The 255,915-nt window shown below is 42.5% G+C and overlaps 4 protein-coding genes and 1 long non-coding RNA gene across 7 annotated transcripts; 2 read left to right on the forward strand and 3 right to left on the reverse strand.

Annotated features, from left to right (window-relative positions):
* Positions 1–3,665: 3,665 nt before the first annotated feature.
* ZBTB46 (zinc finger and BTB domain containing 46) lies at positions 3,666–70,637 on the forward strand. Of its 3 annotated transcripts, none has more exons than XM_067468256.1 (6): positions 3,666–4,280; positions 17,778–18,738; positions 34,537–34,818; positions 43,725–43,894; positions 46,135–46,186; positions 46,269–53,972. In XM_067468256.1, exons 2-6 carry the CDS (start codon positions 17,802–17,804, stop codon positions 46,826–46,828), a joined length of 2,001 nt encoding a protein of 666 aa, XP_067324357.1. In that variant the 5' UTR covers positions 3,666–4,280; positions 17,778–17,801; the 3' UTR covers positions 46,829–53,972. The 3 variants fall into 3 exon arrangements, with proteins under 3 accessions (XP_067324357.1, XP_060627881.2, XP_067324358.1); XM_067468257.1 differs by lacking the exon at positions 3,666–4,280 and adding an exon at positions 4,309–4,644; XM_060771898.2 differs by lacking the exons at positions 43,725–43,894; positions 46,135–46,186; positions 46,269–53,972 and adding exons at positions 62,360–62,535; positions 68,596–70,637 and having other exon boundaries at positions 3,672–4,280.
* Positions 70,638–78,786: 8,149 nt separating this feature from the next.
* Positions 78,787–137,807, reverse strand: SLC2A4RG (SLC2A4 regulator). Its single transcript, XM_060771897.2, has 9 exons — positions 137,434–137,807; positions 122,476–122,654; positions 102,834–102,925; positions 101,257–101,495; positions 97,761–97,861; positions 95,464–95,755; positions 93,649–93,777; positions 90,478–90,602; positions 78,787–88,247 (listed from the first exon to the last, which is right to left on the reverse strand). The coding sequence occupies exons 1-9, from the start codon at positions 137,686–137,688 to the stop codon at positions 88,136–88,138; spliced, it is 1,524 nt and encodes a 507-aa protein (XP_060627880.2). The 5' UTR covers positions 137,689–137,807; the 3' UTR covers positions 78,787–88,135.
* A 31,532-nt stretch (positions 137,808–169,339) lies between these two features.
* On the reverse strand, positions 169,340–184,437 carry LOC132772566 (uncharacterized). Its single transcript, XR_009631217.2, has 3 exons — positions 184,280–184,437; positions 173,397–173,547; positions 169,340–169,385 (listed from the first exon to the last, which is right to left on the reverse strand). It is a non-coding gene; the product is annotated as an uncharacterized lncRNA (long non-coding RNA).
* Positions 184,438–189,074: 4,637 nt separating this feature from the next.
* Positions 189,075–211,104, reverse strand: ZGPAT (zinc finger CCCH-type and G-patch domain containing). Its single transcript, XM_060771901.2, has 7 exons — positions 211,013–211,104; positions 203,969–204,722; positions 202,744–202,877; positions 199,539–199,697; positions 199,188–199,319; positions 196,909–197,323; positions 189,075–191,382 (listed from the first exon to the last, which is right to left on the reverse strand). Exons 2-7 carry the CDS (start codon positions 204,559–204,561, stop codon positions 191,244–191,246), a joined length of 1,572 nt encoding a protein of 523 aa, XP_060627884.2. The 5' UTR covers positions 204,562–204,722; positions 211,013–211,104; the 3' UTR covers positions 189,075–191,243.
* A 188-nt stretch (positions 211,105–211,292) lies between these two features.
* On the forward strand, positions 211,293–236,076 carry ARFRP1 (ADP ribosylation factor related protein 1). The gene is made up of 8 exons (XM_060771902.2): positions 211,293–211,395; positions 218,561–218,660; positions 219,424–219,511; positions 219,757–219,839; positions 223,119–223,200; positions 225,066–225,136; positions 232,389–232,489; positions 235,101–236,076. Exons 2-8 carry the CDS (start codon positions 218,568–218,570, stop codon positions 235,186–235,188), a joined length of 606 nt encoding a protein of 201 aa, XP_060627885.1. The 5' UTR covers positions 211,293–211,395; positions 218,561–218,567; the 3' UTR covers positions 235,189–236,076.
* Positions 236,077–255,915: the final 19,839 nt, after the last annotated feature.

A 255,915-nucleotide genomic window follows, 5' to 3' on the forward strand; every position in this document is an offset into this window, starting at 1 on the left:
GCATGGAGCACCGTTACCTTCCCACCAGTGTGGTACCTATTGATCTACTCACATTCTTTTCTGAAACTCTATCCTGGAGGGCAATGGGGAGAGCAGGCCCTATATTTAGTTATATTTCACCTGGTCTTGCCCAGCATTATTTTTAAAATTTGAATCATTACATTTGGCCCAGCCATATTTTTAAATGTTATTGTTTTATTGTTGATGTTTACTGCCTATTTCTTGTTTATGAGTTTTATTTTATTGTTTTGTATTACCGTTGTTGTTGTTTTTGCTGATGTATTGTTGGGCTTGGCCTCATGTAAGCCACACCGTGTCCCTTGGGGAGATGGTAGCGGGGTACAATAAAGTTATTATTATTATTATTATTATTATTATTTGCATGCTTTCAAACTGCTAGGTTGGCAGAAGCTGGGGCTAACAGCGGGAGCTCACTCCGCTCCCCAGATTAGAACCTGCGACCTGTTGGTAAGCAAGTTCAGGGTTAGAGTTAGATAGACAGATATATTTGACATTTCAAATTTACCTGTTCCGACTTACATACAAATATAACTTAAGATCAAACCTATAGAACCTATCCTGTTCGTAACTTGGGAACTGCCTGTATTATTATCACTAATTATTAATATTATTATTATTAATATCACCTGTGGAACTCTCTGCCCAGTGACATTAGATTGGCCCCCTCCCTCTTGACCTTTAGAATGAAACTCAAAACCTGGTTATGGGGCCAAGCATTCGAACAGTAGAGGCAGCAATTTAGAATGAATGACAATGGATAGACCTGGACTATGATTTCAAACCTGAGTGATTTGAACTATGTTTTAGTAGTTTTATGTTTTAATTGCTTTTATCATTTATTACTGTTGTTGTCACTGAATGAATGCCTGTTGTGAAGCCACCCTGAGTCCCCCTCCGGGGGTGAGAAGAACAAGATACAAATATGCGAAATAAATAAATAAATATGGGGTTTTTTTGTTGTTGTTTTTTGGTCATGTCAGGAGCGACCTGAGAAACTGCAAGTTGCTTCTGGTGTGAGAGAATTGGCCGTCTGCAAGGACGTTGCCCAGGGGACGCCCGGATGATTTGATGTTTTATCATCCTTGTGGGAGGCTTCTCTCATGTCCCCGCATGAGGAGCTGGAGCTGATAGAAGGAGCTCATCCACCTCTCCCCGGATTCGAACCTGCGACCTGTCGGTCTTCAGTCCTGCCAGCACAGGGGTTTAACCCACTGCGCCACCGGGGGCTCAAATAAATATGGTGAAATACAGTGATTACTCTGAAATACTCTGAAAGCCTTGACAATGCATTAAATTAAAAAAAATGAAAGGTGTCCAGAGGAAAGTAACTAAAATGATCAAAAACCATGAATCCCTATGAGGAGCATCTTAAAGAACGGGGTCTGTTTACCCTGCAGGAGAGAAGGTTAAGAGGAGACGTGAGAGCCATGGATAAATATGTGAAAGGATGCCATAAGGAGGAGGAAGCAGGCCTGATTTATGCTGCCTTGTAGCCTAGGACTACATGGATTCAAATGACAGGATTCAGATTCCAGCTGAACATGGGGAAGAACTTCCACGTTGTCCAGATGCCTGAACACTGTCTCCCAAAGCAGTTGCTCTACTCCGAACTCAAGAATGGAAAACAGAATGTTGGTGAGCAGGAAAAGAGATTTAAAGATGGGCTCAAAGCCAACCTTAAAAACTCTGGCATAGACACCGAGGTCAACTTGTATGCAGAACACATCATGCGATGTGCGGGGCTTGACAAATTCAAGGCTGGGGTGAAAATTGCTGGAAGAAACATCAACAACCTTAGATATGCAGATGACACCACTTTGATGGCTGAAAGCGAGGAGGAGCTGAGGAGCTTTCTAATCAAGGTGAAAGAAGAAAGCACAAAAGCTGGGTTGCAGTTAAACATTAAAAAAACCCAAGATTATGGCAACAAGAATGATTGACAACTGGGAAATAGAGGGAGAAAACATGGAGGCCGTGCCAGACTTTGTATTTCTAGGTGTAAAGATTCCTGCAGACGCAGACTGCAGCCAGGAGACATTTACTTCTTGGGAGGAGAGCAATGTCCAATCTTGATAAAATAGTGAAGAGTAGAGACATCACACTGGCAATGAAGATCCGCATAGTTAAAGCAATGGTATTCCCCGAAGTCACCTATGGATGTGAGAGCTGGACCATAAGGAAGACTGAGTGAAGGAAGATAGATGCTTTTGAACTGTGGTGCTGGAGGAAAGTTCTGAGAGTGTCTTGGACTGTGACACGATCCAACCAGTCCATACTTCAAGAAATAAAGCCTGACTGCTCATTGGAGAGGCAAAGATGAAGTACTTTGGCCACATCATGAGAAGAAAGGAAAGCTTAGAGAAGACAATTATGCTGGGGGAAATGGAAGGAAAAAGGAAGAGGGGCCGACCAAGGGCAAGATGGATGGATGGGATCCTTGAAGTGACTGGATTGACCTTGAAGAAGCTGGGGGTTGTGATGGCTGACAGGGAGCTCTGGCGTGGACTGGTCCATGAGGTCACGAAGAGTCGGAAATGACTGAACGAATGAACAACAGCAACAGACTCCAAGAACTGGGAAGCTTTGGCCCTTGAGCACTCCACTCATCAACTCCACTGGACTGGCGACGTTGTACAGATGCCCAACCACCGTCTCCCAAAGCAGTTGCTCTACTTCAAACTCAAGAACAGAATATGGAATGTTGGTGGGTAGGAAAAGAGATTTAAAGACGGACTCAAAGCCAACCTTAAAAACTCTGGCATAGACACTGAGAACTGGGAAGCCCTGGCCCTTGAGCGCTCCAGTTGGAGGTCAGCTGTGACCAGCAGTGCTGTAGAATTTGGAGAGGCACTAATGAAGGTCGAAAGAGAGAAATACGCCAAGAGGAAAGTGCATCAAGCCAACCCGACCAGGACCACCTTCTACCTGGAAACCAATGCCCTCACTGCAAAATATGCAGAGCAAGAATAGGGCTCCACAGTCACCTATGGACCCACCGCCAGTACACCAATCTTGGACAATAATCCTACTCCAGCTGGAGCGCTCAAGGGCCACTTCTTCCCAGTTCTCAGTGTCTATGCCAGAGTTTTTAAGGTTGTCTTTGAACCTATCTTTAAATCTCTTTTCCTGCCCACCAGCATTCCGTTTTCCATTCTTGAGTTTGGATTACAGCAACTGCTTTGGGAAACGGTGGTTGGGCATCTGGACACCGTGGCTGGTCCAGTGGAGTTGATGGCGGAGGACGATCGCTTCTGTGCTGGTGGTCTTTACTTCTTCCAGCATGCTGACATTTGTCTGCTTGTCTTCCCAAGAGATTTGCAGGATTTTTCGGAGCCAACACTGAGGGAATCGTTCTAGGAGTGACGTCTGTAGATAGTCCACGTCTCGCAGTTGTATAGCAGGGTTGGGAGGACAATAGATTTATAATGTGGGCATGCATACTCAGCAGCAAAGTAGCATAGTGCAAGGGCAAATGTCTTCACTGTGTCTGGTTGTGATCCCCAGGTTATGCCAGTCAGCTTCCATGTGATATTGTTTCTAGCACCCACTTCTTGCTTGACATTCAAACAGTGCTTCTTGTATGTCTTCCGGCCACGAAAACCTTGGACAACTCTTTAACTCTCTCCTTTCTTCTCTCTCCTTCCTCCCTACAGCTGTCAGTGCCCAAAAGAGTGAGACTGGGTGGTATGAAGAATCCACCTTGCGTAGCCAGGCATGGGCTCTGCTCTCAGAAGGATTGAAGGGCAGCTGAATAGAATCCTGTTCAAGCAATTGGGGAAGGAAGAAGGGGGGTGGGGGTCTGGAAAGAGACTTCCCCCCACCCCCACCTCTGTGTGGAAAGGGCAGGGTGCGCCTGTGCTGCTCTCCCTTCACCCCAGGGCACCCTGCCTTATTTGGGGCTGGCTGGAGGGGGGCAGGCTCTGACTGGCAGGGCTTAACCCCCTCCTGCTCCTCCTTCGCCCCCCCCTCCAACCCCAACCCCTCCCTCTAACCTCCAAAAGGGGAATTTTCCAGCTGGTGATTTCTGCTGCGTCAACACACAGCTCAAGGGAAAGGAGAGGAGAGGAGAGAAGGGGGCATTGGAGCAGGCGCTCCAGCCTGCAAAAATAGCCAGCGCTTCCACTCTCTCTTGAGATCTTCCTTCTTTCTTTCTTTCTTTTTTAAAGGGTGCTTTCCAAACCAGCCTCTGTGCAAGTTGGACCAAGAGTTTCCAACAAAAGGAGAGAGTGGCTCAGAACTGCTTGGAAGAAAGGGATGAGGTAATAATAATAATAATAATAATAATAATAATAATAATAATAACACCAACAGCCCTGCGCGTGGTGAATGAAGCATGCCTGTTTCTCCTGGGCTGGCTTTCTCCTTGCTTGCTTGCTTGCTGCTCCTGCCTCTTTAAAGCCAGGCCTGTTTGGGGCTTTATTGTCTCCCCCCTCCCCTAAAAGCCAGGCATAGATCTCGCCTGGCCATGACTCCATTTTAATTGCAAACTGCAAGGTTGGAAGTGACCCTCGGTTGTGTCTTAAACTCAGCCGGCTTCTTTCTAAAGCTTCTGGGAAGAGCCACTTAAAGGAACATGCTTTCAAACAAGTGAAGGAATTGACCTGGATTTTATTTTGTCTAGAGGTAAGGAAAATGTAATGGAAGGGGTGTGTGTGTGTGTGTATAAACTGTGTATGTGACTGTCAGCCACCTCTAAAGAATGAATATAAAGAGTGTTAATAAGCTACCTGTCTTGAAAGGTTTTGTTTCTAAAAGGCTGTAATCGGGAGAGGTTTGCAAGGTGGAGATTCATTGCCTTTTTGTGTCTGTAAATAGATGTGTCTCTTCCACAAAAGTAATACAAGGAGCGCCTGATAACTCAATCCCAGGTGACAAGTAAAGAATGAAGCAGATTTCCAGGACTATAGCCATAGGAGTAAATATCATAAAGATAATTATATTTACTGCTTACTGTCCAAGGGCAGGAGCATAAGTCATGAAACTGTTCTGTATTTTTAATACCTGGCAAGAATATATAAACAAACAAAAGGGCATTTTTGTTCCTAACGTGAGTTTTTTCTCAGTTCAATCAGTTCTAGAGTTGGAGAGATTTATTTAGCATGGATTATTACAAGGACAAGATTATCAGCAGCATTTCAAGATATGCTCACAAGGAAGTGTGTCTTTTAAGCGGTGCCTTTTCAAGCAGCTATACAGAAGTTCTAGTGTGTGTTTAATTGCAATGCTTGAATCGTTGCTTCTTTTTAATATGTAATTAGCATTTTCAGTTTGTCACTTTGTAACTTGGTTCTGTATTTTTCCCCTCATATTCAATTTCAAAGGGTCTTCTCCCAAAGAAGACTTTGTGTTGTCAAAGGCTTTCATGGCCCAAATCACTGGATTGCTGGGAGTTTTCCGGGTTGTATGGCCATGTTCCAGAAGCATTCGCTCCTGACATTTCACCCACATCTATGGCAGGCAGGATGCCATAGATGTGGACGCAACATCAGGAGAGAATGCTTCTCGAATATGGCCATACAGCCTGGAAAACTCACAGCAACTCAGAAGACTTTGTGTTTGATATTAGGAAATATGAAACACTGCTTTTTTATGATGAGGCAAACTAAAAAATTGCAGTTTTAGAAAACTTTCAATATTTCAGTGTAGTTTCTATACCATGTGTTGTAGGATTTGGCTGTTTATTCCATGCCCCTTTAAATGCTGTCATATTTGGAAAATAAAGGGGAAGCTCTCACATTTGACAGCCAATATTGTTCTATTGATTGACTGCATTTAACTGGGTTCAACTCAGTTGAACAGTTACTTCTTGTGTTTCCTATTTTGAAATTTCTTTGTGATACAAGGAATGTGTGCATCATTACTATTTTTTATAATTTTGAATATGTAGTAAGTATCAGTTATATTATTAAACAGTTTTATATGACAAGTTGGTTTTTTTCTAAAACAAAATTGAAGTCTTGATGTGCTAAATTGCCTCGTTCCTTCGCAAAAAAAGAGTAAACTTGACAATGTAATCCTAAGCACATCTACTTAGAACTGATTCCTACTGTTTTCATTATGGCTTCATTCCTACTAAGCACGCACAGTATAGAATTGTAGTTTTTGGAACTATTGATTCTCAGTTTGAAAGATAGTGAATGCTGATGGAGCTTTTGTTTACATTTTGCTGTTGTGACAGAATGGCTTCATTTAATATTCTGTCATTTACACTGTGTGGCATGTCATTTACTCTATGCGACCGCGTCCATGTCTAAAGGAATGGTTCAGTTAGCTTTATGATTCAGAATTCTATCAGGTTTGTTTAAAGCAGAATTATTGACTTAATAGACAGACACTGTAACCATTGCGATCAGTGATATGCAGGTCAGAACTTTGAATTGCAGAGAACAGAGGAAATGGGCCATTTTGTCCCTATGGCTTGTATTTTCTAGGACATTCATACAGTAGATCCTGTGTTCATTCTTTCCAGATGGTACACTTTCTAAAAAGCTTTCTGAGGAGTTTCTAAAACAATGGCAATGCACTTTATGGCTAAATTGGTAAGTGAAAATGAGTGCTAATATAGTGCAAAGCATTTCTTCTTGCCTTTTAATTGCTGTATCTCGCTTCTCCTCAATGTTCTGATTAATATGAGACCCCCATAGGTTTTCTCCTCACATCTACAATCTAACCTTTTTGTCCTCCTTACATCAAAATTATTTTCAAGAGCCGCCTCCTTTGCCCAAAGTCCCATTTTCAATGTGCTCTGTTTGTTTCTTTCAGCAGCTGCCTCTAGACCCCAGTTTGACTTCCCTTCTTTATTTGTAGCGCAGAGTAATCCTTGTTGCTATATTCTTAATTTAATTGGTAAATAAAAGGATAAAAGGAGCTTAGTTTAAATCTTTGAAAGGCTCCCTGAAATTCAAATAGCTATCCTTTACGCTCATAATTCCCTGAACTCTATTACTTTGTATCTGTGCCAGAAAATCCTGACACTTTGCACAATAGGATTAATACAGTATTTGTTATGTGTTAAATGACTGTGGCCCTACCTTTTAAAGTAAGACACTGTGAGCCCCTCTAAGTGGGTGAAATGGAATTATTGAACCATGAAAGTAAGCCTTTTCTCAGAGATAAGCAGCGCAAAATAAATTATGTAAAACAAAACTTTAGAGAAACAAATGCAGCAATTAGTAGAAATTAGTGTGTAATCTTTAAGAATGCATCCTGACAGGCTTAACTTTTCTCTCTTTTGACTAAGGTTACTTACTTAGTGGATTGTGGGAAAGTTGTGGATTTAATTTTCCTTAATTTCAGCAGGTTTTCCCCTGACCATAGCCAGGATTTTGATTGGGGGGGGGGGGCTGAGTTTGATTGGGGTGGGGGAGAGGATATACCCTAGCAAACCTTTGGTATTGTTTTCCCAATACCCCCATGCATATGGGATATATTGAGCATGGTGATCAGATCAATTTATGAATAAACATAACAGTTTAAATCAGGGGTCCACAAACCTTTTAAACAGAGGGCCAGGTCACAATCCCTCAGACTGTTGGCGGGCCGGATTATAATTCGAAAAAATCATGCACACTGCAAATATCTTATTTGTAGTGCAAAAAAAACCCATTTTAAAACAATACAATTTTAACAAATATAAACTTATTAGTATTTCAATGGAAAGTATGGCCCTGCTTTTGGCTGATGAGATAGGATTGTTGTTGTTATTGTGTGCTTTCAAGTAGTTTCATACTTAGGTTGACCCAGAGCGAGGGCCGGGTAAATGACCTTGGAGGGCCGCATCCGGCCCCCGGGCCTTAGTTTGAGGACCCCTGGTTTAAATAATGTACCAGTAAGGCCGTCTCGCGGACCACCCTGAGAATTTGGAGGGGGGGCTGAAGCCCCTCAAGCCCCCCCCCCCCCCCCGCTATATGCCTGCCCCTGACATAAAGTCCAGTCATGTCCGACTCTGGGGGTTGGTGCTCATCTCCCTTTCTAAGCTGAAGAGCCAGCATTGTCCTTGCTGGCTCGTGACACCTCCAAGGTCATGTGACCAGCATGACTTCATGGAGTGCTGTTACCATCCCACTGGAGCAGTACCTATTGATCTACTCACATTTGCATGTTTTCGAACAGCTAGGTTGGCAGAAGGTAGGGCTAACAGCGGGAGCTTACGCTGCTCCCCGGATTCACACCTGCGACTTTTTGGTCAGCAAGTTCAGCAGCTCAGCACTTTAACTCACTGTGCCACCAGGGGTACAAAGCATCTAACAAAGTTTTGGGTTTTGGTTAGGAAGCTGTTTCTGTGCGTACAACACAATATATCATCAAGTGGGTTCAGTAACAGCAGGAAAACCACATTCAATATCTCACCAATGATTTATCATTAAATGAGAAAGAGATTTTGAGGAGCTGGTCGATGAGCTTGTTTTGAATCTAGTAATCTTCAATATATCTCATCAGTGACTTAGATGAAAAGCTATAGGAATCTTGGTTGAATTTGTAGTGGCACGAAACTGGAGTTGTAGCTTGTATCTCAGAAGATGGAAATATAATTCGGAATAACTCTATAAATTGAAAACAAGGGCTGACATGAAGAAACTGAGATTCAGCAGAGGTAACCTCAGTATGGGTCAAAACTTTGCTTTAAAGCAGTGGCTCTCAACCTGTGGGTCCCCAGGTGTTTTGTCCTACAACTCCCAGAAATCCCAATCAGTTTACCAGCTGTTAGGATTTCTGGGAGTTGTAGGACAAAACACCTGGGGGCCCACAGGTTAAGAGCCACTGCTTTAAAGCACAACTTGTCCCTCCTCTGTGTGACATCCTTTCCAATGTTTAAACAAAGCTATCATGTCCCCTCTTCATGCCTTTTATATTGAACTCAATGATTTTGCATTACTATGGCTTTGAGGGTTATGCAGTGGTGGCTGGAGTGTGGAGGGATGGGTATGTTGTTTTGTGAAGGCATTTAATTTCATTTCATTTCAGTGACAAAGTTATTGTATTCTTTAAGCTAAACATACCCAAATGTTAAAACATACATACTTCCTAAGCCATTCCTCATAGGGCTTGACTTCCAAACCTTTAATAATTTTGGTTGCCCTTTTCTGGACAGGTTTTAGCAATTGCTGTTACTTCCCCTGATTTAGACACTATCCTCCTAATGATGCAGTCTGGAATTGCATTGGCTTTCTTAGCTGCCACATCACAGTTGTTGACACATCTTCAGCTTGATTTGCTAGGAGTGAACTAGAAACTAATTCTTATCTTAATTCTTAGGCCAGTATCTGACATTCCATTTTTAGGCAAGATATTGGAGTGAGTGATTGTCTCTCAGTCCTAGATGTTCCTGGATGAAATAGATGATGTAGATCTGTGTTAGATGAGGTTACACTCACCTGAAGATGCAGTTTGGAGATTCTCCTTCTATAGGCCTAGAATTGAAAGCATACTTCGGATTCACTGAGATACATCTTAATTCATCTTCATTTCTGAAAAGTAGAAATATTTTGTTTGGCATATGGCGTAATAAGCAAGATTCCTACTTAATAGAAAACAGTTGATAATATATTTACTCACAGATAGTAAAATACTTTTTATACTTCTATTAAAAAATAGAGCTCTACAAAAAAATTGTTTTAATTGTTGCGCAATTTGGGAGCTGTTCTCCTTCTGATAGTCCTGGTAAAGGCAATTGCTTTGTGAGAGTTTTCACTGAGGGCTTTGAGGACGGTCTCTTGTTGCAGATCCTTGCCCTGTTTACAGTGCAACTGAGGCTGGATCTAGGCTGCCCTATATCCCAGGATCTGATCCCAGATTTTCTACTTTGAACTGATTGAGTCTACACTGCCAGATAATCTGGGATAAGCAGGTAATCTGGGATCACATCCTGGGCTATAGGGTAGTGTAGCAGGGACCTGAGTGAAACTTAGAAGCAGAGAGATTACTTGTAGTTATTGATAGGATCCTTACCTTTTTTTCTTCTGACTGTTGTGTAGTCTCTGTATACACACTCTCTGACCATGGTTGAGAGCTTGAAGCTTGATTTCTACAATAATGCCGAGGCTGGGAATGCTTGTGGGATATATGAGTGATTATTGAAAGCTGGTATTCATATGCAGATCTTTACTGGGACAAATCTGATGTGGTAACAGTAGTCATGGAAATCAGATCATCACTGCTTTTCCTTTTAAAAAAACTCATGAGGGATCAGCTGTAATAAAATTATGGTGCAAATAACATTGTTAACTTCATTGTGTGACTTCTAGTAATGCCGAACTTATGGTGTCCCTAAGGCAAACCTATCACAGTATTTTCTTGGCCAGGTTTGTTCTGCCTTTGGCTTCCTCTTAAAGTCTGACTTCTCCAAGGTCATCCATCGACTGGGGGCCCTTCCACACAGCCCTATATCCCAGAATATCAAGGCAGAAAATCCCACAATATCTGCTTTGAACTGGGTTATCTGAGTCCACACTCGGATAATGTGGGATTTTCTGCTTGATATCTTGGGATATAGGGCTGTGTGGAAGGGCCCTGGGTGTCAGAACAAGGATTCAAACCCTGGGATTCAGAGTCATCATAGTCCAGTCCTTAGAGTACTGCATTACATTGTGTGACCTTCATACTCTCTTTGCAGAAGGACCTGCTTTTGGAAGTCTTTCTATATAGTTCTTTAATCCAAGTTAGGATGATACCTTTATCAGACAAATTCAAAGGCTACAGTCTGGGTAACTAGATTGCTCCTTCATGTCCACAGATTTGAATCAGAGATTTACAACCTTCCCCCCATACATTTTGACAGTGCATGCCTGGAAGGCTTATTGCCAGAAGCAACAGGATTATTTGGGACTTGCTTTTCTTCCTTATTAGTATAATTGCAGATCTGTTTCATGTAGCTTCATCTCCACTTCTTTAGAGTATCACATTTTCTCACATTTGATTGATCTTTGTGGGTATTTTTCTGTTTGTGTTACCTTGTGCAGTTTAGTATCATTTCGTTTTAACAGTATGAAAACAATAAGCTGATAAATGAGAGGAAGTATCAATGTATCAAACTATTTTCCCTTATTGGAGCCTGGAAAGCTCCATTATGGCTTTTAATTTCACAAACCAACCTGATCGTGCATAGACATTCAAACAGTACTATTTATTTATTTATTTACAACATTTATACACATTTGTATGTGTATATATCTTGTAAGAGTGGCTTACAAGATATATACACATACAATATATTATATTATTATATTATTAAACAGAATGCAAAACCACTGTCCTTGCATTTTGGTTGTTTAGCTTGCACTTTGTTTTGGTTTTCTTCAAATTTACAAATTTGTGCTAAGAGATGTAGGTTCAAACTTTTCCCCTGATTGGTCAAATTTGAAAATAGGTAACAGTTTGGAGTGGGGTGAACTCCCATCATTAGCCCCAGCTTTTGCCAACCTAGTAGTTCGAAAACATGCAAATGTGAGTAAATCAATAGGTACCGCTCTAGCGAGAAGGTAACAGTGCCCCATGCCGGCCACATGACCTTGGAAGCATCTAAGGACAACACCGGCTCTTCAGCTTAGAAATGGAGATGAGCACTCACATTTACAAATTTGTCGGACTCGATTAGACTTAATGCCAAGAGGGAACCTTTATCTTTACTATATATATTCATAAGTTAAAAAAAATTTCATTATACTCTCTGGTTGTTGTAGTCCAGATGCAATTGTAAGAATGCTAAATACAGAGGAAAGGGGGTATGGTAAATCATGTGCGATTAGCTGACTTTGTCATTCCAGGAAAAAGTAAGTTAATGAGCCTGATGTCAACAAAGAATTATTTGAAGACACTGGAAGGACACTGCACCTCTGATGAGAGCAGAATTAATAACAAGCTTAGTGTATGGAAGTGTAATAGAAAAATAAATTGGATCATAAAGCCATATTGTGTGGAAGGTACTTAACTGCCTTCAGACGTGTGATTAGCTATTGAAAGCTTGGCAGTAATTTGCTATGTGTGTTTACTTATCAATAGGTATTTGCTACAGGATAGGTACTAAAGCACCAACAGAACTGTTTCCATATAAAGTATAGTAATCTCTTACTAAAAGTCATCTCTTATTTGCTATGGAATACTACAGATTGAATATCTCTTATCCCAAAATGTTTCAGATTTTGATTTTTGGAGGGAATTTTGGATTATTATACATGTACATAATATGATATACATGTATCCCAAAGGTAATTTTCCACACAGCGTTTTAACATAATTTTATGAAACAAAGTTTGTGTATTCTAAACCATCAGAAAGCAAAGGTATCACTATCTCAGTGACTCAAAAGAGAGTTTTTATTTTTGGATAAAGAATACATAACCTGTACAGTTTAGTAAGAATTGGTTATATGCAAATTAGAGAGATTACTACTTGTTATTTGGAAATGGTTTTGTTGGTGCCTGCATCTATATCTACTGGTATGTACCTGTCGGTACTTCCATACATATGGCCATATAACCTAGAATATCAAGTCAGATAATCCACGGTATTTATTTTGAACTGGGTTATCTTGAGTCCACCCTGCTATATAATCCATTACAATGTGGATTTTATACAGCTATGTGGAAGGGACCTGTCTCTGAGAAACAGAATAAAGTTTATAGAATCATAGAATCATTGAGTTGGAAGAGACCTCATGGGCAATCCACTCCATCCCCTTGCCAAGAAGCAGGAAAATTGCATTCAAAGCACCCTTGACAGGTGGCCATCCAGCCTCTGTTTAAAAGTCCCCAAAGAAGGAGCCTCCACCATACTTCAGAGCAGAGAGTTCCTTCGCTGAACAGCTGTCACAGTTAGGAAATTCTTTCTCATGTTCAGGTGGAATCTCCTTTCCTGTCGTTTGAAGCCATTGTTCCATTGCATCATAGTCTCCAGGGCAGCAGAAAACAAGCTTGCTCCCTCCTCCCTATCACTTCCCCTCACCTCTTGTTCTATGGCCCTCATCATGTCTCCTCTTAGCCTTCTCTTCTGCAGGCTAAACATGCCCAGGTCTTTAAACCACTCCTCATAGGACTTGTTCTCCAAACCCTTGATCATTTTAGTCGCCCTCCTCTGGACACATTCGTAATCTATAGGACACTATGTGTAGGAAAAAGATGCAGAATTGGGTGGAATAAATGGGCTTGATCAGCAGCATTGTAATAACCAAAAGAGAAGCATTTGAAAGTGCGAACAGTATCGTTCTTCCACTGGTCACAGAAATGCAGTTTTCTGTAATGATTTATCATTATTTTAAAGGTGTCCTGATGATTACTGTAAAAGCAAAATGTAAATGCATGAGACATTTAACAGCAAGGTTTACTAGCTAGGATTAGGATTTAAATAATATGGATTTTTTTTGAAATTTAATGTATTAGTGTTGGTTCAATAGCAACAAAACTGGGTGGCCAGTTGTTTTATTCTTTCCATGCATTGAAGTTCTTCAGTGATTCATACCATTCTACAATGTTGGTGGATTTGTTTAAAATAAAAACAAGACTGTTGTGATACTTTCTAATTCTGATCATTCACAAGTTTTTATAGAAGTGGCAAGAAATAATGAGTGCTTTCAAGGGGAATTTCCAGAACCGTGGGTACTATTAACTCTGTTATAGCAAAAACTACAAAAGGTCTTGTGGCTCATCAAATATCAATACATTCATTATGGCATAAGTATTTATGACTGGGAGGGCACAATTGCAGAGAGTGAGGTTTGGAGCATAATTGAAGGTAGAAAATACAGTATAGCTACATAATTATCACTGCCCATTCATAATTGTTGCTGGCTGCACACCCGTCCTGGCACTAAATAAGCCAAGAAACATCTAAAGGTGATGAGAACGAAAAACAGCTGATTACATGAAGACATACCCTTGTATCTGCAAAGGCTTGAACTGAGATAAAGGTTTCTTATCACTTAGATGTGCTAATCAACTTATTTAGTGCCAGGATGCCTGCCTTATCGGGAGCAATAGCTTGTGAATAGCCATTATTAGCAAAGTAATTATCATTGTTAGTACTCTCTTCATTTAATTTAATTCCCCCTCTGTTTCCTTATGCACAGCTATGTGCACTGTATATTGTGTATCTGATATTCCGAATGGTATGTTCTGCATTTGAAAAAAAAATTTAAGGCAATTCCGATAGTAACATTTAAAATATGAACAGTGTATTTCATATAAAGGTTTTCCCCTGACATTAAGTCCAGTCGTGTCCGACTCTGGGGGTTGGTGCTCATCTCCATTTGTAAGCTGAAGAACCAGTTTTGTCCGTAGACACCTCCCCTGAGGTGTGGCCAGCATGACTGCATGGAGCTCCATTACCTTCCCGCTAGAGTGGTACCTATTGATCTACTCATATTTGCATGTTTTCTAACTGCTAGGTTGGCAGAAGCTAGGGCTAACAGTGATAGCTCACACTGCTCCTCGGATTTGAACCTGCAACCTTTTGGTAAGCAAGTTCAGCAGCTCAGTGGTTTAACCACTGCGCCACCAGCAGCTTCAGTAGTTTGAATATTGGACTACAATTCTGGATACCAGGATTTGAATCTCTGTTTGGTTATGGAAGTGCACTGGGTGATCTTGGGCAAGTTACATTCTCTTATCCTCAGAAGAAGGCAAAGACAACTCTTTTCTAATCACATTTTTGCCAAGAAAACAACAACAACAACAACAACAACAGCTTTATTCTTATATCCCGCCTCCACCTTCCAGAAGGGACTCAGGGCAGCTTACTTGGGGACCAAGCCCAATATAAACAAAGGTTACAAAGTAACACAATTAAAAACATATAACAATCAACTATATTAAAACAATAAAGCCAATAAAATGCAAGACAGCTTAAAACAAGTCAAGCAACAAACAACCTATAGCCAAGAAAAGTGTAGATTTGAGACTAATAGGGCTGGGCAAGGACTAGTGCAAACGCAAACTGTAAGGCCGGGGCTGGATATAAAGTGCTGGAGATCCTACCAAAAGATGAGGGCTAGGCAAACTTGAACAGTAGCTGAACCAATTGAACAATAGCTTAACCATTATTCGAAGGCACATTGGAACAGGTCTTCAGGTCTTTCCAGAAACCCTTTTGGGTCTCTGCAAGTTGGAAAACACTTGAAAGCACACAACAACAAGCCATAGAAGTAAAGTTTAAAGGTAGTGATCTTTAATATACTGCTGTTTGTCAGCCATTGCATATTGATGAGCTAAGCTTACTCAATGCAACTTACGAACCCAGGATCAAATTACCATAGATATTAAAGGCATCCCAAAATACTTTGGTGAATCACACAAAATAGAAAGTGGTGCCCCTCATGATGTTTTCAGAAACTTAGAGTTGAACCTTATTTTGACACTGGTGAATGCATTGTGTCGTCATAAAGGCAGCAAAGTTGGTTAGTAGATCCACGTACATCTGTCCATAGAGGTCTCATCACCACTCTGTTTCTCCAGAATGTGCCCCTTAGATGATTTCATTGCTGCGCTAGAGGCCATTGTTTGTTTCCCCAAGTTGGACCTAGTGCACAGTGGGAGAGAAGAGGTTACATTTCCACCTCCACTCCTACAATATGCTGGAATTTGGGTGGGGAAAAACAATAGCCATCACCCAGTGCAGTTCTCTTGTTATTCAGACAAAAAGAGAACAGACCAAGGACACATACATGAAAAACATATTTTTGAATCTAGAGAAACTCTGACAAGGAGAATCTGGGACTGATGGGACTCTTGCAGTTTGATTCTTATTTGACATGACATGTTGGACATGGTGGTTTTGCACAGCTTTTTGTGCAGAAAACATTTATTGATGTGTGTAAATATATATTTCTGCGTAGGAAATGAAGTTTTTTGTACAGAAAATGGTTTTTTTTCCTGTGGCCACAGACACGTTTTACACATAATAAACCCATAATTTTGAATATCCTTTGGAAACTTGATGGTTTTCAAAGATTTTCTTGCAGGAAACAAATTGGTCGAATTATGCTTTGCTTCCTTTGAGAAAATACTTGAAGAACGACATCCCTAGTCTGCAGTGAAGAGGAGTGCAGTGGTCCTAAGCTGCTGGTTTTTGTTTTCCTTCTACTGCTTAAGTAGATACCTCTCCTCACCTCAGCAGCAAGCTGTATTGCATCTTTGTGAGTGTATATTCTAAAATTGAAAGGAGTCTATAATTATTGTAATAGCAGGAGGAAATGGAGAAGATTTAACTCCTTGCTTCTATGCAATAGTTTTAAAGAAATCCCTCTTTGAAATTGCATTTTAAGTTAGTAGGATATATCCAATGGACTCTGTGGATGGTTTCCTTCCCATGTGCAAATAGCAGCTTTAGAGGTTGTTTCTCTAAACTGAGTGAGGAAATATTTCAATCCTCACTTGCTGCCTTTTGACATCCAAACAATTACTGTATTTACTCAAGTATAATATATCACTAATTGCAATACACCCTTCAATTTTGAAGATGCGTATTGCAAAAAAATGTTGAATGTAATGCGTAACTTCTTGCACATGGACAACAGGCAAGGGGAAGCCATGCTCCATCAGACTGAGCAGCAACTTCCCAACTAAGGCCTCATTTGGGAGGCCTTCAAAACCAAAGGGGAGATTTGAAGGCCTCGTGAATGAGACCAATTAGGAAGCTGTGCCCCTTCATCAGGCTGAGGCTAGTGAATTTGCTAGCCTTGTCATGACGGAGGAGTGCAGGTGGGTTTACTTTCATGATTCTAACCCACCATCAAGAGTAATTTAGCCAAAAAAAGGTGAGAGTGAGATTTGAGTAAATGCGGTGTCTTCCTCCTTAGCTGATAGTACAGTTGGTCCTCTGTATCTGCAGGTTCCACATTTGTGGTTTGAAGGAAGAACAAATCTGACCGCCCACTCTGCTTGGTCTTTGACACTGGAGATTGAAAGAGAGAGCCATTTCTCAGTCCTCACAGTTGCCAAAGCATATTTTAATACATCTAATTTTGTTATGGCTTACAGGTGAGGATATATAGCACAAGTATTAAACACACTATTTTAAAAATAATGTCTTACTGCTCTTTGAAACTAGGTCCATTCACATTACAGAATTATGGCACTTTTACTCCACTTTAATTGTCATGGATCCAAGTTCCAACCTATTGAATCCTGGGCTTTTCCTGTTGTTGTTGTTGTTGTTGTTGTTGTTTGCATTCAAATCATTTCCAACCCATGGGGACCCTAAAGCAGTGGTTCTCAATCTTTGGGTCCCCAGGTGTTTTGGCCCACAACACCCAGAAATCCTAGCCAGTTTTCCAGCTGTTAGGATTTCTGGGAATTGAAGGCCAAAGTATCTGGGGACCCACAGGTTGAGAACCACTGCCCTAAAATATAGGATTTTCTTGACTAAATTTGTTCAGGGGAGGTTTACATTTACTTTCATCTGAGGCTGAGAGTGTGTGGCTTGCCCAAGGTTACTCAGGGTTTCTGTGGTGGAGCAAAACTCAAACCCTAGGCAACAAGTTGTAACCCAGTGCTCAAACAGCTACATCATTCTGCTTATTACAGTCTAGGAAGGAGCATTTTGAGTTCTCAGCCAAAGCACATTACTGTGTTACTAAACAATGAACCCCAGGATTCAATAGAATGGGATTATGGAAGACCATGGCAGTTAAAATAGAATATGCTGTAATTGCTTGATGTGAATGGCCCCCTGCTAAGATTGCTGAATGCCTTTTGGATATTTTCCGTGGTAATTTACATAGTATGATGGCCCGTTTAATAAGAGAATACTCTCCTTTTCCCTCACAGAGTGGTACAGACATAGCCGTGCAAATGAACAATCGAAAGGAAGATATGGAGATTGCCTCCCACTACCGTCATCTGCTTCAAGAACTCGATGAACAAAGGCAGCACGGTATCCTCTGTGATGTTTGTATTATCGTGGAGGGAAAAATCTTCAAGGCTCATAAAAACATTTTACTTGGGAGCAGCCGGTACTTCAAGACACTGTACTGCCAGGTGCAGAAGACCTCTGAGCAGGCAACCGTCACTCATTTAGACATTGTAACAGCACAGGGCTTTAAAGCAATCATTGATTTCATGTACTCCGCACACCTTGCACTGACCAGCAGGAATGTTATTGAGGTGATGTCAGCTGCTAGCTATCTCCAGATGACTGAGATTGTCCAAGCCTGTCATAATTTTATAAAGGCTGCTCTTGACATTAGTATAAAATCTGATGCATCAGATGATCTTATTGATTATGAACTTGGGGCTTCATCCAGCAGTAGTACAGATGCCTTGATTTCAGCAGTCGTAGCCGGTAGGAGCATATCTCCCTGGCTAGCGCGGCGGACAAGCCCCACAAACTCCTCAGGTGACTCAGCCATTGCTAGCTGTCATGAAGGAGGGAGCACATACGGAAAAGAAGATCAAGAACCAAAACCAGATAATCACGATGACATTTCTTCCCAGTCTATTTGGTCAAGCGACCTAGGCTATGGATCATTACGTATCAAAGAAGAGCAGATCTCTCCATCCCATTGTGGAAGGAATGAGCTCCAGTCCACCAAAGAAAGTGCAATGCAGAATGCTTTCTCGGAACAGAGTGCAATGGATGGGTGGCAGCCCACAGGGCGCAGAAAGAACAGGAAAAACAAGGATACTGTGCGGCATATTACACAGCAACTGGGAGATGAGAGCAGGACAAACTCTCCAGTCCCACCTTTTCTGTCTGCCTCTGGATGGCCATACAGTAGTCGAGACTCAAGTAAGATTTCCTTTCAATTTTATATCATACATAATCATACAGAGCAGTGTTTCTCAACCTGGGGGTTGCAAAGGGGTGTCAGAGGGGTTGCTAAAGGCCATCAGAAAACACACTATGGGGGTTCCGTGTGGGAAACTTGGCCCAATTCTATGGTTGGTGGGGTTCAGAATGCTCTATGTAAGTGAACTATAAATCTCAGCAACTACAACTCCCAAATATCAAGGTCTATTTTCCCCCAAACTCCACCAGTGTTCACATTTGGGCATATTGCGTATTTGTGCCAAGTTTGGTTCATAGCCATCTTTTTTTTTTTCAAAATCCATTATCACAGGGACAGAAAGTGACTGGGGCACAGACAGCAAAGTGAACACCACAGAGGTGTTTATCCTTCCCTATGCTATCCAAAACGTGTCTGTGTGTGTCTCTATGTATGCATACACAGATGATGATGACAATAACAATCATCATCTTTATTTATACTCCACTACCATCTCCCCAATGGGGACTCGGGGCAGCTTACATGAAGCCAAGCCCAACAGCAAATTACAATAAAATAAAAACAAAAACAAAAACGACAACACAGTAAAACACATAAAACATATCAATACAGAAAACAATATAAAAATACAGTATAAAACCATCCACAATCACAATGACAATGAGCGAGCCACATGTGTAAGGTAAAATGCTAAAAACTCAGGGTTAGATAAAAGAGGAGCAGATTATTTAAGCAGACACATGAAAATATATTTTTTCTGATTTACATACATAAGAACATACAGAATCTATCATGTCCTTATCCTAGGGACTGCCTGTACTCGTTGGTCAAGTTGATTTTTCAATCCATTTTAATATAGCTTTAAGCTCATGTTTGGAACAGAAATTTCGTTATGGGGAAGGGCAGAGGTGGAAGTGGGAGAGAGACAGGGGTGGGGGGGTGGGACTGATAAAGCCTAGTGGATTTCGCTAAATCTTTTGGGATTAGCACTCTGAGTTGAGATCACAGTCCTGTTGTGCTTGGATAGTCATTTCTAGATGGCAGTGCTGTGAATTTACTGCTTTGCTCCAAGACTCTTATATCAACAGGACTCAATTTTGTATTCCATGCTTTCTAACATCTGCACAAAAGTACAGAAGAGTTCTTATGTGGGAATAAGGGCTAAAGTGATACTGGTATGCAAATGATATTTGGCTTTACCTTGCCCCCTTTTTTTACCAAGCCACAACAGTACAATGTTGAATTGATAACAGTAAAATAATAAAATCGATAAAGGCTAATAAATTGAAACATAAAGCAGGGAAGATGGAGATGGTGTTATAATGGCTTGTTTGCCTGCTAAAGAATCTCAAAGACTGTTTCATCCTATATGTTTTTATTTACAATCTTAAATTACTGTAGTGTTATTCACAAGACACCCTATCTGAAGGATGTTGGGTAGATGGTGACCAGAAAAAGTACTTCCTCAATTGTGGTGGACTACTTATAAAATGCCCTCCCCAGTGGCACATTGGGTTAAACTGCTGAACTACTGAACTTGGTGACCAAAAGGTCACCGGTTCAAATGCGGGGAGCAGGGTGAGCTGCCACTTTTAGCCCCAGCTTCTGCCAACCTAGCAGTTTGAAAGCATGCAAATATGAATAGATCAATAGATACCGCTCCGGCAGGAAGATAACAGTGCTCCATTCAGTCATGCCAGCCACATGACCTTGGCGGTGTCAAGTATAGGATTATCAGTATTACCAGATGGCCATTATTACTTGATGCAAGTAGACATTAAAAGCAAGTAACCACTTTTAGGGTTAAGTGTCACAGTGGCGCAGCAGGCTAAACCACTAAGCTGCAGAACTTGCTGATTGAAGGTTGGCGGTTCGAATCCTGGGAGTGGGGTGAGCTCCTGCTGTTAGCCCCAGCTTCTGCCAACCTAGCAGTTTGAAAACATGCAAATGTGAGGAGATCCATAAGTACCCCTTAATTGGGAAGGTAACAGTGTTCCATGCAGTCATGCCATCCACATGACTTTGGAGGCATCTATGGACAACACCGCCCTGAGTCGCCTTCGGGCTGAGAAGGGCGGTATACAAATATGGTAAATAAATATGGACAGCGCTGGCTCTTCAGCTTAGAAATGGAGATGAGCACCAACCCCAGAGTCTGACACGGTGGGACTTAATGTTATGGGAAAACTTTACCTTACCTAAAGAGACTGGACTGAAAAAGAAACGCATTCTTTAAAAAAAAAAGACTTTTAGATCTTTGATGTATATTTGTCTTTATCCCTTTTCTTGTGCCGTTGCTTTCTATTTTATTGTGTTTTATTCTATTCCATTATTTTAGTTTTTCACAATACACCTAAATAACATGAGTTATGTAATGAGGTGTCCTGCTTCCCACGTAATCTAGTTCTGAGATTAGCATGTGGATATAATAAGTCTGTATAGTACATTAATGATACATAAAGGTTATGATGCTTCCTTCACTGACCCCAGTAGCTCAGCAAAATAACAGTCAGGTTGATGAGAGAAATGACACATGCCACAGGCACACATTGCCTAGGTTGGCTTATCTTTTTTGATCATGCTAAACCATGACAGGCAAACCATTAAGTAGCTTTCTTAAATAATTGGCTTTCAGACTAGTAATGGCTAGGAGTAACACTGGCAGTATAAACCCTCCTCTGCGACTCCCTGCCATATTACTGTTCACCTATTGATTTGATAGCGTGTACCTCTCGGTCTCGGAGGAGCTTAAAATATATTGGGTAGATGCTGCTAACTCTGTTAGTCTTGTTCTGAAGTTATTCTCCTGAACTAATAATTTAACAATTCTAGAAATATCAGAGAAGTTTAACAGTTAAAGGTAAAGGTTTCCCCTTGACATTAAGTACAGTCGAATCCGACTCTGGGGGTTGGTGCTCATCTCTATCTATCACTCTATCTATCCATCCATCAATCTATGGCTAATGGAACTTGTCCAGGGAGATCACTACTTGAACTAGAAGGTAAAGGTAAAGGTTTTCCCCTGATGTGTCCAACTCTGGGGGTTGGTGTTCATCTCCATTGCTAAGCCAAAGAGGCAGCGTTGTCCATAGACACCTCCAAGGTCATGTGGCCAGCATGACTGCATGGAGCGCCGTTACCTTCCCACAAAAGCTGTACCTATTGATCTACTCACATTTGCATGTTTTCGAACTGCTAGGTTGGCAGAAGCTGAGGCTAACAGTGGAAGCTCACCCTGCTCCCCGGATTTAAACCACTTACCTTTTGGTTAGCAAGTACAGCAGCTTAGCGGTTGAACCTGCTGCACCACCTGGGGACTCTCAGTTGTCAGTTAAACTTGGGATATCAATCTAGTTCAAATTCTAGGCCAGAGGAGCAAGGATCCAAGGAGAAAGAGGATGGCAGTGTGTTAAATTTTAGGAGAATTAATTTAGATATAATTTAAGAAAATTAATTGGAATACCCATTTCAGCTGAGAGATGTTCTGTTTGTTTAAGGCAGTAGTTCTTTTGGAAATCACATTTCACTTTCTCAGCCTTTTGCTCAATTTCTTTTAGCAAGTTCACTTCTAGCCTCTCCAGTCAGCCTCCTAGGGAACAAATATTGTGATAGTAAATATTGTGATTCTTCACACTTCCATTGCAGCCATTTTGTGATGGTTCTTCATAGAAAGTTACTTAAAATCTCCAATATAGCCATAAAGGTTGGGAAGCCTCTGTTATAAAAGATTCCAGATGCCGCAGAGGCCTGCGGAAACAAAGAAACAGCATCTGTTTCCACATATTTTAAAGATTTGGATAGATCTCCAGCATGGACTGAAACAGGTGGACTATTTGTAAGGAAGAGAGTCAAAGTTCAGAAAAGTAGGGTAAGAAAGTTTAAGTGGTAGGTGTTGAGAAAGAGCAAAGAAAATAAAGCTATGTTATTGGCAGGGAGAACATGTGGGGAAAGGGCTGAAATCTCAGAAGTGCTTTTAAAAATAAGTGACTCACTGCTTCAGGGACACTTAAAGCAAACCCCCACTGATTTCATTGTAATCTAAATTATTTTATCATAATCATTTATTTGTAATCATTGAGGCCTTAGGAACTTGGAATAAGTTAGTATTTTGAAGCCTTTATATCAGGCATGGCAAACTTCAGCCATCCAGGCTTTTTGGACTTCAACTCCCATAACTCCTAATGGCTAGTAGGTGTTAGGAACTGAAAGTGTGCTGGAAGAAGCAAAGACCACCAGCATTGAAGCAATGCTCCTACGCCATCAACTCTGCTGGACTGGCCACATTGTCCGAATGCCCAATCACCATCTCCCAAAGCAGTTACTGTACTCCCAGCTCAAGAATGGAAAACAGAATGTTGATGGACAGGAAAATAGATTCAAATATGGGATTAAAGCCAACCTTCAAAACTGTGGCATAGACACTCAGATGGGATGCCCTGACCTTTGAGCACTCTAACTAGAGGTCAGCTGTGATCAGCAGTGCTGTGGAATTTGAAGAGGCACAAATGGAGAGCGAAAGGGAGAAACGTGCCAAGAGGAAGGCGCATCAAGCCTTCCACCTGGAAACCGTGTCCTCACTGTGGAAAAACACAGTCACCTACGTATCTACCTCCAAGACACTGCATTTGAAAGGGCATTATACTTGAACAATGAGGGATCGCTTAAGTAACTTAGAAATTGTGGGAGTTGAAGTCCAAAACACCTGGATGGCCAAAGTTTGCCCATGCCTGCCCTACAATCTCTGAAACAAGCTGAAGCAGAGAATCTGAATGTTCTTTGAATTTATAATATAATTGTGTCTCTCTAGCAGTAGACCAAGGAATATGAGACTGTATTGCTTTATCCTGGAGAAAGGAAATGCAGAACAAAAAAAAGTTTACTGCAAAGAGACTGCTGTACAGTCAACCAGTTGACTACATTCCTTCACATATTCTAGGTTAAATGTCCCAGGTGGGAATTAGTGATAGCACCATTCCTAGATGTAAAAAAAAAAAACATAACTTGTTAAAATTTTCAGTGAAATGTACTTTTAAAAAGATAAGAAACTCTGAAACTTAATTGGATATTGAATTATAACTTTTGTCATTAGGTAGCAAGATAAATCCTTTAGAAAGAAAACACTCTTTTGTGGGTTTCTTTTCTTGTCGAAATATGTAAGCTAGTAAATACAGTTGTTCTTTAACATAGTGATTTTTTTTCTCTTTGGAAAGCTCTTCGAGAATCAAACTGAGGGTTTAGCTGGCTTATTTCCCACCTTTACATTCTTCCTTTTATGTTAGCAAATGAAAGAAACCCCCTTTGCACAATTACTAGGCATGGAAATAAGGATTTTGAAAAAGGAATGCCAGAAAAGGTGACATTTATTCATGTGTTTTACCTCTCTGGCCATTCAGTTGTATTAGGAATATAGTTGTATAGGATTAACTAAAGACTGTACCCTCTGGCTGTAGGATTTTCTTGTATTAAAGATAGGCATCCTGGAGGTCAATTACCTTGGCAGGAAGAACTGGAACACTCACAGAATAGAAATACCATGAAATCTGTCAGTTTGCAAAGGGATTTTAGCAAAGGGGATCTGCAGTGTCTTTGAGAAACAGACATTTACTTCTTCAACCCTTACCCATAATTTTCTGCTTGTGGACAGTTTTGATGAAAATAGCACACACCTTGTCACTTACGACAGGTGAGGTATGATGAATAAACAACAGCTTGAGACTTTCCAGGGGGGGCTGCTTAAAATTGAGAGCAAAATCACTCTGTGCTGCTTCACTGATGGTGAGTGTATGAAAGGTACCATAAAATAAAATACATTGATATGTAATGTTGCCACTTTTCATCATATAGTAGAATGATAGATGAATCTTAAATGTCAGGCATGTTTTTAAAGTAATGCTCTTTCCTTTTTCTGTGGCTAATTTGTTATAAAATCTTTGATGTGGGCCAACTTTACTACTTAGAGAATGTGGTTAAATAGCTACCACAAGGGATGATCATTAATATGGAGGGCTGTAAAAGGGGAGTAGACACCTTCATAGAATAGGACAGCTATCAATGGATACAAGTTATCCAAAATGCTTGGGACTTGATCTGTTTTGGCCATTGGTTTGTTTTTTATTTTGGAATATTTGTATATACTTGATGAGTTATCTTGGAGATGGGGTCCAAATCTGAGCATGAGATCAGTTGATGTTTCATACGCACCTTATTTACACCACTTGGAACAAAATTTGTGCGCATTGAATCATCAGAAAGCAAGGGTGTCACAGTCCCAGTTACCTATTTGGACTCTTTTGGACTTTGAAATTCCAGATAAGGGGTAATATTATCAATAATAATAATAATAATAATAATAATAATAAACTTTATTTTTATTCTGCTCTATCTGTCCGAGGGGACTCAGAGTGGATTACAGTATATGTATATATAGACAAACATTTATTACCTTTTATACATGAGCAACAATGACATACAATGCACAAACATCTCCAACATCTGGAAGCGGTGCTCAACTCCTACTATGGATAAATGGTCTTGTTCCATTTTCATGCCGAGGACCCTGTTGTCCATAGACACCCTCTGGTCTTGTGTTGCCGGCATGGCTGCATGGACGCATTTTACTTTCTCGTCGAGGCGGTAGCTATTGATCTACTCACATGGCATGTTTTCAAACTGCTAGGTTGGCAAAAGCTAGGACTAACAGCGGGAGGTCACTCTGACCTGCGACTTCAAACTGCCAACTTTCCAGTCAGCAGGTTTTTGGTAGCTAGTGGTTTAACACACAGACCCTATTATTAATATTACTAATTATTAATATTTAACCCATATTAGTAATATTTTCTCAGTTGTTAGATGTAATATGTTTCTGAATGACACTTGTGAGGCATGATCAGGAGGATGGTATTTTCCCCATATCTTCCAAATGGCATTTTGTTCCCACCATGGTGAGTAACTGCTGGGTTAGATTGGCATTTGGACTAATTGAGAAGGGCTTTTTTAATTTTGTTGTAAATTATGACACTGTGCCATAATCTTGGAAGTCAATCTTGGCTAAAACGTGGGATATAAACAAGTAATAATGTCCACAGAGTGCCATATATTGTGAGTACTGAGACTATGCGCACTTTGAGACTTGGTTTTCGCCTGGGGTTCCTGTTCACTTGTCAATACAGACAATACATTGGTCATCACTACCTTTAGAGTGTGGTGGTGCTGTCATCCCACTCTCCCTTATCCATTGTAAAGGGTTGTAGATTTGCCTATGTGCTGCCAGTGCATTGCATTCTATCTTGCCTGCTGCTTCTGGGTTAGATTCTGCTTCAGTGCTACAGTTTGTTCAATTCAGTGCACAATCAAATATTTTTAAATATTTCAGCAAACTATCAAAATACTGCCATGTATGTGTTTGGCTAGGATCTATCAATCTCCGTGTCAGTATTTTAATAGCTTGTTGAACTGGCCTTTTTAAAGTAGTACTGCTTAAAGTAAGTGCTAATTTCCAATGAATAGAATAAAGAAATGTCAGTACTCACAGCAACTTCATTAAAAACACCACTACATCCAGGACTTGAGTCTGTGGAATCTTTCCAATGCACTGAAAGATGGAAAATGAACTGCAAGTGTGTTGTTATTGCACAGTGCAGATTATGATCTTCGTCAGAAATATATTGGGTATACTGTGACATGCTTGAAACATAAATCTTCCATATTGTGTCCACAGTTGAATTTTGCTGTTTTATGTATCACACTAGATCACATTTGAGTTCTGCCATATTGTACGTCATTTTTATTAAGAGCTCAATGCTATCATCAACTATAAATAAAAGGTGTTCCTAGTTTGTCTGTTGACGCTAAGATTAATCCAAGGAATGCTTCCATGAAGGTAACTATCTTATTATTCTGCCACCTGGGTGCTGCGCTGTATTAGATGTTTTCCCCCTGACCATCATGCATTGCTGTTCAGATATTTGGCAGTGTTTGCTTACAGATTGCCTTTTAAAATAAATGATGCTGTCCTGAATAAGGGTCTTTTTGTTGCATAATAAGGGCTTTTTACCATTACCTATCAGATGGTGGAGATCTAGCACAAAATCTGCCTATCTGTATTAAAAAATTCTAAAATCATAACAGTAAATAAATAACACTCAAAAACAGGGGAATTCCAGACAAGAAACAATCAGAGCCAGACAACCACCTCCCAACAAAGGATTCCCCAGGCAGTAAGAAGCCAAACCTTAAAACTGCTAGGCCAACGTCAGGAGAGAATGCTTCTGGAATATGGCCATACAGCCTGGAAAGCTCACAACAACCCAGCAACATTTGTTCCCTTAAGGCGGAGGTGGCCCAAACATGTGGCCTTCCAGATGTTTGGGCCATCAACTCCCAGAAGCCCTAATCAGTTTGTCCAATGGCCAGAAATTCTGGGAGCTGAAGTCTAAAACACTTGAAGGGCCACAGTTTTGACACTACTGCCTTAAGGGAAGGGTTCCTCTGAAGATAACTTTGTTTGAATATATTTTGAGGTACAGATTTGCACTACACATTTGACACAAGCTTTCAACAGGGCCAGCTAACATCTCCCAACAAATGATTCCCCTAGGCAGGAAGGAGCCAGACTTTGAAGCTGCAAGGCTATTCAGCGCTAATCAAGGTGGTTAATGGCAACATTCACACTTGCCTCAAGCAGACAAGAGTTCTTTCCCCCACTCTGGATGTTCCACAGATATATAAACCCCACTTGCCTAGTTTTCAACAGACCTCCCAACCTCTGAGACTGCCTGCCATAAATGTGGGTGAAATGTCAGGAGAGAATGCTTCTGGTACATAGCCATACAGCCCGGAAAATTCACAGCAATCCTGTTTCAACAGACAATTCAGTTACTTGTAAGTTATGATACTGCCATGTTCATGACATGAATAATATAATATACACAAAAAGTTGCAGGAATTAGCTGCTGGATCTAGCAGAATGAATGGTAGTGCTTTTGGTAGTTTTGTAGGAATCACTGGCAGGCTATAATGTCCCAGTTAACTAAAGTGATAAGAATACCTACGTTGGAATAAAGTAGAAATACCTATGTTTTGAGGTTCCTTTATTAAAGGGTTATGTGGTTATTTTTAAAAATCCTAGGGAGCTGAATGGATGGCTTGAAGCTCAACTTCTGCCTGGTTACACCCTAGGTTTAAAATGACCCCACCCTAGCACAGCTTTGAGCTGTATCTCTGTTTTGCTTCTCCACCCTACATTCCATTTTCTCCAGGCTCTAAAGCTAGCTGTCTTCTGCCCATGAAAATACCCGTCTTGCTATAATTTGCTTAACTATATATTTGAAGCCCCTTTTCCTCTATTTTGAGTACCTACCTTGCTTGCCTTAATTATTTGCTTAAGTCAGAGCAAATAATTAAGGCAAGCAAGGTAGGTACTCAAAATAGAGGAAAAGGGGCTTCAAACTTCTAACAATTGGTGAAATGGCTGGGATCTTGGAGAGTTGACGTCCAAAACAACTGGAGGACCAAAGGTTGGGAAACCATTGCTTAAGTCAGAGCAATGGTTTCCCAACCTTTGGTCCTCCAGTTGTTTTGGACGTCAACTCTCCAAGATCCCAGCCATTTCACCAATTGTTAGAAGTTGTGGGAGCTGAAGTCCAAAACACCCGGAGGATCAAAAGTTGGAAACCACTGAGTTAGAGACTATACTATTCATCAATGTATATGTATTAAAAGAATCCCTGCCACAAGGGTATCCTGCATAGTTTTTGGCAGCTTTCTCTCAGTGAAAAGAAACATAGTAATATTATTTCTTGAGTCTCATTTGAAAGAGGAAAGTGGGAAGTAATAATAATAATAATAATAATAATAATAACAATAATAATAATAGCTTGCAAGAACAAAAGTTATGAAAATTTGTATCTCTTAACATCACTCCTTTTCAGCTATATACTTTACTTTAAAAAGTATATAACCCCAAAGTAAACATCTTAATAACATGGAAACTAATTTTGTTGCCTTGGAAATATTATTTCAGAATATAAAAGCACAAGGTCTATCTAGTTGAACTTTCTGTTCAAGTAGGGTCTTATTTAGTCCCCCCAGGGGTGAGAAAAGCAGTGTATAAATACAGTAAGTAAATAAATAGCAGCATATTGGAAGAATACAACTTCAGCTTTGATCCCACTGTCTTTTGTTTCAAGTTTTAAAGCCTGAGTATATTTTGATAACTGTTTTCTTTGCTTGGTGAACCTAACTGTAAGTTTCTCTGAAATCTAGATTGCTGTTTGCCTTATCATTTTGGGCCTGCTATTGTAACTCCTTCACCAGAATGCATTGTATTTGCTTACTAACCTACTTTTTATTATCATACTAGCTTGGGTACCCTGCGTTGCCTGGGCTATTAGAAAAAGTCAATTTTTAATTGTACAAAATGCATAAGGTTTGTGGGTGAACTCACATCATGCCAGGTTGACCCCAGAAAACTCCATCAGTACTTAAAGTTAATTATGTTGAGCAAGTTTGCTCTAGGTGCATCATCGGTGGGGTTCAGTGTGTTCTCTGGCTGTAGGGTAAACTACAACTCCCACTATGGTGAGTCAGTTCCCTCAAACCCCTCCAGTAGATTGAGTTAGTCATGGGGTTTCTGTTTGGTCCAGATCCATCATCGATGGAGGTCACAGTTTCTCTGGTTGTGGGTGAACTACAACGTCCAGAGAAGAAGGTTGGTTCATGGAACATACAAAAACCATTAAAACTATATTTGAAAAGCTTAATGTTCACATAATAAAGGGATACACTGTGTTCAAAAACAAGCTACGGTTATAAAGCCCAAGAGTCTCATTAGTGACCAATTTAAAGGTCTTACAATATAGGAAAATCAATCCCAGTGACCTAAAAGTAAGAGGAACATATAATAGGTCCCCTTATAAACTCCAAAGTCGACCTGCAAAAAGAATCCTAGTTAAACTATTAAAAATGGAACTATCTACAAGAGCTAAACTCTTAGCAGGGCTTCCTGAACAGATTTTAATAATTGAAGAAGTTTTTTTGTTTTGAAGCAGATGTTCTTCTGAGTAGTGATAATGGGCTAAATCAAATTATCCAAACTACAGTAGACCCGTTGAATCCCTGTAACTCAATTAAGCTGGGCATTATCAAGTTCTACGCTGGTTGGGACTGCAATTGCAATTAGATCTATGTCTTTGTTTTATTGGCCCACTGTTCTATTGGTACCAGACAAGGCTTAATCTGAGTTTGGTTCCTGAGCTAACAAATATTTATTAGTGCTAACTTGGACAAGAAAGATATTTTATTTTAGATTGTATGTTTTATTTAGATAATAGCAATTGTGTGGTATGCCATCCGTTTGGAAGGAAAAACAATTTTGCAGATGTGCAAAGTCATTCTCGCCACACAGAATACTTCTAATATTAGTACTCCTCTGCGAGAGTAAAAGTGGAATGGACAAGAAAACATTCATGAGGCAATCAAGATGTTTTCTAAAAGGGTTGATTCATCTTCTATGTGGTGTTCCTCAGCACATGTATTTTATATTGCATCTTGAATGTTCATTGTTGTCTTCCCATTTTGATTATAGTAAGCAGGAACAACGTTTTTTTAAAGTGAAGTTTTGCTTTAAGGTTATCAAAGCTGAGTTTCTGATTCCTGACCCTGACTCCTTGCTGTAGCAGATGGAGGAGGGTTTTCAATTTGTATTCCTGCCATGTCTCAGATGCGGCTCCCACAATTTAATTAAGTTTTTCATTTATCTGTGTCAACTTCTATCAGCATTGTATCATAGTTCATGGACTTGCCCTTCTTCATTCTGCAGCAGTAAATTTAATCCTGGGCAGTATAGTTCTTGGTTCATCAGCTCCTGGATGTGGACGTAGGAAGGAGAATGCTGAGACAGGTTTACAATAATCTGAAAAAATACTTTGCTATCCAACCATATATTTATTAGGCATTTGAAAAATATTTGTCTGCCATCTCTTCATGGAAACACAGTGAGCTAGTTTAGAGATTCCTGGATGAGATCGATTTCTCTAGATCAGTGGTTCCCAACCTTTTTTTGACCAGGGACCACTCTCCAGCATTAATACAAAAAGGGTTATGAATCAGGTTTTGGTCAACTTCAGCTTCAGTTTGGTTATTTGGGGGTGCTGATTCAGAAAATTGCATTGGATAGACCACATCAGCTCTTGTTTCTGATATAGAACATATGCCCTCCACTAGTTGTCGGAGCATGGAAGAAATCAGCTAGTGTGTGTGTATGTGTTATGTGTCAAATGTGAAATAAGATACATGAAGCCGATTGGTCAGACTTCATGTGCTGAGCCTGGGACTTTTGGTTACTGTTACATTTCTCAGGCTCGAACTATGCAGGTACTTGGAGAGAAGCAGAAAAGAGAGAGAGAGAGACAGAGTTTGGAGTATGCTCTTGCTTTATGAGTTGCTAAAGGAATTTATCCACATGGACAAAGAAAGACCATTTTAAATGTCTCATAAGCGGACATTATGTGAGTTGTTGCAACTGATCACATTATACATATGTTGTTCTGGACTATAAAGAGTAAACTACTTGTTCTTTACTGTCCATCTGCATGGCATATTTTCTTTCTCTGGCAAGGCAGTGTGTGGGCTGATCAAACGTGAACTACATGTGGCTTATTTTTACATTACGCCACAATAGTCGCCATCTGCACACCCACAGAAATCCATATTTAATAAGCCTCATCACTATAATTAAAAATAATAATAAAATGTTATTTGTATACTGTCCTATCTCCCTGAAGGGACTCAGGGCAGTTTCCAACATATAATCTATAAGTCATTCTATATTGTTTTCTTTCAGTTGCCGGAAAGAAAACAATACAGAAAATTACATCAAAATAAACACATTTGACAATATAACACAATTTAATTTAACGTAAACAACATAACTAAAAGCATAAAATAAACAAATCCTGTTAAACACACAAAAATAAAAATATTAAAAACCTATTTCATTGTAGTTCCATCAGTAGAGGTTCAGCAAACCAATGGCCAGGATTACAAACTGAGTATGGCCAGCTATAAAGGGGCGGAGCAGGGAATAATTCAAACAGCGTATCATAGGGCCGGAGAAGTGAATGAAGTGCAGGACAGTGTGCAATAAGAGGGTTTCGTGAGACCAGTTGCTCTCGTTGCAACAGTGTAATAATGGTGAGGCTGCGGACCATATTTTAGTTCTTGCGGACCACGGGTTGTCCACAGACCACAGGTTGAGAACCACTACTCTAGATCCTTTTATTCCATTATCATTTCTTCTCATTGGACTGAGTAAGGTTTGGTCACCTGCTAGGAAACTAGGACGTGTGCTAGCGTAATTCTTAGATTTTAACGGTTTACAGGCTTGCAACTTGTATCTCCTTGGGCACAGACCTCCTGTTTGATTTAATTAGGCTGCCTTCCGCAGATGTTAACTATCGTAGCTATAAAATACGGACACAATCTTACCTTGTATACCAATGCAAGCATGTCAGTATTATGATGTTGTTTTGTAGCTGTTGAAGGAAACTGTCACACTTGAGACTTTTAGCAGTTAGGATTTCAGCATTTCAGTTTCCTCTGATCTCGTTCTTTGTAGTTCACCCTCCCTGGGTGTATAGGTAAACTAAAGATAGAATTCCGTGCTTATGATGAAGTTGACTGATCTAATGAAAGCTCATGCCATAATATAGTTGTTTTAGCTTTTAAAGTCCAGAAAGGTATTTTTTATTTCTGGTGCCCCAAACTGACATGAGAAACTCTGAACTGACTTACAGTTCTTGAAAGTGGCTTTCGAAGAACATTTAATACGGGTGAGCAGTGAGTAATAATTTATATGGAAACTGTCAGCAGCACCTTCTTTGCATTTTGTTATTTAATGTCTGGAAATCGTTACAAGGCCCAGGGCATGTTATTGTATTTCAAATATGAAAGAGACTTGGGATGAGAGTGCTGCTTTCATTACCTTATTATATATAGAAGTATTGCATTTCAAAAAATATGTTTGAATGTAACTGAGATATTCAATAGTTATTTGTTCTTTTAATATAGCATTTCTCAACCTGGGGGTCAAGACTCCTGGGGGAGTTGTGAGGGGGTTTCAGATGGATCACCAGAGACCATCAGAAAACATATATCTCTGATGGTCTTAGGAACCTCTTTGGCAAGAAAAGGCTGAAGATTTCTCTGCCTGTTCTTTTATTTTTTGGAAACAAACTGCGAATCCTCCCACCAAAAACCTTCCTCCGCTGCGATTGGCCAGTCTCTCAGCCGGCCTCTCAGTCAAGGGGAGGACTGTTTCTGAGACTCCAAGCAGGGAGGGGAGAGCAAGTGTTCTCAGCGCATGGCAGTGTGGTGCACATGTGCAGGTGAGGCTGGAGGGAGGTTCATGTTGCACAAAGCATGTTTTAGCCAAGTCCCATGCAAAAGACACACAAAGAGGAAAAAGGAACAGAAAAACTTTACTTTTATCAGGAGAGGCATAAACTTGCAATGTTGCATACAAAATCAAACAGTGCAACAAACTTACATAGGCCTTGTAAGTAACACAGAATAAGGCTTCTTCATCTTCATTCAAATGAGAGAACAAAACATAAACATTGAGTAAATAGCTATTCCACCATAGCAAAGAGCATCACTGTTAGAGCATAGCAGCTTTACAGCATATTGCTTCCCCTCAGAGTAGCGTATTGCTTCTCCAAACTGTATTCTAAAATCCATATAGTTATACCCCACCAGGTGTGACCCAAACATGCTGGCTGACCTATATTACCAGCTGTACATAATAATTAACACCATAAGGTTTTCTTTAACACACGCTTGATCCTGCTACGATTTACTGTAACAGTTCACGCCAGCAAATACCTTCAAGATGGGGGGGGGGGGGGATTTGCCCAATTCTATTATTGGTGGGGTGCAGCATGCTCTTTGATTGTTGGTGAAGTATACATCTCAGCAGCTACAACTACCAAATATCAAGGTTTATTTTCCCCAAACTCCACCAGTGACCACATTTGGGCATATTGATTATTCTTGCCAAGTTTGGTCCAGATCATCATTGTTTGAGTCTACAGTGCTCTCTGGATTTAGGTGCATTGATTTAGGTCAATGCCAACCAAACCCTTCCAGTATTTTCTGTTGGCCATGAGAATTGTGTGTCCCAAGTTTGGTTCATTTCCATCGTTGGTAGAGTTCACAGTGCTCTTTGATTTTAGGTGAACTATTCATCCCAGCAACTACAACTCCCAAATGAGAAAACCAATCCCCAACAACGCCACCAGTATTCAAATGTGGGTGTATCAGGTACTTGTGCCAAATTTGGTCCAGTGAATGAAAATACATCCTGCATATCATATATTTGCATGACAATTCATAACAGTAGCAAAATGACAGTTATGAAGTAGTAACGAAAATAATTTTATGGTTGAGGATCACCACAACATGAAGAACTGTATTAAGGGGCTGCGGCATTAGGGAGGTTGAGAAACACTGTTTTAATAAATTGCAGATGGATAAATAAAAGGGAAGACCTTTCTCAAGTTATCTTTGTCCTCAGTGATTATGCAGAATTGTGCCTTTATGTGAAAATATGCATTTGAATTCAGTGTTAGTAGATAAAATAGTATGGAAGTTCGCTCTGGAAAAGCAAATAATCTTAGATCCCTTTAAACAAGCTATTAGGATTGCTGATATTATGGATGAAGGCTGGGCAGCACTACAAATGCACATATGTCCGAGAGAACACCCTTGGTGCATGGTTATTTATACTCCTTTTTTCCCTTTAGGTGTGGACCTGACAGGGGCAGAAGCCAACATTTCTGACAGCCGAATAGAAAGAGTGGACCTTTATTCAGCAGTCGATGAAGCCCTCCTAGGCGGGGAAGCCAGTTACCTTTCTCAGCCTCTTACACCAGAGAAGGAGAATGCTCTTCAGGCCGTGGCAGTTGCGAACCTGCGGGCAGCTCTTATGAGCAAGAACAGTTTGTTGTCCTTGAAAGCCGACATGCTGGGTGAAGAGAGTTCTCTGCTCTTTGAATACTTACCCAAAGGCACCCATTCACTGTCTTGTAAGTTGCTGTTCCTTTGTACCCAAATCAAGGTACATGGCATTCATAAAGATGTTACTTGGTTGTGTTTTAAAATGATGGTTCAGTCTAAATCCCAAACTGATATAAGCTCAGTTATTTGCCTTATAAATTTTTAAGATGGTATTTTGTGGCTGAGCTACTTGGGGCTAGTTCTCACAGATGGTAAATGTTCGTGTCTTGACTGTTCCATTTGACTTTGCATTGATATTGGAAGATTCATATGACTCATGTGACAGTGCTCTTCTATGCAGAAAAATGTCTTGCACATAAAAGGGTCCTATCTGAACCCTCTTCCTGTGCTACTAGTTTTTTTAATGGTTAGTCTCCCCCCTTCCCCAAGATATATGTGTATGAGCGTGTCAGAGACAGAGGTGTAGGGCCTGTGTTGGTGTGTAATTTTGCCATACAAGTCCTTGAACTGCAATAGGTTTAACCCTGGTGGTGCAATGGGTTAAACCCTTGTCCCAGCAGGACTGAAGACCAACAGGTAAGAGGTTCGAATCTGGGGAGAGAGGGGATAAGCTCCCTCTCTCAGCTCCAGTTCTCCATGCAGGGACATGAGAGAAGCCTCCCACATCCAGGCATCTCCTCGGCAACATCCTTGCAGACAGCCAATTCTCTCACACCAGAAGTGACTTGCAGTTTCTCAAGTTACTCCTGATACAGAAAAAAATAGGAAATTATTCTCAGAATGCAAGTGTGTTTTTCCATGTGTAGTTTTCTAATAACCAGTCCTTACTCAGAAGGTTAGAGAGTATTAGCCTGGCTTCTGTCTTGGAGTCTGTCATAAGTTGTAGAATTTGGCTGTCTATATGAAGTTACACAGTCTACACAAAGTGTATTAGGTAGAAGGGAATTATTGAAGTCCGAGAACTATACCTTTGGTATTTTTTTTTATTATTGAACAGCTCAGTCAGAATAGGCAGTGAGGAGCTTAGGTACGTTTGTGTTGAGAATGTGTGTTTTGTGTTTACAGAAGCATCTCAAGGTTCTTATCTTCACATATTTAGAAAGCTAGTTATTGCTAGTTATTTAACCTTTCCTTGTATACAATAATGTGAACCCATAATCCAGATCAGAAACCTAAAAACTGGTTTGTCATTTGTGAGCTAAGCAAATACATAGATCTTTTCCACGTGGATAAGAAACTTAATTGTGTCCCTTATGAATGCCCTGATTCCTTAGTGAAAGTTCCTGAATATGAAACTGTAAACAAGTGGAAAGTTATGGGGACATAGCAGAGACCAAAATGATTATGTGTCCCTAAATGACAAGACAACTTAATGCAGAAGCAAAGAAGAAAGTGAACTTTCTCATTCCAATCAGTCTAATTAAAATCCCTATTGATTTTTTCACCGCAGAGGATCTGGGAGGTGTGGAGAGAAGGGGAAGTATATTTGGCTCCAAAAGCATAATGAGGGCCAGGAATTGAGACAGCTTTTGAAATGCAGCCATGTCTTTACACAACAGGCTTGTCCACTTGTTCATGTGCATATAACAAGTTCTGAATATGGGCTGTCTGTATGGTTTTACTCTCTGAGTTTCATTTTTGTTATATTTATGTATTTATTTATTTCAGATATTTTTACCTCGCCCTTCTCAACCCCTTTGGGGGGTGGGACTCAGGGCGGCTTACAGCTGGCAACAATTTGATGCCCCCCATATACAAACAAATAAAACAGCAGTTACATTTAATTTAAAATATCCATTTAATTTAAAATCCATTTAAAATAGTACTAAATTGGTTGGTCATATCTAAATCCGAGTTTGACAATCAACAACTTAGACCAAAGCCTGTTCATAGTCCATTTTCCATAGCATTGTCATCATTTTTATTATCAGCCTGCTACCTGAATGCCTGGTCCCACAACTACATTTTCAACTTTTTCCTAAAGGAAAGGAGGGAAGCAGTTGACCTAATTTCGCTGGGGAGCGAGTTCCACAGGCGGGGGGCCATCACTGAGAAGGTCCTGTCTCTTGTCGGCGCCAAGCGTGTATGCGGCGGTGGCAGGATAGAGAGCAGGGCCTCCCCAGAAGATCTTAAGCTCTGAGGTGGGACGTAGAGGGAGATATGTTTGGACAAGTAAGCTGGGCCTGTGTGCCACTTGCTGCAGCAAGGATAGAGAGGAATAGCAGTCGTAATGCAAATTGACGTCTTCGAAGTTGCTCAGGCCATGTGTTCAGGTTGCGTTTGGGTTAGCAGAAACAGATTGAATTTTCATGTGGATTTGAGAACGCCTTGTGGTTAGCAGAATGACACTGTGATCTTCAAGTGTTCTGCAGAGAGCCATGCAGATCTGAGATTCTTTCCATTGAATATTTTTTCTTTCTTTGTGCCGTTTTAAATTTAGCAATTTAATAAGTGGATCCTTTGGTGATATTTTCAGAAGGAGTAAAACAACAGTCTAAATAATACTGCATTTAATAGAAATGTCCCTGGTTTAGTATCCAGAGTTGTGAATTCATCTGGCTTTTTGCTATCTGGTCCAAATATAATTTTCACCCATTAATTCACTGGTGTTTCATCGTTGGAGGTGCAGCTGTGGCACCGAGGGTAAAACAGCCTGGTTGGAGCTAGCACTTTTGGCTGGAGAGTGCTCTCCCCAGGAAGAGCTTGCTGTTGAAACTTTTGCCTATTTTTATTAGATGGATGTCTCTGTATGTATAAATATATGACATTTTATTCCAGAACTATTTTATTTAATGTTGTGTTGTATTATATAAGTGTGTGTGTGTGTGTGTGTGTGTGTGTGAAAGAGAGAGAGCAAAAAAGATTGAGGGTGGTATTACTGATTCATCTGAGGTAAGCTCCTTTGGAAAATCTCTATGTGGAAAGTGGGGTATGAATGTCATAACTAATTAAATAACCTTTCCTTACCTCTTGGTGAAGTTTCTATAGTTATAAGGCTGGTGCAAAGACAACAACTGCCTCATATTTAAGGCTTGTATTAAAGATGTTAACTACTTGAGGGACTTCAGAAGATGGTTGTATCTTTTTGTTATACTTTGCATGTTTGTTTATGAATCATTTTAATTAAACATGAAGTATTCATTGGGACTGCCTGAGGAAGTTTACAAAGGTATAATTTGTAGCATGAAAAGGCTATTTAAAAATGTGTGTATGTTATATGTCAAATCTAAAAAGCATCTGATCAGCCTTTATACAGAGCTGAAAGTGAGATTTCAAATCAAGTGTTCAAACAGTTTGACCTTGTTTACAAAACCAAAGTGTTCAGAAACAACATGTTCAGAAACTTCAGGGAATAAAATATATGAAATCTATTGTGGATTTAATGTGTGGATAATAAAACTTGAGAGCTTGAGGCTTGACATGTACTTTTACACAATCCTTCCTTTTCTCAATGGAAAGAATAATTTATAAACTGGCTGTAAGGCAAGATAAGGATGTGTCTCTGGAATAATTTCGTAAATGGTTCTACTATCACGAATGCAAGCTTCTTGGTAATTTTTTATTTTAGTGCTTATATTAATTTCCATTTTAAACTATAGCAGCATTTTCTACAAAAAGCCCAATATATAGTTGACTATTGCTTTATAAAACAGATGACTACCAGTACAAAATACATTGACAATCAACACTTTTCACCTTCAAAAACTGACAAAATACATTTATGATGCCATTTTTCACATCTTTTGTATCTCCAGTTGTCCATAAGTTTCATTTATCACTGGGTCAAGATTTAGAAATCCTGCTGACATACTGATATTTCAGTTTGAGCCTAGAATAGTAATATATTTCTGTTTTGATTATGCAGTGCAGAATAACAGTTGCTTATAATTGTCATTTTGTAATCTGAAATTGCAGTTTGTATTATCTCTCTGAGTACCAGATTTTTCTAATGATTGTGTGATCTGAAAATACTTTTTAATAAGAAAAAGATACCTTAACGTTAGTTAAATCCAGTGCTAATGGCCTCCCAGGGGTTATAGCATTTATATACCAGGTGTCAATTCACATTAGGGCAGCTTTGCAATGAATTATAACTCATTTTCTACTCTTCAAAATGCAATAAAATGTGTTTTTCACAACGTAGGGCTAATACAGTGAAATATGTGAATTCTTCTCTGTCTCCTAACCCTAAAATCAGAAGATCAAGTTAAACTCCAGTCACCACAATACCTCAAATATAAAAAGAAAATAGTGAGGTTTCTGTCATTTGTGGTGATTTTGTTTTCTCTGCAGAAAAGTGTACATAGTGCCAACTAACAAATGGTTCAAGGAGGAATTTATTTGTTTTGTTTAAGAATATATATTTTAACTTGTTTTTCAAGATGTCTTACAATAAATCAATACAAAATATATATATAGGGAGAAAATTGGGCCTGGGGTCTCCTTGTCAACTTATGTGGGTGACTCTCTTCATTAAATTACTCTTCTTGTTAAATGTGCAAATGAAATGAATTGCAACATTTTTATAATGTAAATAGTAGTATCGGGGATATCAGGAACTCAAGTAATATTGGGAACTCAGTGATAAGGATTACTTTGCCCAGTTGGTGTTTGCTTTTGAAGATAAATTCCCATGATATTCAAGGAGAAGATAATGCCTTCCAGTTGATTTTGGACGGTAACTCCCATCAATTCTGGGCACCACAATTGAAGGGAGATGTTGATAAGCTGGAATGTGTCCAGAGGAGGGCAACTAAAATGATCAAGGGTCTGGAGAACAAGCCCTATGAGGAACGGCTTAAAGAGCCAGTCATGTTTAGCTTGAAGAAGAGGAGACATGATCGCCATGTATAACTATGTGAGAGGAAGTCATAGGGAGGCGGGAGCAGGCTTGTTTTCTGCTGCCCAAGAGACTAGGATGTGGAACAATGGCTTCAAACTACAAGAAAGTAGATTACATCTGAACATGAGGAAGAATTTTCTGACTGTGAGAGCCGTTCAGCAGTGGAACTCTCTGCCCCGGAGTATGGTGGAGGCTCCTTCTTTTGAGGGTTTTAAGCAAAGGCTGGACGGCCATCTGTTGGGGGTGCTTTGAATGCAATTTTCCTACTTCTTGGCAGAATGGGGTTGGACTGGATGGCCCATGAGGTCTCTTCCAACTCTTATGATTCTATCTGTCCTTATTGGTCATGCTGGGTAGTGTTATTGAGTAATTTAAAATGGCAGTGGGTAGTGAGATCCAAACCTGTGTGGGTTAAGCCTGTTGAGAAAAGAACCCAATATTCCAGAATAAATCTCACCAAGTTGAAGCAGAAGCCACTGAGGTATTTATTTAATTTCAGCTGAAAGTGATGCCAGCTTGTGATAGCCCGCTCAAATGTAGCTGAGATACATAATACCATAAAACATGCACTTTTATACACTTTTCAGATTCAAAATTCCCACCTCCCCCACCTGGACCTGGTTTGGCATTTGGTTGGCCAAGTCTGGGTGACGTCAAAGAGGTCTCCTTGCAGAGGCGGGACTCTGGAAGGCCCCAGCCAATGGGAGAGTACCGCCTGACTTTGATGTACATTTCTCCCTGTCCGGTGGTTGCAGGAGGGCTGGCAGGTCATAGAACAATGGATGAAATGATGACTGATGGTGAGATTAAATATCCCTGGTCTGTGGACATAATAACCTTGATGGGTCTCCCAAAGCCTTTATTGTCCCTTTTTGTTTCCAGTTCCTGATTAAGCCCAGTGACCCAACCAGCAGACTTCCTTGCAGATTCCAACAGAAAATATTGTCCATAGAAATGTCTGATGGCTGAGAATAACAAAGGGGGAAATGGCCTTTCCACAGACGGTGGCATGGTTCTCCTGTGACTGGAAACCCCATGCTGGGATGGCAAATGTCGTGTATTGTCCAAGCAGTGACAAAAGGGAAGGGTGGACCATCCGGCTCCTGTTATCCTCTGAGTCACCTTAGGAGGTATGGCTTCCACTGAGTTAGCTGGTAGATCCAATCAAATGCAAATGAAGCCTGGCAAGATTTTGACAAATCTTCCCAGGACAAGGAAGTGCAGGCAAAGGTCATAGCAAGACTTCATTTTTACCTTTCGCATTTGGCCCAGCTCACACTCATTTAATCCTTGTATCGTTTTACATTTTGTTTTATTATGTTATTGTCATTATTTTTTATTGCACTACCATGTTATTGTTTAGCATTTTTACTTGTCTGTTTTGTATATACAGTATTTTATTCTACCTTATGGTAACTGCCCGGGCTTGGCCCCATGTTAGCCGCCCCGAGTCCTTTCAGGGAGATGGTGGCAGAGTATAAATAAAGTTATTTATTTATTATTTGAAACACAACAAGATGAGTCCACAGCAGACAACATCACTCTGCTGGCTGTTGTATTGGATCACACGCCAGACATTCCCCAAGTGTCTAAGACTGTGTGATGTATTGGCAAATAATGCATGCAGATCCCAGTAAGGTAGCCTTTTGCAGCTGGCAGATGGTAATTTTGTCAGTGACAATTGTGTTTAAGTGTAGGCCAAGGTCTTTAGGCACTGCACCCAGTGTGCCGATCACCACTGGGACCACCTTGACTGCTCATGCCAAAGTCTTTGCAGTTCGATCTTTCCTTATATCGTGTCAGCTTTTCCAGTTGTTTCACTTCAGTCCTGCTGTCACCTGGGATTGCAACATCGACAGTCCATACCTTGTTTTTTTAACACGATCATGAGGTCACGAGTATTGTGCTCCAAAACTCTGTCTGTCTGAATTCGGAAGTCCCAGAGTAGCTTGACATGTTCATTCTCTGTAACTTTTTCCAGCTTGTGATCCCACCAGTTCTTTGTCACAGTTAGATGGTATTTGTGGGACAAGTTCCAATGAATCATCTGAGCAACAGTGTTATGCCTCTGCTTGTAGTCTGTCTGCGCAATCTTCTTACAGCAGCTGAGGATGTGATCTATTGTTTCATCCACTTCCTTGCAGAGTCTACATTTGGGATCTGTCGTCAACTTTTCTATTATTATTATTATTATTATTATTATTATTATTATTCAACTGGTGATTTCATAAAGTGATACAAAGCATAGACAAGATTATACATACATACACATGAGGGGCTGTGGTTGCAGGGGTACCCAATTCTGGAGGTTTGGTCCCTACAGTTTGGGAGGTACACCTACAGATTGGGGTACATAAGGCTTCTGAGAGGCTCCTATCTCCCCGGGTTCTCTTATGGGGAAGAAAAATATGAAATTATAGTACCCATGTTACCTATGCATGCCTGCTATAACTATGTAAGATACAGAATATAAAACCTTGGTCAGATGTACCCACAAGGGGTTCTTGTTGTGATGGATGGTCCCTTTGCAAATTGGCTAAGACTTAACTCTTATATCATTCCAGCCTGGTGTCCTTGGCAAATTCCCTGATTATAAACTATCTGTTATTTTTTTTGGGTGGGGGGGGGGGGGGGTCGCCCTTGACTACAGTAGGGCTGATAGAAGTTAAGGGCAACAACATTTGCAGGGCCATTTCTTCCCTAACTCTGCTTCTCTTACTGTGTAGACAACAGCTTGACTATGAGCTGTATCTTTTGAATAAGTGGATGGCCATCTGTCAGGGGTGTTTTGAATGTAATTTTCCTGCTTCTTGACAAGGGGTTGGACTGGATGGCCCATAAGGTCTCTTCCAACTCTATGATTCTACGATTCTATGATTCTATAAGTGTATGTGTGTAGAATTCTTCCTCCGTGCTGTTTTGGAAATGGTATAATTGGTATTTATACTGAGGCAGAAAGTGCATTAGTTGCATTTGCGAAATAAGCATCACATAATTTGGGCCTCTGGGTTCATTCATGCTTTAAATGACTATTTGGGATTTTAGGTACATTTTAACAAGTTTTAAGCTAGCATTTCTGTATCATGTCAGCATTCATATATATGATGTATTTCTACACATTTAACTTCTAGCACCGCTATTGAAAAGCAGCATTGTTCTGCGCAGCTATTCTGTCTCTATCTTCGTAACAGATTTTCAGCCGTGATAATAATATTAAAAATAGGAAGAAGTGATGGGAAAAACTGAGGGGAAGGGTAACAAATGGAAGGTAATTCCATCTGGATCCCCAGTGAAATTCTCTAATCAGTTCAGGGCAATTGTGTAATAAAAGCACTGTGTGAAAAGCATCCTCAAAGTTAGTTTGTGACTGTGAAGTGACACTCTTAAGTTCTGATTTCAGAAGGCTTTTAGAGAGGTTCCGAAAAACACATACAGATAGAAACTTCCTTAATGCTGCCAGATGCTTGAAGGGAAACTATAATGGATTACTTACTTACTTACTTAGATGATCCCTCGTTGTCCGAGTAGGATAGTCTTCCAAGGTCGGTGTTCTGTCGGTGGGTCCATAGGTGACTGTGGAGCCCTATTCTTGATCTGCATGTTCTCCTGCAGTGAGGGCATTGGTTTCCAGGGGGAAGGCGGTCCAAGTCGGGGTTGGCTTGATGCACCTTCCTCTTGGCACGTTTCTCTCTTTCACCCTCCATTCGTTCCTCTTCAAATTCTACAGCACTGCTGATCACAGCTGACCTCCAGCCGGAGCGCTCAAGAGACAGGGCTTCCCTGTTCTCAGTGTCTATGCCAGAGTTTTTAAGATTTAATTTAATTTAAGGATTAATTACATGCAAACATCGAAAAGCATTGTATTTGTTCTAACTTGCTCTCATTTTTTTGTGCTGCTTTGTGTTTTTATTTCCTGTGTTTGATTTTTCTTTAGTGATGATATTGCTGCTGTGTGATAGTTTCTGCTAGACTTTGGGGTGGGGAGGCTGTGTAAAAGCACCAAGGGGACTGGAATGTCTCTGCTGCTCCGTTCCCTCCTCCTGACGGAAGATTACGCCGCAACTTCCTTTTGTAAACCCCTCTGGCTGGTGCTAATTCATGTGGGTGAGACTCGTTTCCTGTGTTCCTCAGGGCCTGGCACCCACCTGAATCGTTCAAGGGGTGAAAGTGATGGCAAAGTGGAAGCAGCACCTCCTCTCCCGGCTTCATCACACCTTGCCACCCAGAGCCCCCCTGCCATTATCTCCTCTTCTGGTGACTTATCACCAGAAACTGGGAAAAGAATGGTGCCTTCTGCTCAGGTAAGAGCATAGTGGACTGGGATGATGCTTTACAGAGAGAAAAATGGTTAGGCTTTTCAATGGTCAGTTCTGAATGTGTGAAATGTAGTTGTAAAAAATGTTCCCCAGGTTTGAAAAAAACTGAAGGAATAAACAGACATTAACTATAAAGTTATAATTACATTAATTATGACTCCCACTCACAACCCATCTGCCTGAGAAATATTTATGCAACCTTGAGTATGTAAGCATACAAAATAGGTAAAAAGTTCAAACATTTGATGATAATGAATTAGCATGTGCAAGGCTTGCTAAACAAATGGATTTCCCTTTTTGCAAAGTGTATCTGAAACATTTATCCCAGAGCCCATCTATATAAATGAACATGTAATATTTGTGCGATTAACATAACTCAAAAACTACTTGATGAATTGCCGCCAAATTTGGCCACAAGACACCCAATAATCCAAGGAGTGACCATCACTCAAAAAAAATGATTATGTCATTTGGGAGTTGTAGTTGCTGGGATTTATAGTTAAATTACAATCAAATAATATTCTGAACTCCACCAATGATGAAATTGAACCAAACATGACAAACAAGACTCTCATGGCCAACAGAAAACACTAGAAGGGCATTGACCTTGAGTTTGGGAGTTGGAGTTCTCCTACATCCAAAGAGCACCGAGGACTCAAACAATGATGGATCTGGATCAAACTTGGCATATATACTCAATATGCCCAGATGTGAACACTGGTGGAGTTTGGGGGAAATAGACCTTGACATTTGGGAGTTGTAGTTTCTGGGGTTTATAGTTAACCTACAATCAAAAAGCATTCTAAACCCCACAAATGATAGAATTTGTCCAAACTTCCCATACAGAACCCCCATGACCAACATACTGTGTTTTGTAAACCCTTTGACACTCCCTTACACATCCCTCTCCCAGGGGTCTGACCCCCAGGTTGAGAAACGCTGCTTTATGGAAGTGCTTCCTGTGTAAAAACAATATAATGTACAAAGCTGACATCTCTGCACAGAAGCTTGTGGATAAAGTCTGCTTGAGAAGGTTTATTTATTTATTTATGTACTATACTTTTATCCTGCTCTTTTCAGCCCGAAGACGACTCAGGGCAGCATACAATCTGGCAACAATTAGATACTGAACACACATAAATACATCATTTAAAACAGGTTAAATCATAATAATAAAATTCATAATAAAAATAGTTTAAATCAATAAAAAAATCTATGACTTCCGGGTTAAAACCCATGTCCATTTGCATCGTTAAGTTGTTCCATATTCGTTCACAATACTGAATTGTCTGGTTACAATAAGGTTCCAAAAGCTTGCTTGAAGAGCCAGGTTTTCACTCTTTTCTTAAAGGTCAGGAGGGAGGGAGCTGATCCCACAGCCGAGGGGCCACCACTGTGAAGGCCCTGTCTCTCATTCCCCCCAAACACGCCTGTGAGGCAGGCAGGATCGAGAGCAGGGCTTTCCCAGATGATATTAAATTCCTGGAAGGTTCATAAGGGGCGAGATGTTCAGATAGGTAAGTTGGGCCGGAACCATTTAGGGCTTTATAGGCCAAAGCCAGCACTTTGAATAGTGCCTAGTAGCAAATTGGGAGCCAGTGGAGCTGGCGCAACAGCAGAGTTGTGTGCTCCCTGAGTGCTGCTCCTGTTAGAAACCTGGCTGCTGCCCGCTGGACCATTTGAAGCTTCCAAACAGTTTTTGAAGGCAGTAGTCTATACGGGATGTAACCAGAGCGTGGACTACCATGGCCAAGTCAGACTTCCCAAGGTATAGGCACAGCTGGCAAACAAGCTTTACCTGTGCAAATGCTTCCCTGGTCATCACCGAGACCTGGGGTTCCAGGCTCAGCGATGAATCCAGGATCGCACCCAAGCTGTGAACCTACGTCTTCAGGGGGAGTGTAACCCCATCCAACACAAGCTGAAACAGAAAAATAATTACAGCTCCTCAGCACCTGTAATGAGTTTTATTAGAAGTCTGAATATGCTGTGACTAGGAAATTGCTGCAAAAGAGCACTTAATTCTAGTAATCAAATTACCTAAATTGTGTTTTAAAAGGTACAAAATTAACTAAAATGTGTGCCTCTGGAACAATATTAATCCAAGGTTCAAGAGGTATTTAATAGTATGATATTTGAGAGAGATCAGATTCGGTATGTTAAATAATTTTTTGAGTGTTCATGAATTTAATTGCCCAATCAATGGTCATGACTTTTCTGTGCAGGTCATCTATGATGGATTCCTAGCATTGTGGCAGGCAGAGAGCTCAGACACAGGTAAGTGGAATGAATAATACTCAAGTTTAATGATTCTGTCTGTAACAATTCAAACCTAATCTTCTTTGCCTTCCTGTTTTAGATATGACTGCTTCACAGTCTGAAGATGTGGACTTGGGCCATGAGCTCTTGGATTCTCTTGCACCCAAGAAATTGATTTGTGCTTTCTGCAGGAAGATATTTGAATGTGTGGAAAAACTGAAAGAACACATTCAGGAACATACTTTCCCTATGATTATCCCTTTTGACGTAGCTGACTATTCTGAGCCGGTGCTGGCTGGTCTTTCTGGGCGCACGTCTCCTGGTCCGTTTGCTCGCTTCCGGTGCCCAAAGTGTCCTGCAAGCTTCACCCTCAAATCCAACATGGATCGACATGAGAAAACCATCCACTTCAACCGGAAGAAGATGCAATGCCCTCACTGTCTCAAACTGTTCCGAGACAAAACAGACTTGAATCGGCATCTTATGTCTGTACACTCCAGTGAACGGCTATTCATGTGTCTTTTCTGTGGGAAGGGTTTTGGCACCCAGAAAAATTGCACTACTCATATGAAAGTTTGCTATCTGACTTCCACGCAGCCAATAGCAGAAGAGCTTCTAAATAGTATCAATCAAAGTCAGGAATCAGATGATGATGAGTAAGAAAGTTGTTGGGCTGTGGAGAGAGTGAGGTTGAGCTCTTAGAAATTTACTTATAGGCCAGTAGATCCTGCCAATAGTGCACTGTGAGTATTGAATGATAGGAAGGCAGGGATCAAGCAATGTCAAACTTTGGCCCTCCAAACTTTGGTGTTTTGGACTTCAACTCCCACAATTCCTAATGGCCAGTTAGAAGTTGTGGAAGTCCAAAACACCTGGAAGGCCAAAGTTGATCCATGCTTGGTCTACATAATGAACTGGAGTCTTAACACTTCACCTCCAAGTTCTGTGGCTCACACTCAAAGAAATGGTAAAACTGGACAAATAGAATGTGTCCAGAGGAGGGCGACTAAAATGATCAAGGGTCTGGAGAACAAGCCCTATGAGGAGTGGCTTAAAGAGCTGGGAATGTTTAGCCTGCAGAAGAGAAGGCTGAGAGGAGACATGATGTATAAATATGTGAGGAGAAGCCATAGGGAGGAGGGAGCAAGCTTGTTTTCTGCTGCCCTAGAGACTAGGACGCAGTGGAACAATGGCTTCAAACTACAAGAAAGGAGATTCTACCTGAACATAAGGAAGAACTTCCTGACTGTGTGAGAGAGCCGTTCAGCAATGGAACTCTTGCCCTGGAGTGTGGTGGAAGCTCCTTTGGAGGCTTTTAAACAGAGGCTGGATGGCCATGTGTGCTTGAATGTGATTTTCCTGCTTCTTGGCGGGGGTTGGACTGGATGGCCCATGAGGTCTCTTCCAACGCTATGATTCTACGATTCTATAAGTCTATGAATTAAGATGATCTTCAGATTTCAGGATCAGATAGAAATGTATGATTAAGGGATCATTTTCTTAGGATGAAATGTCTTATTTTTATACTCTGTTTTTTAAAAAGATTTTTATACAGAGTGAGTAATTTAAAGCTTTATATTGTAAGCATAATAGCTGTTGTGATGTAGTCGCTTGAGTGTTGCACTAGGATTCTGGAGATTGGGGCCATGGAAATGCACTGGGTCACCTTGCACATGTTATACTCTCTCGGCCTCAGAGAGAAGCATGAGCAAACAAACTCCAAACAAAGCTTGCCAAGAAGATCCCATGATTCACCTTAGGGTCACTGTAAGTTTCTTGTGTGTGTGTGTGTGTCAGGAGCAACTGCAAGTCACTTCTGGTGTGAGAGAATTGACTGTCTGCAAGGACGTTTCCAGGGGACTCCTGGATTTTTGATGTTTTACCATCTATGTGGGAGGCTTCTCTCATGTCCCCGCATGGGGAGCTGGAGCTGACAGGGGGAGCTCAACCCGCTCTCCCCAGATTCAAACAGTCAGCAGTCCTGCTGACACAAAGGTTTAACCCATTGCACTCTGGGGGTTCATCACTGTAAGTGGGAAACAACTATTTGATCAGCACTTAAAAGTAACTTGGTTTTACATTTGCTGGAAAGCAACCCTCCCACTCACTGCAGGATCTGCAGCTAAAACATCCCCAGCAGGGAGCTGCCTGACATCCAGAAAATGACACATCATCTCTTTTCTAGGCAATTGGTTCCATTGCCAAACTACTGTCATTGTCAAAAAGTTCCTTCTAATTTCTAATAGGGCTGTGTTTTATTAATGGTTGTTCGAAAAGAGCCTAAAACACTTTTTATTTGGAATTTTCTCATAGCAAAAGGTTTTATCCAAAGACAATAACTTTGTATTGTCGAAGGCTTTCATGGCTGGAATCACTGGGTTGTTGCCAGTTTTCTGGGCTGAATGGCCATGCACCAGAAGCATTCTCTCCTGACATTTTGTCTGCATCTATGGCAGGCATTCTCAGATATCCTACTTCCTGTTATCCCAAAGAAAGTGTATGTCTCTGCTATCCTGTTTTACAATAGAAAAGTTGCACTGCTGGAAAAGGTGTTTCATCTGTGCAATTGTCTATGGAAAGATTTGGAAACCAATGAATATGGAGTTCGCTTATCACCAATTCTTCATAAATAGTTGCTAAATAATCTTAGTTTTTCAGTTCTGGGATTACATTTAATATCTTTATAATTTCTTTCTATTATATGGATAGAATCCAAAAAAAGATGAAAAATCCTGCCTTTGGATCGTTTTTTTTAAAACTAATAATAGTTTAAATTGTCTGTATTGACTAGCAAAATTTTATTTTGGGTGGTTTATGGTTGTGCAAGCAAATACTTTCTGTATTCTAATTAGCACAGCTAGCCAGCAATTTTACAGTCTGGCAGCTGCTAAATAATTTATTTTGCTCTTTAACAAACAGTAGGTGAGGAGAAGAGACAGCACAGCAAGGCAGGCAAGGATTAGCAAATAGGATATCGGTAGTTTAGAGAAAACACCCTGTATCTCCAGGAATTGTATGTGTGTGTTAGGAAGAGGAAGCAAGTGTTACAGCCCAAAATAATGGCTATCCTTGAGAGGCTGTTTTGTGTATTGGATTAAAATACATTCAGTATATCTTGGGGGATGCTGTGTATTTTGGTAGCATATCTTGGGCTTTGCAAAGTATAGCTTGGTAGTATATCTTGGGCTTTGGTTCTACTGGGTTTATGCTAGAATCTTAGACAATCTTTGCTGTAAAATTGTGCACCCATTTGAAGCATTCAACATTGTGATACATTGTTTACATTTTTTAAAAGAATTGTCACTGATTTGACTCCTCGTTTTTCCACAGGAAAAACTAGAGACACATATCAAAGTGATGCACAGCAAGTTCAAACTCTGAGTTGCTGAACTTGCTGACCAAAAGGTTGGCGGTTCGAATCTGGGGAGCAGGGTAAGCTCCCACTGTTAGCCCCAGCTTCTGCCAACTTAGCAGTTTGAAAACATAGAAATGTGAGTAGAACAATAGGTACCGTTCCGGCAGGAAGGTAACAATGCTCCATGCAGTCATGCCGGCCACATGATCTTGGAGGCATCTATGGACAACGCCAGTTTTTGGCTTAGAAATGGAGATGAGCACCAGCCCCCAGAGCCGGACACGAGTAGACTTAATGTCAAGGAGAAACCTTTACCTTTTACCTTTATTTCTTATTTATTTATAGTATTTGCATCCCGCTTTCTCTCTTTCAAGGAAACTCAAAGCAGATAATCAACAAAATTGCACAATGTATAAATTAAAACCTTATGTATGTACACAAAAACCTGTTGCACTGCATAAAGAACAGCACCCCCTGGTTTAGTCTTAAAAACCTTTATCTTTAAAAGCCAGTCTGAATAGAAAGGAAGGACAGCAGGAAGGAGTCATTCTGGCTTCCCTAAGAAGAAGGGAGTTCCAGAGTTGAGGGGCATTTGCCATCAAGAAGGAAGACTGTGTTCCCTCTCGTTCCTACCAACTGAGCTTGAGATGGACCAAGAGAAGGAAGGGCCTATTCTGAAGGGGATCTCAGGGCATGGACAGGTTCATACAAGGCTGGACCTAAACCATCTAGATCTTTAAAGGTCATCACCAGCACTTTGAATTATGCCTGGAAACAGACTGGCAGCCATAGGAGCTTTTGCAGGAGGGGAGTTGTCCACTCCCTCTAGCCAGCTCCAGTGAGCAACCTAGCTTCAGATCTTTGGACCAGCTGAAGTTTCCAAGCATTTTTCAGAGGCAGCCCCACATGTCATAGAATTATAGAGTTGGCAGAGACCTTGTGGGCCATCCAGTCCAACCCATTCTGCCAAAAAGCAGGAAAATCGCATTCAGAGCACCTCTGACAGGTGGCCATCCAGCCTCTGTTTAAAAGCCTCCAAAGAAGGAACCTCCACCACACTTCTGGGCAGAGAGTTCCACTTCTGAACTGCTCTCACAGTTAGGAAGTTCTTCCTCATGTTCTGGTGGATTCGGCCTTCTTCTAGTTTGAAGCCTTTGTTCCACATCCTAGTCTCCAGGGCAGCAATAGAGAAACCCCTTTCCAGCAAGCTTAGGCAAAGCAAACTGCTGCTAGGTCTCTCGGCTGGCTTGTTCTTCCACATTATTAACTTTTGCCATCTTAACCACATTCTGATATCATGGTTTCCCTCTGTGAAATATTGGAAGATATGCTTTATTTGTCATATCAGTAACACTTTCAGGAAACATGCTCATTAAACCTGTGTGTGCTCATTAAACCAGTGAAAGACAGTTACTCGAAGCCCTGGAAATGTCATTTTCTCCCAGCGCCCTTGCCCCCAAAGTTAACCTTCCCCAGCAAGGTCCGTGCTTGCTTAGCTCTTGACCTTATCATTGCTGTGCTACTTTTATTTCTGATCTCTATCTGGATGAGCATGGCTGGCGTTGATCTGTATATACATAGAACACTGATACCTCTTTTAGAGCAACTAAATCAATCTCTAATCCAAAGTTTTTTCCATTCTTATTTACCTCTGTTCCATCAATTAAAATGATCGAGGGCTGGCATGAACTCAAATCCTTTCTGTGCCCCTGATTTTAGTTGACTCATCTATATCTTGTTAGCCTGCCCTATGCTTTATTTATTTTTATATCTTATTTATTTATTTTAGGTGTACTTGTGTTTTAAAAGCAATGAATAATCTGGGAATATTTTATTGCCTTATTTAAACTAAGAAGAACTATTCCTTGTCAACTTGAAAGTGTAGTTTGTGAAACGTTATCATGGGACAAGCTTGTCTCTGTATCTGGGCTTCAAAATGATGACAATAATGTGTTTTCATGGCCGGAATTACTGGGGCCCCTTCCACACAATTGAATAAAATCCCACATTATCTGCTTTAAACTGGGATATATGGCAGTGTGGATTCAGATATTCCAGTTCAAAGCAGATATTGTTGGTTATTCTACCTTGATATTCTGGGTTATATGTCTGTATGGAAGGCCCTGGGTTGCTGTGAGTTTTCCGGGCTGTTTGCCCATGTTCCAGAAGCTTTCTCTCCTGGCATTTTGCCCACATCTATGCCAGGCATCCTTAGAGGTTGTGAGGTCTGAGGATGCCTGCCATAGATGTGGGTGAAACATCAGGAGATAATGCTTCTGGAACATGGCCATACAGCCCAGAAAACTCACAGCAAACTATGACAGTAATGTTTTTAGGGTTTTTTAAAGTGATGTTTTAAAAAGGCATTTTTGGCAAGGGAAGTCATGCTACCCATGCTCTATTTTGCCTTGGTTAGACCACATCTGGAATACTGTGTCCAATTCTGGGCACCACAATTGAAGGAGGATGCTGACTCTAATCTGGAATGTGTCCAGAGGAGAGCGACTAAAATGATCAGGGGTCTGGAGAACAAGCCCTATGAGGAGCGGCTTAAAGAGCTGGGTATGAGAAGAGCTGGCTCTCAGAGAAGGCTGAGAGGAGACATGATAGCCATGTATTAGTATGTGAGAGGAAGTCATAGGGAGGAGGGAGTGAACTTGTTTTCTGCTGCCCTGCAGACTAGTACGCGGAACAATGGCTTCAAACTACAAGAAAGGAGATTTCATCTGAACATTAGGAAGAACTTCTTAATGGTGAGAGCCGTTCAGCAGTGGAACTCTCTGTCCCGGAGTGTGGTGGAGGCTCCTTCTTTGGAAGCTTTTAAACAGAGGCTGGATGGCCCATTTGTCAGGGGTGCTTTGAATGGGATTTTTCTTCTTCTTGGCAAAATGGGGTTGGATTGGATGGCCCACGAGGTCTCTTCCAACTCTATGATTCTATTATCTCTTTTTTCGTTTATAATAGGATAGTAATAACAAGGTAACAAGCAGCAGAACAAGTAATACAAAGATTTTGCTTTTCAATACTGTAGTAAATTACTTATCAAAACTGTAACCAATAATGGGAACAAAATACTTTTATTTGATGCTAGCTGTATGACTTACTCTATTATGCAACTGTAAAATTTTAAACTACCTCTATTCAAAAGGATTATCTGAGTTATGCAGTGGGAAAGTGACCCAATTCCAGTGTTTCTCAGGTTAGAGAAATTGGTGCTGGTTTGTATTTCATATCAGTTGTCCATTCGTTTCTTTGGGATGATTGATTAGTACATAGTTGCAAGTCAAACTCTAGCTTAGCTGTCAAAGGCTTTCATGGCCGGAATCACTGGGTTGTTGTAGGTTTTTCGGGCTGTATGGCCATGTTCTAGAAGCATTCTCTCCTGACGTTTCGCCTGCATCATTGAACATCTCTACGGGGAGAAACTGTTTGAAGGCACACAAAAATTGGAACAACTCAGGAACAGGAAAGCACATCTACTGTGCTCTCTGACTTTCCTTCTTCATTGCAGAAACATAGATAGTACCCCACAATTTCTCACAGCCAAAAGGACTTTCAAAACACCACAAGCTCACCATATCTATGACCGCCTGGAACACAATCTCTTACACTCCCACCCTGGACCTTCCACAGATATATAAACTCATTTTCATAGTTCCCAACAGAACTCACAACCTTTGAGGATGCCTGCAATAGATGCAGGCGAAATGTCAGGAGAGAATGCTTTTAGAACTTGGCCACACAGCCCGAAAAACCTACAACAATCTAGCATAGCTGTCCCTTCTCCATGGTACAGGCAGGTTACCTACTCGTTTTTTTTTAAGCACTGCGTTTATATTTATCTGACCATTCTTTGTTGAAAGACTGTAACATTGATGTAAGAATGTATTCCTTGGTGATATTCAGGATACTTTCTAGTCCGGATGCCCAAAGCTTTTCTCATTCAGATAGAACACCTTCCAAAATCAAGCTTTATAGCTCAAAAAGCACCAGTGTCATTTTTAGTTTCCAAATATTGCTGCTCTTTGGTCCCACGGTGTGTGTTTTAAGTTAACCTTTAAATATAATTTAATGTGTGTATTAAACTGATTGTATGTTGTCACTACCTGTACTATGGCACCTTCACGAAGCAGTTCACTGCTTCAAAGCAGGCATGTTTCCAGTACTGTGAAATTGAGAAATAGACTATGGAATATAATTTCTAGTGATACTGTTTTACAGAGCTAAAAATGTGTCCTTGGAGATAGTTTTTAATAAAAAAAAAACTATTGAAAAAACATTTTGACTTTGGGTATTTCTTAACCAGTGAATTTTGAGTGGTTCCGTAGATGGGTTGAATAAAAGGTCCCCAAATTTGATGTGTTGTTCCATTGGACCAAAAAAAAAAGTGTAGTGAGGCAGTTTACTAATTTGAATACCAGTCAAGCAAATGCATAAGATTTCTGTACATGTCGTCTCATTTTATTTATTTTATTCATATTCTCCTCTTGTTTAAAGCAGCTCAAGGCATCTATTTGTTTTAGCTGGTTCCATTTCTATGATGGTTTAATTGCTTTTTAACTTTCGGGTGCTCTTAATTTTAATTATATTTAATTTCTGTAAGACAGTGGTTCTCAACTTGTGGGTCCCAAGGTATTTTGGCCTACAACTCCCAGAAATCCCAGCCAGTTTACCAGCTGTTAGGATTTATGGGAGTTAAAGGCCAAAACATCTGGGGACCCAACTGCTGTAAGACACTGAATCCTAAACTGGGAATAAGGTGATACATAACAACAATAATAATGGTTTAGAATGAAATAAGTGTAATAGTGTTTACACACATATACACATGTTCTGCCCTAAATTTGGTTTCAATGTTTTAATGTCCAAACGTAACTTGTTTCTTTGACCTATCGTAGTTTTATTTGTATGTGTGTCAGGAGCGACTTGAGAAACTGCAAGTTGTGTGAGAGAATTGGCCATCTGCAAGGACATTGTCCAGGGGATGCCCGGATATTTGATGTTTTACTATCCTTGTGGGAGACTCTTCTCATGTCCCCACATGGGGAGCTGGAGCTGACAGAGAGAGCTCAACCTGCTCCCCCAGATCCTGTCGGTCAGCATTCTTGATGATCTTAGATCATGTATGAGCAAACTTGGACCCTTGAAAAGGAAGGGGCCTGAGGCTGTTAGGAATCGAGGGAGTTGGAGTCCGTTACACTGGAGGGAGGGCCCAAGTTTGCCCATGCCTGGGTTGTTGTAGGTTTTTCGGGTTGTATGGTCATGTTCTAGAAGCATTCTCTCCTGATGTTTTGCCTGCATCTGTGGCAAGCATCCTCAGACAACCTCTGAGGGACAGTAGATTTCCAAAAGTGGTATTATCCCATGGGCCATTGTCTATAGTTGAAGGTGGAATACTTTCGATCTGCCGTTATCTCTGGTCAATCAGGTTTGGCTGACATTCTGAACTAGAATAACGATGATCATGGAATGAATTGCCTTATCCCTGGCAACAATGACTGTATTATATCCTGCCTTCAGTTGTCATTGGGAAACTGACAATTAAAGAGCTCTTCTTTTGTAGTAAAGTCGCTTGTTCTATTTCAGGGGTAGAACGGTGCTGAATTAGCTTTGATTTTGAAGGGCAGCCTTTAGGCAACTCTCGGGGACTTTGCACAAGTAACTTGTGTCTTGATCACCTTGTCAAAACTTTTTAGGAGTTGGGTTAGAGTGGTCCTGTGGAGGTGGGACCCAGGTCTGAACACATGATTCATGTATGTTGCAGATACAGTTTTTGCCCATTGCCTTGTGGTGATTTAATAAATAATATTTTTAATTTAATAGTTTTGTGCATGAGACAAAGAACATATGATTTGAATTATCAGAAAGAAAAGGTGACTATCTCAGCCAACCATGTGGACAGTTTTGGATTGCGGAATATTTGGGATTTTGGCATTCAACCTGTCCGCCTTATGACACAATAATAATGAATCTCTTAAACATTAAATAATAATACGATAAATATTAGTAGGTAGTTTTTCAAATTGTGTTTAAACTGTCAGAATGATGGGTATTTGAAACGATTGTGTGGCAATAACTGTTTAGATATGAGGGTCTAGTACTCCAAGATACACTTGTGCGTGGTCTTTAAAATGTGCTACTTTGCAGAAGAATATCTAACTCTTGATTTGGTTTTTCCTCAATATCTCCAGTTGATGTTCATTTAGTGGACTGTATTGTCGAAGGCTTTCATAGCCAGAATCACTGGGTGGTTGTAGGTTTTTCGGGCTAGGTGCCAAGATTCCTGCAGACGCAGACTGCAGCCAGGAGACGTTTCCTTCTTGGGAGGAGAGCAATGACCAATCTTGATAAAATAGTGAAGAGTAGAGACATCACACTGGTGGGAACGAGAGAAAGGGCCTTCTCCGTGGCTGCCCCCCACCTCTGGAACTCCCTTCCTAAGGAGTTAAAGATGGCCTCCTCCCTCCCCACTTTCAAGAAACAGCTGAAGGCATACCTTTGCTCACTGGCTTACGAGAAGGAGGAATAGTAGTTGGTAATACTACCATTATACCTCTGATTAATAGTTGCCATCCGTATCCATGCCCTGCTCACCCCACCAGCTCAATAGATATCTTGAGCAATGATTAATCAATTTTCCCCAAGGAAATGGGAAATTATTGTTTCCATTCAGTGTTTGATGTTTTGTCTTATGTCTGTTACAACAAACTGTGTTTGTTATTTAATTTTAGTTGTTATAATTTGTGTTTATATGTTGGGTTGTTTAAATTTTGTTAGTATGGATGTATTCTTGTTGTATTCGGGCATTGAATGTTTGGAATCCACCCTGAGTCCCTTCGAGGAGATAGAACGGAATATAAATAAAGATTATTATTTGAAACATAACAAGATGAGTCCACAGCAGACACTCTGCTGGCTGTTGAATTGGATCACACATCAGACACTTCCCAAGTGTCTAGGACTGTGTGATGTATCGGCGAATAATGCGTGCAGATCCCAGTAAGGTGGCCTTCTGCAGCTGGAAGATGGCAATGTTGTGAGCGCCGATTGTGTTTAAGTGCAGGCCAAGGTCTTTAGGCACTGCACCCAGTGTGCCGATCACCACTGGGACCACCTTGACTGGCTTGTGCCAGAGTCTTTGCAGTTCAATTTTTAAATCCTCATATTGTGTCAGCTTTTCCAGTTGTTTCTCTGCAATCCTGCTGTCACCTGGGATTGCGACATCGACTATCCATACTTTGTTTTTTAACATGATTGTGAGGTCAAGAGTATTATGTTCCAAAACTCTGTCTGTCTGAATCCAGAACTCCCAGAGGAGTTAAGATAATGATGATGATGATGATGATGATGATGATGATGATTATTATTATTATTGTGACTAGCTGTACCCCCCATGCTTTGCTGTGGCCGACGTTCCCTCTTTCTCTCCTTCTTTCTCTCCTTCCTTCACTACCTTTTTCCTTCCTTCCTTCCCGTCTTTCCTTCTCTTCTTCCTTCCTTCTCTATCTCTTTTCTTCCTTCCCCCTTTTTCTTTCTCTTCTGCTGTCTCTCTTTTTTCCTTCTCTCTTTCCTTCTTTCCTTCCCTCCCTCTTTCTCTATATCTTCCCCCCTTCCTTCGCTCCCCCTTTCCTTCCTTCTCTACCTCTTTCCTTCCTTCCTTCTCTCTTTGCTTCCATGCTTCTTTCTACCTTTCCTTCTTTCTTTCCCTATTGTCTCCCCCACCCTCTTTCTTTCTTCCCTTTTTTCTGTATTGTCTTTTCATCATTTAGCTTTTTGGGGCTTTTTAAGTCCCTTCTGCTGTGTTTTTGGTGGTTTTTTGGGTGAAGGACATACATTGGGTTGTTGGGTGTCTTGAGTCCAAATTTGGTGTCAATTCGTCCAGTGGTTTTTGAGTTCTGTTAATCCCACAAACGAACACTACATTTTTATTTATATAGATTATTAAGTGTAAAAATGTGTACTCCTATTAACTTGCCAGTGTGGGGAGCATTGGAAAGGTGAAGTAGAAATCTTGCCCTTCCCAGGAGGCTCAGACTAAAACAAACTGCAGCAGCCTTTCCTAGTTTTTGTGCTTTTCCTCCCTTTCTTTTTGTTGCTCTTTTGTCACCATGACCACCCTCTGATGTTGGCTGGCCACACAGTTTTCATGGGTGAAATGCTGGAGGATGTTCATGTAAGACTTTTTGGCATTGTTTGCTGAACAAACTAATAAAGCTACTCTACTAGAAGGAATTAATGTAGGTAGGTGACTGTTTTTATTAAACACCATCCAAGCTGCTATTTTCATCTGTTTTGTTAGACCATACCCTACTTTGCAGGCTTGTTTAGATGGGGGACTGTTTCCCCAGCGGCTCTGTGAACCCTTCTGCTAAATTGGGCCCTGGGGCTCTTGTCAGCGTACTTTCCCCGGAGTCCATCTGAGTGCTGTTGCTCCTCTGGAAAACATGACAACAGGAAGCAGCATTACTAACAGACAAAAATATTAATGTTGTTGTTGTTAAGTTTCCATCCAAAACTATGAAGGAAATAATGCCTGATCTGACCAATTTCCTTCCATATGTCCTCTGAAGCACTTTATCTATCTGTTGGATTGATCCCCCCATATCACTCTTCAAAACCCCCATGCCTAGACATACCCTACTCTGTACACACCCAGGGTTTAAAAATTTTAATCTACATCTGGCCCAGCCATAATGTTTTTAAATCTTTTGTGTGTTATTGCTTATATGTTTAACTGCATTATTTATATTGTTTTATTTGCTTGCTTGTTTGTTGATGCATTTGTTGTATTTGTATCTGATGGGCTTGGCCTCATATAAGCTACCCCGAGTCTCTTTGGGGAGATGGTGGTGAGGTATAAATAAATTATTATTATTATTATTATTATTATTATTATTATTATTATTATTTTAAAAGTGAAAAATGAAATGTGAGCCCTATAATACTTGGTATGCAAGGGTTTGGACTATAATAACTTATGTGTAAGATCAATTAAATTCAAGATTGTGCACTTGATTACTTTGTATGAACCTCCTATGTTCAACAATAGTTTACTGATGATTGCTACAACATGGTTACTAAACTCCCTATTTGGTTCCTTTTGAAGAAGTCAGCATAGTAATACCACACAACTGTCATTTCATTCTAGGGCTACTTCTGGGATGTGGAGTGCAGACCTAGATCCAGTTGTTTGTATGTTGTTGCATTTCTGGTTCAGTGGCTCACAAAAAGTTATTTCTGACCTAATTCTGTGTATTGCCAAGACAAGCTTTGATTGAATCTCAGCCACCTGTATGTAGGACAGGTAACAGAGGGTGTACTCTAATGCAACCTTCTGGTGCCCTCAAGGTGTGCTGATCTGCCAAGGGATTGTGTAGGTTGCAGTCTGACACAACTGGAGGACACTAGATGGGAGAAGTTTGGTTTAGCAGATTATTGCTTCTTTTTATTGGTGCTTCAACAGATCTTGGAAATGTATTGTCGAAGGCTTTCACTGGGTTGTTGTAGGTTTTTCCGGGCTATATGGCCATGTTCTGGAGGCATTTTTTCTCCTGACGTTTCGCCTGCATCTATGGCATATATAAACATAACTAACACTGCCTCTGAGGATGCTTGCCATAGATGCAGGCGAAACGTCAGGAGAAAAATTGCCTCCAGAACATGGCCATATAGCCCGGAAAAACCTACAACAACCCAGATTTTGGAAATACTAACATTATTTGCAGTAGTGCAATATTACAGTTGTAGATTCATAGAATCATGGAATTGGAAGAGACCACAAGATCATCCAATCCAACCCCATTCTGTCGTACAAGGAAATACAACTAAAAAAACACTCTTGACAGGTGTCTATCTGTGCTCATGGCAGATAGACATAACAAAAATGCATCCCTGATTTATGCTGTAGTATAGAGCTGGTATAGTGACAGTCAGCATGGTGTAGTGGTTTGAGTGTCGGACTATGATTTTGGAACCCCAGTTTTAGCTATGGAAAGACTCAGGTGACCCCAGGCAAGCCCCAAGTGATCCTGTAATAGGTTTGCATTCGAATTGCTGTAAGTTGAAAACACCAACAGCAAATAGAGGTAGGCAACTACAGTGGTCAGAAGTTCACCTCTGGTTTTGAAAAAGTGGTATTTGTTTTAATATTAAGCCGTTCATGATAGCCTGTAAATGGGAGAAGTATCTAAAGGGGTCGTTACCTATAAAGTCCGTAAACTGTTCGAGCCCAGGCTTTTTGTCCAACTGCATCTCCCTATATAAACCATCTTGTGCAATGCAGTCAGCACAGGAGGCCCTGCTCTCAGTCCCACCCCCATCACAAGCTCGGTGGGTGGGAATGAGATAGGGCTCCTTCTCTGGGATCGCTCCCTGTCTCTGGAACTCCCATCCTAAAGAAACAAAAATGGCCCCACTCTCCTCTCCTTCAAAAAACTTCTGAAAACACACTTGTGCACCTTAGCATATGGAGGGGGGGGGGGGGGAGGACTAGTAAACCCTAAATCAACTCCATTGGAACACTGGCTAACTTATTTGTGCTTTATGACAGCTACAGTATATCTTAAAGCACAATTATGATGGGCACTTTTTATGTAGTTTAATCGTTTATTCCTTCAGGGTATATGTCTTTAATGTTCATTATGTAATAGTGAAATTTTGTTTTATCTGAGTATTTGTATTTTTTCAGTTTAATATTAGTTCTTTTTTGTCATAAGTTTATTGATGTTGTTTTGTATTAATTTGATGTGTTTCAATTTGATTAAGGCATTGGATGTTTGCCTTTTTGTATGTGAAACCCCTTGGGGAGAGAGGGCGGTCTATAAATATATTATTATTGTTATTGTTATTGTTATTATTATTATTTTACTGACACAAAATCACAGTATGTCACAGCAAACAAGATCTCTATGCTGGATTTCGTATCACAAAATCACAAGTCGAATACTTCCCAAGCGTTTAGGACTGTATTTTTGAATGATGTGCGCAGATCCAAGTAAGGTGGCCTTTTGCAGTTGACAGATCGTGATTTTGTCAATATTTATTGTTTATTATTTTACAGCAGAAGCAAATCACATATTTATTTTTTTTATTTTTTTACTAGGAAAAGGGAAGTTCAAGGAATGTGGAGGGATAAAGGATGCAAACCATCCTGAAGTTTGGGAGCAATAGTCCCCACAGAGCCACGAAATTCAGTGAAAGCTCATTGGAAGGAAGATGTGATATAAACATAACTAATATGCAATTAATATTTGCTTTTCCTTACTGATGCAGGGGCATGTATTGGTTGTCAGCAATCATCAGTTTTGAAAAAGTGTTATGGCTTCTATCAATGTTTCCATTTATTAGACTGGTTTGCCTTGTAGAAAACTTTAAGAAAGCTTTGAGGGGGGGAAAAAGATAATTTCCACCAAAATTGAATTAGCACGTATACAACGGTTTGGCATTGATGTGGCAGAATCTTTTGGAGGCAGCTTGGCTTTGCCTGTATTTGTTTAGGATTGACTTATTCGAATGACTTATATAAAAGGAAATTATGGATGCACCTTGTTCTTGGTCAGCAATATGGGATTAGGAGGCTCAAACATGTTAACAATTCTTTTCTGGCTAGATGTTCTGGGGTTGAGCAGTAATGTAGGTCAAGCTAAGTTATTCCTCAGCAAAACTCTTCTGCTGCTCCTGGATTTCTTCATGTTAAAGTGTTCAGATCCCATCACTTTGTGTTAGCGTACACTCTTTTAGGCCCACGCTTTTCTCATTGGGGAATCTTGAAAGCTTTTCAGACATCTCCGAATACACTCCTGTGTTCCTATTAAGAAGACAAGATAACATTTTTTGTTAGGGCAGCATTCTAGTCAACCTTCTTTTAATGGGACACCTCCCCCACTAAATCATAGTCCCAGAGTTAAGTCACCAAGTATTTGGCTAAAACTCCCAGAATTACTGAACTAAATGGTGGATTGTATACTGCAGACTGTCTCTAAGAATTGACAAGCTTCCCACAAAGAAAGAAGGTCTGATTCATGGATTCTGAGTTAGTTTAAATAACAAATGTATTGTACAACCCTTTTGTGTAAATGCTGTAAACCAGGCATGGGCAAATTTTGGCCCTCCGGGTGTTTTAGACTTCAATTCCCACAATTCCTAATAGCCTACCAGCTGTTAGGAATTGTGAGAGTTGACGTCCTAAACACCTGAATGGCAGAATTTTGCCCATGCCTAAAGATATACTGGAGTGATGTGCGAACAAATATTTTTATTGTGTCAGAAGTGAATTGAGACTATACTGCAAGTTGCTTCTGGTGTGGGAGAATTGGCCATCTGTAAGAACGTTGTGCAGGGGATGCCTGGATGTGTTACCATCCTGTGGGAGGCTTCTCTCATGTCCCCACATGGAAAACTGGGGCTGACAGACAAGAGCTCATCCCGTCTCGTGGATTCAAACTGCCGACCTTCAAGTCTTCAGGTCAGCAGTTCAGCCGGCACAAGCGTTTAACCCCACCAGAAAGGTGTCTAGTCCACACTGTTTCACTGTCTTCCTACCCTTTGTCTTGGAGTCCTGTGGAATGGAGCTACATTTTTGGGGGTGAAAGGGAAAGCAGATTTCACATTTCCCTCCTTCTGTTAATCCATTACAACCCCTTAGGTTAGAGCAGAAGTAAGAGGGACTTGCAAAGAAGAAGTTCTCAATGCTTTGCCCTGGATGGCGGCTGCCATCACCAAATTTCTACAGAGCGAAAGGATAGTATGTCTCTCAGAGGTGTTTGGCTGGGCAAGCACTTAAAATCTCGGACAAGGCAGGAAATTCTAAGCCGCCTTGTGTTATGTTTCCCTTCCAGTGAATGAGTTCACGGTGATCAGGAAGAAGTTCAAGTGCCCCTACTGCAGCTTCTCCGCCATGCACCAGTGCATCCTGAAGCGACACATGCGCTCCCACACGGGAGAAAGGCCCTACCCTTGCGAAACCTGCGGGAAGAAGTTCACTCGCCGGGAGCACATGAAGCGGCACACCTTGGTAAGTCAGAGCCTTTGAGTGTTCAAATTCCAGCCTCCATTTTTTGGCGGACTCTATGGCGTAATATAAACCACATGTAGTTCACATTTGATCAGCCCACAAACTGCTTTGCCAGAGAAAGAAAATATGCCACACAGATGAACAATGAAGAACAAGTAGTTTACTTTTCATAAATTAGAACAACATATGCACAATCATGTGATCAATCACATCGACTCACATAATGTCCTTTTTATGTGAGATTTAAAATTGTCTTTGTCCATGTGGATGCACTTCTTCATTAGCTCATGAAGTGAGAGCACACTCCAAACTTTGTCTCTCTCCTTCTCTCTGCTTTTCTGCAAGCACTTGCGTAGCTCAAGCCTGAAAAATGTAAGTCTTGATGAATGCAAGGCTGGGGTAAAAATTGCTGGAAGAATCATTAACAACCTTAGATATGCAGATGACACCACTTTAATGACCGAAAGCGAGGAGGAGCTGAGGAGCCTTCTCACCAAAGTGAAAGAAGAAAGCTCAAAAGCTGGGCTGCAGCTAAACATAAAAAAATGAAGGTTATGGCAACAAGAATTATTGATAACTGGGAAATAGAGGGAGAAAACGTGGGGGCCGTGACAGACTTTGTATTTCTAGGTGTAAAGATTACTGCAAACACAGACTGCAGCCAGGAAATCAGGAGATGCTTAGTTCTTGGGAGGAGAGCAATGTCCAATCTCAATAAAATAGTGAAGAGTAGAGACATCACACTGGCAACAAAGATCCGCATAGTTAAAGCAATGGTCGTAACCTATGAATGTGAGAGCTGGACCAGAAGGAAGGAAGGAAGGAAGGAAGGAAGGAAGGAAGGAAGGAAGGAAGGAAGGAAGGAAGATGCTTTTGAACTGTGGTGTTGGAGGAAAGTTCTGAGAGTGCCTTGGACCGCCAGAAGATCCAACCAGTCCATCCTCCAGAAAAAGCCCAACTGCTCATTGGAGAGAAGGATAGTAGAGGCAAAGATGAAGTACTTTGGCCACAGAAGAAAGGAAAGCTTAGAGAAGACAATGATGCTGGGGAAAATGGAACGAAAAAGGAAGAGGGGCCGACCAAGGGCAAGATGGATGGATGGCATCCTTGAAGTGACTAGCTTGACTCTGAAGGAGCTGGGGGTGGCCATGGCCGACAGGGAGCTCTGGCGTGAGCTGGTCCATGAGGTCACGAAGAGTCAGAAGCGACTGAACGAATAAACAACAACAGAGACTAAGCCCTATATCCCCTTCACAAGAATGCATTCCACCACCAAATTTCTATTGGAGAACCCTACACACAGATGAATAACAGCTTTTGCTGTGAAAGGGAAATATCAGCGCATGTTGTTGTTGCTTTCCTCAACCATCTAATGGAACTGCATTGTAAAAGATGTACACCAGGTAGCATGTTTTGCAGCCTGACCTGTTAAAAGGGCTTCAGTTGCCATAGTAGCCCATACCCCACAGCTTCTCTGCCTTGCCCATGCGGTTGAGTGCCCAGCCATCTGGCCGTGGGAGCGATTGCCTCGGAGATGCCCCTCACTTGGCCTCCTTTGAGTAGGCCTGCCTTCTGGCATTTGGTAGCAGAAATGTACCTCCAGCTAAAGTTGTGCACATGTCAGGGTTCTTCTTTGTCAAGTGAGAGGAACTTGCCTTATTAATTGCATTGCGGGTATCTTGGACTGGTTTATCATTCAATGCAGTTTGTTGACTCTTAAGAACAAGAAATAATAATAATAATAATAATAATAATAATAATAATAATTTCCAGGCTATATGGCCATGTTCTAAAGACATTTTCTCCTGACATTTTGCCTGCATCTATGGCAAGCATCCTCAGAGGTAGTGAGGTCTGTTGGAACTAGGAAAATTGGGAACTAGGAAAATTGGGTACTCAAAAATTACAACACATCAAATCACTCTCAACAAAAGATTCCCCCCAGGGACTTCCAAGCCATTAAATGCTAATCAAGGTGGTCAGCTGAAACATTCACACCTAGCTCCAGTAGACAAGAGTCCTTTGTCCCACCCTGGTCATTCCACAGATATATAAACCCATTTTCTACTTCCAACAGACTTCACTACCTCTGAGGATGCTTGCCATAGATGCAGGCGAAACGTCAGGAGAAAATGCCTTTAGAACATGGCCATATAGCCCGAAAAAACCTACAACAACCCAGTGATTCCGGCCATGAAAGCCTTTGACAATACAATAATAATAATCTTTATTTATATTCTGCTCTATCTCCACAAAGAGACTCAGGGTGGATTCCAAACATAAAGGGCAAACATTCAATGCCCAAATACAACAATACATCCATACTAACAAAAATTTATACAGCCCAACATATAAATATGAATTTAACTTAACAAACTAAAATTAAATAAAAAGCACAGCCTGTTATAAAAGACATAAGACAAAACATTTAATGATTAGCATTTAATGGCCTAGCAGTTTCAAGGTCAGGCTTCTTACTGCCTGGAGGAATCCTTTGTTGAGAGGTGATTAGCTGCCCCTGATTGTTTCTTGTCTGGAGTTCCTCTGTGTTTGAATGTTGTTCTTTATTTACCGTTATGATTTTAGAGTTTTTTTTAATACTGCTAGGCCATTAAATGCTAATCAAGGTGACCAATTGAAACATTAACACCCAACTCCAACAGACAAGAGTTCTTTCTCTCACCCTGGACATTCCACAGATATATAAACCCCATTTTCCTAGTTTCCAACAGACCTTACAACCTTTGAGGATGCCTGCCATAGATGTAGGCAAAACGTCAGGAGAGAATGCTTCTGGAATATGGCCATACAGCCCGAAAAATCTACAACAATCCAGTGATTCTGGCCATGAAAGCCTTTGACAAGGGATGGACAACTTTGGCCTTCCCTCCAGGTGTTGGATTTTAACTCCCACGAGTTAAAATCCAACACCTGGATCCAACACCTGGATCCAACACCTGGATCCAACACCTAGTACACTTTAATACAGAGATGGGCAAACTCTGGCCCTCCAGGTGTTTTGGACTTCAACTCCCACAATTCCTAACAGCCTATGGCCAATTGAAAATTGGCTGTTAGGAATTCTGGGAGTTGAAGTCCAAAACACCTGGAGGGCCGGAGTTTGCCCATCTCTGTATTAAAGTGTACTAAGTACTGTCTTATTTAATTTTTGTCTTGCCTTCCCTCAATTAAGCGGCTCAAAGCAGCTTACAATATAAGTTAGAAGACAATAGCTAAGGTGATATATAGTGCAATTTTTTAAAAAGCTGTTGAACAAGTGGAGAAACATTAGTATAAAAAGGTTAAACGCATTCAAAACATAGCCAAGGGTATAGTGCACTAATTAAATATATCCTTAATGAATTATCATAGAATCATAGAATCATAGAATCAAAGAGTTGGAAGAGACCTCTTGGGCCATCCAGTCCAACCCCCTGCCAAGAAGCAGGAATATTGCATTCAAATCACCCCTGACAGATGGCCATCCAGCCTCTGTTTAAAAGCTTCCAAAGAAGGAGCCTCCACCACACTCCGAGGCAGAGAGTTCCACTACTGAACGGCTCTCACAGTCAGGAAGTTCTTCCTCGTGTTCAGATGGAATCTCCTCTCTTGTAGTTTGAAGCCATTGTTCCATTGCGTCCTAGTCTCCAGGGAAGCAGAAAACAAGCTTGCTCCCTCCTCCCTGTGGTTTCCTCTCACATATTTATACATGGCTATCATATCCCCTCTCAGCCTTCTCTTCTTCAGGCTATCCTTCTGCTCCAAGCTGTTAAAAGCTGGAGGCCTTGTTGAACAAAATGGGCATTGCTGTTGGCATAAGACTAGTTCCTAGTCGGGCAAGCCTTGCATCAAAACATATGGGATTTTGTCAACAAACTTTGCCCACACTGATAAATCCATAGCTTGTATCTGCACCAAGGCTTTGGAGGGCTAAGTGGATCACATGCCATTCAAAAGTGGAGGTTTCATCTTTTGATGTCGTTGTCAAGTGTAAAAAACACTAGCCAGTGGTTCTCAACCTGTGGGTCTCCAGGTGTTTTGGCCTACAGCTCCCAGAAATCCCAGCAAGTTTACCAGCTGTTAGGATTTCTGGGAGGTGAAGGCCAGAACATCTGAGGACCCACAGGTTGAGAACCACTGGGTTATACATTCAATGCTATTTTCTAGATATGCAAACAGACAGAGGTATTTTTGGCATTGCCTGGAGCCTGGAGGTTATACTTGATTCCACCACGGGGGGAGCTGTCGCTTCATCCGCTATGACACTGACTCATTCAATCGTATTTCCTCCTTGCTCTTTGACCGCTGGCCATTTTATAGCATCATGAAATACCTCCCTGCTTTAAGCAGTTTCTAATTTCTCTACTTACAGCTCACAGCTCAGCTGTTTTCAAACTTCTTAGGTGGACAGTAAGCTAGGCTTAACAGTCAGGTGCTCAATCTGACTCAGGCTTTCAACCTGTCACCTTCTGGTCGGCAGTGATCTATTGCAACTGGTGATTAGGTGGTGATTAACCAGCTGTGCTACAGCCTGGCCCTATTTAAAAGAAAAATACTCCAGCATTTGGGGACCCCTCTCCCCAGTACCAACTGCTGCTCTGGGCCAGAGTGAAGAGAGAGAGCTCCACCTTGTCTCCTGTGCTATGCTAATAATATAATATAATATAATATAATATAAAGTAATATAATATATTGTATATACATATAATAATTATAATATTATAATGTAATACAGTGTAATACTACTAATAATAATATGATATTATAATTATATATTTATATTGCATGTAATATTACTAATAATCTGGGATTATTAGTAATATTACATGCAATATAAATATATAATTATAGTATCATATTATTATTAGTAGTAGTACACTGCATTACATTATAATATTATAATTATTATATGTATATACAATATATTATATCCCAGAATCCCAGAATGGCTTCCGCCCCTCCAGAGCAACAGTGGACATGATGATCTTCACTGCACGACAGCTCCAAGAAAAATGCAGGGAACAAAACCAACCTCTGTACATGGCATTCATCGACCTTGCAAAGGCATTCGACACAGTGAATCGCAACGCTCTCTGGACCATCCTCCAAAAAATCGGGTGCCCAAACAAATTTGTGAACATCCTGCGGCTCCTCCATGATGACATGATGGCAACAGTCTTGGACACCAATGGCTCCCAAAGTGACCCATTTAAGGTGGAATCAGGTGTCAAACAGGGATGTGTTATTGCCCCAACCTTATTCTCCATCTTCTTCGCTATGATACTTCACCTTGTTGATGGGAAGCTTCCCAGCGGAGTGGAAATCATCTGTCAGACAGATGGTAAGCTGTTTAACCTCAGCAGACTGAAAGCCAAAACCAAGGTTACAACAACATCTGTTATAGAACTCCAGTATGCTGATGACAATGTCATCTGTGCTCATTCAGAAGAAGATCTACAAGCCACTCTAAACACCTTCACAGAAGCATACAAGAAGCTCGGCTTGTCATTGAACATTGAGAAAACCAAAGTGCTATTCCAGCAGACACCAGCCCACCCCTCTCCAATGCTAGCAATACAACTTAATGGTGTAACATTAGAAAATGTTGATCATTTCCGCTACTTTGGCAGCCACCTCTCCACTAAAATCAACATCGACACCGAATTCTATTTTAATAGGACCAGACGTATGTTGTATGTTGTGTTTGCACTGTCTGTTTTTGATAAGGCCAACTGGCTAATCAATAAAATTGTTGTTGTTGTTGTTATTCTACTAATAATATTACAATATACTAGTATAGCATAACATAGTAATATTTAATACTGTTATTGTACTATGCTAATAATATAATATATTGTATGTATGTATGTATGTATGTATATATATATATATATCGTAAGCCACTCTGAGTCCCCTTTGGGGTGAGAAGGGCAGCATATAAATGCCATAATGAATAAATAAATAAATAAATAAAATATTCTACTAGCTGTCACTTGACCCCAGAAACTCCTTATCTGCCTCTGCTAACTGATTTCTCCCAATCTTTCTCCCCTTTCCAAGGTTCATAGCAAAGACAAGAAATACGTGTGCAAAGTGTGCAGCAGAGTGTTCATGTCTGCGGCCAGCGTGGGAATTAAGCACGGCTCCCGGCGCCACGGCATTTGCACGGATTGTTCAGGACAAGGCATGGCTGGCCACTTGGATGCCGGTGGAGGAGACGGGTCTCCGGACAGACTGTATGGCCCAGAAAGCCATTACATGGAAGACGCCGAGGACCTCAAGGCGGAAGGAGACGAAGACCTGGCGGACGACGACGACATGAAATGGAAGGACGAGGACATCGAAATCTCACAAGACGATGGGATCTTGGAGGACGACAGAGATGGGATTGACTCCCCACAGGAGCATGAAAACTCTGGAGACACCGATAAGGATTTCACTTGGATTTCTTAGGGATTTCTGCTCTTTTCCTCATTGGTTTGGGGCTACAGAAGGGAAGGAGAAACTCAAGTAGCTCTGTCTGTGTCTCAGTATACAAATGGCCCTTGTGCATGGAGGTTTGAAAAAAAAGAAACTAAAGAGAAAGCAAGTTCTTTATCTATTCCATTCATATCAGTACATATTTCCTGTGATGGTACCACTTTTGTAGTGTCCCTGCCTTTCAGTGGGAGTCAGTCAGAGTGAATGCAGACTGTGCAGAGTTTCCTCCCTCCTCAAATATTTTTTCCACTGTCAGCCAGCTTCAAAGGCTTCCCAAACTATAATTATTAAAATATTTTAAAATAACTGCTACTCCCAACAGCAAGGGATTTGGTATCAAGGTTACTGGGAATAAACAAAGCAAGAGGGAGAATTTGCAGACTTCCCCCTGCGTTTGATATGCCAGAGAGAACAATAATCTTTCAGGGTTCCTTGCAGCCTTCACTAGGAAAAAAAATACTCTTTCCCTAAGGTCATTTGATAAAAAAGAATTAATTTGTCCCACTGACATTGGTAAGAGAAGGATGCCCAGATCCACAGCTTGGTTCTTCATGGAAGGAGGTGGGGAATAGCTGTGGCAAAAGTGCCCCCTTGTGGCTTGCCCACTTCCGTGCACTTGGCTTCACTTGGTCAGGCTCTTCCGTGATATATGCAAGTTTTGAATTTAACATCCTGAGAATATGACGAGCCAAGTTACCACGTGCTTTGCCATAGTCTATAGAGCGTGTGAGTGAGAGAGCTTTTGGAAAAATCTCTCTTATTTCCCAAGGCAGCTCTATCAGTCCTTGCTTTTCCATCTAGGGAATTGTGGAATCTCCAGTGCTGAATCATAGAACCATTGAGTTGGAAGAGACCTGGTGGGCCATCCAGTCCAACCCCCTGCCAAGAAGCAGGAAAATCCCATTCAAAGCACCCCCGATAGATGGCCATCCAGCCTCTGCTTAAAAGCCTCCAAAGAAGGACCCTCCACCACATTCTGGGGCAGAGAGAGTGTTCCCTTGCTGAACAGCTTCCACAGTTAGGAAGGTCTTCCTCATGTTCAGGTGGAATCTCCTTTCCTATAGTTTGAAGCCATTGTTCCTTGTCCTAGTCTCCAGGGAAGCAGAAAACAAGCATGCTCTCTCCTCCCTGTGGCTTCACCTCATATCTTGACCCATGGTCCTCATCATGTTTTCTCTCAGCCTTCTATTCTACAGACTAAACATGCCCAGCTCTTTAAGCCGCTCCTCATAGGACTTGTTCTCCAGGCCCTTGATCATTTTAGTTGCTTTCCTCTTTCTCTGGAGGTTTTTAAGTAGAGGCTGGATGACTATCTATCAGGAGTGCTTTGTGTGCTCCTGAATGGCAGAACAAGGTTGGGCTGGATGGCTTTTGGAGTCTCTTCCAAATTTATGATTCTAGGAATTGATCAGTGGGGAAGTTCCATTTGATTTTCTATTTCAGGTACCCAAATATCGTTGGCAGAATGTCATGATTGCAGCACCATTTCCTTTGCATACTTTCTGCAACATTTTGTGGGTTGTTGTAGGTCTTTTGGGCTGTGTGGCTATGCTCTAGGTGCATTCTCTCCTGATGTTTCGCCTGCATCTGTGGCAGGCATCCTCAGAGGTTGTGAGGCGACCTCATAACCTCTGAGGATGCCTGCCACAGATGCAGGCGAAATGTCAGGAGAGAAGGCTCCTAAATCATGGCCATATAGCCCGAAAGACCTACAACAAGCCAGTGATTCCGGCCATGAAAGCCTTCGACAATACGTTTCGTGGGTTTACATTATTTTAAAAACATATTCTGAAATTAAATAATCAATCAGGTTTCTGGTGCCAGACCTGGCAATACACATGTACCCTGGAACATTTGCAGAAACGTATTTGGTGTCTCAGGCCTAAGAACTGGAGAGTAATTTATGAAGGGTTACTACTTTTCTGGGGCTACTTCTTGATTTCCAAACATTGGCCCTCACTCCTTGTGCAGCATGACTAACCTTGAAACTGTCGGAACCAGGGAGCCAAATAAGAGAAAAGGTGCTATTTTTCAATTTTGCTGTTTTCTGCAGCCAAGACAGCAGACTTCTTTTGAGTGTGCACCATCTTTGAAGAGCACTTATATCAAGGAGATGGACTGCATGACCTCTTCCAACTCTTCGGTCTTTGTTATTTATTGTGCTGTTTCATTTCCCCTTGGAACTAATGTAGTGAAGGAAACTTAACATGTCAGAGGGAGAGAACAAAGGCTCCTTATTCTTACTGTAAATTGTTACTTCACCTTTATAAGTCAGTGGAGGAGGTGAAGGTCACAAGATCTTCAAGCAACGTTCTTGAGGAAGGAATCTGAATTAGTCGGTTTCTTTCAACAGTCATGCTTCTTTTCCTTTTCTCAAAAGGGCTACAGAGTTTCCCCCCCTTGTTTTGTTAGATATATAAAGAACTGTACCATGTTCACCTGTTGTGAAATGGTTTGAGAATTGCTGTAGGACATGTCCACCTGTGCTAAAGGTAAAGGTTTTCCCCTGACATTAAGCCCAGTCGTGTCCAACTCTGAGGTGTGGTGGTCATCTCCATTTCAAAGCCAAAGAGCTGGCTTTGTTCGTAGACACCTCCAAGGTCATGTAGCCAGCATGACTGCATGGAGCGCCGTTACCTTCCCGCAAAAGCTGTACCTATTGATCTACTCACATTTGCATAGTTTTGAACTGCTAGGTTGGCAGAAGCTGGGGCTGACAGTGGAAGCTCACACTGCACCCCCGGATTTGAACCTGTGACCGGTCAACAGGCTTAGTAGCACAGTGGTTTAACCCACTGCGCCACTGAGGGCTCCCTGTCCACCTGTGCTATCATCAGCAAAATGTTAGGAGGAATGGAGTTAGCTCAGGCATGGGCAAACTTTGGCCCTCCAGATGTTTTGGACTTCAACTCCCACAATTCCTAACAGCCTAGCAGTGTCCAACTCTGGGCACCACACTTTGAAGGGAGATGTTGACTCTAAGCTGGAATGTGTCTAGAGGACGGGTGCTAAAATATGAGGAGCGGCTTAAAGAACTGGGCATGTTTAGCCTGCAAAAGAGAAGGCTGAGAGAAGACACGATGAAGGCCGTGGAACAAATGTGAGGGGAAGTCATAGGGAGGAGGGAGCAGGCTTGTTTTCAGCAGCTCTGGAGACTAGGGTGGAAAACAATGACTTCAAACTACAGTGTTCCCTCGCTACTTCGCAGTTCGCTTTTCACAGACTTGCTGTTTCGCGGGTTTTTGCCTGTTTATGAATGGTTGCTGATGCATGATGTTCTAATCCCTCCTCCTGGCAACAATGGAGTGTGGAAGGGGGTTTCAACCTCCCCCTCAAGAGAGAGGCAGCCAATCAAGAGAGATTACAAAGCAAAGCAGAGATAGCTAGCAAAAAAAGGTGTGTGGTGCCTTTAAATGTCTCCTTGCTTCTGCCTCACCCTTGGAACTCGATATACATATATAGCATCCCTACTTCGTGGATTTTCACTTCGTGGATTTTCACCCGCGATAAGTGAGGGAACACTGTAAAGGAAAGAAGATTCCATGTGAACATTAGGAAGAAATTCCTAAATGTGAGAGCTGTTCAGCCCCGGAGTGTGGTGGAGGCTCCTTCTTTGGAGGCTTTTAAACAGAGGCTGGATGGCCATCTGTCGGGGGTGTTTTGAATGCAATTTCCCTGCTTTTTGGCAGGGGGTTGGACTGGGTGGCCCACAAGGTCTCTTCCAAATCTATGATTTTATGATTCTACGACAGCCTTCGACAACACATTGAAGAGACTTGTTGTTGGGCTTTTGCATCCTTCTCAAATGCCAGCCTCATGACATTTCTTGACCCTGGAGAGAAGCAATATTCCCAGCCATTTTGAAGGATCTTCCCAGATCTCTGTCCAAGAAAGGAAACTTGCCTGGTTTCCTACAAATTTCAAAACTCTCTTTCATTTAAATGACAAGATTGGAGTCTTGCTTGCCAGGTGGTGGAGGGTGGGCCATTTCATCCCCTTGGTGCTTTTCTCTCCGTCTCCAAGCGCTTAAACTTTTATGGGTTTCAAAAGGCAAAAAAGAAAAAGAAAAAGTTTTGCACATCTTTCGTTTTCAATATTATTAAAGAGAGAGAAGCTCCGGTTTCTAAAAATGCATCCATAAATTGAAGAGGGAAAGCTTTTGTAATACTGAAGGTATCTTTATTTCAACCCGCTCATCCTGTGACCTGTGCAAATCTTAAGAAAGCCACATTGGATGGTTTTGGTGGATTTGTAATTTTCTAGGCTCTTTCAATGTATGGTTTGGATTTCTGCCTTTTTTAAAAAGAAAGTCCATCATGGTTAGAAGTGCAGTGTGCGTGTCCTTTCATAAAATACATATATATTTATTTTTCAGCGTGTTTAAATCTGTCTTCTAAAAAAAACTAATGGAATTGAACAAAAAGAAGGACAGTGTTTGGACGCGTTTTTTGCTGCAAATATTCTATATTATACTGACTTTATATATTATTATTATTATAAACCTGTGTTTGTTATGGAAATGTTTAATATTGGGAAGGGGGTTCGGTTACGGGGCAATTTTAGTACTTAATGTGGGGTCAAGATGAGAAACTATTTGCATTTGTACCATTTTGTCAGGTAACCATGACCGTAAAAAAAAACTCAAAGTGCAGGGTCTGCCTGCCTGATACTCACTTCGTTTTGGGATTAGCTTAGAGAAATTTGCAAACAACCAACCTGTTTGAATAAAGTTGAGATACTGCTGCTAAAAATGTCTTTTTGAAAAACATACGAGTGTGGCCATAGGGTTCAAGTGTTGGGATATTATAATAATAATAATAATAATAATAATAATAATAATGCTTTATTTATATTTGGCCCTATATCACCAAGGGGACTCAGGGTTCACAGTACACATACACAGTAAACATTCAATGGCATTTGGACACACGACAGAAACCAACAGAAAGGAGGTATGTGGTGTCAACATCCAGATTTTTGGCACCTTGGAGGTTGCGCTCAAATCTGGCCACAGGGTGTGCTGTCACTCCATCCTCTATGAGAAAAAGCCATCAGGACTTCCTCCTTCCATTTGGTCACAAGGCGTTTTCTGATCTTTTTCTTTTATGCTGTTGTAGAATACTTTCCCCACTTTTTAGCGGTACCCAATTTCTCTACTTGCAGTTCTAAGCTGTTTTCAAACTGCTTAGATCAGGGATCCTCAAACTAAGGCCCGAGGGCCAGATATGGCCCTTGAAAGTCATTTACCCGGCCCTCGCACAGGGTCAACCTAAGTCTGAAACGACTTGAAAGCGCACAACAATCCTATCTCATCAGCCAAAAGCAGGCCCACACTTCCCATTGAAATACTAATAAGTTTATATTTGTTAAAATTGTTCTTCATTTTAATTATTGTATTGTTTTGTGTTTTTTGCACTACAAATAAGATATGTGCAGTGTCCATAGGAATTCATTAATGTTTTTTTCAAATTATAATCCGGCCCTCCCAACAGTTTGAGGGACTGTGACCTGGCCCTCTGTTTAAAATGTTTGAGGACCCCTGGCTTAGATAAACAGTGAGCTGGGCTGACAGGACAGAAAAAGACAGAAAGGAGGTATGTTGTGTCGACGTCCAGCTTTTTGGCGTCTTGGAGGTTGTGCTCGGATCTGGCTACAGGGTGTGCTGTCGCTCCATCCTCTAGGACGAAGAGCCATCAGGACTTCCTCCTTCCTTTTGGTCACCAGGCATTTTCTGAACTTTTTCTTTTATGGTGTCGTAAAATACCTCCCCTACTTTTTAGTGGTACTCAATATCTCTACTTACAGCTCTAAGCTGTTCTCGAACTGCTTAGGTAAACAGTGAGCTGGGTTGACAGTCGGGTGCTCATGCTGACCCGGAACTTCAAACTGGCCACCTTTTGGTTGGTAGATCTTATTGCTGCTGGTGATTTACCAGCTGTGCTAAAGCCCGGCCCAAGAAATTATCTTAAGAGATCAGGTTTCGAATCTCCACTCTGGCCATGGAAAACACTTATTGATAACCATAGGTAGGTCACAATTCTCTCAGCCTCAGATGAAGGCAATGGCAATCCCCCTCTGAACCAATCTTCTTAAGAAAACCCCATGGAAGGGCTGCAAAAGTTGGAGGAACACAACATGGATTTTGCAGCATGAATGTTTACATAGCAAATGCTCAGTGCTGGGAATATAATCTCTCCCAATGTTGTGGAGCAAACAGTGCCACATAATTCCCAGTGGGGTATCAGCATATCTTACAGGTCTGTAATGTGCATCTAACTGGAGATCTTTCCCAGATTTTGCCTTCTGCTGCCATTGGGCTCTTCCAGGACCCATCCCTTCTTGTATTCCTGTAGGTTAGGTTCTGCCATACGTTGGAGATTACTTCAAGGTACCCAAAAAGCACCCAAAATGGAAGTTTCCATCTTCTATTTGCCAATCCATTTGCATTTGGATAAGGGTGCATCTGCACTGGATGTAATCCAGTTCAACAGCACTTGAACTGCCATGGCTTGTTGCAATGGAGTCCCAGGAGTTGCAGTTTAGCCTTCTCTGTCAAATAGTGCTTGTACCTCATGGAACTAAAACTCCACAGCACTGAGTCATGGCAGTTAAAATGATGTCAAACTGCATTCGTTCTACAGTGTAGATGCACCCCAAATCTCTCTCCTGCAAGAGCCAAAGCTACCAGTAAAACAAGTGTTTAGAAATGCCTGGGAATCTCCTAGGTTTGGAAAGAAGGTGCCAGAGAGCTCTTACCATCTCCTCCTCAGTCCTTTGGCCAAGCAAAGCACGGCACCGGTCCAGCAAAGGCTTTCCTCCTATCCAGACTGTCAGCTGGAAGACTCTGCATTTACAATGGACCTGAACTCAGGGCTGCAATGAACTCCCTCATTGCCAAGTCTGGCTGCCTTTAAGGACTGAGGCACATGCCTTTCCCCACAAAAAGCAGACTGTTAGGAATCGTGGGAGTTGAAGTCCAAAACACCTGAAAGGCCCAAGTTTGCCCGTGCCCGCTTTACAGCATTTACACAAAGCACAATTTGCATATTTTTAACATCTTGGAAGTTTTGCTTTGGAAGAAGAGTGAGAAATTGGGCGAAAATGGCAGGTTTGTGACCACACGGAGCAGTGAAAGCTCCTTCTTCGGAGACTTTTAAACAGAGGCTGGGTGGCCATCTGTCGGGGGTGCTTTGATTGTGCTTTTCCGGCATGGCAGGGGGTTGGACTAGATGGCCACGTGGTCTCTTCCTACTCTATTATTCTGTGATACCAGAACATTTCTCCAACTCATAGGACAGCCTGTTTAATTAACTTTCCAGCGATAGTAAACAATCCTGTTTCCTCACCTATGGCTCACACCTCTATCTCGCTATCAATCGATCCATCAATCTTTGGCTAATGGAACTTGTCCAGGGAGATCACTACTTTAACTAGCAGGTAAAGGTTTTCCCTGACATGTCCGTCTTTGGGGGTTGGTGTTCATCTCCATTTCTAAGCCAAAGAGCCAGCATTGTCCATAGACACCTCCAATGTCATGTGGCCGGCATGACTGCAAGGATTGCCCGCTTGCCTGATTTCCAACAGACCCCACAACCTCTGAGGATGCCTGCCATAGAGAAAGAACTCTCGTCTGTTGGAGGCAAGCGTGAATCAGCAGGAATCAGCCAGGCCTTGAAGCTGCAAGGTTTTGCAATGCTAAAAGTGAAAGTTTTCTCCTAACATTAAGTCCAGTCATGTCCACCTCTGGGGATTGGTGCTCATCTCTATTTCTAAATCAAAGAGCCGGCGTTGTCCGTAGACACCTCCAAGGTCATGACTGCATGGAGTGCCGTTACCTTCCTGCCAGAGTGGTACCTATTGATCTACTCACATTTGCATGTTTTCAAACTGCTACCTTGGCAGAAGCTGGGGCTACCAGTGGGAGCTCTTGCCACTCCCCAGATTGGAACCACTGACCTTTTGGTCAGCAAGTTCTGCATCTCAGCGCTTTAAACCACTGCGCCACTGGGCCTTTAACTAGCAATGTACTAGAAATGTAGTAAGGATTAGCAATGAGATTTAGGCCTGAGCATCTCCATGTGCTGACAAATAGTTGTCCTTCTACGTGTCCAAGTTTCAGTTGTGTGGATTTGATTGTTCACAGGTTTAATATTTTCACTCTTGGAGTTCATATGTATTCTCCAGGCCCTCTAGCATAACTTCAGAGTATATAAAGTGATCTTCACTTTATGTTTTCCCCATTTTTGTGGGGGTCCTGTGCCCCTAATCTCATCAAATGAGAAGCCAAAGATGGATGAAAGAATCAAAACAGTGTGATGTTCTAAGCAGTGCGCAGTTATGTAATGCAATAGTAGACTCAGTTACCCGGAATCCAATGGGATTGACATGCTGGACAAATGGAGTTTCTGATGGTTTGGGAGTTACTATTATAATTAGGCCTAACTAATAGTATACACATCATACTATTAATATTGAAATGCAGGCAAACTCAACGTAAGTTTTACTGTATTTATAAAAACAGGTTTGTGAATGTAGTATGCAATTAAATATCAGTTAATCTTATTTAAAGCATAGTATTTATTGGGTAGCTGTGAGTTTTTCGGGCTGTCTGGCTATGTTTAAGAAGCATTCTCTCCTGACATTTCACCCACATCAATAGCAGGCATCCTCAGAGGTTGTGAGGTCTGTTGGAAACTAAGCAAGTGGGTTTTATATATCTGTGGAGTGTCCAGGGTGGGAGAAAGAACTCTTGTCTGTTGGAGACAAGTCTGAATACTGCAATTGGCCAGCTTGATTAGCACTGAATGGCCTTACAACTTCAAAGCCTGGCTGCTTCCTGCCTGGAGAATCCTTTGCTGGGAAGTGTTAGTTGAATGCCTCTAGAACATGGCCATATAGCCCAAAAAAGCCTACAACCCATTGATTCCGGCCATGAAAGCCTATATGGCCATGTTCTAGATGCATTCTCTCCTGACGTTTCGCCTGCATCTATGGCAAACACCTCACTACCTCAGAGGATGAGTGCCATAGATGCAGGTGAAATGTCAGGAGAGAATGCCTCTAGAACATGGCCATATAGCCTGAAAAAACCTACAACAACCCAGTGATTCCGGCCATGAAAGCCTTCGACAATACACCTACTGATCTATTCGCATTTGCATGTTTTCAAACTGCTAGGTTGCCAGAAGCTGGGGTTAACAGCGGGAGCTCACAACGCTCCCCGGATTCGAACCAGTGACCTTTTGGTCAACAACTTCAGCAGCTCAGCGGTTTAACCCATTGGGAGCTCTTTGCAATGTTAACCAATGTGATCAATTGCAACATTCACACTTGCCTCCAACAGACAAGATTCCTTTCTCCCACCCTGGGCCTTCTACAGATATATAAACCTCCCTGGCCAATTTCATCATTCACTCTTGCCTTCAGCAGACAAGAGTTCTTTCTCCCACCTTGGACACACTACAGGTATCTAAACCTCACTTGCCTAGTTTCCATCAGAACTCACAACCTCTGAGGATGCCTGCCATAGATGTGGGCGAAACCTCAGGAGAGAATGCTTCCGGAACATGGCCATACAGCCCGGAAAACTCAGAGCACCCTGGTTATTCCGGCCATGAAAGCCTTCGACAACATATACTCTTTATTATTTCTTTTGATGTTTTTTGCCAGTTGCTTGAGAGTTCCGGTTAACTGAGAGCACAATGTAGTTCCATTGAACAGACCACTTCCAGCAGAAGCATATATTCTAGGAATAATAATAAAAACCATGGATATGGGGTGTCCTTCTGTATTTTACACACAACCAAACCCCTTTGAATGGGGCTCGTTCCCAAGTACCATACCATTCGGATCACATCTTTACAGCACAATTGTATTCCGAGAAACAACTCTGCGAGTAGAAACAACACTTTACGATCTTGGTCGGTCTTCGAAAGATCTCGTACGGTTAAAAAATAATCATCTCCACCTCTTTTTTTTTCCTTTACAGATTCCAAAGCTGCTTTTATATATATGTATATATAAAATAAAGCTTCCTGAACAGAAATGCACACAAAACACACAGACACACACACACACTGGCTTGCCATGCAACACCATCCTATTGCTTACTCAGAAGTTAAGTCCGCTTGCATTCAACAGAACCCGCTGGGAAGGAAGGGATGCATAGGATCAGGGGCAGAGCGAGGAGAGGGAAAACAATCACACCAAAAGAATTCGGCTCCCCAAACTTTGAGCATAACGAGACCCTGAAAATCACTTTCACAAACAGCAATCGTACGAGGGTTGAATGAAAAGTAATGCCTCCACCTTCCTAAGTCCTCAATAGATGGCAGTACTGGTATGAGACAGGTACTGGCTTGTTCAGTAGACTCTCCTCTACAGTTCAATTTTGGCAGGAAGCCTTAGCATTGAATGGTTGTGTTGTTAAAGTGTGAAGTAGAGAACTCTAATGTCTCCACCTTCGTAACTACTCAAGAGATGGCAGTACTGGTACGCGACAGGTACTGGCTTGTTCAGTAGACTCTCCTCTACAGTTCAATTTTGGCAGGAAGCCTTAGCATTGAACGGTTGTGTTGTTAAAGTGTGAAGAATGGAACTCTAATGTCTCCACCTTGGTAAGTCCTCAACAGATGGCAGTACTGGTATGCGACAGGTACTGCTGGCTTGTTCAATAGACTCTCCTCTACAGTTCAATTTTGGCAGGAAGCCTTAGCATTGAACGGTTGTTGTTAAAGTGCGAAGTATGCAACTCTGCATCAATGTGACTTAAGCAACGTGCAGTCACTGAATTCTTGACAGCAGAAGGTGTCACCCCAAAGGAGATTCATCAGGGAATGCAAGCTGTTTATGGCGATTGTGTTGATGTGAGTACTGTGCGTCATTCGACAAGTAAGTTTAAAGATGTTGAGGTGGAAACATCTGACTTGCGTGACGAAGAGTTGGATGTCCTGTGACCGCAACCACCAAGTTTCAGAAGCAAAAGGTTGACAGATTGATTCAGTTGGACATCCTGTGACAGCAACCACCGAGTTTCACAAACAAAAGGTTGACAGATTGATTCAGTTGAACGTCCTGTGACAGCAACCACCAAGTTTCACAAACAAAAGGTTGACAATTCATCTCATCGTCATATCACTCAGAGAGAAATTTCAAGCATAATCGACATTTCACAAGAACGTGTGGGTCACATTATTGCTTTGCTTGGCTATCAGAAGATCTGTGCACGATGGGTACCCAGGATGCTGACACCTGAAATGAAAGCGCGCAGACTTGAAACTTCAAAGACTGGATCTCACCACCGTATTGACATCCAGATTTAGCACCGTCTAACTTCCATCTGTTCCCAATAATGAAAGAAGATCTGCGGGGACATCATTATGCTTCTGATGAAGACGTTGAGAACTGCGAGACGCTGGTTGCGGAGACAGAGTGTCGACTTCTTCTGTGACTGCTTCCTAAAACTTGTTCATCGTTGGCAGAAATGTATCCAATTATTTGATGGTTATGTGAGAAATGCATCCCATTGTCTGTGATTATGTGAGAAATGCATTCCATTGTCTGGTGGTTATGTGAGAAATGCATCCAATTGTGTGATTATGTGAGAAATGCATCCAATTGTCTGGTAATTATGTGAGAAATGCATCCAATTGTCTGGTGATTATGTGAGAAATGTATCCAATTGTGTGATTATGTGAGAAATGCGTCCAATTGTGTGGTGATTACGTGAGAAATGCATCCAATTGTGTGGTGATTATGTGAGAAATGCATCCAATTGTGTGGTGATTGTGTGAGAAATACATCCAATTGTCTGGTGATTATGTGAGAAATGTATCCAATTGTGTGATTACGTGAGAAATGCGTCCAATTGTGTGGTGATTACATGAGAAATACATCCAATTGTGTGGTGATTATGTGAGAAATGCATCCAATTGTCTGGTGATTATGTGAGAAATTCATCCAATTGTCTGGTGATTATGTAAGAAATGTATCCAATTGTGTGGTGATTATGTGAGAAATGCATCCAATTGTCTGGTGATTATGGTGAGAAATGGATCCAATTGTCTGGTGATTATGTGGAGAAGTGAATAGTGGTCGTTTGGTGGTTATGTCAAAAATTGATTAGTGTTAGTTAAAGAGCACATTCTCAGGATTATTACTGCATTTGATTTATTAAAATATTCCTTTCCAAACCCAAGTAACGAAGGTGGAGGCATTACTTTTCATTCAACCCTCGTATTTGTGAATTCTCTTGGACACTTTGCACTTTTCTTTGGATACCTCAAATGTGCTTCTTGGGACCCCAAAATGGCAGGGAATATGTTCCCATCCAGGACCAAACACCATTCAGTCGCCCAGCTTCCTGTCCGAGTGTGTATATTTACTAGCTCTTCCAATGCAACTCTACGGAAACTTTCATTTCAGGGAAAACATTTCAGGAAATTACTCAGAGGAGCTCGAAAATGCATAGCGAGACCCCATTTTCACACTTATGGGGGTCTTATTGTATTGAAATCGATGCTAGAAACTGGAGGACAGAATGAAAATATAATTGCGGAGGGCAAATATCCTACTTGTGGGGCCATTATTTCCATCCCGTCCCTATTACTATACTTCTTCTGCATAGGACTACATTGCGTCCGCTTCCCAAAGGCAACTTCGAAGGGGTGATATAGGGAAAGGGCTGATTATCTTCAAACATTAACAAGCATCGGAGCAAAGACTGACAACCTAAGAAACAAAGGCTGCCGTGTTCGTAGCCTCTGGGTTGCTGTGAGTTATATGGCCGTGTTCCAGAAGCATTCTCTTCTGACGTTTTGCCCACATCTATGTCAGGCATCCCCAGAGGTTGAGAGGTCTGTTGGAAACAGTTACACTCAAAACAGGGGAATTCCAGACAAGAATCAATCAGGGCCAGCTAATCATCTCCCAACAAAGGATTCCCCCAGGCGGGAAGAGGTTTTGAGGTCTGCTGGAAACTAGGCAAGTTACACTCAAAACTGGGGAATTCCAGACAGGAAGCAATCAGGGCCAGCTAATCATCTCCCAACAAAGGATTCCCTTAGGCGGGAAGAGGTTTTGATGTCTGCTGGAAATTAGGCAAGTGGGGTTTATATATCCCAAGTGGGAGAAAGAACTCTTCTCTGCTTGAGGCAAGTGTGAATGTTGCAATTGGTCAGCTTGATTAGCATTGAATGGCCTTGACGCTTCAAAATGTGGCTACTTCCTGCCTGGGGGAATCCTTTGTTGGGAGGTGTTAGCTGGCCCTGATTGTTTCTTGTCTGGAATTCTCTTGCTCTTTATTTACAGTCCTGATTTTAGAGTTTTTAATATTTGTAGACAAACAGACAAAAGTTCTTTCTTTCACTCGGGATATATGAACCCCACTTGCCTAGTTTCTAGCACACCTCAAAACTTCTCCCTGCCTGGGGGAATCCTTTGTTGGGAGATGATTAGCTATATCTCAAGGGGGAGAAAGAACTCTTGTCTGCTTGAGGCAAGTGTGAATGTTGCAATTGGTCAGCTTGATTAGCACTGAATGGCCTTGAAGCTTCAAACTGTGGCTACTTCCTGCCTGGGGGAATCCTTTGTTGGGAGGTGTTAGCTGGCCCTGATTGTTTCTTGTCTGGAATTCTCTTGCTCTTTATTTACAGTCCTGATTTTAGAGTTTTTAACATTTGTAGACCAACAGACAAAAGTTCTTTCTCCCACTTGGGATATATAAACCCCACTTGCCTAGTTTCCAGCAGACCTCAAAACCTCTCTCCGCCTGGGGGAATCCTTTGTTGGGAGACGATTAGCTATATCTCAACGGGGAGAAAGAACTCTTGTCTCCTTGAGGCAAGTGTGAATGTTGCAATTGGTCAGCTTGATTAGCACTGAATGGCCTTGAAGCTTCAAACTGTGGCTACTTCCTGCCTGTGGGAATCCTTTGTTGGGAGGTGTTAGCTGGCCCTGATTGTTTCTTGTCTGGAATTGTCCGGATTGTTTCTTGTCTGGAATTATATACACAGATATATAAACCTTACTGGCCTACTTTCCAACAGACCCCTCAACCCCTGAGGATGCCTTCCATAGATGCAGGCGAAATGTCAGGAGAGAATGCTTCTGGAGCATAGCCATACAGCCCGGAAAACTCACAACAATCCAGTGATTCTGAAAGCCTTCGACAATACATACATACCCATTTTTGCTACCAAAAAATACCAGTTTGGCTACCGTTTGGCTTTTTCTTGCACATTATGTATTTTTTTGTTTGTATACATATATCTATAAAAATAGAAACCTTGTGCAGTTTTGGTGTAGTGCAAAGAATGAGGGATTGGGCAATTTGTTATGTGTGACAACAAACACAGAATGTGAGTTATTTTGAAGCTCAGAGCTAGCTTGACTTGATATCTATATACATGAGGCATGGGCCAACTTGAGCCCTCCCTCCAGGTGTTTTGGACTTCAATTCCCACAATTCCTAACAGCCTCAGGCCCTTTCCTTGGGCCTGAGGCTGTTAGGAATTGTGGGAATTGAAGTCCAAAACACCTGGAGGGAGGGCCTAAGTTGCCCTTGCCAGGTATATACATACATATACACATATATAGGAATTCATTCATATATATGTGTTTGTGTATGTATGTTATGTGTATGTATGTATGTAAACACATACACAGAGTAAGCCCTCCATATTTGTGGGAGGCACAGCACCCCTAACAAAAGCAAATGATTTTGGACAGAAACATTGATTGCTATATATTGCGACCTGAGAAAACCCCTTTCTAGGAATTTCTAGAGGTGCATCTACACTAGAAAATTAATGCAGTTTTAAGACCCTTTTACCCGGCATTCACTCAAAGCTATACGATCGTGGGAGCTGTAGTTTTATAAGGTCTTTAGCTTTCTCTGCCAAAGGATGCTGGTGTCTCACCAAACTACAGCTCCCACAATTCCACAGCATTGATCCGTAGCAAATGAAAGATGTCTAGGAGTGTGGGAGCTGTAGTTTTATAAGGTGTAGCCTTCTCTGCCAAAGGTTGCTGGTGTCTCACCAAACTACAGCTCTCAGGATTCCACAGCATTGAGCCACAGCTAATGAAAGGCGTCTTGAATTGTGACAGCTGTAGTTTTATAAGGTCTTTAGCTTTCTCTGCCAGAGGGTGCTAGTGTTTCACCAAACTACAAGTCCCAGGATTCCACAGCATTGAGCCACAGCAAATGAAAGGTGTCTAGGATCGTGGGAGCTGTAGTTTTATAAGGTCTTTAGCCTCCTCTGCCAAAGGTGTTGGTGTCTCATGAAACTAGAACTTCCAGGATTCCACAGCATTGGGCCGCAGCTAACAAAAAGCGTCTTGAATTGTGAGAGCTGTAGTTTTATAAGGTCTTTAGCTTCCTCTGCCAAATAGTGCTGATGTTTCACCAAACTACAACTCCCAGGATTCCACAGCATTGAGCCATAGCAAATGAAAGGTGTCTAGGATCGTGAGAGCTGTAGTTTTATAAGGTCTTTAGCCTCTTCTGCCAAAGGATGCTGGTGTCTCACCAAACTACAAGTCCCAGGATTCCATAGCATTGAGCCACAGCAAATGAAAAGTGTCTAGGATTCCGGGAACTGTAGTTTTATAAGGTCTTAGGCTTCTCTGCCAAAGGGTACTGGTGTCTCACCATACTACAAGTCCCAGGATTCCACAGCATTGAGCCGCAGCAAATGAAAGGTGTTTAGGATTGCGGGAGCTGTAGTTTTACAAGGTGCTTAGGCTTCTCTGTCAAAGAGTGCTGGTGTCTCACCAAACTACAGCTCCCAGGATTCCACAGCATTGAGCCGTAGCAAATGAAAGGTGGCTAGGACTGTGGGAGCTGTGGTAAATAAAAGTGGTGTCAAACTGCATTAATTCCCCAGTGTAGATGCACCCTTAGATCCTTCAAGCATGATTAGAGCATCAACATCTGCCGGAAGTTGACCACAGAGTAACCCTGGAGGACTTAGGGATTTCTAGAGAGAACATTTTTAAACCCAATCCATAAATAATCAAAAATCTGGTATGAATGCAAACCAGCAAATATGGAGGGCTGTCTGTATGGATGTCTCAGCCTAACTCAGTATTTATGGAAGTGGGTGAGAATACTCATAAGCTTCCCATGTGCAATACACCTAGGCACAATTTCCATTCTAGAGCATTTTAGACATAATTTTCCCCCATACACACAAACACACACACACAACTAGAGAGTTTAGGTCAGAATACAGCACTGCAAAATACTCTCGCACAAGATCAGCCGGGGTACTTGTGCAAAACCTGCCCCCAGGTGATTGTGCAAGAAGGGACTTTGGTGCCTCAGGTGGGCTCGTGTTTAAAGCCACGGACTTTGGGCTCCTACGAGCCCTTACTCAAGGAGTTACTACCAGGAGTGGGATTTATGTGGTCCTCCAGATCTTGCTGAGGACAATACATAGCTTTGGGTTGTTGTAGGTTTTTTCGGGCTATATAGCCATGTTCTAAAGCAGTGGTTCTCAACCTTTCCATTGCCGCGACCCCTTAATACAGTTTCTCATGTGGTGCTGACCCCCAACCATAAAATTACTTTCGTTGCTACTTTGCTATCGTTATGAATCGTACTGTAAATATCTGATATGCAGGGTGTATTTTCAATCACTGGATCAATCGGCACCCGATACACCCAAATCTGAATACTGCTGGGAGTTGAAGTTTCTGGGATTTATAGTTCAGCTACAATTAAAGAGCATCCTAAATTCCAGTACTGATGGCACACATAACTCCCATGAACAAGAGAAAATACTGGCAGGGTTTGGTGGGCATTGACCTTGAGTTTGGGAGTTGTAGTTCACCTACATCCAGAGAGCACTGTGGACTCAAACAATGATAGAGCTGGACCAAACTTGGCACAAATACTCAATATGCCCAAATGTCAACACTGGTGGAGTTTGGGGGAAAATAGATCTTGACATTTGAGAGTTGTAGTTGCTGGGATTTATAGCTCACCATCAAAGAGCATTCTGGATGTAGTTCCCCTACATCCAGAGAGCACTGTGGACTCAAACAATGGTGGATCTGGACCAAACTTGGCATAAATACTCCATACACCCAAATGTGAACACTGGTGGAGTTTGGGGAAAATAGACATTGAACTTTGGGATTTGTAATTACTGAGATTTATAGTTCATGTACAATCAGAGTTTTCTGAACTCCACCAACAATAGAATTGGGCCAAACTTGACGCACGGAATCCCCTTGACCAACAGAAAATACTGTGTTTTCTGATGGTCTTCAGTGACCCCTCTGATGTCCCCTCGCGACCCCCCCAGGGGTCCCGACCCCCAGGTTGAGAAACGCTGTTCTAAAGGCATTTTCTCCTGACGTTTCGCCTGCATGTATGGCAAGCATCCTCAGAGGTAGTGAGGTCACTACCTCTGAGGATGCTTGCCATACATGCAGGCGAAACGTCAGGAGAAAATGCCTTTAGAACATGGCCATATAGCCTGAAAAAACCTACAACAACCCAGTGATTCCAGCCATGAAAGCCTTCGACAATACATAGCTTTCCTCGCCCGGGCTGCTGGGAGTGGCAGTCAATACCTGGAAAGCCACGCAATTCCCATTCCTGGTGCATTTTAGTGCCCCCCACAGCACACCATTTGGATCCTGGGTCCTTCCGACCCGAAAACAGCCAAAAATAAACAGCAAACCAATCAATTCCCCCACCTCACAAAAAGCGACATCATTTTACGACAGGTAGAAAAGCAAAGAAAACAAAACCAAAACAAAAGCTTCCACGTTCCGACATTTGGCAAGATTTCCTGCTGTGACAACTCAAAAGAGATGTAGACAGATGATTATACAATTTCCTCTTTAGAAAAAACAAATTAAATCCTGATTCCAAGATACAACTTCAAGCTAGAGCGAGCGAGCGAGCGAGCGGCGGGGTGAATTTTGGCACTGCCGATCCGGTGCCGAGACAACAAACTCCGCAACGGATCCATCTCTGACTTCCCCGCCGGCCAATTTGTCACAAATCCGAGTCCGGGATTGCACATCTGGACGTTGAAGCGTCCCTTTGTGTGGTCAGCGTCACTTACGGGTGCAAATTCGGAAAAGGCAAGGCAGGCCTTGCAGTGATAGCTTATTCCTTGCCAGAAACGGAGGCATTCATTTCACAAAGAGGCCGTTCAGAAAATATGACGGATTTCCTATAGCTGAGCCTTCTTCTCCAGGCAAAGGAAGGAGGACAAATGGACAGGAAGTGAGGATACAAAGCAGGAAGGAAGAGGAAAAACAAAACAGGTTCCCAGGTAGATTCATCCATCCATTTACTTCTGTTTCCTGGACAAGACATCTCAGCTCCGGATTGAAAACAAACCTAGAAAATCCCATTTTCTGAGAAGCTCGTTGCACCAAAAATTGGGGATGAAAAGTAGGAAAAGAGTAATGCAACGTTGTCTTTCCAACGCCTCGTTGTTTGTCGTGAGTCTCAAAAGTTTTAAAAGTAGAGAGAAGAAAAAAAATCCGGGACAAAACCAGTCATTGTTCTTGGATAGCCCTTGCTCACTACTCAAGGCTAAGAAAATGAAAAGGAGCAGCCTTTGGCTGGTGTGGCTTTTTTGGCTCCAGCAGCCATATCCTTCCTTCCCCTAGGAATTTGCTAATTCTCCCTCGCTTGGAACCTTAAAGGCTGTGAGATCCCAAAATGGGTTGGGAAGGAAGGACGGGAGAAGGGACGGGGAAAGAAATAGCTTATTTTGATTTTGACAAAAGGCTCAACTCTCATATGCAGGAGCGGATAGCGCTGCCGTGAGTCCAGGTGTTAAAAAATATACGAATGTTGGAAAACTGGCACGGCTTCTCCACCGAGGATTTCGGTGCCTCTGTCTCTGCAAAGCTACCCGTTCCGTGGCTGTCGGCGCCCCAGACGCCTTCCTTCCTGAGCCAAGGCACAACGGGGAAACCCACCCGCTCCCCATCTTTTTGTGCGAGGAACTGGGGAGCGGCGGTGGCGGAGTTGCCAGGAAAGAGGAGCGGGACGGACAGGCTGGAGGCATGGAAGTGCAAAACACGGGAGGACCGAGAGCGGGACCGGCAGACAGAGGGGCAGACGGACGGATGGACGAGGCGGCACTCAGTCGACAAACCGCTGGCAGGCCTTCTTCCAGCGACAGGCCGTGCACCACATGTTGCGGTTCTCCATCCCGTACACCTTCCGGCACTTCTTGGCCTCCCCTCGCGGCTTCCTGGAAAGAGGAACAGAACCATGTTTATTGTCATATGGTCTGCAGTTGATGGTGGTTAGTGATGGAAGGGTTAATGTGAGCACCGGGATTGTAGCGCAGCTGGCTGAGTGTCAGCTGCATTACGATCACTCTGACCAAAAGGTCATGAGTTCGAAGCCAGCCCGGGTTGGAGTGGGTTTCCAACCAATTGTGTAGCCTGTTGTCGACCTTTGCAACCCGAAAGACAGTTGCATCTGTCAAGTAGGAAAATAAGGTACCACCTTAAAGTGTGTGGAAGCTAAATTAACTGATTTATAAGGCCATAAAGACTTCAGCAAAAGCATGCGGGGAATGCGGAAGTTCTTCATCAGTGTCGCAGATGGACGATGAAAGCGACAGCTCCCCTGGCGGCCAGAAAAAAGTTAAATAGCCTCTGTCTGTCTGTATATGTTGTATGTCAATATTGGCATTGAATGTTTGCCATATATGTGTACACTGTAATCCGCCCTGAGTCCCCTGCGGGGTGAGAAGGGCGGAATATAAAAGCTGTAAATAAATAAATAAATAAATAGTTCTAGAAGGTTTGGTGATCTGTAAGTGGGAGTTCATGAGTGAAAGTAATTAGGGGTGGAGGTGTGCAGGAGATGGGTTGCAGCTGGGTGTTACTGGATTTAAGGAGTTAATCTTGGGACTGATCTTTGAGAGAAAAGTATCTGTTGTATTTTGGTGGTGGATGCTGCTGGTTTTCCCCCCAGGTCTGTTGGATTTTTCAGTATCCTGGCCTGTCTTCTGTAATACCGAGTCCTTCGGGAGATGTTAGCGGGGTATAAATAAAGTTAATAATAATAATAATTAATAATAATCTTGGAATCCTGGAACCTTGAACCTTTGGACTGGCGTCTGACTACAGAATAGACACTTCATCACTGGACTTTGTTTATTGAACTCTTGGCATTTGATCATTGGACTGGACCCTTTTGACTACGAAGTTATTTTTGCTATCAGTTTTTGTTTATTCTGTAGCTGTGTGCTATCGTTGTGCTATCTGCCCTTGCGCTATGCTACTCTGCTGCTGAGTATGCATGCCCAGTGTGGAACACATCTCACCACGCTAAAACAGTGGATGTGGCTCTTAATGAGACATGCCACATTATCACAGGGTGTCTGCGCCCCACACCACTGGAGAAATTACACTGCTTAGCCGGTATTGCACCACCTGACATCCACCGGGAAGTAGCAGCCAATAGTGAAAGGACCAAGGCAGAGACATCTCCAGCTCATCCCCTGTTTGGGTATCAGCCAGCACGTCAACGACTTAAATCAAGACATAGTTTTCTTAGATCTACAGAGACACTCGCTGGAACACCCCAGCAAGCGAGAGTCCAAAAGTGGCAGGCCCAAACCCAGCACCTCCATTCATGGGTGATACCAGATGAGGGCCTCCCCCCTGGGCACTCAGAAGACTGGGCGACTTGGAAGGCGCTGAACAGACTGCGCTCTGGCACCACGAGATGCAGAGCCAATCTTAAGAAATGGGGCTACAAAGTGGAATCCTCGGCATGCGAGTGTGGAGAAGAACAAACCACTGACCACCTGCTGCAATGCACCCTGAGCCCCGCCACATGCACAATGGAGGACCTTCTTGCGGCAACCCCAGAGGCACTCCAAGTGGCCAGATACTGGTCAAAGGACATTTACCAACTACCAAATTTGCAAAATCTGTGTGTTTTTTTTCCTTTTTCTTTTTAATCTGTGTGTTTGTTTTGCTCTGTTAGAATTGTAATACAATGGTTGCTGATGACACAATAAATAATAAATAAATAATCGTTGTGTTTTATATTTTGGACTATAAAAACAGCCAGCAAGTAAGTGCTGTTTTAATTAAACTGTTGGATAAAACTGGGAGTTTGATTCATCTCTACCTAAATAAGGCAGAGCCCTAGCAACGTGACATTTATGTTAGGGAAAACCACCCTAAAATAAAGCAGAGAATCCAAAAATTCCAACAGGATATAAAAAGTTGATTATCAGCTCACAGCATGCAAAGGTTGTGGCTGTAAAGAATTCAGAGCTTAGGAGGCAAACATGCAGAGTCCAATCTTAAAAAATCACAAAAGGTTCATTTACAATAATAAAGAACTAACACATCATTTATCTATAATCCCATTTCTCCGTCTTAAGGAGCTGGGTATGTTTAATCTACTGAATAGAAGGTTGAGAGCAGACTGGATAGCCATGTATAAGAACTTACCGTGTGCCCGTGGCTGGCTTTGGCATGCAAGAGGGCACAAGGGGGTGTCCTTTGGCAATGGGCACGGGAGGGACCTGCGGACGCTTCTCTCCCAGGTCAGCGGGCCGGATGGGAGTTAAGCAGCCCTGTGGGAAAAGGACAACAAATGTAAGGCAAAAGAGAGAAGTCTCAACTATTTAAGCCTAAGAAACTCTAAGCACAGCCTGGCAACAGTGGAGACGGAGTAGAAAAAGCAGCAACAACATTGCAGTACCACAGTGGTTCTCAACCTGGGGTCCCCAGATGTTTTTGGCCTACAACTCCCAGAAATCCCAGCCAGTTTACCAGCTGTTAGGATTTCTGGGAGTTGAAGGCCAAAAACATCTGGGGACCCCAGGTTGAGAACCACAGCGTAGCACCACAGCTTTCAAGGCCCATGTACATGGGTCACCACTCTTTCTAAGATTAGCTGCAGACAGTAGCTGGCATATTGGCGCATTGTTGGAGTTCAGCCTGTGATTCTCCTTCAGGATCAGGGTGTTTTGGATGTGGGAAGTGATGCCAATGAATTTCACGATGGCAATGGTTTGGTCAATGATATTGATACGGAGAAGGACCAGGAGACCCCTGTGCAGAGTGTAGTTTCCCATGAGAATGTCCCTGAAGGGTGTGGGGATGATGGTGTGCTCCCTGAATTGCTACCAGAGAATTCTCATGATTTGGAGGTTAAGAACAGCTCAGCACCTGGCCCAGCTGCAGAAATTAATGAGCAGATAGATAGGAGGCAGGAGATTAGTCAAAACAGGCAGACCGAACAATGGCTTTGACGGTTTGCCAGGATCCGATAGAAAAAGATAATGGGAATCTCAATTAAACGAAACCAATTTCTGAGTGCTTGGAATAGTTAACGAGGGGATAAAAGTTTCAAGTATGGGAAATATAGTCAGATGAAGCATCGTTTGGAATCAAGTGTAGTTCTCGTCCTTGTTCATGGAAGTCTTGCAGCCAGGATGCTAACAGGAGTGGCACTCAGGGAGCACACCACTCCACTGCTGTGCCAGCTCCACTGGCTGCCAATTTGCTACTGGGCACAATTCAAAGTGCTGGCTTTAGCCTTTAAAGCCCTAAATGGTTCTGGCCCGACCTACCTGTCCGAACGCGTCTCCTCCTATGAACCAGTTAGGACATTAAGATCGTCTGGGGAGGTCCTGCTCTCGATCCCGCCGGCTTCACAAGCACGCCTGGCGGGGACGAGACAGGGCCTTCTCAGTGGTGGCCCCTCGGCTGTGGAACGCCCTTCCTGCAGATATTAGATCGACCCCCTCCTTGCTGGCATTCCGGAGGAAAGTAAAGACCTGGCTGTTTGAACAGGCATTCGACTAAGCAGTGTGATTGATTGACTGACTATCGGAACATGGAATATCGGATAACGAGTTTGGATTCTGATTTCATTGATGAGACCTGATGGATTTGTTATATTGATGTAGTGATGTATTTATATTGATGTTTAATGATTTGTGATGCTATTGCTTTTAAATGCTTAATGATTTTGTATTGTGTATACCTAAATTGTTGTAAACCGCTCTGAGTCGCCTAAAGGCTGAGAAGAGCGGTATACAAATTAATTAATTAATTAAATAAATAAATAAATAAATAAATAAATAAATTGCTTGGAAGATTCTTGTCTAAGTATTTCTTGTTTCATGGTTTGGATTCTTGGATTGTACGAATGCATACTCATCCCTTGGATTAATGTTTCCTGGTTTTCTGAATTATATTAGACAAGTGTGGACTTTGCTGAACTTTACCCTGGACTATTTTTGCTCCTGCCTATCTTCTTACCTAATTGGATTTACCTATTCCTTTAAAGTGCTTTTTTACTTTGTGATTTTTAAATTGTCTTCAATAAAAAGATTGTTTTCCAATCAACGGTGTGGTGTTTACAGTCAGAGGGCTTTTCCTGTCCTGGAGTGCAACAATCATGTACGTTCCTTGCAGCATTGCATTATTATTATTTATCGCTGCCATAATCTACAATATCTGTGGATGACCTGGTCTTGGAAAGACAATTAAATTGCCATCAACTCTACAAAATACCTAGCCCTGCAGTGATGAAAGCGATCTACTTCTGTTGGACTCTGTACAAAGGCATGGAAACTTTTCCTGTTGGGGCTCTCTGGTCCTTATAATTATCTTTATACACAGAAATCTGGGACTTAAATTAAAATACATACAGTACAGCAGGTCCTCCACATTTTGTGAAGCTTTAAGAGCACCAGGCCCCACCGAGATATTGGTGAATGGAGATAAATTTCCTTCCTTATCTCAATCTGCTTCAACCATTCAAGCTTCTGCCTGAAGGCACGAGGTGGTAAAACAGAGCGGACTCCTCCAATTCAGCATTCACCGGAAAGCGGTACTTATCTTTATTGGTATTTACATAATATATACATAAGAGAACTCCTCTCTATCATGCCCTCTCACATCTCGACACACTACAAGAAGCGCATTCCACTCTTATCAGTCCTTCATTTCCGTCCTACACAGGAACCTCTGAAAGTTACACTCTAGCAATGCTTCACAACTCTATATATTATTTATTTACTGTATTTGTTTACCACCCTTCTCAGCCCTCAGGTGACTCAGAGCAGTATATATTAACTCATACATTACTGAAACCACACAGTTTAAACTATAAGCAATTTTCATGTCATATAAAAACACATACTGACACGAGATTCCTATAAACCTGAGAGAACACATCTCTGTGCATCTCAAAGCTCTTGAGTGTAATTCTATGGTCAATTTCTGACCTCAAGAGCAGTGTTTCTCAACCTGGGACTCCTGTGGGTTGTCAGAGGGGTCACCAAAGATCATCAGAAAACACAGTATTTTCTGTTGGTCATGGGGGTTCTGTGTGGGAAGTTTGTCCCAATTCTATCGTTGGTGGGGTTCAGAATGCTCTTTGATTGTAAGTGAACTATAAATCCCAGCACGCCAACTCCCAAACGCCAAGGTCTATTTTCCCCAAACTCCACTTGTGTTCACATTTGGGCATATTGAGTATCCGTGCCAAGTTTGGTCCAGATCCATCATTGGTTTGAGTCCACAGTGCTCTCTGGGTGTAGGTGAACTACAACTCCAAAACTCAAGGTCAATGTCCACCAAACTCAGAGTTCTGCCACAACTTACCGAGGGGTTCTTAAACAGGACGGGAGGCAAAGGGGGTGGGAAAAAGGTTGGTGGCTGCCACGATATGCTGATTTCCATGCCAGGGGACGGGGCTTTCATATCCAAAAGGGTCCCAGAAGGACCCATAGCCTGGAAGGGAAAGAAAGTCTCATTTAGTGTAGTTTAAGAATGGCATCCTTCAAGATGGCATCCTTGAAATGACTGGCTTGACCTTGAAGGAGCTGGGTGTGGTGACGGCCGACAGGGAGCTCTGGCGTGGGCTGGTCCACGAGGTCCCGAAGAGTCGGAAGCAACTGAACAAATGAACAACAACAAAGAACAGCATGGTGTGCTTCAGTCTCATGTTGTTCATGCAAGAGAGCAGGCATGGGGCAACTTCAGCCCCCCAGGTGTTTTGGACTTTAACTCCCACAATTGTGGGAGTTAAAGTCCAAAACACTTGGAGGGCTGAAGTTGGCCCATGCCTGCAATAGCTTGCTACTCTCTGATTTTCACTAATCCTACATAGATAGAAAGGTCATTCCACTGGGGAATTGTCAGAAATATTAAAAATTAACTAAGTATTTTAAATTACAAAAATGTAAGCTCTGAAAGGGTTTAGTGGATGCAATGTCTCAGCAAAAGCTGTTGTTCAATATAAAGGGCAGCTTAGTTAATTTCAGTCTTAGTTTGTCTCAGTGTTAGTTCACCTCAGTTTGAAAGAGGCATGAGTCTGAGAGAGTCCTCAGTGCGAGAAGGTCTCAGTCTGAGAAAGGCCTCAGTGTGAGGTAAGCCTCAGTGTTAGTAGGCCTCAATTTGAGAAGGCCTGGTGTGAGAAGCTTTGGTGAGAGAAAGCAACGGGTTGAAGGCCTCGTGTGTAAAGCTGCTGTGTGTAAGGCTGCTGTGTGAAACTCCTGTGTAAGTTCCGTGTAAGAGGAAGCTCTGTGAGAGCAAAGCTGTTTATATGTGTGAGGGAAAAAAAACCCAGCATGGAAGCAAAGAAAGAAGTATAAAGAACTTTATTTGTGTTATGGAAGCCTTGTTATTGTAAACCAGCCGTCTCCTGCCACACGTTGCTGTGGCCCACTCTGGTGGTCATGGGGGTTCTGTGTGGGAGGTTTGGCCCAGTTCTATTGTTGGTGGGGTTCAGAATGCTCTTTGATTATAGGTGAACTACAAATCCCAGCAACTACAACTCCCAAATGTCAAGATTCTATTTTCCCCAAACTCCACCAGTGTTCACATTTGGGCATATTGAGTATTTGTGTAGAGTTGGTCCAGATCCATCATTGTTTGAGTCCACAGTGCTCTCTGGATGTAGGTGAACTACAACTCCAAAACCAAAGGACACTGCCCATCAAACCCTTCCAGTATTTTCTGTTGGTCATGGGAGAACTGTGTGCCAAGTTGGGTTCAATTCCATTGTTGGTGAGGTTCAGAATGCTCTTTGATTGTAGGTGAACTATAAATCCCAGCAACTACAACTCCCAAATGACAAAATTTTTTGAGTGAAGGACATACACTGGGTTGTTAGGTGTCTTGTGTCCAAATTTGGTGCCAATTCCCCCAGTGGTTTTTGAGTTCTGTTAATCCCACAAACGAACATTACATTTTTATTTATATAGATAGTGCAACCATATTATTTTACTACAAAGAAAAGCATCCTAAGGAAGATATAACATTGGTCTGTGTGTTTTTGTTCTTTTTATCACTTTTGGCTACTGGTGCTGGGTCACACTGCTGCAAATAAGTTACTCTGCTATACATTCATGAGGAGGGGCCTTTTGTTTATAAGCCCACTCACCCAACAGGAATGTCCCTGCTTTGGGAACTTACCTGGTACGCATGGTCGCTCTGGACATGGCACAGGCTGGTGGGCGCTGACTGGCTCAGCATGGTCACAGGTGTCAGCTGGCTCAAATGAGGCATCGAGGAGACCTCTGGCTTGAAGGGGATGGGCAGGGTCTGTGGGCCCTCCTCCAGGATGGGGAAGGCGGGCGGCACAGAGGAGGTGGGCGAGACGGGCGTCAGGCTGGAGAGGCCGTCCGTCAGGGAGTCCACGTTGACGTCCAGCTCGGTGTAATAGAAGTCCTCTTCCCCGTCGCTCTGGTCGAGGTCAGCTTTGCGCCTGGAGGGAGCAAAGGGAGGGTTGTTATCAGAAGGGGATACAGAGGGATTGTACACAAGCAAAAAGAGCCCATGCTTGGCAGGAGAGACTGAAACTAGATGAGATCACTGCACAGTCCACTCTGATTTATGGTGACCCTATTGTAGGGCCTTTAAGGAGCTGTCTCTGGTGCTGAACTTTATCCTCATTCCCAGGCATGGGCAAAATTGGGCCGTCCAGGTGTTTTGGACTTCAACTCCCACAATTCCTAACAGCCTACTGGATAGTCCCGCTGTTCAAGGCCAGATATAAGCCATTAGTTTTACATTTCTTCCCTTGTTCTTTGGTCCTTTTATGTTTCTTCCCCTTGAGAAGGAGGGAAGAAATGTAAACAAAGGGGAAGAAATATCCCTTATCCAAAATATTTAGGATCAGAAACATTCTAAATTTTGGATTTATCTTTCAGATACCCTTGATATACATAGCTTGAACATCACTATATTTAAAATGTTTTAGAGACTTTTGTGTGAAACTGAATTACGAGAGTTGAATGAAAAGTAATGCCTCCACCTTCGTTACTTGGGTTTGGATGGGAATATTTGAATAAATCAAACGCAGAAATAATCCTTAGAATGTGCTCTTTAATTACCTCTATTCACTTTTCCACATAATCACCAGACAATTGGATACATTTATGCCAACTATGAAGCCGTCAAAGAAGAAGTCGACACTCTGTTTCCGCAACCCATCGTGCACAGATCTTCCAACAGCCAAGCAAAGCAATAAAGTGACCCACACGTTCTTATGAAATGCTTGAAATTTCTCTCTGAGTGTTGCAATGATTGTCCTGAATCAATCTGTCAACCTTTTGCTTGTGAAACTCGGTGGTTGCTGTCACAGGACGTCCAACTCTTTGTTTGTCACTCAAGTCAGATGTTCCCACCTCAACATCTTTAAACTTACTCGCCCAATGACGCACAGTACTCACATCAACACAATCACCATAAACAGCTTGCATTCTCTGATGAATCTCCTTTGGGGTGACACCTCCTGCTGTCAAGAATTCAATGACTGCACGTTGCTTAAATCGCATTGACCGACAGTCTGCGCAGGGTTTCATACATCGCACTTTAATAACACAACTGTTCAATGCTAAGGCTTCCCGCCAAAATGGAACTGTAGAGGAGAGTCTACTGAGCAAGCCAGTACCTGCCACATACCAGTATTGCCATCTGTTGAGGTGTTACGAAGGCGGAGGCATTACTTTTCATTCAACCCTCGTAAGAGAGAACGGGACAAAAGGAAGGCACCCTAAAGCAGGCCACACTTATCTTTCCAGCTCCTCAGCATATTCTCCAAACTCATCTATTGAATGGATCTGCCTCGAATGACCCCAAGGGCCAACCTACCCCAGATGGATGGTCCTGATATGTTTCTGGAAAGAGTCCAAAAGCAGGCCAGACTTCTCTTTCCAGCTCCTCAGCCTATTCTCCAAACCCACCCATCGAATGGATTTGCCTCGAATGACCTACCCTAACCCAAACCAATGGAACTGTAGAGGAGAGTCTACTGAACAAACCAGTACCTGCCACTTACCAGTACTGCCATCTGTTGAGGAGTTACGAAGGCAGAGGCATTACTTTTCATTCAACCCTCGTAAGAGAGAACGGGACAGAAGGAAGGCACCCTAAAGCAGGCCACACTTATCTTTCCAGCTCCTCAGCATATTCTCCAAACCCACCCATTGAATGGATCTGCCTCGAATGACCTACCCTAACCCAAACCAATGGAACTGTAGAGGAGAGTCTACCGAACAAGCCAGTACCTGCCACATACCAGTACTGCCATCTGTTGAGGAGTTACGAAGGTGGAGGCATTACTTTTCATTCAACCCTCGTAAGAGAGAACGGGACAAAAGGAAGGCACCCTAAAGCAGGCCACACTTATCTTTCCAGCTCCTCAGTCTAGTCTCCAAACCCACCCATTGAACGGATCTGCCTCAAATGACCCCAAGGGCCAAACCTACCCCAGATGGATGGTCCTGATATGTTTCTGCATTCCAGACGAGCTGCTCAACACCTTCCCGCAGTTCTTCCATAAGCACTTGAACATCACTTTGGTGGAGTTCTGTGGCAGGAAAAAAGAGCGCACAGCTTTATAAGGCTCACAGTCTCAGACTCTGTTTTGTCCTAGGAATCTCTATCTCAGGAGGTTGTTTTTTTTTTTTTTTGGTTTTTTTTGTCGTGTCAGAAACTGCAAGTTGCTTCTGGTGTGAGAGAATTGGCCGTCTGCAAGGACGTTGCTCAGGGGATGCCGGATGTTTCGATGTTTTACCATCCTTGTGGGAGACTTCTCTCATGTCCCCGCATGAGGAGCTGGAGCTGACAGAGGGAGCTCACCCGCGCTCTCCCCGGATTCGAACCTGCGACCTGTCGGTTTTCAGTCCTGCTGGCACAGGGGTTTAACCCACTGCGCCACCAGGGGCTCCATATCTCAGGAGGTTGGGCTTATGAGACTCAAAAGCCAACCATTAATCCAGAGAGAGGGTCTTACAGCAACAGGAGACACAACTACTTTAATTAGGATTAATTTCATTTTGTTTGGGGTTTTTTTAAGTTGCCAGGTTACCTAAGACTCTGCCAAACATGGCTAACTGCAGAAAAAACTTGTTGACCAAAAGGTTGGCGGTTCGAAGCCTTGGGTCAGGGTGAAATCCTGCTGTTAGCCCTAGTTTCTGCCAACTTAGCGGTTCAAAAACATGCAATGTGAGTATATCAATAGGTATCGCCTCCGCAGGAAAGTAAAAGGTACCAATGCAGCCACGCCGGCAAACACAACCATGAAGAACAACAGGTTCCTTGGCATGGAAAAATGGAACAAGATCACCTTCCCATGGCCAGAGTTGAGCATCGCCTCCAGACTCCTGAGATGGAAAGGGAAATCTTTGCCTTTGTTTGTATTGTATGTCATTGTTGTTAGTGTATAAAAGGCATTGAATGTTTTCCTATATATGTGTATACGGTAATCCGCTCTGAGTCCCCTCAAGGAGACAGAGCGGAATAATAATAATATTTAATAATAATTTTTAAAAACTTTATTTATACCCCGCTACCATCTCCCCAAGGGACTCGGTGCGGCTTATATGAGGCCGAGCCCAAAGTAATCAACAGTAAAAGCAATAAGAAAACAATCAATACAACAGTTAAAATAAATCTCATAAACAAAAGTAAACAATAGGCAGTAACAATAACAACAAGCATTTAAAATCTATGGCTGGGCCAAATGTAATAATTTAAAATTAAAAAATAATGCTTGGCATGGACAAGGTAGGATATAACTGGGATAGAATATAAATAAAGTGTATTATTGTTGTGTTGTCGAAGGCTTTCATGGCCAGAATCACGGTTGCTGTACGTTTTTCAGGCTATATGGCCATGTTCCAGAAGCATTCTCTCCTGACGTTTCGCCTGAATTTAAGCAGGCATCCTCAGAAGTTGTGAGGTCTGTTGGAAACTGGGATTTAATCTATCTGTGGAATGTCCAGGGAGAAAGAAAGAACTCTTGTCTGTTGGAGGCAAGTGTGAATGTTGCCATTGGTCACTTTGATTAGCACTGAATAGCTAATTCCACAGATATATAAACCTCACTTGCCTTAGTTTCCAACAGACCTCGCAACCTCTGAGGATGCCTGCTATAGATGTAGGCGAAACGTCAGAAGAGAATGCTTCTGAGACATGGCCTGACAGCCCAGAAAACTCATAGCAAGCCATCACCTATAATATTAGGAATATTCGAAGGTGTTTTATGTTGAACCAGACCCCATGTACACTGCCAAATAATATAATTTGAAACTGCATTATATGACCAGTGTAGACTCATATAATGCACTATAAGCTAGAAAATGCCATGGGGTGCTTGCGTTAGGTGCAGTGAATGTGGTTATGAGGTCTCTGAGGATGCCTGCCATAGAAACAGGTGAAAGTCAGGAGAGAATGCTTCTGGAACATGGCCATATAGCCCGAAAAACTTACAGCAACCCAGTGTATTATTATTATTATTATTATTATTATTATTATTATTATTATTATTGTATTGTCAAAGGCTTTCATGTCTGGAATCACTGGGTTGCTGTAGGTTTTTTCAGGCTATATGGCCATGTTCTAGAGGCATTCTCTCCTGACGTTTCGCCTGCATCTATGGCAAGCATCCTCAGAGATAGTGAGGTCTGTTGGAACTAGGAAAAAGGGTTTACACAGATATATAAACCCTTTTTCCTAGTTCCAACAGACCTCACAACCTCTGAGGAGGCTTGCCATAGATGCAGGCGAAATGTCAGGAGAGAATGCCTCTAGAACATGGCCATATGAAGGCGCAGGTTCGCAGTTTGGGAGTTCTCCTAGATTCATCGCTGAGCCTGGAGCCCCAGGTTTCGGCGGTGGTCAGGGGAGCTTTTGCACAATTAAAACTTGTGCGCCAGCTGCGCCTGTACCTTGGGAAGTCTGACTTGGCCACGGTGGTCCACGCTTTGGTTACATCCCGTTTAGACTACTGCAACGCTCTCTACGTGGGGTTGCCTCTGAAGACTGCCCGGAAGCTACAGCTAGTCCAACGCTCGGCAGCCAGGCTACTAACGGGTGCTGGGTACAGGGGAGCACACCACTCCGCTGTTACACCAGCTCCACTGGCTGCTAATTAGCTTCCGAGCACAATTCAAAGTGCTGGTGTTAACCTATAAAGCCCTAAACGACTCTGGCCCTGTTTACCTCTCCGAACATATTCTCCCCTACGAACCATCAAGATTATTAAGATCGTCTGGAGGGGCCCTGCTCTCGGTCCCAACGCCTTCGCAATCACGTTTGGTGGGGACGAGGGACAGGGCCTTCTCGGTGGTGGCCCCTCGGCTCTGGAACTCTCTCCCGCTGGAGATTAGATCTGCCCCTTCTCTCCTGACTATTAGAAAGCTGGTAAAACCTTGGCTTTGGAATATGGCATTTGATGACTGAGTCAATAACTCTTGATCACACTGACGGATGGTGATGAATTGTGATTTCACTCTGATGACCTGGCCTTGTGTAATTGTATGATTGTATTTTAATGTATTTTAATGTATTTTATGTATTATGAGGCTGTGATGTTTTATACTATTGTCTATGAATCTCCTGTTGTGAACCGGCCTGAGTCACTCTTCGGAGGTCGAGAAGACCAGGTTATAAAAGCTCTAAATAAATAAAAAAATAAGTAATTGTAACGTGGGGACAGCCTGCACATGAAAAGAGATTGCATCGAAACATTAGGAAGGACTTCTACACAGTAACAACCACTTCACAATGGAGAATAAATGACCTTGGAGGACGGTGGACTGTCCTTCTCTGGAAGTCTTTAAGGAAGTGCTTGGCTGGCCACCTCAAGAAGCGTTTCAGACTAAGACGGCCCTTGCAATCACTTCCCACTCTATGTTACTATTGATGTCTATAGCCAACCTGACTCCCAAGCTCCCCCCCCCCTCTCTCTCTCTCACTCACCTTCCGCTTCCTGGGGATGGGGTCCCCAAAGAGGAAGTGGCTCGCTTCGGTCTCCTCGAGGTCGGCCTGGAGAGAGGAGAGGAAGCTGGTGGTGATGTCCGTGGAGAGGGGCGGCGAGGGGGTGGAAGGGGTGGAGAGGTCACTGGGGGGGTCCCAGCTCCACTCGCCGCTGGCGTTGCTGCCGCTGCTGTAGCTGGAGGACATGGCCGGCCCTTCCTTCCAGGCGTCACAGCGGATCTCTGCTGAGAGAGGAAAACATACAAGGCTCAGTCCATTTGCAACTATGAATTTTCAACTCATGTCTTAGAATCATAGAATCAAAGAGTTGGAAGAGACCTCATGGGCCATCCAGTCCAACCCCATTCTGCCAAGAAGCAGGAATATTGCATTCAAATCACCCCTGACAGATGGCCATCCAGCCTCTGTTGAAAAGCTTCCAAAGAAGGAGCCCCCACCACACTCCGGGGCAGAGAGTTCCACTGCTGAACGGCTCTCACAGTCAGGAAGTTCTTCTTGTGTGTTTAATGTACTCTAATCTTTGTTCTGTGTATTCTAATATATGTATTTCATAGAAATACATTTTAATATATGTATTTTACATAAAACTATGTAACAAAATTAGAAAATAATAATAGTAATAATCTTTATTTACACCCGCCACCATCTCCCGAAAGGGTGATGTATTGTACAGAAAAAACAAATCTGTTCCGGGTTTGAAAGTATAATTTCCTGTTTAATTGTACAGTATTTACTTTGAAAGTAGTTGTTCTTCTCCAGAAACTTTGTTGTTGTGGCTGCCACAAATTAGGTTGAGTTGGTTGAGACTCAAGGAGATATTGCTGCTTGCTTTATATTTTGTTATAATGTTGTTTACGGTGTTTTAAATTAATGTTATGCATTCTAATGTGCTACGTTTTTAACTGTTGATTGGGTTTGGCCCCATGTAAGCTGCCCCGAGTCCTTTCAGGGAGATTGAGGCGGGGTATAAAAATAAAGTTGCTATTATTATTATTATTATTATTATTATTATTATTATTGGGTTGTTGTAGGTTTTTTCGGGCTATATGGCCATGTTCTAGAGGCATTCTCTCCTGACATTTCGCCTGCATCTATGGCAAGCATCCTCAGAGGTAGTGAGGTCTGTTGGAACTAGGAAAATTGGGTTTATATATCTGTGGAAAGACCAGGGTGGTACAAAGAACTCTTGTCTGTTGGAGCTAGGTGTAAATGTCTCAACTGACCACCTTGATTAGCATTTGATGGCCTGGCAGTGCCTGGGGCAATCTTTTGTTGGGAGGTGATTAGATGTCCCAGGTTGTTTCCTCTTGTTGTGATTGCAAAAAACAATCCCCCTCGATTGGCATCCCTCTCCTGCCCAAATGGCCACTACGGTGTCAACCAAGTCTCATCAACTGCTATCTAGTTGGTGACAGGTAGGATTCCTTGCTTGGTCACCCTGTTGTGCCCAAATGGCCACTAATTAATCAAGACTTAACAGCCATCGACTAGCTGAAGATAGGTAAGATTTCATGGCAAGGAAAACTACCCATCCGGGCTATAACAAATCTTTGCCGTACCTGTGTTGTTGAGCACAACCGGGCTGGTGGACAAGCTTGTCAGGACCGCGGCCGCCATAACCTCGTCAATCCCCGCCTTCTCTGAGAGTCTCCTGAAAGGCAAGGAGAAAAAAAAGGTCTTGAGACACCTCCAGCATCCACCGACACAGACAACACTCCAGGCTCCAACCATCAGCAAAGCTTTGCCGTCTATTACACTATGTGACGCTATTTTTGTTCCTGGGTTATAAATGTCATTTCTTAATTGGCTCTATCATAAAAAATATGGGAAAATAAGGGAGGGACGCCATCCTGCAGCACATTTTGCTATAGTTTTTCAATGAATGTCTCACAGTGTCTCAACCAACTTCCAAGTCGCCTAGTTTTCTGTGTGCCCAGGGGGGAGTCTCTCATTTGGTATCAGCCACTGATTGAGGTTCTGGGTTTGAGCCTGCCACTTTTGGACTCTCGCTTGCTGGGGTGTTCCAGCGAGTGTCTCTGTAGATCTTAGAAAACTATTTCTTGATTTAAGTCGTTGACATGCTGGCTGATACCCAAGCAGGGGATAAACCAACCAACTTAACATAGTTTGTGCCACAAAAATGAAGTTTCTGGAGTGTAGCGACTTCTTTCAAAGTAAGGACCGCACAATTAAACAGTAAATAACACTTTCAAATGAGTGACAGAAAATCTTTCATATTTTGTTACATAGTATTAAAGGTATTGGTAAGGTATAGCTTCTGAGCCTGGCTGGTTGCTGCCTGGGGGAATCCTTTGTTGGGAGGGGACAGTTCCGCCTTGTCTCCTGTGCTATGCTAATATATAATATAATATAATATATATACATATAATATTTATAATATTATAATGTAATACAGTATACTAATAATAATAATAATAATATGATATTATAATTATATATTTTATATTACATGTAATATTACAATATAATTATATATTACATGTAATATTACAATATAATTATATAGTACAATATAGTGATGTACAGCGCTGATATTGTAATGGTCGAATGTACTGTATGCATATATATAATATAATATAATGTATATACGTATAATATTTATAATATTATAATGTAATACAGTATAATGCTAATACTAATAGTATGATATTATAATTATATATTTTATATTACATGTAACATTACTAATAATATTACAATATAATCATATAGTACAATATAGTGATGTATAGCGCTGATATTGTTCTGTGCTAATGGTATAATGTATTGTATACACACACACACACACACACACACACATATATATATTGTAAGCCGCTCTGAGTGCCCTTCAGGGTGAGAAGGGCAGCACATAAATGTCGCAAATAAATAAATAAGTAAATAAATAGCTGGCCCTGACTGTTTCTTATCTGGAATTTTCCTCTTTTTTGAGTGTTGCTCTTTATTTACTGTCCTGATTTTAGAGATATTGAGTACTGGTTGCCAGATTTTGTTCATTTTCATAATTTCCTCCTTTCTGTTGAAATTGTCAGGAAGCAGCCAGGCTTTGAAGCTGCAAGGCTATTCATTGCTAGTCAAGCGGGTCAATTGCAATATTCACACTTGCCTCTAAGAGACGAGAGTTCTTTCTCCCACCCTGGACATTATTCCATCTACTATATAAATAAAAATGTAATGTTCGTTTGTGGGATTAACATAACCTAAGAAACCACTGGACGGATTGCCACCAAATTTGGACACAAGACACCTACTAACCCAAGAAGTGACCAACACTCAAAAATTTGGGCACAAGACACACATCAGGCCAACGGGTGACTCTCACTCATCAAAACACTGAAAAACACAGCAGAAGGGACTTAAAAAGCCAAAAAAGAAAAAATACATTACAACGCATGCGCAAAAACAACAAATATATACCCAAACACACATATATACACAAATATACACACACACAAACACATATACACAGACTGGGCCACAGCAATGCATGGCAGGGGACGGCTAGTAGATATATAAACATCACTTAGCTTGTTTCCAACAAACCTCACAACCTCTGAGCATGCCTGCCATAGATGTGAGCGAAACATCAGGAGAGAATGCTCCTGTACCATGGCCATACAGCCCGGAAAACTCACAGCAACCTAGAAAGGTAATACTCTATGGATGGACTTTGAAATGCTCATTTTTCAAAACCAGGAGGTTGATTTTCAGCAAGTTCTGGTTTTACATTTATTTATTTTATTTGCCTCCTGGTGGTGCAGCGGATTAAACCGCTTAGCTGTTGAACTTGCTAACCGAAAGGTTGGTGGTTTGAATCCGGAGATTGGGTGAGCTCCCGCTTTTAGCCCCAGCTTCTGCCAACCTAGCAGTTCAAAAACATGCAAGTGTGAGTAGATCAATAGGTACCGCTTCTGCGGGAAGGTAACAGCGCTCCATGCAGTCATGCTGGCCACATAACCTAGGAGGTATCTGTGGACAGCGCCGGCTCTTCGGTTTAGAAATGGAGATCAGCACCAACCCCAAGAGTCAGACACAACTAGATTTAATCTCAAAGGGAAACCTTTACCTTACCAAGGTGGACTTTTCAAAACCAGGTGGATTTTCAGCAAGTTCTGATTTTCCATCTATTTATTTGTTGGGTTTTGGGATGTATTAGAACCCAAGGGTTCCATGACAGAACCCTTTAGGAAATGACTTTATAACCGAGAAACAAAAAATGTGTTAATAATAATAATTATAATACTCTATTTATACCCCGCTCCATCTCCCCCAGGGGGACTCGGGGCGGCTTACATGAGGCCACGCCCATCAATACAGTAAACACAATATTACACAAAAGCATAACACAACATAACACAAGGCATAACAGAACTAGAAAACATCAAATGCAAAACCTAAATAATAAACAAGACAGCAGTATAAAATTGGACAGTAAACACACAGAAATTGCACAGGGCAAAGGCCAGATTTAAGGATAAAAATTAAACATTTTAAAACACTGGGAGATTGGGCAATGGAAATTGTTGGGAAGGGAGATCCAGATTGAGGAAGGAATTAATTGCACAAACCATAAAATAAAGTGCTTCTGCTGTCATTTGTGTGAAATTTGGGAGGGAGTATATTATATTCAATCATTGAAGGCACATTGGAATAACCAGGTTTTCAGACTCCCCCCGAAGATTGCCAGTGTGGGGGCTTGCCTAATGTCTCTGGGGAGTGAATTCCAGAGCCGGGGGGCCACTACAGAGAAGGCCCTTTCTCTTGTCCCCACAAGTAGCACTTGCGATGCAGGCGGGAGCGAGAGAAGAGCCTCTCCGGAAGATCGAAGCGGTCGTGTGGGTTCGTAGACGGAAATGCAGTCACGCAGGTAGGTGGGTCTCAAGCCCTTCAGGGCTTTGAGATCAAAACCTGCACCTTGAATTGGGCCCGGAAGATAAATGGCAGCCAGTGGAGCTCCTTAAACAGGAGGGTTGACCACTCTCTGTAATTCACACCAGTTAATAATCTGGCCCGTTGGACAAGTTGAAATTTCCGGGCCATCTTCAAGGGCAGCCCCACATAGAGGGCATTGCAATAGTCCAATCTAGAGGTAACTAAGGCGTGGACCACCTTAGTGTTATGTTTTGGCCTGACGTGCCGTCCTTGCTTTCCTTCCATCCCCTTGTCGTCAGGCACTGCGCTCTTCACTCTCACAACAAGCCCTGGCTTGAGTCCATGGGATGAGATCCGCGTTTCGGGGCGGGGAGTTTGGGCCCAGGCTTTCAACAATGCCTTTATTCTCTCTTGCAACTCCTCCGCCTCCTGCAAGGTCTCTTAACAGCCCTTTGGAAAGGGCAAGGAGACGCTCTCCAAATCTCCGACCGCAGCCCTTGCGGACAGGGATTGTGCAACCCTGCGGTTAATCTTTTACATTCCAGGGAAATGCGAAGTTCCAGGGGGAAGACTCGTTTTTCAAGACACGGCTCCAGGTAATCTGGTCACCTCGGTTTTATTTACCAACCCATCTCCTCCTCCTCCTCCTACACAACACCCCAAATGTACAACCACATTGTGACTTGGACAGAACTCCCTCCTCCCTTTTTGTTTTGGGTCTCCAAAGAAATAAAATGTGTAAACAAAACAAACCTAGCCCTTCATTGCCAGATCAGATGCAAACAATCCTCTTCCAAGAAGCGATTATTATTACAAGAAGGTTGCTGTGAGTTTCCCAGGCCATGTTCCAGAAGCATTCTCTCCTGACGTTTCACCCACATCTATGGCAGGCATCCTCAGAGGTTATGAGGTCTGATGGAAACTAGGCAAGTGAGGTTTAAATACCTGTAGAGTGTTCCGCGTGAGCTTCCGCTGTCAGCCCTAGCTTCTGCCAACCTAGCAGTTCGAAAACATGCAAATGTGAGTAGATCAATAGGTACTGCTCCGGCGGGAAGGTAACGGCGCTCCATGCAGTCATGCCGGCCACATGACCTTGGAGGTGTCTACGGACAACGCCGGCTCTTCAGCTTAGAAATGGAGATGAGCACCACACCCCAGAGTCAGACATGACTGGACTTAATGTCAGGGGACTACCTTTACCTTTAGAGTGTCCAAGGTGGGAGAAAGAACTCTTGTTTGTGAATGTTGCAATTGGTCAGAGTAATAAGCACTGAATAGCTTTGCAGCTTCAAAGCCTGGCTACTTCCTTCCTGGGGGAATTCCTTGTTTGGAGGTGTTAGTTGGCCCTGATTGTTTCTTGTCTGGAATTCCCGTTTTCTGAGTCTTTATGTACTGTCCTGATATTAGAGTGTTTTAATACTGGGTTGTTGTAGGTTTTTTCGGGCTATATGGCCATGTTCTAGAGGCATTCTCTCCTGACGTTCCGATGGTCACTTGTTGGGCCTGAATGTACACAACACAATGGGAAAGTTTCAATGATCCAGAAAAGTAATTTTGCCAAGGAATGCCAATGCAAGGAACACTCTCCAAGGGGGATGAAATCGCCGATCGACCTGAAAATCAAACTGGCAACAAGGAAGCTTCCTGTTTCTCCCACAAATGTCCAAAAGGCAGGAAATGCCAAGACCCGCTTGCGGTTTCGGCAGCTGCCGCTCTATTTCCTCACCACAGGAACACATTGGCATTGTGCTTTTGCTATCCGGATGGCCACTGTTACCTTTGCAATGCTTGGCAATTTGGAAAGAGGTTAGAGTCAGCCTGGCCCCATCTACACTGCCATATAAACTAGTTCAAAGCAGGTAAAAGGTAAAGGTTGTCCCCTGACATTAAGTCCAGTCGAGTCCGACTCTGGGGGTTGGTGCTCATCTCCGTTTCTAAGCCGAAGAGCCAGTGTTGTTCGTAGACACCTCCAAAGTCATGTGGCCTGCATGACTGCATGGAGCGCCGTTACCTTCCCGCCGGAGCGGTACCTATTGATCTACTCACATTTGCATGTTTTCGAAATACTAAAAAAGTTTATTATATATCTATAACAATTTACAAACAAAAAATAATAACAGAAACTAAAACAAAAAATAAAAATAAGAGAGTTTGATAGAAAAATAAACACATAATATGTTGTTCACAAGTAGTCTTTCTTCCCCTCCTAACATTAGTACTCCCAATAGTATCAGTACTCATAGGCTCTATCACAACATAATATTCCCACCCAATTATTCCTACGAACACAATAAACTTCACCCAATTCAAATCTTTTTGGGGGGGCAAGTTTTTGGAGCGAGTGGTGGCTTCTCAGCTCCAGGGATTATTTTTGTTGTTGTTTTTTCATTCAGTCACTTCCAAGGTTACCTCTTGGACCAGCCCACGCCAGCACTGCTGGTCACAGCAGACCTCTAGTTAAGAGTTCTCAAGGGCCAGGGCTTCCCAGTTCTCTGTGTCTGTTGTTGTTTATTTGTTCAGTCGCTTCCGACTCTTTGTGACCTCATGGACCAGCCCACGGCAGAGCTCCCTGTCAGCCGTGACCACCCCCATCACCTTCAAGGTCAAGCCAGTCACTTCAAGGATGCCATCCATCCATCTTGCCGTTGGCTGGCCCCTCTTCCTTTTTCCTTCCCTTTTCCCCAGCATCATTGTCTTCTCTAAGCTTTCCTGTCTTCTCTGGCCAAAGTACTTCCTTCATCTTTGCCTCTACTATCCTTCCCTCCAAAGAGCAGTCGGGCTTTATTTCCTGGAGGATGGACTGGTTGGATCTTCTCGCAGTCCAAGGCACTCTCAGCACTTTCCTCCAACACCACAGTTCAAAAGCATCTCTCTCAGCCTTCCTTATGGTCCAACTCTCACATCCATAGGTTACTACAGGGAATACCATTGCTTTGACTATGTGGGTCTTCATTGCCAGTGTGCAACCCAACACCAAAAATATGGGTTTCTCTAGTTCTTGTTCCATTATCCTTCCAATGCCAATGCAGATTAAAAAGGGAGCTAGACAGAGGAGGAGGAGAAAGAGAAAAGGAGGAGTTGGTGGGCTGTGTTTAAAAGCAGCCATTGTCTGAAGTTTTGCAACTGAATTATAGAATCCTAGAGTTGGAAGAGACCTGGTGGGCCATCCAGTCCAACACCATTCTGCCAAGAAGCAGGAAAATTGCATTCAAAGCACCCCCAACAGAAGGCCATCCACCCTTTGTTTAAAAGCTTCCAAAGAAGGAGCCTCCACCACACTCCAGGGCAGAGAGTTCCACTGCTGAACGGCTCTCACAGTCTGGAAGTTCTTCCTCATGTTCTGATGGAATCTCCTCTCTTGAAGCCATTCTTCCATTGTGCCCTAATCTCCAGGGAAGCAGAAAACAAGCTTGCTCCCTCCTCCCTATGACTTCCCTTATACATGGCTATCATGTCTCCTTTCTGCCTTCTCTTCTGCAGGCTAAATATGCCCAGCTCTTTAAGCCGCTCCTCATAGGGCTCATTCTCCAGACCCTTGATCATTTTAGTCACCCTCCTCTGGATTTTATTTATCGTGTCAGGAGCAAACCAAACAGTTGTAATGCGTTTTTTAACAAACAAACGAACAAAACATAAAGTTTGCAAGCTTGGTAGTTGATGTCCTTTGACCAGTATCTGGCCACTTGGAGTGCCTCTGGTGTTGCTGCAAGGAGGTCCTCCATTGTGCATGTGGCAGGGCTCAGGTTGCATTGCAGCAGGTGGTCAGTGGTTTGCTCTTCACCACACTCGCATGTCGAGGATTCCACTTTGTAGCCCCTCTTCTGAAGGTTGGAGTCTCTCATTTGCTATCAGCCATTGATTGAGGTTCTAGGTTTGAGCCTGCCACTTTTGGACCCTCGCTTGCTGAGGTGTTCCAGTGAGTGTCTCTGCAGATCTTAGAAAACTAGTTCTTGATTTAAATCATTGACATCAACGACCCTCCTCTGAATACATTCTAGCTTGTCAATATCTCAACTTGTCAATAACTGATTGCGTGTCTACACTGTGCACTGAACGAAGTTTCAAACTGCTTTGACTGCCCACGGCTCAGTGCTATGGGATCCTGGGGTCTGTAGGTTAATGAGGCACCAGCACATCTTGACAGAGAGGATGAGACCTTATAGAACTACACCTCTGACCATTCAATAGCATTGGGTTATGGCAGTTGTGGGTTAAACCCCTGTGCTGGCAGGACTGAAGACTGACAGGTCGCAGGTTCGAATCCGGGGAGAGGCAGATGAGCTCTCTCTATCAGCTCCAGCTCCTCATGAGAGAAGCCTCCCACAAGGACGATAAAAACATCAAATCATCCAGGCATCCCCTGGACAACGTCCTTGCAGACGGCCAATTCTCTCACACCAGAAGCGACTTGCAGTTTTTCAAGTTGCTCCTGACACGACCAAAAACAATGGCAGTTGTGGTGTCAAACTGCATTAATTCTACGTTGCAGATGCACCTTTGAGATCTGCCTTGAGATATTGAAGAAAGTGGTTTTGCTGTGCAGGTAATTACATAGGAAATCCTGCAACTGGTTTAAGCCCAGGAAATATTCTTTAGTGGGACTTTGCTGTCCAGACACCAGAGTTTGCAGCTACTTTCCAACTGCATTAAATGGTCAGTGGAGATCAGCATTGGTCTCGATTCCTACATTTGCAAAGCAGTCCCCGGCTGTTATCAGGCTGCAGACACTGCTCTTTAAACACACACACAAACACTGCATGTAAACAGCCTCACAAGGCTTGCAGCCTATCAGTGCCTTCAGGAGGCAAAGAGAGCCAATGGGAACTCCTTTTGAGACGCTTTGGAGAACCTCCACCCATATCCACACTGCTTCCTTTGGCAGGACAAACAAATACAACGGAGTAAACAAACCCTACTTCCATTTTATCTACTCCAAAGCCCATCCTGGGCCTGGCAAAGATCCAGGCGCTTGAGAGAAAGGAAAAAGGAAATTAGAGACCGAGCTTCCTGTTGCTGTCCTTGTAGCTTCAACAAAAGCAAAGAGCCAAATATGATTAACAGATGTTACCAGGACGATAGGCTTTTGGCAAGCAGATGCCGCTGCAAACATTAGATTGCCAGATGTTGGCTACAGAGGAGCCGCAGAGGAGCCACAGAGAAGATATTGATCAAATCTGCATAAGTTAAACCCGCAAATGTATTATTTTCTTGCATCTAGATCAGGCATGAGCAAACTTGGGCCCTCCAGGTGTTTTGGACTTCAACTCCCACAATTCCTAACAGCCGGTCTAGATGCAACTGATGCAGCATTGGCTTTGGCCCATGTTAACCTTGAGGTCCCTAAATTCCTTTTGCATATACTGTTGAAAAGGCACTGGGAGGTGCATCCCAAACACACAACAACCCTAATCCATTATTATTATTATTATTATTATTATTATTATTATTATTATTATTAGGAACACAACAAGATGAGTCCACGGCAGACAAGATCACTCTGCTGGCTGTTGTATTGGATTATTATTATTATTATTATTATTATTATTATTATTATTATTATTCGAAACACAACAAGATGAGTCCACAGCAGACACTCTGCTGGCTGTTGAATTGGATCACACGTCGGACACTTCCCAAGTGTCTAGGACTGTGTGATGTATCGGCGAATAATGCGTGCAGATCCCAGTAAGGTGGCCTTTTGCACATGGCAGATGGTAACTTTGTCAGTGCCGACTGTGTTTAAGTGCAGGCCAAGGTCTTTAGGCACTGCACCCAGTGTGCCGATCGCCACTGGGACCACCTTTACTGGCTTGTGCCAGAGTCTTTGCAGTTCGATCTTGAAATCCTCATATCATGTTAGCTTTTCCAGTTGTTTTTCTTCAATCCTGCTGTCACCTGGGATTGCAACATCGACAATCCATACTTTGTATTATTATTATTATTATTATTATTATTATTATTGATACGAAAGCACAGTATGTCACAGCAAACAAGATCCATATTATTATTATGGATCTTTCCCTGCATCTAGATCAGGGATAGGCAAACTTGGGCCCTCCAGGTGTTTTGGACTTCAACTCCCACAACAAGATTAGTGCACAGCAAACATAGTGCACAGATACATAACAAGATTAGTGCACAGCAAACAAGATCACTCTGCTGGCCTTTTTTATTTGCTCACACGTCGGACGCTTCCCAAGTGTCTTGGACTGTGATGTATCAGCGAATAATGCGTGCAGATCCAAGTAGAGTGGCCTTTTGCAGCTGACAGGCGGCAATTTTGTCAGCGCCAATTGTGTTTAAGTGCAGGCCAAGGTCTTTAGGCACTGCACCTAGTGTGCCGATCACCATTGGGACCACCTTGACCACCTTGCAGTTCTATCTCTAAATCCTCATGTCGTGTAAGCTTTTCCACTTGCTTCTCTTCAATCCTGCTATCGCCTGACACTGCAACACTGACGATCCATACTTTGTTTTTTTCCACAATCGTGAGGCCAGGAGTCTTGTGCTCCCAAGACTCTATCAGTCTGAATTCGGAAGTCCCAGAGTAGTTTCACATGTTCATTTTCTGTAACTTTTTCAGGCTTGTGATCCCACCAGTTCTTTGTCACAAACAGATGTTATTTGTGGTACAAGTTCCAATGTATCATCTGAACAACAGTGTTGGGCCTTTGTTTGTAGTCCGTCTGCGTGATCTTCTTGCAGCAGCTGAGGATGTGATACATCCTTTCATCTGCTTCCTTGCAGAGTGTACACTTGGAATCTGTTGTCAACTTTTCAATTCTGGCTTTGATGGCATTTATTCTAATAGCTTGTTCTTGGGCTGCCATCTCCTTTTTCAAAGTTCCATTTGTGAGCCACAGCCATGTTTTTTCTTTGTCAATTTGGCTCTCAATTTTTCCCAGGAACTGTCCATGGAGAGCCTTCTTCCGCCAGCTTTCTCTTTTGCTCTGCACTGTGTTTTGACAATATTTGTTCTTTGTGTTTTGCACTTTAGGCAATTTTCTACTATTGACTTCCATCATAGTTGGTTCTCGACTGCCTTTCACATAATCTGCCAGTGCATTTTCTCTTTTTCTACCATTTGTTTCACTTGCAGAAGCCATTATTATTATTATTATTATTATTATTATTATTGTATTGTCGAAGGCTTTCATGGCCGGAATCACTGGGTTCTAGAGGCATTCTCTCCTGACGTTTCGCCTGCATCTATGGCAAGCATCCTCAGAGGTAGTGAGGTCTGTTGGAACTAGGGAAATGTGTTTATATATCTGTGGAATGACCAGAGTGGGACAAAGGACTCTTGTCTGCTGGAGCTAGGTGTGAATGCTTCAACTGACCATCTTCATTAGCATATAATGGCCTGACAGTGACTGGAGCAAACTTTTGTTGAGAGGTGATTAGATGACCTTGTTTGTTTCCTCTCTGTTGTTGTGCTGTTGTAATTTTAGAGTTTTTTTTAATACTGGTAGCAATTTATTTGAGAACACAGAACACTCTCACAACCACCATGTCAGACTACAAAGAGAAGTCACTGAAATACACAAGCATGTGGACAATTTCAACAGAAAGGAAGAAACCATGAAAATGAACAAAGTCTGGCTACCAGTGGGAGCTCACCCTGCTCCCTGGATTCGAACCACCAACCTTTCGGTCAGCAAGTTCAGCGGTTCACCCAGGGTCCCATCTCTAAATATTGCTCCTTAAACTACAAATTCCCTGATTAAAGCGGAATCATAGCACTATAACGTCAAAGCGTGAAACAACTTCTTTTTATCTGGAATGTTGGGAAAGCGCTAGCCTTGCAAAGCATTTGAAACACTGGTATATGACATTATTAAGCAGTGTGTGTGTGTGTGTCTCCGACTGATTATTTAGCCTCTCCCACTCATGATATGCACTTAAGTAAACAACATTTTATTGCGGTCAAGGATCAGCAAATAAAGCATACAGTATGTTGCAATAATACCATAACTATCGGCAATCATCATGATTCATAGGCTCCACAATGTTGTCTACCTATCTAGCAGAGAACAATGTTGTCTATCTAGCATCCATGCAAAAACATACATTTTTTTGCTATCCTCTGGGGATATTTGGCCATATGGGACCCAGGTCTCAATTTACAAAATGTTGAAAAGGCTGCAATATATTTAAATCTGGAATTTATATAGAATCCCAAGATATCAAGAAAGACCCAGGACCAAAAATGATGCATCTACATTGTAGAATTAATACAGTTTGAACTGCCATAGCTCAATGCTATGGGATTGTGCAATTTGTAGTTTAATGACGCATTGGCACACATTAGCAGGGAAGGCTCGTAAAATCTACAACTCCCACAAGTCCATAGCACTGGCAGTTGATTTGGAATCAAGTTGCATTAAATCTGTGGTGCAGCTAATTAGTAACCAGCTGTATTAAATCATTACTAACCGAGAGTTCATGAGTTCAAAGCCAGCCCGGGTCCGAGAGAGCTCCCGACCATTATTAGTCTAGCTTGCTGTTGACCTATGCAGCCCGAAAGACAGTTGCATCTGTCAAGTAGGAAATTTAGGTACCGCTTTAGGCGAGGAGGCTAATTTAACTAATTTACGACACCATAAAACCTTCCAGAAGCATGCAGAAGAATGAGGAAGTACTTGCAGCTAGTTATTAGCATTAAATACTGACTGGGAGGTCATGAGTTCAAAGCCAGCCCAGGTCGGAATGAGCTCCCAACCATTAATAGTCTAGCCTGCTGTTGACCTATGCAGCCCGAAAGACAAGTAGGAAATTTAGGTACCACTTTAGGCGAGGAGGCTAATTTAATTAATTTACGACACCATAAAATCTTCCAGCAGCATGCAGAAGAACGAAGAAGTATTTGCAGCTAGTTAGTAGCATTAAATCACTACAGACCGGGAGGTCATGAGTTCAAAGCCAGCCCAGGTTGAAGTGAGCTCCCAACCATTAATAGTCTAGCTTGCTGTTGACCTATGCAGCCCGAAAGATAGTTGCGTCTGTCAAGTAGGAAATTTAGGTACCACTTTAGGCGGGGAGGCTAATTTAACTAATTCACGACACCATAAAACCTTCCAGCAGCATGCAGAAGAATGAGGAAGTACTCCATCAAGGATTCCGTGTCACAAGTGGACGGTGAAGCAGAAGCTACCCCTGTGGCCGGAATCGAGCATAACCTCATGAAGCCAGAGAAAGCTGGAATGTTAAACTGCCTCTGTGTCTGTCTATATATGTTGTCTGTCTAATGGCATTGAATGTTTGCCATGCATATGTGCATTGTAATCTGCCCTGAGTCCTCTGCGGGGTGAGAAGGGTGGAATATAAATACTGTAAATAAATAAATACACATAGAATCATAAAATTGGAAGAGACCTCGTGGACCATCGAGTCCAACCCCCTGCCATAAAGCAGGAAAATTGCATTCAAAGCATCCCCAACAGACGGCCATCCAGCCTCTGCTTAAAAGCTTCCAAAGAAGGAGCCTCCACCACACTCCGGGGCAGAGAGTTCCACTGCTGAACGGCTCTCATAGTCAGGAAGTTCTTCCCAATGTTCAGGTGGAATCTACTTTCTTGTAGTTTGAAGCCATTGTTTTGTGTCCTAGTCTCTAGGTCAGAAGAAAACAAGCTTGCTCCCTCCTCCCTGTGGCTTCCTCTCACATATTTAAACATGGCTATCATGTCTCCTCTCAGCCTTCTCTTCTTCAGGCTAAACATAAAGCCGCTCCTCATAGGGCTTGTTCTCCAGACCCTTGATCATTTTAGTCGCCCTCCTCTGGACACATTCCAGCTTGTAAATATTTCTCTTCAATTGTGGCGCCCAGAAGTGGACACAATAAAGAAACTGCAGAAGATCTATATGTAATGAACAGGGATTGAACCCAACACCTTCCATATCTAATATCTAATATTGTGTTGAATGGGGGACTGTGGGACTTCGAGTCTCCCAAAAAGTTATTTTTTCCAAGCCCCGGAAGCATCCCAAACATTGCACCTGTTTCCAAGTTGGAACATAGCTTGGAAATCAGCTCTGCTCGTTGAGCAAGATACTCCAAAACAGACTGCTGCCAAAACCTACAAATACAAAAGGGAGATGGACAACGGCTGGGTCTGGACCGGTTCCTTTTCGACCCACATGCGCAAACATGTGAAACAAGAGACCTTTCCCCAAAGACCTGGATATAATTTATTCCCTCCTCCTCCTCCACACAGCTTTTAGAAGGGATATAACACCCCTGTAAAGACGTATCAATGCCACCAATAAAAAGTAAAGTCGTGCGTTAATCCCACCAAATGGGACCACCAAAAATGTACAGAAAGTTCCTAGACTGCTATTAAATTAAACTGCCACCAATATGTTTAGAGACGCTGGTCTTAAAGTCTCTGTTTATCCCTATTTGCGTTGTGAGGTAACTTTGGTAGAGTGGAATGCACCGAACGTAAAATCAATGGAGGAGGCAGGTTTAAAATACAAAGAGAACAAGTTTATTGTTAAACAAAGCGTAATTGTTGCAATATTGAGATGTTGAGCTTGGCATATGCTTGATGGTTACAATATGGCTTGGTTGAGATACATTCAGGCTTTAGTTGTTACAATCTTATAAACTCTTTCTTCAGTGAAGTGCTTTATTATTTCAGTGTTCCCTGTTGTGAATATTCACACTGTTTGTCCTATACCGGAACAAACCACTGATCCCCAGTCTTCCACTACTGGCGATCCTAAAACCCCCTCTGTTAGATTCTTTTTAACTCAAGCAATCTAACGAGGTTTCACCTTCAGCTCCCTTGCTGAAAAAATATTCACAAATACTAAGAACTAACTGAATTTACACTGCTTCACACCACAGAGCCCTAACTGACTCTGCCCTCTTCTCAGGGTCTCTTCCTCCTGACTAAACTACTTTTCCAGAGTCCTATCTGACTCTGCTCCTCCTCTCAGGGTCTCATCTTCCTGACTAAACTACTTTCTCAGAGTCCCTACTTGACTCTGCTACTTTCCCAGAGTCCTATCTGACTCTGCTCCTCCTCTCAGGGTCTCATCCTCCTGACTGAAAATTAACTGTCACTTTCAAACCTTTTTCTCCTTAAGCTCCGCCCACCTCCTCTTCTGCCTTGTCACCATGGCAACCTATCTCTCACAGCTAGGCCACGGCAACCAATGTAAAACATAAATACAGTTTAAACACAGTATAATAAACACTTTATAATAAACATATCTCTACAACCCCAAATCCCCAAGACAACAAGTTGAATGGAGGATTCTACTAATTGGACAAGACAGGAATAACCCTCTGACTTAAAAACACCACATGATGAGTAGGGAAAAACAATATAAGTAAAAGCAGCTAAGTAAAAAGGCACTTTAAAGAAATAGGTAAATCCAATTAGGTAAGAAGATAAGCAGGAACAAATTAGTCCAAGGTAAAGTTCAGTAGAAAGTCCAAAAACAAAGTCCATACTTCTCTAACAAAATCCAAAGAACAGGAAACGTTGATCCAAGGCATGAGTATGTAATCACAAGGGACAAAAAGCCAAACCAAGAAACAAAAAATCCTTGTTGAGCATGAATCTTCCAACCATGGCTTCCATGACACAAGAACAAGAACAGAGCAGGATTCTAAACGATGCTTCATCTGACTAGTTTTCCCATGCTTGGAATTTTTAAGCCATTACAAGCACTCAGGAACTGGTTTCGTTTTCCTTGAGCGGCCCTTATCTTTTTCTGTCACAGCCTGGCAGAACGCCGAAGGCATTGCTCGACCTGTCGAGCGGAAGGCTGTTAGGAATTCTGGGAGTTGTAGTCCAAAACACCTGGAGGACCAAAGTTTGCCCATGCCTGGTTTACTTTGTCGAATGCATTTTGGCACCACTTTAACTGCTATAACTCAATGCTATGGAATTATGACAGTTATAGTTTTGCAAAGTTCTTAGCTTTCTGTGCCAAAGTGTGTGGATGTCTTACTAAACTACAAATACTACAATTTCATAGCATTGAGCCACTGAGCCATGGTAGTTAAAGTGGTGCCAAATTTGCATTCATGTTGCACCTCGAAATGGTCAAAGTGGATTTCAAGGGCAGCTTTGCAGAGAGAGAAAAGGAAATGCTTCCTCCCCCTCCAAACCCCTCGAATGAATCCCTTGGTGGTTTTGGGGTGGAGAAGGAGAACAAGTACACAGAACAAACACTAACCTACCCAGCGAGTACACAGCCAGGTCCGGAAAAGGCTTTCAGAGGCGATGCCAAGTGGGCAAGCGGCCAAGGCGAGCTGTTTTCTACGAGCGCAATGCCTTAACAGGTCTCTTCGGAGCCGCGGCGGGAGCCAAGAGACTCTGCGCCGCTTGGGTTTCAGGGTCAGAGCCATGCGCACACACCGGCTGCACACTCCAGCCAAATAATGTCCAGTGGTCAGGGATTCTGGAAGCCAAACTTAGGGAATCACTGTTCTACACTGTAGAATGCAACTTAGCACATGAACTGCCATTGACTCAAGTGTTATGGAATCCTGGGAGTTGTAGTTTTGCAAAGTTTTTAGCCTTCTCTGCCAAAGGACGCTGGTGCCTCACCAAACTACAACTCCCAGCACTCCATAGCATTGAATCACGGCGGTTAAAGTGGAATCAAGCTGCATTTATCTTAACCTGGGGGTCGCGAGGGGGGTTTCAGAGGGGTCACCAAAGACCATCAGAAAACACATATTTCTGATGGTCTTATGAACCTCTTTAGCAGAGAAAGCTCAAGATCTCTCTGCCTGTCCGACTCTTCTCTTTTGGTGTTGCTGAACTACAACTCCCAGAATTCAAAAACAGCTCTTCAACCCCACCAGTATTCAATGTTGGCCATGTAGGTAGCGTGCCAAGTTTGGTGCAGATCCATTATGGGCTGGGTTCACAGTGCTCTTTGATTGTAGTTGAAACTGTAAATCCCAGCAGCTACAACTCCCATATATCGAGGGCTATTTTCCCCCAGTGTTCACATTTCAATTCCATCATCAGTGGAGTTCAGAATGCTTTTTGATTGTAGGTGAACTATAAATCCCAGTAGCTCCAACTCACAAATATCAAGGTCTATTTTCCCCCAGTGTTCACATTTGAATATTGTGAACACAGATCGAATATTCATGACAAGTTTGGTCCAAATCCTTCATTGTTTGAGTCCACAGTGCTCTCTGGATGTAGGTGAACTACAACTCCAAAAATCAAAGTCAATGCCTACCAAAACCCCTCCAATATTTTCTGCTGGTCATGGGAGTTGTGTGTGCCAAGTTTGGTTCAATTCCATCATCGGTGGAGTTCAGAATGTTATTTGATTGTAGGAGAACTATAAATCCCAGCAATTACAACTCCCGAATGTTAAAGTCTATTTTCCGTCAATATCCACCAGTGTTCACATTTGGACATATTGAGTATTCGTGCCAAGTTTGGTCCAGATCCATCATTGTTTGAGTCCACAGTGATCACTGGATGTAGGTGAACTACAACTCCAAAACTCAGTCAATGCCCAACAAATCCTTCCATTATTTTGTGTTGGTCATGGCAGTTGTGTGAGCCAAGTTTGTTTCAATCCCATCATTGGTGGAGTTCATAATGCTTTTTGATTGTAGGAGAACTATAAATCCCAGCAACTACAACTCCCAAATATCAAGGTCTATTTTCCCCCAGTGTTCACATTTGAATGTTGTGAACACATATTGAATATTCATGCCAAGTTTGGTCCAGATCCTTCATTGTTTGAGTCCACAGTGATATCTGGATGTAGGTGAACTACAACTCCCAAACTCAAGGTCAATGCCCACCAAACCCTTCCAGTATTTTCAGTTGGTCATGGGAGTTCTGTGTGCCAAGTTTGGTTCAATCCCGGCTGTTGAAGTCCAAAACACCTGGAGGGCCCACGTTTGCCCATGCCTGGTCTAGAGAGTCTAGAAAGTCACAACCTGTGGCAACTTCTGTTTACAGCACATTTGGGTTAAACATGAAGATCACAGAAACATAAAAGTAGGAAGAGACCCCAAGAGCTCGCCAATCCAGCCCCTTTTTGCAGGAAGACACAATCAAAACACTCCCGACAGATGTCCATCCAAAGGAGACTCCATCAGGTTTTTTTTCTCATTTGCCCAAACAGATTAACTTTGGACCACATTTCCACCAGGAGGCGCCCTTCCCCGCTGTTGCACGCGCATAGACACACACTCATGCGCACCACTTTCAAGGCCCAGGAGATGGAAGTCGCTTCCTGTTGTTTCAGGCAAAGCGGAGCTGCGCCTCTGCGCTTGTAATCTAAGAAGATTATACACACATAATTGCCGACTGATTTAAAGGCTTATTTTTAGCCGGGTGCTTCCCCCTCGGCAGCAGGGAGCATGACGTGGCCGGCCTCTGTGTGTGTGTGTGTGCGCATGTGTGTGTGTATTTTGCCACACAACCTGGAGAGCTCGTAAAGCAGAGCCGTGCATTGATGCATGCCTCGGATGGCTGCAAGGAATGAGGCAACTATGCCCTCTGCAACACAACCAAAGCAGAATAGATGGACATTCCTGCCGAGGGGAATCCTTTGTTGGGAGGTTTTTGCATATTGTTGTTGTTCATTCGTTCAGTCGTCTCCGACTCTTCGTGACCTCATGGGCCCACGCCAGAGCTCCCTGTCGGCCGTCACCACCCCCAACTCCTTCAAGATCAGTCCAGTTTTGCATATAGTAGCATTAAATAAAGAGCAACACTCAAAAAGCAGGGGAATTCCAGACAAGAATCAATCAAGGCCAGCTAACACCTCCCAATAAAGGATCTCCACCAGGCAGCAACCAAAAGCTTAGCTTGAAGTCTACTAAGACTTCTAGATCCACAGAGCCATAATAATAATAATAATAATAATAATAATAATAATAATAGTTGTTATTAATATTATAAACAAGTATGCCCCCCCCGGTAGCACAGCGGGTTAAACCGCTGAACTGCTGAACTTGCTGACCGAAAGGTCAGTGGTTCGAATTCTGGGAGCGGGGGTGAGATCCTGCTGTTAGTCCCAGCTTCTGCCACCCTAGCAGTTCAACAATATGCAAATGTGAGTACATCAATAGGTACTGCTTCTGCAGGAAGGTAACGGCGCGCCATGCAGTCATGCTGGCCACATGACCTAGGAGGTGTCTACGGACAACGCCGGCTCTTTGGCTTAGAAATGGAGATGAGCACCACCTCCCAGAAACATGTGAGTACATCAATAGGTACTGTTTCTGCGGGAAGGTAACGGTGCTCCATGCAGTCATGCTGGCCATATGACCTAGGAGGTGTGTATGGACAATGCCGGCTTTTCGGCTTAGAAATGGAGATGAGCACTACCGCCCAGAAACATGTGAGTACATCAATAGGTACTGTTTCTGCAGGAAGGTAACGGCGCTCCATGCAGTCATGCTGGCCACATGACCTAGGAGGTGTCTATGGACAACGCCAGCTCTTTGGCTTAGAAATGGAGATGAGCACCACCTCCCAGAAACAGACACAATCTGTGGAATGTCCAAGTTAGACATTCCTGCCTGGAGGAATCCTTTGTTAGGAGGTTTTTGCACTTAGTAGCATTATTTATTTATTTATTTATTTATTTCGGGTACTTTTACCCCGCCCTTCTCAACTCCCGAGGGGGGACTCAGGGCGGCTTACAAAAGGCACAATTTGATGGCTATACAGAAATTATACATAGTGTACAAAACTATAGTTGAAACAATTATCACAATTAAAACAATAATAATAATCACTATACATCACATTAAAAAGCATTAAATAAAGAGTAACACTAAAAAAAGCAGGGGAAATCCAGTGGAGTTCAGAATGCTTTTTGATTGTAGGTGAACTATAAATCCCAGGAACTACAACTCCCAAATGGCAAAATAAATTTCCCCCCAAACCTGACCAGTATTCAAATTTGGACTCTTTCTGAGCAGGGAAGGGAGAGCAGGCATTCTCAGTGCAGGGAAGAGAAGTGTGCATGTGCAGGCGAGGGAGAGCGTGCAAGGCTGGAGGGAGGCTTGCAACCCTTCATGGCAGGGGGAAAGCGCCCTTTGATTGTAGGTGATCTATAAATCCCAGCAACTACAACTCCCAAATGACAAAATCAATCCCCCACCAACCCCGCCAGTATTCAAATTTGTGTGTATCTGGTATTGGGGCACATAATCCTAATGTTGGAAGTGACCTCCAAAGATCATCCAGTCCAACCCCCTTCTGCCATGCAGGAATACCCAATCAAATCCCTCCCCACAGATGCTGTAAAACTTCCAGAGAAAGAGACTCCTGCAGATTCCACTGTTGAACAGCCTACCTTTGCCTGGGCACAGGGATGTAGGCTGAATGGTGCAGAGGGATCTGGTCCAAAAGCCGCACAGCCGCCGCGTCCTCCTCCGGCTGCTTCAGCACCAACGGGTCAGAGAGGGCCTCACTCCGTCTGTCCAGCAATTCGCCTTCTCCCAAAAATGCCTCCCCGTTGATATGAGTGGGACTCTGGAATGGGACAAGAAGGGACACTGATAAATGTGGATAATGGGAGTGAAGTATATACTGAGCATCACACATAGCAGGTGACCGTGGACCTTGGATCTGTCACACTATATCAAGCATGGGCAAACTTGGGCCCTCCGGGTGTTTTGGACTTCAGGTCCCAAACACCCTGTTAGGAATTGTGGGAGTTGAAGTCCAAAACACCCGGAGTGCCTAAGTTTGCCCATGCCTGCACATTTGAGCATACTGAATATTCGTGTAGTGTTTGGTCCAGATCCATCATTGTTTGAGTCCACAGTGCTTTCTGGATGTAGGTGAACTACAACTCCAAAACCAAAGGACACTGCCCACCAAACCTTTCCAGTATTTTCTGTTGGTCATGGGAGAACTGTGTGCCAAGTTTGGTTCAATTCCATCGTTGGTGGAGTTCAGAATGCTCTTCGATTGTAGGTGAACTATAAATCCCAGCAACTACAACTCCCAAATGACAAAATCATTTTTTTGAACGAAGGACATACATTGGGTTGTTAGGTGTCTTGTGTCCAAATTTGGTGTCAATTCCCCCAGTGGTTTTTGAGTTATGCTAATCCCACAAATGAATATTACATTTTTATTTATATAGATTTACATAGTGTTATCAACAATGATTGGCGCAGTGGATCAAACCGCTGAGCTGCTGAACTTGCTGACCGAAAGGTCACTGGTCCAAATCCAGGGAGTGGGGTGAGCTCCCGCAGTTAGCTAACAGTTCAAAAATATGAAAATGTGAGTAGATCAATAGGTGGCGCTCCAACGGGAAGGTAACAGCGCTCCATGCAGTCATGCTAGCCACATGTCCTTGGAGGTGTCTATGGACAATGCCGGCTCTGTGTAAGAAATGGAGATGAGCACCGACCCCTAGAGTTGGACACAACTAGACTTAATATCAAGGGAAAACCTTTACCTATTACTGTTAAAAAGGTAAGTTTCCCCTTGACATTAAATCAAGTTGTGTCTAGCTCTAGGTGCTCATTTCCATTGCTAAGCCTAAGAGCCAGTGTTGTCCACAGACATCTCCAAGATCATGTGGCCAGCATGACTGCATGGAGCGCCATTATCTTCCCTATTGATCTACTCACATTTGCATGTTTTCAAACTGCTAGGTTGGCAGAAGCTGGGCCTAACAGTGGGAGCTCATCACGCTCCCCGGATTCAAACAGCCGATCTTTTGGTCGGCAAGTTCAGCAGTTCAGCAAGTTCAGCAGCTCAGCAGTTTAACTCACTGCGCTACCAGGGGCCATTATTATAATCATTTAGGAGCCCCCCGTGGCGCAGTGGATTAAAGCGCTGAGCTGCTGAACTTGCTGACCGAAAGATCGCAGGTTCAAACCTGGGGAGTGGCATGAGCTCCTGCAGTTAGCCACAGCTTCTGTCAACCTAGCAGTTTCAAAACATGCAAATAATAATAATAATAATAATAATAATAATAATAATACAATGTGAGTAGAGCAATAGGTAACGCTCCGTCGGGAAGGTAACAGCGCTCCATGAAGTCATGACCTTGGAGGTGTCTACGGACAACGCCAGCTCTTCGGCTTAGAAATGGAGATGAGCACCACCCCCCCATAGTCGGACATGACTGGACTTAATGTAAGGGGGAAAACTTTACGTTTATCTATGTTTATTTATATCTCCAGAAGATTTAAGGAGACTGATTAAAGAGAAAGCAGTAGAGGCAACTAATAAAGTATTACTACTTCTACTACTACTATATTTATGAAGGACAAGGAATCATCTCTGATTTACAATATATATATAAGATCCGCCTAGTCAAAGCCATGGTATTCCCTGTAGTAACCTACGGATGTGAGAGCTGGACCTTAGGGAAGGCTGAGCGAAGGAAGATCGATGCTTTTGAGCTGTGGTGCTGGAGGAAAGTGCTGAGAGTGCCTTGGACTGCGAGAAGATCCAACCAGTCCATCCTCCAGGAAATAAAGCCCGACTGCTCACTGGAGGGAAAGATACTAGAGACAAAGTTGAAGTACTTTGGCCACATCATGAGGAGACAGGAAAACCTAGAGAAGACAATTATGCTGGGGAAAGTGGAAGGCAAAAGGAAGAGGGGCCGACCAAGGGCAAGATGGATGGATGGCATCCTTGAAGTGACTGGACTGACCTTGAGGGAGCTGAGGGTGGTAACGGCCGACAGGGAACTCTGGCGTGGGCTGGTCCATGAGGTCACGAAGAGTCGGAGACGACTGAACGAATGAACAACAACATATATATATATATATACACACACACACACACACACACACACACAAACGCATATACATACACTCACACTCACTCACTCTCTCTCTCACACACACACACATATATAAGGATATATGTATATAGTGGTACTGCTCTGAGGATGACCTGGGAAGGAATCCCACTGGAGCATTGCAGCGCACCCAAATACCTGGGAGTCACTCTGGACCGTGCTCTGATCTACAAGAAGCACTGCCTGAATATCAAGCAAAAAGTGGATGCTAGAAACAATATCACACGAAAGCTGACTGGCACAACCTGGGGATCACAATCAGACACAGTGAAGACATCTGCCCTTGCGCTATGCTACTCTGCTGCTGAGAACGCATGCCTAGTGTGGAACACATCTCACCACGCTAAAACAGTGGATGTGGCTCTTAATGAGACATGCCGCATTATCACGGGGTGCCTGTGCCCTACACCACTTGAGAAATTACACTTTTTTGCCGGTATTGCACCACCTGAAATCCAGCGGGAAGTAGCAGCCAATAGTGAAAGGACCAAGGCAGTAACATCTCCAGCTCATCCCGTTTGGGTATCAGCCAGCACGTCAACGACTTAAATCAAGAAATAGTTTTCTAAGATCTACAGAGACACTCGCTGGAACACCCCAGCAAGCGAGAGTCCAAAAGTGGCAGGCTCAAACCCATAACTTCAATCAATGGCTGATACCAAATGAGAGACTCCCTCCTGGGCACACAGAAGACTGGGTGACTTGGAAGTCGCTGAACAGACTGCGCTCTGGCACCACGAGATGCAGAGCCAACCTTAAGAAATGGGGCTACAAAGTGGAATCCATGACATGCGTGTGTGGAGAAGAGCAAACTACAGACCACCTGCTGCAAGGCAACCTGAGCCCTGCCACATGCACAATGGAGGACCTTCTTGCAGCAACACCAGAAGCACTCCAAGTGTCCAGATACTGCTCAACGGACATTTAATCAACTACCAAGCTTGCAAACTTTGTGTTTTGTTTGTTTGTTTTGTTAAAAATGTAATACAACTGTCTGGTTGCTCCTGACACGATAAATAAATAAATAAATAAATAAATAGTGGTACTACTTGCCTGATTAAACTAAAAATCCCAGGATTCCATAGCACAGACAATAAAGTGGTCTCAAACTGCATTAGCTCTACTGTGCAGATGCATCGTAGAATTAATGCCCGCCTTCCTATCCACTCCCATGGCATGATCCTTGAATATCCTCATGGATGGATGGATGGATGGATGGATGGATGGATGGATGGATGGATGGATGGAAGGAAGGAAGGAAGGAAGGAAGAGCTCCTGCCACCCCTACGTGGCCCAACCAGAAAGGCTTGGCTCTGCCCTCTTGGTTCAGGCGCCTTGAGCATTATCTTAGATAAACAGAGCAGGTGTGATTAAAAAAAGCAGCTCGGAAGGCTGCCCAGTTTGCAACCCAAGCCCAGGCTGGCCCGCGCTAGCAGAAATCTTTCAGAGCAGATAAGCGTGTCCCAACATGGAGGGAGGAACATGCACCAGCTTTCATGCTGGGACAGAGAGTGCGCCTATCATGCAGATCAGGGGTGTCACACTCCTTTCCACTGCGGGCCACATCAGCCTTAGGGTTGCCTTCAAAGTTGAATCCATACATGGAGAATCCATAGATACAGAGGGCCAAATATTATTTATTTACATAGTGGCCAGTGGTCTGTAGTTTCCCCCCAATTTGGGTCCCCTGATGGCATTTAATGATGACTCCATGGCTTCTGATAGGTCCTGAAGCAGAAAATTGGTGCCAGGACTCGGCACCATTGTTGAATCGTGTTGCACTCAAAGTATTATCCATTTAGTTCTTATTTATTTATTTACGACATTTATATGCCGTCTCATAGCAGCTTACAAGATATATATACATACAATATATTATTAGCATAGTACAATATCAGTATTATATATTACTATATTGTACTATACCATCTATATAAATAAAAATGTAATGTTCATTTGTGGGATTAACATAACTCAAAAACCACTGGACGAATTGACACCAAATTTGGCCACAATACACCTAAGTCCAATGAGTGTCCATCATCCCTAAAAACATACAAAACCCCAGGAGAACAGACTTAGCCCCACCCCCAAAATAAACTATATATATATACACATACACTCATATACATATACACATGCACACATACACACACACATATATATATACACAAGCACACACAAACATACACATACATATACACATGCACACATACATGTGCACATAAACATATATTTACATATACACATGCACACATATATAGAAATACATACACACAGATATACACAAGCACACACATATACACATATAAACACAGAAATACACAAATATATATCTATATATTTGTGTATATATGTGTGTTTGCATATATAGATAAGATAGATAGGTATGTGTTTGTGTATGTATGTGTGCATGTGTATATGTATATGAGTGTATGTGTATATGCATATATAGCTTATTTTGGGGGGTTTTAAGTCCATTCTACTGGGGTTTTTTGTGTTTTAGGGGTGATTGACACTCATTGGCATGATAAGTGTATTTTGTCCAAATCTGGTGTCATTTCATCCAGTGGTTTTTGAGTTATGTTAATCCCACAAACGAACATTACATTTTTATTTATATAGATATCTATCTATCTATCTGTCTATATATGCAAATACACATATACACACATACACAAAACATATATACAGACTGGGCCACAGCACGTGGCAGGAGACAGCTAGTTATCTCTCTCTCTCTCTCTCTATATATATATATGTATGTATATATATATATAAAAAAATGTTTGTTTGTGGGATTAACATAACTCAAAAACCCCTGGACGAGCTGACACCAAATTTGTACACAATACACCTAACAGGCTAGCGAGTGACCATCACTTATAAAAACACTGAAAAAACACAACAGAAGAGACTTAAAAAGCAAAAAAACCCAAAAATTACATTATAACGCATGTGCAAAACCACATATATACACATATACACAAATATATACACACACATATCCGCAACCAATGGAAAGAACTTAAAAACCCTAAAAAGCTAAATGATGTAAAGCTAAATGACAATACAGAAAAAAGGAAGGAAGAGGGAGGGAAGAATGGAAAGAAAGGAAGGAAGGAAGGAAGGAAGGAAGGAGAGAAGGAAGCAAGGAAGCAAGGAAGCAAAGAGCGAAGGAAGGAGGGAAAGAGGTAGAGAAGGAAGAAAGAAGCAAAAGGGGAAAGAAAGAAAAAAGGGGAAGGAAAGGAAGAGGTAGAGAAGGAAGGAGAGAAGGAAAGTAAAAAAGAAAAGGAAGGAAAGAGGGAGTGAAGAAAGAAGAGAAAGAAGGAGAGAAAGCGGGAGGGAAGGAAAGAGAAGGAAGGATGGAAGCAAAAAGTGAAGGAAGGAAGGAAAGAGGTAGAGAAGGATGAAAGGAGAGAAATAGGAAGGAAAGAAAAAAAGGGGAAAGGAAAGAAAGAGGTAGAGAAGGAAGGAAAGAAGGAAAGAAAAAAAGGAAAGAGGGAGCGAAGGAAGGAGGTAAAGAAGGAGAGAAAGCAGGAGGAAAGGAAAGAGAAGGAAGGATGGAAGCAAAACGTGAAAGAAGGAAAGAGGTAGAGAAGGAAGGAGAGAAGGAAAGAAAAAAAGGAAAGGGGGAGCGAAGGAGGGAGGGAAAGAAGGAAAGAAAGTGGGAAGGAAGGAAAGAAGGAAAGAGAAGGAAGGATGGAAGCAAAAAGTGAAGGAAGGAAGAAAAGAGGTAGAGAAGAAAGAAGAGAAAGAGGTAAGGGAAAGAAAAAAGGGGAATGGAAGAGGTAAAGAAGGAAAGAAGAACAGTGATGTGAGGGAGGAAGGAAGGAAGGAAGGAAAGAGGGAGCGAACGAAGGAGGGAAAGAAGGAGAGAAAGAGGGAGGGAAGGTTGGCCACAGCAATGCATGGTGGGTACAGCTATTATTGTATTATTAGTAATATACATGTAATATCAAATATATAATTATAATATTGTATTATTATTATATTGTATTACATTATAATATTTATTTATGTATGTATTTATGACATTTATATGCCGCCCTTGTCACCTATTATATTAGAAATATTATATGTATATACATTATATTATATTATTAGTAAAGTACAAATTTACGACAGGTTTCACCCTTTCCCATGCCCACTCAAAGCCATTATTAGCCCTTGCCACTTAGGTTGACCACAGTGCCATCTTCTGGAGGTGCCTCAACTCATGGCCACATCAAGGAGCAGGGATCCAAAATATTTAGAGAGGACACAGCTTTCTTGAGAGTGGCTGTGTTCTGCGGTTTACGACTCTCTTTAAAAACCACAGCGATATCAAGGATGCAAAATGGGAAGCTGTTATGCAGAAGAAAACCCGTGACACGGTGCTTTCCTCTTTGCAGAACGGACAAGACGAGATAAAGTCAAGATACAAAGCCACCCATCATTGTTGTTTATTATGGCAGCTACATACAAGACAAGGGTGCACCTACACTGTAGAATTAATGCAGTTCGATCCCCCTTCGACAGCCATTGCTCAGTGCTATTGAATCAGGGGAAGCCTTTAAGATTTCCCTGCAAAAGAGTGCTAGTGCCTCACCAAACAACAAATCCAAGGGTTCAGTAGCATTAAACTGCATTAATTCTGCAATGTAGACACACCCAGGGATATGTGCAATGTGTGGAAAACCCAAAATTCTGGATCAATGTAAGGCTTTCATGGCCGGAATCACTGGGTTGTTGTAGGTTTTTCTGGGCTATATGGCCATGTTCTGGAGGCATTTTCTCCTGACATTTCGCCTGCATCTATGGCAAGCATCCTCAGAGGTAGTGAGGATGCTTGCCATAGATGCAGGCAAAACGTCAGGAGAAAATGCCTCCAGAACATGGCCATATATTCTGGATCAACTCTTTGATCCTAGAGGAAAAAGCACTTTGCTATGAGCGCTGGGGAAACAGGTTGCAACTTCTAAAAATCCTTTTTGCATTGCAGAAAGTAAACAAGATTTTTTCCTCCCTTCCTAGAGTTATTATCTGATTTATATCCCACTCTTCTCCAAAATGGGACTCAAAGCGGCTTATAATATAAATAAAGACAATGTCATTATCATCATCATCATCATCTAATTACTGCAAAAGGGATTTATTAAGTGTTATTATACCATACACTCAATTAATGCAACTACTTTGGAAACTTTAAACATTAGATGAATTAAAACACTAGATATTATTTATTTACGACATTTATATGCCGCCCTTCCCACCCCGAAGGGGACTCAGAGCGGCTTACAAGGTATATATACATACAATATATTATATTATTAGCATAGTACAATATCAGTATTATATATTACTATATTCTACTATACCATTATTATTATCTATATATATAAAAATGCTCTGTGCATCATGAGTACCTTAAAAACAAAAGAACCAATGAACGAAATCACACCAAATTTGGCAACAAAACGTCTCACAACACAAGGAGTGACCATCACTCAAAAAATTATGATTTTGTCATTTGGGAGTTGTAGTGGCTGGGATTTATAGTTCACCTATAATCAAAGAGCACTCTGAACTCCATTAATGATGGAGTTGAACCAAACTTGGCACACAGAACTCCCAAGACCAACAGAAAATACTGGAAGGGTTTGGTGGGCATTGACCTTGAGTTTGGGAGTTGTAGTTCACCTACATCCAGAGAGCACTGTGGACTCAAGCAATGATGGATCTGGACCAAACTTGGCACAAGCACTCAATACACCCAAATACGAACACAGATGGATTTTCGGGGAAATAGACCTTGACATTTGGGAATTGTAGTCACTGGGATTCACAGTTCACCTACAATCAAAGAGCATTCTGAAGCCCACAAACGACAGAATCGTGTGGCAAACTTCCCACACAGAACCCCCATGACCAACGGAAAACACTTAAGGCCATCCAACCCAACTCCCTTCATCAGGGCAAGAAAACGTAATCAAAGTCCTCCTGACAGGAATAGAGATAGATAGATAGATAGATAGATAGATAGATAGATAGATAGATATGATTCACACACAGAGAGATATAGTATCCTAGATTTGAACGGGACCCTTAAAGAAGGACTATGATATGTTGCATGTTCCAGGGTGGGCAAACCAGACACTCTCCACATCAACACTGACAAAGAAACAGCAAGAAATACTAGGTTCTTGTGGGTTTTTTTGGGCTATAGAGCCATGTTCTAGAGGCATTTCTCCTGACGTTCCGCCTGCATCTATGGCAAGCATCCTCAGAGGTAGTGAGGTCTGTTGGAAGTAGGAAAAATGGGTTTATATATCTGTGGAATGGCTGGGGTGGGGCAAGGAGCTCTTCCCTGCTGCAGTTAGGTGTGAATGTTTAGCTGATCACCTTCATTAGCATTTGAAGGCCTGCCTGAGTCTGGGAAAATCTGTTGCTGGGAGGTGTTAATCTGTGCCTGGTTTTTTCCTCTCTGTTGTTTAGCTGTTATAATTTTAGAGTTTTTTAATACTGGTAGCCAGATTTTGTTCATTTTCATGGTCTCTTCCTTTCTGTTGAAATTGTCCACATGCTTGTGGATGTCAATGGCTTCTCTGTGTAGTCTGACATGGTGGTTGTTGGTGTGGTCCAGCATTTCTGTGTTCTCAAATAATATGCTGTGTCCAGGCTGGTTCATCAGGTGCTCTGCTATGGCTGACTTCTCTGGTTGAAGTAGTCTGCAGTGCCTTTCATGTCCATTGATGCGTGTCTGGGCGCTGCGTTTGGTGGTCCCTATGTAGACTTGTCCACAGCTGCATGGTACACGGTAGACTCATGCCGAGGTGAGAGGATCCCTCTTGTCCTTTGCTGAACGGAGCATTTGTTGGATTTTCTTGGTGGGTTTGTAGATTGTTTGTATGTTGTTTCCTCATCAGCTTCCCTATGCGGTCAGTGGTTCCCTTGATGTATGGCAGGAACACTTTTCCTCTGGGAGGATCTTCATCTTGACACTCGTGGCTTGTTCGTGGTCTTGCAGCTCTTCTGATGTCTGAGGTGGAGTCTCCATTGGCCTGGAGAGCCCAGTTGAGGTGGTTCAGTTCATCTTGGAGGAGGTGGGGTTCGCAGATTCTTTTTGCACGGTCTGCCAAGGCTTTAATGGTGCTTCTTTTTTGACTTGGGTGATGGTTGGAGTTTTTATGTAGATATCTATCTGTGTGTGTGGGTTTTCTGTATGTACTAGCCGTCCCGTCACGCGTTGCTGTGGTCCAGTCTTTGTCTATGTATTTTGTGTTTGTATATTTGTGTGTATGTGTGTGTATATATTTGTTTATATGTGTATATATGTGGTTTTGCGCATGCATTGCAGTGCATGTTTTGTTTTTTGGCTTTTTAAGTCTCTTCTGCTGTGCTTTTCAGTGTTTTTATGAGTAATGGTCACTTGTTTACCTGGTATGTATATTGTGTCCAAATTTGGTGTCAATTCACCCAGTGGTTTTTGAGTTATGTTAATCCCACAAACGAACAATACATTTTTATTTATATAGATACTAGCCATAGAATCATAGAATCATAGAATCAAAGAGTTGGAAGAGACCTCATGGGCCATCCAGTCCAACCCCCTGCCAAGAAGCAGGAATATTGCATTCAAATCACCCCTGACAGATGGCCATCCAGCCTCTGCTTAAAAGCTTCCAAAGAAGGAGCCTCCACCACACTCCGGGGCAGAGAGTTCCACTGCTGAACGGCTCTCACAGTCAGGAAGTTCTTCCTCATGTTCAGATGGAATCTCCTCTCTTGTAGTTTGAAGCCATTGTTCCGCGTCCTAGTCTCCAAGGAGGCAGAATACAAGCTTGCTCCCTCCTCCCTGTGGCTTCCTCTCACATATTTATACATGGCTTATCATGTCTCCTCTCAGCCTTCTCTTCTTCAGGCTAAACATGCCCAGTTCCCTAAGCCGCTCCTCATAGGGCTTGTTCTCCAGACCCTTGATCATTTTAGTCGCCCTCCTCTGGACACATTCCAGCTTGTCAATATCTCTCTTGAATTGTGGTGCCCAGAATTGGACACAATATTCCAGATGTGGTCTAACCAAAGCAGAATAGAGGGGTAGCATTACTTCCATCCCCTGCCATGTGTTGCTGTGGCCCAGTCTGTGTATATGTCTTGTGTGTGTGTGTGTGTGTGTGTATGTGTGTATATATTTGTGTATATGTGTACATAAGTGGCTTTGTGCATGCGTTGTAATGTATTTTTTTATTATTATTATTTTGGCTTTTTAAGTCTCTTCTATTGGGTTTTTCAGTGTTTTTATGAGTGATGATCATTGATTGGCCTAATAGGTGTATTGTGTCCAACTTTGGTGTCTATTCATCCACTGGTTTTTGAGTTACGGTAATCCCACAAACAAACATTACATTTGTATTTATATAGATATATGTATTTATTTCCAGTATTTCTACCCCGTCCTTCTCAAACCCTGAAGCGGGACTCAGGATGGCTTACACTTGGCAACAATTCGATGCCGCTACATATATCAATGTAATAATACAGCAACAATTAAAAACAATAAATAGAACGTTAATTAAAAACAATAAAAACAGCATAGTCAGCTGTATCGCCATTCCAGTCGGATTCCACATCTAAAGTGCTAATTATGACTACTATCTAAAAGCCTGGTCCCAGAACCAAGATTTCCGTTTCTTCCTAAAAGACAGGAGGGAAGAAGCCAATCTCATCTCATCGGGAAGCATGTTGCACAGGTGGGGGGCCACAGCCGAGAAGGCCCTGTCTCTCAGACATATTTGCAACGCTGGAGGGAGCGAGAGCAGGGCCTCCCTGGGTGGTCTTAAACTACAAGGTGGGGCATAGAGGGAGATGCGTTCAGACAAGTAAGCTGGGCCAGAACCATATAGGTACTTATAAAGTTTTGGATCACATAGAGAAGGGTAAACAAAACATCCCTGTGTGGCTTCCTTTGCTATTTGTGCCTCTGTTTCGAAGGGGCACTTTCTGTCCCTGTGAGAATTGGATGTTGCAAAATGTGGCTTCAGACTACAGACTAGAAGCAACGGGTTCAAACTACAAGAAAGGAGATTCCATCTGAACATGAGGAAGAACTTCCTGACTGTGAGAGCCGTTCAGCAGTGGAACTCTCTGCCCAGGAGTGTGGTGGAGGCTCCTTCTTTGGGGGCAAGGAGACTAGAAGCAATGGCTTCAAACTACAAGAAAGGAGATTCCACCTGAACATGAGCAAGAACTTCCTGACTGTGAGAGCCGTTCAGCAGTGGAACTCTCTACCCAGGAGTGTGGTGGAGGCTCCTTCTTTGGGGGCAAGGACACTAGAAGCAATGGCTTCAAACTACAAGAGAGGAGATTCCACCTGAACATGAGGAAGAACTCATGTGAGAGCTGTTCAGCAGTGGAACTCTCTGCCCAGGAGTGTGGTGGAGGCTCCTTCTTTGGGGCAAGAAGACTAGAAGCAATGGCTTCAAACTACAAGAGAGGAGATTCCACCTGAACATGAGGAAGAACTCATGTGAGAGCTGTTCAGCAGTGGAACTCTCTGCCCCGGAGTGTGGTGGAGGCTCCTTCTTTGGGGGCAAGGAGACTAGAAGCAATGGCTTCAAACTACAGGAGAGGAGATTCCACCTGAACATGAGGAAGAACTTCCTGACTGTGAGAACTGTTCAGCAGTGGAACTCTCTGCCTTGGAATGTGGTGGAGGCTCCTTCTTTGGAGGCTTTGAAACAGAGGCTGGATGGCCATCTGTCAGGGGTGGTTTGAATGCAATATTCCTGCTTCTTGGTAGAATGGGGTTGGATTGGATGGCCCCCGAGGCCTCTTCCATCTCTAGGATTCTATGATTAGAGACACAGCTTCAGTGGAGACCGCTTTTCCTCTCTTTCAGGAGTGGGCTTCCTAGTTGGAAGGCTGCACTGCATAGCCAGAGTTGAGTTGTGCAGTGCTGTTCCAAAGTGCATGGTGTGGGCGTGGGGTGTGGGTGGGTGGGTGAATGCAGGCTCCCTCCCCGCCCAGGCCCCTCCCCTTCCCCTCCCACGGGCTCCACCCACGAAGCCGGTGAAGGGCCGGTGATGAATGATGCCGGGGACCCTCCTCTTCCTCCTTCCTCCTTCCCAGCCCCGGCCCCTCTCCACCAACCAGCCCTTCTCCCGCCCCCCACGCAGGAAACTTTCCAGCCTTCTCTCTCCGCTCTGAAAGGCGCCATCTTTTCGGGCCAGAAGGAGGAGAAGAAACAAACCCATTTTATATGTTCTCATATTTTTGAAGTGCAGCAATGGTGAAACTACAATAAAAGTCCAGCCCACGCGTGTCCACGGCCGCGAGTGGGTGGGACTTGTGTATATATATTTTTTGTTGTCCTGTCACTCAAGCAGCTGCTGCTTCTTAGTGCAACACGCCCAACCAATAAAAGTCCACGCGTGTCCATAATCGCGAGTGGGGGACTTGCCTGGTTTTGTTTGTGACTCTCTTTCGACCTAAGCTGTCACACAGTTGCTGCTTCTTGGTACAACACGCCCAATACAGAAAAGCCCACGCGTGTCCATAATCGCGAGTGGGGGGCGTGCCTGTTTTTTGTGACTCTTTTGACTGAAGCTGTCACACCGTTGCTGCTTCTTTGTACAACACGCCCAATAAAGAAAAGTCCACGCGTGTCCATAATCGCGAGTGGGGGGCTTGTCTGTTTTTTTTGTTTGTGCCTCTCTCTTTTGGTACAGCTGCTTCTTCTTGGTACAACATGCCCAATAAAGAAAAGACCACGCGTGTCCATAATCCCGAGTGGGGGGGGGTTGCCTGTTTTTTTGTGATTCTCTTTTGACCGAAGCTGTCACACAGTTGCTGTTTCTTTGTACAACACACCCAATAAAGAAAAACTCACGCGTGTCCATAATCCCGAGTGGGGGGCTTGTCTATTTTTTTTGTAACTCTCTCTCTCTTGGTATAGCTGCTTCTTCTTGGTACAGCATACCCAATTAAAAACCCACGCGTGTCCACATCGCGAGTGGGGCTTGTCTATTATTTTTTGTTTGTGACTCTCTCTCTCTCTTGGTACAGCTGCTTCTTGGTACAGCATGCCCAATAAAAGCCCACGCGTGTCCACGATCGCGAGTGGGGCTTGTCTATTTTATTTTTGTGTGTTGGGAGTCTCTTTCCACCGAAGCTGTCACTCAGGCAGTTCTTGATACAACACACCCACCACCAAGAACGAAGGGGAGAGTCTCACTCCAGACATACAACAAGGGCCTAACAGTGTGCCTTTTCCCCCTCTTCCAACCCACGAGAGAGTCCTGGTCCCGCGTGGAAACAGAGTCCATTGGCAAACAAGTGTCTCACCCCAAGACATGCAACAAGGGCCTAACAGTGTGCCTTTTCCCTCCTCTTCCAACCCACGAGAGAGTCCTGGTCCCGCGTGGAAACAGTGTGCATTGGCAGACAAGTGTCTCACCCCAAGACATGCAACAAGGGCCTAACAGTGTGCCTTTTCCCTCCTCTTCCAACCCACGAGAGAGTCCTGGTCCCGCGTGGAAACAGTGTGCATTGGCAGACAAGTGTCTCACCCCAAGACATGCAACAAGGGCCTAACAGTGTGCCTTTTTGTCCCTCTCTTCCAATCCACTTCCCATACATTATTTATTATTATGATTGCCTTGCATTGATCTCAATGGAGACACACAGGCATGGGCCAACTTGGGCCCACTCTCCAGGAATTTTGGGACTCCAACTCCCACAATTGGTGGGAAGTTGGAAGTCCAAAAAACACCTTGGAGAAGGGAAAGAAGGGCTGAAGCTGCCTGCAATGCAAGAGAGGGCTTGCAACACGCCCCCTTTTTGCACAAAATGCAAGGCACCAAAAGGGAGCCATTTCTGCAGATTGCAAACTTCGCTTTGCAAACTCCCCAAAAAAGTCCAAAAATAGAGGTGAAGAAGGCTCTAATTTTGGTGTTTTCCCATATTTGCAAACCTTGCAAAATAATTATATAATTTATTATTATTATATGTTTGCAAACCTTGCAAAAATCCCAAAAGTCCACCAAAGTGGGGGGAAGACTCCTTATATGAGGCATGGGCCAACTTGGGAGGCCTTCCAGGTGTTTTGGACTCCAACTCCCAGCATTCCTAACAGCCTCAGGCCCTTTCCTTTCCCCCCTCAGCCGCTTAAGCGGCTGAGGGGGGAAAGGAAGGGGCCTGAGGCTGTTAGGAATGCTGGGAGTTGGAGTCCAAAACACCTGGAAGGCCCCAAGTTTGCTGCAAATGCACCCAACATTGCAAAATCTGCATTGCAACTTTTTTGCAAACACTCCCCAACCAAATGCAAAATATTATAATATTTTTTTCTGCTTCCAAAGGATTGCAATTCGGTCTAGGCCCCGGGCGGACACACCCACCCTCCGCCCAACCCGCTTCCAATCCGGATCACGCGTGGAAATATAACCCACTCCCAAAAAAATATTATTAATTTTTTTGCAATTTTGCACCGTTTTCTACCTTCTGCAAAGCTCGCCTCCGGAGTGACGCCGGATCCTCCACCAGCACGGTGTAAACGGCGTTGCTGCTGTTGCTCCTTCCTCCTCCTCCTTGGTGTTTCTGCGTGGAAGGCTTGCAAAAGAAGCCCAGAGGAGGAGGAAGAGGAGGAAGAGGAGGAGGAGGAGGTGGGGGGCTTCTGCTGCTGCAGCAAGAGGGGGGTCCTGCTGACGTCAAGCCCGGCGGAGGGGATCCGGATCGCGGGTGGAAACGCTCCATGATCCCACCAACCGAAGTGAGTCCCTTTTGCAAAAATATATATATTAAAAAAATATATTGCAAAAAAATTATGTTGCTTTTCTTTCTTCCTGCGGGACTTTTCCCCTCCAGCCCCACTCTTTCCCCCCCCTACCCCACCCACCAAAAAAAAATAAAATCCCCACACCGGCCACGCCCCCCCCCTCCCTGATCCACTCGTGTAAAAAAAAAAAAGGGCCCCCTTGGAAAGAAGGCGTGGCTGCAAGAGCAACAAACCCCTATTGGCTCGCGCCTTGTATCAACATTCAGAAATGGAACGTTGCCCGGAGCCGGCTCGCTCTCTCATTGGCTGAGCGGCGTTGCCACTTAACATACAAGGAGTTGGAAAAAAAAAAAAAGCAAAGGCGGGGAAAGTGGGCGGGGATAGAATGTCGGCGGGAAAATGGGCGGGGATAGAATGTCGGCGGGGAAAGTGGGCGGGCCCTTAGAGCACTTGGTTTATTTATACCCCGCTTTAGCTCTCCATGCAGCTCACAAGCAGAAACATTGCAACCGAAGATAGACAAATATACAATAATTATATAATTTATTATTATTATATTATGTTATAATACATATTTTATTATTATATATTATATTGTATAAAATATATTTCATATTCTGGTTATATATTTTAGATAAGAATAGATATAGATAAAATATTTTATAATATATAAATATATAATTATTATATTATAATACATATTGTATTATTATATTGTATAAAATATATTTCATATTTTAGTTATATAATTTATCATTATGTTATAATACATATTTTATAGTTATATGTTTTATTATTATATATTATATTACATAATATATATTTCATATTCTAGTTATATATTTTATTATATATTATATCAAAAACATTACAACTGAAAATAGACAAATATACAATAATTATATAATTTATTATTATTATATATTATATTGTATAAAATATTATATTTCATATTCTAGTTACATATTTTAATATATATTAAATAAAATAAATATTTATAATATATAAATAATTATATATTTTTATTATATTATATTATATATATTTCATATTCTAGTTATATATTTTATTATATATTATGTAAAATAAATATTTTATAATATATAAATAATTATATAATTTATTATTATATTATAATAAATATATTTTATGGTTATATATTATATTATATATATTTCATATTCTAGTTATATATTTTATTATATATTATATCAAAAACATTACAACTGAAAATAGACAAATATACAATAATTATATAATTTATTATTATTATATATTATATTGTATAAAATATTATATTTCATATTCTAGTTACATATTTTAATATATATTAAATAAAATAAATATTTTATAATATATAAATAATTATATATTTTTATTGTATTATATTATATATATTTCATATTCTAGTTATATATTTTATTATATATTATGTAAAATAAATATTTTATAATACATAAATAATTATATATTTTATTATATATTATATAAAATAAATATTTAATAATATATATATAATTATATAATTTATTATTATATTATAATAAATATTTTATTATGTACTATATTGTATAAAATATATTTCATATTCTAGTTATATATTTTATTATACATCAAGAATAGACTACTGCAGTGCTTTCTACTTGGAGCTGTCTTTGAAAACTTCTTGGAAGCTTCAGTTACTCTAACGATCGGCAGCCAGGTTGTTAACTGGAGCAGCGTAACCCTAACCCTGGTAACATGAACAGGAGACTGTTTCCCCTTTAGCAATGTTGTCTCCTCTGAAATGCTTGGAACCAAACACCTAATTTAATCCTTTCCAGACTCCCATGAAATCATGTCGAAGGCACCTGGATTTCAAGGCCTTGTCTTGGAGGCAGTGGGAAGACCTAATCTACTCCTTTGTTGTGCTAGTTCCACTGGCTACCGATCAGCTTCTGAGCACAATTCAAAGTGCTGGTTGAGGGACTCAGAGCAGCTAACAGTTGGCAACAATTAAAATTTAGGACAATACAAAATCAAATGACATGTGACACAAACAACACACAATGTTTCTAACAACTCATATAAAACAACAGTGCATATAAAACACAGTATGAAAACCAGCAATATTAGAAACTTGCACTATCTTGTTGCCATAGTCAAAGTCCATTGCCATATGTGTGTGTGCATGTATATACACACACACATATATATGTATATATATATACATAGACACACATACATTTAAAGCCAAAGTAAAGGACCTGATCTTTATAGCCTTCCCTGTCTATACATACATCTAGATTGATAGCCAGCTAAGAGCGGGAGCCTGCAGTTCCTTCTGTGAAGAAGTGAGTTAATAATTAAGGAACTCTTATCTAAAAGTACTGTAAAATAATTCCTTCTTCCAGGCCCAAGTGGATGGTGTCTCCTTCGTTGCTGTTCTTGGGTGCCTTCAAGCCAGTCATCTACACTGCAGAAATAATGCAGTTTGATGCCGCTTTTAACTGCTGTAGCTCAATGTTACACCATCACGGGAGCAGTGGATTAAACCCGTGTGCCAGCAGGACTGAAGACCGACAGGTCGCAGGTTCGAATCCAGGGAGAGGCAGATGAGCTCCCTCTGTCAGCTCCAGCTCTTCATGCGGGGACATGAGAGAAGCCTACCACAAGGATGATAAAACATTAAAAAATCATCCCCTGTGCAACGTCCTTGCAGGCGGCCAATTATCTCACACCAGAAGCGACTTGCAGTTTCTCAGGTTGCTCCTGACACAACCAAAAAAAAAAAAGCGCCTTCTCTTCCAAACTACCAGTCCTAAGATTCCATGGTATGAAGCCAAGACAGCTGAAGTGGTTATCACATGACATTCTTTCTGCAGTGTAGATGCAGAATAAATCTTGATAAAATAGTGAAGAGTAGAGACATCACACTGGCAACGAAGATCCGCATAGTTAAAGCAGTGGTATTCCCCATAGTAACCTATGGATGTGGGAGTTGGACCATAGGGAAAGCTGAGTGAAGAAAGATATAGACGTTTGAACTGTGGTGTTGGAGGAAAGTTCTGAGAGTGCCTTGGACCTCAAGAAGATCCAACCAGTCCATACTTCAAGAAATAAAGCCTGACTGCTCACAGTAGGGAAGGATAGTAGAGGCCAAGATGAAGCACTTTAGCCACTTAATGAGAAGACAGGAAAGCTTAGAGAAGGCAATGATGCTGGGGGAAATGGAAGGAAAAAGGAAAAGGGGCCAACCAAGGGCAAGGTGCATGAATTGTATCCTTTAAGTGACTTTATTTTACTTTGAAGGAGATGGGGGTGGCCATGGCTGACAGGGAGCTCTGGCGTGGGCTGGTCCATGAGATCACAAAGCGTCAGGAGCGACTGAACGAATAAACAACAACAGACACTGGGAAGCCCTGGCCCTCAAGCACTCTTACTGGAGGTCAGCTGTGACCAGTAGTGCTGCAGAATTTGAAGTGGCATAAATGGAGGGTGAAAGGGAGAAACATGCCAAGAAGAAGGTACGCCAAGCTAACCCTAACCAGGACCACCTTCCACCTGGAAACCAATGTCCTTACTGCAGGAGAACAGGGCTGGATAATAACCACTTACGGACACTCCACTAGGAAACTACACTTGGAGGACTATCATCCTCAGGCTACAAGCAATTGTGTTGTAGTAGAGTCTGCTGGCAACGTTACAACTGATAGTAGGAGTAGTAGAGAAGGGAAACGAGGTGCCCAGGTGTGAGATGAAGAGCAGCAAAGGAAGAGAATCCGGGAGATACTTACGTCACCCACAGACGAGGAATCCTTTGAAGGTTTCTCTGGCAGTGAAATGAGTGAGGAGGAGGAAGGAGATGGGAGTAGAGGTTTTAAGAGGACTACTCAGGAGCAAGAGTCAGACAAGGAGCGTCAAAGAAAGAGGATCCAGGACATACTTACCGCTCCCACTGAGGAAGAGGATTTCATGGGCTTTACTGGAAGTAATGGGTCTGGGAGTAGTGAGGATGAAGAGAAACCACTGGACTGGACACAAGTTCAGGAGATCAGGAATGTGTGCACGCAGCCAACGTCCAGTGACATCTCTGAGGGTCTATCTGGTGGGGATTGGCAAACTGATGATACCATGGATTTGTGGGGTGATCTAAGTCTTGACAAAAGGTGGAAGAGTCGGACGGATGGGCATTGGCTTTCAGCTGTGGAAGCTAAGCCAGCTGACAGCGATGAGGACTTGGTGGAGGGCAACTCATCAACGGATGATGAGTTGTAGGATAAATGAAGGCACTGGAGTAATAGAACTTTGCAGTAGGCAAAGTGTTGGTTTCGTGCCTTGGGTCCTGTTGCTGCCACTTCTCTTGTTGGGCTTGGGTCCTGGAACTGCAGGTTGCTGTGTTTTTCGTGTTCTGACCGGCTTGGATTCTCGTAAGTGCGGATTTCCCCTCTCCTTGACCTTGGACTGCTTCTAACGACGATGCTGCCTTTTGGACTTTGGGATCTTCATCTGGGACTTCTTCGACTTTGGACTGCTTTTGGAGGAAGGCTTCTCTTTACAGCTCTTTGTTTGGGCTTTATCGTTGAACTGTGTAATTTTGGTGCATTTTGCTAGAACTCTTGTTTAATCCGGATTTTTTGCCAGTTTAATCCGGTTTATTTTCTAAATTCGTTTTTTCAAGCTGCAAATTGCTGCAAACTTTGAGTTTTGACCAAAGGCACTGTTGTTTTGATTACATTATTGTGTCTGGCTCTTTAAGGCAGGGATCCTCAAATTTTTTAAACAGAGGGCCAGGTCCCTATCCCTCAAATTGTTGGAGGGCTGGATTGTAATTTGAAAAAAAAAAAAACATGAATGAATTCCTATGCACACAGCACATATTTTATTTGTAGTACAAAAACCACTTAAAAACAATACAATAATTGGGTTGTAGGTTTTTTCAGGCTATATGGCCATGTTCTAGAGGCATTCTCTCCTGGAGAGAATGCCTCTAGACCATGGCCATATAGCCCGAAAAAGCCTACAACAACCCAGTGATTCCGGCCATGAAAGCCTTCGACAATACAATAATTAAAATGAAGAACAATTTTAACAAATATAAATTTATTAGTATTTCAATGGGAAGTGTGGGTCTGCTTTTGGCTTATGGGATACTTAGCAGTGTGATCTCTTAAGGGAAAATGTAACTTCCTCTTTGAAGGTGTTGTTGTTGTTGTTGTTGTTGTTGTTGTTGTTGTTGTTGTTGTTGTGTGCTTTCAAGTTATTACAGACTTAGGTTCACCTAAGTGAGGGCTGGGTAAATGACCTTGCAGGGCTACATTTGTATTTCAATGGGAAGTGTGGGTCTGCTTTTGGCTTATGAAATACTTAGCAGTGTGATCTCTTCAGGGAAAATGTAACTTCCTCTTTGAAGGTATTTTTGTTGTTATTGTTGTTGTTGTTGTGTGCTTTCAAGTCATTACAGACTTAGGTTCACCCTAAGCGAGGGTCAGGTAAATGACCTTGGAGGGCCACATTCGGCCCCCGGGCCTTAGTTTGAGGGCCCCTGCTTTAAGGCATCTGAGTTCCGACAGATTGCCTAAGTAAGTAAGCAAATAATAATAATAATAATAATAATAATAATAATAATCTTTATTTATACCCCGCCACCATCTCCCCAAAGGGACTCGGGGTGGCTTACATGAGGCCAAGCCCAGCAATACAACAATGCAGATATACAACATAAAAATACAACAGTAAAATATAAGAAAAGAAAAGAAAATACAAGAAATAGTATAAATAAATACATCGGAACAATATAAAATCACAATATTTGAACACAGAAAGTTGATCACAGTGGGCAAGTAAGTAAAGTAATAAATGTAAGAATAACAATAATAATACAGTAAAACAATAAACATAACAACAACAACAACAACAGATTTATTGTCGAAGGCTTTCACGGCCGGAATCACTGGGTTGTTGTAGGTTTTTCCGGCCTATATGACCATGTTCTAGAGGCATTCTCTCCTGGCGTTTCGCCTGCATCTATGGCAAGCATCCTCACTACCTCAGAGGATGCTTGCCATAGATGCAGGCGAAACGTCAGGAGAGAATGCCTCTAGAACATGGTCATATAGCCTGAAAAACCTACAACAACCCAACAATAACAGAATAAAATAATAAATAACCTTAACTCGAATATAAACCAAGGGGGCCTTTTTCAGCCTAAAAAAAGGACTGCAAACTCGGCTTATACTCAAGTATATACGGTACATGGTTTCGCTTATCCGCAGATTCACTTATTCACTCTTGCAGAAGTTACGCCCCTTTTTTGGTGTCTCCACTGTTCATTCTGTTGACAGTATCTGAATTCACGTACGCACACAAAGTCCTGGAATATTGTGTCTAATTCTGGGCACCACAGTTCAAGAAAGATATTGACAAGCTGGAATGTGTCCAGAGGAGGGCGACTGAAATGATCAAGGGTCTGGAGAACAAGCCCTATGAGGAGCGGCTTAAGGAGCTGGGCATGTTTAGCCTGAAGAAGAGAAGGCTGAGAGGAGATATGATAGCCATATATAAATATGTGAGAGGAAGCCACAGGGAGGAGGGAGCAAGCTTGTTTTCTGCTTCCTTGGAGACTAGGATGCAATGGAAGAATGGCTTCAAACTACAAGAGAGGAGATTCCATCTGAACATGAGGAAGAACTTCCTGACTGTGAGAGCCGTTCAGCAGTGGAACTCTCTGCCCCGGTGTGTGGGGGAGGCTCCTTCTTTGGAAGCTTTGAAACAGAGGCTGGATGGCCATCTGTCGGGGGTGATTTGAATGAAATATTCCTGCTTCTTGGCAGAATGGGGTTGGGCTGGATGGCCCATGAGGTCTCTTCCTACCCTTTGAGTCTATGATTCTATGGACGTCTCTATAAATGTGTAATTACACAGTGCAGCAATGAGGCCATGAAATGTATTAACTACTAGAACTTGAACCATTTGGAGGGCAAGCCTAATGCAGAGATTTTACAGTTTCCTTCATTTTAACTCCAGAGGAAACAAGCCTCTAATTTATTATAAGCAGTACATCTCTGCAGTCTTGGATTCAAACCAATGGTGGCAGACATACTGACCCAAGGAGCGTATTACATAACTATTTGTAATATTACACCAGGCTTGCCGACTCTGGGCACAGTTCAAGGTACTGGAATTAACCTCTGAAGTCAGGAGTCTAAAGTCTCCGCAAAGGCTTTCCTCCAAATTTATCGTCCTGTGTGTTGCAACCAGATAGAGCAACTTTGCTTCTAATTCCTCCCTTTTTTGCAGTGTTTAAAATCCTTTCCAATTAAGAAAAACAAGGGTTGCATCTACACCAGTGTTTCTCAACCCTCCTAATGCCGGGACCCCTTAATACAGTTCTTCATGTTGTGGTGACCCCCAACCATAAAATTATTTTCATTGCTACTTCATAACTGACATGAATCATAATGTAAATATCTGATATGCAGGATGTCTTTTCATTCACTGGACCAAATTTGGCACAAATACCCAATACGCCCAAATTTCAATACTGATTTTGTCATTTGAGAGTTGTAGTTACTGGGATTTATAGTTCACCTCGAATCAAAGAGCATTCTTACTCCACAAACGATAGAATTGAACCAAACTTAGCACACTCCCATGAACAACAGAAAATACTGGAAGGATTTGGTGGGCATTGACCTTGGGTTTTGGGAGTTGTAGTTCACCTACATCCAGAGAGCACTGTGGACTCAAACGATGATGGATCTAGGCCAAACTTGGCACGAATACTCAATATACCTAAATGTGAAAACTGGTGGAGTTTGGGGAAAATAGACCTTGACATTTGGGAGTTGTAGTTGCTGGGATTTATAGTTCACCTCGAATCAAAGAGCATTCTGAACTCCACAAACGATAGAATTGAACATAGCACACAGAACTTCCATGAACAACAGAAAATACTGGAAGGGTTTAGCGGGCATTGACCTTGGGTTTTTGGAGTTGTAGTTTATCTACATCCATAGAGCATTGTGGACTCAAACCATGATGGATCTAGGCCAAACTTGGCACAAATATTCAATATGCCCAAATGTGAAAACTGGTGGAGTTTGGGGAAAATAGACCTTGACATTTGGGAGTTGTAGTTGCTGGGTTTTCTAGTTCACCTGCAATCAAAGAGCATTCTGAACTACACCAACAATGGAATTGAACCAATCTTGGCACACTGAACTCCCATGACCAACAGAAAATACAAGAAGGGTTTGGTTACCTTTAGTTATGGAGTTGTAGTTCACCTACATCCAGAGAGCACTGTGGACTCAAACAATGATAGATCTGGGCTAAACATGGCACGAATACTCAATATGCCCAAATCTGAAAACTGGTGGAGTTTGGGGAAAATAGAATAAGTAAGTGCTGTTTTAATTAAACTGTTTGTTAAAACTGGAAGTTTTGATTCATCTCTACCTAAACAAGGTAGAGCCCTGGCAACGTGACGGGAGGCCCTGCTCTCGATCCCACTGACATCGCAAATGCAACTGGTAGGGACGAGGGACAGGGCCTTCTCATCAGTGGCCCCCCACCTATGGAACACTCTCTCCAGATACATCAGAGTGGCCACCTCCCTCCTGTCTTTTAGAAGGAAAATCAAGACCAGGCTATGGGGCCAAGCGTTCGATCAGTGAGCAGCAATTGAAAAAAAGAGTTTAACACTTATGGTAATGATTTGATCCGGACTGGATTTTGGACTCCGATTTTAATAGGCGTATGTCAATCAATTGTTTTACACTATTGTTTTTGTTGCTACTTCATAGCAGTTATTTTACTACTGTTATAAATCATAATGTAAATATCAGATATGCAAGATGTATTTGCATTCACTGGACCAAACTGGGCACAAACACCCAATGCACCCACATGTAAATGCTACTGGGGTTGTGGGAGGGTTGATTTTGTAATTTGGGAGTTGTAGTTGCTGGGATTTATAGTTCGCCTATAATCAAAGAGCATTCTGAACTCCACCAGCGATGGATTTGAACCTAATTAGCCACACAGAACTCCCATGACCAACGGAAAACACTGGAAGGGTTTGGTGGGTATTGACCTTGAGTTTGGGAGTTGTAGTTCACCTATATCCAGAGAGCACTGTGGACTCACGCAATGGTGGATCTGGACCAAACTTGGCACAAATACTCAATATGCACAAATGTGAACACTGGTGGAGCCTGGGGAAAATAGACCTTGACTTTTGGGAGTTGTAGTTGCTGGGATTTATAGTTCATTACAATCAAAGAACATTCTGAACTCCACCAACGATAAAATTGGCTCAAACTTCCTACATGGAATCCCCATGACCATCAGAAAATACTGTGTTTTCTGATGGTCTTTGGCGACCCCTCTGACACCCCTTCACGACCCCCTCAGGGGTCCCGACCCCCAGGTTGAGAAACACTGCTTTAAGTCTCCCTTTTAGCCAATACTCCAGAGGACAGGAGCAGGATTCAAAACGATCTTGACAGATTAGAGAGATGGGCCAAAATTAACAAAATGAAGTTCAACAGTGATAAATGCAAGATACTCCACTTTGGCAGAAAAAACGAAATGCAAAGATACAGAATGGGGGACAATGCCTGGCTCGAGAGCAGTACGTGTGAAAAAGATCTTGGAGTCCTCGTGGACAACAAGTTAAACATGAGCCAACAATGTGATGTGGCGGCAAAAAAAGCCAATGGGATTTTGGCCTGCATCAATAGGAGCATAGTGTCTAGATCTAGGGAAGTCATGCTATCCCTCTATTCTGCTTTAGTTAGACCACACCTGGAATATTGTGTCCAATTCTGGGCACCACAACTCAAGAGAGATATTGACAAGCTGGAATGTGTCCAGAGGAGGGCGACTAAAATGATCAAGGGTCAAGAACAAGCCCTATGAGGAGCGGCTTAAGGAGCTGGGCATGTTTAGCCTGAAGAAGAGAAGGCTGAGAGGGGATATGATAGCCATGTATAAATATGTGAGAGGAAGCCACAAGGAGGAGGGACCAAGCTTGTTTTCTGCTTCCCTGGAGACTAGGACGCAATGGAACAATGTCTTCAAACTACAAGAGAGGAGATTCCATCTGAACATGAGGAAGAACTTCTTGACTTTGAGAGCCGTTCAGCAGTGGAACTCTCTGCCCTGGAGTGTGGCGGAGGCTCCTTCGTTGGAAGCTTTTAAACAGAGGCTGGATGGCCATCTGTTTGGGGGTGATTTGAATGCAATATTCCTGCTTCTTGGCAGAATGGGGTTGGACTGGATGGCCCACGAGGTCTCTTCCAACTCGTTGATTCTATGATTCTATGATTTTACCTGAGTCAACAGCCTTTAATATTTCGGCTTATTGGACGGAGACAGGTAACTTGGGAAGGAGGTGACAAGGAAAGAAAGAACGAGAGGCCAGGTTTGTGTGTTGTCGAAACAGTCCGCAAGACAGCAGTTTGTTCCTGGCTGGCAAAAGCGACGCCTCTTGCGTTCCTCTTGCTTCCCTCTTCCTTCCCCTTCAGAGTTATTACCCAGCTAACAAGTCTGGGCTGTTCTTCAGCCGGCTCCAGGGTGTCAGCTTCCAGGCTGGCTTCCACCCCCAGCTCCTTCCTTTCCTTTCGCTCTGGCAGATCTCGTTTAATCTTTAACATACACAAAAAATGCTGACCTGGCTTTTGAAAAAAAGAAAATCGATGTAAACGTTGTGCAATCGCAGGGAATACAGGCATTTCACAAGGCGGTGTCATGCAAAGGGCCTTGCTCTTGCAAGTTTTCTTTCTAGTCTCTCTCTCTCCGGCCCTGTCTACACTGCTATATAATGCAGTTTCAGGATACACTTTAACAGTATTGAACTGCATTACACTATGTAACAAAATCTGAACAATTTTCTGTTCCTGGTGTGAAAATTATTTCCTGTTTAATTGTGCGGTACTTACTTTGAAAGTAGCTTCTTCTACTCCAGAAACTTTGATTTGTGGCTGCCACAAACTAGATTGGAGGGAAGGAGACTAGAGACAAAGTTGAAGTCCTTTGGCCACATCATGAGGAGACAGCAAAGCCTAGAGAAGACAATGATGCTGGGGAAAGTGGAAGGGAAAAGGAAGAGGGGCCGACCAAGGGCAAGATGGATGGATGGCATCCTTGAAGTGACTGGACAGACCTTGAAGAAGCTGGGGGTGGTGACGGCTGACAGGGAGCTCTGGCGTGCGCTGGTCCATGAGGTCATGAAGAGTCGGAGACGACTGAACGAATGAACAAAAACAAACTAGGTTGAATTGGTTAAGTCGTTAGATATTCATTGAAAAACTAAAGCAAAATGTGCTGCAGGATGTCCCGGAAAAAACAACTTTTTCTGCAGCTTAATAAACCTTTTCCCCCTGTCTTTATGATAGAACTAATTAGGAAATGATATATATAACCCAGGAACATGTTTGTTGTTGTTGTTCATTCGTACAGTCGTTTCCAACTCTTCGTGACTTCATGGACCAGTCCACGCTAGAGCTCCCTGTCGGCCGTCACCACCCCCAGCTTCTTCAAGGTCAATCCAGTCACTTCAAGGGTACCATCCATCCATCTTGCCCTTGGTCGGCCCCTCTTCCTTTTTCCTTCCATTTTCCCCAGCATCATTGTCTTCTCCAAGCTTCCCTTTCTTCTCATGATGTGGCCAAAGTACTTCATCTTTGCCTCTACTATTCTTCTCTCTTCTTCATGACCTCATGGACCAGCCCAGGCCAGAGCTCCCTGTCGGTCGTCACCACCCCCAGCTCCTTCAAGGTCAACCCAGTCACTTCAAGGGTACCATCCATCCATCTTGCCCTTGGTTGTTCCCTCTTCCTTTTTCCTTCCATTTTCTCCAGCATCATTCTCTTCTCCAAGCTTTCCTGTCTCCTCATGATGTGGCCAAAGTACTTCAACTTTGTCTCTAGTCTTCTTCCCTCCAGTGAGCAGCCGGGCTTTATTTCCTGGAGGATGGACTGGTTAGATCTTCTCGCAGTCCAAGACACTCTCAGAACTTTCCTCCAGCAGCACAGTTCAAAAGCATCGATCTTCCTTCGCTCAGCCTTCCCTAAGGTCCAGCTCTCACATCATGTTACATAGTGTTATATAGCAATGTTGACCAGGCGTTGGTGAACTTTGGCCCTCCAAGTGTTTTGGACTTCAACACCCATAATTCCTAACCAGCCATTGCCTGATGTAGACTCTAATCCAATGCAAAGTCTTCTTTTTAATTCTTTGAGACTTGCGAGAGAACCTTGTTCTAAAGCGACAATCTTATGAGTATCTCAGGCCTGAGCATTCCTTCATCTTAAATATCCCAACTGTCTCTGCCCTGGTCTTGGAAGGAAAGAAGAAAATGCAATCATAGCTCCATTATCCCTGGGTCCAGATTCAGATGAAAGCCTCTCCCCATCCAAACTGAAATCATGGCTGTGAGACCAAGCTTTCGAGCAGCAGTCGCAGCAGGAACAGTTATAAACGAATTCAGAGGATTGATAATGGATGGATTTTTACTTGTCTTTTTTAAATGATCATTTTAATTTTGATGATATTTTAATTAATGTTTAAGTATTGTTTCACTTACTTCTTGGGAGGAGAGCAATGTCCAGTCTCGATAAAATAGTAAAGAGTAGAGACATCACACTGGCAACAAAGATCCATTGCCTAGTCAAAGCCATGGTCTTCCCTGTAGTAACCTACGGATGTGAGAGCTGGACCTTAGGGGAGGCTGAGCGAAGGAAGAGAGATGCTTTTGAGCTGTGGTGCTGGAGGAAAGTTCTGAGAGTGCCTTGGACTGCGAGAAGATCCAACCAGTCCATCCTCCAGGAAATAAAGCCCGACTGCTCACTGGAGGGAAGGATACTAGAGACAAAGTTGAAGTACTTTGGCCACATCATGAGGAGACAGCAAAGCCTAGAGAAGACAATTATGCTGGGGAAAGTGGAAGGCAAAAGGAAGAGGGGCCGACCAAGGACAAGATGGATGGATGGCATCCTTGAAGTGACTGGACTGACCTTGAAGGAGCTGGGGGTGGTGATGGTTGACAGGGAACTCTGGCGTGGGCTGGTCCATGAGGTCACGAAGAGTCGGAGAGGACTGAACGAATGAACAACAATGGTTTCTTAAATTGTTTTTGGCATCGAATGGTTGCTGCTTGAGTCCCCCTTGGGGTGAGAAGAACGGGAATTAAATATCTGGTATAAATAAATAAATAAATCTATATAAATAAAAATGTGATGTTCGTTTGTGGGATTAACGTAACTCAAAAACCACAGGACGAATTGACACCAAATTTGGACATAACACACCTATCAGGCCAACAAATGGCCATCATTCATAAAAACACTGAAAAACAGAGACTAAAACCACAAAAAACAAAAAAAAACGCATGTGCAAAACCATATATATATATATATATACACACACACACACACACACACACATACACATACACACACTAGCTATCCCCTGCCACGCGTTGCTGTGGCCCAGTCTGGTGATCTGGAAAATAAAGCAATGAGAAAGTGTTGGTTTCTAATATATGTGATTTCTTTATGCTTGTGGGTACTAAACAGTATTGCTTTTTCTTTGTCAGTGTTGATGTGACGATTGTCTGGTTTGCCTACTCTGGAATATGCAACATATCATTGTCTTTGATACTGCATCTGTCATATACATATGTGTGTTTGTGTGAATGGCTGGATGGCCCTTTGTCAGGAGGGCTTTGATTATGTTTTCTTGCCCTGGCGAAAGGAGTTGGACTGGATGGCCTTAAGGCAGCATTTCTCAACCTGGGACGTCAAGACCCCGGGAGGGGGGGGCACTAGGGAGGTGGTACTATATCTGTCATATACATGTGTGTGTGTGAATCATATATATTTATCTGTATTTATGGCTGGATGGCTCTTTGTCAAGAGGGTTTTATGTTTTCTTGCTATGCTGAAGGGAGTTGGACTCGGTGGGCTTAAGGCAGCATTTCTCAACCTGGTTTTTGGGACCCCTGGGGGAGGGGTTGCGAGGGGGTGTCAGAAGGGTCAGCAAAGACCACCAGAAAACACAGTATTCAGAATGGGGTTCAGAATGCTCCTTGATTGTAGGTGAACTATAAATCCCAGTAACTGCAACTCCAAAATGTCAAGATCTATTCCCCTCAAACTCCGTGTTTATATTTGGGCATATTGAGTATTCGTGCCAAGTTTGGTCCAGATTGTTTGAGTCCACAGGTGAACTACAACTCCAAAACCCAAGGTCAATGCCCACCAAACCCTTCTAGTGTTTTCTGTTGGTCAGGGGAGTCCTGTGTGCCAAGTTTGGTTCAATTCCATTGTTGGTGGAGTTCAGAATGCTCTTTGATTATCGGTGAACTATAAATCCCAACAACTACAACTCCCAAATGACAAAATCATAATGTTTTGAGTGATGGTCACTCCTTGTGTTGTGAGACGTTTTGTTGCCAAATTTGGTGTGATTTCGTTCATTAGTTCTTTTGTTTTTAAGGAACTCATTATGCCCAGAGCATTTATATATATATAGATATACACACACACCCACACACATACATACACACGCAAACACAGAGATATATACACATATACACTAATATATATGCCCACAAAACACATATACACAGACTGGGCCACAGCAACACATGGCAGGGGATGGCTAGTAAATAAATGAATAACTGCCACTGCTCTGGTCTTTGAGGGAAAGGAGAAAAGACAGACATAGCTCCATCATGCCTAGGTTCAGAAGCAGGTGAAAGGTCCTCCTTCCATCCTAACTGCCACTGCCCTGGCCTTGAAAAGAGAGGAGAATCAGCAGACACAACTTGATTAGACCAAGGACCAGAAGCAGATACAAGGCCCTCCAACTATCCCAACTGCCACTACCCTAGTTTTCAAGGGAGACGGGGAAAGGCAAGCATATGTCCCTCACACCTAGGTCCAGATTCAGATGAAATCGTCACCATCCCTGCTATCGCTACCCTGGCCTTGGAGTGAGAGGAGAAAAGGCAGGCCTGTAGCTTCATCACACCTCGATCCAAAAGGAAATGAAATGTGCTCCTTTATCCAACTGCCACTGCCCTGATTCTGGGGGGAAAGGAGAAGAAGCAACCTTAAGATGAAGTACCCTCTTTCCATCCCATCCCAACTGCCATTGCCCCAGCCTTAGAAGGAGAGACAAAGAGGCAAACACAGTTCTATCCTGCCTATGACCAGAAGCAAATTAAAGGTCTTCTATACATACCAACTGCCACTGCCCTGGCCTTGAAAAGAGAGGAGAGAATCAGCAGAACCAACTTCCTTATTCCAAGGCCCAGGAGCAGATACAAGGCCCTCCAACCATCCCAACTGCCACTGCCCTAGTTTTGCAGGGAAAGGAGTAAAGGCAGCCATAGCTCCATCATGCCTAGGTTCAGAAGCTGATAAGAGGTCCTCCTTCTATCCCAACAGCCACTTCCCTGGCCTCTCAGAAAGAGAGAAGTGGCAAACACAGAAGCAAATGAGAACCACTCCCTCCATCCCAACAGCCATTGGGTTGTTGTAAGTTTTTTTTGGCTGTATGGCCATGTTCTAGAAGCATTCTCTCCTGACGTTTTGCCTGCATCTATGGCAGGCATCTTCAGAAAAACATCTGAGGATGCCTGCCATAGATGTAGGCAAAACGTCAGGAGAGAATGCTTCTAGAACATGGCCATGCAGCCCAAAAAACCTATAACAACCCAGTGATTCCGGCCATGAAAGCCTTTAACAATGCATCCAACAGTCATTGTGACGGTGCGAGTGGCGCCACCTATGTGTAGAACTGTTCGTTGCAAGATTTAAACTGTAGTATCATGCTTAATCCTGCCTTTTTTTTACCCTGCTTATGTATAGTTGGATGGATGGATTACTTATAGCTGTCAATCAGTACTGTTTGGCTCCACCTCTTCCTGCAGGAGGGGAGTGCTTCCTTTCATTCTGCCATCAGAGTTTCTACCAGATGGACGTGAGTAAGAGACTTGACTCTAAAAGACCCTGATTTAATTACCTCTCAGCACCAGTTCTGAGGTTTTTTACCCTTGAGACTTATGCTTCATGTTCAGACCAACCTGAACGATGTTGGAAGTCTCAAGCACCTTCAAACTGGTTCTTTTGGAACAAGAGGAGGATCCTGAGTCTTCAAACATAGGCCATTTGAACTGGGGTTTTGGTTTGCTCCGGCATTAACCGCCATTGAGGAAAGAGGAAACAGGAAAAGCTTCTCAGCTACAAACCCCTTGGACTTCAGAGATTGTAAAGTATATTTCCTTTATCCCTGTTGAAACATCAAGCTTATGCCCGAGAAAGATAACTCATTGTGAACAATAAATACCATTTCGAGTTATCTGTTGTGTTTGGGTCTTTGGGAGTTCCAGTTTCCTATAGGAGGGCAAGAAGCAATCCCCTGGGGAAAGATGCCACGTCCATGCCTCTCTCATTAAGAGTTATAGCCTCCAGGCGTGACGGCACAGCCATTGTTGCTGGAAACTACCATATCTGAGCTCTAAAACTCTCTTCCCTATGTTTCTTTGATTTTGCTTCCTTGGTTTGGGTCTATAGTAAGATTCCTCCCTGGAGCAGCTCTCATTCTGGCCAAAGCGATGGGGGTTCGAAGCCATTGCCCGCTCTTGACCTTCCGCAAGGCATGACACGGCTAGAACATGTTATTCACAGAGTCACAAGATGAGCCTTGACTCAGGCTGTGTTCCATCCGCTCTCAGGCACACACACAGGCACACTTGTTATTTGAAAAACAACAGCAGTTTGTCCCAATCGTCCGTCTAGCCATCTTTCCTCTTGAACTTCCAGGCCAAAGCAACATGATGTGCTAGGTGCCTCTTCATGAACGCCAAGCCACCTTTCCTCACTTGCTTCAATTGGTAGGATAGACCCATTGAGAAGATAGCTGGGGCTTTAAAAGCTCATGTCAGATCTTGCCAAATTTTGAAAACTAAGTCAGTCTGGTTATTACTTGGATGGGAAACAACTGGAGAATCCTAGGGATCTCCAAGCAGAATTTCCAGAATCAGTGAGCAAAGTACACTAAGGCCACTAAGGCCACATCTATACTGCCATACAATGAAGTTTGAAACTGCATTATATGGTCAGTGTAAATTTTAGGGATTGTAGTCTGCAACAAGAATGATTGACAACTGGAAAATAGAGGGAGAAAATGTGGAGGCCGTGACAGACTTTGTATTTCTAGGTGCAAAGATGACTGCAGATGCAGACTGTAGCCAGGAAATCAGAAGACGCTTCCTTCTTGGGAGGAGAGCAATGTCCAGTCTCGATAAAATAGTAAAGAGTAGAGACATCACACTGGCAACAAAGATCCACCTAGTCAAAGCCATGGTATTCCCTGTAGTCACCTACGGATGTGAGAGCTGGACCTTAGGGAAGGCTGAGCGAAGGAAGAGAGATGCTTTTGAGCTGTGGTGTTGGAGGAAAGTGCTGAGAGTGCCTTGGACTGCGAGAAGATCCAACCAGTCCATCCTCCAGGAAATAAAGCCCGACTGCTCACTGGAGGGAAGGAGACTAGAGACAAAGTTGAAGTACTTTGACCACATCATGAGGAGACAGGAAAGCCTAGAGAAGACAATGATGCTGGGGAAAGTGGAAGGCAAAAGGAGGAGGGAAGGACCAAGGGCAAGATGGATGGATGGCATCCTTGAAGTGACTGGACAGACCTTGAAGGAGCTGGGAGTGGTGACGGCCGACAGGGAGCTCTGCCGTGGGCTGGTCCATGAGGTCACAAAGAGTCGGAGACGACTGAATGAATGAACAAAAACAAAAAAAGTCTGCCAAGAGAGCTGGACCATAGGGAAGGCTGAGCGAAGGAAGAGAGATGCTTTTGAACTGTGGTGCTGGAGGAAAATTCTTAGAGTGCCTTGGACTGCAAGAAGATCCAACCAGTCCATCCTCCAGGAAATAAAGCCTGACTTCTCATTCGAGGGAAGGATATTAGGGGCCAAGATGAAGTACTAGAGGATGGACTGGTTGGATCTTCTCACGGTCCAAGGCACTCTCAGAATTTCGCTTCATCATCAAAAGTTCAAAAGCGTCTCTCTTCCTTGGCTCAGCCTTCCTTATGGTTCAGCTCTCCCATCCATAGGTTACTACAGGGAATACTTGCTTAGGTGATCGCTCATAGCCCGAGGATGATGGTCCTCCAAGTGTAGTGTCTTGGCGGTGGGCTCGTAGGTGGCTGTGGAGCCCTATTCTTGATCCACATGTTCTCCAGCAGTGAGGACATTGGTTTCCAGGTGGAAGGCAGTCCCAGTCAGGCTTGGCTTGGTGAGCCTTCCTCTTGGTACATGTCTCCCATTCACCCTCTCTTCATGCCTCTTCGAATTCTGCTGGTCACACAGCTGATCTCCAGTTAAAGCGCTCAAGAACCAGGGCTTCCCAGTTCTCAGTGTCTATGCCATAGTTTTTAAGGTTGGCTTTAAGCCCATCTTTAAATCTCTTTTCATGTCCTCCAACATTCTGTTTTCCATTCTTGAATTCGGAGTAGAGCAACTGCTTTGGGAGACGGTGGTCGGGCATCTGGACAACGTGGCCAGTCCAGTAGAGTTGATGGTGGAGGACCGTCGCTTCAGTGCTGGTGGTCTTTGCTTCTTCCAGCACGCTGACATTTGTCTGCTTTTCTTCCCAAGAGATTTGCAGGATTTTTCGGAGGCAGCGCTGATGGAATCATTCCAGTTTTTAAGGTTGGCTTTAAGCCCATCTTTAAATTTCTTTTCCTGTCCACCAACATTACATTTGTGTCTAGATCTAGGGAAGTAATGCAACCCCTCTATTCTGCTTTGGTTAGACCACACCTGGAATATTGTGTCCAATTCTGGGCACCACAATTCAAGAGAGATATTGACAAGCTGGAATGTGTCCAGAGAAGGGCGACTAAAATGATCAAGGATCTGGAGAACAAGCCCTATGAGGAGCGGCTTAAGGAGCTGGGCATGTTTAGCCTGAAGAAGAGAAGGCTGAGAGGAGATATGATAGCCATGTATAAATATGTGAGAGGAAGCCACAGGGAGGAGGGAGCAAGCTTGTTTTCTGCTTCCTTGGAGACTAGGACCGGAACAATGGCTTCAAACTACAAGAGAGGAGATTCCATCTGAACATGAGGAAGAACTGCCTGACTATAAGAGCCGTTCAGCAGTGGAACTCTCTGCCCCGGAGTGTGGTGGAGGCTCCTTCTTTGGAAGCTTTTAAACAGAGGCTGGATGGCCATCTGTCAGGGGTGATTTGAATGCAATATTCCTGCTTCTTGGCAGGGGGTTGGACTGGATGGCCTATGAGGTCTCTTCCATCTCTTTGATTCTATGATTCTATGATTTCATTCATGAGTTGGGAGTATATTAACTGCTTTGGGAGATGGTGATCAGGCATTTGGACAACATAGCCTTCAGTCCAGCGGAGTTGATGGTGTAGCAGCATTGCTTCTGCTGGCATAGACACTGAGAACTGGGAAGCCCTGGCCTGTGAGCGCTCCAGCTGGAAGTCAGCTGTGACCAGCAGTGCTGCAGAATTTGAAGAGGCACAAATGGAGGGTGAAAGAGAGAAACGTGCCAAGAGGAAGGCGCGTCAGGCCAACCCCAACTGAGACTGCCTTCCACCTGGAAACCAATGCCCTCACTGTGGGAGAAGATGCAGGTCAAGAATAGGGCTCCAAAGTCACCTACGGATCCACAAAAATACTGATCTTGGAAGACTATCCTACTCGGCCAACGAGGGATTGCCTAAGTAAGTAAATAAGTAAGCATTGCTTCAATGCTGGTGGTCTTTTCTTCTTCCACCACGCTGACGTTTGTCCTCCTCTCTTCTCAAGAGATTTGCAGGATTTTTCGGAGGCAACACTGATGGAATCATTCCAGGAGTTGAGTGTGACGTCTGTAGACAATCCACGTTTCGCAGGCGTATAGCAGGGGAATACCATTGCTTCAACTATGCAGATCTTCGTTGCCTAGCCATATAATACACGCCACTCTTCAGCCATTCAGAAAAGACTCCATAAACAATCATTTATTATCATAACAAAAGGTTGATTCTGCAAACAATCAAGGATCATCAGAATCTCCCCAAGAGTCTTGTGTAAACAAGGTGTTATGGCACCCCCTAGTGGTCACGAGGCAGAAGTGCTGTAATTTGTTCAGTTCCTTTCAAGAAGCAGTGTCGTCGTCAGGTATGTCCACGCTGTAAAATTAATGCAGTTTGACACCACTTTAACTGCAGTGGCTCAATGCTATGGAATCATGGGAGTTGTAGTTTCTCTGTCAAAGAGGGCCCAAGCCTCACCAAACTACAACTACAACATTTTTTTTGGTCGTGTCAGGAGCGACCTGAGAAACTGCAAGTCGCTTCTGGTGTGAGACAATTGGCTGTCTGCAAGGACATTGCCCAGGGGACACCTGGATGGTTTTTTGATGTTTTTATCATCCTTGTGGGAGGCTTCTCTCATGTCCCCGCATGAGGAGCTGGAGCTGACAGAGGGAGCTCATCCGCCTCTCCCCAGATTCGAACCTGCAACCTGTCAGTCCTGCCGGCACAGGGGTTTAACCCACTGCACCACCAGGGGCTCCTACTACAACATTTGAAACTGTATTATATGGTCAGTACATCCGGCATGGGCAAAATTGGGCCCTTTAGGTGTTTTGTACTCCAACTCCCTCCATTCCTAACAGCCTCAGGCCCTTTCCTGTTCTCCCTCAGCCGCTGAGGCTGTTAGGAATGCTGGGAGTTGGAGTCCAAAACACCTGAAGGGCCCATGTGCTGGCACTTCTGTGCCAGGAGATTTGAATTTATTTTGCTTGCACTGCTAGTTTGCATGCATTTATTTAGTCATGCATTTTGCAATAAGGTAACTTCCCTCAGGTTGCAATCATAGGGCCAACAATCTATCGATCATTGTTAGAGCCTTTAGATCCACCCCTTTCCCCAGGTTTGGAGGGAAAAGGGGACTTTCAGTTCAGTCTCACAGTTTGGAGCCTTACAGCAGGACATGTGGGCTTTCTCTGTCCCACCTGCAAAAAGCTTCACTTAGAATCATAGAATCAAAGAGTTGGAAGAGACCTCATGGGCCATCCAGTCCAACCCCATTCTGCCAAGAAGCAGGAATATTGCATTCAAATCACCGCTGACAGATGGCCATCCAGCCTCTGTTTAAAAGCTTCCAAAGAAGGAGCCTCCACCACACTCTGGGGCAGAAAGTTCCACTGCTGAACGGCTCTCACAGTCAGGAAGTTCTTCCTCATGTTCAGATGGAATCTCCTCTCTTGTAGTTTGAAGCCATTGTTCTGCCTCCTAGTCTCCAAGGAAGCAGAAAACAAGCTTGCTCCCTCCTCCCTGTGGCTTCCTCTCACATATTTATACATGGCTATCATGTCTCCTCTCAGCCTTCTCTTCTTCAGGCTAAACATGCCCAGCTCCTTAAGCCACTCCTCATAGGGCTTGTTCTCCAGACCCTTGATCGTTTTAGTCGCCCTCCTGTGGATACATTCCAGCTTGTCAATATCTCTCTTGAATTGTGGTGCCCAGAATTGGACACAATATTCCAGGTGTGGTCTAACCAAAGCAGAATAGAGGGGTAGCATGACTTCCCTAGACCTAGACACTATGCTCCTATTGATGCAGGTCAAAATCCCATTGGCTTTTTTTGCCACCACATCACATTGTTGGCTCATGTTTAACTTGTTGTCCACGAGGACTCCAAGATCTTTTTCACACGTACTGCTCTCAAGCCAGGCATCGTCCCCCATTCTGTATCTTTGCATTTCGTTTTTCCTGCCAAAGTGGAGTATCTTGCATTTGTCACTGTTGAACTTCACTTCTTACAGCATTGCTGGGGAGTAAAGTTACAGTTCCACAGCGTTGCTGGGGTGAAAGAAATAGGTTTACAGCTAGCTTTGCTGGAAAATAAAGGAATGGTTCCACGGCTTTTGTGGGGCAAATCTACAGGACACCAGCTTGGCAGAACTACAGAGAGCTTGCCTGGTAAGGGTCACTCGGGCTATCCATAAAGCAGTTTGGAGCTGGGAGTTGGGGCCTCACGCCAGCAGAGTAAAGAAAGATTGCCCAAGGAGGAGTCGGAAGGTTTCCCTAAAGAAGAAAGGAACAGTTTATCAAGCGGTTGCCTGTCCCTTGTTGGCAGATCGAAAAAGCTACTAGTTTTTCAAGATTATAAAGCATTTAATTCACTTGTTTGAAGATTTAAGCCTTAACAAAGAACTTTGTTGGACTTATTTTGAGCTTCTACAGAACTTTGTATTGGGAAACCTATAGGACCCTTTAGCTGAGGCACCCCCGGTGTCCCGTTGGGCATACAGAAAGCACGTCCTGTAAACAGACATTGTCATAGGCCCAGCGTGTGACAGCACAGCCCAATGCCTGGTCTACACTGACCATATAATACAATTCTAAACTACATTACATGGCAGTGTAGATGGGGTCACATTGAAAGAAATGTCCTTCAGAGGACAAAATGTTTGTCTGCAAAATCTTTCAAACTGAAACTGTCACTTGGGTAGTTCCCACCCCCACCCCCCAATTACTCACCAGTTCACATTTTGATGTTTATAATGAAAACTGTGTATTTTCAGAAAAATTAAAGCTGTTTAGAGTGGCTTGTAGGTCTTCTTCTGAATGCGCATAGATGACGTTGTCATCAGCATATTGGAATTCTATAACAATAGTAGTATAACAAGTAGTAGGCTGTTTTAGTTTCCAAAGACATAGTTTCTTTTTTAAAGCAAAGTGAAAGCAAGTAGGAACAAAGAAATAAAGAATGTCTTTGTGTTGTTTTTTCAGTTCGTGTTGCTATTAAACAGAACACTTGTCCATTGGATCAGTATTATTCCCACGTTTTTCTTATCTCAGTTAGAGAGATTAATGACTAGTGCTGCATCATAATAAACTGGAACTTGGGATAGTGCTCAAAAATTACACCAAAAGAGTCTCCTTGATAGTGAATTTGGATAGCAAAAATATATATTCTGGGCCGATGTAGAAAGTGTCAGTCAATATTATTATAATATTTATTTACATCCTGCTTTTATCTCGATTGAGACACAAAATAACTGGGTTGCTGTGAGTTTTCCGGGGTGTCTGGCCATTTTCTGGAAGCATTCTCTCCTGACGTTTTGCCCACATCTATGGCAGGCATCTTCAGAGGTTGGAAGGTATGTTGGAAACTATGCAAGGGAGGTTTATATATCTGGGTGGTAGAAAGAACTCTTGTCCGTTGGAGGCAAGTGTGAATCAGCAGAAATCAGCCAGGCCTTGAAGCTGCAAGGTTTTCCAATGTTAATCAAGGTGATTAATTGCAACATTCACACTTAGGGCCAAGCTGTAGCACAGCTGGTTAATCACTAGCAGCAGTAAAACACTGCCGACTGGAAGGTGGCAAGTTCAAAGCTCGAGTTGGGTTTGAGCTCCTGACTGTTAATAGCACAGCTTACTGTTCACCTAAGCAGTTCGAAAACAGCTGAGCTGTGAGTTGAGAAATTAGGGACCGCTTAAAGCAAGGAGGTTAATTAATGACAGAGATCAAAGAGGTTCAGCGACATAAAGGATGAAGCAACAGCTCCCCCCTGTGGCCGGAATCGAGCAACCTCCAGGAGCCGAAGTTGGAAAAAATGCTGAAATACCTCTATCTGTCTGCATGTCTAAACACAGCATTGAATGTTTGCCATGTATGTTTGCATTGTGATCCGCCCCGAGTCCCCTTCAGGGTGAGAAAAGTGGACTATAAATGCTGTAAATAAATAATACGTAATTCTTTCTCCCACCCTGGACCTTCCAAAGATATAGAAAACTCCTTTGCTTAGTTTACAATATACTTCACAACCTCTGAGGATGCTTGCCATAGATGTGGGCGAAATGTCAGGAGAGAATGCTTCTGGAATCAGGCCATGCAGCCCTGAAAACTCACAGCAACCCAGTGATTCTGGCCATGAAAGCCTTTGACAACACACAAAATGACTATTTGTCAGTATCCAACTTTAGGTAACCATTGACAATGAGTATGAAGAAGTCTTGGACTGCTACCTCCTAATATTTTGCACATAGTTCATCTATTCTTTTCACCAGTCAAGAAATATCCCATTGAAGAGATGGTGGAAAACATTCTTCCACATTTCAAAGTCAGATGCTCTTCTTCAGTTTTAGATCTGAAAGGCCAAGTTTTCAATGCTTTCGTATAAGTTTTCTGTTGCAGCGGTGGCAGCTTTGCTCTTCGACTTCCCCTTTTTCCGTGGCCTTTTCCAATGCGTTTCCACAGTCTCATAGGCGGGTTCTTCGCTTTCCTTCTCACCGACATCAGCCCTGGATTCGCTGCTAATGGAGGCATAGCAGGGTTCAATCAAGTGGGGCTGAAACAATGAGGACTGGTGCCCTTCCATCCCTTCGGATGCCTGAGGAAGAGGCTCCATGTGGCTCCTCTCCACTTGGGGTCCTCCATTTGTGCCAACAACGACCCCATTCTTGGCCTTGGCCTTCTTCTTCTTTTTGTTGTCCTTGCACACCACTGCATACATTTCCTCCAACTGCAGATGGAAAAAAAAAGCCATTAGAAAAGGCAGTATGAAAATAATTTCTGAGATGCAAGAAAATGCCGGGCGATACAACAACAAAAAAAGGCAATTAGAAAAGGGAGTGAGAAAATAATTTCTGAGATTCCAAAAAGTTGTTTTAGGGTATTTTAAGGCATCCCTAAAAGGAAAAAGGCCAGAAAATGCCGGGCAATCCAACCCAAAAAGGAGAAAGTTTACGACTCTTCAAAAAAAAGGCCATTAGAAAAGGCAGTGAGAAAATAATTTTTGAGGTACCAGAAAATGCCATGAGATCCGACCAAAAAAAGCCATTAGCAAAGCCAGTGAGAAAATAATTTTTGAGATTCCAAAAAATTATTTTAGTGTATTTTAAAATACCCCTAAAAGAAAAAATGCCAGAAAATGCCAGGCAATCCAACCAAAAAAGGCAATTAGAAAAGGCAGTGAGAAAATAATTTCCAAGGTGCCAGAAAATGTCGGGCAATCCAACAAAAAAAAAATCCATTAGAAAAGTCAATGAGAAAATAATTTCTGAGATTCCAAAAAGTTATTTTAGGGTATTTTAAGGCACCCCTAAAAGGAAAAATGCCAGAAAATGCCGGGTGATCCAACCAAAAAAGGAGAAAGTTTATGAATTTTCAAAAAAAAGGCCATTAGAAAAGGCAATGAGAAAATAATTTCTGAGGTGCCAGAAAATGCCAGGCGATCCAACCAAAAAAGGCCATTAGAAAAGACAGTGAGAAAATAATTTCTGAGATTCCAAAAAGTTATTTTAGGGTATTTTAAGGCATCCCTAAATGGAAAAATGCCAGAAAATGCCGGGCAAGCCAACCAAAAAAGGAGAAAGTTTACAAAACTTCAAAAAAAGCCATTAGAAAAGGCAATGGGAACATAATTTCTGAGATGCCAGAAAATGCCAGGCGATCCAACCAAAAACATCCATTAGAAAAGTCAGTGAGAAAATAAATTCTGAGAATCCAAAAAAATTATTTTAGGGTATTTTAATACACCTCTAAAAGGAAAAATTCCAGAAAATGCCGAATAATCTGACCAAAAAAGGAAATTAGAAAACGCAGTGAGAAAGTAATGTCTGAGATTCCAAAAAGTTATTTTAAGGTATTTTAAGGCATCCCTAAAAGGAAAAATGCCAGAAAATGCCGGGCGATCCAACCAAAAAAATCCATTAGAAAAGTCAGTGAGAAAATAATTTCTGAGATTCCAAAAAGTTATTTTGTGGTATTTTAAGACACCCCTAAAAAGAAAAATGCCAGAAAACGCCGGGCAACCCAACCAAAAAAGACCATTAGAAAAAGCAGTGAGAAAATAATTTCTGAGATGCCAGAAAATGCCAGGCGATCCAACCAAAAACATCCATTAGAAAAGTCAGTGAGAAAATAATTTCTGAGATTCCAAAAAGTTATCTTTGGGTATTTTAAGACACCCCTAAAAGGAAAAATGCCAGAAAATGCTGGGCGAGCAGACCAAAAAAGATGCTTTATTTTATGCATATTACAAAGACTGTGTAAATGTGTTGCACTGCTGATTTTTGTGTGCTGCATTGCCAGTTTTGTTTCATCTCTGCAAAGTTAAGACTATTGGTCTGAGACTATTTTGCATCTGGGTTTTTGGGCATTAGGACGCTGGATTAAAACACGCACTGCGTAACACACATTACATTCAACAGCAAATACTTTGTTTGGTTTCAGGGTTTTGAAAACTGAGGTGCTCATTAGATTCTATGCCGCATTGGACTCAAGTAAATACAGGTATATTCCAAATGGCAAAGCAAATACCTCCCAATATTCCCTGCCCCATGAAATTCAACTTGGAAGGCATGCACTCACAGATACTTTGATCCCAACAGAACTGGGAGAATTTGTCTGTTGAAGACAGAAAAATAGAGCAAGAATCAAGAATTAAGGAATATGAAAGGCACTGCAGACTACTTCAACCAGAGAAGTGAGCCATAGCAGAGCACCTGATGAACCAACCTGGGCACAACATATTATTCAGGAACACAGAAATGCTGGATCACTCCAACAACCACCATGTCAGACTACACAGAGAAGCCATTGAAATACACAAGCATGTGGACAATTTCAACAGAAAGGAGGAAACCATGAACATGAACAAAATCTGGCTACCAGTTTTTAAAAACTCTAAAATTACATCAGCAAAACACCAGAGAGGAAACAAACAAGGACATCTAATCACCTCTCAACAAAAGATTGCCCCAGGCACTGCCAGGCCATCAAATACTAATCAAGGTGGTCAATTGAAACATTCACACCTAGCTCCAACAGACAAGAGTCCTTTGTCCCACCCTGGTCATTCTACAGATATATAAACCCATTTTCCTAGTTCCAACAGACCTCACTACCTCTGAGGATGCTTGCCATAGATGCAGGCGAAACGTCAAGAGAGAATGCCTCTAGAACATGGCGACCTATTATCGTAACAGTAAATAAAGAACAACACTCAAAAACAGGGGAACTCCTGTGCTGGTACGGCTGTACCAGGAGCTTCAGCTTCATTTTCTTTCTATTGAGTGTTTGCATATATTCCAAGGTTCCATGCATTTGCAGTAAGTTGACTTCGCTCGGTTTGCAATTATAGGGCCAATGACCTGTCTATCATTGTTAAGTTTTGGTTCCGCCCCTGTTTCCAGGGCTCTTGGAGGGAAAGGGAACTATTTTTAGTTCAGTCTTATAGTGGAAAGCTTAGCTACAAGACGTGGATCAGCTCAATCTGTAGACAAGCTTCATTTCTCACAGCATCCAGGGGAAACAGAAACATCCGGGGGAAACAGCCCTAAAGCATCCGGGGAAAACAGCTCCACATCTTTCGTGGAAAAGATCCAAAAGAACTCCAGCTGAAGAATCTACAGAGCCTTGACTGGTAGGTCTACTCAGGTAACCAGAAGCAATTGGAGCCGGGAGTAGAGCCCACACCAGCAAGCATAGAAAGCAGATTGCCAGAGAGGGGTTAAAAAGGGGTTTCCTCGTAAAGGATAGAAACATTTCTCTAAGCAATGTGCCTGTCCATTGTAGACAAGTTAAGAAGCATTTGTTTGATTTGATAAAGATCGAAGAAGCATTGGATTGTTTGTTGAAGATCTAAGCAATAATAAAGGACTTTGTTAAACTTTTCAAGCATCTAAAGACTTTTGTATAGGAAAATCCTTAGGTCCCCTCAACAAGGCAACCCAGCTTCCTGCAGGGCACAAAGAGCATGTCCTGTTCAAAAGGCAATTATTATAGGCTCAGCGTGTGACAGCACAACTCCAGAGAGGAAACAATCAGGGATAGCTAATCACCTCTAATCAAAGGATTCCCCCAGGCAGTAACAAGCCACACCTAAAAACTGTCAGGCCATCAAATGCTAATCAAGGTGGCCAATTGCAAAATTCTTACTTGCTTCAAACAGACAAGAGTCCTTTCTCCCACCCTGGGCATTCCACAGATAAACCTCACTTGCCTAGTTTCCAACAGACCTCACAATCTCTGAGGATGCCTTCCATAGATGCGGGGGAAACATCAGGAGAGAATGCTTCTAGAACATGGCCATGTAGGTTAAAAAACCTACATCGACCCAAAAAAGAGCTGTTTTATACCTTAAGTGTTGTAAGGGTCGATGCCGTTGCTGTTGGGCCTGACTCCTGTACAGTTGGTTTGGTCCCCGTCTCCAGCTCAACGACTGTCTTCTTTTTCTTCCCTTTCCGGACCTTGGCGTACCCATCTGCTGTTTCGTGGTCCACTGGGATCTTTCCAGCAACTGCCTCCTCTGCAACGTGGTTGGGCTCTTCCTCTTTGTCTCCCTTCACTGCCACCGTTTCATACAAGGCTTCCTGGGATTGCTTTAGGAAGGTCAGGTTGGAGTAGGTCTGCTCCGGGGACAGCGGATCGGCTGAAGGAGGCCGTGGCAGCTCTCTCTGGGGAAGGATGATGAAGCTGCAACTGGAGACGGTCCCGTCATCGTCGCAAGGGATACTAATAGTGGCTGGACTAAGGTCTGCATGGAAAAGAGGCAGTGAATGTAAAAGAAAGAGAATCTGATCCAAAGAGGGTATGATATTACTCTGTTACTCCTTTCCACAATAGTACCCTTGGAGCAACAAGAACCGAAAACATAAACATGTTGGTATAATGCAGTTTGAACTGCATTATATGGCAATGTAAATCCAGCTTTATAAGCCACCCGGAGTGCAAGCCTGGGGGAGACCGTGCCATATAAGTAGACCAATATACCATATCTCAACACACCACAACTTACTCTTTGCTCTGGAATTTGTCCTGCTGAGTTTCTGCACGTTTGTGACTGATCCTCTGAGGGACGAGAGCTCCGTCTGTCAAAAAACAAAAACATTGCTTAGACAATTGTCTTTGCCTTGGATTGTGGATTCCTGCCTGGCAGATTGGCATTGGACTAGATGGCTTTGGGAATATCTTACAATTCTACAGTTCTAAGTTGTTGAAACATTGCAGACTGAAAGCCGAAACCAAGGTTACAACAACATATGTTATAGAACTCCAATATGCTGATGACAATGTCATCTGTGCACATCCAGAAGAAGACTTACAATACATTCTAAACACCTTCGCAGAAGCATACGAGAAGCTCAGCCTATCACTGAACATCAAGAAAACCAAAGTGCTCTTCCAGCAGTCACCAGCCAATCCCTCTCCAATGCCAGAAATACAGCTTAGGTGTAACATTAGAAAATGTTGACCATTTCTGCTACCTTGGCAGCCACAAAAGTCAACATTGACACTGAAATACAACACTGCCTGAGCTCTGCAAGTGCAGCTTTTTTCTGAATGAAGCAGAGAGTGTTTGAGGACCGGGACATCCGTAGGGATACCACGGTGCTTGTTTAGAAAGCTATTGTCCTCCCAAGTCTGCTATACACCTGCGAAACGTGGACAAACTACAGATGTCATATGCAACTCCTGGAATGATTCCATCAGCGTTGCCTCCAAAAAATCCTGCAAATCTCTTGGAAAGACAAGCGGACAAATGTCAGCATGCTGGAAGAAGCAAAGACCATTAGCACTGAAGCGATGGTCCTCTGCCATCAACTCCGTTGGACCGGCCATGTTGTCCGGATGCCCGACCACCGTCTCCCAAAGCAGTTGCTCTACTCCGAACTCAAGAATGGAAAAAGGAATATTGGAGGACAAGAAAAGAGATTTAAAGATTGGTGTGCTGGTACTTTGTATTAAATGTTTGTTTGCAGTCCAAGGTTTCAGGGACTCTGCAGATAGGTGGCTTCCTTTGGTTGCAGTTGTAAGGCAAGTCACCTGTCCATCATCGTTAAGTTATGGTTCCGCCCTTTGCTCAGGGCAATTGGGAAGGGAAGGGAGCCATTTTTTAGTTAGTCTCAGTAAGGAAAGCTAATGTACAGGACGTGTACAAGCTTCTCCTGTACAAAAGCTTCAACCCTTAAGACTTTCCGGGGGGAAACAGTCATAAGTGTCTCCAAAGTTTTCGGAGGGTAAACAGTTTGGAAGACCAAAGAACTCCAGCTGGAGAATCTACTGGCCTTACTGGTAGGTCCACTTGGTGCTCGAGACGCAGTTCGACTCGGTAGCGGAGCTCACATCAGTAAGACTTAGATTACAGTCAGCCTGGGAGAAGTTAAAAAGGGATTTTCCTATAAAGTAAAGAAACGGTGATTGAAGACAGTTGCCTGTCCTTCATGGGCAAGATTAGGAAGCCACCAGTTGCATAAAGCCTGGAAGCATTTGTTTAACTTTATTGAAGACAAGAGAAGTTTCTGTTTGATTGCTCGTTAATAAAGAACTTTGTTATACTTCACAAGCTGTTCTGGAACAGCTGTTCCAGGAGCTCCAGATTTATTTGCTGTGTTTAAATGTTTGTGTGCAATCCCATGCTTGGGATTTTGCAGCAGGGGGTTTCCTGTTATAATTTGCATTTATAGGGTAAGCCACCTGCCAATTATAGTTAGGATCCCTGGTCCTGCCCCCTTTTTGCTTTTTGGAGGGAAGGGGCCATTTTTCAGTTAGTCACAGCAAGGGAAGCCAAGGCAGAGGATGCGTACAGACGTTCCTCCTGTGCAAAGGCTTCATCTTTTAAGACTTCCTGGGGAAGAACAGATTAAAGGCCTCTACAGATTCCCAAAGGGTTCCAGGGAACAGCTTCACAGCCCTGAGGACCTCCGGAGGGAATAACAGCTCTTCATCTTCAGCTAAGTGACTACAGGCCTGCTGATATGTCTGCTAGGTTCTGAGACGCAGTTCAGCCGGTAGCAGACTCAAACCAGTCAGGTTTAAGTTCACAGCAGCCTGGAAGGAGCTTTAAAGGGGAATTTTTCTGTTAAACAAAGTTTCTTGAAGATAGTGCCTATTTCCTGTAAACAAGACTGCAAGACCCAATAGACTATTTAGAAATCTTACAATTCCTGCTTGTTCATGAATAAAGACTGTTGTATTTAAACTTAAGCCTCCTAAAGCCTGTTTAATAGGGAAAATTCCTCTAAAGGTTATTTCTCGGGCCCCCGGGCTTCCCGCTGGACGCAAGCCTTGCATCCTCTCTTAGAAGCATTTAATTTCAGCTCCAGCGGCGACAGAACACAAGCCATCTAAAAAATTCCTGAGAACTTCTCTTTGGGGCCTGGGAAGCCCTGGCCCTTGAGCGCTCCAGCTGGAGGTCAGCTGTGACCAGCAGTGCTGCAGAATTCGAAGAGGCACAAATGGGGGGCGAAAGAGAGAAACGTGCCAAGAGGAAGGTGCATCAAGTCAACCCTGACCGGGACCGCCTTCCACCTGGAAACCAATGCCTTCACTGCAGGAGAAGATGCAGATCAAAAATAGGGCTCCACAGTCACCTACGGACCCAGCGCCAGGACACCGATCTTGGAAGACAATCCTACTTGGACAACGAGGGATCGCCTAAGTATTGAAACATTGGGGAGCCCATTTCCATGCATAGTATTCATCTTTAGTACTATCTGGGTAGCATTTTGTAACCTCCAATAAATCTAATCTTCCTCAGACCCCATACTTGGTTGTAAATGACAAGGCTTCCAATCATTAGTAAGAGGCAATACTCACTGCTTCCGCTAGCAATTCACCATCTGGAGCAGGAGTTCTGTTTTTCCTGAAATGACAAAAAACCGATGGAATGAATTAGCAAACAGTAAAATTAATTCATCAACTCGTACCTTTATCTGAAGTCAATTTAAGAACTCATATTAAAATAAAAGTTTGAGTAAAAGTGCATCTTAATATATTGAAATCATATTCAGGCCCTTTCTATACAGATTATCAAACTAGCTAATCCACATTATCTGCTTTGAACTGGATGATATGAGTCTACACTGCCACATAATCCAGTTCAAAGCAGATAATCTGGATTTTATATGGCAGTGTAGAAGGGGTCAGGATTAAAAGTATTCTGGTGGAAAAGCAAATTTTAATGGAGGAAGAAACTTTTTTTTTGTTTCATTAAGTTCCTGAAATGTGGTTGGGAATAAAACGTTGCAGCTGGTGCTGGGAATCGGCAAAAAAATAGCAGTGGACAACAGAAATGTTGTTTGGATTTTTTCAAACACAAAACAAGAATTCCAGCATTAAGCATGGTAACATTTGCCCCATTTGGAAGAGCTGGTTAAGTTAATGTTTGCTGCTCTCTCTTTCTGTAATAGTTAATAGTAACTTGATAACCTACCGCACATTCCAGCTCGTAAAACAATAAACCATTCAGGGTAAGGCAATAAATCAATAAATGAGTAATTCCTGCTTCCTCCCAACTGACATGGCTCAATTATATAGAACAGGCATGGGCAAACTTCGGCCCTCCAGGCGTTTTGGACTTCAACTCCCACAATTCGTAACATCAGCTTGGGATTTGTAGTTTGTTGAGGCACCAGCACTCTCTGACAGGGAAGACTTGTGAAACTATAAATCCCAGTATCTATAGCATTGAGCTGTAAGTGGTGTCAAACTGCATTAATTTGACAGTGCAGATGTACTGGGCTCTACTAAAAGATAGTTCAGAATCAGGGAATTCATAGTTTTTCCAAGGACACCAGGCTAGAATGATCCCATAATCCCCTATAACTTTTATGAACTCCCATGAACTTTATAGGAACTTTTATTGACTTTGGGGGGCTGGGATGAGTTCCCCTTCAACCCTGCATGATCCTCCCCTTCCCTTTGAACTCTGTGTATGCTCCCATGCCCCATTCTCTATATGTATGCATGTCTGTATAATAAAATATGAAGCAAAGCGACCTTTTCATGAACCAGCAACTCATGGCTCTTGGAGTTTCCAAACTTCCTGAGCCAATAATCCCCTAAGAAAGGACTTGACCAAAACCTATAAGTAAATGGCTCCATTTGTCTGGACCTTGGGGGGCTGATAGCCAGGCCATGCAGAATAATGGAGTCTATGGACATACTGGATCACCCAACACAAAGGACATCTCCCCATCTGCGAGGAGCCGGGGATTTGTCACCACCTCCCTGCTGTGCCACATCCCGATCTCCGAAACCAATCTCTGCTTCATCAATGAACTCCATATCACAGGATAGTAAGACAAAGGACCTGGTTTCTTGGGGCCAGACAAAAATGTTAATTCAAGAGACAAAACAATAACTCAGACCAGGCTTGAGAGCCTGAAGCTATCGCCTGGTCATTTGTAATCCACTCACCTAGACATTTCTTCATTGTTTCCCTGTTGCCCACCTCCCTCCCACCTCCCTCCCACCTCATTGGCTGAGCGGCCAAAGCAGGGCCAGGGCCCTCATTGGATCTCCTCCCGGCTTGTTGACGTCACAGCCAATCACAACCAAGACAGTTCAGGGGGTGGGGGCGGGAGATTTGAAGTTGACAGCTCTATAAATATTGTACTGTATTTCTCAGCCCAGTGGTTATGTCGGCTCCTGGGCAGATAATTGCGGTCGTCATCCGTTCCAGCTAAATGAAATAAAACCTCGGTGGCTTTCCTTCAACTTGGTGAGATTTTATTTTGGGAAAATTAGGGAAAAATCATTTTTGGTGCTTGCTATCTCACCAGGTGTTCCAGATCCTCTTTTTGGGTCTGTCCGGTCTCTGCCTAGGCAGGGCCTCCCAAATCCATGTTCAGCATCATTCTCTCCTAGGAACAATATTGAAACCCCTCCAAGAAATTACAACTGAAATTTTGTTACAGTTTTGCCTATTTAGATTTGAATTGTCCTGATTGCTTTGCATTTCATCTGAATTATTTGTTTTGCAATTGGATTGTGCCGCAATTGTGTTTTGTTATTCTTCTTCCTGCATATACACATATACTTTAAATAGTATTGCATTGGCAGGACTCACTGGTGTGGGTTGTTTTGCCATCTACGTTTGAAGGCACTGTATCAAGACTAATGACAAGAAGTTTTTATTTTAATTAAGAAAATAATTCTCTTAAATTCAGGAAAGGATGGTTGCTAAAATATCTTGGTGCAGTCCCAACCCATTGCCATATAATGCAGTATGGCCAGTGACCTGGATAATGCCGTTCAGTGCAGTTAGACAGCATTATAGGAGGCCCCTTCTACACTGCCATATAAAATCCAGATTACCTGCTTTGATAATCTGGATTATATGGCAGTGTAGAAGGGCCCCTAGTCTACATACACTGATCATATAATGCAGTTCCACTGATTTTATAATTGATTGATTGATTATTTATTTCCTATATGTATACCCTGCTCTTCTCCCCCCGGAGGGCGGCTCAGGGCGGCCTAACAAAAGCATCATACGATGCTAGCATCAAAAAAACAGCCACAGTACAATCAAAATATTAAAAATTAAAAACAACAATTAAAACAATTAATTAAGACACATCCATTAAAAATCAAAATTCAAAAACCAGTCTGGGTCAATTCATTTCCATAAATTGTGTGATCTTCTTCCACATGCTGCTCAGTTACAGCTGCCCAGGGTGCGTCTACACTGGAGAGTTAATGCAGTTTGACACCACTTTCACTACAATGGCTCAAGGCTATGAAATCCTGGGAGTTGGTTTACAACAGTGTTTCTCAACCTGGGGGTCGGGACCCCTGGAGGGGTCGCGAGGGGGTGTCAGAGGAGTCACCAAAGACCACAAGAAAACACAGTATGGAGGTTCAGTGTGGGAAGTTTGGCCCAATTCAATCGTTGGCAGGGTTCAGAATGCTCTTTGATTGTAGGTGAACTATAAATCCCAGCAACTACAAATCCCAAAGGTCAATATGCCACTAATGTTTACATTTGGGCATATTGAGAATTCGTGCCAAGTTTGGTCCAGATCCATCATTGTTTGAGTCTACAGTGCTCTCTGGATGTAGGTGAACTACAACTCCCAAAACTCAAGATCAATGCCCATCAAACCCTTCCACTATTTTCTCCTGGTCGTGGGAGTTCTGTGTGCCAAGTTTGGTTCAATTCCATTGTTGGTGGAGTTCAGAATGCTCTTTGATTGTAGGTTAACTATAAATCCCAGCAACGACAACTCCCACAGGACAAAATCAATACCCTCCCCTAATCCCACCATGATTTAAATTTGGGTGTATTGGGTCTTTGTGCCAAATTTGGTCCAGTGTATGAAAATACATCCTGCATATCAGATATTTACATTACTATTCATAACAGCAGCAAAATGACAGTGATAAAGTAGCAATGAAACTAATTTTATGGTTGGGGGTCACCATAACATGAGGAAGCGTATTAAGGGGTCGTGGCATTAGGAAGGTTAAGAACCACTGGTTTACAAGGTGTTTAGCCTTCCCTGCCAAAGAGTGCTGGTGCCTCACCAAACTACAAAACCCAGGCTCCCATTGCATTGAGCCTTGGCAATTAAAGTAGAGTCAAACTGCACACAAGGACATCTTAAATAAGAAGAGTTTCCTCCAGCAGGCCCCATCAACACAAAATATCAGCATGACAGTCCTATATGTATATATGCAAAGCTATTATGAGCAAGTACTCATAACAAATGAAGAATAAACACGGCACGGTTGGAATCAACAAGGCCTGATTCATGCTTGCTAATGTCCACATTGGGTCTCGATCAAGAGAAAAAAGGGGGGCATAAATTATTACTACTACTACTACTACTACTATAGCTTACTGGGAGGAGAGTTGTCTGGCACCTACCTTTGGCAGACAGTACACAAAACCAAGAAACATACAGTAACAGCAAAGAGCCACGCAGCAATGAAGACGGAGAAGATGCTCCCACGCATCCCTTCTTCAGCCTCTGCAGCCATCAATGGGATCTCCTTTCCCAACACAATTTGCAAGGAGGCTGCAAGGAAAAAAACGAAAACAAATTAAAGTCATAATAACCAAGGGTATACGGGTATATCCACCAGTAAAGTGTCCCTCAGAAGCATCTGTCTACTTTTACGAGGATTGAACGAAAAGTAATGCCTCCACTTTCATAACTCCTCAAACAGATTTATTTACTTTATTTGTATATTTATTTACTTTATTTGTATACCGCTCTTCTCAGCCCTAAGGCGACTCAGAGCGGTTAACAACAATAATTCAGTATGCACAATAGGAAATCATTGGACACTTAAAAACAGTATCATAGCAAATAATTAGACACCAATATATCAATATAGCAAATTATTATTATTATTATTATTATTATTATTATTATTATTATAACTTTATTTGTACCCCATCACATCTCATCAATAAAATCATAATCCAATTTCATTGTCCATTATTCCGTGTTCCAATAGTCAATTACACTCAATTATACTGCTTGATTGAATGCCTGTTTGAACATCCAGGTCTTCACTCTCCTCCGGAATGCCAATAGGGAGGGGGCTGATCTGATATCTGTAGGAAGGGCGTTCCACAGCCGAGGGGCCACCACTGAGAAGGCCCTGTCTCTCGTCCCCGCCAGGCTTACTTGTGAAGCGGCGTACAGATGGCGGTACTGGTATGTGGGAGGTGCTGGCTTGTTCAGTAGACTCTCCTCTACAGTTCCATTTTGGTGGGAAGCCTTAGCATTGAATGGTTGTGTTGTTAAAGTGCAAAGTATGGAACCCTGCACAGACAGTCGATCAATGCAACTTAAGCAGTGTGCAGTCATTGAATTCTTGACAACAGAAGGTGTCGCCCCAAAGGAGATTCATCAGAGAATGCAAGCTGTTTATGGTGATTGCGTTGATGTGGGTACTGTGTGTCGTTGGGCGAGTAAGTTTAAAGATGTTGAGGTGGGAACATCTGACTTGCATAACAAACAAAGAGTTGGACGTCCTGTGGCAGCAACCACTGAGTTTCACAAGCAAAAGGTTGACAGATTGATTCAGGACAATCATCATATCACTCAGAGAGAAATGTCAAGCATTCGGCATTTCACAAGAACGTGTGGGTCACATTATTACTTTTCTTGGCTATCAGAAGATCTGTGCATGATGGGTTGCAGAAACAGAAATGTATCCAATTGTCTGGTGATTATGGGGAAAAGTGAAAAGTGGTAGTTAAAGAGCACATTCTAAGGATCATGAAACCATGAAAATGAACAAAATCTGGCTACTAGTATTAAAAAACTCTAAAATTACAACAGCACAACAACAGAGAGGAAACAAACAAGGACATCTAATCACCTCTCAACAAAAGTTTGTTCCAGGCACTGTCAGGCCATTATATGCTAATCAAGGTAGTCAGTTGAAACATTCACACCTAGCTCCAGCAGACAAGAGTCCTTTGTCCCACCCTGGTCATTCCACAGATATATAAACCCCTTTTTCCTAGTTCCAACAGACTTCACTATCTCTGAAGATGCTTGCCATACATGCAGGCGAAACGTCAGGAGAGAATGCCTCTAGACCATGGCCATATAGCCCGAAAAAAACCTACAACAACCCAATTCTAAGGATCATTGCTGCGTTTGATTTATTAAAACATTCCCATCCAAACCCAAGTAACGAAGGTGGAGGCATTACTTTTCATTCAACCCTCGTATTGGAACGCTCTGATAAAAACCATGGCTGAGCAGAAACACGGGGTGTATCTACACTGTAGAATTAATGTAGTTTGACACCACTTTAACTGCCATGGCTCAATGCTTCAGAATAATGAGAGTTTCGAAGTCTTCTCTGCAAAAGAGTTCTGGTGCCTCATCAAACTACAACTTCTAGGATTCCATACCATAACTCAAACTGAGTTAATTCTACAGTGTAGATGCACCCTCAGTCCCGGAATCCTAGCCCAAGACTCAAATTACCATAGAATCCAACCCTGCAGGAAGATACAGACCCCTTCTACATAGCTGTACAAAATCCACGTTGAGTTGAATTATATGGCAGTGTGGGCTCAGAAAATTCAGTTCAAAGCAGATATTGTGGCTTATCTGCCTTGATGCATGCTGCAAGTCGTCTCTGGTTGATTCTGGATCGAGAGAATCAGCCGTCTACGAAGACGTTGCCCAGGGGACGCCCGGATGTCTTGCAATCCTGCGAGGAGGCTTCTCTCATGTCCACCCAAATACCTAGGAGTCACTCTGGACCGTTCTCTGACCTACAAGAAGCACTGCCTGAACATCAAACAAAAAGTGGGTGCTAGGAACAATATCATACGAAAGCTGACTGGCACAACCTCGGGATCACAACCAGATACAGTGAAGACATCTGCCCTTGCGCTATGCTACTCTGCTGCTGAGTACGCATGCCCAGTGTGGAACACATCTCACCACGCTAAAGCAGTGGATGTGGCTCTTAATGAGACATGCCGCATTATCATAGGGTGTCTGCGTCCTAAACCACTGGAGAAATTACACTGCTTAGCCAGTATTGCACCACCTGACATCCGCCGGGCAGTGGCAGCCAAGGCAGAGACATCTCCAGCTCATCCCTTGTTTGGGTATCAGCCAGCACATCAACGACTTAAATCAAGACATAGTTTTCTTAGATCTACAGAGATACTCGCTGGAACACCTCAGCAAGCGAGAGTTCAAAAGTGGCAGGCTCAAACCCAGCACCTCAATCCGTGGGTGATACCAGATGAGAGACTCCCCCCTGGGCACACAGAAGACAGGGCGACCTGGAAGGCACTGAACAGACTGCGCTCTGGCACCACGAGATGCAGAGCCAATCTTAAGAAATGGGGCTACAGGGTGGAATCCACAGCATGCGAGTGCGGAGAAGAGCAAACCACTGACCACCTGCTGCAATGCAGCCTGAGCCCTGCCACGTGCACGATAGAGGACCTTCTTGCAGCGGCACCAGAGGCACTCCAAGTGGCCAGATACTGGTCAAAGGACATTTAATCCACTACCAAGTTTGCAAAATCTGTGTTTTTTTATCTGTTTGTTTGTTTTATTCTGTTAGAAATGTAATACAATGTTCTGGTTGCGGATGACACAATAAATAAAATAAATAAATCTGCCTTGATATTCTGGATTATATCGCTGTCTGGAAAGGCCCACAATCAAAGCACTCCTAACAGATGGCCAGACACATCATGCTGGCTCTCAATAGACATGTATGAAACTTATATATGAATTATACTTTGCATAAAATCTTGTTTGGACCACAAACTTAGCAGTGTCTCAATATCAGGAGATCAAGAGAGCCTGAAGCACTTTCGCTCATTCCTCCAAAAAGCGAGCCAACGTCATTGAGCTCTGCACCCGCTCATTATGGAGCTGCAGTCGCTTCAACGGATTTCCTGTGTCTCCAGGCCACAAACGTAGCAAATCTGAGAGAGAGGTCTCTCCAAGCACAAACAGACAACCACCATTTGCTTGCTGTGGTCTTGGCTCCCAATGCATGTTGCAAATGAAAACGAATTGCGTTGAGACATGAGCTGTTTCTATCCAAATCCTCCTCACATCCCTTTCAGCCTCAGTTCCATCTAATCCTGGCAAAGCCATAGGGAAAGTGCTGCCCAGGGGTGTTTTGATGTTTTACCATCCTTGTCTCATGTTCCTGCATGGGGAGCTGAAGCTGACAGAGGGAGGACCATCACTTCAATGCTGGTGGTCTTTGCTTCTTCCAGCATGCTGACGTTTGCTTGTCTTCCCAAGAGATTTGCAGGATTTTCCGGAGGCAGCGCTGATGGAATCGCTCCAGGAGTTGCATGTGACGTCTGTAGACTGTCCACGTCTCGCAAGCGTATAGCAGGGTTGGGAGGACAATAGCTTTATGAACAAGCCCCTTGGTATCCCTACGGATGTCCCGGTCCTCAAACACTCTCTGCTTCATTCGGAAAAATGCTGAACTCACAGAGCTCAGGCGGTGTTGTATTTCGGAGTCGATGTTGACTTTGGGTTGGCAGCCACCTCTCCACCAAAGGTCCAGTCTCTATCATTATTCGAATCCATAGTGCTCTCTGGATTTAGGTGAACTACAATTCCAAAACTCAAGGTCAATGCCCACCAAACCCTTCCAGTATTTTCTGTTGGTCATTGGAATTCTGTGTGCTAAGATTGGCTCAAGTCCATCGCTGGTGGAGTTCAGAATGCTCTTCGATTATAGGTTAACCATAAATCCCAGCAACTACAACTCCCAGGTGACAAAATTAACCCCCCCCCCCCAACCCAACCAGTATTCAAATTTGGGCCTATTGCATATTTGTGTCAAATTTGGTTCAGTGAATGAAAATACATCCTGCATGTCAGATTTTTACATTACGATTCATAACAGTAGCAAAATTACAGTTAGGAAGTAGCAAAGAAAATAATGGTAAGCATCACTACCTCTGAGGATGCTTGCCATAGATGCAGGTGAAACGTCAGGAGAAATGCCTCTAGAACATGGCCCTATAGCCCGAAAAAACCCACAAGAACCTAGTGATTCCAGCCATGAAAGCCTTCAACAATACAATAATGGTAAAGTTGGGGTCACAATTTTATTTATTTATTTGTTTATTTATTTCATATATTTCTATCCCGCAAGGGGGACTCAGCACAGCCTCACATGAACATCAGAGGATGCTAACAGCATAAATACCATAAAAATTACAATTCACAATAAAATCATTTTAAAACATTATTCAACATCATCAGTAAAATTTAACAATAAATTAATAGATTAACGTGGCAGTAAAACCAAGCCGAGTTGGGAGAATCCAGATCGCAAAATCCAAATTTCCTTTTCCTATTGTCGCTGGCCTCTAATCAAACGCCTGGCCCCAGAGCCAGGTCTTCAGTTGTCTTCTAAAGGACAGGAGGGAGGTGGCTAACCTGTTCTCCTTAGGGAGAGAGTTCCACAGATGAGGGGCCACTGCCAAGAAGGCCCTTTCTCTCGTCCCCACCAACCATGTTTGCGAGAGTGGTGGGATCAAGAGCAGGGCCTCTCCTGATGATCTTAAGCTTCATGATGGTTCATAGCAGGAGATACGTTCGGACAGGTAATCTGAGCCAGAATCATTTAAAGGTTCAAACCAGCACTTTGAATTGTGCCCGGAAGCTAATTGGCAGCCAGTGGAGCTGGCGCAACAGAGGAGTGGTACTCTCCCTGTACGCAGCTCCAGTTAACAACCAGGCCACCGACCGCTGGACTAATTGGAGCTTCCGAGAAGTTTTCAAAGGCAGCCCCATGTAGAGAGTGTTGCAGTAGTCTACTCGGGATGTAACCAGAGCGTGGACCACCGTGGCCAAGTCCGACTTCCCAAGGAACGGGCGCAGCTGGCGCACAAGCTTTAATTGTGCAAAAGCTCTCCCAGCCACCGCCGTGACCTGGGGTTCCAGGCTCAGCGATGAGTCCAGGATCACCCCCAAACAACATGAGGGAATGTATTAAGGGGTTGCGGCATCAGGAAAGTTGAGAATCACTGCTTTGTTTGGACCAGCTTAAACATAGCCTTCTTCCCTGTTCTGGGTATTGCGTACAATCACACAATATTACGTCTTTTAGCACCATCTGCTGAAAGGCCAGTCCTTTCTGTTTATTAAGGTCACAAAAGGTAAGAGTGTAGAGAGACTCTCCTTGCAGAGAGAAAAAGCAAGGTATAAATAAATATAATAAACATAATAATAACAATAATAATACACCTGAAGAAGAGGTAAAATATTAGAGACACTTGACTCAATCGTTTTGGGCAGCTTGGGTCCCCAAACCCCGCTGTACTGGGTTCTTCTCATAGACTTCTATCAAGTTCCTTATTCTTTATATACGGCTGTTGTTATTATGTGCCTTCCAGTCCTTTCCAACCAGCGTTGACACTAAGTTGAACCCATCACAGGGTTTTCCTGGCAAGATTTGTTCAGAGGAGACATGCCTTTGCATTCTTGAGGTCAGCTTCATGGCTTACTGAAATGCATTATTGTAATACAGTCTGTCCTCTATATTTACGGATTCTGCATCCAAGTGTCCAGAGAAGGGTGCCCAAAATGACCTAAGGTTTGGAAGCTCTGTTGCTTATAAGTCATATTTATGAGTCCCCTTGTGGGGAGAAGGGCAGGATAGAAATGTAGGTAATAAACAACAACAACAATAATAATATTTAGTTTAATTTACTTCATGTTTTGTTATGATTGTTGTTTATTTGTTCCTGGCATTGAATGTTTTTATTTATTTATTTATTTATTTCGAACATTTTACCCCACCCTTCTCAACCCCTGGGGGTACTCAGGGCGGCTTCCAATTGGCAACAATTTGATGCCGCATCATAAAATATGAAACAGCAATTATAACAGTTAAAAACATAAACATTAAGACATAAAGATTAAAACAGTATACTTACAGTCCATTGAGCTATTTCCAGTCTGGTGGCTATTTATCTAGCCATATACTATTGAGTACTCCGCTTAACTTATCCAAACCCACTTCCAAGCCATAGTCAACATTATCAATTGTCCTTTAATCAAATTGCCCGAAGGCCTGGTCCCACATCCACGTTTTTACCTTCTTTCTAAAAGTGAAGAGGGATGATGATGACCTAATTTCCCCGGGAAGTGAATTCCACAGGCGGGGAGCCACCATTGAGAAGGTCCTGTCCCTTGTCCCCGCCAAACGTGTTTGAGACAGAGGCGGGGCCAAGAGCATTGTTTGAGTCCACAGTGCTCTCTGGATGTAGGCGAACTACAACTCCAACAACTACAACTCCCACAGGACAAAATCAATACCCTTCCCAAATCCCACCAGTATTCAAATTTAGACGTATTGGGTATTTGTGCCCCGTTTGGTCCAACGAATGACAATACATCCTGCATATCAGATATTTACATTACTATTCATAACTGCAGCAAAATAACAGTTATGAAGTAGCAACGAAACTAATTTTATGGTTGGGGGTCACCATAACACGAGGAAGCGTATTAAGGGGTCGTAGCATTAGGAAGGTTGAGATCCACTGGTGTAGATGCTTCTAGGGCCCAAAACAGATGGTGCAACAGGTGTGACAGATTAGCCATTTCGTTTGTGTTCAGCATCTCAGCAACCAACACTTGTGGTTTTGTAGGGCTGTCTGTTGGGGTTCAGCCTGCTCTGTGTGAACCTGAGCCCCAATCTCTGTGTGAACCTGATTCTCTGATTGTATTTCCAACCAAGCAAGCCACTGAACATGTATCTCTCCCTGATAGTGTTGAAACTGTTGTTGATGCTGAGGTCAGTGGCGAGGAAAGTGAAACTGAACAGCCTGATGAAAATGTTTTGGAATCCAGCCGTGATAGCTCTCCAGAGGAAATCACACCTGGGTTTTTTTAATGAGGACTGAAGGGAACAGATAGCTAGAGACAGGAGTGATTCACAGTTCCTACCAAGTTCAAATAGATTACAGGAGAGACAGGCCCAGGCTTCAAAGTCAAGAGGCGTTTCAAGGAATAGTTTATTTGGCTTAAGGGGCCTCCTTCCGGGTGTCTCGTTAGATCAAGCAACGTTTTGGACCGCGGCTGTGCCTTGGCAGAATTCCTGTGTTCCATGGCCGGTAATCCCAGAGGCTTCTAGTTTTCAAGTACATGGTTAGTGAGATGCTAACAGATTCCTGGTTTTTGTATTATGGTTTTTGGAATTTTGCTCAAGCTCAGAGATTTTCCTGACTGCTGTGTTTCTATTGTTGCTTTTTGACTTTGCATTTGCCTTTCTTTTGTAACCAATTTTTCATCAATAAAAAAGGATTGTTTTTCCTACAGTCCAGTGTGGTGGATTTAATCTTATGGTCTCGTTTCCTCATCTGGGATGCAACACTGTCTTCCTATGAACCTGACTCATAAATTCACCCTGCCTATAAAGTCCACCATGGCTTTCACAAAACAGCGGGTCCTGACGGTCACAACTAAGGTAACACAAAAACAGGCATGAAGCACGACCTCGTTCCTTTCTCAGCCTTGCAGATATTAACAACAGCAATCCCCTCCACAGTCAGCTTCTGCCGCACATGCTCACTCAACTACAATAATATAAAATCCAGTTTACACTTTGCTTACGGAGCCAGAACATTTCATTGTGTTTCCTGCCAATGTTTTTTTTCTTTCTTTCGCCATTATGGCTTTGTGACATATCCTAACAAGTGCAGTTTGGAGTGAACATGAGGTTGAAATGCTGTTGATCTAACAAATCTAGGTTGCCCATTTCCTCTATTATTCCTGAATATTGTCTGCAGTTAAGCTGCCATTTATGTAAAATATGGTATTTAGCCCACATTGTGCTCTTCGCTTCCAGATCAAAGAAAGAAGGCTTCCATTTCCCTTGGTGGTCTTTGAACAGAGCTTCAATGAGGATTGCTTTATGTGTGTCTCCCTGAATGATCAGGCACTGAACTTATTGGCCTCTGCAGTCCTTTCTAACTCTTGGATTCTTTTGTTTTCTAATAACGCAAACCAATGTATTCAGATGACATGAGAAGAGATTTTTGCCTAAACACTGACTGAGCTGTCGAAGCTTTCACGGCCAGAATCAATGGGTTTCTGTGAGTTTTCCGGGCTGTATGACCATATTCCAGAATTTGTGGGATCTGTTGGAAACTAAGTAAGTACACAGAGAAGCCATTGAAATCTACAAGCATGTGGAGAATTTCAACAGAAAGGAGGAAACCATGAAAATGAACAAAATCAAGCTGCAGTGTTTTAAAAAACTCTAAAATCAAGACAGTAAATAAAGAGGAACACTAACCTGGACATTCCACAGATACATAAACCTCACTTACTTAGTTTCCAACAGACCCCTGAACTTCTGAGGATGTCTGCCATAGATGTGGGTGAAACGTCAGGAGAGAATGCTTCTGGAGCATGGACATATAGCCCGGAGACCTCACAGCAACTCACTGACTAAGCTGTTCAAGGTTATCATAAGTTGGAAGCTGGTAGATTTCCACCTCTCAAAGACTTTTCAACAGGGATCGGATGGGCATCTTTCGGGTTGCTTTTCTTGTGCATTCCCACATGGCACAAGGTTGGACTGGATGGCCCCTAGTAGCCCCTTACAACTTCCTCAAACCTTCAGCCATTGAACTATAGACCCCCCCCCCCCAAGATGTAGCAATGCCAACCAACATGATACTAAACATAATGACCATCCATTACTTCCGTGCTGAAGACAGCATCCTTCTTAGCATTGCATGCTGCAAAAAACAAGGGCCACTCCTCAGCCTGATGAACTTACAGCAACCTATTGTTATAGGCACTGCACCCAGTGTGCCGATCACCACTGGGACCACCTTTACTGGTTTGTGCCACAGTCTTTGCACTTCAATCTTTAAATCCTCATATCGTGTCATCTTTTCCAGTTGTTTCTCTTCAATGCTCCTGCCACTTGGGATTGCAACATCAAAAATCCATACTTTGTTTTTTAACACAGTAGTAGTAGTAGGAGTAGTAGTAGTTGTTGTTGTTGTTGTTGTTACTATTGATGAACCAGCAAGGTCTGAGATTGATCCAATTTGGCTCTTCTTAAAAGAGAAATCACATCTAAAAAAACCAACTGGCTCAAGCAATCTCTCTTCGGCAACTATGATGGTGTGCCCCCCCCCCCCCCCCCAATTAGTAGAATTTACTCTCTATTTAGTACGATGAAAGATTAGGAACTGCAGTGATGGTTGATGCACTGAGATTCATCCAGTGTGGCTTTTCTGAAAAGCAAAATGACACGCAAGAGACAAACCAGCCCAGGCCCTTTGACAACTGAATCAGTGTTTGTAATAAACGTCAGGAGAGAATGCTTCTAGAACATGGCCATATAACCAAAAAACTTACAACAACCCAGTAATTCCAGCCATGAAAGCCTTCGACAATACATTGAACAATATATTGTCGAAGGCTTTCATGGCCAGAATCACTGGGTTGTTGTAGGTTTTTTCGGGCTATATGGCCATGTTTTAGAGGCATTCTCTCCTGACGTTTCACCTGTATCTATGGCAAGCATCCTCAGAGGTAGTGAGGATGCTTGCCATAGATGCAGGCAAAACATCAGGAGAGAATGCCTCTAGAACATGGCCATATAGCACGAAAAAACCTACAACAACCCAATACATTGAACATCTCTACGGGGAGAAACTGTTCCAAGACACATGAAAATTGGAACACAACCTCTGAGGATGCTTGCCATAGATGCAGGCGAAATGTCAGGAGAGAATGCTTCTAGAGCATGGCCATATAGCCCAAAAAACCTACAACAACCCAGTGATTCCAGCCATGAAAGCATTTGACAATACATTGAACATCTCTATGGGGAGAAACTGTTCCAAGACACACAAAAATTGGAACACAACCTCTGAGGATGCAGGAGAAACATCAGAAGAGAATGCTTCTAGAGCATGGCCATATAGCCTGAAAAACCTACAAAAAACCAGTAATTCCAGCCCTGAAGGGATTCGACAATACATTGAACATCTCTACTGGGAGAAACTGTTCCAAGACACACAAAAATTGGAACACAACCTCTGAGGATGCTTGCCATAGATGCAAGGCGAAATGTCAGGAGAGAATGCTTCTAGAGCATGGCCATATAGCCCGAAAAACCTACAACAACCCAGTGATTGCAGCCATGAAAGCCTTCGACAATACGGTGTTTGGTTAAGTACAATTTACTCCAGAACTGTGGTGACAGTTATGGTGAAGAGAATAACCCATGAAGGTTACTTACTTCAGTGGTTCAGGAGCTTGGAGAGATCTAGTGAAGAGGAACACATCTCTACAATCTGCAAAGACTTCTGCTCAGCCTTTGTTTGCTGTCTTCAGGGCCAAAGAATGGGCCAGGTCTGCTTTCTCCAATGGTTGCAGGCACTTAGTTGTGCCTGTTCTCTGGAGAAGGTGTGAGTAACTTCTGAGCTGAGGTGGCTTTGAGGAGTGCAACTGAATCTGTTTCCTGCCCACATTGTGCAACTGCTTTTTCAAAAGCAAAAACAGCCTGCCAGGTGGATGGGAAGAGAAAGGAGCTTCATGGCTGGCATATTGAAAACATCTAGCACAGGCACATGCAAATTTGGGCTCTCCAGGTGTTTTGGACTTCAACTCCCACAATTGTTAGGAATTGTGGGAGTTGGAGTCCAAAACACCTGGAGAGCCCAAGTTTGCACATACCTGACTTTAATTATTGTATGATTGTCTTGGCAGATCCGCATGTTTTGAGTTAAGGTTGTTGTCTTAGATTTCACTGTAGAAGTAGTTTTCATTTTTTTATATATATTATGATAATTTGGCATTTTGTGGAATTTTTGTGCTTTCTATTTATTTCCCTTTCTTTCTGCATATTTTTTTAAAAAAGAGAAATTTAATCTTTTGCAGTTGCAAAACAACACTTTCATGATGCATTACTTGCTTTGAGCTTCCGGTGGTGCAGTGGGTTAAACCCCTGTGCTGGCGGGATTGGAGATTGACAGGTCAGAGGTTCGAATCTGGGGAGAGCGTGAATGAGCTCCCTCTGTTAGCTCCAGCTTCCCATGCGGGGACATGAGAGAAGCCTCCCACCAGGATGGTAAAACATCAAAACGTCTGGGCGTCCCCTGGGCAATGTCCTTGCAGATGGCCAATTATCTCACACCAGAAGTGACTTGCAGTTTCTCAAGTCGCTCCTGACATGACAAAATAAAAATTTGCCTTGCTTGATCTGAGCATTTTTTTCCCTGGAAGCTAAATATTCCTGCCTAGTGTTTGATCTTTGCTTTTCAGAGGAACAGAGAATGGATAGGCAAAGCATCTTCAGGACTCTGGGATTATTTTGGGGAATGTTTGGGATTACTTTGGGGAAAGTTTTGCAAGACTGCATGTGCTGCTACGGCTGTACCAAAAGCTCCAACTTCCTTTTCTTTCTTTGAGTGTTTGCATGTATTGCAAAGTTCCATGCATTTTGCAATAAGGTGGCTTCCCTTCGTTTGCAATTATAGGGCCAATGACCCATCAATCATTGTTAAGTTTTGGTTCCACCCCTTTCCCCAGGGCTCTGGGAGGAGAGGGAGCCATTTTAGGTTAGTCTTGCATTGGAAAGCTTAGCTACAGGACATGAATTAGCTCCACCTGTAAAGAAGCTTCGTTTCTCACAGCATCCGGGGGAAACAGCATCCGAGGAAATTCTGGGGGGAAACAGTTCCAAAGGACTCCAGCTGGAGAATCTACAAAGCCTTGACTGGTAGGTCTACTCGGGACCCAAGAAGCAGTTTGGAGTCGGGAGTAGAGCCCACACCAGCAAAGTTTAGAAAGTAGATTGCCCAAGGAGGGGTTAAAAAGGGTTTTCCTCTTAAAGAAAAAAAAACAGTTCACGAAGCCAGTTGCCTGTCCCTTGTGGACAAGATTAAGAAAGCCACCAGTTGATTCAAAGCCTTGAAGCATTTGTTTAATTTGTTGAGGATCTGAGAAGCATTTGTTTAATTTGTTGAAGACCTAAGCAATAATAAAGAACTTTGTTAAACTTTCAAGCTTCTAAAGACTCTGTATAGGAAAATCCTTAGGGCCTCTCACTCGAGGCACCCCAGATTCCCATTGGGCACAAAGAGCACGTCCTGTTCAAAAGCCAACTGCTATAGGCCCAGCGCGTGACAGCACATTGCAGCCTACACTGCCGACTTTAGCACAGCAGGTTAATCAACAGCTCCAGCTGCAGCAAATCTTGCCCATCTTTGGTTGGCAAGTAAATCTTGCCAACCGAAAGTCTGACAGTTCGAAGCCAGGTCAGGGTGAGCTCCTGACCTACAGCCCAGCTCGCCCACCCACCTAGCAGATTGAAAACAGCAATGTGAGTAGATGAATAGGAACCGCATTAAGCAGGGAGGTATTTTAGGTATGGCGTTTTGGAAGAACAAAGAAAGCTCTTCGGCAAGGAGATGGAGCAACAGCACCCCCCTGTGGCCGGAACCAAGCACAGCCTCCAAAGATGCCAAATGATGAGAAAAACCCTAAATATACCTCTATCTGTTGTCTTTCTTGTCATTGTATATTCAGCATTGAATGTTTGTCGTATATGTGTTCTGTGATCCGCCCTGAGTCCCCTTCGGGGTGAGAAGGCCATAATATAAGTACTGTAAACTGTAGACTGTGGACTGTCTACAGACGTCACATGCAACTCCTGGAACGATTCCATCAGCGCTACCTCCGGAAAATCCTGCAAATCTCTTGGGAAGACAGGCGGACAAACGTCAGCATGCTGGAAGAAGCAAAGACCACCAGCATTGAAGCGATGGTCCTCCGCCATCAACTCCGCTGGACCGGTCACGTTGTCTGGATGCCAGACCACCGTTTCCCAAAGCAGTTGCTCTACTCTGAACTCAAGAACGGAAAACAGAATGTCGGTGGGCAGGAAAAGAGACTTAAAGATGGGCTCAAAGCCAGCCTTAAAAACTCTGGCATAGACACTGAAACCTGGGAAGCCCAGCCCCTTGACCGCTCCAGCTGGAGGTCAGCTGTGACCAGCAGTGCTGCAGAATTTGAAGAGACACGAATGGAGGGTGAAAGGGAGAAGCGTGCCAAGAGGAAGGTGTGTCAAGCCAACCCCGACCGAGACCGCCTTCCACCTGGAAACCAATGCCCTCACTGCGGAAGAAGATGCAGAGCAAGAATGGGGTTCCACAGCCACATATGGACCCACAAGAATATTGGAAGACAATCCTCCTCAGAAAATGAGGGATCGCCTAAGAAGACTGTAAACAAACAAAGAAATACACCAATGCTTATTAAATCTTTTCCACTTGCAATCCCTCTTGGACGGATAATTTTTTACCAGGCCCCAGGTATAAAAGATAGGTATAACAATCAAACATTTACTGATAAAGCAGTATTTGTAAGGCTTGCTTAAACAGTCTGATTTTCCTTTTTTATGGAGTACATCTGAAGCATTTCCTGCAGAGTCCACTATAAGCACTGTAAGTCATTGCTAATGGTTTCATGTAAATGTCTACAAGAGCTACTAGTTGACACAAATTTTCCTGTTGATTAAACATTATGTTTTAACTTATTGTACATTATATACTATATTTCAATATGATGTTTGTCCCCTCATCAATCCATGGGGAAAGATACGTAAGAAATCGTAATGATCATAGCACCACCACTAACTCCATACTACTTCCACATCCATAGCAAAATGCTTCAGGTGCAATGTATTAGGTCTATTTTTCAAAACCCAATCCTATGTATGTTTGGAAATAGAAACATGCCACTCAAACAGTGTTCTGGAAATCCCAGGCTTCTCTCTTAACCAAGATTTTCCGCTTTCCTTTTCCACTCACCGCTCCATATTCTTGGAACAACCTCCATGAAAACCTGTAGATTACGCCTTCCTTACTTGTAAATCTCAAAAGATTTTTTCCCAAAGCTTTGGGGATTTTAGCTTTATATTGTTACAGAATTATGAATCTTTTGATAACATGTATTTATTGGATTATCTATTTATCTATACATACATATATGCACACTAGCCATCCCCCTGCCACACGTTGCTGTGGCCCAGTCTATGTATATGTGTTTTGTGTGTATATATGTATGTGTATATATATGGTTTTGTGCATGCGTTTAGGGTATTTTTTTTGGTTTTTTAAGTCTCTTCTGCTGTTTTTTCCACAGTGTTTTTATGAGTGATGGTCACTTGTTGGCCTGATAGGGGTATTGTGTCCAAATTTGGTGTCAATTAGTCCAGTAGTTTTTGAGTTATGTTAATCTCGCAAACATTATACACACACAGACACTAGCCATCCCCTGCCATGCATCACTGTGGCTGTCTGTGTATGATTTGTGTGTATATATGTGTGTGTGTGTGTGTGTTTTGTGCATGCGTTATAATTTTTGTTTTTCGGCTTTTTAAAGTCCCTCCTGCTGCCTTTTTCAGTGTTTTTATGAGTGATGGTCACTTATTGACCTGATATGTGTATTGTGTCCAAATTTGGTGTCAATTCGCCCAGCGGTTTTTGAGTTATGTTAATCCCGCAAACAAACATTACATTTGAGAAACTGCAAGTCGCTTATGGTGACAGGACACTGCCCAGGGGATGCCCATCAGTTTTACAACTTATGGGAAGCTTCTCTCATGCCCTCACATGGGAAGCTGGAGGTGACAGGCGGGAGCTCACCCTGCACCCCAAATTCAAACCTCTAACCTTTCAGTTAGTAGTCCTGCCAGTACAAGGGTTAACCCATTGATCCACTGGGGGATCCAGCTTTATATTATACCCCACTATCTTTTTGTATACCTGTCTGGATAATCCGTGTTATAATCTGTGTATTTGCATCCTTTCCTGCCTCTGTGTGTTTACGCCTTTGAGAGGGCTGGCTGCTGTTGATGCTATTTTATTTGTAAAGTGCCATGTACACTGTTAGGAGTGTGTGTCTGTGTGAAACCAAATTACGAAAACCGAGCAGCAAAGGAAGAGAGATGGATGCACAAAGGCCAAACTTCATAATACCTAGCAGAACCTGAGCTTTGCAAAGTATGCCGCCTGAGATGGAAACACAAAGACGCTAAGCATCAAATTTTATTGTTCTTTTTTCTAAAACTTCAAGGTTGCAGACTGAAAGGAAACATATACAGGAAGCGACACAGATATACTTTCCTTGCAAGGAAAATAAAACATCGTTGTTCTCCCTTCGCCTCCTCCGACCCGAGGCAACGCATACAGATCTGGCATCAGCAGGCTTTGCATTGTTCCTGAGATCAAACCTTGTCCTTTCTCTGTTGCAACTATAAGCAGCCGTATGGGAAGCGTAGTCAACCCTCCACCTTTGCTGGGTTTAGGGGCACAAGGCCTCCATAAAACTGACAAATGGTAAATAAAAGGACTATTGGGTTGTTGAAGGATTTTTCGGGCTATACGGCCATGTTCTAGAGGCATTCTCTCCTGACGTTTCACCTGCATCTATGGCAAGCATCCTCACTACCTCTGAGGATGCTTGCCATAGATGCAGGCAAAACGTCAGGAGAGAATGCCTCTACAACATGGCCATATAGCCCGAAAAAATCCTACAACAACACAGTGATTCCGGCCATGAAAGCCTTCGACAATACAAAGGGACTATTTTCTCTGGGAATTTCTGGGTCTTCCAAGATGACCATAGAATTACATTACGGAAGGCATGGGCAAACTTCGACCATCCAGGTGTTTTGGACTTCAACTCCCACAACTCCAAACTGCCTACCAGCTTAAAGAGTGTCACATCTATTATTAGAGAGTCCAAACATGGTCTGACAAGCCTTTGACCACGTTTAGACTCTCTAATAATATATATGAGGACCTTTAGATCCTTTATTAGCACTGCTGTTTTATCTACAGAAATTGTTGTATTTTATTGGTATTACCAGGGGGTACTGTGAATTTATGATGTTGTGTTGACTGTTTATTGTCTATGTTTTGTTTTGCACTTGTTGTATTTTGCATATCACACCTTTGAGTGTTCTGTGTCCTTCTGGGAGATGGTGGTGGGATAGAAATAAAAGTCTATTATTATTATTATTATTATTATTATTATTATTATTATTAGCTGTACCCACCACGCGTCCCTCCCTTTTTCTTGCTTTCTCTCCTTCCTTCCTTCTTTCCTTTTCTTTCTTTCTTTCTCTCCTTCCTTCCTTCTCTTCCTCTTCCCTTCCTCCCCCCTTTTCTTTCCCTTCCTCTTTCCCCTGTCTTCCTTCTCTACCTATTCTTGGACTGCAGCTCCCAGCAGTCCTCCTGATCTATCTATCTATCTATCTATCTATCTATCTATCTATCTATCTATCTATCTATCTACGTACCTATCGATCTTGATCTAATCTATCTATTTGGAGGATTGCTGGGAGTTGCAGTCCAGGAACAGGAAATTGGAAATATGCAGGGATTGAAATGCTCTCAAAGAAATCCAAGGAGAAGAAATCTTGCATCTTGGAAGCAGTGCATTTGCGTCATCCTCCTCTCCTGGGAGCTGTAGTCCGGAAGAGAGTGTGGATATGTTATTGTGTTTTCTTTGCTTAGGGAGTCGTTCTTGCACATGCGCTCTTGTTTTGAGGAAGACCACTACCTTCAAGCCAGAGCTTTGGGATTTCAGGATGGTTTCAAAAACATGGCTCGTTGTGGGTATTGAGGAAACTCGGGATCTGTACCACTCAGAAACTGGGACAATTGTGATTCCAATAGTGCTTTGTGCCATTCATTCACAAGGTCAGTGATATCTAGACCAAAAAAAAAAGAACCAAGGCACATCACCAACAAGAACAGAACGAACCCTGATGATGATGCTGAACTCCTTTCTGTATATCAGGCATGGGCAAACTTGGGCCCTCCAGGTGTTTTGGACTTCAACTCCCACAATTCCGAACAGCCTACCGGCTGTTCGGAATTGTGGGAGTTGAAGTCCAAAACACCTGGAGGGCCCAAGTTTGCCCATGCCTGGAATATCTACCGCCACACAACTATGAAGAACTGTGCCAGAGACAAAAGGCTGTGCTAGAATTCCCAGGTCCAAGGAAGCTTCTCTGCCTCTCAGTGGCATCTCCTGGTCGCTCCACGTAAAGTCCACAATCCATAGGTCCACCTTTACACACCCAACCAACTTCTGAGGTTGACCCCAAAAAGAGGGACTGGTTAAAAGAAAAGGGTTTGGTCCACCCAGAAACAGCACCCAGCCATTAAACGGGTCTCATGGAAGGAAGGCTAGAATTCGGTCATTTTCTTGTGTGTGTCGGCCTTCTTCTGCTCCCGTTGGAGACTGGCTTCTTGGGCCCGGAGTTCGCCCAATTTCCGGTGGGCCCCGGCCATCTTCTCTTCCAGCTGAGCTGTAGTAATGCTGTGCCTGGAAGCCAACATTATAAAACGAAATGTCAGAAGGAAAGGGAAGAAGTTGATCTAGACCAGGAAGCTTCATATCCCACTTCCACCCACATCAGTCTGAAAAGAAATGCACCACAAAATGTCAAATTCTGCACTTAGAAGGGGAAAAAAAGACAGACTGCTAAACACTTCCAAGATGTAAAGGTATTTTCTTTCACAAACCCTGCACTGCTCCATTACTTCATTCCATGCATGGCTTTGCTTCTATAAATAATAATAATAATAATAATAATAATAATAATAATAATAATAATAATACTTTAGTTCTTGTGGGTTTTTTCGGGCTATATGGCTATGTTCTAGAGGCATTTCTCCTGACGTTTCGCCTGCATCTATGGCAAGCATCCTCAGAGGTGAGGATGCTTGCCATAGATGCAGGCGAAACGTCAGGAGAAATGCCTCTAGAACATGGCCATATAGCCCGAAAAACCCCCACAAGAACCTAGTGATTCCAGCCATGAAAGCCTTCGACAATACAATAATACTTTATTTATACCCCACCTCCATCTCCCCCAAGGGGACTCGGGGCGGCTTACATGAGGCCATGCCCATCAATACAGTAAATACAATATAACACCAAAGCATAACAGAAAATCAGAAAATAAAATACATATGATGCAAAACCAATATAATAAGCAACACAACAACATAAAATCAAACCTTAAAACACAAATGATTACACTGGGCACTCTCCTTAAAGCACTGTTTCTCAACCTGGGGGTCAGGACCCCTGTGGGGGTCGCGAGGGGGTGTCAGAGGGGTCGCCAAAGACCATCAGGAAACACAGTATTTTCTGTGGTCATAAGGGTTCTGTGTGGGAAGTTTGGTCCAATTCTATCGTTAGTTTGGTTCGGAAAGTTATTTCATTATGGGTGAACTATAAATCTCTCTCAAATGTTAAGGTCTATTTTCCTCAAACTCCTCCAGTGTTCACATTTCGGCATATTGAGTATTCGTGCCAAGTTTGGTCCAGATCCATCATTGTTTGAGTCTACAGTGCTCTCTGGATGTAGATGAACTACAACTCCAAAAATCCAAGGTCAATGTTCACCAGATCCTCCCAGAATTTTCTGTTGGTCATGGGAGTTTTGTGTGCCAAGTTTGGTTCAATTTCATCATTGGTGGTGTTCAGAATGCTCTTTGATTGTAGGTGAACTATAAATCCCAGCGACTACAACTTCCAAATGACAAAATCATAATTTTTTGAGTGATGGTCACTCCTTGTGTTGTGAGACATTTTGTTGCCAAATTTGGTGTGATTTCGTTCAATGGTTCTTTTGTTTTTAAGGTACTCATTATGCACATAGCATATATATATATATAGATAATAATAATAATAATATAATAATAATAATAATAATAATAATAATTATTATTATTATTATTATTTTGGGTCTGCACCCCATGTGCTGCCAGTAAGTTTCCACAGGGGATAATTCAAGGTCAATGTCCACCAGATCCTCCCTGTATTTTATCTTGGTCATGGGAGTTTTGTGAGCCATGTTTGGTTCAATTTCATCATTGGTGGTCTTCAGAATGCTCTTTGATTGTAGGTGAACTATAAATCCCAGCAACTACAGCTCCTAAATGACAAAATCAATCCCCACCCCAACCCCACCAGTATTCAAATTTGGGCATATTGGTTATTTGGGATTTGAAAATACCTCCTGCATATGAGATATTTACATTACGATTCATAACAGTAGCAAAATTACAGTTATGAAGTAGCAATGAAAATAATGTTATGTTTGGGGGCCGCCACCACATGAGGAACTGTACTAAGGGGTCGCGGCATTAGGAAGGTTGAGAAACACTGCGAAAACCCCTTTTTGGCAAGGAACAGAACAGAGGAAGATGGAAAAAAGGACAACAAGTGAGCTGCGGTGTCAGCACTGTGAAAAATCTGCAAATGAACTTTCAGATGATTGCAAAGGTTGCACAGTGTTGCTTTCAGCAAAATCCAGGAGCCGAAGAATCTTCTATAACCAAAGCTTCAACACAGGAAGCTGGGTTTTGCAAAGTGAGACCGGCGCTGGTATCCGGGAGCCAATTCTTCCAGCTCCAAAGAAGCCAGAAAGGACAAAAATGTTCTGGCTTCATCTGCCCAGATTGGTGGTCCTCAACCTGTGGATCCTCAGATATTTTGGCCTTCAACTCCCAGAAATCCCAACAGCTGGTAAACTGGCTGGGATTTCTGGGAGTTGTAGGATCCACAGGCTGAGAACCACTGCAGTCTAGGTTTATATTCAGGATTGGGTAAATCCTCAGGGACTGGAAATGTATTTTAGCTTTAGTTTGACTCCGCCTTGCATACAGGATGCTGAAATACATCAATTTTATTTTTTGCAATTCCTCTCAAAATGGCAACAGGAAATTATGTTATTACTGTCACCATTTTGAGAAAGCCTGTAGAGGAAAATAAGAGGCTTGCAGGGCTGATATGAGGTATATAAACTAATCAGAGGGGCTAAGGGCATGCATGCATGTTTTTGAGGTTAATTTAGTTCTGTTGCTTTGCTTTGCATATTAAATTTTACGTTTTCTGGCTTTCCTGAATATTTCAAAAAGGCAGTATGGCTGGGTTTTAGTGATGTGCCAATGCATTTAAATGTAACCAATTATATTAAAGAAGGGTTGCATTTTAAATAAAGTGATTAAGAGCTTTGGGAGAAGCAGATATCTTTGTGCCTACTGCCTGGAATATATGTATCTATTTGTTGACATTCAGACGCACACATAACACTGAGGACTGAATTCCTGTGAAGGAAATCCAAGTGAAATTTATCCAATTAATAAAGATTCTCATTAGGGCAAAAACATTAGTACTGAAGCAAGAAGCATATCTTCTTTGTTTTTAGATATTGCTTGTTGCAATTAATGAATATATTTAGCTAGGAAGTTACAGTGGATCCTTGATATCCACCGAGGTTTGAAGCTTTTAAGCAGAGGCTGGATGGCCATCTGTCAGGGGTGATTTGAATGCAATATTCCTGCTTCTTGGCAGGGGGTTGGACTGGATGGCCCATGAGGTCTCTTCCAACTCTTTGATTCTATGATTCTATGATTCTATGATTCCATGATCTCTTGTGGATACCAAAATCGGTGGTTGCTTGAGTCCTGTTATTTGCAGTGGTATAGTAAAATGGTTTGATTCTCTTATAGGTAAAGGTAAAGGTTTTCCCCTGGCATTAAGTCCAGTCGTGTCCGACTCTGGGGGTTGGTGCTCATCTCCATTTCTAAGTTGAAGAGCCAGCATTGTCCATAGACACCTCCAAGGTCATGTGGCCACCATGAGGTACTGAGGTGCTTGTGAGGATATTTTCACACATCCTGGAGATTTTATTACATACACCAGGCATGGGCAAACTTTGGCCGTCCAGGTGTTTTGGACTTCTACTCCTAGAAATCTCAGCCATCTTACCAGCTGTTAGGAATTGTAGGAGCTGAAGTCCAAAATACCTGGAGAGTCGAAGTTTGCCCATGTCTGACATACACCCTATCCTGGACTATTTATTTATTTCCAAGGGACAGAGGTTTAGCACAACTGGTAAATCATCAGGTTGTAGTCTATCACCCTGTCTCTCTACAACAGTGTTTCTCAACCTGGGGGTTGGGACCCCTGTGGGGGTTGCGAGGGGGTGTCAGAGGGGTCACCAAAGACCATCAGAAAACATAGTATTTTTCTGTTGGTCATGGGTTCTGTGTGGGAAGTTTGGTCTAATTCTATCATTGGTGGGGTTCAGAATGCTCTGTGATTCTAGGTGAACTATATATCCCAGGAACTGCAACTCCCAAATGTCAAGATTCTATTTTCCCCAAACTCCACCAGTGTTCACATTTGGGCATATTGAGTATTTGTGTAGAGTTTGGTCCAGATCCATCATTGTTTGTGTCCACAGTGTTCTCTGGATGTAGGTGAACTACAACTCCCAAACTCAACATCAATGCCCACCAAACCCTTCCAGTATTTTCTGTTGGTCATGGGAGTCCTGTGTGCTAAGTTTGATTCAATTCCATCATTGGTTGAGTTCAGAATGCTCTTTGATTGTAGGTGAACTATAAATCCCAGCCACTACAGCTCCCAAATGACAAAATCAATCCCCCCACAACCCCACCAGTATTCAAATTTGGGAATATTGGGTATTTGGGATTTGAAAATACATCTTGCATATCAGATATTTAAATTACGATTCATAACGGCAGTAAAATTAAAGTTACAAAGTAGCAATGAAAATGTTATGGTTGGGGGTCACCGCAACGTGAAGAACTGTACTAAGGGGTCACGGCATTAGGAAGGTTGAGAACCACTGCTCTACAAGTTCTAATTCTGCTCCTTTATCTCACCCTGAGTTTTAAAATCATTTTATGTACATGCAGCCCACTCACTGTCATAAGTTTGGTTTACTGCTTTTTTTGTATTTTGTTTATTGTAGTTATGTGTTCTGTATCTTTTTGCAATGTTGTTTATTTTATTGTAACTTGTATCTTATTTTATTGTAATTTGTTGTATTGGACACAATACACCTATCAGGCCAACAAGTGACCATCACTCATAAAAACACTGAAAAACACAGCAGAAGAGACTTAAAAGGCCATCATATATATCCTATATATATATAGGATATATATCCTATATATATATAGGAGCCCCCGGTGGCGCAGTGGGTTAAAGCACTGAGCTGCTGAGCTTGTTGATCGAAAGGTCACAGGTTCGATTCCGGGGAGCGGCGTGAGCTTCCACTGTCAGCCCTAGCTTCTGCCAACCTAGCAGTTCGAAAACATGCAAATGTGAGTAGATCAATAGGTCCGGCGGGAAAGTAATGGTGCTCCATGCAGTCATGCCAGCCACATGACCTTGGAGGTGTCTACGGACAACGCTGGCTCTTCGGCTTAGAAATGGAGATGAGCACCACACCCCAGAGTCAGACATGACTGGACTTAATGTCAGGGGACTACCTTTACCTATATATATATCAACGCATGAGCAAAACCACATATATACACATATACACAAATACACACACATATATACACACACAACACATATACACATAGACTGGACCACAGCATCACGTGGCAGGGGACAGCTAGTATATAATATATATCCAGGGTCATGTAAACATTTTTCAAACTGAAATGGGTCACAAATATAAAAGTTTAAGTAGAAGGAACAGAGAAGCTTGGCCATACAATCACTTCAACACCCCTTTTCTCGTATGATGAATCCCTTTTGCGGAGCCCCCAGTGGCGCAGTGGGTTAAACCCCTGTGCCGGCAGGACTGAAGACCGACAGGTTGCAGGTTCGAATCCGGGGAGAGGCGGATGAGCTCCCTCTATCAGCTCCAGCTCCTCATGCGGGGACATGAGAGAAGCCTCCCACAAGGATGATAAAAACATCAAATCATCCAGGCGTCCCCTGGGCAACGTCCTTGCAGACGGCCAATTCTCTCACAACAGGACCCAAAAAAAAAAAAAAGGTTCCTTTTACCTCCCAACGTTGCGTGCCAGAGCCTCCTGGATCCCTCGGATCTCCTTCTGGGTCTGGTCTATTTTTTCCACCGTCTGCAAGAGGCGGACGCTGAGGGCCTTCTTGGTGCTCTTGCTGGCGTGGTAGATCTCCTTGCTGTTCCTCTCCAACGGCGCCAACCCTCCCTCTTCCCGACCGGAGTCTTTGCCCTGAAGCTTCTCGTTCAGGAAGTCAAACACGTTCCGGGGCTTAGGGCTCTGCCCGCAGGGACGGGGCGCCCGGTTGACTTTTGCCCGCCGCTTTTTGGACTTGGCCGAGTCAAGCTTCCCCTCTCTCTTCTTCTGCAGGATCTCGGCACATTGGTCCAAGGATTTGCCTTTCGGCAGCACGACGGCCAAGACGGGCTCCACTCGGCCCTCCGAATTTTTCCCCAAACCTGAAACAGGGAGAATAAAGAGTGGTGGTAGCAACAAAGAAAGCCCACTCACTGATTTCTTGTCTCCGATACTGTCAGGTTTTACAATGTATTGCAATGTAATATAGCTGAGTCATGCACTACTAATAGGCTTCTATTGGAAATGCTGAGTCATGCATTAACTGTATATAGGGAATCATTTGGGGAATGTGTTCTGGCCTAGTCCAGGTGACTGTGAATGATGTAATCCTGGGTCCGAGTTAATTAATGAGTTAGAATCATAGAATCAAAGAGTTGGAAGAGACCTCACCCCTGACAGATGGCCATCCAGCCTCTGTTTAAAAGCTTCCAAAGAAGGAGCCTCCACCACACTCCGGGGCAGAGAGTTCCACTGCTGAACGGCTCTCACAGTCAGGAACCAATCAGTGATTGCTATGTGTAAATGAATTGTATATAAGGAAGTCATGTACAGTGTATTCTCTCTCCTTGTGCTGTGATGCTGTTCATCGAAGGCTCTATGTAAATGATTAAAAGAACCTGTCTGCTAAGACAAGATATAACCGTGTGCTGTCATAAGTTTGTAGTGTCATCTAGATTGGAGGGGAAAACAATAGTAAAACAATAGTAAAACTGACAATAGCCGGGCATGTGCTCAAGTGCCTGTAAAGAATTCCAGAGTGATTGCAGTTTGTGAGAGTAGTTGACTGAAAATACTGTGCAGGAAGAAGCTACTGGAAAGCGCTGAAGTTGTGCAACTGATCTGCTGCTGAATTGTGAGATAAAGCGTGACAGATACGCTATCCTTTCATGTTTGTTTCATAGCGCTGGGCTTTGTAACAAAAATGCACAAGGAAATTGTCTGTTTGTATTTTTGTTGCTAGCTTTTCTGAATAAAAATTACACTATCTAACACAATATTTCTTTCTGTGTTATAAATGTCATCTCCTAATTGGTTCTATCAGAAAAACTTGGGGAAAGTTTATTAAACTGCAAAAAGTTTGTTTTTGCCAGGACATCCTGCTATAGCACATTTTCCTATAGTTTTTTCAATAAATATCTCAACCAATTCAACATTGTTTGGGGAAGCCACAAAAACAAGTTTCTGGAGTAGAACAACTACTTTCAAAGTAAGTACCGTACAATTAAACAGGAAATAATACTTTCAAACCAGGAACAAAAAAAATTCAACAACTAAGTGTCATGTGTCATGTTTTGTTATTGATGGTGGTGGTAGGCCTAACAGATGGTGATGGAAGGGTTAATGTGAGCCTTAGTTCTAAAGGGCTGAGTAATCTGTAAGTAAAAGTTCATGAGGGAAAGCAATTAAGGGTGGAGGTATGCAAGAGATAGGCTGCAGCTGGGTGTTTCTGGATATAAGGAGCTAGCTTTGGGACTGATCTTCGGGGGGGGGGGGGGGGAAGTATTTGTCTTATGTGGTAGATGCTGATGGTTTTCCCCCAGGTTTGTGGATTTTCAGTGTTCTTACCTGTCTCCTGAACCTTTGGAATCCTGGAACCTTGAATCTTGGACTGGCTTTTGACTATGGTATGGACTATTAATCCCTGGTCTTTGTTTATTGAACAGCATTTGACCACTGGGCTGGACCTTTTGACTACGGAGTTATCTTTAACCTACAACAGTGTTTGCTGTTTTTGTTTTATATTCTGTGGCTGAGTGCTATCTTTATGTTTTATATTTTGGACTATTAAAACAGCCAGAAAGTAAGTGCTGCTTTAATTAAATTGTTTTATACAAACTGGGTTTTTGTTTGGCTCATCTCTGCCTAAATATTGGCAGAGCCCTGCTTTCCAATGTATATTAGAGGCACAAATATTGCTTCAGTATAATCTAGAGAAGTAACTTTTTTTGTTGTACACATGCATACCTTTTCCTAATTCATATCCCATCTGAGCAAGCAGTTTGGAGCCGATGCCACGAGTGTGCGCTTCCCAGCTGCCAAAGGCGGAACTGCAAGCGGAGGGTCCTTCTGTGGTCTCCGGGCCCCCGGAATCAATGACTGCGGCAAAGCAACAGGACAGAGAAGCAACAAGCAAAAGGGATTAACTTTGAAAACACAACATAGGAAAGTTGCTTTTTCTGGAACACAACTCCTAGATTCCCCCCAGACACAGATTTATCATGTCACTGGGGGATTCTGCGTGTTGCATTGCAAAAATACATTGACCAAGCCTTGTTCTACAAGTATGGGAGGGTTCCACCTCCCCGTATCTTCTACCTCTAGCGTACGCAGCATCATCAACGTCATCGCTGTCCGATTCAGATGAGGAAGAGCTCTCCTCTTCGCGCAGTGGAGGCAGCACCCCATCGCCCTCCACCACAGCCTCCTTCAGGAGCAGGGAGTCAAACTTCACCGTGTAGTAACCGCTGTCAATGTCTAATGAAGAAGTAGAGAAATCTTTCAAAAAGGAGCCAATGCACTCTATGTACCATGGATGGGCAAATGTGGTGGGTTTGGGGCACAATTTTCAGTTCCTGGGACTATCCAGGGTTGCACCAGCAAACAAAAACCAAAACTGAAATGTGGCTGGATGTCTACTTTTGATTTTGAAAAACTCCTTTTACAAAGTTATTTGTACACCACTTAAGTTAGCACTCATTGATTGTGTGTGTAATGGTTTAAGAGTTGGACTACGACTCGAGCCCTCGGTGGCACAGCAGGTTAAACCACTGAGCTGCTGAACTTGCTCACCGAAAGGTTGGTGGTTCGAAACTGGGGAGCAGGATGAGCTCTCACTGTTAGCCCCAGCTTCTGCCAACCTAGCAGTTTGAAAACATGCAAATGGGATCAAAGATATTTAAAGAATTTATCGGTACATGTTAAATAAAATTATTATAAATTGGTTTGGAAATGGTACTTAACACCAGTAAAGATTGCAAATATTAATAGGAATGCCACAAAAAAAAACTGTTGGAGAGGTTGCCAGGAAGTGGGTACATATATACATATGTGGTGGCAGTGTAAATATGTAAATGAATGTTGGGGGAAGGTATTTGGAGAAATAGAAGCTATAATGGATATGAAAATAGGAAAAAGTGCAAGCATTGCAATGTTGTCACTAAATAATGTTAAGAAAGATGAAATAGATAACATGTTAATTACAGCAAGATTACTGATAGCGAAGAATTGGAAAGGTAAAATAAATATACCAATTGAAGAATGGTATAAAGAACTATGGAAAAATAGCAATAAATGATAAATTTACATGTAGGTTAAGAGTCAGGAAAGGGGTATGGAAAACGACTTTGATGAAGTTTGGGGAAAATTTATTGAGAATGGCTTAAAAGAAGTAAACGGGAAATTACCTCCACAAGAAGAAATTGTATTTTGGAAAGAGAATGTAAATTGAAGTGGCTCGGAAGGGGGAGTGGGCACAGAGGTGAAAAAAAAAAAGTATACAAGATATATATACACTTATAGTTGATGTAATGAATTGAGGATGAAATATAAGAGTATTGAAGGTATTGATGTATCAATGTATTCTAAGAAAACCAATAAAAATATATTTTTAAAAAAGAAAACATGCAAATGTGAGTAGATCAATAGGTACCGCTCCAGCGAGAATGTAATAGCACTCCTTGAAGTCATGCTGGCTACATGGCCAAGGAGGTGTCTATAGACAATGCTGACTCTGTCAGGATTATTTAGTTATGTTTTTCAATGTGCTTCTATGTAATTCAAGATGGATTAAGATGTATTTCAAGATGGTTTCTATTCTGCTCTATTGTGTATTAGAAAATACTGTGCTGAGGCTGTGAAACTGTAACCTTGACAGAAATGAGATAACGTATTCTCTGGCTGGGAAGAAGAGGGAGGAACTGGACTCAGCCAGAAGTCAGATAAGCAGATGTTCAGAGACTTTTGTTTTTGCCTAGGAGTTCCTGTCTGTAACTTGCTGTGAATAGACGTGTGTAGATGTACTTAGTAAAACTTAGTTTTCTGTTGTAACTGAAAGCTTGCAGAGTCCTTATTTTGGAAAACAGTGTCTGCTGATCTAGCAATCCTTCCACTGGCAAATGTCAATACTGTGACAGACTCTTCGTCTTAGAAATGGATATGAGCACCACCCCCCAGAGTCGGACACGACTAGACTTAACGTCAAGGGGAAATCTTTACCTTTTTTTAAGACTCAAGAGAGCAGGGTTCAAATCTCTACTCAACTATAGAAACACATTGGGTGACCTTGGGTAAGTCACATTCTCTTAGAGTCAGAGGAAGGCCATGGCTACTCCCCTCTGAACAAATCTTGCCAAGAAAACACAAGTGTTTGGTTCCCCTTAGGGTTGCCATAAATCAGAAATGGCTTGATGGCCTATAAAAGCAAAATACATGTCAGAGTTCCATGTATGTTTGGATGGAAGCCAAGCTGAGCCAGGAGTCTGTTGTATTAATATTATTATTATTATTATTATTATTATTATTATTAACTTTATTTGTACCCCACTAACATCTCCCAAAGGACTCGATGCGGCTTACAAAGGTCAAGGTCTCGATAAAACAACAGCATAACAATACACATAACATTATAAAGCAAATCAAAACGTTAAGCAATAACAGTAAACAATAAAAACAATACACCATAACACAATAAAACTAGGTACAGATCAAAAAGTGCTGAGTATGACAGGTGAAATGTAGGATTTTAGGGTAAGTGCAATGTGCAGACAATCTTAAATCTCTGATAAAGTGCTTCTGGGACATATTGCTGGAGTTTCCTATTCTGGAAAGGCACACCCAAACAGCCAGGTCTTCAAACCTTTCCTAAAGACTGCCAGTGTAGGGGCTTGTCTGATGTCCTGGGGGGGGGGGTGTTCCAAAGTCAGGGGGCCACCACAGAAAAGGCCCTGTCCCTCGTCCCCACCAGACGCGCCTGCGACGCAGGTGGGATCGCGAGCAGGGCCTCTCCAGATGAACGAAGGGAACGTGTGGGTTCATAAAAGGAGATGCGGCCACGCAGGTAGGTGGGTCCCAAACCGTTTAGGGCTTTGTAGGTAAGCACCTGCACCTTGAATTGGGACTGGAAAATGAACGGCAGCCAATTGAGCTCCCTGAACAGGAGGGTTGACCTCTCTCTGTAAGGAGCACCAGGTAACATCCTGGCCACCGACCATTGGACTAACTGAAATTTCCGAGCCGTTTTCACGGGCAGCCCCACGTAGAGCGCATTACAGTAGTCCAATCTAGAGGTGACCAAGGCATGGAACACCCCGGCCAGATCAGCTTTTACGAGGTACGTTGTATCCATAAATCTAGTCAATCTGTCTTATCAGATTTCTTATCAACTTTCATTAGACTATAATGCCATTATCCCAGCTGGCCAAATCACTAACTTGAGATGACAGTGGTTGCAATCCAGCTCATTTGAAAAACAGCAATCCTACCTCAGAGTAAAACGCAGACAGGCAGTGACCGAAAACCTCACCTGTGATTTTAGCAGCATACCAGATCCCATCCTGATGCCTGGCCAGGCAGGATGAGCCCACGGCCAAGGAGCTGAGGTCAGGCTCCTCAAAAGGACGCAGCTCCTCCACAGGAACCACCTGCCCATGAGAAAACCTGTGGGGAGGATCAGCAGGAGGGAGAACCAGTCACAAATGACTTGGGCCTTGAGGTTCAGGAACTGAGACAACCGACAGTACATGTCCCTTATCTCCCAACCCCAACATCTCTGAATCTAAATAAAAACAATTTTCTAGGTACATTTGTCAATCTATATTTGTGGGTTAACCATTCATGGATTTGATTATTCACAGATTTGATTATTCCGGGCTCTATGGCAATGTTTCAGAAGCATTCTCTCCTGATATTCCACCCACATCTATGGCATCTCCACTGCTGCCCTATGTGTAACTTAGGCCCTTTACACACACCTCTATAAAATCTCACATTATCTGCTTTCAACTGGGTTATTTTTATTTTATGTTATTGTCTTGTATGGATTTTCTTTGCTTTATTGTAATTATTTGGGCTTTGCCTCATGTTAGCTGCCAATTTTAAATTGGTCTCTAACATGTTCAATAGCTGGCACAATAAATGATAACGGAGCAGAAGCTCATAATTACACTACAAACCAAAACATTTGCAGATCTGTTCAAGTGCAGAACTGGAGTTTTCTGCAAATGTGCACAAATCTCTCTGTCTTTAATTCTAAATCCTAGACAAAGACATTTTAAGTGAAAACAAATTGCTTTGAGTCCCAATTTTAACTGCTTTGAGTCCCAATTTTCCAACAAACGTGGTGTATCAATCATTGAACAGCATGCATGTGAATTTGTCACAGCACCAAGATCCTTGGTAGATTAGGAAGAATGCCCTCCTCTTCCTGGTGTGTGTTTCAAAGACTTTTAGCAATTCCTTTCTCCATTGCATACCCTCTTAAAACACTTAATAGAGTTGGGTTGCTGTGAGTTTTCCAGGATGCATGGCCATGTTCCAGAAGCATTCTCTCCTGACATTTCACCCACATCTATAGCAGGCACCCTCAGAGGTTGTGAGGTATACCTTACAACCTCTTAGGATGCCTCCCATAGATGTGGGTGAAACATCAGAAGAGAATGCTTCTGGAACATGGCCATACAGCCTGAAAAACTCACAGCAACCCAGTGATTTCGGCCATGAAAGCCTTCAACAACACGTAATATAGTTACCGGCAATTCTCTTTAAACCGACATTTATCATCCAAGAAGAAGGGGCAAGGCTTCAAGGACTTATGGGTGGGATAGAGGTAGAGAACTCTGACTCCTGGGGTCCCATCTTCCAAACATTCGCTCCCCACAATCATGGCATTGTGGTATTCAAGGGTGCCCCAAGAACTATAGTATGGAGCTTTCACTTTCATTCCACTAGCTTCTTCTTCTTCCTCCTCCTCCTCCTCTTCTTCATCACCCTCTTCATTACAAGTGCTTGAGGGTCCATCCTCACCACCAATTTCTGCAATTGCTTCCTTGAATGCTGCATATTCATCTTCATTGCTGTCTTTACCTGGCTCACGGCTATTTTGCGGCTGGTGAGTGGATGGAGAGGCTGACGACGTCTCCGAGTCCAGGCCTGAAAAGAGTTTGCTCTTTTTCATGGACACAAGGCTGGATTCTGTCAGTTCTATCAGCTGCTTCAAATCTGTCTGCAGTTGTATGAGATCCGCCTGTTGCGTCGGATCTAGCCCGGCTCCCAGGGCCAGCTCCACTTGCTGCAGCTGAGCATTATAGGTCTGGATGGCTGTTTCCAAACTCTCCTCATCCATTGTTGAAGATCAGAAGCTACTTATTCTTGTGGGGATTCAGTGCATGTTTGGCTTAGCAAAGCAAGGAATTATGAAGAGAGATGCTCAGCACAAGATGAAATGAGAATCTCCTTATCAAGCTGCATCGTCTTCTTTTTTTGTTGGCAACCAGGAACAGTGAACTACAGAAAAAGACATTTGTGAATTGTGGGAGGTGAAGAAGAATACATCTATGATATACAAAATGCAGGATAAAATAACATATCTGTTGAACACAGTGTGATACAAAAGAGCCGCGATTCTAGCTTCTAAAGTACAGATCTAGAATATAACACTTATCAGTTCTATTCCAAATAGTTTTAACGATGAATTTTAAACTTCCACTCTATGTCTAACTTTTGTTTTGTGTATTTTAATACGTATTTTATGGAAATATGTTTTAATATGTGCATTCTAAGCAGTATTTTTAAATGATTATGTGTTTTAGCAATGTATTGTCGAAGGCTTTCATGGCCAGAATCACTGGATTGTTGGTTTTTTCGGGCTATATGGCCATGGTCTAGATGCCTCTAGACCAGTGGTTCCCAATGTTCCTAATGCCGCGACCCCTTAATACAGTTCCTTATGTTGTGGTGACCCCCTACTTCATAACTGTCATTTTGCTACTGTTGTGAATCGTCATATAAATATCAGAAATGCAAGATGGATTTTCATTCACTGGACCAAATTTGGCCCAAATACCCGATACGCCCAAATTTGAATACTGGTGGGGTTGGGGGGATTGATTTTGTCATTTGGGAGTTGTAGTTGCTGGGATTTATAGTTCACCTACAACCAAAGAGTATTCTGAAGTTCACCAACAATGGACTTGAACCAGACTTGGCACACAGAACTCCCATGACCAAGAGGAAATACTGGGAGGGTCTGGTGGACATTGACATTGGTGGACATTGACATTGACCTTGAATTTTTGGAGTTGTAGTTCACCTACATCCAGAGAGCACTGTGGACTCAAACAATGGTGGATCTGGACTAAACTTGGCACAAATACTCAATATCTCCAAATGTGAACACTGGTGGAGTTTGGGGAAAATAGACCTCAGCATTTGGGAGTTGTAGTTGCTGGGATTTTTATCAAAGGGCATTCTGAACCTCACCAACGATAGAATTGGACCAAACTTCCCACACAGAAACCCCATGACCAACAGAAAATACTATGTTTTCTGATGGTCTTTGGTGACCCCTCTGACACTCCCTCACGACCCCCACAGGGGTCCCGACCCCCAGGTTGAGAAACACTGCTCTAGACCATGGCCATATAGCCCGAAAAAAACCTACAACAACCCACTGTTTTAGCAATGTTGCAATCCACCTTGAGCCGTGAGGAGAGGCGGGTAAGAAATAAAATTAATCTTATTATTCTTCTGGAGCTAGACCAACATGGACCAATTTCGCATTTTGTAGTACAGAGAGTGCATCAGCAATATAGAATGAGTGCAGTTTGACATCATTTTAATAATAATAATAATAATAATAATAATAATAAATAAATAAATAATTATCCATCTCTCCTTATGGCTCGAGGCATAGTTAAAATACATAATCACAAAATACATTCAATAAAAACATACGTTAAGACATATTTCTATAAAATTTAACTGCCATGGCTCAATGCTACGGAATCCTGGTAGTTGCCGTTTCACAAGGCTGAAGACCTTGTGACACTACCACATTGAATGATGGCAGTTGAAGTGGTATCAAACAAGACATGAAAGAGGCTCAGGACATGAAAGCAGCACAAATTACAACATATAATAAAGGTTAAAAAATTGAAACCTACAGAAAATACTTTAAAAAAAATAAGGGATGTATTCTTTTTTGGAAAGACCCTATATTATAAAATAATAAAATAATATTTTATATAAATAACAATATATTATAAATAAAATATTTCATTATTATTAGCATTTTAATCCCACTTTCTCATGTTGATTAAGACTTAAAGAAGCTCAGGACATTAAAACAATACAAATCACAACATATAATAAAGATTAAAACAGAATTAAACATGGAATAGGCAAAATAACCTGAAACTATGTATTCTTTTTTGGAAAAACTCTATATATTATAAAATAATAAATGTAATAATATTTTATATTTATAACAACATATTATTATAAATGTAATATTTTATTATTTTATTATTATTAGCATTTTTATTCCACTTTCTCATGCTGATTAAGACTAAAAGAAGCCCAGGACATTAAAACAATACAAATCACAACATATAATAAAGATTAAACCAGAATTAAACATGGAATAGGCAAAATAACCTGAAACTACTTTCATTCAAACTGAAATGAAAAAGCATTAAAACCATTTTCCTTCAAAATGAGACTTAATTCACTTCAAAGTATTAAAACTATTATCCATCAAGCTGAAATCAAATTAAATTAATATTATATAGATATAATATATAGCATTATACCTCTAACAATATTATATTCATTATAATATATATAGTATACATTAGTATACATTATCTATATTATTAGATATATATTTTATATATCTAATATATATTAGATATATAAAATATATATCTAATAATATAGATAAGATTATATATATAATATATATATTATATATTATATATCTATTACTGTCTAATATATCTAATAATATAGATAATATTATATATAATATTATTAAATATATATTATATATCTAAGATTATATATATAATATAGCTAATACTATATATCTATTACTGTCTAATATAGCTAATAATATAGATAAAATTATATATAATATTATTAGATATATATTATATATCTAAGATTATATATATAATATATATAATATTATATACCTATTACTGTCTAATATATCTAATAATATAGATAAAATTATATATAATATTATTAGATATATATTATATATCTAAGATTATATATATAATATATTATATATCTATTACTGTATATAATATTATTATAATATATAATATATTAATATATAAATATATGTAATATTATATATCTATTACTGTCTAATATATCTAATAGCATAGATAAAATTATATATAATATTATTAGATATATATTATATATCTAAGATTATATATATAATATATATTATATATTTCTTACTGTCTAATATATCTAATAATATAGATAATATTATATATAATTTTATTAGATACATATTATATATATTACTGTATATATTATTATTGTTATATATATATATATATATATATATATATATATATATATATAAATGTATATTATCTATCTATTACTGTCTAATATATCTAATAATATAGATAAAATTATATATAATATTATTAGATATATATTATCTAATATATATCTGAGTGAGGTGGAATGGGCCTTAAGAAGCATTGCTAACAATAAGGCAGCAGGAGATGACGGGATCCCAGCTGAACTGTTTAAAATCTTAAAAGATGATGCTGTCAAGGTGATGCATGCCATATGCCAGCAAATATGGAAAACACAAGAATGGCCATCAGACTGGAAAAAATCAACTTATATCCCCATACCAAAAAAGGGAAATGCGAAAGACTGCTCCAACTTCCGTACGGTGGCCCTTATTTCTCATGCCAGTAAGGTAATGCTCAAGATCCTGCAAGGAAGACTCCAGCAATACATGGAGAGAGAGTTGCCAGATGTACAAGCTGGGTTTAGAAAAGGCAGAGGAACGAGAGACCAGATTGCCAATATCCGCTGGATAATGGAGAAAGGCAGGGAGTTTCAGAAAAACATCTCTTTCAGCTTCATTGACTGTTCTAAAGCCTTTGACTGTGTAGATCATAATAAACTGTGGCAAGTTCTTGGTGGGATGGGCATCCCAAGCCCCCTTCCCTCTCTCCTGAGGAATCTGTATAAGGACCAAGTAGCAACAGTCAGAACTGACCACGGAACAACAGACTGGTTCAAGATTGGGAAAGGCGTACGGCAAGGCTGCATCCTCTCACCCAACCTTTTCAACTTGTATGCAGAACACATCATGCGAGGATGTGCGGGGCTTGATGAATGCAAGGCTGGGGTGAAAATTGCTGGAGGAAACATTAACAACCTCAGATATGCAGATGACACCACTTTGATGGCCGAAAGCGAGGAGGAGCTGGGGAGCCTTCTAACCAAGGTGAAAGAAGAAAGCGCAAAAGCTGGGTTGCAGCTAAACATTAAAAAAAAACCAAGATTATGGCAACAAGAATGATTGACAACTGGAAAATAGAGGGAGAAGAAGGTGGAGGCCGTGACAGACTTTGCATTTCTAGGTGCAAAGATTACTGCAGATGCAGACTGTGGCCAGGAAATCAGAAGACGCTTACTTCTTGGGAGAGAGCAATGTTCAATCTCAATAAAATAGTAAAGAGTAGAGACATCAGAGACTTCCGTCAGTGGCCCTTATTTCTCATGCCAGTAAGGTAATGCTCAAGATCCTGCAAGGAAGACTCCAGACAGACATGGAGCGAGAGTGGCCAGACGTTCAAGCTGGGTTTAGAAAAGGCAGAGGAACGAGAGACCAGATTGCCAATATCCGCTGGATAATGGAGAAAGGCAGGGAGTTTCAGAAAAACATCTACTTCTGCTTCATTGACTATTCTAAAGCCTTTGACTGTGTGGATCATAATAAATTGTGGCAAGTTCTTGGTGGGATGGGCATACCAAGCCACCTTGTCTCTCTCCTGAGGAATCTGTACAAGGACCAAGTAGCAACAGTCAGAACTGACCACGGAACAACAGACTGGTTCAAGATTGGGAAAGGCGTACGGCAAGGCTGCATCCTCTCACCCAACCTTTTTAACTTGTATGCAGAACACATCATGTGATGTGCGGGGCTGGATGAATGCAAAGCTGGGGTGAAAATTGGTGGAAGAAACATTAACAACCTCAGATATGCAGATGACACCACTCTGATGGCCGAAAGCGAGGAGGAGCTGAGGAGCCTTCTAATCAAGGTGAAAGAAGAAAGCGCAAAAGCCGGGTTGCAGCTAAACATCAAAAAAACCAAGATTATGGCAACAAGAATGATTGACAACTGGAAAATAGAGGGAGAAACCGTGGAGGCCGTGACAGACTTTGTATTTCTAGGTGCAAAGATTACTGCAGATGCAGACTGTAGCCAGGAAATCAGAAGACGCTTACTTCTTGGGAGGAGAGCAATGTCCAGTCTCGATAAAATAGTGAAGAGTAGAGACATCAGACTGGCAACAAAGATCCGCCTAGTCAAAGCCATGGTATTCCCTGTAGTAACCTACGGATGTGAGATCTGGACCTTAGGGAAGGCTGAGCGAAGGAAGAGAGATGCTTTTGAGCTGTGGTGTTGGAGGAAAGTGCTGAGAGTGCCTTGGACTGCGAGAAGATCCAACCAGTCCATCCTCCAGGAAATAAAGCCCGGCTGCTCATTGGAGGGAAGGAGACTAGAGACAAAGTTGAAGTCCTTTGGCCACATCATGAGGAGACAGGAAAGCTTGGAGAAGACAATGATGCTGGGGAAAGTGGAAGGTCAAAGGAAGAGGGGCCGACCAAGGGCAAGATGGATGGATGGCATCCTTGAAGTGACTGGACTGACCTTGAAGGAGCTGGGGGTGGTGACGGCCGACAGGGAGCTCTGGCGTGGGCTGGTCCATGAGGTCACGAAGAGTCGGAGATGACTGAACGAATGAACAACAACAATAGATAAAATTATATATAATATTATTAAGTATATATTATGTATATCTAAGATTATAGATATATAACATTATATATCTATTACTGTCCAATATATCTAATAATATAGATAAATTATATATAATATTATTAGATATATATTATATATCTAAGATTATATATATAATATATATAATATATAATATATTATATATCTATTACTGTATATAATATTATTATAATATATAACATATATTAATATATAAATATATATAATATTATATATTTATTACTGCCTAATATATCTAATAATATAGATAAAATTATATATAATATTATTAGATATTATATATCTATGATTATATATATAATATATATATAATATATATAATATATCTATTACTGTCTAATATATCTAATAATATAGATAAATTAAATTTAACATTATTAGATATATATTATATATATAAGATTATATATATAATATATATTATATATCTTATTACTGTATATAATATTATTATAATAATATATAATATAGTAATATATAAATATATACAATATTATATAGCTATTACTGTCTAATATATCTAATAATATAGATAATATTATTATATATTATATATCTAAGATTATATATATAATATATAATATATTATATATCTATTACTGTATATATTATTACAATATATAATATATATAATATAAATATATGTGTTATATGTTACATATTATGCATTAATAATAGATATATCAATTACTCCAAAGGCCACCAAGAGCAACTCAACTCAGCAGAACTTCTCTCTTTTCCTTTCTCAGCATCCCTCAGCCACCATCCTCCTCTTCCGGCCTCCACTGGCACACAAACACGGCCACTTCCGCTTTGCTAGACAAGTCCCCACAAAGCAGGAAGCTTCCTTAACCGAGCGTTTGCCGCCATCTTGGATTACGTTAAAGCCCCCTCTAGCCTTTCCCTCTCTGTGGTTCTTCATGGCCGCAAGGAGCCAAGCGGGGAGAAGCGTCAAGGCGGCGCGGTGCATTTCGGGAAGGGTAGTTTCTTTCGAGGCGAAGGGGAAGGCGTGCCTAAGGGACGTCGGGCAGGGCGGGGACTCCATTTCCCGGGATGCTCTGCGTTCTAAAGGGGAAGCAGCCTGAGAGAGCTTGGCCTGGGGTGAGTTTGTCTCCTTCTTCAAGGCCTCAGGGCTGTTCTTACTCTATTTAATATATATTTTATGTTTTAAAAGTATTTTTGTAAAAGGGAAGGGAGAATTAGAGGATGCTTGAGAACTGTTTGGTGTGCTTATGTGTTGTTATTCTTTTAATAGGAAATATAGCTGCATTTTATGGGAAATTAATACAATATATCTATTTGTATATATAAAAATGCTCTGTGCATAATGAGTACCTTAAAAACAAAAGAATCAATGAACGAAATCACACCAAATTTGGCAACAAAACGTCTCACTACACAAGGAGTGACCATCACTCAAAACATTATGGTTTTGTCATTTGGAAGTTGTAGTTGCTGGGATTTATAATTCACCTACAATCAAAGAGCATTCTGAACTCCATCAATGATGGAATTGAACCACACTTGACACACAGGACTCCCCTGACCAACAGACAACACTAGAAAGGTTTGATGGGCATTGATGTTGAGTTTGGGAGTTGTAGTTCACCTACATCTAGAGAGCACTGTGGACTCAAACAGTGATGGACCTGGACCAAACCTGGCACAAATACTCAATCTGCCCAGATATAAACACAGATGGAGTTTGGGGAAAATAGACCTTGACATTTGGGAGTTGTACTTGTTGGGATTTATAGTTCACCTACAATCAAAGAGCATTATGAACTCCACCAATGATACAATTGAACCAAACATGGCATACAGGACTTCCATGACCAACACACTGGAAGGGTTTGGTGGGCATTGACCTTGAGTTTGGGAGTTGTAGTTCACCTACATCCAGAGAGCACTGTGGACTCAAACAATGATGGATCTGGATCAAACCTGGCACGAATATGCAATATGCCCAAATATGAACACAGATGGAGTTTGTGGGAAATAGACCTTGACATTTAGGATTTGTACTTACTGGGATTTATAGTTCACCTATAATCAAAGAGCATTCTGAACTCCACCAATGATAGAATTGAACCAAACATGGCATGCAGGACTTCCATGACCAACAAAACACACTGGAAGGGTTTGGTGGGCATTGACCTTGAGTTTGGGAGTTGTAGTTCACCTACATCCAGAGAGCACTGTGGACTCAAACAATGATGGATCTGGACCAAACTTGACGCAAAAATTCCATATGCCTAAATATGCACACAGATGGAGTTTGGAGGAAATAGACCTTGACATTTGGGATTTGCAGTTACTGGGATTTATAGTTCACTACAATTAAGGAGCATTCTGAAACCCACAAACAACAGAAATGGGGCAATCTTCCCACACAGAACCCCCATGACCAACAGAAATTACTTAAGGCCATCCAGTCCAACTCTCTTCACCAGGGCAAGAAAATGTAATCAGAGCCCTCCTGACAAAGAGCCATCCAGACATAAATATACATAGATAGATATGATTCTCTCTCTCACACACACAGATATAGTATCACAGATTTGAAAGAGACCCTTAAAGAAGGACTATGATATGTTGCATATTCCAGAGTAGGCAAACCAGACACTCTCCCCATCAACACTGACAAAGAAACAACAAGAAATACTGTTTACTCACAAGCATCAAGGAATTACATATATTAGAAACCAACACTTTCTCATTACTTTATTTTCCAGATCTCCAGACTGGGCCACAGCAACACGTGGCAAGGGACAGCTAGTATAATTTATAAAAATAAAGTTAAAAGTATAAGGTTTTGCTGTGAGGTGAATCTCATAAAAGGTGCACTCTGCACTATTATAATAATAATAATAGATAAATTACAATAATAATAGGTTGCCATGTTCTAGAGGCATTCTCTCCTGACGTTTCGCCTGCATCTATGGCAAGCATCCTCAGAGGTAGTTGGAACTAGGAAAATGGGTTTATATATCTGTGGAATGACCAGGGTGGGGACAAAGGACTCTTGTCTGTTGGAGCTAGGTGTGAATGTTTCAACTGACCACCTTGATTAGCATTTGATGGCCTGGCAGTGCCTGGGGCAATCTTTTGTTGAGAGGTGATTATTATTTATTTATTATTTATTTAGCAGTTTTGTATACCGGTCTTCTCACCTCTGTTCGACGGACTCAGGCCAGTTTCCAACATCAATATTACAGACAGTCATTAAAACATCATTTTCTAAATCACACTAAAACATTAAAATAGCAAAATACAATCATATAATTACAGGGGTCAGTCGTCATCAAAAGTCATTATTCGTCGTCATCCATCCATATCACAGGATCATGGCTCATTCGTCGAATGCCAATCCCCAAAGCCAAGTTTTCACCTGTTTCCTGAACGTTAAGATAGAAGGGTCAGTTCTGATCTCCAGTGGAAGGGAGTTCCAGAGTCGAGGGGCCACCACCGAGAAGGCCCTGTCTCTCGTCCCCACCAGCCGCGCCTGTGAGGCCGGTGGGATTGAGAGCAGGGCCCCTCCAGACGATCTTAGCAATCTTGGTGGCTCCTAGGGGAGGATACGTTTGGACAGGTAAATTGGGCTGGAGTCGTTTAGGGCTTTATAGGTTAAGACCAGCACTTTGAATTGTGCTCGGAAGCTGACTGGCAGCCAGTGGAGCTGGCGCAACAGAGGAGTAGTATGCTCCCTGTACCCCGCTCCCGTTAGTAGTCTGGCTCTGTTGTTTTGCTGTTGTAATTTTAGAGTTTTTTTTAATACCGGTAGCCAGATTTTGTTCATTTTCATGGTTTCCTCCTTTCTGTTGAAATTGTCCACATGCTTCTTGTGGATTTCAATGGCTTCTCTGTGTAGTCAGCCATAGCAGAGCACCTGATGAACCAACCTGGACACAGCATATTATTTGAGAACACAGAAATGCTGGACCACTCTCACAACCACCATGTCAGACTACACAGAGAAGCCATTGAAATCCACAAGGATGTAGACAATTTCAACAGAAAGGAAGAAACCATGAAAATGAACAAAATCTGGCTACCAATATTTTAAAAAAACAGAGTAGAATAATCTAAATGTATCATAATAATAACAATAATAATAAAGTAAAATAATAAATGTAAGAATAAAATAATAAATGGCAACAATGAGACCGGACAATGTTTTTAACAAGGATACACTATAAATTTATATGTTATTGATATGTTAATTTTTATTATATGTTATGCTTCTAATTGTATTTATGATATTGTAAGCATTGAATTTTACCCTGTTAACTGCCTTGAGTCGCCTATGGGCTGAGAAAGGCGGTATACAAATACAGTAAATAAATAAATAAATGTAATAAATGTAATCAAAACAATAATAGAGTAAAATAATAAGTGTAATAATAATAACAAATAGAGAAAATAATAAATGTAATAATAATAATAATAAATAGAGAAAAATAATAAACGTAATAAAATAGTAGTAATAATAATAGAGTAAATTAATAAATGTAATAAAAATCATACTAATAATAGAGTAAGATAATAAATAATCTTGACTCGAATATAAGCCGAGGGAAGCTTTTTCAGGCTGAAAAAGGGGCTGAAAAACTATGCTTATACTTGAGTATATACAGTAGTTAATTAACAATTCTCTATCAGTATTTATGGTATGCAGGCTCCCCCTCTGCTCTCCATCCACCTTCTGTTTACAAGCAGCTAGGCTACATTAAATACTAGTTTCCATCTTAATCTGGAAACAACTACATTAGTTAAGGTTTCTGTTTTCACTCAAGTTTGAATGGCAGTTGTGAGTAAAGTGTGTTGGGATCTTATTTTGGGAGAAGGCTTGGATATATTTATTTATTTATTTATTTACTTTGCTTATATACCGCTGTATCTCAAGCCCGAAGGCGACTCACAGCGGTTCACAAACAGTAAAAACAGTAGAAACAGCAGTGGTTCCATACAACATATAACAATTGACTTAACACATTATCCATAAATTACCAATAAGCAATTACAATGCACAATTATTACAAAAAACAACCGTACCCAATCTTCTCATCATCCAAGCGTAGTCCAGGTTCGTTGTCCATTGTTCCATTCCTATGTTCCATTACCAGATTGCACTAAATTACTCAAACGCCTGCACATACATCCAGGTCTTCACCTTTTTGCGGAATACCATTAGAGATGGTGCTAGTCTAATGTCTGTAGGAAGGGCGTTCCACAGCCGAGGAGCCACCACCGAGAAGGCCCTATCTCTCGTCCCCGCCAGCCGAGCTTGAGAAGCAGGCGGGATCGAGAGCAGGGTCTCCCCGGAAGATCTCAAAGTCCTGGTGGGTTCATAGGCAGAGATGCAGTCAGATAGGTAGCTTGGGCCGGAACCGTTTAGGGCTTTAAAGGCCAACGCCAGCACTTTGAATTCAGCCCGGTAGCAGATCAGTTGCCAGTGGAGTTGGCGCAACAGGGGGGTTGTATGCTCCCTGCGCTCCGCTCCTGTTAAAATCATGGCTGCCGAGTGTTGGACTAGTTGGAGCTTCCGAGCTGTCTTCAAAGACAACCCCACGTAGAGAGCGTTGCAGTAGTCTAAACGGGATGTAACCAGAGCGTGGACTGCCATGGCCAAGTCAGACTTCCCGAGATACGGGCGCAGCTGGCGCACAAGCTTTAGCTGTGCAAATGCTCCCCTGGTCACCGCCGAAACCTGGGGTTCCAGGCTCAGCGATGAGTCCAGGGTCACACCCAAGCTGCGAACCTGCGTCTTCAGGGGGAGTGCGACCCCGTCTAACACAGGCTGTAACTCTATGCCCTGTTCGGCCTTGCGACTGACCAGGAGTACCTCTGTCTTGTCTGGATTCAATTTCAATTTGTTCGCCCTCATCCAGACCGTCACAGCGCCCAAGCACCGGTTCAGGACCTGAACAGCCTCCTTAGTAGCAGGTGGAAAGGAGTGACAGAGTTGGACATCATCTGCGTACAGATGACACCGTACCCCGAAACTCCGGATGATCCCCCCCCCAGCGGCTTCATGTAGATGTTAAACAACATGGGAGACAATATTGAGCCCTGAGGAACCCCACAAGACAATGGTTGTGGGGTTGAACAGGTGTCCCCCAACAACACCTTCTGAGATCGGCCCTCTAGGAATGACCGGAGCCACTGCAAAACAGTACCTCCAAGACCCATCCCTGCGAGGTGTCCCAGAAGGATACCGTGGTCGACGGTATCGAAGGCCGCTGAGAGGTCAAGCAGCACCAACAGGGACACACTCCCCCGTCGAGCTCCCGGCGCAGATCATCCACTAAGGCGACCAAGGCTGTCTCGGTACCATGTCCCGGCCTAAAGCCAGACTGTGCCGGGTCTAGATAATCCGTGTCTACCAAGAATACCTGGAGTTGTGAGGCCACCACACGTTCCAAGACTTTGCCCAAGAAGGGGAGATTGGAAACTGGCCGATAGTTGTTGAATTTAGTCGAATTTAGTTGTCGAAAATACATTCAATAAATAAATAAATAAATACCTGTAGGCAAGTAAGCAAATAACTCTTCACCACAAAGTCAAAGCATTCTTGCTTTGAGGGTCTAGTTATGTGTGGTTTCAGTGCACAAACATTATTTTGGAAGAGATGAAACCAATCCTTGTGCAGCAGGATGGTTAAAAAATACATCCTTGCAAAGCAAATCTCGAAGTATCTGTATTTTATTCAAATGCCAAATATAGCCGCATGCAAGAAATAAACCGCAGATGTATCTGCTAGTTTAGAAAGCTGACGCTATCTCCTTCAAACTAGTTATATATAGAATGGAGAAACCACACCACCTGCTTCTGTTTTTTTTGTTTTTGTTCTTGAGCTGACACTGTGGTTTTAAAGCATCCTCCCTAAACTGTGAGAATGATAGCAACTTTCTCATTTGCACTGATAGTGGCTCGGAGCTAAAATGGCAAAGCAGTTGCCATTGTTCTCTCTTGATTTCCTGCCTCCCTGACTTTCCTATTTTACTTAATAAAATAAAATGCATGTACGGTATTCTCCCTTTCAACAGCTGGTATATTTTGACAACTTATAAAAATAGTAATTGGGACTGTTTCGTAAGTCCAGTGAAAGTAGCTGTAATACTAGTAAGTAATTGAGGTACTCCTGGTCAGTTGTAAGGCCGAACAGGGCATAGGGTTACAGCCTGTGCTAGATGGGGTTACACTCCCCCTGAAGGCACAGGTTCACAGCTTGGGAGTGATCCTGGACTCATCGCTGAGCCTGGAACCCCAGGTCTCGGCGGTGGCCAAGAAACCTTTTGCACAATTAAAGTTTGTGCGCCAGCTGCGCCTGTACCTTGGGAAGTCTGACTTGGCCATGGTGGTCCACGCTCTGGTTACATCCCATATTGACTACTGCAAAGCTCTCTACGTGGGGGTGCCTCTGAAGACTGCCCGGAAGCTGCAATTAGTCCAACGCTCGGCAACCAGATTGCTAACAGGAGCGGAGTACAGGGAGCGCACAACTCCTTTGTTGCGCCAGCTCCACTGGCTGTCAATTAGCTTCCGAGCACAATTCAAAGTGCTGGTTTTCACCTACAAAACCCTATACGGCTCTGGCCCGGTTTACCTGTCCGAATGTATTATCCCCTATGAAGCATCAAGATAATTAAGATCTTCTGGTGGGGCCCTGCTCTCGGTTCCACCACTTTTGCAATCATGTCTGGTGGGAACGAGAGACAGGGACTTTTCTGTGGTGGCTCCTCGGCTATGGAACTCTCTCCCAAATGAGATCAGATCTGCCCCCTCTCTCCTATCCTTCAGGTGGCTGATGAAATCCTGGCTATGGAAGGAAGCATTCCCAGAGTAATGATTGAAACCGGCTACAGAACAAAGTTACCAACTACACATACAGACTGAGTTGGACATGATTTTATCTTGGCGATTTGGCTTATTTGTAATTTTAATCAATATGTATTTTAACTCGTTATTATATGATGTTTTTAGATTGTGCTGTTAGCATTGAATCCTTGCTGTAAGCCGGTCTGAGTCCCTCTACGGAGGTTGAGAAGATCCGGATATAAAAGTTTTAAATAATAAATAAATAATATAGTTCTAAAAAGCCTGGGAAAATTTTTTTAAAAGGTCTTTGCTTGATGGGGAGCAATAAACGCAGTAATCTGAACTTCCGTTAAGCTCAGTCAGGGAGAAGAAAGTGGAGTGGCAAAAATCATTTCAGTATAATGTTTTGGAAGCATTTTGACCGTTTTGTTTTTTCTTTTGATAGGAGCAGAATGTATACCTTGCTCTCTGGGCTTTACAAGTATATGTTCCGGCGGGATGAGTACTGCATCTTGATCCTTGGACTGGACAATGCTGGGAAAACGGTGGGTTCCAGTTTTGTTTAAGGGTTTCCTGGAACCCATACTAGCTCTTTCCTTTCTCAACGGAAAAACCCTCAACTTACACATCAAGTTGACTTAGACACTAAGATATGGTAAACTAACAATAGAAAGAAGAGCAGTTGGAAGCAAAACCTTTTTGTGCTTTTATTTACTTTACATTTTCACTGTGTTTGTTGTTGCTGAACTACAAGCATAACTTCCTTTTTTCAAAACTTAATAAAACCCATTAAGTAGGTGACGTCCCCCATTCTCCATACACTGAGTAAACCGATTTCTGGCGTTTTTCATGACTCTTGTCAGCATAGCAGGCGTTATGTTGGCAATTTCTTCCTGGATGTTGGTCTTCAAATCTTGTAAGGTCCTTGGACGGTTCACAAAAACACGGGATTTCAAAAAACCCCATAGAAAAAAAATCACAAGGGGCCAAATCTGGAGAATGGGCCGGGGATTAACGTAACGTAACTCAAAAACCACTGGATGAATTGACACCAAATATGGACACAATACACCTATCAGACCAATGAGTGACCATCACTCATAAAAACACTAAAAAACACAGCAGAAGAGACTTAAAAAGCAAAAAATAAATAAAAAACATATACATGGACTGGGCCACAGCAACACGTGGCTGGGGACGGCTAGTTGCATATAAATCACAGTCTTTGCACTGATGGCTAGCAGTGGCAGGATTCAATTTTGCAGTGTTGTTTAAATGACCCGCTTTCTTCTTTTCTTTTCCTCCCAGACCTTCCTCGAACAGACTAAAACAAGATTTAACAAGAATTACAAAGGAATGACCTTATCCAAAATCACAACCACCGTGGGCTTGAACAGTAAGTGAATTGTTTTTTGGGGAAGGATGAAGAGAACCAAGTCCAAGATGACATGAACTTCTGAGGCAAAGAAATTATTAATAACATAAAACACCAGGAGGGCTGAAGTTTGCTCATGCCTGTAGCAGACTATAATGTGTTTGCATGAACAGAGAGCACCTTCCTCTTGAACAAGCCTTAGTAAAGTTTTGTGGAACTACTTTGTGGTGTTTTACTGTGTTTGACTGCCTGTCCTTGTCTCCTAGTTGGCACAATAGACGTGGGCAAGGCCAGGCTAATGTTCTGGGATCTTGGAGGACAAGAGGAACTTCAGTCTCTCTGGGATAAGGTCAGTCTCACAGTTGCTTTATTCTCTTAATCATCTCTTGGAAGGAGAGGGATTTTAACAGGCAGTGTCTCAAATCGTGTTGCCTAGTTAGTATTAATGACCCAATTTCAGTATATATGTATATTCAAAAAGCTAAATTTCACAATAGTAATGCCTAACTTGTTCCATTGACTTTTAAATGGGAATGACATTATCAGCTTAGGGTAGTTGTGAGTTTTCCGGGCTGTATGGCCATAGTCACCTACAGATGTGAGAGCTGGACCATAGGGAAGGCTGAGCGAAGGAAAATAGATACTTTTGAACTGTGGTGTTGGAGGAAAGTTCTGAAAGTGCTTTGGACCACAAAAAAATCCAACCAGTACATACTTTAGGAAATAAAACCCAACTGCTCATTGGAGGGAAGGATATTAGAGACAAAGTTGAAGCACTTTGGCCACATCATGGGATGAAAGGAAAGCTTAGAGAAGACAATTATGCTGGGGGAAATGGAAGGAAAAAGGACGAGGGGCCGACCAAGGGCAAGATGGATGGACAGTATCCTTGAAGTGACTGGCTTGACTCTGAAGGAGCTGGGGGTGGATATGGCCAACAGGGAGCTCTGGCCTGGGCTGCTGTATTGTTGGGCTTGGCCTCATGTAAGCCGCCCCGAGTCCCCTTGGTGAGATGGAGGCGGGGTAGAAATAAAGTTATTATTATTATTATTATTAACTAGCTGTCCCCTGCCATGCATTGCTGTGGCACAGTCTGTTGATCTGGAAAATAAAGTAATGAGAAAGTGTTGGTTTCTAATATATGTAATGTCTTGATGTTTGTGGGTAAACAGTATTTCTTGCTGTTTCTTTGTCAGTGTTGATGTGGAGAGTGTCTGGTTTGCCTACTCTGGAACATGCCTTCTTTAAGGTCCTTCTTTAAGGGTCCCTTTCAAATCTATGATACTATATCTCTCGGTGTGTGAATCATATCTATCTATCTATATCTCTATCTATGGCTGGATGGCTCTTTATCAGGAGGACTTTGATTATGTTTTCTTGCCCAGATGAAGGGAGTTGGATTGGATGTCCTTAAGTATTTTCTGTTGGTCGTGGGTGTTCTGTGTGGGAAGTTTGCCCTGATTCTGTCATTCGTTGGGTTCAGAATACTCTTTGATTGTATGTGAACTGTGAATCCCAGTGACTACAACTCTCAAACATCAAGGTCTAATTCCCCCAAACTCCATCTGTATTCATATTTGGGTGTATTGAGTGCTTGTGTCAAGTTTGGTCCAGAGCCATCATTGTTTGAGTCCACAGTGCTCTCTGCATGTATTTATTATTTATTTTTATTTGCTTTATTTGTATACCGCATTTTTCAGCCCAAACAGGCGACTCAATGCGGTTTACATGGTGCAGGTTATCATAACAATGTAGGTGAACTACAACTCCCAAACCCAAGGTCAATGCCCACCAAAACCTTCCAGTATTTTCTGTTCGTCATGGAGTTCTGTGTGCCAAATTTGGTTCAATTCCATCGTTGATGGAGTTCAGAATGCTCTTTGATTGTAGGTGAACTATAAATCCCAGCAACTACAACTTCCAAATGACAAAATCATAATTTTTTGAGTGATTCTCACTCCTTGTGTTATGAGACGTTTTGTTGTCAAATTTGGTGTGATTTCGTTCATTGGTTCTTTTGTTTTTAAGGTACTCATTATGCACAGAGCATTTATGTATAGATAGATGATAATAATAATAATTATTATTATTATTATTAATATTATTATTATTTTGGGTCTGCATCCCATGCGCTGCCAGTAAGTTTCCACAGGGCATTATTGCATGCAGCTACTTTGTGCTTGGTGTTCATACAATGTTTCTAAATGTTAGTGTTCAATCGGGGAGATATGTAGGTTGGTAATATTAATACATTTTCTATTTTTTCATGTTCAAACTGTTTAGAGCCTTGCGGCATGTAGCATGGGTGACATAAGATTTTGCTTTACCCAGCCCTTAGTCTCACTTTCGAATACTTTTCCATCATAGCTGTTACTATCCAAGTACCAATATCATAACTGCTGTTACAGTCAGTGGCCACACTGCTGCAGTACAGCACCGTAACATTTTCAACCATCCAAGTAACTGCACCATAGCATTGCTTGTATGGGAAATTGTGGCATAGAAACAGACATGAAATCCAACTTGAGAAAATGTAATAGTGGATCAGCTTTTCTTTCAAGGTCTTGTTTTAGGTCTGTGAAATGTTTGCTTCCTGATCAGATAGATCAGTGGTTCTCAACCCACCTAATGCCACGACCCCTTAATCCAGTTCCTCATGTTGTGGTGACCCCCAACCATAACATTGTTTTCATTGCTACTTCATAACAGTCATTTTACTACTGTTATGATTCGTCATGTAAATATCTGATATGCAGGATGTATTTTCATTCACTGAACCAAATTTGTCACAAATACCCAATATACCAACATTTGAACACTGGTGGGGTTGGGGAGGGGTTGATTTTGTCATTTGGGAGTTGTAGTTGCTGGGATTTATAGTTCACCTATAATCAAAGAGCATTCTGAACTCTGCCAGCGATGGATTTGAACCAAACTTGGCACACAGACTTCCCATGACCAACGGAAAATACTGGACGGGTTTGGTGGGCATTGACTTTGAGTTTGGGAGTTGTAGTTCACCTATATCCAGAGAGTACTGTGGACTCATACAATGGTGGATCTGGACCAAACTTGGCACGGATACTCAATATGCCCAAATGTGAACACTGGTGGAGCCTGGGGAAAATAGATCTTGACATTTGGGAGTTGTAGTTGCTGGGATGTATAGTTCATTACAATCAAAGAACATTCTGAACTCCACCAACGATAGAATTGGCTCAAACTTCCCACATGGAATCCCCATAACCATCAGAAAATACTGTGTTTTCAGATGGTCTTTGGTGACCCCTCTGATACCCCCTCGCAACCCTCCCAGGGGTCCCGACCCCCAGGTTGAGAAACACTGAGATAGATTATCTCTCCATGCCATCACTGTATTGATCTCCATATATATTTGTATCAAGAGAAGCGTGACTACAAGAGGCCGTCAGACACAAGGGCTTTCTGCTCCCTTCAGTTGCAAGCAAAGCAGTGCTCGAATAAATTGTACTATATTTCCAGTATTGTTGTGTTGACAAACAACATTTGCATTTAACAGTTTAGAAAGGAAGTATCGTATCATTGGAAGATTCTTTAAAGATGTAAATGTTCAATGATAAATTACATAATTTTTTTTATGTGGGTTTAGTACTATGCAGAATCCCATGGAGTCATCTATATTATCGACTCTACCGATGAAGAACGGCTTCAAGAATCCAAACGAGCTTTTGGTGAGTATAAAGAAATATCTCTTGGAAATTATCCCTATTGAAGCAGTAGTTTTTAAAACTGTTTGGGGAAAAGAAGAGTCTATTAATGTGTTTTGCCAGCAGGTCAAATATGCAGATAATAACTGGAGTTTAGAGATTGCTCAATAATCCCTACACACATACAAACATAGATGGGGGAAAGGGGTCTCCACTGAAGCTTTATCACACATCCTTGTTCTTCAGAGTCCAGTTATCACGGGGTCAGAAAGTGAGGGGAAGTCTCCTGAACAGGGGCACAGACAGCAAAAGAAACACCACAGGGGTGTTAACCCTTCTGTGTGCTAAGCATGTATGTGTGTGTATATATATTTGTGTGTGTGTTTATGTATGGGCAGGAATTGACAGAACGGAATGGGTTTATGGATCTCTGAACACTGACCATGAGATTGTTTACTATTGTGTTATGTACTGATATTTTTAACCTGTTAACCGTTTGATTGCTTTTATGTATGTATGTATTTCTGACACAGGCATCGAATTGTGCCTTCCTTTGTAAGCCGCCCTGAGTCCCCCCTTGGGGGTGAGAAGGGCGGGGTATAAGTAACTGAAATAAATAAATAAATAAATATATGTGGCTGAAGTTACGGCATATACTCGGGTATAATCCGAGTTTTTCGGCCCTTTTTTAAGACTGACACCCCCCCCCCCCTTTCTTGGCTTATACTCGAGTCAAAGTTATTTATTATTCTACTCTGGTATTATTATTACATTTATTATTTTACTCTATTATTATATTTATTATTTTACTTTATTTATTATTGGGGGTTTTTTACATTTATTATTTTACTCTATTATTATTACATTTATTATTTTACTCTATTATTATTACATTTATTATTTAATTCTATTTATTATTATTATTATTATTATTATTATTATTATTATTATTATTTAGTTTACTCTATTATTAGTGGGAGGATACATAAACACATTTGCATTGAAGAATGTTAGAATAATGGTTTAATCAGAGTTGGACAGGCGTATCTTAAATTACAGTTTTACGTAACTTTTCAAAAACATTTAACCTGCTGCTGCCTCAATTAATGTAATTTTATTGGTATCTATTTTTAGTTTGAAATCTACCAGTAGCTGCTGCGTTTCCCACCCTCAGCTTATACTCAAGTCAATATGTTTTCCCAGTTTTTTTGTGGTAAAATTAGGTGCTTTAGTTTATATCCGGGTCGGCTTATACTCAAGTATATACGGGTACATTTAAAATGTACCTATTTTGATTTACATACAAATAAAACTTAAGAACAAACCTACCAAACCTTTTTTATTCATAACTTGGGGACTGCCTGTGTGTGTGTGTATTCACAGTATGCATTAATTGACGTTAATTCTATTTCCTAATTTGCAACTCTTAATTTGCTTTCAAGTTTCTAGTTTTCCTGGAGTCTCTCAAGGTTTTGTTTTGATTTTTTTTATTCCATACAAGATTCCTTTTTATTCCTTTTTATTATTTAAGTTGGAGCCCCTGGTGGCGCAATGGGTTAAAATCTTGTGCCGGGAGAACGGGTTGAGCTCCCTCTGTCAGCTTCAGCTCCCCATGCAGGAGCATGAGAGAAGCCTCCCACAAGGATGGTAAATCATCAGAACATCCGGGCGTCCCCTGGGCAATGTCCTTGCAGACGGGCAATTCTCTCTCACACCAGAAGCGACTTGCAGTTTCTTAAGTTGCTCCTGACACGGAAAAAAAGCTATTTAGTTCCAGGTTGTTTCACCAAACGAGCCCTTTCAATGCTTATTGTCAAAGCATTTTAACTCCAACATACTTAGACTGGGTTTTTCTTTGATTTTTTCCCTATCTTTTCATTTCCTTACAGAAAAGATGGTTACTAGTGAAGTCCTGGAAGGTGTTCCATTGCTGGTTCTGGCTAACAAACAGGATGTAGAGGTGAGTTTGTATCATACTTAAAATTATTGCCCAAGTTGGTATCATCTATTTCAGATTCCAGGCAATTTCTCCCAAAATTTTATTTATGTTTTGTTTATATTAGAATGTATAGAGTGGTGGTTGTGATTTGTTTTGTTTTTCATCTATCGCCCATGAAAGCAGTTAACAGCATTAAACAAAATATCAAACACTACAACTGACAATAAAACGGAATGACCGCAATAAAAAAAATTAAGTGTTGTCAAAGGCTTTCATGGCTGGAATCACTGGTTTGCTGTGAGTTTTCCGGGCTGTATGGCCATGTTCCAGAAGCATTCTCTCCTGATGTTTTGCCCACATCTATGGCAGGCATCCTCAGATATTGTGAGATATGTTGGAAACTAGGCAAGTGGGATTAATAATAATAATAATAATAATAATAATAATAATAATAATACTGTATTGTCGAAGGCTTTCATGGCTGGAATCACTAAGTTCTTGTGGGTTTTTTCGGGCTATATGGCCATGTTCTAGAGGCATTTCTCCTGACGTTTTGCCTGCATCTATGGCAAGCATCCTCAGAGGTAGTGAAGTCTGTTGGAACTAGGAAAAAAGACCTCACTACCTCTGAGGATGCTTGCCATAGATGCAGGCGAAACGTCAGGAGAAATGCCTCTAGAACATGGCCATATAGCCCGAAAAAATCCACAAGAACATAATAATAATAATAATAATAATAATAATAATAATAATCTGTATTTATACCCCGGCACCATCTCCCCAATGGGGACTTGGGCGGCTAACATGAGGCCAAGCCCAAAAATACAATACAACACAATAAAATACAGAATACAGAAACAAAATTACATCAGAAGATAATTACAATAGCAAAGTAAAATAATAAAGCAATTTCACACAAAATAAAATCGAACAGGATGGGCCACTGCACCACCGGGGTGTCCGAATACAATATAGTTATATTATAGTACTAGCCATCCCCTGCCACGCGTTGCTGTGGCCCAGTCTGTGTATATGTGTTTTGTGTGTGTATATATGTGTATGTGGCTTTGCACATTCATTGTAATGCATTTTTTTGTTTTTTGGCTTTTTAAGTCTCTTCTGTTGTGTTTTTCAGTATTTTTATGAGTGATGGTCACTTGTTGGGAAGTTTGCCCCGATTCTTTTGTTGGTAGGGTTCAGAATGCTCTTTGATTGTAGGTGAACTATACATCCCAGTAACTACAACTCCCAAATGTCAAGGTCTATTTCCCCCAAACACCATCTGTGTTCATATTTGGGTATATCATAGAATCATAGAATCAAAGAGTTGGAAGAGACCTCATGGGCTATCCAGTCCAACCCCCTGCCAAGAAGCAGGAATATTGCATTCAAATCACCCCTGACAGATGGCCATCCAGTTCCTGTTTAAAAGCTTCCAAAGAAGGAGCCTCCACCACACTCCGGGGCAGAGAGTTCCACTGCTGAACGGCTCTCACAGTCAGGAAGTTCTTCCTCATGTTTAGATGGAATCTCCTTTCTTGTAGTTTGAAGCCATTGTTCCATTGCGTCTTAGTCTCCAGGGAAGCAGAAAACAAGCTTGCTCCCTCCTCCCTGTGGCTTCCTCTCACATATTTATACATGGCTATCATATCTCCTCTCAGCCTTCTCTTCTTCAGGCTAAACATGCCCAGCTCCTTAAGCCGCTCCTCATAGGGCTTGTTCTCTAGACCCTTGATCATATGGAATATGATCCAAGTGCCAAGTTTGGTCCAGATCCATCATCGTTTGAATCCACAGTGCTCTCTGGATGGAGGTGAACTACAACTCCCAAACTCAAGGTCAATGCCCACCAAACCCTTCTAGTGTTTTCTGTTCATCATGGGAGTCCTGTGTGCCACGTTTTGTTCAATTCCATAATTGGTGGAGTTCATAATGCTCTTTGATTGTAGGTGAACTATAAATCCCAGCAACTGCAACTCCCAAATGACAAAATCAAAAAATTTTGAGTGGAGGACATACATTGGATTGTTAAGTGTATACTGTCCAAATTTGGTGTCACTTCGTCCAGTGGTTTTTGAGTTCTGTTAATCCCACAAACGAACATTACATTTTTATTTATATAGATAATAATAATACGGTAATTCTTACCTGCCTCTCCTCGTGGCTTGAGGCAGGTTACAGCATAATTAATAAACATAAACATTGTAAAAATATTAAAATATATGTCTATAAACAATTTTCCACTGTCTTCCGACTTCCTGTCCCTGGATTACATCCCAGACTTTTCTTTCATTTTCTTTTCTCTGTAGACTAGTTTACAAGAAATTGGATTTAGCTACCGAACAGTAGCCTCAAATATAACAATAAAAATGTCATAAAAGGGCTATTGAGCTGGTCCAGTGCGCAAGAGCATCATTCCTTCATGGATTTGCAATCCGGTGTTTGGCCCGAAAGTACACATATTGCATTGATTTTGTATTGCCATCAGCATCACTTGATGGAAATAGATCTTAGCTGGTATGCAGTCTTTTAATCTTTAATGGGCCATTTGATTGTTTGTTGCAACAATCTCAGCTTTTCAGAGTCGTCATATGGTTTTCTATCCCAGCACGCAAACTCTACGTACTCTTTTTCAGTCTCATCATGCTTTGACGCTGACTGCGGTCGGGCAGCACTTCCATGTGTACAGAAAGAAGGCCGCCCAAATAAACATTGGGCCTAGTCAGGCTTACGGAAAAGTAAATTAAAGTGCTGTTGACCATGCATTTGGGGAAGGGGGAGGCTGTTTATGTGCAAATGCTACGAGTATTTGTAATGATGGGGAAATATGTAGCTTTGCTTTAGAAACTAGGTAGAAAAGCTCTTTTGGTGGGATGTGGAATCTGGCCTTGAAGGAAGTGAGTCACATTTTGTTTCTGCTCTACTATCTCCTTTCCATCAGCACTTTTGGGGTTTGTTTGTTTTTGTCGTGTCAGGAGCGACTTGAGAAACTGCAAGTCGCTTCTGGTGTGAGAGAATTGGCCGTCTGCAAGGACGTTGGCCAGGGGACACCCGGATGTTTTGATGTATTACCATCCTTGTGGGAGCCTTTTCTCATGTCCCCGCATGAGGAGCTGGAGCTGATAGAGGGAGCTCATCCGCGCTCTCCCCCGATTCGAACCTGCAACCTGTTGGTCTTCAGTCCTGCCGGCACAAGGGTTTAACCCACTGCGCCACCGGGAGCTACTTTTTGGGTGATAACTTGCAAAGCTTTAGCGCAGGCATGGGCAAATTTCTTCGACTTTCCAGGTGTTTTGGACTTGAACTCCCACAATTCCTAACAGCCAGTAGGATGTTAGGAATTGTGGGAGTTGAAGTTCAAAACACCTGGAGGGCCCAAGTTACGTATCAAAAACTTTGCATTAACTTTGCAAACTTTGCAAAAACTTTGCAATAATGTATTGTCGAAGGCTTTCATGGCTGGAATCACTGGGTTGTTGTAGGTTTTTCAGGCTATAAGGCCATGTTCTAGAAGCATTCTCTCCTGACATTTCACCTGCATCTATGGCAAGCATCCTCAGAGGTTGTGAGGTCAGATACCTGCCATAGATGCAGGTGAAATGTCAGGAGAGAATGCTTCTAAAACAGTGGTTCTCAACCTGTGGGTCCCCAGATGTTTTGACCTTCAACTCCCAGAAATCTTAACAGCTGGAAAACTGGCTGAGATGTCTGGGAGTTGTAGGGCAAAACACCTGGGGACCCACAGGTTGAGAACCACTGTTCTAGAACATGGCCATATAGCCCAAAAAACCTACAACAACCCAACTTTGCGTAAGTTAGTATAAAACTGATAAAAATAGGAGTGCAAGTGGCTAAATATCTTGTGACCAAAAACAGACAACAACAACCGCATTGGCTGTAGCCTCCAATAACTCTTCCTCTGTACATGAGGCAGGTCATTGTAGACAGGCATACAGATGCGGGGTTGTCTATTTTGCTCCACAGTCGCACAAGGTGTGGGATTCACCTGCTTCACTTGGGCAGACTTGTGCCAAACAGGGCAGGCATACTCTTTGTCAGTGTTGATGTGGAGAGTGTCTGGTTTGCCTACTCTGGAACATGCAACATATGATTGTCCTTCTTTAGGGGTCCCTTTCAAATCTGTGATACTATATCTTTCTCTGTGTGTGAATCATATATATCTATCTTTATTTATGACTGGATGGCTCTTTGATTACATTTACTTGCCAAGGTGAAGAAAGTTGGACTGGATGGCTGTTGAGTAAGACAAGGCTAGGACCAATGTTCTTACTAATTTTGGGTCTTCACTCCGTGTGCTGCCAGTAGGTTTCCGCAAGATGTTATTGTGTGCAGCTACTTTGTGCTTGGTGTTCATGCAGTGTTTCCCATATGTTAATGTTCTATCTAAGGCAGGGGTCCTCAAACTTTTTAAACAGAGGGCCAGGTCACAGTCCCTCAAACTGTTGAAGGGCCGGATTGTAATTTGAAAAAAGCATGAATGAATTCCTATGCACACTGCACATAACTTATTTGTAGTGCAAAAAAAAACCCCACTTAAAAACAGTACAATAATTAAAAGGAAGAACAATTTTAACAAATATAAACTTATTAGTATTTCAATGGGAAGTGTGGGGCTGCTTTTGGCTGTTGTTGTTGTTGTTGTTGTTGTGTGCTTTCAAGTCATTTCAGACTTAGGTTGACCCTGTGTGAGGGCTGGGTAAATAACCTTGGAGGGCCGTATCCGGCCCCCGGGCCTTAGTTTGAGGACCCCTGCTTTATATAGATGACATATAGATGATAGATGGTATATTAGGTAGGTAGGCAGGCAGATAGATTAGATAGATAGATAGATAGATAGATAGATAGATAGATAGATAGATAGATATCCTGCCAAGCATGTAGTTGTTTATGAGGGATGTCTTTGGATAAAACAGACCAGAACTGACTTAAAACTCGAAGAAGAATGAAGTGTTGTATTGTCGAAGGCTTTCATGGCCAGAATCACTGGGTTGTTGTAGGTTTTTCCGGGCTATATGGCCATGTTCTAGAGGCATTTTCTCCTGACGTTTCGCCTGCATCTATGGCAAGCATCCTCGGAGGTAGTGAGGTCTGTTGGAAGTAGGAAAATTGGTTTATATATCTGTGGAATGACCCGGGTGGGGCAAAGGACTTCTGTCTGCTGGGGCTAGGTGTGAATCTTTCAACTGACCACCTTGATTAGCATTTAATGGTTTGGAAGTGCCTGGGGGTCCCACCCTGGTCATTCCACAGATATATAAAACCCATTTTCCTACTTCCAACAGACCTCACTATCTCTGAGGATGCTTGCCATAGATGCAGGCGAAACGTCAGGAGAAAATGCCTCTAGAACATGGCCATATAGCCCGGAAAAACCTACAACAACCCAGTGAAGTGTTGCTTTGAAGATATGTGACCAATATTTGACTAACTCCTTTTTTGGTCATCTGCCCAGTTTTTCTTTCTCTCATTATATATTGTGGCTTTTCCACCTCTGTTTTCTTTCTAATTTGATACTCTTGAGTCTACAAAACCACAAACGTAGTGCTTAGGTTACCTAATTTCATACGTCTTGGAATTTGATAGCACGTTAATGATGTTTGCTTCCGTCAAACTTCTTATCTGCTAGAGACGTCATCACTTAAACACTTTAGGCATGCGGATTTTAGGTGTGAAGGTTGTTGCCATATACGCAGTTGCCTTAAAATGTCAAACTCTTTCCATTAGCTCACTAGTAGTGGAATCTCTGACCTTCTGTGATTAGATTTATGTAAGCAAGAATCATCACTTCTTGGCGTTCTGAGTAAAGCAAAGTGGGACAGGGCTAAACATTTCTGTAGTTGGAGATGACTGCTATAAAAAAGGCCCATAAAAGTTGAAAGAGACCCCAAAGGCCATCCAATCTAGCCTCCTTCGACCAGGCAGGAAAACACAATCAAAGGACTCCCGACAGATGGCCATCCAACCTCTGCTTAAAAGCCTCCAGGGAAAGAGACTCCTCTGGACTCCATATGCCACCAATGAACAGCGCTTCCCCTTTCGACCACAGCAGCAATTGCCCAACAAGGAATTTTCTTCCCTCGGACATGCCAGAACTCTTCTCTCGCTGGAGTTGTGCCATTCATATGTTCCCATAAATGATATGTTTTACTTTTTTTGGATCTTTAAGACATAAAACATACATTGCCTACACCAGGTCTGTATTATCAAAGGCTTTCATGGCCCAAGTCACTGGGTTGTTGTTGTTTTTCAGATTTGAAGTTTTTAAATACTGGTAGCATAGATGAAGGTGAAACGTCAGGAGAGAATGCTTCTAGAATATGGCCATACAGCCCGAAAAACCTACAACCCAAGAAACCATGAAAATGAACAAAATCTGGCTACCAGTACTTAAAAAACTCTAAAATTATAGCTGTAAATAAAGAACAACACTCAAACACAGGGGAACTGCAGACAAGAAACAATGAGGAACAGCTAACCTTTCAACAAAGGAATCCCCCAGGCATTAACAAGCCACCTCTAAAACTGTCAGGCCATCAAATGCTAATCAAGTTGGCCAATTAAAACATTCACAACTTGGGTTGTTGTAGGTTTTTCGTGCTCTATGGCCATGTTTTAGAAGCATTCTCTCCTGATGTTTCGCCTGCATCTATGGCAAGCATCCTCAGAAGTTGTGAGGACCTCACAACCTCATAGGATGCTTGCCGTAGGTGCAGGCGAAATGTCAGGAGAGAATGCTTCTAGAACATGGCCATATAGCCCGAAAAACCTACAACAACTGTGATTCCAGCCATGAAAGCCTTTGACAGTACATTCACACATTGCTCCAACAGACAAGAGTTCTTTCTCCCACCCTGGACCTTCCGCAGATATATAAACCCAATTTTCCTAGTTTCCAACAGACCTCACAACCTCTGAGAATGCCTGCCATAAATGCAGGCAAAACGTCAGGAGAGAATGCTTCTAGAACATGGTCGTTCAGCCCATAAAACCTACAATAAACCAGGGCTGTATTTATTCTATGAGCACATAGGTTGGGAAGGACTCCCTCCCTCATAAAACTATTTTATGACTGGAGATTTCTTCACTCTGGGTTTTGTGGATGGGGCACATGGAGTTCTGGGTGCATATTTTCCGAGAAATGCACCTCATTAACTCTGTTACAGTTGGTGGAGATAAGACACGTTGTGCATTGAGACCCCTTAAAAATTGACATATGCACTTGACTTGTTTCCCTCCCTTCCTCCCACCGTAGAACTGCCTGTCGATTCCTGACATCAAGACCGCCTTCAGCGATTGCATCAACAAAATTGGGAAGAGAGACTGCTTGACCCAAGCTTGCTCCGCCCTCACTGGGTAAGTGGAGAAAGGCAGCCTGCCTGTAGTATTCTGCCAAAAATTACAAAATGCATGAAAATTACCAGACCCTAGGACATGGCTGTACATGTACTGTGAATTTACCTTTTGACCGTTCCACTTCAGCCTTGACAAAAAACATTTCTTGAGAGTGACGGCATAGATGAGAGCTGTAGTGCTTAATGGATATTGCTGTTTTGTTGTGTGTCTTCAAGTTGTTTCCAGCTTATGGCAACTCTAAGACACATATGTCAAATTCAAAGCCTTTGGCCCAAATCTAGTCCATCATGTCCTTTTATATGGCCATCCAGATGCTGGACGCCAATTCCTAGATTCCTCATCCTTGAACATCACAAGTAAAGCTGATGGGAGTTCGGATACAGTGATATCTGTATTATTGTATGGGAATTGGGATACAGTAATATCTGTTTTATTGTATGGGAATTGGGATACAGTAATATCTGCATTGCTGGTGGCACAGTGGGTTAAGTGGGCACAGCGGGGACGAGAGATAGGGCCTTCTCGGTGGTGGCTCCTCGGCTGTGGAACGCCCTTCCCACGGACATTAGACTAGCACCATCTCTAATGGTATTCCGCAAAAAAGTGAAGACCTGGCTGTTTGTGCAGGCGTTCGAATAATTAGTGCAATGATTGGTAATGAACATAGGAATGGAACAATGGATGACGAATCTGGGTTATGTTTCGGATGAGGAGACGATAGTGAGTAGTTACTGTAGTAATTGTTTATTAACTGTATTAATTGTGTAATGTGTTAAGCTGTGAGTTGTTTTTACACTGTTGCATTGAATTTTTGCTGTTCGTATAGGTTGTGAACCGCTGTGAGTCGCCTTCGGGCTGAGAACAGCGGTATATAAGTAAAGTAAATAAATAAAATAAATTAATAAATTAAACCGCTGAGCTGCTGAACTTGCTGACCAAAAGGTTGGTGGCTCAAATCTGGGGAGCTCCCGCTATTAGGCCCAGTTTGTGCCAACCTAGCAGTTCAAAAACATGCAAATGTGAGTAACTCAATAGGTACCACTCAGGTGGGAAGGTAGCGGCGCTCTATGCAGTCATGCTGGCAACATGACCTTCGAGGTGTCCATGGACAGTCTATGTCAGCCCAATCTACCAGCATAGGCTACATAATCCAACCCACACAACTTTGTTGAACTTCAGTTAGTTTTGTAAATTACTGTGGATGATTATTTAGATTTTATACAGTGAAGATTTAAAATAATGAAGTCTTGGGGGGAAAAGGAAAAGAAAGTGAGCAAAAAAGTGAGCAGAAAACAAAAGGAGAAAAAAAAGAAAAAAGTATATGGATATTTAAAAAAGATATTCTATATTGATCTTCCCAATCTTCTTCTTTGTGGTTTCATATTGTTTTTTCTGTTTTTGTTTGTCCGGCCGCTCCTCCTCTATCTGGATTTTTTGAAGCTTTATATCTTCAAGTTGCTTTGGTCTCTTTCAAGTAGTCATTAAATAGTGTCCAATCCGTGGTTTTTATATCTCTACCTTGTGATTTTGCAACTAAGAAGGTCGGTTTGTCCATACTCCTCATATCCAGTACTTTGACTATCCATCGGTCTATGGAAACACCTTCCATCATCATCATCATCATCATCATCATTAGCTGTCCCCTGCCACACGTTGTTGTGGCCCAGTCTAGTGATCTGGAAAATAAAGTAATGAGAAAGTGTTGGTTTCTAATATATATAGTATTTCTTGCTGTTTCTTTGTCAGTGTTGATGTGGAGAGTGTCTGGTTTGCCTACCCTGGAACATTGTCCTTCTTTAGGGGTCCCTTTCAAATCTATGATACTATATTTGTGTGTGTACAAATCATATCTCTCTATATCTATGGCTGGATGGCTCTTTGTCAGGAGGGCTTTGATTATGTTTTCTTGCCCTGGTGAAGGGAGTTGCACGGGATGGCCTTAAGTATTTTCTGTTGGTCATGGGGGTTCTGTGTGGGAAGTTTGGCCCAATTCTGTCATTGGTGGGGTTCAGAACACTCATTGATTGCAGATATAAATCCCAGTGACTACAACTCCCAAATGTCAAGGTCTATTTTCCCCAAACTCCATCTGTGTTCAGATTTGGGCGTATTGAGTCCTTGTGCCAAGTTTGGCCCAGATCCATTATTGTTTGAGTCCACAGTGCTCTCTGGATGTAGGTGAACTACAACTCCCAAACTCAAGGTCAATGCCCACCAAACCCTTCCAGTATTTTCTGTTGGTCAAGAGAGTTCTGTGTGCCAAGTTTGGTTCAGTTCCATTGTTGATGGAGTTCAAAATGCTCTTTGATTGTAGGTGAACTATAAATCCCAGAAACTACAACACCCAAATGACAAAATCATTTTTTTTTTACTAATGGTCACTCCTTGTGTTGTGAGACGTTTTGTTGCCAAATTTGGTGTGATTTCGTTCATTGGTTCCTTTGTTTTTAAGGTACTCATTATGCACAGAGCATTTATATAGATTATTATTATTATTATTATTATTATTATTTATAATGACACTTAGTATAGGGAACCAACTGGGGAAAATATAATGAAGATGATTGCTAAAGGTGGTGATAAAAGCTGGTGTTTTCTTCTGTTTCCTCAGCAAAGGGGTGAATGAAGGCATCGAGTGGATGGTGAAGTGCGTGGTGAGGAACATCCATCGCCCTCCGCGACAGAAGGACATCACGTAAAGAGCGGCGATGTGGGATTGAATTCAGGACCCCTTTGTCCTGCAGAGACTCCTTCCTCATTGTCTTTCTGTCTGACTCCTCCTCTCTTTCATTCCCTCGTTCTCTCTTTCCTGAGGAGATTCCCAGGACTTCTGGTTCCTTCTTAGCCGGCGTGTGGCAAATGAAAAGGCACACATGTTTCCGTTTGGTGTCTCATGGGAGAACCCCATAACCGAGAAGGATTTTGACTCGAGTCTTTACCTAGCGATGCCTCCCGAGCAACAGGGCAGGGTGCTTGTGCGTCTGCCTGACTGTTGATACTCCGCAATTTGCACAAGGCTCGGGTTCCTTCCGCATTGCTTTAACTTGTGGGACTAGTGATTCTTCAGGCATCCGGTGTGCTTGAAATACTGGAAATCTCTCATTCTAGTTCCCATTTGTTCTCAGCCTGAATTGTATCAGCAGTATCCGAGTATATTTGTATTGCGAAAGGGGGCTGGAAATGGGAGGAAATGGTTCCTTTTGTAACAGAGACAGCATTTCACTAATCCAGGAGGTGATGCTGGGGCTCATTCCTCCACTTCCACTCTTACTATAAATCTCCATAAACGAGGTCCACGTGGACTTTTACTCTTTTTGTTTCCAATCCGCTTTGTCACTTTTGTCTGCAGTGTTGCAGAAGTAGAAGCCAAAGGCTGCAATGTAATGTTTACTCCCACAGTGAGGTGTACTAGATGAGGCACAGACACACTTAACACAATCTTTTGCCTCTTGTTTCAGTTGAAAGAATGGGGGGAAAATAGTTGGGAGCAGTTCTGAAACTGAGGAACTAAGTTGCTAAATCTGTTCCCAGGATGCAGAGAGACTGTTCAGGGATTTCTGTCCAATAAAGTTTGATATTCCTCTGTGTAGGTTGCCTTTAATGCTATTTCAGCAGAATTTATATGTACTGAACGCTGTTCTGCCAAGCAGGCCCATCCAAATATGATGTTTTCCTAGACCTCAAAAATCCAGACCACAAAAATCCAGAGGGGAATAGCTACTTCTGGAATTCTCAGGATGCAGTAATATACCTTTTACATAGACACCTCAAGTAATCGGTGTTATTTCGTCTTCGGAGGCACATCTTCCTCTCCATTGCTTGTGTCAAATACATTACACACGGCACTGGATTCAGCGTACTCCAAAATATTTCAGTGCACACTTATCTTGATTGATTGATTGTACTTATTTACCGCTTTGCTCACTCCTGGGGGAGACTCAAAATGGTTCCCAACTTAATAATCGCAAAGTTCAATGCCTCACAAATATAAAAATCCATCACATATTTAAAATATATATAACTCTCTTTCCTTCCCTCTCTCTCTCTCTCTCTTTAACCCACTGTGGTGGCGCAGTGGGTTAAAGCACTGAGCTGCTGAGCTTGTTGATCGAAAGGTCGCAGGTTCGATTCCGGGGAGTGGCGTGAGCTTTCGCTGTCAGCCCTAGCTTCTGCCAACCTAGCAGTTCGAAAACATGCAAATGTGAGTAAATCAATAGGTACCGCTCCGGCGGGAAGGTAACGGCGCTCCATGCAGTCATGCCGGCCACATGACCTTGGAGGTGTCTACGGACAACGCTGGCTCTTCGGCTTAGAAATGGAGATGAGCACCACACCCCAGAGTCAGACATGACTGGGCTTAAAGTCAGGGGACTACCTTTACACACACACACACACACACACACATATATATATATATATATATAAAACAACCACCATGTCAGACTACACAGAGAAGCCATTGAAATCAATAAGCATGTGGACAATTTCAACAGAAAGGAGAAAACCATGAAAATAAACAAAATCTGGATACATTCCCAGAAACCACAGCTAATAGCAAATCCTATTGACTTGAAGGACTGTTGGTCTAAGAATAACGCAGAATTGTTCCAGAGGACATAAAAAATGTCCAAGACGGACATATTTTGTTGGACATGGATAAACAAAATCACAGGTATTGTTCCTGTGGATATGGGAGTCATATTGCATTATAAGATGTTTCAGTTTTGGTTTAGAGTTTGTTTGTTTGGAATCCTGCCCTGTAGCAAAGAGATAAAATCATTTCTCGTGGGAAACCTGCTTTTGTTTCCCATGAGAAATAACTGCATCTCTGCTACAACAAAACCTACATGGTTTGGAAATCCTACCTCATAAATAACCACCTTGTATGTCCGGTCAGTTCCCAGTGTGGCCTCTGTTTAGAAGAAATGTTTCACAGTGAGACTGAGGGAGAAGAGAGGCTTCTAGACAAGATCAAAGAAAAAGCTGTGGAGACTTGGGAAATCTCTCCCTACTTTTGTCAGTCACGTCCATCATAAACACAAGGTTTGGGTAAGTCCCTACTTGGACCACCAAACAAAGCTATGAGCTCATCCACGTCTTGCTGCCTCAACTTTCTGCAGAAATGGGTAAACCACAGGTGTGCATGCAAAGATGTCAGAGTCTGGGTTGTTGTAGGTTTTTCAGGTTATATGGCCATGTTCTAGAAGCATTCTCTCCTGATGTTTCGCTACCATCTATGGCAAGAATCCTCAGAGGTTGTGAGGTCAGAGTCTGCTTGAATGAGCCCACAAAACCTGAGGAATCAGGATTGCACAGTTCGAAGAGACCACAAGGGCCATTCAGTCCAACTCTCTTCTGCCATTCAGGAAGACACAAAGCATTCCCAAAGATAGGCACACTGCCTCTGTTTAAAAACCTCAAGAGAAGGAGACTCCATTGGACACCCAGGTGGCAGCAAATGCTGTTGTCAAATATCACCGGATTTGGCTCTCCTGACACCACAAGATGTCTTAACCTGCCATCCAGACCTAGTCTCTCTTTGCCTCAAGGCATGGAGGATCTGGCCACTTCCTGCTCTCATAGGCAGTGAAGGTATTCATTGAAGCCATCCAAAAGGCATCAACCAAAAAATCTTATACTTATGAGTGATCACACTTAGTTTCCATTGTAAACAATTCAGCCTTGGTCTTATTGGAGCTCCCACTCCAGTAATCCTGTACTTCCTGGTCCATCTGTCACATAGAGCGCTATCCCTCTCTTTAACTCAAGTGTTCCTTAGCAGCAGTCTCTTGATACTGTAAGAAAGCAGGAAACCATCCTGCTTCCTCGATCCCTTATCCACCCATTTCTCAGAGGTTATAAAAGTGTGTACCCGCCAGTTGCTTCCCCTCCCTCTACCTCCAGTCTGGGGCTTGGGATTAGTCAACTCTCCAAGACTCCATTTAAACACATGGCTTCTAATGACCTGACTTACCTCTCTGGGAAAACAGCTTCTCTAGTAGCTGAAACTTCTATGAAGAGTGCCAGTGAACCATGCGCACTAAGAGCAGGCCCCACATACCTAAGTTCCCACAAGGGTAAGGTGGTCCTGCGTACTTTCCGAAAGTGGTGTCTTGCTTCCACATGTGCCAGGATATCATCCTTCCGGCCGCCTTTCAGAATCCTTCCTCATCTTTCGAAGTGTTACTTCATTCCGTGGATGTTTGGCGAACCCTCACCTTTATGTCCACAGAATATCATCTCACAGAAAATTGCCCAGTACTGTAAGGATGCCTTAGGCTCTCCAGGTTCCTCTCAATGTTTGCCCCCTTGGATCACAGCTACTATATGCCTCTCCTATCAGCTATCAGATTGACAACTGGAAAATAGAGGGAGAAAATGTGGAGGTCGTGACAGACTTTGTATTTCTAGGTGCAAAGATTACTGCAGATGCAGGCTGTGGCCAGGAAATCAGAAGACGCTTACTTCTTGGGAGGAGAGCAATGTCCAATTTCGATAAAATAGTAAAGAGTAGAGACATCAGACTGGCAACAAAGATCCATTGCCTAGTCAAAGCCATGGTATTCCCTGTAGTAACCTACGGATGCGAGAGCTGGACCTTAGGGAAGGCTGAGTGAAGGAAGATCGATGCTTTTGAACTGTGGTGTTGGAGGAAAGTTCTGAGAGTGCCTTGGACTGTGAGAAGATCCAACCAGTCCATGGAAATAAGGCCCGACTGCTCATTGGAGGGAAGGGTACTAGAGATAAAGTTGAAGTACTTTGGCCACATCATGAGGAGACAGCAAAGCCTAGAGAAGATAATTATGCTGGGGAAAATGGAAGTTAAAAGGAAGAGGGGCCGACCAAGGGCAAGATGGATGGATGGCATCCTTGAAGTGAATGGATTGACCTTGAAGGAGCTGGGGGTGGTGACGGCGACAGGGAGCCCTGGCGTGGGCTGGTCCATGAGGTCATGAAGAGTCGGAGACGACTGAACGAATGAACAACAACAGAAGGTTCTGAATGGCAATGCCCATGCACAAAGTAAACCCATATGTGCGAATTTCACAGAACACTTAAAGAAACACAGTTACAGGTAAGCAACTTGTGCTGCAATGTTGTGATTGCATTGCCAAAGGATGAGATAGTTGTGCCTGCATATGGCTCATGTACCACAGTGTGGAGGAAGAGGACATGACCACATCTTGATGGGCCATAAGGAAGAAGGGAAACTTTGACACAGCCTCACAGTGTTGTTGTCATTCAGTCAGGAAGTGAATGGTGCCATGGGGAGTTTCCCCAGGAAAACAAGACAGACAATGGAGTTCTACAAGAAGTTCAATCTAGGAGAAACAAAATAAAAACCAAATGGTGTGGGATGTGATGGGAGATGTCTCATTCCATATCCAACTTAAAACGAAAGGATGGCTATTGAAAGATATCAGATGAGAAAGCTGGAATTTCCCAGTGCCTTCAGGGAATAAGCCATTATATTGGATTCTCTGTTAGGTCCATAACAAGTCAGATTCATTTGAGGTGTTGATGGATTATCCCAAGATCTGAGATTTGGAGGCCTAAACCTTATATCTGACTCATTGTGATGTGATATTGGGTGCATCTACACTGCAGAATTAGTGCACTTTGACATCGCTTGAACTGCCATGGCTCAATGCTATGTATGATATTGTAAGTGTTGTAGTTTGATCAGGAACCAGCACTTTTTGGCAGAGAAGGTTAAAGGCCTTCCGAAAATACAACTCCCATGACTCCATAACAGTGAGCCATGGTCTCAAACTGCTTTAATTCTACAGTGTAGATAAGTGGTTCCCAATCTTTTTTTTTACCAGAGACCACTTGACTAGGGACCACTCTGTAACATAGGTACCAAAATAGACAAGTTAGGAGATTTTTTTTTGTCGTGTCAGGAGCATTGCTTCTGTTGTGAGAGAATTGGCCGTCTGCAAGGACGTTGGCCAGGGGATGCCCGGATGATTTGATGTTTTATCATTCTTGTGGGAGGCTTCTCTCATGTCCCCGCATGAGGAGCTGGAGCTGATAGAGGGAGCTCATCCGCCTCTCCCCGGATTCGAACCTGCGACCTGTCGGTCTTCAGTCCTGCCAGCACAGGGGTTTAACCCTACTATTATCTGCTAGTTTTTGGTCAACATTGGATTTTGATTTGGTTATTTGGGGTGTTGATTCAGAAAATTGCATTGGATAGACCATATCAGCTCTATCATACAGAACATATGATATCCAGTAGTTGCCAACTGCTCACAGAAGATATTGAATAATCTAGAGCTAATGTGGTCTATCCAATGCAATTTTCTGAATCACCACCCCAAATAACTCCAGGAACAGGTCTAAAAACAAAGACACCAAGGCGCCCTTGCTTTTAGGCACCACATGGAATGGCTCCACTCAGTGAGGCAGGAGAAAGAGAAGCAGAAATCAGGAGACTTGTTTTCACGCCTTTTGTGGGTACTCAGCCTTTCACCTCTCGACATCCCCATTGCCTTGGCACTATAAGATGGTTTTGGGAAACTAGTTGCTCTCGTTGCAATGGTGTAGTAATGGTGAGGCCGCGAATCATATTTTAGTTCTTGGGGACCACTGGTGGTCCATAGACCACAAGTTGGGAACTACATTGTAAGGCTGATCTTACCTGGAATGACGTTACCAAATTTTAGTTCATTGAGCATCAGCCACAGTTGGGGAGAGTACGCTATTCAGATTAAAAATGCTAAGCCTAATAACTGAGAATCTACATCCACACACACTGTGCAAGATGGCACTCTCACTCTGAGACTCCTCCTATGACACCGAGGACAGCAGAAGAGGAGCCAAGCAAAGAGGTGAGCAAAGGCTCAGGTGCTAAAAGAAGCCCAACAGGCCAAGGAGCTAAGCTGCAAAAGATGGGAGCATTTGCTTCTAGGAACACTCCAACAATTTCCTAATAATGATTTTTATTCAAAGAAAGAGATGAAATAATACTACAGTCTGTTCCTGTGCAAGCATATGTAAGAAATATCCCTAGACTGTTCAAGTCCTACGTAATTTTGGGCTGTTGATAACTGCTGCTTATCTGTGATCCAATCCTAAATATTAGTATACATCTCTTTGAGGCTCGGTTCATTTCCTGACAGACCCAAGGCTACTCGGATATGGATGTTGATCTAATTGCTAGATAACATTGAGTTTTGCAACATTGTGGCTCAGGAGGCCATTAGAGCAAATGCCAGAATATCCAAACAGACAGAATCACAGAGTTGGAAGGGATTCTCTATGGCCATCCATGTAGGAATAAAAGCATTCCTGAAAGATGGCCACCCACTAGTTGTTTCAAGAAAAAGTAGAATTCACTGCTGACTTGGAGTGTGATTAACCCTCCTTCTTTGTTGTTGTTCATTCATTCAGTCATCTCCAACTCCTCGTGACTTCATGGACCAGTCCACGCCAGAGCTCCCTGTTGGTTGCCACCACCCCCAGCTCCTTCAAGGTCAATCCAGTCACCTCAAGGATACCATCCATCCATCTTGCCCTTGGTCAGCCCCTCTTCCTTTTTCCTTCCATTTTCCCCAGCATCATACTCTTCTCTAAGCTTTCCTTTCTTATCAAAATGTGATTTTAAAATCTCCAAAGAAGGAGAGTTCATCATGCTCCAAGTCAGCAGAGGATTCGACTGTTTCTTGAAACAACTAGTATAATATCCTAATTTCTGGAAAATATAGGGGTAGAGAAATCAACCTATTCAAATGGCTTTTAAAAAATAAAAATAAATTATAAGCATCTTTGGGTCTCAGTTTTGGAACAAACGTGGGGTACAAAAATCATCATCATCATCATCTGTCACCACTACGAACCCTTTCTTTCTTTCTTTCTTTCTTTCTTTCTTTCTTTCTTTCTTTCCTGCCTTCCTTCCTTCCTTCCTTCCTTCTTTCCTTTTTTCCTTTTTTCCTTCCTTCCTTCCTTCCTTCCTTCCTTCCTTCCTTCCTTCCTTCCTTCCTTCCTTCTTTTTTTCTTTCCTTCCTTCTTTCCTTCTTTCCTCCCTTCTTTCCTTCTTTCCTTTCTTCTTTCCTTCTTTCCTTTATTTTTCTTTCTGAATCTCAAGCACCTAAGTGTTTTTGCCCTCTCTCCCCCATACAACCCTAACCAAGTAACTTTTGGGGAGAGGCTGGGCAAGGAAGCAATCGGACATCTTGTGGAGCTGGCCAAGGTGCTGAAGTAAAAGCAACTTGTTGAAGGGATCCATAAGAAGTCTTCTTGTTTCCAAAGACTCCTCACTTCTCATAAAACATAGATGAATAACTTCTTTAATTCACCCCAATGAAACCAATGACTAACTAAACTGAAGATGTTGTATGTTGGTCATGAGATCACAACTTATTGGAAAAATAACAACATTGCTTGGAAAAAGTGCAAGGTAGTAGGAAAAGAGGAAGACCACATAGTAACAGTCAAGGAAGCCACGACGGCCATGGGCCTACAAGAACGGAATAGGGATGTTGATGACTGAGGATCCCAGGGCTCTTCCACACAGCCCTATATCCCAGGATATCAAGGCAGAAAATCCCACAATATCAGGTTTGAACTGGGTTATTTGAGTCCACACTCAGATAATGTGGGATTTTGTATCTTGATATTCTGGGATATAGTGCTGTGTGGAAGGGCCTTTAGAAGTCTCCCATCCAAGTCTCTTTGATGGCTCACACTAATCACAACAAGCCATTGGGCATTATATTCTGCTCTTGCTGTGTCACTAGATCAGACATGGGCAAATTTGAATCCTCTAGGTGTTTTGGACTTCAACTCCCACAATTCCAAACAGCCTGCTGTTATGAATATGAATGAATAGATAAATCTATTTGACTAAGTGGTCTTACTGTATTTCATAATCATAAAGTTGGAAGAGACCACAAAGACCATCCAGTTTAACTGCCTGCCAGGCAGGAAACAAAGAATCCAAGCCCTCCCAACAGATAGCCATCCAGCTCCCATTTAAAAACCTTCATAGAATCATAGAATCATAGAATCAAAGAGTTGGAAGAGACCTCATGGGCCATCCAGTCCAACCCCTGCCAAGAAGCAGGAATATTGCATTCAAATCACCCTTGACAGATGGCCATCCAGCCTCTGTTTGAAAGCTTCCAAAGAAGGAGCCTCCACCACACTCCGGGGCAGAGAGTTCCACTGCTGAACGGCTCTCACAGTCAGGAAGTTCTTCCTCATGTTCAGATGGAATCTCCTTTCTTGTAGTTTGAAGCCATTGTTCCATTGCGTCCTAGTCTCCAGAGAAGCAGAAAACAAGCTTGCTCCCTCCTCCCTGTGGCTTCCTCTCACATATTTATACATGGCTATCATATCTCCTCTCAGACTTCTCTTCTTCAGGCTAAACATGCCCAGCTCCTTAAGCCGCTCCTCATAGGGCTTGTTCTCCAGACCCTTGATCATTTTAGTCGCCCTCCTCTGGACACACTCCAGATACATTCAGAGAAGGAGACTTCATTGGACTTGCTGGCAGAACATTTCACTGCCAAACAGATCTTACTGTCAGGACGTTATTCTTAATGTTAAGATGGATTCTCTTTTTCTGGAGCTTTAATCCATTGCTCTGTGCCTTAGTCCTCGGAGCAATATAAAATAAGCTCACTCCATTGTAAATATGACATCCTGCAAGTATTTAAACATGGCTGTCATGTCCTCTTTCAAACTTCTGTTCTCCAAGCTAAATATATCCAGCTCCTTTAGCCAGTTCCCATAGGATTTGGTTTCCAGTTTTTGGACCATTATGGTTGCCCTTCTTTGGGCACCTTCTAGTTTGTAAAAACTCTGGCATAGACAGTGAGAACTGGGAAGCCCTGACCCTTGAGCACTCCAACTGGAGGTCAGCTGTGACCAGCAGTGCTGTATTATTATTTATTTACAGTACTTGTATACCGCTTTTCTCACCCCAAGGGGGACTCAAAGCAGTTTACACATAAGTAATGGCAAAAATTCAACGCCAGTACAAAACAATTACAATTATACACTACAATTAGACATAAATTAAATTAATAAATACATCGATGACAAATAAAACAATCATTAAAACAATAAAACAGTCTCGTCTGTCGAATCGCCATTCCAGTCATTGTCTTTCTGAAATGCTGCATACATTTACTTCTACTGGTCCCAAAACCATGATTTTTTTTCTTTCCAAAAGCCAGGAGGGAGGGAATGGATCTTACCTCATTTGGGAGTGTGTTCCATAGGCGAGGGGCCACAGCCAAGAAGGCCCTGTCTCTTGTCCCTGCCAGGCACATCTGTGCTGTTGACGGGAGCGAGAGCAGAGCCTCCCCGGATGACCTTAGATTACAAGGTGGGATGTAAGGTTGGATGCGTTCGGACATGTAAGCTGGGCCAGAACCGTATAGAGCTTTATAGGTCAAAACCAGCACTTTGAATTGAGTTTGGAGATGGACTGGCAGCCAGTAGAGCTGGCATAGCAGGGCAGTGGTATGCTCCCTGTAGAATTTGAAGGACAAAAGAGAGAAACGTGCCAAGAAGAAGGCCCGTCAAGCCAACCCCGACCATGACCGCCTCCCACCTGGAAACCAATGCCCTCACTGCAGGAGAACATGTGGGTCAAGATTAGGGCTCCACAGTCACCTACGGACCCACTGCCAGTACACCGATCTTGGAAGACTATCCTACTCAGACAATGAGGGATCACCTAAGTAAGTAAGTAAGTAAGTAAGTAAGTAAGTTTGTCCATAGCCTTCTTGAATTCCCATATCCAGAACTGGACACAGGGTTATTCCAGGTGAAGCTTGACCAAACCAGAATAGAGGAGGACTATCATTTCCCTTGATCTAAATACTATAGTCCTATTGCTGAAGTCTAGAATCACATTGGCTTTGGAACTAAGGCTATAGTGAATTTCTCTGTGAAGTCATTACACTTGAGGGATTCTGTTTATGTGCTTATGAACAGAGTTTATGACTTGTGCAATGTACGACAGCAGTACGTGTGAAAAAGATCTTAGAGTTCTTGTGGACAGCAAGTTAAACATGAGCCAACAATGTGAGGTGGCGGCAAAAAAAGCCAATGGGATTTTGGCCTGCATCAATAGGAGCATAGTGTCTAGATCTAGGGAAGTAATGCTACCCCTCTATTCTGTTTTGGTTAGACCACACCTGGAATATTGTGTCCAATTCTGGGCACCACAATTCAAGAGAGATGTTGACAAGCTGGAATGTGTCCAGAGGAGAGCGACTAAAATGATAAAAGGTCTGGAGAACAAGCCCTATGAGGAGCGGCTTAAGGAGCTGGGCATGTTTAGCCTGAAGAAGAGAAGGCTGAGAGGAGATATGATAGCCATGTATAAATATGTGAGAGGAAGCCACAGGGAGGGGGGAGCAAGCTTGTTTTCTGCTTCCGTTGAGACTAAGATGCAGAACAATGGCTTCAAACTACAAGAAAGGAGATTCCATCTGAATATGAGGAAGAACTTCGTGACTGTGAGAGCCGTTCAGCAGTGGAACTCTCTGCCCCGCAGTGTGGTGGAAGCTCCTTCTTTGGGGGCTTTTAAGCAGAGGCTGGATGGCCATCTGTCAGGGGTGATTTGCATGCAATATTCCTGCTTCTTGGCAGGGGGTTGGACTGGATGGCCCAGGAGGCCTCTTCCAAATCTTTGATTCTATGATTCTATAATGTCTGAGAAGTATGATCGCATTGTTACACAGGAAACTTATGATTCCGTATGACACTACTTGTTAGGAATTTTATGCTCAGTCTATGAGCAATGGAATTTCTCTAAGTATCCTAGTAATCCGGTAGTACCCGATTAGAACAGCAAACACAAGCAAAGATAGCAGAGATTTATTTCCACTAAAAAGAAAGGCTCTTATCTTGCGGTTTCGGCATTACGTACACACAAAGCTCTGTACAGAAACAACTCCTCTCACTCTGTCCTCCTCCTAGCAATCTTCACAGCATTTCTCCCACAGAGATCTCTCTTCTTCTTTGTCTGTAACAATCAGCAACAACACCAGCGTAAAACTCAACCACAGTCATTAACTACTTGTCCCACTCTAATCCTAGAAATGACCCATCACGTATTGCATTGCATCATCCATGATGCCCCAACTTTGCACCACGGTTGCATCAGTTTCATCATCCTCTGAAACTTGCCTTGTTATTCTGACTCTGCAGTTGGACGTGGGTATGATGACACACTTTGTTTTCATTACATTTCTAGACTTTTTGTTGCTTGAAGGTTATCCTGTTTTGATATGGTTTAGACTGGATGATGATGTGTTGACAGGACGTCACTCTCATTCTAAGTGGCTCGTTGTTTCCAGGGAAGAAGCATGAACTGTGTTGATCTCGGAAGTGGTTATTCCATGGAAAAAAGCATGCCTAGCAAACTTCGCCATCTCTTAAGAGTGTTTAGCCTTGGTAAATACGAAAAACCACCTGGGAAAAAGATTGAGAGGACGGCAAGCTACTGACTAATACAAAAAAGGTCATGCACACCAAATATGGCATGGAAGATGTATTGTCGAAGGCTTTCATGTTTTATTCTACCCATTTTCCTAGTTCCAACATACCTCACTACCTCTGAGGATGCTTACCATAGATGCAGGTGAAACATCAGGAAAGAATGCCTCTAGAACATGGCCATATAGCCCGACAGTGAGACGTGGACTGTCTACAGACGTCACATGCAACTCCTGGAACGATTCCATCAGCGCTGCCTCCAGAAAATCCAACCTTTAAAACTCTGGCATAGTCACTGAGAACTGGGAAGCCCTGGCCCTTGACCGCTCCAGCTGGAGGTCAGCTGTGACCAGCAGTGCTGCAGAATTTGAGGAGGCACGAATGGAGGGCGAAAGGGAGAAGCGTACCAAGAGGAAGGCGCATCAAGCCAACCCCAACCGAGACCGCCTTCCACCTGGAAACCACTGCGGAAGAAGATGCAGAGCAAGAATAGGGCTCCACAGCCACATACGGACCCACAAGAATATTGGAAGACAATCATCCTCGGAAAACAAGGGATCGCCGAAGTGAAGTGAAGTGAAGCCCGAAAAAACCTACAACAACCCATGACATGAAAGATTTATTGATCACTCCTTTGTTATCCACTAATGGGATCTGGACAATAGTCAACTTCCTGATGACATTTTGGCATCTTGTGAGAATGGTGGACCATTCCAGCAGCTGGGAGGAATCTGGATGGGATTAAAATGAATTAATTCAAGTGGTGGTTAATCACAGAATCATAAAATTAGAAGACACCACAATGGTCACCATTATCCACTCCAACTCCATTCTGCTGTGCATGCAATACACAATCCAAGTGCTCCTGACTGATGTCCATCCAGACAATTTATGAAGCAACCCAGGACATTCTCCAAATTCTAGATGTGTCCATCTGCCCAGAAAGGTTCAAAATCGTGATGCTTATTATTTGTTTTATTTTATATCTTTCTTCCAGTGTGGCAGCTTGTGGATAACTGTCCCAGAGAAATGATCAAAGGGTGATCCATGACCTACATGTCTTTCTATCACTCCTTCCCACCTGTTACTAAGGAGGCTGTGCAGGTCCTGAACCGGTGCTTGGCTGCTGCGTCAGCCTGGATGAGGGCGAACAGATTGAAACTTAATCCAGACAAGACAGAGGTCCTCCTGGTCAGTCGAAAGGCCAAACAGGGCATAGGGTTACAGCCTGTGTTGGACGGGGTTATGCTCCCCCTGAAGACACAGGTTCGCAGCTTGGGAGTGATCCTGGACTCATCGCTGAGCCTGGAAGCCCAGGTCTCGGCGGTGGCCAGGAGAGCTTTTGCACAATTAAAGCTTGTGCGCCAGCTGCGCCCGTTCCTTGGGAAGTTGGAATTGGCCACAGTGGTCCACGCTCTGGTTACATCCTGAATAGACTACTGCAACGCTCTCTATGTGGTGCTGCCTTTGAAAACTTCTCAGAAGCTCCAATTAGTCCAGCGGTCAGCGGCCAGGTCTTTGCTTCTTCCAGCATGCTGACATTTGTCAAGTTGGGAGTATAGTACTTGCTTTGGGAGACAGTGATCGGGCATTCGGACAACATGGGACTCAGTTGAGTGGAGTTTATGGCAGAGGAGCATGGCTTCAGTGCTGGTGGTCTTTGCTTCTTCCAGCATGCTGACATTTGTCCACCTGTCTTCCCAAGAGATTTGCAGATTTTTTCAGAAGCAACGCTGATGGGATCATTCCAGGAGTTGCGTGTGATGTCTGTAGTCCATGTTTCGCAGGTATTGAACAGGGTTGGGAGGACAATAGCTTCATAAACAACTGGCAGCCAGTGGAGCTGGCGCAACAGGGGTGTTGTATGTTCCCTGAGAGCCACTCCAGTTAGCAATCTGGCTGCTGTCCATTGGACCAGTTAAAGCTTCCGGACAGTATTCAAAGGCAACCCTATGTAGAGAGCGTTGCAGTAGTCTATACGGGATGTAACGAGAGCGTGGACTACCATGGCCAAGTCAGACTTCCCAAGGTACGGGCGCAGCTGGCACACAAGGTTTAATTGTGCGAATGCTCCCCTGGTCACCGCCGAGACCTGGGGTTCCAGGCTCAGCAATGAGTTTAGGATCATACCCAGACTGCGAACCTGTGTCTTCAGGGGGAGTGTAACCCTGTCCAACACAGGCTGTAACCCTATGCCCTGTTCGGCCTTGCGACTGACCAGGAGTACCTCTGTCTTGTCTGGATTCAATTTCATTTTTTTAGCCCTCATCCAGATCGTCACAGCAGCCAAACACCGGTTCAGGACCTGAACAGCCTCCTTAGTAGCAGGTGGGAAGGAGTGACACATGTTCTTCCGCAGTCAGGACATCAGTTTCCAGGTGGAAGGCGGTCACAGTCAGGGTTGGCTTGATGTGCTTTCCTCTTGACATGTTTCTCCATTTCCTCTCCCAAAGCAGTTACTGTGCTCCAAACTCAAGAACGGGAAATGTAATGCTGGGGGACAGGAAAAGAGATTTAAAGATGGGCTTAGACACCAAGAACTGGGAAGCTCTGGTGCTTGAGCGCTCTAAGTGGAGGTCAGCTATGACCAGCAGTGTTGCAGAATTCAAATATAGTCATAGAATTGGGAAGAAAGAAAGAGTGGAAAATTACACAAGGTTTGAAGCCATGGGAACCCAGTAGGGGTGTATCTGCATTGTAGAATGAAAGATCAGTCCCAAGGCTAGCTCATATCCAGAAACACCCAGCTGCAGCCCATTTCTTGCAAACCTCCACTCTTAATTGCTTCCACCCATGAACTCTTACTTACAGATTACTCAACCCTTTAGGACTAAGACTTACATTAACCTTTCCATTGCCAACTGCTAGGTCTGCCACCACCAACCACCCTCAACTACAAAACATGATACACGACAGCCACCTAGGGTCCTTCCACATAGCCATATAACCCATAAATCAAGGCAGATAATATCTGCTTTGAACTGGATTATCTGAGTCCATACTGCCATATCAGCAAATATGGAAAACACAAGAATGGCCATCAGACTGGAAAAAATCAACTTATATCCCCATACCAAAAAAGGGAAATGCGAAAGACTGCTCAAACTTCCATACAGTGGCCCTTATTTCTCATGCCAGTAAGGTAATGCTCAAGATCCTGCAAGGAAGACTCCAGCAAGACATGGAGCAAGAGTTGCCAGATGTTCAAGCTGGGTTTAGAAAAGGCAGAGGAACGAGAGACCAAATTGCCAATATCCGGATGCTGGATAATGGAGAAAGGCAGGGAGTTTCAGAAAAACATCTATTTCTGCTTCATTGACTACTCTAAAGCCTTTGACTGTGTGGATTATAATAAACTGTGGCAAGTTCTTGGTGGGATGGGCATCCCAAGCCACCTTGTCTCTCTCCTGAGGAATCTGTACAAGGACCAAGTAGCAACAGTCAGAACTGACCACGGAACAACAGACTGGTTCAAGATTGGGAAAGGCGTACGGCAAGGCTGCATCCTCTCACCCAACCTTGTTAACTTGTATGCAGAACACATCATGCGAGGATGTGCGGGGCTTGATGAAAGCAAAGCTGGGGTGAAAATGGCTGGAAGAAACATTAACAACCTCAGATATGCAGATGACACCACTCTGATGGCCGAAAGCGAGGAGGAGCTGAGGAGCCTTCTAATCAAGGTGAAAGAAGAAAGCGCAAAAGCCGGGTTGCAGCTAAACATCAAAAAAAACCAAGATTATGGCAACAAGAATGATTGACAACTGGGAAATAGAGGGAGAAAATGTGGAGGCCGTGACAGACTTTGTATTTCTAGGTGCAAAGATTACTGCAGATGCAGACTGTGGCCAGGAAATCAGAAGACGCTTCCTTCTTGGGAGGAGAGCAATGTCCAATCTCAATAAAATAGTAAAGAGTAGAGACATCAGACTGGCAACAAAGATCCATTGCCTAGTCAAAGCCATGGTATTCCCTGTAGTCACCTACGGATGTGAGAGCTGGACCTTAGGGAAGGCTGAGCGAAGGAAGAGAGATCCTTTTGAGCTGTGGTGTTGGAGGAAAGTTCTGAGAGTGCCTTGGACTGCGAGAAGATCCAACCAGTCCATCCTCCAGGAAATAAAGCCCGGCTTCTCATTGGAGGGAAGGAGACTAGAGACAAAGTTGAAGTCCTTTGGCCACATCATGAGGAGACAGCAAAGCCTAGAGAAGACAATTATGCTGGGGAAAGTGGAAGGCAAAAGGAAGAGGGGCCGACCAAGGGCAAGATGGATGGATGGCATCCTTGAAGTGACTGGACTGACCTTGAAGGAGCTGGGGGTGGTGACGGCCGACAGGGAGCTCTGGCGTGGGCTGGTCCATGAGGTCACGAAGAGTTGGAGACGACTGAACGAATGAACAACAACATACTGCCATATAATCCAGTTCAATGTGGAAGTGGCCAAAAAATTCTCGGGCCAAAAGGGGTCAAGTCACACTTGGCATCAGAGGGATGTACAACCACAATGTGCAGAATCACAGTGTAGGATGTTTAACTTGCAAAGACAAGGCAGCTGGAGCTGACAGGGGGAGCTCATCAACGCTCTCCCCAGATTAAAACCTCTGACCTGTCGGTCTTCAGTCCTGCCGGCACAGGGGTTAAGGACTTCTTTATCAGGAATTACTTCTGACCCAGTACCTGGCATTTGCACAGACAATGTGTCTGCAAAGCAAGCAGGTGGGGTATTCATTTATTCAAAAAGGAATGCCAGAAACCATCCATCAAAAGCATGTCACACTGGGGCAGATAACAAAAGAGGAGGATACTATGAATCACCGTTACTCAGCATTTCAATTCAGATTAACTTGGAGGAGAGGTGCTTCGCAATCGAACCCACTCATGGGAGCCATGCATACACCTTTAATCTTACATTTCCTCCAAATAGGAGTTCAAGGAAACATAGACCTAGATTTGGAAATGTTTCTATTCTGGGTATCAAATTAAACATGTCAATTGAAATCATTTAAATTATTATTAAATGACCTTAGAATCATAGAATCCTGAGATGGAAGATACCTTGTGGGCCATCCAGTCCAACCTCATTCTGCCAAGAAGCAGGAAAATCGCATTCAAAGCACCCTCGACAGATGGCCATCCAGCCTCTGTTTCAAAGCCTCCAAAGAAGGAACCTCCACCACACTCCAGGGCAGAGAGTTCCACTGCTGAACAGCTCTCACAGTTAGGAAGATCTTCCTCATGTTCAGGTGGAATCTCCTTTCCTGGAGCTTGAAGCCATTGTTCTGCCTAGTCTCCAAGGAAGCAGAAAACAAGCTTGCTCCCTCCTCCCTGTGGCTTCCTCTCACATATTTATACATGGCTATCATGTCTCCGCTCAGCCTTCTCTTCTGCAGGCTAAACATGCCCAGCTCCTTAAGCCACTCCTCATAGGGTTTATTCTCCAGACCCTTGATCATTTTAGTTGCCCTCCTCTGGACACATTCCAGCTTGTCAACATCAACCTTCAATTGTGGTTCCCTTAATTGGACACAGTGTGATTCCAAGTAAAGTGGTGTGACCAAGGCAGAATAGAAGGGAGCAAGACTTCCCTGGATCTAGACAGTAGACTCCTATTTATGCAAGCCAAAAATCCCATTGTCTTTCAAAGCCGTCGCATGACATTGTTTGCTCATGTTTAACTTGCTGTCCACAAGTCTTTTTCACACGTCCTGCTGTGGAACCAGGCATTGTCCCCCATCCTGTATCTTTGCATTTCATTTTTTCCTTCCTAAATGGGAGTATCTTGCATTTAGAGGGAGCAAGGAGGGAGCAAGCTTGTTTTCTGCTTCCCTGGAGACTAGGACACGGAGCAATGGCTTCAAACTACAAGAAAGGAGATTCCATCTGAACATTAGGAAGAACTTCCTGACTGTGAGAGCCGTTCAGCAGTGGAACTCTCTGCCCCGGAGTGTGGTGGAGGCTCCTTCTTTGGAAGCTTTTAAACAGAGGCTGGATGACCATCTGTCAGGTGTACTTTGAATACAATATTCCTGCTTCGTTGCAGGGGGCTGGACTGGATGGCCCATGAGGTCTCTTCCAACACTATGATTCTATGATTCCACGTCACTGCTCAACTTTATTTTGTTGCTTTTGGTTCATCATCTCTCTATTCTGTTCAGTATGTTTTGAATTCTGCTCCTGTGTTGTCATGCCTATAGCAATTGGCTTTTGAACAGGCCATGCTCTTTGTGCCCAGTGGGAAGCCGGGGTGCCTCGAGTGAGAGGCCCTAAGGATTTTCCTATACAGAGTCTTTAAAAGTTTGAAAAGTTTAACAAAGTCCTTTATTATGGCTTAAGTCTTCAACAAGTTAAACAAATGCTTCTCAGATCTTGGGTCAAACAAAGATCTTAGGTCAAACAAATACTTCAAGGCTTTGAATCAACTGGTGGCTTTCTTAATCTTGTCCACAAGGGACAGGCAACTGGCTTCGTGAACTGTTTCTTTTCTTTAAGAGGAAAACCCTTTTTAACCCTTTCTTGGGCAATCTACTTTCTAAACTTTGCTGGTGTGGGCTCTACTCCTGGCTCCAAACTGCTTCTTGGGTCCCGAGTAGACCTACCAATCAAGGCTTTGTAAATTCTCTAGCTGGAGTCCTTTGGGACTGTTTTCCCCCAGAATTTTGTAAGAAACGAAGCTTCTCTACAGGGTTGGCATCCCACAGCATTTATTTTGGATGGCTCTCTGAAGTGTCTTCATGGTCTCACAATATCTTGAAGAATTGATTGTTTTATCTCTTTCCAAAAAATCAAAAAGCAGAACCATTTTTCTGTCCCAAAACTTACTTAGGCAATCCCTCGTAGCCAGAGGAAGATGGTCCTCCAAGTGCAGTGTCTTGGCGGTGGGTCTGTAGGTGGCTGTGGAGCCCTATTCTTGATCCACCTGTTCTTCCACAGTAAGGCCATCAGTTAGTCTGATGTGAGTTTCTAAAAGATTCAGTTCTTCTAACTCCCAATGGACACAATCCTGTTGGTAGCGTCATAGTGGTACGCCTTTGTCCAGTACAGGAGCGTTCAGTTCAAAATTGCAGAAACAGAGTTGAACAAATAGTTGAATACGGCATATTGCACATACTTTGTTTTTTTAACACGATCGTGAGGTCAGGAGTCTTTGCTCCAAAACTCTGTCATTCTGAATTCGGAAGTTACAGAGTAGTTTGACGTGTCCATTTTCTGTAATTTTTCCAGGCTTGTGATCCTACCAGTTCTTTGTCGCAGGAAGATGGTGTTTGTGGCACAAGTTCCAATGAATCATCTGAGCAATGATGTTGTGCCTCTGCTTGTAGTCTGTCTGTGCGATCTTCTTGCAGCAGCTGAGGATGTGATCTATTACTATTATAATAACTATTATTTATATCCCACTTTTTCTTTCCATAAAGGTTTGTAATAATTCACTATTTTCTGTTTCCAGGAACTATGTTCAGGAACATATCCAACTTGGATACAAGGTCATACTGTATTCAATGGCTAAACTCCTTGGCTGTATTAAGAGAGTTCAATGGGGCTTGTATGGTTATAGAGACAAAAGGCAGCACTATCGTAACCTTCTGTGACTAATAGTTTTTGTAGACCAAAGAACTCTTGTGTAAAAAGAATGGTTGGGAATTACAATGCTGCTAGCAAAACCAAAAGGGTTTTAATGACAAAACCATCTCCGTCCTTTTACAGAGTTTCAAAGCAATCTGAGTAATGGAAATTCTTGTGGTTTGACATTATGTTTAATCAATATTTCCCTCCTCCGGTTTCATAGCCATGGGACAATAGGGTCTGTTTCACCCTCGTTCACATTCTTGATAGGTTGCTTGGTTTTCTTTCCAAGGGGAAAAAAAAATCTGTGATAGATTCACCTTAGGGTTACCATAAGTCAGAAATGACTTGAAAGCATACAACAAGGGACCCTAAGAAAGATCCCAGAGTCACAACACAGTCTGAAGGGGCCTAAGAATGATCCAAGAGTTACAACTGGTGGTCCACCAGAAGCATGGTCAGATGAAGTCCTCTTCCTGTGCTTGACTGCAGAAACACAGCCAGCCATGGCTTGGCTCTGTCTTGGTGACCAAATGTCCACGAAGGGTAGCACGTTCTCACCTGAGAAGTGGGTTAAGGTCATTGGTGCTTACTCCAATAGCTTTGGACTGACCATAAGTTTTAATGAAGCTCCGGGACTCAAAAGAAGACCCCAAAACCTGCGGCCATGGAAAGGTCTCAATAACCAAGTCCAAGGTGACCTTTAATCCACAAACCTAATTTGAGCCAACCTCCACAGATGACTTGGGCATATACATTTCACAAGCAGTGAGTAAATAGGAAAATCCTACCAGCCTTCAGAGGCTGGATGGCCATCTTGTATGATTACAGAGACGAAAGGCAGCAGTACCGTAACCATCTGTTGAGGGTGCTTTGAATGTAATTTTCCTGCTTTTTGGTAGAATAGGCTTGGACTGATTAGCATTTGATGGCTTGGAAGTGGCTGGGGGACTTTCTTTGAGAGGTTTTTTGAGAGCCATCAAATGCTAATCAAGGTGGTCAGTTGAAACATTCACACCTAGCTCCAGCAGACAAAAGTCCTTTGTCCCACCCTGGTCTTTCCACAGATATATAAACCCCTTTTTCCTAGTTCCAACAGACCTCACTACCTCTGAGGATGCTTGCCATAGATGCAGGCAAAACGTCAGGAGAAAATGCCTCTAGAACATGGCCATATAGCCCGAAAAAGCCTACAACAACCCAGTGATTCTGGCCATGAAAGCCTTCGACAATACAATCTTTACTTTGTTGAGCAAAAAAAAGTAACATGTAGTATATTTCCCTCATTATATCTTTTAGAAAGAAATGGTCTGCTTCAGTGAAATACTGCTGTGGTCTTACTTAGGAAATCTCTCATAGTGCGAGGATGATGGTCCTCCAAGTGCAATGTCTTGGCGGTAGGTCTATA

Source organism: Anolis sagrei, chromosome 4 (genome assembly GCF_037176765.1).
Source record: "Anolis sagrei isolate rAnoSag1 chromosome 4, rAnoSag1.mat, whole genome shotgun sequence".
Taxonomy (NCBI): domain Eukaryota; kingdom Metazoa; phylum Chordata; class Lepidosauria; order Squamata; family Dactyloidae; genus Anolis; species Anolis sagrei.

Coding starts and splice junctions, on each gene's coding strand:
- SLC2A4RG (XM_060771897.2), bottom strand. CDS start 137,688: ATGGAGCGTTTCCACCCGCGATCCGGATCCCCTCCGCCGGGCTTGACG. Junction 122,655..137,433: donor GGAGGCGAGCTTTGCAGAAG/GTAGAAAACGGT, acceptor GTCCCATTCCAG/AGTCCCACTCATATCAACGG. Junction 95,756..97,760: donor ATCAGGACCATCCATCTGGG/GTAGGTTTGGCC, acceptor TGCTCCCTCCAG/GCGCAAAGCTGACCTCGACC.
- ARFRP1 (XM_060771902.2), top strand. CDS start 218,568: ATGTATACCTTGCTCTCTGGGCTTTACAAGTATATGTTCCGGCGGGAT. Junction 218,661..219,423: donor TGGACAATGCTGGGAAAACG/GTGGGTTCCAGT, acceptor TTTTCCTCCCAG/ACCTTCCTCGAACAGACTAA. Junction 219,512..219,756: donor AACCACCGTGGGCTTGAACA/GTAAGTGAATTG, acceptor CTTGTCTCCTAG/TTGGCACAATAGACGTGGGC.
- ZBTB46 (XM_067468256.1), top strand. CDS start 17,802: ATGAACAATCGAAAGGAAGATATGGAGATTGCCTCCCACTACCGTCAT. Junction 34,819..43,724: donor AGGCACCCATTCACTGTCTT/GTAAGTTGCTGT, acceptor TGTGTTCCTCAG/GGCCTGGCACCCACCTGAAT. Junction 43,895..46,134: donor GAATGGTGCCTTCTGCTCAG/GTAAGAGCATAG, acceptor TTTTCTGTGCAG/GTCATCTATGATGGATTCCT.
- ZGPAT (XM_060771901.2), bottom strand. CDS start 204,561: ATGGATGAGGAGAGTTTGGAAACAGCCATCCAGACCTATAATGCTCAG. Junction 199,320..199,538: donor TGATGCTGCGTACGCTAGAG/GTAGAAGATACG, acceptor GCTTTGCCGCAG/TCATTGATTCCGGGGGCCCG. Junction 191,383..196,908: donor CTGGCACGCAACGTTGGGAG/GTAAAAGGAACC, acceptor GTTGGCTTCCAG/GCACAGCATTACTACAGCTC.